The sequence below is a fragment of the Telopea speciosissima genome, chromosome 8 (assembly GCF_018873765.1).
Source record: "Telopea speciosissima isolate NSW1024214 ecotype Mountain lineage chromosome 8, Tspe_v1, whole genome shotgun sequence".
NCBI lineage: Eukaryota > Viridiplantae > Streptophyta > Magnoliopsida > Proteales > Proteaceae > Telopea > Telopea speciosissima.
The window spans coordinates 4,435,340-4,700,632 of NC_057923.1; the positions used below are offsets into that span (position 1 = coordinate 4,435,340).

The window sequence follows — 265,293 nt, forward strand, 5'->3', positions numbered from 1 at the left end:
ATCAAAACAAAAATCAACAAAAAACCAAGCCTTCCCTTATCGGTCTGGTTTTTTATTTGGCCCAGGTCAACGCGACCGAAATCAGACCAAACAGACCGTTTGACACCCCTCCCTCCTTAACTCCGGATCTTTATCACCTCCAGTTGGCTGCCCGGCCCAGTTCCCCAGTTCCTCTAATAAAGAGGGGCTGAAATGACCTCTCTACCCATGCCCAAACACTCTGCCCGGGTGGGGTCCACCATCCCCTATTAGAGGAACTGGAGAACTGGGCCGGTCAGTAAACTGGAGGTGATAATTTTCCCCTTAACTCCTCCTTTAGTTAAACAAAGTAAAACTGGAAAAGTGAATCTACGCCTATACCTCCCTCGTTTCACATTCCTCGCTTCAAGTAGAAGTCGACACTCCAGAGAGACAGAGAGAGAGAGAGAGAGAGAGAGAGGTTCACTCTCAAAGGCTTGAAGCAGACAAGAAAGAACCTCTTGATTGGTTTGGAAAGGTCCGAACGGATGTCACGAATCTTCTCCCAATCACTTGAAAGCAAGGCAAGCCAGTTTAGAAATGGTGGAGTTGCGGACTGGGTCTTGGAAGAGAGAGGAAAATAATAATAAATGACAAGGTCAGCAGCTTCTTGCTTCATTTTATCGATTTGATTTTCCCTTTTTTTTTCTGCATTCTTCAAAACCCTAGTTTATCAAATCAAACCTTAGAGGCTGAGAGCCTGAGACGGTAGCAAGAGAAACGAAATCAGAATCGATCAGAGAAGAGAAGGGAGAAAAATGGCGGCGACCACTGATGGAGATGAGAGAGTCATGGCTGCGGCTCAGCAAATTTTGAAGAGTTTGGGTACTCGAAAAGATGATACGGAAGATATGATTTTTATCCTCTCCAGCTTTGATAATCGCCTCTCTGCCATCACCGATTTGCTTTCTAAAAGTGGTGGCGCCGCAGGTCTAAGCAGGAACGAAGAGCGGTTGGAAGCAGCGGAGAAGATTGTTCGTCGGTGGGACTCTAAGTCTGATACCCCACACCACCACTGTTCACCTTGGGAGGATTCCCCTGATGAAGCAGCAGAATACCTCTTTGCTGTTGATGAGATTCTGCGGTTGACTGAGGATCTGACTCTTACTTCGGATGGTGGAGTTATGGACCGAGCTGAGAGTGTTCTGCAGCTGGCGATGTCGCGGCTGGAGGACGAGTTTCGCCACATCCTCATACGCAACACGGTTCCTCTGGATGCCGGACGGCTTTATGGTTTGATCCGTAGACTATCCCTTTCTTTCACGTCGAATGATGGAGATGTTGACGACATAGAGAACTCCGTGGAGGAAGAACATGAGAGTTTCTCCGAGGGGAGAGGTGGGAGTTTTGGGGACAATCTCTGTGTGGATTTGGTCAACCCAGATGCCATCGCCGACCTCAAGGAGATCGCTGACAGGATGATCAGGTCGAGGTATGAGAAGGAGTGCTGTCAAGTTTACAGTAGCGTCCGCAGGGATGTTCTGCAGGAGTGTTTATCAATTCTTGGTATTGAGAAGTTGAGCATTGAGGAAGTACAGAAAATCGAGTGGAGGTTCTTGGATGAGAAAATGAAGAAGTGGATTCATGCTGTAAAGATTGTAATTCGGGTTCTTTTTCCTGGTGAAAAGCGACTTTGTGAACAAGTTTTTGGTGACTCGGAGCTGATCAGGGACGTGTGCTTTACCGAGGGTGCAAAGGGATGTATGATGCAGCTATTGAATTTTGGGGAGGCAATTGCAATTGGACAGCGTTCGCCGGAGAGGCTGTCTCGGATACTTGACATGTATGAAGCTTTATCTGTTGCATTGCCAGAATTGCAGGTGTTGTTTTCCGATGATTCAGGGGATTTTGTCTACGGTGAGGCACATGGCATACTGGCTAGGCTTGGCGAGGCTGCAAAAGGCGCATTTGCAGAGCTTCAGAATGCAGTTCAGAGTGAGGCTTCTCGGAAACAGAAACCAAATCAAGGTGAAATTCATCCAGTGACACGTTATGTGATGAACTATATGAAGCTTCTTGTAGACTATAGTGATTCACTGAATCAACTTCTAGAAGACAGTGTGGACGGTGTGGAAGGGGGTGACAACAATTTGCAACTACCCAGCATGTCTCCTGTGGGCCGCCGGTTGCTGTCATTGATTTCATCTCTGGAATCAAACCTTGAAGAGAAGTCAAAACTCTATGAGGATAGTGCAATGCAAAATATATTCTTGATGAATAATATTCTTTATATAGTTCAAAAAGTTAAAGACTCTGAGCTTGGCAAGCTTTTGGGAGATCAATGGGTCCGCAAGCGACGTGGCCAGATACGCCAGTATTCCACTGGTTATCTCAGAGCTTCTTGGAGCAAAGTATTGTCTTGTTTGAAGGATGAAGGGATTGGGGGTGGTGGGAGCTCAAGTAATGTATCCAAGCCGGCTCTGAAGGAAAGGTTCAAGAACTTTAACCTGTGTTTTGAAGAAATTTATAGGACTCAGACAGCTTGGAAGGTCCCAGATCCTCAGCTACGGGAGGAGCTTCGAATTTTAATATCAGAGAAAGTCATTCCGGCATACCGTGCATTTTTGGGGAGGTTCGGGAATCATCTAGACAGTGGAAGGAATGCAGGGAAATACATAAAGTACACTCCAGAGGACTTGGAGGACTATCTTTTAGATCTATTTGAAGGATCTCCTGGAGTAATCCACAATCCAAGGAGAAAAATAAGTACGTAGCAGATGGAATAGGAAAGCAGTCTGCTCTTATCAGGGTTTGAGAATTCAGGTTACCTCTCTGAATTATAGCTTGATGATGTGCTGTTTTATTTTTGTTGTTTCAATCTTTACGATCACAGATTTTCAGGATATTTAGCCATACTCCTCTTTATATATGTAATAATTCTGTACATGTTTATAGATCCTCTTGAGTGTGAATCTTGTCTGGGTTTCTGAATTTGTTGTTGCAAATTGACTCTAAAATTTTCAAGTAATTTTTTGGCCATTCTTTTGTATAACTGGAGGTGCTACTTAAAAATCCTGAGTTGTTTGTTTTGCGCTACTGACTCCTGAGCAGATTGGGCTAGCTGTATATTACTGCAAGTGTTTTTCATCAAAGTGTTTTATAGTCCCTTTTTTCTCTCCCTTTCAAACCCTGCAACAACTTGTGAATGAGTGAAATGTTTTCGATATTTCATCTCATTATAGTTTATAGACATGCAAACTGTGATGAAGATTGGTTGAAAGGCATACGGTCTGTAATTAATGAATGAAGTCATCTGATTAAGCAGGCGGGATCTATCTTGTAAGGTTGGTACGTTTCATTACACTGGAAGGCTAGATCTAGTAATACCATTGCAGGTGAGCTCACAAGATTGGGCACCTTTGGGAATCATTTATATATAGCACTATTATCCATCATGTAGCTTGCTTGTACTTTAACTAAGACTTCTAAATGGTATTTATTCCCCTCCCCAACACCCCCCTCCCCAAAAAAAAAGAAAAAAAAAAAAAAGAAAGAGAGAAAGACTTGTGAATCATTCTGAAAGGCCAAATGAGAGTTCAGATCTTTAGTTTCTTTGCATCAAATTTTAGAGGTTGAAATCTTGGACACTGATAACTTGCATGCTAGCATGAATACTTAAAGCTTAATAATGTCAGTGTGCCTCCCAGGGTGCAGAATTTGCCAGGAGTGTGCTGCTCATCATGAGAAAGTGAACATGTGCATTGATGGCAAATCCTCTGGTTTCTCTCAGTTTGGGTTGGGGGTGTCTGCAATATTTGTGGCTGATCTTTGCTGTGACGGTGCAGAATATGGGACCCTACACTCTTCAACTAGGATCTGTGAAGGATAGGAATGATATAGACAGTTTTGGTTGTTTCATGAAGGTTTAATTGCTTCTTGAAAGAAAAAGAGAAGTCTACATTGGGATTTCTTTTTTGATAATTTAATCTTCATTAGGATTTTAAATACAGGTTTAATAAATTAGGATTAGGGTTGTTGATTTTCAAGAAAAGTGAAATTAAAAGGGAGATGCCACAGATATTCATTCTGTGGTGTGCAGCTGAGAGAAGGGAGTTTCTCTTGATGTTTAAGTGGTGCAGGTAGTTTACTACTATAGGGGGTGGTGAGTCTCTTCAAATTCAGGTGTTTTATGGGGTTCTCTTGAAGTAATTTAGGGTTTCATTAAGGCTATGGTATTAAGGATTTGAGAGCATGGGTCAATGCTGAATTAGGACCGAGGGTTAGAGTGGGAGAATTAGAAGTGCTGGTAGTTGTGGTTGTTTGGGCCTGGTTGTTGCAGGCTGAAAAAAAAAGGGAAGCACATTAAAGAGAAAAGAGAGAAGAAAAAAGAAATGAAAAAAAAGTCGGAACAAATCCACGCAGAAGAAAAAAAAAACCTAAGAATCCACTCACAACAAATCCACACAGAAAAAAGAGCAATTGGGCTGAACATTTTGCTCGTTAATCAACCAAAGACTTGTTATTGCAACCAAGCTTCAAAGGATTGGAATCAGTGTCGGATCTCTCCCGGCCAATCCTGATTACATCCATGATTGGTCAACTGATCGGCTAACAGGGTCATATGGTCAGATGATCCTTTATGGATCAATCAAGTCCTGCCAATGAATATGATGATGACTGTTACATGATCACATTCAACCTGAACCAGATTGGGATCTGTCAACCCTTGAAACTATGAGTTCACGCCTTATAACACCAACTCTTACAACCCCTGCTAAGCTAGGAGCAACTCCTGACTAATTAATCTTGAGGCAAATATAACCCTGCCGGATATAGCTTTTAAAAACAATGTAATAATCCAAGTTAACCACATGGCTAAAAGTAATTATCTACTTGCCAATATCTGATTAATAAGAAATATACACCTTCATGTAGGAATCAAAGTAAAAGTTGAAAAATTCTCTTACTCTGTTGATACTCTGCATTAGTCATCGGTTACTACTAATCATGTACTATGACACTAAACTTAAACTGATTTTTATTGACCCGACATGTAGCTTGACCAGAAAAATTCACAAGAACTGCTGCAACACCTACTTCGTCTCTTTGAATCCATCAGTTCAGATAACAGATATGGGGCTCTAAAGAGGCTTGCACAGTAACTGATTGGGAAAGCCAGGTCCTTGTGCTATGAGGGAAACTTTTCTTTTTCATGAGGAATGTGATCAGCAAATTCAATAGCTGATGAATTGGCCAAGGGATTTTTAGGTTTTATTTTATTTTATTTTTTGTATTTGGGTCCTTGCCTCACTGATTATCCCCTATGAGGGTTCTTGGCTTTAGCCAATTTTTGATTGTTTACCCTATGCTTTGAACTGTATTGTTGATTTACAAAAAGTTCTTTTCTTATTTTAGAGGGGAAGAAAAAAGGAAAAAGAAAAACTGATTGGGTTCTGCTTCATATTCACCTGGAGTTGGCTCCTAGAAATATAGCCATCACTACCCTCTCAAGTCAATCCTGGGAGCCTGTTTTCCATTCTCTTTTGATCACGGCAGGAGAGCAATTCGAAATAGAAAAACTCACACTGGGTTTAGGGAATCAGGCTCAAATTGACGACTTCCACCATGTCAAGTTGGCATTCTAAAATTTGAGTTGACTTTTGAGTTCTCCTGCCAGAAATATAGCCATCTCTACCCTCTTAAGTCAATCCTGCAAGCCTGTTATCCATTCTCATTTGATCACAGCTGGAGATCAATTCCAAATAGAAAACTCACACTGGGTTTAGGGAAATCTGGCTTGAATTGATGACTTCCACCACATCAAGGTGGCACTCTACCATTTGAATTGCCACTTGAGTTCTCCTGCCATTTCTAGCTCATGTATAGGTAATGTGTCCTGTACCTGGAAAATTAAACCTAGTGGATGAGGTGAATAATTCTAAACGGAAGTTTATCGTATTAGAAGGAACCAGGTGCAGAGGATCATCACAACAGTATCCTCTCTCAACTATTTTGGTAGATTCACATGAATCCCTTTCCCCTGTTCTTGTCTATTTAGTTTATTCTATAAAAATAAGTCTTTTTTTCTCTGGATGAATAGCATTTGGATTCAAATCTTTCACAATGCTTCCACCACTGTACCTTTCTGCATTTTCCTTGTCCTTCTAGAACCTTCATTCCTTAACTTGCAGCAAATTACTTTCTTTTTTTTTTTGACGAATAAAAAATTCATTACCAAAGGAAGAGGAGGAGGGTGGGAACAAACAAAGCAACAAACAACTTACAACCCCCTGCCTTTACAGAGGGAGAGAAGCAAGGGTCTGAGAAAGAAAAGGGGCAAGACCCCAATAAACAATAAACAGACTAAATTAGGGAGACGGACCAACAAGAGGGGGCCATAGCTAACAAAGATCTAACAAATAATTAGATAGCTGACCTAGGATGGTCCTATCATCATTCATCTGACCATATTAGCGAAGTTCTGCAATTCTTAATTTCTTACCACTGTTATGTGTTTTTGCTTTTTGGGTATGCAATTTAAACAACAAATATATTGTCTAATTATTTGGTATGAGCGTACTTGTATGAGTTTATTACGAAGAAGAAGAAGCGTGGTTGCATGTCCTGTCAGCCTTCCTTGATAAGAGGGAAGAAAGGCTGAGGGTCATAGAAAGAATATCAGATTCCAAACATCGTACAATAAATCATTAGTCAAGTCTTCCTAGTGGTCCTGAAATAGGATCTACAGATATTCTTGGGAGGAGCATTTAGCTGAAGCCCAAACATAAGGAATTTCTTCTCAATTTTGCACATGGCTAATGCAGCCTTGTCTTGAAAATTTCTGTATGTTCCTCTTCTTCGAAATTGCCCATCAGATTACAAAGGCAGCATTTGCCAAAACCTTGGGGTACAAAAGCGTTGCCATTCCAGGCCACAACCATACCTGAAGGAGAAGAGGAAAAACTTAGGCCGAGTTGAGAAGGGTGAACAGTTATCCCTTACCTCCTGTGGCCATCTCACCATGGGTTTTTTACCAACTCAGCATCCTCATTACACAAGGAATACCTGCTTTGCATATTTATATAAGGATTCTTTTAAACAAGATTTTACTGTAAATCCTCAGTTATGGTATAATTCTTTGTTTGTTTCAAAATCCAACTTTTATGCCTGTAAAGTTTGGAATGTCAACAACAGATCAGCATGTTAGGAATTTCTTGCCCTGTCAAAGCTGCTTCCGTTTATTATTTCCTTTATTTATTCATTCACTGTTTCTCTCTTCTTCTTCTTTTTTTTTTTTGTTGGGGGGGGGGGGGGAGAGGGCTGTTTCATTTTACTTAATGAAGATGTGTCAGGGGTGTTGGCACATCTTCATCAAGTGTCCAACTTCGCATGATACAACATTGTATCAAGTTGATTTGTTGAAGTTTCCTTTTCAAGGTTGTTCTGCAGGCATCCTTTACTACTTACTGTTGCTTATAGTTACTGGTTTATATTCTAGTTGGACAAGGACCTCCCCCCCCCCCCCAAAAAAAAAAAAAAAAAATCCCTGGAATGGTGATTCTGTAGCACATAGAATTTGAATATGGAATCACTGTTGTTGTTATCAGTTAACACAGAATTATTACAGGAAACCATTGTTGTGCTTATGCTGTTTTCAGCTAAGGAAATTCTTTCACAAACTTTCAGATAATCAAAATTTGAAAGCAATTCGTTACAAAAATGGGAAAATTTTCAGTCCTTGCAAAGGAGCACAGCAGCATGGTAAATTGTTGGTTGTTGAAGTAAGATTCTAATAATCTGAACATGAAAAATATTAGCTGGAGGTAGAAACTTCTCATTAAAATGGCTTGTGTAGCTGATGAATCTCCTGATGATTTCTATAGCATTGCCAATGTTACAAATCTGTGTCTTTCTTCAGGTTAAGCATGGGATTGATGGAAAACAAGATTTGTTCTTGAAGGAGCCTCAATATGCTGTCATTTTTCCCAAGTTGGAATGTTTGTCATCTAGTCAGACTGTTGTGTTGGACAAGGGAGTAAACAAAGTTGTAAATTTGCAGGACTCCTTGTAAAATTGGTTTATAGTACACAATTATTTTGTGGTTGGAATGTCCATTCTGTAACATAATGATTATCTCTACAGGATGAATATGTATAAAGCAATAAAGGTTCGATGTAGCTTTTATCGATTTTTGCCCAAGAAGGAAATAATGACCATAACAGTTAAAAGAGCAATTACTCCAGACAGCAACTTCTGAAGGGGATTGAGTATTAATTTATTTGGTCCGGCATCAGTGGTCGGCACGACCATGGTGAGTGGCTACTAGCTTTATAGTATTTTGGATACAAGATCGCGATTTTGTTGGTATTTTTGGACATTCATAAATAGAGGGGTTGATGATTGATGGATTATTGCGGGCACTTTTGTTTTATTATTATTATTATTATTATTATTTGGATAAGTTTTGTTTGAAGTTGTCTTGTATGTAGTTATATGTTGGGGTTATCTGGGGCTTCATGTGTTAGATTATTAGGCCCTTTTTCCCTTCAGGTTGGTTCTTGTCCATCATCAGTGAAATTCTTCTATTAATGAAAAGGAAATTAGTGTTTTTTGTAGGTTGCTGTTGCTGTCCTGGGATTTTTAGGATAATTCTCCCTCACTCCCTGTTTTAAAACTAGAGGTACTACCCACAAAATTTCAGGTTATTCTTCGTCAAAAATTACTTTTGTTATCTTGCAGTAAGAGGGAGAGGGATCTACACATTGCCCACATATATTGTTTTTTTCAGAGGCTTTTCCCAATTTTTTATTTATTTATTGGGAGGTGGTTGCTTTGGGCCTATAGGTAGATAGTGGAGGAGATTTGCTGAAACTGCAAGAATTGAAAGATGGTTCGGGAAGCTCATGTGAGTGGGTAGAACCCTATTGTGAAGTAGCTATGAAAGTTTTGAAGACAACCCAGGAGGGCTCTATGGAGATTAGTAAGTAGACTAATTTTGGGGATGCCTTCTTATGGTACCATGTCTAAATGTCCAATGTAATGAAATAACCGTACTTGCTTTGGAAAAGAGAGGGGGGGGGGGGGGGAGGAGCTTTGGTGAAAGAACAAATCAAAAGCAAGATTTTTTGTTTTTGGGATTAGGTTCAGTTTGGGTTTCCTAAATACCAAATTCAACCCTATTAATTCGGAAATAAATAATGGGAGAAAGTTTTCTGTCTGGGAGTGTGGCCTATGCCTGCACTCCCATGAGTCTATCTCTCTCTTCCCCATTTGAAAAAACACCTCTACCCTCTTATTTTGAGGAGAGAGATTGACACATGGGAGTGTTGGCATAAGCCACATTCCCGGACAGAAAACTACTTCCAATAAATAATTATCAACTTTAATTGTTAGGGGAAAAAAATTAGTGATCAATCCTTTCACCAAAAATAAAATGTTAATGATCAATCATAATGCACTTTGACTCATACATGTTCCGTACCAAATTTTAAAGGTAACTAGGTTGGGATATTGTAGTGTGAAAAGAGGGGTGTGGCTATCCATGTTAAATTATGGGAAAAAGTTTACTGAGCTGCTGGGAGTCTGGGACAGGTATGCTAGCATCTATGTGTCTATCTCTCTTCTATTCACGTCAAATGACTTCGCTGCCTTCGTATTTAGGATATCGTTTTGTTGAATCTCATTGGTGTGCTCCTCTATGCCTCTTGCTCAAACAATCCTCAACCTAAAATTATTACTGAAAATTGCTTTATCTTACTTGAGAAAAAAAAGTGAAAATACTTTCTTTAATGTTATTTTATTTTATCAAAGAACATTTTTTAAGATAAAATAAATAGGGAAAGATAGGTCGTGCAATGAAGTTCATTGAACATGCATTTTTAGGGGTAAAATAAGTAGAAAAAAACCTTAGGGAGATTATTATCAACGATTCATCAAATAGGGGATGGGTTTATTCCGTTTCTGTGATTTGGAGTCAGTTCCCTGGTCGGTGGACCAAAAAACCTTCTTCCAATTGATTTTACTAAATAATGGCCGTAATTATGAAGTCAAAATTTGTCATTATGGCCAAATACATAGGGCTCCAATTTTATCATTTCATGGATTGTTCATAAATTTAACTTAATAACATCATACCTCTATTCCCCATTTGCCTCAAATCAATGAGGAAAATTTAATAAAACATCATGACCACCAGAAGTTATTTTTAAATTATTTTGAAAAGGTTAAATAAATTTTTGGGAATAAAACACGAAATAACCAAATTAAAAATTTTACTTATTATTTTTTTGTTCAATAAATAAAAATTTCTCAAGACAAGTTTGATGATGAGAAACTCCTGCTAAGATTAGTAAAATTTACAAGAAAAAGTGGAGGATGAATTCACCAAACCCGTGATATATCCAATTTTAAAACCGCTTTAGCAAAGAAATGGGCTTCTCCATTGGAATTAGACAGCTTACCAAAAACAAAAATTGGAATTAGACAGAACAAATAAAGAAACAGCTATTGAGAAATGAGAAAGTCAAAGAATTGTCTTTGACAATAACCATTGTAGCCTAACCTAAAGAAGCCATATCATCATTGAGAGCATTCACCAGTGCCTGCTTGGAAAATAAAACCAATGCTGTAGATTTTGAGCCAAGAGTAATCTGATCCCTGATTACCTCTGCCTCCATGGAAGCAGCAAAGAGGCAGAGAAGCCCTAAACCCCTAACTAATTTTGTACTTTACAGCAACTAAAGACCAGAACTAATTCCTTATGATCACACCCCTACTTTACCATTTTGGTCATGACTCATGACCAGATGCACCTTTTGTAATACCTATCGTTGTTTATAAATCTGTTAAAAGTAAAGGAGAGATGGGTTATTTGGTAAACTGAAACCCACAAACCCTTCTCAAACTATTTATATCTCCCCATGTCCGTGAATATTTAACAGAGACTGCGAGTTTGCAAGCCTGCGTGGTGGCAGGGAATTGGAATTGACCCTTGATGGGTCACAATGAAGTGCACTTCCAAGGTTACATGGACTATTCCGTACCGAGACGATCATACAATTCAAACATTTGCGTTTCTGCAACGTCCCAAATCCAGCAATCCAAAATGGTGTAGCAGTGTTTGTGTGGTTCTTCCCCGATTCTTCCATGCTTCCTAAAATGGCCGCTGCAGCCGCATCAATAAGCACAAGAGGTTTTTCCCCGTCAAAATCCAATCTTCTATCTTCAGAATGAGAGTCTTAGCTTCTGTTTTAAGGCCCATCTCCCAGTTCAGTTCGAAACCCAGGCTTTTCTCTCTCTGTTTCTCCATCGAATCTGCAGTCTCAAACGAAGTCTTGACGATCCTCGAGACTGTCCACCCCATAGAAGACTCACTTGAAAGCCTCGTCCCCTTTCTCTCTCCCTACGTCGTTACGTCTGTTCTTCAAGAAAATCAAGATGTTGGGGTGGGTTTCCGGTTCTTCATCTGGGCAATGAGACGTAAGCAATTCCGCAGTTGGGTATCGCACAACCTGATGATTGATATGCTCTGTGGGGCTAACGGATTTGACTTGGCCTGGAAATCGCTGGAAGAGCTAAAAAATTCGGGTTTCCCTATCGTCCCACAGGCTTTTGTGGTCTTGATCCAAGCTTATGCAAAGTCAGCCATGCCCGAGAAGGCTGTTGACTCCTTCGGAAGGATGAAGCAATTCGGTTGCAGGCCCAACACCTTTACTTACAATACTATTATATGTGTCCTTGTTGAGAAAGGGGTTTTTTTGTTGGCATTGGCAGTTTATAATCAGATGCTGAAGTCTGACTGCCGCCCAAATCGAGCCACTTTCGGCATGCTCATTGATGCATCATGTAAAGCGGGAAAGACACAGGACGCACTCCAATTGTTTGATGAAATGGCCCAACGAGGTATTTTTCCTGACACTATGATCTATACTATAGTTCTTTCTGGTCTCTGCCAAGCAGAGAGGACTGATGACGCACACAAACTCTTGCAAACCATGAAAAGTAATAGTTGCTGCCCTGATTCCATTACTTACAATGCTATGCTCAATGGGTTCTGTAGATTGGGTAGGATTGACGAAGCTCTTAAGCTTCTGGATTCATTCAGCAGGGAGGGCTTTGTTCTTGGATTGAACGGGTATAGCTGTTTGATTGATGGATTATTTAGAGCTGGAAGATTCAATGAGGCGCTTGAGTGGTATGGACAAATGTGCAACAAAGACATTCTTGTCGACACTGTATTATACACCATCATGATTAAGGGGTTTTCAGAAGCCGGCAAGGTTGAGGACGCAATGAAGTTTTTGCAAGAGATGACAGAGCAAGGTTTTGTTCCGGATACGTTCTGTTATAATACTCTGATCAAGGGTTTTTGTGATGTTGGTCTCCTAGATAGGGCCAGATCTCTCCAACTGGAGATCTCAAAGAATGATCGCTTCCCTGACTCGGCCACTTACACTATTCTCATTTGTGGGTTGTGTAAGGAAGGGCTGGTTGGGGAGGCAGGGCAGATATTCAATGAGATGGAGAAGCTTGGATGCTTGCCTACAGTTATTACATTTAATGCTCTTATTGATGGGCTCTGTAAGGCCGGGGAACTTGATGAAGCTCGTTTTCTCTTCCATAAGATGGAGATTGGCAGAAACAAGTCTTTGATTCTTCATCTTCGGCTTTCCCAAGGTAGTGGTCGGGTCCTTGACAGTGTAAGCCTTCAAAAATTGGTGGAGCAGTATTGTGAGTCCGGATTGATTCTTAAGGCCTACAAACTTCTCATACAGCTTGCTGATAATGGGGTTGTACCGAACATTATCACTTACAACATCTTGATGAATGGCTTGTGTAAGACACATAACATCAATGCAGCCTTGAAGCTCTTCGAGAAGCTCCAAGTTGACGGTTACTCCCCAGATACTATTACATATGGGACACTGATAGATGGACTTCAGAGGGTTAATAGAGCAGAAGAGGCTTTTGGGTACTTTGATCAGATGGTGAGAAATGGGTGTACTCCCAGTTTGTCAGTCTACAATACAATGATGACTTCCTTGTGTCAGAAGGGAAAGGTGTCACAAGCTTTTAGTCTTTGGTTAAATTATTTGAGGAGCCTTCGCAACCAGGAAGAAGATGCAATTAAAGTTGTGGAAGAGCAAATTGATAATGGAAAAGTGGAAGATGCAGTCCGTGGATTGCTTAAAATGGATCTTAGGGAAAAGGTTATTGATTCATCTCCTTATACCATTTGGCTCATTGGAATGTGCCAGGCAGGAAGAGTAGATGAAGCGGTTAAGATATTCTCTATCCTTGAAGAGCATGAGATCAATGTCACTCCCCCAAGCTGTGTAATGCTAATTAGTGGCCTTTGCAAAGAAGGAAAGCTAGATCTAGCTGTTGATGTCTTCATTTACACTTTAGAGAAAGGTCTCATATTGATGCCACGGGTATGCAACCGGCTGATCAGATCTCTTTATACTTACAACAGAAAGGAGAATGTTATTGATCTAATGAACCGAATGAGACGTGCAGGTTATGATTTGGATATCTATCTGAGTAGAACCACAAAGGTGCTCTTATCAGGAAATGAGCATAGGTATGAGATGGACAGAGAGTCAACTGCATGATCTGTGGATTCGGAGCAGGCATACTCAATTGAAATTCGAGTATTCCCTAAAAAATAACTCTGTTTTGAGTTGATGCTTCACCACAGGGATACTTACAGTTATAAATGTTGTATGATTGACTTATTTTCAGCTTCTGACACCACACTTCTCATCCTGGAAACACTTCATGTATGCTCCAGTTTAGATTCACTCCTTCCTCCTTTTTCCTGTTTGGTATAAGACCCAGGTAGTGTGAGCCATTTAGAAAATTGGTGGGCATGGATTGATTTCCCATGCATCCTGAAGGTTTGTAACTTCAGATCAAAATTTTGTGTAACATAATCGATTCATAAATCTTCTGTTTCAAAGCTAATGATTTATCTAGTTGTTAATAAACTTGGGTTGTCTGGTTGCCTGAAAATTGAAGAAGGAAATAGACGTGAGGTAAAGTGATTTTTTTCCCCAGAAAACCTGTTATGGCATGTTTGACATGTGTAGATGTTCAATGTCTTTTGCCCTCATACAATTAAATATTATTAATAATTTTTCCATCGAAGTGTTTTCTGTTTCATCTTTCAGTTTTACTAAAATATTCAGAATATATAAAACCTGAGTTAAAATTTCATAGCTTTCCATAGCTGTCATTTGAGGACCAGAGAGGAGTCGACTACACTGATCTTGACCATTATGCAAAATTTCATGTGAATCTCTGCAGAGTTCAGCAGAGGACCTAGACTAGCAGTGTTTTTCACATTTAAATAGACCATTCGACCAAAAAGAGAGGAGGGAAAGATGAAGAATATCCTGCCACTTGGCATTCCTCCTTTTAAACATTTGATATGAATGTCGTGGAGTTTATTCTCTTCAGAAAGCAGTCCTTCTAGAAGAAAGCATTCCTGGATCCGGTGGTTGTGCTAGTTGCTCAAAATCTACGAACTGAAAGCCAGATCTTGCAAAAGGACGCAAGGCCCGGATCTGCTCATATGGGCTATGTAGGTAAAGGGACCAGCGCTATGATCGCTTTGAGTTCTGCTGGACGTGCAACATGTATGCTTGCGTGTGAGTTGCTATTCAGGTATATTGGGTTCTGGCTTCTTCCCTTGAACTCGTCAAGTGGTATTTCGTAATGTAAAGCTAGTCTAAAGTAGATTCAGGCTACCCAACTTTATCTATGGCATATGGAATGTTTTCTTCCCGCTCCCCCCCCCCCCCCCCCAAAAGTGGGAAAACTTTCTTCTTTTGTTTCTTTTGTTTTTAGGGGAAGGGGGGGGGGGGGGTTGTAATTTTTATCTGTATATTTAACTTCAACTTTTTTGGGTTCATATTTTGTGTGACATCTGTTTAACACTTTCTTTCTACTCTGTCTGGGTAGTCTATTTTCAATTGATTCTGTTTTTACATGGTCCAAGATTTAGCTCAGGGTTCTATTCCTTTAGAAACTGTTGCTGCATTGGAGTACATCTTGTGCTGTTCTCAATTTTCCACTGAACTTAACTTTGTAGTCAATTCCATGTGGTTACTTGCAATGTTTGATTCATTTTCTCTGGAATGTCTAGCATAATTGTTACTTGTTGAGAAAATGCAGGTTCAAGAATTTGGCTGGCATGACAGAAGTACACCTTTGATTATTTTTATGTCATTTCCATTGAGATTGGTTGGCAAACTTATAGACTTCTTATGATGCCTTGTTTATTTTTTGTTGAGACATTTCTTTTCCACATGGAATTGTAAAAGTCCTCCACAGTCATACTAATCAACGTCCATGTAAGCCCATTCTTGAGGAGCGAACAGTATGGAAGATAGTTATAGAGACTCGCTCTCTCTCCACCTTCTATTTTTGGTTGTCTGTGGTGTTTTTTGCTATGCTGTTGTGTGGGGATGTTAAACAGGGACTTTTACCCCATCGTGACTCTTTTTGCTAATGTGTCCATGCAATTTGAGGACACAGTCATTTGCCTTTTTGCATTTAGGTTCTTAGAGGGTGCATGAGATTAATAATAATTTAAATGATAAAAGTGGGCATCATACCAGCCAAATAGATTTCTTCCTAATAAGAAGGTTCGATAGACTGTTCTGTAAGGACTGTAAGGTTATTACTAGGGAGTGCCTAACCACTCAACATAGAGTGATGGTCCTGGACATGTGTCTCACTACTTAAAAGCGTAGGATACGTGAGCCTATTTTCCCTAAGATAAAGTGGTGGACTGTAAGGTTGTTCCAAGGGAGAGTACTTGATTCCATTTACAGATAAAGTAGTCAAACAAGGAAAGTAGAACCTTGAGGGAGACCCCAATACAATGTGGGATGAGATGACGGCCTGTATAAAGAAGGTTGCTAAAGAGGTTCTAAAGGAAATGAAAGGTATATGGCATGCTCCTAGAGAGACCTGGTGGTGGGATGATGAGGTCCAAGTAGCCATTAAGTCCAAGAAAGCTTGTTTAAAGACATCGCAAAGGTCTAAAGAGGTAGAGGATCTAACAAGATACAAGCTTGCCAGAAACAAAGTTGAGAAGATTGTGGGGAAAGCAAGGGCGAAGAAATATGACGATCTCTATAATAGTCTGAATTCAAAGGATGGGGAAAAAGCTATTTACAAGATGGCTAAAGTGAGAGAAAGGATGACCAGAGATTTAGACCATGTTAGATGTATTAAAAGTGAGGATGGCAGAGTACTAATAAAGAATGAGGACATTGAAGGGAGGTGGAAAGAGTACTTCTATGTGCTTCTTACACCACGAGTGATAGGGCTGCAAAAAGCGATATTATTCAAAGGGACACCTCTTTGCGTAGATATATACACAAAATTAGGATGCTTGAAGTAAAAGAAGCTATAAGAAAGATGAAAGTAGGCAAAGCTCCATAATGTAGTCCTAGATAGGTAGGAGACCTACTAGGAGCCAAACAACAGGATCAAATAACAAAAGGGGTTGCTGGTTCAAATGGACAGCCCTAGGATTTAGGTCAATTCCTAGGGTTAGGGTTCAATTCCTAGGGTTAGGGTTGGATATTGGGAAAGGGGTTTATAGGGTATTAATGGGCAGGTCTAGGGGGTCAATATGGTATAAAAATAATAGGATTTGGGAAGGTTTTAAAATTCTGCAGTTCTGGACAGAATTGTGTTGCAGATTTTGGGTTTTAATGGAGTGAAGGAATGGAGGGGATAACGTGGAGACTAAGGGCTAGGGTTAAGGTCGAATGTGGGGATTGGTGTGGGGAATATAAGCTGGAAGTAGGGTTCAAAAGTGATGGCTAAAACTGGAGTTATGGGGGAGTCCTAGTGGAGGTAGGAGTGCAGGTTTAATGGAGAATTAGGGTTTGATGGATGGAGGGGACTGTGGATTAGGTCTAAGGGAAGATGAAGGATTCTAGAAGAAGGTTTAAAATAAGAAAACTGGTTCAAACTCACTGTATTGCAGGACAATGGCAGCAACTTGATGATTTGAAAGAGCCTCCCGATCTTCACAATGCAAGGAGTTGCAGGAGTCCACCTACCCTTTACCACCTTGAGATCCACAAGGATATACACTCACAAAGAGTAGCAGCAATGGCAGCAAGCATAAAGCTAATTTTTATTAATCAAATTCGTATTCCATAAATGGCCCCTTTAGAACCTTATATAAAAGACTCAAAATTAGACTTAGACACTAAAAATGAATGGCCTAACCCAATCCTTAACCTATTAGCTAACTTAAACTGACTAGGAAACTGAAATAGACTCAAAATAGAGTCCTAATGACTTAAAAACAACTTAAACTACTTAACATAAAGAAGATTCCCTATTAGCCAATAGGATATAAGAACCTCGTAGCCAATAGGATCACTTCACTTAAATTAGACCAATTGAACCAATTGGATGCAACCAATTTAAACCGGTTCAATTAAAGACACAAAATAAAACTAAGTATTGGGCTAATCCCGTATGCAACCTATGTACCCCTAGTTTAGGCTCATTCAAGTGGCCTAATACATAGAAAACCCTTGGGAACAAATGCCCAACATGTATATAAACCAACCCTAGACCTATTTCTGAAGAAATAAGGCAATATCTATGATGAACCTGCATCACTCCAAGCCCAGACTAGATCCCAATTGAGGTGTGGATGAACGTAGGATTTTGTGGTCTATTTTGGCTAACCAAGTTGTTTAACAAGATTATGACCACTAGGAAGATGCTAGATGAACGGAGGAGAAGCATTGTGGTCCCAATTTACAAAAACAAAGGAGATATTCAGAACTGTAATGACTATAGAGACATAAAGTTAATGAATCATGCGATGAAGTTATGGGAGAGGGTTATTGAAACCCACCTGCGAAAGAAGACTACTATTTCGGAAAACCAATTCGATTTTATGCCAGGAAGATCCTCGATGGAGGCAATTTCTTACTTAAGAAACTCATGGAAAGATATAGAGAGGGCAAGAAGGATCTCCATATGGTCTTTATAGACCTAGAAAAAGCCTACGACAGAGTCCCTCGAGAGTTAATCTAGAATACCATGGAGAAGAGAAGGGTGTCATGTAAATAAATAGACATTATTAAAGATATGTATGCTGATGTGGTGACTAGCGTTTTGGGGGCCAAGGCAATGAATTCCCAATTTCAATTGCGTTACACCAAGGATCAGCCTTAAGCCCTTATTTGTTTGTGCTTACAATGGACTATTTAACTAGAGGCATACAAGATGAGGTTCCATGGTGTATGATCTTTGCAGATGATATTGTTTTGGTGGATGAGACAAAAGCAGGGATTAACGCCAAAGTGGAACTATGGAGATCAACCTTAGAATCAAAAGGTCTAGAGATAAGTAGATATGGTGTGTAATTTTAACAACATTGGGACAGATAATGAGGTACTGAATATTGGTGAGAGGGAGATCTCGCGAAGTGATTACTTTAGATATCTAGGATCAATCGTAAATACGGAGAGTTACATAGAAGACGATGTTGCCCAGAGGATTAAAATAGGGTGGATGAAGTGGAGAGGTGAATCCTGAGTTCTGTGTGATCGGCGTATCCCTTTAAAGCTTAAAGGAAAATTTTATAGGACTGTCATTAGACCAGCTATGATGTACGGTGTGAAATATTGGGCTGTGAAGAAGTGTCATATAAAAAAAAACTTGGCGTTGCAGAGATGAGGATGTTGAGATGGATGTGTGGAAAAACTAGGAAGGATAAAGTAAGGAATGACCATATTAGAGCTGGGTTGGGAGTAACTCCAATCCATGATAAACTTAGAGAGACTCGTTTGAGGTGGCATGGCCATGTTCAACGGAGGTCTTTGGATGCCCCAGTTTGGAGGAGTGACTTGATTCAAATTGAGGGAACCAAAAAGGCAGGGGCAGGCCTAAGATAACCATAGGAGAAGTGGTGAGGAAAGACATGCTTAGCTTAGGCCTTGTTCCTTGTATGACTTCGAATAGAGCTGATTGGAGAGCAAAGATCCATGTGGTCGACTCCATTTAGTTGGGTTATGATGTTGTGATGGTGTTGTTGTAATACACTCCAATCTCGAGGTATGGAGCGGAATGTTGGGCAGTTAAGAAGCGGTACATAGTTTTAAGAAGGGTTGATGCCCAAGACTTTGTGTCGTGTTGTGTGCTCCTTCCTTTTACTTTTATATTATTAATATTCTGTCTCTACTAGGATCCATGTAGCCGATCCCATTTAATTGGGATAAGGCTGAGTTGTTGTTGCTGTTGTATGGATATTTAGTAGACGTGGGAGATGTGCATCTTGTCGTTGTACTGGTTGTGAAGATTTCCATTTTTGTTACGGATTTTGATTTCTAGGAGGGTCTTGTTGACAGTTTGACGTCGTTGGAGAATATATGTACATTATGATGTGTTCTTTGTATCGGGTATTTTGAGTCTGGTTGTTTGACATAGTTAGGAGTATTTATGTTTTCTTGCATTAGACTGGTAAGGCACGCAGGAGCATGCTATGAATCAAAAGACTGATAACTTATCAAAAAGAAAAAGAAAAAATTAGTCAATTGATTAAAACTGACCTTATCCATTAAAATGCTCCGAGACAGAAAGAATTTCGGTTACTAGAAAAAACTGATATGTTTTGATGAGTTTGAATTAAGTTGAATTTTTCTGTTTTTTGAGTTATATGATGGAATTAGGACCATGATTTTTTCTCATTAGCAACTGATAGAGAATTGGCTTCTTTATCATTCATTCATTTGAAATGGGGTAAAGAAATGAAAAACGGTGACTGTCACATATTTACATGTAGAGGCGTAGCCGTGTAGGGTAAGGGTGTCAATTTAGAAATCGGGATCGAAAATCAGAACCGAAATCGTCCGTTTAGGCTACATTTGGTTGCACTCCACTGGAGTGATTCTGTTGATTTTTGCTTTCTGGGATCACAGTTTGGAGTGGAATTGTGTTTGGCAACTCCAGTTCAATCTTATGCTCTTGTAGATCACACTGGCCCAAATATAGATCTTAGAGCAAGAAATTCAGATGAAAAAAAATGAAGATGCTTTTGCTGCTCTGGAATGGATTGAGTAGATCAACACCTACTTAAATGAACCCGATCCCAATAATCACGCATCCTAGCAGATGAAAAAAAAAAAAAAAAGAAGATGCTTTTGCTCTCCGGCGTACGCCCCAGAGACTATCACCAGTTTTCTTCGAGAGCTCTCAACGATCGGATACTATCTCTGAGAGGCTATTGAAACTTAATGAGTATATGAAGAGGTTAGAAGACAAAATGAGGAAGATCGATGACTTTACATGCGAGTTTCCTCTCTGCATGCTTCTGGTAAACGTTGGTGGGTATCTTCATCTCATTGCTTTTACGCAACCCCTTTGTTTTCCATCTTTTCTTAAATTTTCTGTAACAAGTTTCTATTTTGTAATGATTATATCTGATGGATTTTTGTGCTTTTTAAAAAATTGTATCTCTATCTGTTGCAGCCATTAAAGCATTGAGAGCAAACAATGCAGTGTGCAGCATCCGATGTTTGACCTGTAACGGAAGAATTCATTCCAAAAAAGAATTCCTGAACAAGACGAAAAGGTGAAAAAGGAAAAGGATTGCAGAGACGAGAAAAAATAGATGAGATCCTTTCAGTTCTGAAGTACCAGGGGCTGCTCAAATGGTTATCTCAACTACAACCGGGAACAAAATTCTGTTGCAGGCATTACAGTATTGAGAGCAAACAATGCAGTGTGCAGCATCCAATGTTTGACCTGTAATGGAAGAATTCATTCCATAAAAAGAATTCCTGAAGAAGACGGAGAGGTGAAGAAGGAAAAGGATTGCAGAGACAAGAACAACTAGATGAGATCCGTTCAGCTCTAGAGTACCAATGGCTGTTCAAATGGTAATCTCAACTACGACTGGGAACAAAATTCTGTTGCAGATGTAAAAGAGGTAATAATCGAATATTTCTTGCTTTTGTTCTTTTTAATTTAAAGGAATCATATTGTTATTTTAAACGTTTAAACGAATATTAGTTTAACAGAAAATTGGTTCCTCCCCCCCCCCCCCCCCTCCACCCCCTTTTTAATTAATTTTGGCCTTTTGGGTAATGTGATGCCAAGGACCCGAAGAAGACGATAAGTGTGCCACTGAGAACCCATTTCAGTTATGTACAACAGTGGACGAGGAGGGGCCGTTCATGCCTTTGAAGGGTTATTCTGGTTTTCTGGCACAGCTCATGAATGGAGAGAAAGAGGAGGTCTTACCAGTTGCTGGGATTTCTCTTTTTTCTTATGTACTTAAAGACTCCCGCAACTGAAGCAAGCTCCAGTCTGAATTCAAAGAGAGCTGTTGCTTCATCTTCTATTAATGCTCAATCAAATTTACAGAAGACGATGACGACTACTTCACTACAGCAGCAACAGCCTTCAATGAAGCAAAAGAGATGCTGATCCCCAGAGTTACACAGGCATTTCGTTAATTGCCTGCAACAGCTTGGGGGCTCACAAGGTATAAGATAAGAGAATACCAAATTTAGTGTAAATTAAGAAAAATAGAATATGGTTTCCCTATTATTGGCTTTTTGTTTCTAGATGAAAAATATTTTTGGGTTGGGACTTTGGTAAAGCATTACAAGCAGTTGAATACTTGAGTTTCTGAAAATGGAAAAGTAATGGCAGCAATGATGCATGATGATTTCCCTTTTTTTCCTTTTCTTTTATCCCCTCCACCCCCCAAAAAAAAAATTAAGTTAGATTCCCTAATATAGATTTGTTTCTTTCTGGAAAGAAATTTATGAAGAGGGTGGACCTTGGTGCAACGGTAAAGGTTGCTCCATTGTGACCAAGTGGTCACGGGTTCGAGTCTGGAAACAGCCTCTTTGCAAAAGCAGGGGTAAAGCTGTGTACATTATGACCCTCCCCAGACCCTGCAGTGACAGGAGCCTGATGCACTGCGTACACCCTTTTTGGAAAGAAATTTATGAATTTTGCCAATCGAAAATTAATGCCTCTGAAATGTTACTTCTTTATCCCTCAGTTCGTCAGTATTTGATCTCTCATGTTTCTATGCAGCTGCCGCACCCAAGCAAATAAGAGAGCTGATGAAGGTAGATGGCCTCACCAATGACGAAGTTAAGAGCCATTTGCAGGTGGGTTTGGAGATTTTACTTTGATTTTATTTTTCTCTTCCTCCGAATCCATTAATGGGTGATGAAGATGGAAATTGTCTTTTTCTGTTTCAGAAATACAGACTTCACACCCGTAAAGCTCCAGCCACGACCCCAGCCTCACCAGGCAGTGGTTATATTAGGAGAACTATGGATGCCCCAAGATCAGTATCGGGCCACCTCGAAGTCCAGCCTAATTTGACCAATTGCAACCTCTTGATTTGAATTGAACATTGGAAGTATTGGGGGAAAAAATAAGAATAATTAAAAATTTTAAAAAAAAATTGTATTTTACTTTTTCATATTTTGATTTTTTGGATTCCTTAAAAAACAGATAAGAGGTGGCGAATTAGAATAATTAATAAGAATAAAAAGTTTGATTTTCTTATGGAACATACATATCAATGTGCATGGATCATACCATTTTTAGCACGTCCCAGTCTTGTTCTTCACAGGGGCCCCTTCAGTTGGCAGGTTCTATTGGAGTCTGTAGGTAACCCACCATGAACTTTGCAGATAATTATGGGGAGTTTAAACTCAAAAAAAAAAAAAAAATGAAGAAGAAGGAAAACAATTGTATTAATCAGACAGATGTGCCGTGAAAATTTTGCAGGTTTCACAAACAGAAGCTTTATTTTTATTTTTTTTTTGTGTTTTTTTTTCATATCTTCTAGGTTTTGGTATAATGAGGTTTATATAAGTTCCATATTTGCATTGAGGAAACTGGACAAATCTTTGACCTCCTATTACATTCCTTTTTTGTCTATGTCAATTCATTGTTGTTGTTGAAAGATTCAAGTGGTGCATACTTCCAGTCTAGTCTGGTTTTCATTCCCAGTTTCAGACTTTGAATTTACAATTGATCAGCTTCTTTCTTCTTCCTTTTATCTGTTGAATTCTTGATTCCATGGTTTGATGATATCAGAGAACTTTCGTCTATTCCTCAAAATTTTTGTAATACGAAGTCATTCAACTAAATTAATACAGAGGCAGTCTCACTGTAATGCTGGCAGTAATGGAACCACAAACTGTTCCCATGTTTCTGACTTGGAAAAGAAAATTTTAGGCAGAGCACCATTAGTCTCCCTTTTGTGTGTGAACTCTGAGCATTGACAATGCTTGATCAAAACAATCCTTTGAACCATAGTCTTCAAGAATTGAGGAGAGGTGACAATGTTGATTTGCAAATACTGCTTTCTCTACACATCAAGCTTCTTCTGTTTGCTAGGAGTTTCTTTGCTGAATCCCTCATTTTATAGGGGCATACTACAAGTACACCAAAACACTAAAATACTAGATTTTTAAAAAAAAAATTGCTAGCCACTCTTACTTTTATATTGACTTCGAATTCTGTTGAGCTCTGTTTTCAGGATTAAAGGAGGATCCCATATGAGAAGAGACCAAACTCCGAATGATGTAGGTGGACAAAAGTAAAGAGTAGGTTCCCAAGAGGAAAAGAAAAGCCCTAGGAATGAAATTGCAAATAAGTTGGCTAGATATCATGGGATGATGAAAATTTGATTTATGAAACATTGTTATTTTGATAATTATGTATGTTAATCATTTGAGCATCTAAGACCACTAGGTTTTTTTTTCCTTTTGACACGAAGTATAAACACAATCACTTTGTCCTTCTGGGTTCTCATTTTCGACTTTCTTTGTTGTTTACATAGCATGTTGTGGGTACCGTGACCTTCGGGATGTGGATTCAATCCGACTTGTGGGTGGGATTCGTTTGGTTTAGGTTCCTTGGCGACAGGGGGGTTTGGAGTCATACTAGATACATAGGATTCGGGCGTAGGACCTAATGGGGATAGTCCCATCCAGAATGAGTCGAAAGGGTTACGTGATTCTATATGATTTGGTCCGAGAGTCTGGGTAAGTGGTCAGGTTACGAGAATGGAAAGGTATTAGCATCCTATCTCGGTCATTCTACTAGATGTTTGATTTTAAATAATCTCCCATAATGATATGTCATATACCAACATGCAAGGTTAACTTGATATGCATTAATCATAAGAAAGAAAAGTGAACATGTTATTCTTGTAAATAAAAAGGAAAAATTATCTAATATGTACATTAAAACAAGTTATTTTAATGATTTACATTCTGCTAAACGTAAGGGGAGAAGTAGAGATGTACAATTGCGAGTAAAATCAATAAAATAAAATAAAAATGCAAAAAGATGCAAAATTGAAAGTGTCTCTTGGATCAGGTTGAGAAGGACAAATGGCTTGCCTCTCTCTTTTCGGATAGTATACCAATTATGTAAAAGGAGTTTGACTTATTTGGACTTCGAGCAAAGTAATGGTTTTAAAGCAAATTTTTACTACTCGAACATCCAGCAGAATAACGGTTGAAACTAGGACTTTTGCTACTCAGACTTTGGGTAGAGTAATGATGTCATGAGGGATTTTGGGAGTCTAGTATTCACACCTCAGATAGAGTAACAACGTGACACGGGACTAATGATTGTTACCTAACATGGGTATAGTAGAATAAGTGGGGAAAATGAGGTGGAGGAAGTGAAATAATGAATTCGGACCACTCAGGGTGCGAAACAGGGTGACGAGGGTGCAGGTCTTGAGTCAAGGGTTGGGGGGAATGCCAAGACGGGCTAAAACAGAGCTCTACGCTAAAAATAACATTAAAAATGGGCAGAGGACGGGCTTCCCAAGGTACTTGGGAGATGCCTCAAATGGGGAGGGGAACCTCTAATCATAGAGGGGCCCTGGAAATGGCATCACCACGGAAGCGGTAACCTTTAGACTAAAAATATCTGTTTAAATTTATCAGAACCAAATAAAGTGTAACCTTTATAAACTAAATCTCCATTGATCCTAAACAATACTAAACCCTACAATTGTGTCTCTGTTGAGTTCAATCTCATTTACCTACTGTGGGATTCTTTGTTGAGTTGTGTAAAAAAGGTTTAAAAGCCCTAGATTTGACATTTGTGAGTTGTACTTTTTTCCCCAAACTTAATTTGTTTCAATAGGTTTGCAGAATTCCAGATATTATATGAATTGAATGAAATTGAGATAGAAACTGAATAAAATTGCACCGATTCAGTTCGATTTCTATTTACAAAGGTGATTCGAATTGGTAGGATGGGATCCCCCTTTGGATAAGCACGAGACTTGGTGAAGTAGAACTAAGGGTTGTGCTTCTTGTTCAATGCAACATTTCTTTCAACCATATTAGATTGCCCATTTTTATCATATGGTTTCCCAGAATTTAAAATAGGTTTCCATATTTAGGCTTTTTTTATTTTTTGGTAAGATCCATACCAAGGCTCAATCCAATCAAATTCGTAGTGCCGTGCAGTTCACCATATCTTCCTTTGTTTTGAGGACGGGACAAAAAGGCGCCAACTCAGGAAAATAATCTTTTCCAATTCCTTAAAACTATGTAGTGCAACAGTTCGAGGTAGAGATGCCGACATGTGGGCAGCTCGGATATCTAATGTGCCAAGTTCAACAAAAAAAATAAAAGAATGTCAATGAGCTTGGACCGTTGGATGTCCGAGTTGCCACATGTCAAAATCTTCACTCCGAACTACCGCACTGCACAGTTTAGGAAATTGGAGAAGATTCAAATTCCGTCATCTCGCTCCCCCTATTAAAGGAACTTGGGAAATAGGCCCGACAGAAAATAGAGCAGATAATTTTTCGCTACACGTCGCATACATATAATCAATCATACGACGATAGATTCCTTTTCGGACCCTCTTTTACAAACCGCCATTGTGCTTTGTACATGTACCATGACCGAATCGAAACCTAACAAAAAATCTGAACTGAAATGATTGACACCAATAGGTGTTTTGCTAAGTAAACCTCTAGACGGTCCGTCGTAGTAAGGTTATGGACTTATGGTTTTAGCAAAATGGAAGCGGCAGATCGAATACGGCAGACGCCGTGCCTATTCCAATCTGAATCGGCTGGAATTGGATTGATCACAACTGATTCCTAATTGAGTTAGACGATTCATCAATCCTCCCGATTTTTAAAACCATGAGTAACTTGGAGACGATTTCTGGTCTCGATAGCATGGTTCAAGGAATTGAAATCGGATCCGCCGTATAGACCGATTCGTACCAGTATCAATATAGACCGATACTGATTCGTAAAAAAGTGAAAAAAAAAAAAAAGAAGACTTTCATTGAAATTTAGGGATCAAATCGCCCCCCGATCGAGACCGATCGGTATCATATCGGTATTGGACTTATAGACAGATACCGATTACTGAAACCCGCTCGGTAGACGCCTACTAGAGGCCCTAGACGGTTGTGCGTAAACTCAGAACTGTGAAGGCTACCTCTAGAGGGTTTGAAGTTTGAACTTTGAAGTGCTATGGAAGGTGAGTCTGCTACGTCGCCCTCCAATTCGAATCCAATGGCTGGGGGTGGGGGAGCTTCAAAGTACCTAGCCAACCTTCCCTCTCGCGGCCTATTTTCATCCACCGTCGTTTCGTCTAATCCGGTTCTCTCTCTCTCTCTCTCTCTGCTTCGCTCTTCTTGTCCAAATTTTATCTAAAACCCTAATTATTTTCCTTTGTTTGATTATCCTCTTCTTTCGACTTAATTTTCCATTGTAGTTCTTTGTTTAAGATTCGATAATTTTATAGTTTTATATCTTCTTAATTTTCTCGCATTGTAGTTACCTTCAGCACATTGCCTCTTCATCTTCTTCTTATTGTTCCTACTATTATTTTTTCGAAGCATCGATCCATGTTGGGAAATGTAGAGAGTGACACTATCTTCGTGATTGCTTAGCTTAGTCAGAAATTGTAAATTAGGATGTTGGGAATTTATATTCTTGTTTGTGTTTATTGGTATAACAAATTGATGCTAGATTTACTTCAATTAAGACTATGATTTCTGTTGCATGCGTCCAAACACATGTAAGCGGATGCTTCACTTTGGCTCTCCTTTTTTCTCGCCCCCCAGCATCCTTTTTGGTTTTTGGTGTGTTTCCGACTAAATTCCTGCGAGTCTCTCAAATACGCTATATAAGTGTTGCTTATTGTGATACAAATTCTCATGGTGCTGTCAATTCCCTCAAACCTGTATGTATTTTGGCTGGCCTTAACTAAAAAGGTCGAAACTGCCACGGGATTTGTATTATATCCTTTCCAAATTTTCTGAATCTGGTTTCATTATTTTATTTTACTCACAGAGACGGTTCCTTCTGTTACTGTGGAAGTGATATGATTTGGACATAAAATCAATCGTATGCATAGTTGTCAAGGCATAGGTGGCCTTGCTTGGCCTGGCGCCTTGGTCGCCTAGGCGATGCCTTGCTGGTATCGCCGTATCGCCTTAATTTATGCCCCCCTAGACTGCCTTAGTTCACCTAGGCACCATGACAACTATGGTCAGATGACTTAATGAAATATGACCTCTGTTGAGACTTGGTGGTGGGATGACGAGGTCCAAGCAGCCATTAGGACTAAGAAAGTTTGTTTTAAGACCTGGCGAAGGACTAACAAGACAGAGGATAGAGTGAGATATTATGCGGCCAGAAAAGAAGCTTGGAAGATGGTGGGGAAAACAAGAGCGAAGAAATATGATGACCTTTATGAAAAACTTAATACAAAGTAAGGGAAAAATGTGATCTATCAGATAGCAAAAATAAGAGAAGAAAGAGCAAAGATTTGGACCATGTTAAATGCATTAAGAGCGAGGATGGTAAAGTACTAATACGGGATGCGGACATTTTGGGGAGATGGGTTGAATATGTTTACAGTCTACTAATTTGGAGTTACCTTGATTGATAGGATGGATTCGGAAGTGGAGAGGAATAATCTTGAAGCCAACACCATGGACTTCTACAACAAGTTGGCGAGGCCGAAGTTCAAGAGGCTCTACAAAAGATGAAGGTAAGCAAAACCCCGAGACCAGATGAGATCCTAATTGAAGTATGGAAGAGCTTAGGAGTATGTGGATATCTTGGCTAACCAAGCTATTTAACAAGATTTTGAGTAGAAAGAAAATGGCAAATGATTGACACTGTAGTTCCAATTTATAAGAACAAAGGTGATATCCAGAACTGCAATAACTATAGAGACATTAAACTAATGAGTCATACCATGAAATTATGGGAGAAAATCATTGAAGCCCACCTAAGAAGAGAAACTAATATATCGAAGAACCAATTTGGTTTTACGCCAGGGAGATCCACAATAGAAGTCATTTACCTTCTCAAGAGGCTTATGGAAATTTTTACAACTTACAAAAGGAACCTCTATATGGTCTTTAGCGACCCAGAAAAGGCCTATGATAGAGTTCCTAGAGAGCTCATTTGGCATGTCCTAAGGAAGAGAAGGAGCTCAAGTAACTATATGGATATAATTAAGGACATGTATGAAGATGTGGTGACAAGTATCAGAACTGCAAAGGGCCAAAGTAGTGAATTCCCAACTACAATTGGGTTACACCAAGGATCAACTCCAAGCCCTTATTTGTTTTCACTCGTCATGGATGATTTAACCAGGCATATCCAAGATGAGGTCCCTTGGTGTATGTTTTTCACTGATGATATTGTTTTGATAGACGAGACGGTGGAATGGATTAACGCGAAGCTAGAGTTATGGAGATCATGCATGGAATCAAGAGGTTTTAAGTAAGCAAAACAAAGACAGAATTTATGATGTATAACTTCAGTCAAACCAGGAGAGGTAATGAAGTGGTGAAACTTGAGGGGCAAGAGATACCACCAAGTGAATACTTTAGATACCTAGGGTCAACCATTAACAAAGAGGGTGATATAGAGGATGATGTTTCCCACAGCATTAAAGTAGGATGGATGAAGTGGAGAGGTGCATCAGGAGTTTATGTGACAAACGCAAGCCTATTAAGCTTAAGGGGATATTCTACAGGACAGTAATAAGACCAGCGATGATATATGGGGCGGAATGTTGGGCCATTAAGAAGAGTAATATAGATAAGATGAGTGTAGCGGAGATGAGGATGTTGAGGAGGATGTAAGGCAAGACCAGGAGAGATAAAGTAAGGCATGATTGTATTAGAACCAAATTGAGAGTTGCACCAATCCAGGACAAACTCCGTGAGAGCCGCTTGAGGTAGTATGATCATGTCCAACGGAGACCCATGGATGCACTAGTAAGGAGGAGTGACCAGATTCAGTTTGAAGAAGCTAAAAGAGGTAGGGGCAGGCCTAAAATGACTATTGGAGAAGTAGTAAGAAAGGATATGCATGTGGTAGGGCTCGATCTTAGTATGACCGCGGATAGAGTTGTTTGGAGGACAAGGACCTGTGTAGCCGACCCCTTATAGGGGGATGTTCATGGGATGCTGCTTTGCCTACTGCTTAAACTTTTTCTTTGGTAACTTTATTTTATCTTTTTTTACTTCCTTTTACTCATTTTTACTCCCTTCTACTTCTCTTATTTCTATTATGGTCACGGCCTCTTCGGATCCATGTAGCCAACCCCATTTAGTTGGGATAAGGTTATGGTTGTTGTTGTTGACCTCTGTTGAGGCAAATGTCATTTCTTTCTTTTTTTCAACAGAAACGGTAAGATACAAACATTACCTCTGAATAATAATCCACTTTTGAAAGTTTTACCCAATTGTTTGATACTATGAACTTCAGACACTGCAACATCCCAGTTGTTTATCAATTTTGGATTTCAAGGGCTCTTTGTGTTTGAAATGTGAAGGGTAAATCTATTTGTAACCAAGATGGTTACAACTAACTATTGTAACTTTTTTGTTTTCCTTTTCTTTTTTGTCCTTGGCCACATATTCAATGAAGCTTAAGTGACAAGGGTAAAAGTATAATTTTAGTAATACTTCTCTCTTTCTCTTTCTCTTCCTTGTGTCTGAATCAATGGCAATGATGGCGCATGACTGAGAAGTGGATGGAACTCCTATTGATTCAACTCCAATCATCCCTAGAGCTTGGGGAGGTTTTTCCTTATTTCTACTCTCTCTCTCTCTCTCTCTCCTCCATTGTCTCTTCCTGGCCACAGACAGCTCTCATCAGGTAAAATCTCACGAGAACAAAAGATGGATTGAAGCAGCGTTTGCTCTCTGATCTTTCAAGTGGCTGGATAGGATCCATGGCCCCGCTGAGGGTAGGGGAGAGGGAAGCTGGGTAGGGGATGAGTAGCCTTACAAAGCACGTATTGGCATGTGTTTGGGAGGGCGGAACCCTGTTTGGAGAGTTGGAGCAGCCGATGCCCTGTTTTGGCAGAGAAAGAGGTCGATCTTTGCTGATGCCCTGTTTTGGTAATGACATCCTTTGGGAGATTAGGCATTGGGTGGGTTTGATGGACTAAGGGTTCATTGTTTTGCGATTGATCAAGAGGAGCACTCCCCCTTTTTTCGTTTATTTCATTAATGATTTATTTGTGCCTTTACAAGACACCTGCAAGTGTTCCTGAAGGCTATGGCATCAGATGCCTGAGCTGAAAGTTTCTGAAAACAATCCACCTATCCAATTACTGATGTTAAATACCGCCAAACTTGACATTCTGTCTCCCACACAATTAGTCAGTGAAGTAAAATATCCTTAGAGTTATGACGAAGCAATAGAAATCTGATATGCATGCATAGGACACTTCCATTCACTTTATTACCTCTATTATTCCACTCTTGGATATTCTTCATGGTTGTTGAGGATGTCAGTTTTGGTGACTTGTTTTGTTCTTTCATTGGGGAATTTTAGACTGTAGTAAAAGGGTAGTTAGGCACCAACGGCCACTCTAGCTGCACTGCTTTCATCATTACCCACTGTTGCAACAACACCTTCCACACCCAAAACCCCAGCCCCAGTGGTAACATTGAACAGCGGCCCATGGACGGCAATTTCAGCTCTGCCATCAAGCTCCCAAGACAGCTCTGCCCACAACCACAGTTCCAGCCCTAGTTTCCGCTCCTGGTTCGCCACCAACGGCTGTGACTGCTCCACCAGCTCCAGTTCCAGTGAGCTCTCCGCCATCTCCTCAGCCTACATTGCCTCCCCCAGTGTTGGGGCCGACGACCCCTCCCACGTCTCCTACACCAGCGATTCTCCCATCGTCAAACCTTTCCACCCACTAACATGACCGATCTTAGTCATTTTAGGCACTAAACCATAATATGTGAAATTACGTCATTTACCCTTACGTCAAGTGAAAATCAGTTGTGCTGAATGGTAGATAAAGAACGGTTACAAATTTTGTTTATAACCTTCTTGGTTACAAACAGACACTTTTTTCTAAAATATCAAGCTAAATTATATCTTATTTATCGAATTTCCATTCTTCGAAGCATAATTGCTGCTCAGAATACCATGTTACATTGTAGTGGCCTTGTGAACTGGAGATTTTAGGAATAATTTTTTCTCTTCTATCCTGCATTGACTTCTCAGACAGAAAATGTATTTTTGAAATGGATTATTATTACCAACTATTTATTGTTATTGTGGTGTATGACTCTGATAACATGCCCCTTTTTCTTTTATATGGATTAGCCAATGGTTATTACCTTTGGTTTTAGATGCTTAAGACAGGTTTCAGACGTGCTAACTTAAATGGGTTTGTTTGGGATGCCATTTTACATCCTGAATAAATTTTTTTTTGCAGGGAGGAATACGAGTATATATTTGCGAGCATGATACATCACCACCGGGTCTGTTTATTCATCGACTTCTTTACTTTCAAATGTTTCCCCCCATGTTGTCAAAGCTTGCAGATTGTTTTTTCCCCGCATTTAATTACAAATTCTGGTCGTGTTTACATAGGTGAAACAATATTAATTGTTCTAATCTTATTTGGAATTCTTGTAAAATTTATTGACGTGTCATCGATTGTTATCATCTAGATCTACATAATCATTCAAATCTTGTAGGCTTTGTTAACTGAGGTCATCAAGGGATACAAGCTAAAATCATTCATACTGCAAGACAAACACTTCCTCTCCACTGTGGATTATTAAAAACTTGCTGGGAAACTTTGGTAGTATTGTGGTGCATCTACAAGAGGATTTCTCATTGATTTGGGATGTATTGTCCCACACTATCAAGCCTCCTAGTATCCTTTTAAGGGAAGACTTGATCTATGGGAAAATAGGATTGTTCCTAGACCGTCTACTGGGGTTCTTGAGTTGAAAATTTTGAATTTAAACAGGTTGTCCCAAATGGGATGCAAGAAGTTCCAGCTAGGGTTTTGATGGTTCATGAAGCCTGTAAGGAATTATCTATAAGGTTATTCCCATTGAGTGATTAAGAGACAACAATTTTGTAATGTATTTTTTTTAATGTTTTTCTTTTGTAATTTAATTTATGCTTTGGTTGGTGGTGGCTATTTTCTAATTTTCAGGGTTTGTTTTAGTGATAAAGGCAATTGGCTAGGGTTAAAAGAACAAAGGCATCAGCAATAATTGGAACTCATAACTATAGATGTCTTTTGGAGTAACAGGTCTGAATTCAATGAAATAGATATAGGTTGCAGAATAAATATGAACAACTCAGGAAAGCTTTGAAGAATAACAAAACAGAAGATATTTTTTCTCAATAGTGTTGAAATCCAAATTTCCTGTTTCTTGTAACGGAGCATCAAACAGTTGAGATCCAATTCAAGTCACCCTACCTGGTTAGTTATTGAGTAAACCAGCTTATTACCTGGTTTTTCCAGTTTCAGGTTGGAACTTTTTGACCTGTTGATTGTTTATTTACTTTCACTTTAAATTTCTTTTGTGGTGGAACTATTTGTTCTCTAGAGGAGCAATTGCTGCAGTATCTTATGTAACATAACCATGTTTCTAACTTGTTCATTGTTAAACTTGAAGTTCTTACTTTCACTTACCTTCCTATCCAGAGGAGCAACAAATAAAGACGAACCAAACAAACATACTGATTAGGTCTCTCACACTTAAGAAACAGAAAGGCGATTCTAGCTCAAAGGATGCGAAGGGTAAAGCAAGAGCTGAGTACACCAAAGGCAAGAGGTACTAATTCAGTTCTTTTTGTTGGAAAAATGTTGTTTGACAAATCTGCTATTCCCTGTTCTGTTTCTACTACTTCTTGTTGCGTGCACCTGTTCTTTTATTGTCTGTCAATGTGTGTGTCCATGAGAAATTTCTATGTTTTTGTTTGATTTCCTTATAAGAGCCTGGAAGTAGAGAAGGTTGCATTTCTTCCCCCCCCCCCCCCCCCTGCAAAAATTGCACGAGTTCTCTTATTTTGTGCTTTACATTTAGTTGGTAAGATCTGTTGGTTGTAGGGTACCTGGGTAAAAGATTTGTGATCCTTATATCTTTCAACAAAGAGAAATAATGTCTTTGGTCTTCGCACAGACCTTGAGCTGGCTTGTAGTACTAAATGGTTTTGCCTCCTAGAGATCATCTTTGAGTGTTTTCATGTCCGCAGAGCTGCTGAGAGAGCTGTAGATGGGAGGGCTTCAGCTAAGAAAGTGAACGTGAAAAATAGTTCTGGAAGTCCTCAACAAGGTAAGCTGTTGTAATTTTATCTATTGTTTAAGCAGTTGGATAAACAAGATACACCACATTTGGGCAAATTGGAAATATATTGCCAAACCTGTATTTTTAATTCATCATATAATTACCCTTCTCTCAAAGTTGGTTATTTTTTATACTTATGAGCATTACACATTTATGTAGCCATTAACCTGTAATTTTCAGTTCTCAATTATCCCATCTTATCGATCTGATTCCTTTTTTTTTTTTAAATGGTATTTGGTATTTTCTTCTATTTCCTTAATGCTTATGTATGTTGTACTCATGGCTCATGGGGCTCATGCTTCTGACCTTGTGCCTTAAAGCTTTTTGCTCTTTCTTGAAGCTTTCAACTCAAATCCCTTCTAGCTAAGTCAAAATTATTATATCTGATTTCAAGGAACAAATTATGAAATATTTGTTCTTCATTTCAGTAATTCAGTAACGAAACTGTCCATTAAGCAAGTTCTCTGCGTTGTCAGTCTCTTTATTTTTGTTGCCTCAATTTTAATCGATATATGTTGTCGAAAGCTTGATGATAAACATAAAATTGTATCAATGTTGCAGCATTTTTATGATTTGTTTTAGATTTCTTTTAAAAAAGTCCTAAAGTTCAGACAAGTTGGTCACCATTTAGTAAACTGGAATTTTGAGTTATTTATTGGCTTTGGCCATCATTTGTCACTCCTGGGTTTGAGCTAAATTTTGGCTCTACTGTTGATGGATAAGACCCATGATCTATAGGTTTCAAAACTCTAGTGGGTTGTATTGTAGATGTAGTCATATAGCCGGTGTCTGGATCATGGATTTGAAACCACTAGCAAGATTAGGCTGTACTAGTTTTGGTTCATTGAAACTTATATGGTCTGTGTTTCTGCAAGCGTATCATTTTTTGCATGGGAGGATATTCATTCATTTATGGAAAATTTTTCTCTAATTCCATTCGTCAATATTTTGTTTATTTTGAGATGTTCCCTGAAAAACGTTATAATTGTTTAGTTTGAGGTTCTGGTGGATTATTGATTGTGTAGAGGGAACAAGTACTCGCACGATTGAGAGGGATTTCCAGGGTCTAACTGTGGAGAGGCTGCGTGCCCTTCTAAAGCAAAGACGACTGTCAGTCAGAGGAAAGAAGGCAAGCACCTAAGCATTATTCTTTAAGTCATTCACAGATCCATTTCGTTTTAAAAAGCTCTCCATTGTATCCTGGAAGACCATCCTGTCATCCATTTAGTGGACTCATGTAGAGTCAATCTTATTGACCTGGTAAATGGGTCCCCTTGTTGACGTTGCTCTGTGATTATCTTACTTTGCCTAGTTGAGCTTTGAGCTGCAATGCAGGTTCCTAGCCAAGATGCCTACAAAAAGTTGGTAGTGGGTGGGAAACACAAACATCCCCCCCCCCCCCTTCCCATCCAAATAGCTGGTTGTAAAGTCTTTTGACTGGTGGTGATGATGATTGATCTCTGATGATCTTAAAGAATATGATTCATCATCCAATCTTTCATCTGGTCAGCAATCAGGGGTAGGGGGGGTGGACTGTTTGGACTTTCATGGCTGTGCTCTACATGTGTATAATCCCAGGAGGGAGGTCTCTTCTTGAATCATAGCTTTTAGGCAAAAATGTAGCAATCCATCTTTTACTTTCTCGACATCAATAATCATTCATGTGTATCCATGTGCAGGATGAACTGATTGCACGCCTCAGAGGTAATAGAGCTGATGGTGAACCATAATTTGAAGGGGTACCACCAGGATTTGTATACATTAGTGCAGGCCATAAGGTGATACGACATATTTTGATCTGTCTTGGAAGATCTTTTTGTTAGGCGATTGCTAACTTGTTTTATTTTTTGTTTATGTTGGGAAAGTAGGTAAACAGAAGACTTTCTTGATGCATAAGATCGAATTAATGTTGCAGTTATGTAAATTATGGGTTTATTTATTTGTGCTTTGTGACATACTCCCTTGAGTAAATGACATTCATCAATATGGTGTGTGACTGCAATATGGCCTTTCCCCCCCCCCCCCCCCAACCTTTTTGTTATTATTATTATTATTAACTTTTTTTTTTCTTTTTTTTTGGGGGGGGGGGGGGGGGTGTTGGATGTTATGGTTTCTCTGGTTCTTCAGAGCACTCATGGTCTTGGGAGACTTGGTGTGAGTAGAGGTACCGAGGATCTTTATCTCCACTTCCCCGCCCGGCTCAGTTCCCCAGGTCCTCTAACAAGGGGGGGTTGGAATGACCATTTTACTCCTGCCTAACACTCTGCCCGGGTGGGGTCTATCACCCCTCTATTAGAAGAACTGGGGAACTGTGCCGGGCAGGGACTGGAGGAGATAATTGTGAAATGATCGCCCATGCGCAAAATGGAAGTCCCGCAGCAGTTGATGCTGTACACATTCCCATGAACCCCCGCAATGGTGCAAGAGCCACGTTCTTGAATAAAGAACAGAAAACACCCCGATCCTTGATATATTATATGGGATTTTTTCTCCAATTGATTCCTACGATTTCGATCCAAGAAAAGTTTTGAATCTAAAAAGAATTTTTGAATTATATATTCAACCATATGGAGGTTCAAAGATTGGAATGGCAAGAAGGCCCAGAACAGCCCATGACATGACAAGGAATAAATGTATCCGGCCAAGCACTGGCTACCAATCAGGTCTTTCGTCATAAAATATTGGTCACTGAACTATTGAAAGGGTCATTACATAATAATATGGTAAAAATAATGATATATAATAGTTAGCTAAGGAAATAAAGATTTTATAATAGTTAGCATCTCATATCTTAACGAAGGAGAGATTTATCACAATATTGTGAGCTTGTTTTGTCACGCACAGGTATTGTTGTTCTGTACCGTAGGTAGACCACTCATCAAATCAATGGCACATTCCTATCTATAGTTTACCCCGTATGTAGAGGGTGGGCCTTGTTCACGGGTTAAAAAGTCTGGAAATAGTCTCTCTGCGAAAGCAAGGGTAAGGCTACATGCATTATGACTCTCTTCAGATCCTGTAGTGGCGGGAGCCTTGTGAACTAGGTATGCCCTTCGTTAATATTTTATCAAATCATTTTTTCATAAAAATTAGAATGTTTGTATCAAATTAGTTGATCTTTATTTATTGGTTGTGAATCGGTTGATACAATTGATATGATACTGATACTAATACCTAAAATCGTGGATCATGGCTTCCTATTAGAATGTGTGTTGAAACTTAACCTCTTCAAGAAAGAAATTGATATCAACCTAAACGCATGTCCCATGCATATATGTTTTTAGAATTAGAAATCAAATTCCTTCCGTTATCCTTAAAAAATAACAGATCCTTAAAAGATAGTGTGACCCCCGCCCCTCGCATGTATGTTTCTAAGGACAAGAAATGATGGTCCCACCCCATCCCATGAAAGACAGAAATCTCATCATGTTGATTCTTTGGCACAAGGCCACGCTGTCTTTGAAGAAACCCTCAAGCCAATAACTACCAAAAAAATAATAATAATAAAGAAAGAAGTGTGTGAATTGGTTCAAGTTGGCTGGTGAGGTGAGGTTCGGAGTTGTCACAAAAACAGAATTTCTCCACTTAATCTCACGTGGCAATACCCTTGTTTAGTTAAATCCCTTCTCGTCCATCAATTCGGGCGAGCGCCACAAAACACAGAATCTGCATAAAATTTAAACGGACTGTGGATACCGAACGTTCTCTTCTTTCTTTGGTTTGTGAAGTGAAGTGCGAACACCTCTCAACGGTGAACTTCCTTCACATTCCACATAGAGCTGCAGGGCAGGCACTGTACTATCTACTCCTTCGTGTTCATCTGAGGCTGAAAAGTTTCTCAACTCTCTCTCTCTCTCTCTCTCTCTCTCTGTGTTGAAAACTCTTAGGAAGAATGCCAGGAATCAGAGGCTCTGCTGCTTATTCACATGAACCCCCTCGTGATCCATGCCTGAAAATTAATTCGAAGGTAGGTCGCTCACTCTTATCTTTCTCTGTGTTTTCCTTTCATTTTGATCGTGTGCTTTGGTGTTAAGATAGCTGAGAAGATGAACTGAGTAGTGTTAGATTATCTTCTTCGTATGTTGTGTTTTCTGTTGGATTATTCTCTTTATTCCTCTTTAGGTCGGGGATTTTGGTTGTTCCGTGGATGTACTGGATTTCTAAAATTGAATCCTCGATTATTCGAGGTTGTTGAATCAACTGTGCAAGTTCCCTGTTGGTGACGGAAGCAGTTAGGCTATTCATTGGCCGTGGAAATGAGTATCGGAGTTATGGCTGTGTTACCAATAAAAGAAGGGGAATGAAAATGAAATTGATTTTAAAAAGAAAAGAAAAAATTATGATTGTATTATCTACTTAAAACTCATTATATTTAGTAATTATACTTTCAGATGTATTTAATTATACTTTTCAGATGCAAAGTAAAGTGAAATATAGTAATTAGAAATGGAATGTTTTGGAATTGATTACACAATCATGTTAGAAAATTATTACAAAAACTTCCATTTTAGTATTGATTTGATTTGATTTGATTTCCCTTGCACAAACTAGTCTATCGAATGTTCGACTTGGAATTTGGAAACACCTTCTAGGAATTTTAATTCTACTACGTATTTTAATTTATTGCTTGTCTAGAACTATATTCACGTTTTCTGCTTAAAATTTATATGCTTCAGCTCTGTGAAGTAAGAATGTACACCCTGTCTTTTCTTTGTCCTGGTGCAGGAGCCTTTCAATGCAGAGCCACCACGTTCAGTCTTAATTTCGTCCTATGTGACTCCAGTGGAGTTCTTCTACAAGAGAAACCATGGCCCAGCCCCAATAGTTGATGACATTGAGAGGTCGTACTCTATTGTACTTTCATTTCTACAGTTTTTTTGGTAACCTTTTCCCCCAACTCTTTTAAAGGTTGTGATGCTTGGAAAGCTTACATTGACTACCACCACCTGTTGGGCAGAACAGATATCGTGTTTGTATATTTGGATTGGTGGAAAATCCCAAGGAGCTATCCTTGGACGATATCAGGTGAGCTACAAGTGTAGGATAGTAGTTTGTTCCCCCCTCCCCTTTTTTTTTTCAGTTGGCTGCACCTTGTAAGATGAATTGGGATTCAGAGCACTAAGTTTGATCTTCCATCTTTTCATCTTGTATAGACAAGTTTCAATGAGATACTTAATTGTGTGAATTTCAGGAAGCTACCAAGGTACGATGTGACCGCTACTTTACAGGTATGTTCATTGCAGTTTGAGATGTACTACAAGCACAGATCTTTGTTGGGTGACAGAATCAGTTGCTTCAAAGTTCTAATCGTTAATGTATTCATGTTCTGTGACCTCAAGCATCTGATGCATTACAAGTTACAGTGTGCAGGCAACAGGAGGACAGCAATGAGCAAAGTAAAAACAGTGAAGGGTGTTGGTTGGGATGTTGCTGCTATTGGAAATGGTTTGTCTGCCTATTTTCTGTCATCTGCAATTTATTGATGTAATTCTTGCATCTAAACATTGATGGTTTTTCCTTTTCTCTTTTATTTATTTATTTATTATTTTTTGGTGTTGTGGGTTGGGGTTGGGTAGGAATACGTTCATCTGCTACTTTGGTTCCTTTGGTAGAGGACCTCTGGTTGGCCATGTGAATTGTGATTCATCTTACTAGCATAAGTTGTCTGATGGAAAATTGGGATTTTCCTGAGTTGTACATAGCTCCATGTCAATGGGCTGGAATTGGCTTCATCCTTGTGGCTGGTGTAATGGAGGGTGGGCCTGGGTTGGTATAAACCTGTTGGCTGAGCTTGGCTGGAACTTTGAGTGCAGCACTAATTTTGCCTGCCTGGTTCAAGTATCTGGAACCAATGCCTAACTGAGATGTAGATTCCTGCGAATTATAGACATGTCAATGTGAGGGTATAATTTGACTGTCATTGTAGAAACCTATGTATTGATTTCTAAATTAGCCACACATTTTTTAAATTCTGTTCTGAAATATCCTGTTTTGTACTATCCTGAAGACTCTGGAAACAGCCTCTCTGCAAAAGCAGGGGTAAGGCTGCGTATATTATGACCTTCCCCAGACTCCACGGTGGCGGGAGCCTTGTGCACTGGGTATGCCCTTTTTTTACTATCCTGAAGACTTGTAGGCCTTATTTTAGCCAGAACCTGGCCTGATACCCAAAAAAGTGAGCTTGATGTTTCTCAAACGTCTAGTGTTACTTATCCAAAAAAAAAAAAAAAAAAAAAAAAAAAAAAAAAACCCGTCTAGTGTTGGAGTACGAGATTTACTTCATTAGTTAGCTAACTAGTTTTTTATTTAATTTAAGTTGTTTAGGTGTTTTCCTTTAAAGGTTATGTTTCCTATTTCACTTAAACTTCTTTTAGTCAGATTAGGAGTTTGGTTTAGTTAGCAATATGTAGCTTGTAAGAGCCATTGGCTCACAGACAATTTATGATGAATAAAATAAGTTCTCTTCATGAGTGTTCATGTTGAAAAGCCTTGGATAATGAGATTCTGATCCTGTTGGTGAGAAGCCTTGGACAGTGGGATTCTGATCCAATTGGTCGGAAGCCATTATTATCCTCCTCTTTTTCTTATACTCTTTTTTTCCTGCAATTAAGGTACTGTTTATTCAGTTATTTTCTCTGCTAATCTGGCCAATAAAGTTCCCTGCGGTTCCCATTCCTATCATCACTAAGACTTCGGTTTGAAGGTGAGTTTCATGCTTGATTTACATTCTGATCACAGAAATCCTTAATCGATATTTTTAGCTTTCAAGTTCTGTTTTCAGTTTTCAGATCTATTGGCTAATTACAGCAGTCCTACTCTTACTAGGATTATCAGATTCTGATGGTTTTATGATGCTGATTTCAAATCTGTTTACAGAATTCTTCAATTAAAAAATTTCTCTATCACATTCTGTCTTCGATTTCAGATTCCGTTAAGTACTTGATACAGTCTTATTTCAAGTAGAATTGGTTCTATGCTCTTAATTGCTGAAATTGATACTTGTTTCTGTTGATCTGATTCTTCTGATTTTAATAGCACAACATCAATTTAGAGTTGGGTTTAATGTTCTGCAATCTGATCATTCACCAGAATTTTAGTTTGCCAGTTTTGACGCTTTCTAATTGCAGTAGGAATCCTACATAAAGTCAGATCCACCCATTGGATCAAATTTAAATTTTCAGCATTGATTCTACCCCATAAAAGAGCACTTGACCAGCTTTATGCTGATCTGATTTACTGAGCCGATTTGAAATTCTCTTTTCTGAATTTGTATGTCAGATTTAACTGTTCTTCAAATTAGTTTTAATCTGACCATAGATCATTACTCCATTTGAAGAGCATCTATCCTATTTATTTGTGATTGTTTGTCGGAGTTTAACCTTCATCTGAGAAGGTTGACTTTTTGTTGACTTTTTGGGTTAGGGCTTGCTTGGAATCCTGTCTGAGGGGTGTTTAGCCTGAACCTATGGTTCATCCTACCTACCCCCCCCCCCCCCCCCCCCCCCACCCCCACCCCCACCATGGTGTTTGAACAAGTAATGTCTATGTAATCAATTAGAGAGTAGATTTGATGAATTTCAGTCTTATATTTTGCTTGAGAAAACTGCCTTTTAGGTTCTCTTCTTTCACAGGATTACTTTATAGCTTCTGATTTCTTTCTCACAGGCTCTGTTTCTGTAAGGAAAAGAGGCATCAGTTGGCTTTAGCAATATGACCACTTGGACTTAATAACCATAATTTATCTGTCCCTTGAGCGGAACGTCCATTTACTCTCTCTCTCTACTCACCTTAGTACATTTCCTTTTCAGCGGTTTGGGGTGGGGCCAGATTGGCAGATGTCCTTGAACTCGTGGGGATACCTAAGCTGGCAGCAACCACACCATCAGGAGGAAAGCATGTTGAATTTACTAGTGTCGATAGGTGTAAGGTGAGTTCTGTTCTAATTTGGTAGTTCATATTCTTTGGCGGAATTAGTTTTCCTGATTATTCTCTGTTTCAAATTTGGAAATTTTTAGGAAGAGAATGGGGGTCCATATAAGGCATCCATCCCTTTAAAGCGGGCAACCAGTCCAGAAGCTGATGTTTTACTTGCATATGAGATGAATGGAGAGGTACATAGACTGAACATGATACTTGTCTGCTGGGAGTATCTGTATCATGGCTACAGGCAAGCCTGGGAAATTTTGCAATTTATTTCACTTGTATTTTTGAATTCTTTCTTGGGTGGGTTCTCTACACTGGCAATGAGGAGGGTATCTCTACACCAGCACCCCAAGTTATGCCATGTGGCACATTGGATAAAGCTGGAATTTTGTATCAGCTAGATCCGAAGGTCTCTGCTCACATATCAAGTTCCAACCCAAAATGGAGTTTGCCAAGTGTCCCTTTGCCATCTTGGTTCTGTCTCCTTGTGCTTGATCTGTTTCCCTCATTTTTCCCCTTAATGCTTGATTAGTAGTCAGATTCCCTTTTTCTTCTTTACTTCTATCTTGCTCCTATGATTTCTTTTCAGTTTTTTGCAAGAATACTCCTGGCGTTGTTGTAATTGGAGTTTATTTCATTTTGCCATGCAAAAGCCTCTCAATAGGGATCACGGGTATCCGTTGCGTGTAATTGTCCCTGGGGTTATTGGTGCCCGATCTGTGAAATGGTTGGATTCCATCGAAATAACTGCAGAAGAATGCCAGGTTCAAAAATTAAGCAAATGTAGTTAATCTTTTATATTTTTTGGGTGGTTGAATCTCTATGTTATTTTAACCTTTTTCTAATTCACAACTTTGATCTTACATTGCTATAAAGCAGGGTTTCTTTATGCAAAGGGACTACAAGATGTTTGCACCTTCTGTTAACTGGGACAATATTAGTTGGCCTACTCGGAGACCTCTAATGGATTTTCCTGTTCAGGTATTTATTGCCTGTTGACGCAACTTCTTTTATGTTGTCTTGCTGCCACTTCATGCTGCTTCCTTGCAAGTCTGGTTTGTCGGCTACGCTTGTCTAAAGAATGTTCTGAATTATTTGTGCTGAGAAGAAATATAAGTGGACCTTGTGGCATAACAATGTCTTTTCTGACTAAACTTTGGTGGATTTTACAGAGTGCTATTTGTTCCTTGGAGGATGTGAACGTGGTAAATGATGGAAAGGTTAGTAATCTCTTCAGCAATTACAACTTGTACAAAATGTTATGTCAATCATTTGCACCATAGGAACAGCTTTGCAGGTGTTTGCGGAACTGTCTACAAATCTCCTAACAGTTTTGACTTAGGAAGATACTTTTCGTTATTGTTATTCTCCTATGCAGATAGTGGTTGCTGGATATGCAGTATCTGGAGGTGGGCGTGGGATTGAGAGAGTGGATGTATCAGTTGACGGAGGGAAGACATGGGTGGAAGCATCCAGGTACCAGAAGCCTGATGTCCCATACACTGCTGATGATGATGTATGCTGTGACAAATGGGCATGGATATTATTTAAGGTCGAGGTCGACATACCACAAAATGCTGAGATAGTTGCTAAAGCGGTACGCAGTTGTTCTGTGAGCTCTATGTGGCAATTTTTAGCAATTTTTAGTATATAAGGGAACTTCAAATTTGATACATAGTTGTTATTATGACCTTTCTACTTACTATCAGAAAGAGTAGAAATGTGATAGAGATTTCGTTAGTAGATGAATGAGGTATTGGAAGCTATCTGACCTTTAGACTCTAAATAGTCACACTATTCATTGTTGCCATCCCCAAGCTTCATGGCATCACCCCTGCCAGACTCTTGAATTCTGCATCCCTGTTTTTATTCCATATATGTGAACTCTTCTCCTCATCTTGATGGGCAGGTTGATATGGCAGCAAATGTGCAACCAGAAGACGTGACTGTCATCTGGAACTTACGGGGAGTACTCAATACATCATGGCATAAGGTCGAAGTTCAGGTCGGGCGATCCAATCTGTAGATCAGGGGCCATAAAGAGACTTCTCAAGCACATAGGTTATGTTTGGTATGCAATTGCAGATTTGCAGATTGGGTTGTCTACAATGCATTTTGGAGCAACAGAAAGGTTGTTTGGTACACATTCCCCGTCCTGAATTCCTAGAATGGATTAAGAATGGACCTAGTTCTAACATGCTTATTATCACAAAATGCATGTACTTAACTAGTATATATAAGTGAATTCTTCTCTTATACTTACAATAAAAATCCTTCAAAATCAGCTTGAGGGGTTGACGGAGAAGAAAGAAAAGGGTTTAACACAAGGGTTCACACCTGAGTTTTCATCTCCCTCTCACTCATTGTGCAGGACCGTCGACCGTCCATATCGATTGTCCAAGGAGGCATTCTAATACTTTTGCCTTGGCATCTGATTAGACAGGAAATACCTCTATATGAGTCACATGTCAAGTTTAATCAATCATATAGTACACAACATATGGGGCTACATCTTATTTCTTTACATTCCTCAAATAAATGTGTTTTTCAAGCACATAACAATGTTAAATTAATCTTAAAATCAACACATGAGACCATTATTAGATCCCTAGATTTTAATATAGATAACACGTCCACAAAATTTAGAGGCTGATTCACTTTCAAAGCAAATAACACTTTCAAGTTTCAATAATGAATTGAAGATTACAAGATTTTTGCATGATTGTGAAGCTGGGTGATCTCCCCGTGTGGTTATTCCCCATTCAAAAGGGCTGTTAATTTGAAGAATTATGAATGTAAATGAGTCACAAAATTAGGCCCATGATCATCTTCTACCCCCACCAATCCGGGATTTTTAACCTCCTGCTTCTGTGCTCTGCAAGCTTTGCCCGAGAAAGTTTGTGACTGACCTGTCTCCATAACATATTGACAGCATCTTCCTTCTTTGGGGGGTACTGGAACTCATAGTGATGAGAGATGTTCTTAAGCCTCTCCCACATTTTCATCCATCTCTCTTTTGGGATTTGGCGAAGCTGCTGAACCATGTAACCGGGTTTTAGTGCCTCTTGGACAGAGAAAAAGATTGAGAACTCATTGTAATCAAGCTCATCCTCATAGGGGAGCTCAATCCGGTCACTCACAATGACAGGGACACAATGGCTGACAATAGCATCAAAGAGACGGCACGATGAAGGGGTATCTCCCGCAGGATTCAAACAAAATTTTGATGATCGCATTCCTTGCGAGGACTGATATAAAAGAAAGGAAATTAGACAGGCAGCAAATATGTGCTAAAGGCCCAAAAAATAGAGGAATATTTATAACAACTACCATACATGTGAGTGTGCGCGCATAAGAGAGAGCCTTAAACCTACCATAAAAACTTTCAGATCGACTAAAGCTTAACTGAACAAATGTACTGATGAAAGAAAAAAGATTTTAAAGAATATCTTATAAACATCTTAACTCAAAGGAGTCCTGGGATCACAAATGTATCCATCTGAGATTTTTTAAGACAGTAGATCTAGATGTCATGAAAAATATAGCTTAAGGTGCACTCTTCCCAATCCATCTACACTTGGGACAAGTCATGATATTGTTTTTCTCTCCACTTTTTTTTTTAATTAGTTGGGTGTGCAACATCCTGGTACTATATTAAATGAAATATATCCTACAAGTCTCAACACACATATATATATATTTTTTGGTTTATCAACACACATATTTACACAAACCAGTGAGTTGTGAATCATTAACAAATAGTAATGAGTTACAAAATAAATCAGAATATGTTGGACACAGAGAGAATAACATGGCCACTACAAATGAACTACCTTACACAACGGAAAACTAGTATCAATTCACCAATTCAACACTAACCATTTTTATGCCTTCTCCTGTTGCAATGCTTTCCTCATAGTGGACATCATCATAACCAGCTAATATCTTGCCCAGTTTAGCACGAATGATTCCTTCCTGCAACATGAACAAGGCCTACACTAATTATTTCTGATTTCCAAAAAATGAATGAACACAAATATCAATAAAAGAGAAAATTTTAACATACATCTTTTCTGACTGTCCTTCCACGGAAAAAAAGAAGTGTGGTGCGAGATTCAAATGGGTAAGGAGGATCATCATCTACAAAGGAATCCACAACATGAACATATGGTGCGACCACATCTTTGCTTAGATAAGACATGCTTTTTGGGTAGCGTCCAAAATCTGCAACAACAAGAATAGATGCATTCACCTGATCCCGAAGAAACCTGAAAGCATTCGGGTGCTGCATGGGAATTACATGGTCACGGCCTCTAGACCTCTGCCAGTGCTTGGATTTCCTCAGAAACTCCAACACGTCAATCTACAATCAGAAGCAAGAGAAATAAAATCTCAAAATAAGTACTTCATCTTGGAATCTCCATTAATGAGACATCAAAAACAGTTCAAACAGTAAAAATGACAAATAAAATCAAGCAGAATTAGAAAAAGAGAGAAATCCATAGCAAAAAAAAAAAATAGACAGACTGTATCTCCACATGCACAATTATTATCGAAACTAGGATCAATTCTACTCAATCAGTCATGATGCCCACCTAAATTAGCTCACGATTTATTGGACGGTTCAAAGTAGCCACTCGAGGGCGGCCTTCGTGCAAAAGTTAAGGTTGTTCCATTGTGATCAAGAGAGTTCGAGTCTGAAAACAGTCTCTCTGCAAAAACAGGGTAGGCTGCGTATATTATGACCCTCCCCAGACCCCCACAGTGGCGGGAGCCTCGTGCACTGGGTACGCCCTTTAAGTGATTTGAACTTTTCCACTCTGCCCGAGTCCGTGCTAATTTCCACTATAATTCATATATAGTAGTAGGAGTCTATGATCCAGAAACTCGTTAGAAAACCAATAAAATGGAAAAGCCCAAAAATTCTCCAAAAGCAAGTAAACATCACCAATTACAAATTCAAATAAATTCAAGTATAATGAAATAAATTAAAAGGAAAATTTTCAGGTAAAGTTTAAATACTGAAAACAAACAGAGCCAAAAAAGAAAGGATAACAAAAACACCTGCAATTGGCGATCGATCTCGGTATCTGGATCCTTCATGTTAATGCCGTGGGAATTGAAACTCATTGACGAGAAAAAAGGGACGAAGAAGACATCCGCCGTCTCCGGATCCAAAACCCTAACCGCCTCTCTTGTTTCATCCGCATCTCCATCTCCTTCGTAGAGAAGCGACGCCATCATCCAGTACTCCACACTGTGCTGGTTCTTGAGGCCAGAATTGGAAGGCCAGTGAGGCAAATTCCGAGCATTGACGGGTGTCTCGTCGGAACTCCGGTGGTCGAGCATGCCAATATTGAACCGAGGTGGGAGATCATACATGAAGACTCGGAGAGGTGAACGAGTACGGCAGAGGGAGAGCTGATGTTGTTGAGGTAATTGAGAAAAAGAGAAGTGTGATCTGAGATCGAGGGTTCCAGTAAATACAAAGAAGGAAATGAGGAGAATAAGGAAGAAGAAGATAGAAAAAAGAGCTTTCCCCACCATTTTCTAATCAGTTTCTCTAACGTCTCGCTGTCTTTCGTTCTCCTAGCTTTCATCCCATCCCATCCCCTCCTCCCTCCCTCTCTCTCTCTCTGATCCGTAATCGCCTCTGTGACCTTGCGTATCTCTCCATCTTTTATTCCTTATGATGATACGACGTGGGTTACTGTGAAAGGCCATACCTCAATGGAAGTGTTCTCCAGATTTTCAAATCAAATCGTGTTTGAATTGAAATCGTGAAAGATTAAATAAATGGAATACTGTAGATCCAAGTCCAGAGACTCAGGAGCATGGTCGGACCGTTTTACCCCTAAAAAATCCTGATACTGGTTTGGTTTTTTTTTTGAGCATTTTGTTTCAAGTTTTGATACCATTGATACGATATTGATGAGATATCGGTATCGACCCATTGAGCCGATTCTAATACCTAAAACCGTGTTTCCAGAGCTTTAATTGCGAGAAACATGTGCATCAACAGAGCAGCAATGTAGATCTATTAGTATATCTGAACCCTAATTCTATTATAATCATGGTTGTAAGAACTGGTATCAAAAGGATGTATCGGCCAACATGTTTGAGTTTCGCCCGAACCCAAAAATGATACGATACCAATATGGATCCAATTTTATAGACCAAACAATGGATCATTTTTTGAAAAATTACACCCAACACGACCCGATTTCAATCAATATGTATCAATATTGGTTGAGACTGCCATGGACAATGATACATAACCTTGATTATAACCGCTAGTTATATAAATATAATAAGGACAAGAGATCTTTGCTTGGTTGTGTAGCCCCTACAGGCTGCAAGAGCACGGGGGCTAATGAGTGCTCACAAGGGTATGATGGGATTTTTAATTTAAAGAGGGGTTCGGCTGTAATTTTACATGCTCCTATGTCTTGGTGCATGAGCTACGTGACCAAATGGCGTTCTAAGGGAAAGAGATCACTATCTGGTGGCGAGGCCCCTGCACTAGCACGGGGCCAATGAGAACGCATGTGGAGGCATCAACATGGATAGGGTTTTTTTATGTCAAAGGGGGTGGATGGTAATTTTGCATACTCTTGTAGTCCTATGTTTGGATGCAGGATTTCTTCGACCAGGCAGCATTCCTTTTTTTCACTTAATCAGAATTAAATCAATGAATTGTCCCCATTAAAATAGCTAAAAATCCCAAAATATAATACGTGCAATTGGGAATGCTTAGGTCTTGCAAAGCTTCCAACCATGGTTCAAGTAATCAGAAAAATCGGCAACAAAATCAATCTCCATGGATTTCAACTTTGATTTAGCCAGAATCGGCTGAAAATAGGTCGAAATTAGACAAACCCCTAAAAATCAAGTATGAATCGACGGATTCAAATTGGCAAGAATTCCAATCCAATTCAGCCAAAATTGATTCTCCAATTCCGATTCCGGGAACCATGCTTCTGACCAATGTTTTAAAATCGGGTTGACATCTACAGAATCAACTACTTTGATTAAGAATTGAACAACCCATTTCTGATTAATCTCATTTCTTCAAAACCAAGTCTATTCAAGTACAGTTGATTCATGAGAGAGTAGATCAAGATGAATGTTGACGAGGACTGGTGCAGCGTATATTTTTCGAGGTCATGAGGGTCTTCTTGTTGGTACATTTAATCATCATTTGAGAGTTGCAGAATTTTCAGCTCTCCAAATTGGTTTTCAAAAGGGGTTTTTTTTCTTGTTTTTGATATAAAGGTTAAATAAAAGACATAGCAATGGCAAATTTGTGGGTATAATGTGACTCATCATCAGTGATTGGGTCAGTTGTGTCTAAATTGGTTCCTTGGTTCTGTCGTAAAAAATATTTACCTCTTTTGCATGAACAAAAATCTCACTATTACAGGCTAATCAGGTAGCAAACATCCTTGCTAAAGAGACCCACTCATGGAACCTCTGAAGCCTTTTTTGATCTCCCTTCTCATGTGTGTTATGAGTTGATTTGGGACTCAATCTCGTCCCATGTTTTTTTTTAATTATTAGTTCTTGTTAATTTGTTTTTGAGATCTGGTTTCCTGCTAATGGCAATGCTGAAGATGGAATCCCATATTTCTTTGGAATACTTTTAGCAGGTTCATGGAAATTTCCGATCTTTTCTGTGCCAATTCAAATCAAATATAAAATCTTCAGAGAGTAAGAAGACTTGGAGTCTTGGCCTTCAGCCCCTCTGATTATGAAGCTCTCGTTTAGGCTATGAAAGGCAATGCCCTTCAACCTACGAAGCGCAAGATGAATTGATTGTTTAAGCCAAAGCTTTTTCAGCGATACTTAGAGAAGTTAGAATAATATAGAATTTGAAACATGACAAAGACATAACAAGGATACATCCACTAAGTTTGGCAGCTAAAATAGTTTGCCACTTTATTATATTGGGTGTCTAACAAGCCTAATCACTGAGTCCCCAAACCCCAAAAATAATAATAACATAATTGTCAAAATACCTAGGCGAGCCAAGGTGTTGTAAGGGGGCTGAAAACAAAATGACCAAAATGCCCACCTAGGCGACCAAAGCAGCACTAGTTGTCAAGATGCTTGGACGTCAATGCAGTCACCTAGGAGATTGATCGCTAGTTGCATGATAGGATGGATACTTAGTCAAGTTCAATGATGCTGAAATTTTATGGATATATATAGACCCCAAGATCATTTGCTCACTTGTCTTAACTGTTAGTTGATCAAGTGGCAAACTAAACCATTGAAAAATCAGGCAGTACCAAAAGGATGCATAGAAGAAGCAAGAGATAAGCAAGAGATAGTGCTGCATGGACATACGATGTGTTACTGAAAGATGATTCATACTAGAGCCTCTTCATAAAATTACTGAAAGAAAACAATTGAGATCACAACCATGTAGAGTTTAACCAAAGTACAATTGGCATCAGGATTCAGAACCGATTTGTTTCTGTTTTTTCAGAAACAAACATAAAAATGAGGAAATATTTGGGAGGATCCTCCTCTCACCTTCCAAATGAAGCCCTCCACTTCCTTTTCAGAAGGAAGTTGAATTGTTAAAACAATATCAGGATATAACTTGCATTTAACAAATCTGGAGATGTGAGGTCTACCAGGGATGCCTGTACTTGAATCAATGAATCATTTACCTCTTTACAGCAGGGATGCCTGGTTAATATCTTCCCACTTCACCAAGGATACTGCACATAGGAAAATGTAGCAAACCCGACATAAGCGATTAGAATAAGCTAACTTTAGCTCATAGCCAGTTTTTATTGAGGAAAAAAATTGAACAATTTTACTCGACGGATTGTTCAGGTTCCATCGGAAGATGAAATAGGAAAGTTTTCTCATGCTCCCCGTTCCCTTCCATTCACTCATACAATTCCAGAGACACATGTTTGCATTTTTGCATCTTATTTACTCTAGGAGGCTCAAAAATATTGATCTCCTCTAGTCCAAACGTCTGAATATATTACCATCTACATTTTCAAATTTCTGTCCTACATGGAAATAAAGCCTCCAAAGCTGTTATAGCTGGCAACAATATCAAACCCACCCGTCTGGTCTAACTCACCTCAAGGATTTCCAGATTTCCCTCTTGAAGAATGGTACCACTTTGCCAACGATAGAACACACTTCATATTGGTGGGAGACCAACTGTTGAATTATTTATCCACCCGTGTCCCCCTTTGGATAGTCCGCCGTGTTAGAGCTCCTGTATGATATACATATTGTTTCCTCCCTTTCCTACAAGGTCGGCCTTTTAGAGGAAGCGGTTCCATCAAGGTATCAGAGCAGGCGGGGGTCACGGTATCGAGTCTCCCTGGGAGCGGGCAGGTGTTGAATTATTTATCCACCCGTGTCCCCCTTTGGATAGTCCGTCGTGTTAGAGTTCCTGTATGATATACATATTGTTTCCTCCCTTTCCTACAAGGTCGGCCCTTTAGAGAAAGCGGTTCCATCACCAACTTATCCTGTTACTGTTTCAGTTTTTCTTCATCATCTAGTGTGGCCGTTCAACCTTCGAATCTGTCCTCACCAATTGGTCAGTTATAACTCGACTAACTTTTGTTTTTCTATTTCCAGACCTTAGTTTCTCATCACTGTATTCTGTCAACTCACTTCTGAGACTTCTGTTTTGTTGAGTTGAATCAAGTCTTCAAGCTTATTTGGCCTGCGTATGGCACTATTGGACCAGAGAATATCAGTTGCTACTTTCAGTCACTCTCCCAAAAAAATAGAAACCGCTGTTTCCTTACCATCTAACCTGTTTCCCAGCATTACTTCTTTAGAGATTCAGTTGTATTGTCCAGGTTAATATTCACAGATCATATTCTGTTTTCACTGGCTTTCTAACTCTGATTTGAATACTTTTTAATTCTGTGTCAGTCACATAACCTTCTATCCAACCATTGGATCTAGCCCAGGTATTGAGGCTTTATTGGACACATTAACAGGTAATCTCGACCAGAGTTTTGTCACCGTCTGATTAGTCTACTGTCGGTTACAGAGAACTCTCTCTGTTCCTGGTTTAACAATAGCCCTGCGATTCTGGTTATTTTGGTTTCCTAGTCATTAGAAGTTTGGTGATTAGGATCCCATCACCATGTCTCTAAAAATTAAACAGCAATGTATATAAAGGGCAGAAGGTAATGATTGTTTGGGTGAATTCCACCAGATTCTGGTTACTTCTGGATTGATCTATATTTTAAATAGACATCACCAAGCTTGTCCAAATGCTAACCTCTCTTCCTTCCAGGTATAACCACATGCCTTGATTCTTCTCTTTGTAATTTTGTATTGCTCTTGCAACACATATCCACTCCTTCCATCCAATATCCTCTCAACCAATAAAACATCCCAAGCCATACTTCAATTTGACAAACTAAAATCTGACCACAAATATCACTAACATCCACATCATATTTAGTTTACTAATTATAGGATCAGCTATCTCAGCCCATCATCCTCTCACCCAGGGCTTCTCACCTACAGTATCTCACCGTTGACGCATCTCACAGCTTCATCAATAGCTCTTTTTCTCTTTAATCTCTGTCTCTTTTTCTGTTGAGCCGCATATTTATTTATAATAACCCAATTACAAAAGCAATTAAGTATAATTGGGTTATTTATAATAACCCAATTACAAAAGCAACTAAGTAAGAAACTAAAACCTATAAAATAGAAACTACCCATTACATAAAAGCAATCCTATAAAATAGGAACTTCCTAGTCTAATAAAACTAATTATAACAGCTGTAGGAGTCCTCCACTACTAGGCAATTGAGTCTTCGAGTTGCATTCAATCTCCACATCAGACCCCCCCCCCAAATCACTGTTCACGTGAACAGCCCGTGATACTGTTCACATGAGCAGTAACTTTTTTTTTTTTTTTTTTTTTGGGTCTTCTTCATTCTTTGATCTACATCAGAGAGAGGAAGGGGGGGAGAGAGAGAGAGAGAGAACTGTGGTTCCATTTTGCCATTTTTCTCGTAACCACCAAGCACAGGGAAATTATTCTTAGACACTAGACATACCTAATCCCCACTACTTCTTCCTTTGGATCTGCAAAACACAACTAATCCAAAAAGCAATTGATCTTCATAGTTAAAAGCACCAAGGAAATGTTCCATCCATGTCTTAACAAAAAATGTGTTATGAATACTGGGTGGTTTCTTACTTTCTTAATGTCCCTTTTGTTCTTAAATAACATAAACAGAAAATTTAAGTCAGCATTAGTTTCTTTTTCTTTTCCCAATATGCCAATGCCATTAATTTCTAACATAAATATGATTATCCTAAGTAACCAATAGAATGTCATCTTGCTTTTCCCTTTTACTGAATTACTGAATAAGCAAATATCATTAAATTAGAATCGATGGAAGAATAATACTCAAAGGAAATCTTCCAGCAACACAAATTCCACTCTTGATAGGCCCTAAATTCTTTCACAAAACAATCTATCCTTCTCCGGTTTATTGGTTTTGTAATGAATTGCTGTTGCACATTCACTAAGGCATGTTCCTCCACTGCCGTATTTGAATTGCCTCGTCTCCTCTTCGGCAGGTGGCTCTGCAGCTCCAATGACTCCTTCCAGACAACAGATTCAGATGTACTACATAATCCTAGGGGCTGCCTATGTTCCTGGGTTTACATGCAGGCCATAGGTGCGAGTAATTGGCTTGCTTACACATGCAGGATCTATGACAAATCCTACCATACCTGGACTAAGACAGGAAATGCTTCAGGTACACCATTTTCAAATTAAAACTGAAGTCAAAGGGTTAGGTACGTCTCCTCCTTTCCAGGGAGTCAGTGACCACATAATAAACCGACAAGCAGCCGTTTTAATAAAATATATAAGGAGCTAGTGACTCTATTCCAAGTTTCCCAGCAAGCCACATATCAAAAGATATGCAAAATATAACATTTTTTTGCTGGGTTTTTCGAAAGTGGTAATGCAGTCATTAATTTCTCCAAAAAAAAAAGAGGCTATTTTGAGCAAACCAAGTGCACAGTTTTCCTAATTCAATATGCCTTGGACGAATTTACAATAGCTGGAAGCTTCTATGCGATAACAACTTTATCACCTAAGAGTTTACAACATTTTGTCAAGGTAGAATAATGAAATCATGTTTTTTCATGATGAAGATTCGGCAGGGGAAAAATGAAGCTCAGATTGGCAAGTTGTAAATTTTTTTTTCCCAAAAATGTCCAACATTCCTCAACTGATGAAGCAGCAATCATCTTTCCCACAATGGAGGCAAAAGTATCAACAATAGGATGTCAGAATAAGCAGTGATTCCAATTTGCAATTAAACAATACCAATTCAAGTGCTTCCAGGAGCATCACTTCCGGCAGCTGGCTTTCTGTTCAGATAACGAATAACAGCATCTTCAACCCTGTAGAGTTCATCAAAAGGAACATTTCATCATAACTGTATCAATTAACTGACGTAGAACTGTTTCTTGTGCACCGAATAGTTTTTTAACCGCAAGGTTCCAGAATAAATATGACAACAAATTGGGTGTCCCTCTACAGCTGGCATGTTGTACTCATGCAAGCAAATTGGATTTTTTAGGAATACATAAGAAGGAATCATAATTATCCAGTAACAGCAGTTTGATTCTGGACCATCCTAAAAACACATCTAACTTCCCAAAGAGCACCATATGTTGGTTGGCAGGACCATCATTGTAGGATTTTGTGGAGAAAAATCTCCAACAGAGCTCCATCAGAGCTCCATCTGATAAATTACTGCATGTCCATGTTGCAGCTACAGACCCAGTTTAAAATCTTTTTGAAAACTTCAACTTGGAATACATATAACGACACAGTAAAATGAAACAATTGGAATAAAAAGCTTACCATGGTTGGTTGTAGAAGTCAGACCGACGCTCCTTTTCAGCATTACGACTAGCTTCCCCAGCAACAAGCTTCAAGTCTCTGCTTTGTGAGGCAATTAACGCATTAATGAACTCCACAGGAGATTGACTAAACCCAAGAAAGAATGCTCGCCTCTTACGATGCTCATGGATCTTCTTAATAGCAGCACAAATAGCTTCATCACAAGCATCAACCTCTTTGTGCTTCTCTATGTTGGCCAAGAATGCAGACATCTCTTTCTGTAATGGAAAGGGAACATCGACCAATACATCAAAGCAAGCATTCCCAGCTGGGCTGGGACCAGATAGCCTGATCTTATGCTCGAGATGAATAGGCTGAGGGGAGGAAAGATGATGAGATATCTTCTGTGAAACCATGGAAAATTTCATCTTCTCCTCCCCAAAAACTTTTCGAAGAGGTGGGTCACAAGCAAAGAAAGAAGGGTCATTTGGGTTCTGCAGCTTTCTAGCCTTCACATAATGCCAAATTGCGCCTATAATTCTCGGGCGTGTATCAACCTCAATGCCCAGAAGTTCCATCAAAGCAGGTGAAAGCTTAAATTTCTCAGGAACATAATTCATTTCTAGCCGTATATTCACAGTAAATTCCTTGTCCCCTTTCCTTCTCACCTCAAAGCCTTCATGTGGTGCAGGAGATCGAGCATTCTCCCATATAATGGTTGGGTTCTCCGGATATAGGCTTGGGTCCAAGTTGATGGTAATTCTCTTGAAAAAGGAAGAGAACTTGGGGTACGATGCGCTTGGTTTCTGGATCACACCAGAAGGGTCTGGATCAACACCGTCTTCCAATATCCTCCCAATTATCTTAAGCGACCAAGAAGGCAGCTCAGAGTTCTGCTTCTCAGGGATTGTGCGGCTCTGATTGGCATATGTGTTGAAAACATAAATCCGAAGAGTCTTCTGAATACACGGAGGATTTTTAAGAGATTCCTGGATATCAATCTTCTTTCTTGTGAGAGCAGCGTCCACCCTTGCCTCAAACTCAAGTAGCTGGGTGTATAGAGAAGACTCAGGTAGAAGGGCCGCCACTCGATCAGGTATCTGCTTCTCAGGAAGTTTTCGCTTTTTTCTACGAGCAGCAGGGGTTAGCTCCATGGTTTTGAATGGGGAAACAGTATTAGTAGTAGCAGTACCAGGTGGACGCGCTGGAGGTTTCTGCAATACCCGCTTCGCATTTGCTGTGCTGGGTGTTGAAAGGGATGGAGATGACGCACTCATATGCCCAATTCCAGTGGTTTGGGGTTGGGTAAGGGACTGAGCTTGAGCTTGAGCTTGAGCTTGTAACTGGGCTTGAAATTGGGCATGAGCTGCTTGAGCTTGAGCTGCATGAGCTTGTGCTTGTGCTTGTGCTTGTGCTTGTGCTTGTGCCTGAGCTTGTGCCTGAGCTTGTGACTGAACCTGCACAAAAGCTTGGACTTGAGCCTGCGCCAAGGCTTGGGCTTGGGCTTGGGACTGGAGAGGAGACTGGAACTGACCCTGGAAGTGTGAGCCTCCATGTGTTTGAGCTTGTGACTGAGAGTGAAGCTGAGCTGGGTGATTCATCTGCATGGGTGACGAGACCATCCCCGCATTACCAAAAGGGGAAAGAGTACCCCCAACATTCTTCGTTGGGTTATTATTGTTCGTAGACATTCTTAGCTAGGAGACTAACATCCACGGTTTCTTAAGGAGGCCACCGAATTCCAGCACAGATTAAAAACCCTGAATCGTAAGGCCTCTGGAATCCCTAATTCGGATGAATCCAACGAAGCCCTGAATTTTGTAAGCATATGTAAATCACTCATGAAATAAACCGTTTCAAATTTCATAAAACCCTAATTCCATCAGAGAGTCAATATTCCTGAAAAAGCTAGGCACTTCGAAATATCAAAGCCAGCTAAAGCTTCGAGAAAAGATACCAAATATTAACTCAAATGAATAACTGTTACAGAAAAGATACCAGTGCAATATCAGATGAGCAAGATTACGAAATGGAAATAAACACTTCTTAGCTTGAAAGTTCGTCAAACAAGGGGTGGAAGTGGAATTGGATCTGGAAACCTAATCTCGATTCAACTTGGATGACCTAACCCGAAAGCTCCTATATACAACGAATCACATGGGGAGGGTGGGGGGGAGGGAGGGGGGGGGGGGACTATTTCCCGGTGTTTTCACGGAGAAAAATACGATAAGAGAGTTTTCAGCAAGAAATCACGAAATCAAGTAAGGCTAGGGACCAAAGACAAACCTGGTTGCAAGTTGGGGAACCGGGATTTTTTATTATTCTTGTTCGAACTTGGAAGGAGTGGGGGTGGGAAAATTATCGCCCCCAGGGTCATGTGCGCATCATGTGGCGCAGCACGATCTATGTGTGCACGGTGGGGCCGCACAGCACCCCCAGTATTGGGGGCAATAAAGATCGGCGGTGGTGGTGTTGGTCTCTTTTTTTTTTTTTTTTTTTTGGTGCAAAGGGGTGGTGGTAGGGGTGCAAGTTTGGCCCTGTCGGCCCGAACCCGCCCTGGCCCGCCCTGAGCCCGAACAGGGTTTGGGCTGAGATATTTGGCCCTGAGGGCTGGCCGTGTTGGAAACTTCTCGCCCCCCGAGCTGCTGCTCGGCCCAAGCTGTGGCTGAGCCTCGAGGGCTGCCTCTGTACCCGACCCCCGATTTAAGTTATACTCATAAAATATATATTGATATAAATTATACATTATGAACTTTAAATTTCACCCATATTTTTTTATATAATATACTATATATGAAGACAATAAGTGTTATAATATAATTTAGAGTAAATTACTCCCCCCTCCCCTTGATTATGCTCTAATGACAAACCCCTCCCCTGGGTTTTGGGTAATGACTCTCCCTCCCCTGCATTCCTTAGATTCTATCAACTGTACCCATTAGTTAAAAAGGGCTGTTAAGTGTTATAGAAAGACTATATTACCTCTCGACCCCCTTCTTCTTCTTCCTCCTGCAACTCTGTCGCAACTTTGCCCCCAATCGGTTGATTCAAAAATAGAAGATATAAAATCAATTTTCATTATAAATTGATCATCCCTACCCATTTAAAAGGAACACTACCGATCCATAACTCATCGTCTCTCCTCTTCCTACTTTCGAGATGTCCATTGAGGATTTTATGTTATCGATCTCTGTTTCTTGTCAAATCTTTACTAATCTCAACAAATCCTATCTAATTCGAACAAACCCGATTAGATTCTTTATAGGGTCTTTTTTTTTTCTTATTTATTCCTCAATTGCGAGATCACTCTGTAGTCTTTATAGATGGAATTCTCTTTCATAGGGCAGCATAGAAGAATTCCAGAACCACGGGGTTAGGAATTAGAAGCAGTTAGAGAAAGTTGATAGTCGGAACAAATCGGTTGGGGCTGAACTGGTCGATACGGTCTAATTAACGGGGATAATATGAGAGTAAAATTTGATTACAATGCGTGGCTGATTTGAGACATATTGAGGTTTCTGTTGGAGTTAGGAAACTTGAAAACCCGGATGGAAAACAGAAATTGGTAGCGATGATTTAAGGGCTCAAAACAATGATCTAGTGATTAAACAATAATATGTGCAATTAAAGCAATGACGAAACCAGATTCGAAAAATCAGAATTGAAGAAGTAGCCTTGAAGTAGACTTGTGGAATATCAAACGAAACACGAAGATTATACGAAACGGAATCCTTAATTAAAGAGGCAATTCAATAGTGGTTGCGAAGGAAGAGAGAGAGAGAGTTATGATATTGGAGTAACATAAAGTAGGGCTTAGCTTCCAGTTGTGATTGGAGTGACCTAAACTATCTTCCTCACTTCACCTCATCACCGTGACCCACTCCCTTTCCAAGACTCCCAAAAATGAAACCCATCTTCCTCACTTCATTTCACCTCCACTCAGACGATCTTAATCCTTTCTTCTTTCTTATCTTTTCGGGTCTCTTCTGTTTGTCCAAATTCACCATAATTCTTCTTCGTTGGGAACACCCGGATCAAGAATGTGGTGGTTTATTTCTCCGGTGACCTTCCGAGGAGATACGTCGATTCGAGGAAGCCATTGAAGGTCGGATGTTGGCATTCTCATTAACAACGTCGACGTTTCCTAACCCTATGCAAGGTTCTTTCATGGTGGCGCGGTGGCTACGGAGTGAAAGTGGTGGTGGATACCCGTGGTGGCGGCGGCGTTTCCTAGAGATGTTTTTAGGGTTTTGATATGGTTAGAGGGAATTATTGGAATATCACAAATATATGGGCATTTTGGGGTTTTATTGAATATATTTAAGATGATGTCATCACTTAACAGTCCTTTTTAACGGAATGGGTACGGTTGATAGAATCTTGGGAATGCAGGGGAGGGGAGAGTCATTACTCAAAACCCAGGGGAGGGGTTTGTCATTAGAGCATAATCGAGGGGAGGGGGAGTAATTTACTCTATAATTTATTATATTGTTATTTTATGTAAAAGTAATAAGTTCTTCCTGCCCCATTCCAACCCATGCATTTCCCCATGATCGGGGCCAATTAGGGTCGGCCGGCCCGACCACGAGGGCGGGTCGGGTTGAATTTTTCTCGGCCCCGAGTCGGGGTCGGGTCGGGCTTGGGCCCACTAAGGGGACTTAGGGTTGGGCTAGGGTTCTATAAAGCCCGACCCAACCCGACCCTATTGCAGCCCTAGGTGGTGGACCTCACAGTAATGGTTCAAGAATCTGGAGAGGAAATTGTGCAAAGCGAACCAAATCATCCGGTCTAACCTGTTAGACGAATTGATGTCAGATCGTAATAATATCCATTCGCCTAAAACGTTGAACCCGATTCACTGAATTAGGGCTATAATGTAGGACAATGTGGCTCATTTGCCATGGTTTAAGGGTGTTAACAATCTGGTTTTGATTAAGATGTTTAATTAAACGGCCTCAATTTTGAAACTATAGTCGAACCATTTATTAAATAGTTTCTCGGTTTTATTTAAATGGTTTGGTTCAATTTTGGTAAACGGTTTCTTTTTTATTTTAGCACATTTATGTACATCTAAGCGTATTAAAATGGTCTATTTTGGTTAAATGGTCCGACTTGCATTAAATTGTTTAATTAAACGGTTTCAATTTTTAAACTATAGCCGAACCATTTATTAAATGGTACATCTAAGCGTATTAAAATGGTCTATTTTGGTTAAATGGTCTGGCTCGCATTAAATTGTTTAATTAAACGATTTCAATTTTTAAACTATAGCCAAACCATTTATTAAACGACTTCACGGTTTTGGTTCTCAAAGATCAAGCTCAAGAAAGTTTGCTTTTGACACCCTTACATGGTTAGACCTAGGTCGATTTTGGAAACTTCCAACTAAGGGCTGATTTGGTATGATTTCGATTTCAATTTCAAATTGATTTTTTAAAATAAACAACAAATAGATTTTTGGTCAAGAAATTAAAATTGTTTTGATTGCATCAATTTGAAATTAGGGAAATTATCAGCACCACTCCCTGAGTTATCCCGTTAGTTTAATTCAACCCCACTAAGTACCAAAATATCAAATTTGGCCCAAAACTAACGGGGTTAACTGTGTATAATACAAATGACTAAACTATCCTCTACACTAAAACATTAAATGTAGATATCCAATACCACCGCCACCCACCATTACCACCATCACCGCCGTGCAACCCCATCCCACACCATCCTCTGTAGTGATCCATGGAGGGAAAAGAAAGCAGAGATCGTTTGATCCAATCTAAAAAAGTAGAAGTTGTAGGGATAATCTGAACCCAGTATCGTTCACTATTCTTGAAACCCTACCCTATTCTTATTCGTTTCAGGTTTCCTACTTGGCTTTTGGGGATTTTTTCTATGCGGAAAAGAGGATTTTCCTCTTTGGCTTTCACTTTGTTTAGGGTTTTCAATTGGTTAGGGGGGGGGGGGGTGGGGATTATTTAGGGATTTGAAAAAAAAGAAAGAAAGAAGGAAACAGAGAGCGAGAACCGGAATTAAAACCCCTAGTCTCTTTGAATCTAAATCTGAATCTGAATCGGTATGTAAATGGAAACCTCAATCTGAGAAGATCTGGAACTAGAAATGGCTTGAATCGCAGCATGCTAAAGATGGCTTGAATCACAGTGGTGTGAGGATGGACGAGTGCCACCGCGTAAGTTGAAGAATACAAGACCTAATAATCCGCACGCCAATAGCTATCCAATCAGGGCCATATGGCGACTAGGAAATAGGGTTTAGGGTTTAGGATTTAGAAACCATATATCCTATACCCTAAACCCTATATGCTATACATACCCTACATCCGAAACCATATATCCAATACCCTATACCCTATACCCTGAACCCTAAACCCTAAATCCTATACCCTAAACCCTGAACCATGAACCCTATATCCCATACCCTATGCCCTATATCCTATACACTAAGCCCTATACCGTAAACCCTATACCCTAAGTCCTATACCCAAAACCCTATACTCTATACCCTAGACCCTAAACCCTAAACCCTAATCCCTAAACCTATACCTTAAATGCTATACCCTAAACCCTTAATGGTAAACACTATATCATATACGCTAAACCTTAAACCCTAAATCCTATACCCAATAACCAAAACCCTATGCCCATAAAATTTAAACCCTAATTCCTATACCTTAAACCCTAACTCCTAAACCTTATACCCAATACTCTTACCCTATACCCTAAACCATTAACCCTAAACAGTACCCCAAACTCTAAACCCTAGACCCTAGACCCAAACTCTATACCATATACCTTAAACCCAAAACACGAAGTCTTAAACCCTAACTCCTAAATCCTTAATCTTAAATCTTAAATTCTAGACCCTAAAACCTAAACCCTAAATCCTAATCCCTAAACCTTATACCCTACATCCTAAACCTGAAACCCGAAACCCTAAACCCTAAACCTGAAACCCTAAATACTTTCCCCATGTATATCCATTCACCCCATAAGCATTCATGCACACTTGCAGTGCTTTGACCAATGTTGTTCTCGTTATCATGGTCCTTATTTTCAAAACCTCTATTTGAGAGAAAATTTTACATGTAAGTAGGGGATCTGGGGTATACTTGTCTACAAAATTTGAATCTTATCAAAATTAAATATTTAGGTCACATCAAGACTGAACATCCTAATGAGTTTTAACCCTTAAAAAATAATTATAATAAATTGTTAGGTGGGAATTATACGTGTAGAAATGTGAGGGGGTTGATCGTGAGGTTAGCCAATCATAAAAAAGAACAAATAAATAAATAAAAAGTATTAGGCAACAGGGATGCACCACCTTTTTGTGTGGTCAAAATCACCTCTTGGTTCAATGGTTAGCCAACCTTGGATTCCAAGTTATGGATGGAAAACATAGGCTTAATGTATGACTTTTTTAATATCATATTCATTAGGATGATATATAATCCTTGTCTGGTTGCGTGGTTCCAATGCTTAAACACAAGAGCATGCAAAATTACTTTACCACCCCCGTGAAATAAAAAATCCAATCTATATTGATGTCTATGCACACTCTCATTGGCCTCCACACTGGTGCACAATTAGGCTATGATCTCTTGTCTAGTTTTTATTTTTTTTTCAAGGAAAACTCGTTTTAATGGCCGTTTTGAAGTATACCAAAGAGACTTATCCTCATTTGCCATGCGGAGTGATAACATGGCAATTTTGATTGTTGGATATATAGTACATTGTTTGGTTTAATCATGTGGCAATTTCATAGCCAAATCCATTTTATACCCTTTAATGTATTGACACGTATATCCATGAGTCCATTTTACATTTATGATACACAAACCATAAGTATTCTCACATTGTTGAAATTTCAAACTTATCAATTGCCAAACTCTATTCTATGTGAAATTTTACAAGAGCATGAGACCTTGAGATTTAAATGGCCACAAAATTTCTTCAATTTACGACGTGTCAGATTTAATGATCCTAAAAGGTTTTGCCCTATTTATTATTATTATTATTATTTGTTTTCTGTCGGTGTGGTGTGCATATGTTCATTAAGAAATCAACATAGTAACAACGATTACCAAGTTATCCTTAATCAATGGTGAATGAGGCGGATACCTTACCAAAAAAAAAACCAGGATACAAAAAAGATGCTGGAATTCAAATCAACCCAACTCTGTTCAATCAGATTGGGTATCCTTTACTTTCAAAACTAATAAGGTATCAACATGGATTGGCCCTATTGGATAAAATTGCCCCTGATTTTTCATAAAGAAGGGTTTCTTAACTATTATACCCTTTGTCCGTACTATTTTACTGATATGGTATTGATATTAGTATCAATCACCTTCAAAATCATTGTAGCATCAATTTATCGGACAATCCAATATCAATACCGATATCGATACTGAAAACCATGATCCCAACACATGGGGTAACTTCTATTGTTAAACTTTTTACCAAAATCTGGTTTAAAAAATAGACATGGCAAATCCAAATCGGCTTACCGACGGGAATCTTCTGGATTAATAACTAATTTCAAGAGGAAACCATCGATACTTTGGTAGTTGGTAGTCTTTGAATTTTTTTTACTACTCCCTTAAAGAGTATAAAATAGTTCAAATCATCCTAAAAGTACCTTAAAGTAAAATAAAGAAAAAGATTCTTAATTTTTGATGCGGTTATATTATTTTGAACATAATTATAAATTATAGTTTTTTTTTTATAAAGTGTTTTTGGTTCACTTTATTTTTTCCCCCACTTGCTTTGCACCTGCAACATATACAAAAGAATAGAGTATATGGGAACAAACAGAAATAGCTCCTTTGTACATATGATTTTTATTATTTTTCTGAATTGACACCCACTATCATAATGTAATTTATTATTTATTATGAAGAAACAAAAAACTATGATGGATGGGTGGAAATCTCTCAACCAATGGCAATTCAGAAAACAGTATATTTTAACATAAGCCCACATAGTCAAGGCAATAAAAAAGACAATGTCAGAGGGCGGCAGGATCATTTATTTATTTATTTAAAAAAAAAATTTCAATAGGCTTTCGAAATCCAAAGTTTCAATAAATTCGTGAGTATTTTATAAGGAGAATGTTCTCTGTGCCGCAGCGCAGACAGACACATGGGCAGTCTGTTCAAAGCGTGTGTGCCTTGGCACAGCGCTGCGGCACACAGAACAGCGCCCCCATTTTTACATGTTACAAGACGCGTCACTTAAACATAAGCGCATCACTTTAACATAAGCGTGACGCATCCTTTTGGATGTCAGGTCAGCTGCCGCCTGCCATGTACCAAATACATTCCCAAGAACCAATGCTTTATTTTGCTCCACTACAACAGCAGATCTACCCCTTAACGTACAACTAAGACTTGGCCGGTAAAAGATATATTGATCAAGACTCCGAAAGCCATCGACGGAAATCACAACGCTATATCGATAGGCACTAAGTGGGACCGGTTGATCACAAATTGGTTTTTACCAAAAAAAAAAATAATTTTTAAAATCATAAATTGCTTATTACTTGTGAAAATGGGACGCGTGGAAGCCGAGAGGGACTAACATTGCAGGCGGGAGTCGAACAGACAAAATTCGACGTCATCGTCGTCTTTGATTCCCATTTTCGAATTCAAGGTTTAATTGTTTAAACGGGGAATACACTGACGATACATGAACTGAGTTGGATTTTGGAAATTTTAACTTTGAAAAGTTCAGAATATTCGAATTGCTCAATTTACTTCTCCTTCTACAATTCCACTAACGGAACTAAGGATTTTCTGCGTCTGTGCCTCAGTGAATTGATTGCTTGAGGCTGTTGCAATAAACGTTCGTTCGAGTTTCTGCAATTCAAAAGTTTTGATCAGACTCAGAGATCGAAATTCGAAAATGGTGTTCCGGTTAAGCTCCGGAGATGTTACGGCGTTTAAATTACTGGTTTCTTTGGGGATTTTATACGGACTCATGTCGATCTTAGCATACTCGATCATTCACATGAAACACATAAAGCCGCTGGGTTTTGACGCCCCTCCCGATCGGTTTTCAGAAGCTAGAGCCGTCGAACACATACGAGTGTTGTCCAAAGAAATCGATGGTCGTCAAGTCAGCAGATACTTACCATTTCACTTGTTTTACAGTTAGATATCCCTTTTAGTATTGAAAATTTTCGATTCCTTGAATCCTCAAAGTTAACATTAGAATTTTTTTCTGTAAACTGTGTTGACAGGAAGGGCGTCCAGGTTTGATGGAAGCTGCTCGGTACATAAAAATGCAGCTAGAGATGATAGCCGAGCGAGCTGGACCTAGTATCCGGTAGATGTTGTTACATTCTGTTTTTTTTTTCGTGCAGTTATACAAGTTAATGGAGTTTGCAGATGCGTTGTAAATTGGTATTATTATTTGATTGTTTTTGAGTTATTGTCTGCTCTTCTGAGATAACCACAGAATTGAGATTGAGGATTCAAAGATAGCCGGCTCTTTCAACATGCTTTTCTTGGGTCGTGGCATATCTCTGGCATACAGGAATCACACTAATATCATTATGAGGTACTCCCATTGATTCACTGTCATAATTGATTTCTATCTCAAGCTTTATTTCAATGATATTTGTCGTGACTTTCTCAGGTTGGACATCCCCCTTTGAGAAGAATTTAATGTTTGGTCCTGCTCTCTGACATGTATACTACATGCATGATTTACTTGACATTAAAATAACTACTTTGATGGATGAAATGAAATTTATTTATGAATTTCTTTTCAAGCAAAGCATTTTTTTATAAGAAAACATAATCTAGCTTGCATCCATACGTATTGGGTCAAATCAACATAATACAGTAAAAAATCAATTAAGCTAATATGTCCTATGGTAGTCAGTATAGGTTAACTGAAGTTTTGCACAGTTGGTCTGGCAAACTAATTAAAGTTTTGCAAACAACTCTATGTTCAGCTAATTGCCAGTGCCGAAGTTACATCTTGGGTCCAATTTAGTTTCTTTGCATTGATGCTTTCAATGATGACACAGGGATAAATGTTTGGAAAAGATATTGTATCCACTCCCTACTACCTAATCTTTGATTTTGTTAATGTTGTTATCTTTTGCATGGCAAAAAATAATTCGTTTATGATTGTCATAAGAAGGTTATGGTCACCGGGTTTAGCATTTCCAGAATTGTTTGGATAACCATTAGAATGGCCTTCTTAATAAGTCCCAACTATATTTCAGGATATCATCAACAGATTCACAAGACACTGATCCATCATTTTTAGTGAATGGCCACTTTGATAGCACCGTTGGCTCTCCTGGTGCTAGTGACTGTGCTTCATGTGTGGGTAGGTTCAATGATATCACTCACTATGCTTGGTTATATTGTGTTGTTTATTTTTCCTTGATTATATTAACTGTTCTTGTTTATCTTTGGTCAGCATCAATGATTGAAGTAGCAAGACTCATTGTTGATTCTGGCTGGGTTCCTCCTCGGCCTATTATATTTCTTTTCAATGGTGGAGAAGAGCTTTTTCTCTTGGTAATTTTTTTTATGACATTATTCTAGTAATTTTAAAAAAAGAAATTAAGGTTCCTCTTATTCTTATGTTTTAATGTTTTCTGTTTATAATTTTACTTTTACTTTCTACTTTTCTTATCATTTTAGCTTCATAGCATTTTTTTTCTTACTTATTGTTTATGTGTCAAATATGTATTTTTCTTTTAAAAGAAAAAATTTGTATTATGTTATCCTAAGATTTATGAAACATTGGTGCAACGGTAAGATTGCTCCATTGTGACCAAGTAGCCACGGGCAAGGTTTTAAGTCTCGGTTTCGCCTTTGGTTTGGCCAGGCCACGAACCCGAGTTCTGTCGAGGGCGAGATCATAGTTATCAAGGCGGGAAAGCGACCATGGCGTTTTAGAGGGGCAAAATTCAAGGCAACACCGAAAGGAGCCTAGACGCCATAGCGTCGCCATGGCGACGCCTTGATTACTATGGGCGAAATCTCGGCAAGTTGGTGTATTTTTTTCCATCTTGACTTGGTGATGGGTTTTGGTGGCCATATGGCCAAGATAGGTCCTGAAACTTGACATCCACCCTATTTTAGGCCTTCTAAACACAATGAAACTTTAGTTTTTACAAATTCAAACTGAAAATATTACTTTGACTTCGGACCCTAGGCTGGTAGTCTACGGCGTATGTGATTTCTACCCTAGGCTATTCCACACAATATTTAAAACACATATAATTAAAATAGAGGTGTAAAACAACTTAATTAAGCATTAGGAATTAAAAAACATCAAATCGTAAACCATTTAAGCTTTTGTCATCATATTCATAATGATACCTGGTGATGGTTTGGCGGTTTGTTAATAATTGTTACAAACTTAGAAAGAGACAGATTAAACAAATACAAGTGTAAGTGTGTAACAAGTCCTATCATTTGAGAGTAGCTAGTACTCAAACGAGTATCGGGCCGGATCATCAAAACAACTATGTTGTTGTTATTGTTGTCGAATCAAGCTCTGCTCTGATTGAATCATTAACGCTGGCCATGACATATTATGTTGTTCTTGAGATGCAATGCATCTCCCTCTCTTGATGTTGAAGCTTCAATCTTGAATCTCCAAGCTTTAATCTTTAGTTGAAGTGAAATTTGCCAAAAAAAAAAGCACCAAAACCCTCACCTCCAAGTGTTTTTCCTTCACAACAGATCGAGAGAGGTGAGTTTTCAAGTTAAGGTCGAAATCTTGCTGAGAGGGTGCCTTTTATATAGTTTGGTCTGGTCGAGATTGAGATATACCACGTGATCTCGACCGAGATCTTGTACACGTCCTTTATCGCCTACCGTCTTACGAGACCGAGATATTTTTGAGATCTTGTACTATGGTCATGGGTTTTGAGTCTGGAGACAGCCTCTCTGTGAAAGCAGGGGTAAGGTTGAGCTACTATGTTCACAGAGGCAATAACAGTAAATGGACCAGAACAATTGGGAAACATTCAAGTACCTAAAAGAGCTAGCTATATCAAAGCTATTATGCTGGAACTAAGTCCTATAGCTTCTCATTTGTTATGGCTTGGTCGTACATTATGACCCTCCCCAGACCCCACAGTGGCGGGAGTCTTTGGCACTGGGTACGAGACTCAAAACAAATCCAAGATTGCTTAAATCTGATTTATATTGAAGGAGTTATGTTCCGGTCAAAGTTAATTGGATGTGCGCAAATGTTGTCAAAATTGCTCTAAATGAAAAATAATTTTTTAGACATCAAAACAAATTAATATTTTACCGCACATTTGATTTTTAGCAATGTTTTACCATATTAAGATTTATGGAATTTATAGATTTGAGAAAAACCTCAGCTTTAGAAAGTTGAAAATTTCACCTATCGTAAAAAATCCAGTTTTTGTTTTTGAATTAGGGGGTTGACTTTTTATCCTTCTGGAATTTTATTTTTTAACTATTTTTAATGGATTCAAATAGGAGGGTACTTGGTTATTTATGAATAATATCTTAAGTAAATGAAACATTTACTTAAATGATATTTGGCATAAATAAGTGTCTGTCTTGACAACTATGATTCTCAGTACACTGTGCGTACACTAAACTTGGGTAAAAAACCACAAGTACCATTTTCAGTTTTTTTTTTTCTTTTTTCCCCTCTGTTTTTTGGTTTTTGTGAAAATAGTTCATGCATTGTGTTTAGAATGTAAAAACAAAAAATAGATCAAAAAAAGCATTTATGGGCCTCGAAAACACCAGCTCGAGTTGCTTGGGAAAAAATCACAGGTTTCCTCCAGTTTCGGCCATATCTCGGTTTCTGGCTGGTCGAAACCGAGTTTTAGAACCTTGCCTCTGAAAAAACTGGTCAAATAGATGATAGACAATAAGTATGCTTTCTTAACTCAAGAAAAAAATTTGTTGTAGCTAATATCAGGTTCTCTTAGTAACTCCTCTTTTTTTTGGGGGGGCGGGGGGTTGAAGAAGGGAGAAGAAAGAAAAAAAAAAAAGTTTCAGAATGATTTTCTGAAAGGCTTGAGTTGCTTGAATTCTAGTCTGCCTGTAGCAGCAGATTGTCAGATATCCGGTTAGGCTCTGTTTAGTTTAGTCTGTTCTTAGTCTTCATGTAAGAGTATATTTTTGTTCTTCAGCCACATAGTTTTCACGCATATGGATGCAAACACATGCGCACACTCTTGAGAAGATTGTTTATTATGAACTGTATGGTAGGTATTGAGTTGGTTCTTAAGAACTTCGTAAGAGTTCTTGTTATGTCCTTCCTTCAGAATACATATTCTTCTTAACCTTTTGATTGATGAATGTGTTAATACTTTAGGGTGCACATGGCTTCGTGACGACACACAAATGGAGTAATACAGTTGGGGCTTTTATAAATGTTGAAGCATCTGGGTCAGGGGGCCCTGGTACGATTCTTCTAAAAACCTTGTATATTGTTTCTTAAACTATGATATAATCTGCATTAATGAACATAAATTAGTTGAGCGCCACCCCTCCCCCCCCCCCCCAAAAAAAAAAAAAGAGTTCTAAGTAAAATCACTGTTTAGGATTATGGGGTAAACCTAAATTTATGATACGAATATATGTGAAGGTTTGTTATTGTGTCAAGAAATGTTTGGACGTGTAGTCTTTTTGAAGCAACCTCCTTGAAGGATATTTCAGCATTTTACCCTAATTCACACTTGAATACTCATACACACCTACACATACACATTTATCTGCACTACTAATCTTTATTCTTAGTGGCGGCAGCCTCGTGCACTGGGTACGCCCAAGGAATTAAGTATCGGAGCGTATCGTATCGTCTCGGCCGATACGTCTCGGTATCGGTCATGGCCGAGACGAGACAGGTCGAGACATATCTTTTTTTTTTTAAATGCAAATGTCTCGAATGTATCGGTATGTATCGACCGATACATATCGATACAATACGATACGATCGATACGTATCGATATAGACGAGACATGATTTAAACCATTATTTTATTATTTTTGAAATAACGATACATACCGAGACGTCTCGATACGTATCAGCAGCTTAAAAACCACATGGGCCCAAGTCTTCTCAAAACAGAAAACTCGAGCAGGAGCAGGCTGGCAGAAAAAAAACAGTTCCAGCTTTGAGAAACCATAAAAAAACATCTTTAAACTTGGTTTTTGCCAAAGATTTGTTGAGGGCTTTGATTCCTTTGCCAAAAACGATCCTAAAGGAGGTGAAATCTCATCATTTGCTGCATCTAACAGCCCACATTCGAAATCAAAAGGTGTTCTTGAAGGGCAAGGTAGGTTTTTTGAAAAAAACTTGATTCTTTTGTTTAAATCTTTGATTTTTGGTATTTTTTTTGTTATGATTCAAAGGGAATATGTTAAACTAACTTAGTATTGCATTCTTTGTATACATTTATAAAGATTTGAGTTCAAAATCCATGTTTCTTTGCATTTTTTACCCAAAACCGAAAATTGCTTCTTTAAAATGATATTTTTTTTAATTTATTTTCTTCTAAAATTTAAAACAAATGCTAATGTATATAATATATGTACTATATTATGTATAGATCTATCACATTCCAAGAAGATTATATATTTACCCTAAAATCTATCACAATAGTCACTCCTATTGTTGAAGACCCTTACAGACATGACTTTGATCCACCCCGACATTCTTCATGGCAATTGAGTGACTTTATATGTAAGAAATTTCATCTTTTAATCTTTTATAACAATTTCAATGTGCCGCACTTGTCTGGTTATTGATTATTCACAATTCTTAGTATATATGCATGATATATGACACAAATTGCTTGTTTATATTGTTTTTATTGTCCAAAAGTGTATTTCCATGTGTATTTTGATCATTTTCATGCGTTTCTACACCGATCGATACGTATCTCCGATACGATACGATATGATACGATACGTCTCTTAAAATCGCCCGACCGATACGATACCCGATACCGATACTTAAATCCTTGGGTACGCCCTTTTTTTTTACTAATCTTTATTCTTAGTAGGAAACTTTGGTATTTGCATCTCTCTTACCATCTATGCATTCAGTGATCCAACACTGTCGATTGGTAGTTATATTGCTTTTGCTTGCCCGTAATGTTGGGTTCTTATTTCACTTATGGTGCATCATGTGTGGACTGCAGGACTGAAATAGTTGATAGAAACATGATCATGGTGAAATTTTTTACTGTCAAACAAAAAGGATTCAAGCTTTTTTTTTTTGGGGTTGTGTTAGAAGTTATGTAATAAGGGTAGCATAGAAACTAGACTTATTTCTAGTTGCCTTATAATGTATTTTCTCTTCTTTATCCTTTTTTACCTGTTACCTCCCTAGGGAGGTGGATGTAATACTTTTCATTATTATCATTGAAGTAATATAGATGTGTGGAGTGCTCTCTCCAACACACACACATTACAACCGAAATATCTTTCTTCCCTTCCTCTTGTCTCCTTCTTCTCTTCCTCTCTTCTTCTTCCTCCTCCAACTTCTCCTTCTCTTATTTGTTTATTTAATCTAAAATCCAACTTGGCATCAGAGCACTAGGGTTTGAGAGTCGTATTTGGCCTCTTTCTCTTATTCTTTTCTTCTCTTTGAAACCCTAGGACACTAAGGGGTTCAAGGAGAAGATCTCTATGTAAAGAGTTGTTGAAGGAGCATGGAATATGTTCGGTATAACCTATTTATGTAGTTGAAGCTCCCTTGATGTTTTGAAGCCCTTCCAGCCACTGCAGGAAATTCCACCAGGCTCACCTTGCAGTTCTTGTTTCTCCTGTCCTTGGCATGGGTTTCAGCCTTAGAATGGGTCTTTAGAATCACCCAAGGATGTTTATTAAGCCCCATAAATCCCTTTTTGCTGCTTGAAGGATCTATTGGAGCTTTTTCAGTCTTTTATGGTACCTCTGTTTCTGCCCAGGTAAAGCCGAGACTACATTTTTTCTGTGCTTCTTGTATTTGGACTGCAATTTGCTGCTATCTTGGTGAGAAATGAATGGAACACCATTTGTGAAGTCTTTAAGCTTGTTTCAGCTTGTGTTCCTCCTTGGAGAATGTTAGGGTGAAGTCTTGTTGAGATTATATGGTCTTTCTTCCCTGCTGAAATTTGATTCTTGTGTTGGATTCCACATTTTGTTGGTACACTTGTTTATGGTCAAGTGCTTTTTTCCCTACACTATGAGTGATTCCGAAACATCTGGACTTGGTTCGCCTGACTCACCGCCCACTCCAACAGTTCCTCCGTTTGTTTATGAGACTTCACACCCACATATTTGTATTGTATAGCTTGATAGTACTAATTACTTGGACTGGTCACACTCAGTGAAGCTTTCCCTTAGGGGTAAAGGGAAACTTGGATACATTACAGGTGCTATTAAAGCACCAGAGCAACGTTCTCCTAGCTATGATAAATGGGAGACCGAAAATTCCGCAGTCATGACATGGCTAATCTTCTCCATGAAGCCTGAGATTGGGAGAAGATTTATGCAAAAGGACACTGCCAAGGCAATATAGGATAGTGTCTCTCAGACTTATGATAGGGTAGGTGACTCTACCAAGGTTTATCAGCATCACCAAAAGATTAATTCAATGAAGCAGGGTGATAGGACCCTTTCTGAGTACTACAGTGCTTATATTAGTCTCTTGGAGGAGTATGATCACTACAGGGACCTCCAATTGATCAATCCAGAGGATGAAGCAAAGGCATACCGCACTCTTGAAAAGGAGCGTGTCTTTACCTTACTTGGTGGCCTGAACGGCTGAACCCTGATTATGAGCCAATCAGGCTCCAGATTTTAGGTCGGTCCCCTCTTCCATCTCTTGATGAGGTTTGTAGCTATTTACAGAGTGAGGAGACTCGGCGTGTTGCTATGACACCAGCTCCAGCATCATCTCTTGAGAGATCAGCTCTCAATTCTTCCTCTTTCCGGGACACCCTGGTGGTGGTAGAGGCCAAGGGCCTAACCATGGGGAAGACAAAGTAGTAGAGATAGGTGGTGCTAGTGGAGGTGGCAAAGACAGGTTTAAATGTGATCATTGTGGGAGATCTGGGCACATCGAGGATAGATGTTGGACTCTTCATGGCTGTCCTCTTGGTACACGAGGTGGTGTTCGTGGTGGCCGTAGAGGGGGAGCTCGAGGTGTACACTCTGTTATGACTGAGATAGATGCTTCATAGGATGACTCTACTTTGGCAGTGTTTCGTAGGGTCATGACAGGTGAGCACATCTTCTACACCCACAGTGGCTAGCTCCTCTTCATCCTCAGCTTTGCAGGTTTCTACCTCAGCTTTTATTACCGCCCAGTCTTGGGTCATTGACTCTGGTGCCACTAACCACATGACTGGTACGTCCCATCATTATGATTCCTATACCATTTGCTCTGGTAAGGATAAGGTTCGGGTAGCCGATGGCTCCCTTTCCTTCATCTCTGATAAGGGTAGTATCCCTGTTACATCATCTATTTCTCTTACATTTGTTCTTCATGTCCTTAACCTTACCCTTAATCTTCTCTTTATGAGTCATTTGACAAAATCTTTAAATTGTTGTGTCATTTTTTTTTCCTTCTCATTGTCTTTTTTAGGATTTGGTGACGAAGAGGATTATTGGTAGTGGACGTGAGGAGCATGTTCATCTCTTGGTGGTGGTGTTGAGGGTGAAGAAGTTCCCGAGTTTGTTTAATTTCCTTTCTCCTCTCTTATTCCTATTTCCCCTTTTCAGATTGACAAGGGAAAGAAAAGTTCTGTGGATACTGTTGTTGAGGGGGAGCCTCCTAGTGCACAGGTGAACAGAGAACAGGGGGAGCTATTGGTGTATACGGAGAACAGGAGAAATCCTTCTTCATGCTCCAAACTTCCTTTGAACATTTGCAAACAGCAGGATCAATGCTCTAATACCATGTTAGCTTTTAGAGTGGAAGAAGAAGAAGAGACGAAACTCCAAGAGAGCAGCCACGATTTTGGTTTGGTGTGTTATGTCTCAAAACAAGAGACTAACATGCTTATATTGAAAAGAATATATAATTACACACAGGTCCTTGGCCTTATACAAATGACACAAAGAATACATAAAAGAGGGGTTATGTACATATATACCCCTGATACAACTATTCTTAACAGAGCAAGGCCTTTACGTTTTTTAGCCTTTTCTGCCCACAGCTAAGTCCTATATGTGTGGACGTAATGATAGTAGTTCTGTGGAGTCTATTATGTTATGGCATCGTCTTCTTGGCCATCCATCTTTTGTTGTAATGAGGAAACAATTACCTCACTTATTTTCTTCTATTGCTTCTTCTCATGTTTTTAAGTGTGAGCCATGTATGTTTGCCAAACACTCTTGTTCTTCTTATCCATATCATGGTAATAGAACTTTTGCGCCTTTCCATATTGTGCATATTGATGTTTGGGGACCTTCCCCTACTCCTTTATTCGACCATCGTTACTTTGTGTCCTTTGTTGATGACTTTTCTCGAGCTACTTTGACTATTCTTATGAAACATAAAAGTGATGTTTGTGATGCATTTAAGAATTATTATCAAATGATTCTTACTCAGTTTGATACTCGAATTAAAGTTGTTCGGTCTGATAAAGGGGGAGATTACATGTTTGGTGGCCTCCAAACCTTCTTTACTAATAATGGCATTATGCATCAGCTAGCATGTGTTGACACACCCCAACACAATGGGATTGCTGAGAGGGAAAATTGCCATTTATTGAAGGTCACCCGTAGTCTCTTGTTTGGCATGCATGTTCCCTAGACCTTCTGGCCTGCTGCTCTTCTCACTGCTTCCTTTCTCATCAATCGCATGCCTACCAAACTTCTTGATTTTAGATCTCCCTTAGACATCTTATCTCCACAGGCTTCTACTTTCTCTCTTCCTCCTAAAGTCTTTGGCTGTGTTTGTTATGTACATGTTAACAAATCTACTCGCACTAAACTTGATCCCAAAGCTCTCAAGTGCCTCTTTCTTGGGTACTCTTCTACTTCCTAGGGTTACAAGTGCTATCATCCCTCTTCTCGAAGGTGCATTATCTCCAAAGATGTCAACTTCCTTGAATCTGTCCCTTTCTTTGCCCCTTCTCAGCATCCTCTTCAGGGGGAGAATTGTGGTGGAAGTGAACAGGCTGCTGAGGATTTTCTTCATTTCCTTCATTCTCCTCTACCTATCTCTCCTTTTATGCTTGATATTGGCAAACACAGGACTGTGGATGTGGTTGAACCTGATGATCAATCAGGTGGTGAAACAGAATTGGTTGTTGAAAGTGTTTTTGGTAATGAGAATGGTAAGGAGAAGGATTACCACATTGGGTACAAAACAGGTGAAAGCTTGAAAAGTAGTAAGAAGACCTACCAAGAATCCTCTTTGGATCCACATCCTGAGATTCATTCTCCTCCATCAGGTGACATCCCTTCTACTCCATCTGATTTAGACCTTCCTATTGCTGTTAGAAAAGGGAAAAAAACTTATACTAATCCTATAGCCCAGTTTGTCTCCTATGATGCTCTTTCTCCTACAGATCTTGCCTTAATTGCTGTTCTTTTACTGCTTCTATTCCTAAGAATGTTACAAATGCTATGTCTGACCCAAAGTGGAGACAAGCTATGACTGAGGAGATGATTGGACTTGAGAATAATGGTACTTGGTAATTGGTGGACCTTCCCAGGGGACGTGTCCCAATTAGATGCAGATGGGTCTACACAATCAAGTATAAATTTGATGGTACTGTTGATATAAAGCAAGGTTGGTGGCCAAGGGGTACAGTCAAGTCTATGGAATTGACTATCAGGAGACATTTACTCCTGTGGCTAAGCACAACTCTATAAGAATTCTTTTATCATTGGTTGCCAATAAAGATTGGCCATTATATCTGTTAGATGTGAAGAATGCCTTTCTTCATGGCGACTGAAAGAGGAAGTATACATGCAAACCCCACCAGGCTTCAAAATACCTTCAGCTGAAGGAAAGTGTGCCTCCTTAAAAAGGCATTATATGGCCTCAAACAGTCACTAGAGGCATGGTTTGAACGCTTCCGGCAGGCCATTCTGAAGAATGGATATTCCCAGAGTCAAGTTGATCACACTCTCTTTACCAAGTGGGGCAATGGTATCATCACAACCCTCATTATCTATGTTGATGATATTGTGGTCACTGGGGATGATACTACTGAGATAGATAAACTGAAAATCTACTTGGCTCAACAGTTTGAAATCAAAGACCTGGGTCCCTTGAAGTACTTCTTAGAAATTGAAGTATCAAGGACTAAGAGAGGAATCAATATATGTCAACGGGAGTTTGTTCTTGATCTGCTGACAGAAACAAGGATGTTAGGCTGCAAACCAGCAAATTCTCCTATTGAGCAGAATCACAAATTAGGAGAAGATTGTGGTCCTACTCTTGTTGATGCAGGAAAGTACCAAAGGCTAGTGGGGAAGCTTATCTACCTCTCTATGACATACCCAGATATCTCTTATGCCATGGGAGTAGTGAGCCAATTCATGCATGCCCCCAAGAGTGGCCACTTGGATGCTGTGTATCGCATTCTCAGATATTTGAAGTCTTCTCCAGGGAAAGGACTTTTGTATGCAAAGCACAATCACTTGAGAGTGGAAGGTTTCACTGATGCCGATTGGGCTGGATCCATTACAGACAAGAGATCTACCTCAGGCTATTGTACCTTTGTGGGAGGTAATTTAGTTACATGGAGAAGCAAAAAACAGCATGTTGTGGCTAGACCCAGTGCAGAGGCAGAATTTAGAGCTATGGCTCATGGAGTGTGTGAACTCATTTGGCTAAAGGACTAGTTCAAGAATCGGGGTTTGACATTGAAGGGCCTATGAGACTCTATTGTAATAACAAGGCAGCCATCAGTATTGCTCACAATCCAGTGCAACAGGATAGAACAAAGCATATTGAAGTAGATCGACACTTTATCTAGGAGAAGATTGAATCTGGTTGCATTTATACTCCTTTCGTGAAGACTGGTGATCAACTAGCAGACATCTTCACCAAAGGGCTTACCTCAATTCAGTTTAGTACTCTCTTATGCAAGTTGGGAATGCACGACATTTATTCTCCAGCTTGAGGGGGAGTGTTAGAAGTTATGTAATAAGGGTAGTATAGGAACTAGAATTATTTCTAGTTGCCTTATTATGTATTTTCTCTTCTTCATCCTTTTTTACCTATTGCCTCCATAGGGAGGTGGATGTAATACTTTTCATTAATATCATTGAAGTAATATAGATGTGTGGAGTGCTCTCTCCAACACACACATTACAACCGAAATATCCTTCTTCCCTTCCTCTTGTCTCCTTCTTCTCTTCCTCTCTTCTTCTTCCTCCTCCAACTTCTCCTTCTTCTCTTATTTGTTTATTTAATCTAAAATCCAACTGGTTGTGTGCATGGGGAGGGTGTTCTTACACTAATATGTGTTGAATGAATTTTTATGTGGGTACATCTGCTTCAAAATGTTTTAGAGTCTGACTCCAACACTTAACGCAAGTTTTAGTATGACAGTTTTAACTGGCTTTTGGTATGCTAATATGTTGAGGTATGTGTTAATTTCTGTTGCATGGGAAGTGACACGAGATACCTTGGGAAGAGTCTGGATATCTGGATTTGGGAATGGTAGGCGGATTTAATTTCCTCTTTTGCCTTTTAAGTTTGAGGGAAAAGATAAGGAGAAGGGAGGAGGGGTTTCTCATCTCAACAAGACAAGATAAAATTATCTGCAACTTTTATTTTCACATGCAACCTAACTGAAGTTCATTCTCAGTTCAGTTAGTTGTTTTCCCCCTATTTTCCTTCTCCATTATCTTCTATTTAATTTCTTCAACTGAATGAACACTATCACTTTTACTTTGCACTGATAATTGTTTTTTAATGTAAAAAAAGATAGCATCCATATATGTAATCCCAGTACTAGATATGTGACAGAACCCATCACATGTCCCATTATATTATATGTGACAATGCATTTTATTGTTTTGAATGTTATTCATATTCCATGAGTCCCAGTTTTTTCCGGTATCATGTAAGATCCTAGTATACACTCTCCTTTCAGCATAGCACTTCTTCCTCTTAATAGAATGCTAGAGGTAACTTTCTTTATTCATATTTTATTTATTGACAGATTTGGTCTGCCAATCTGGACCTGGGTCTTGGCCTTCTCTTGTCTATGCACAATCTGCAATATACCCGATGGCACATAGTACAGCACAGGTTTTTCATTTACTATTCACATCTTTTTCTCCAAAAACTGTACAACTTGAATTGATCTTCATAATAAATATATGCTTCATTTTATATATTTGTTGTAATGAGATATCTTTCTTGAACTATTGAATTGCTGATGAACTGACAATGTTATGGATAGGATATATGCGAACTGGGACAGCAGAAAGTTCCGGCTATAGTACTAGCCCTTTCTCTGCAAGGTTATACTGACAATCATACAAATCAAATGGAAATCATTTGAAGATGTGAAGCTAACTAGACACAAATAGTGAGAAGCACATGTTTGATGTCCCAGATCCAATTGTTTTTAAGAGCATCAATTTTGTGGAGCTTTTTATTTAATCATAGTCAATAAAGTTAAAATAGTTAAAATAATACTTCTCTGTCTAATGGTTGGTTGCTGAAATACAACTCAAGTTAACAAAGCCTTGTTCCAATTTTATTTTACCATTGAACTGGTTGAGGAATGAAATGTATGAAGGCATTAATTGGTGCTTTTATTTTTTCGAAACAGAAAATTAGCTTAAATTTGACCAACAATGTTAAAGCCAATTTCTATCTCTGCAAATGATTGAGAGTAAATGCTTAGGTATGAAAACCCATTGGGGTCACTGGAATTTGAAGTTGTGAAATGGTTGGCAAGGATTCTAAAATTATAGTTAGTTGAGAAACTTCGTCCTACCCCTTGCTGTGTGATAACTCATAAACATATTATATAAAATAAAAAGTAAGAACTAAGACAAAAGTTTTCCATGACAAGTGCACCAGCTCTTCCATCAAGGCCGAAGATAGGCAGTGTTTTTGGAAACCTCTGTACCTTTTTCTCTTTGAGCATTCTCTGGAATCTAGCATAACTTTGTTGTTAACGTCTCATCATAGTTCTCAAATTCTGCAGCATCGAGTGTATAACCAGGTGCTTTGGTTTACTCGATTTTGATTATTGAGGCACTCTTTATGGTTATAGATATGATATTGTTACACTTAACTTTATTCCAGGTGATACTTATATATTTTCTTAGTCACTTCTAAATCTATTTCTTACTGCCCCAAGCTCTTAAGAGTTGACCATTATGTCTTTTGTGTTTTGTTACATGAGGAAACAAATATTTTAGTTCCACCATTTATACTCTCTCTTCAGCATTGTTCAAGTGTTTTTATCTTTTGTATGAGTTTTCCTTTGGTGGTTATATGACATTTGTATTCTCATTCTGGGTGTTGAGAAGACTGCCATTGATTTTTGCTTATATATGCAGGATATTTTTCATATCATTCCAGGAGATACTGATTACAGAATTTTTGCTGAAGATTATGGCAAAATTCCTGGGCTAGATATCATCTTTCTCATTGATGGTTATTTCTACCACACATCCCAGGATACAGTGGAAAGAATATTGTATGAATTACTAGTACCATTTTGGTACAGATTTCTTTTTTTTTTTTTTTTGTTAAGTTTTAATATCAGTTTAATAATTGGTTATATTCTTTAACATGTTGAAAGTTTTGTGAAGCAGACCTGGTAGTATGCAAGCACGTGGAGAGAATTTATTCAGCTTAATTAATGCCTTCTCGAGCTCTTCTAAACTGCAAAAAACCTATGAAAGAGTACCTCTATTGGAAACAAATGGAATTGAGGATCAACGTGCTGTTTTCTTTGACTATCTTACATGGTTTCTGGTAGTCTTTATTATTCATTTTTTATGCTTCATTTGTTGGCCAACTTTACATCTTGTATTCCATTTCTTCTTTCATTTTCATGTTAGAATGATGCTACAAGATATGATTACCATCTATGCTTATTTTTTAATTGTAAAATCAAGTGATAATTGATAAATAACACTGTTCTTATTCTTTCTATTTCTTTCAGATATTTTATTCAAGAAGGGCCTCTTTGGTGCTGCATAGTCTCCCCATTATCGTTTTCTTTCTTGTGCCATTCTTTTTGCGTTCACCGATTATTGGTTTGCGTTCTTGGTGCATGACATTTTGTGACTTCATGAAAGGTATAATGTTTTTATTGAAAGTGTATTGAAAGCGCAACTCTGTTCTGGACTTCTGATTACCTCTAGACTTTTATATAGGCCCTGTTTCTGAAATATTTAGTTCTTTATACTTTTAACCCCAATGATTTTTACTGAAATACTTTAGAGGTTTTCAAAAGTATCTAAGGAATACAACTGTGTATTTTGGTTCTTGGCCTTTTCGTTTGCAGGAATGCTGTTCCACACCATTGGTATTATTCTGGCAATTATTCTTCCGATTGTCTTTGCCATCATGAGATTACTTTTCTCTAGTTATGCCATGAGCTGGTAAGGGTTTATTTCTTTGTGAAGTACTCGTCTCTATTGAATATTGCAGTTACCATATGCAATTTTTGTTATTTCTAATTTTTTTTCCCTGTAGATTGACTGTATTCTGAATTATAGGGTTTAACTTTGAACTGTTCCTTCTCTGTTGAAAATAGTTAAATAATACTTAATCCTATTCAGAGACAAGCTCTCCCAGTTATTAGTAGATTCCCTCTAACGTCTACAACAATTGGAGTATTACATCAAATTACAAGAAAACTCAACTAAGCCTTATCCTGCTTTTTTTGGGGGGGGGGGGGGAGTTGGTTGGAATAAGTCATGAAACGAAATTTATTAGAGGAATTACGCGGCCTTCTCTGTTGAAAATAGTTAAATAATACTTAATCCTATTCAGAGACGAGCTCTCCCAGTTATTAGTAGATTCCCTCTAACATCTACAACAATTGGAGTATTACATCAAATTACAAGAAAACTCAACTAAGCCTTATCCTGCTTTTTTTTTTTTTTGGGGGGGGGGGGAGGTTGGTTGGAATAAGTCATGAAACGAAATTTATTAGAGGAATAACGCGGCCTTTCACTGACCACTGGAGGTCAGCTGCATGAATCTTTTTTGCCCATGGTTATGTCTGTTTTATTTTTTAAGCACTCATCTCTCACCTCTTCAATCTTGGTCATATTTGCACACTGTTGCTCTTTTTAACACCTTCAATTTACACTTATAGCTCATCCCAGTGTATTCTTTGGTTTTAATTCATGGCTGAACCGTCTTAATCAACTTCCCCTCATGTTGTTACCTAATGGGATAACTTCCAAGTTCCCTTATATGCATTTGTTTCTGAAGCTAACCTTCCTAACCTTGACACTCATCCTAAAATCCTCATCCTAGCCATATGCGTCTTATTTTTATTTTATTTCTTTGCAGCCCAACACTTAGATCTGCACAACAGCGTTGATCTTATAGCCATCATATATATTCAGCCTTTTAGTTTTCTGGAATGTGTTGATCATGCACGCTTCAGCTCCTGTTTTGCTTCGTCTGCTCCACTATAATCCTGTTAGTGACACTGCAATTTTTGCGTCCTCATTTCTAATTGAATGAAGAAAAAAGTGTTGATCATCTCGAATTATCTCTTGATAGTTAATCTTAAAGAACCCCTCATTGCTGCTCTTTTTTTAACTAAAATTACATTCCATAACCATATATTCTTCTTTGTCCCATGTTTTTTGTCAATGATATGAAATATGTTGCTAAATGAAATTGTTGTTTCAGCATAATTCAAGTAAACCATCAACTTTCTTTTCATGTTTTAAGCATGGTATTGTAAAGCCTCCCATGTACTTCCCTTTAATGCTTGGAATTATCTCAGTTTAGTTATCCAATCAAGAACAATAATATAAGGTCTTACCTATAGCCAAAAGGGCTAGGGAAGTTAGTATGGGGGGGCCACATATGTGTTGATACTTTTGCTTGGACTTAAACTATACCATGGATTATGATTGTATTAAATTTGTGACTCCTGGTGAGGTGACAGACTATTCATTGCAGGTTTGCTCACCCACATTTGGCTTTTTTGATGTTTGCCCCCTGCTCACTGGCTGGTTTGTTGATCCCGGGAATTGTATGGAGACGCTTTTCCCTTTCTCAAAAATCTTCTGTTCTCAAAATACCAGAAGAGGTACATTTTTCAACATGAACTGCTTAGGTTCTCATTATTCATTTCAAATTTATAGAATGTCATTTTTAAAATAATTAACAACATTTACTTTTGGTTCTTGTGGATCATTTTGTTGATATACATTGTTGATGCCTTTGCATAATAACTTAAATAAAGTGAGAAAGCCCATAAAAAATCACTTGGGGATCCAACCCAAAACCTTAAGGCATTAGGTGGAGATGGCCCGAAGGTATATTAAGACACATCCAAGGTCCCAAATAACTGATGTGGGACTATACCTCTATACCTCCCAAGTCCCTTTATCTCAACACATTTCCGATCAGCTGTGAGCTGTATATTGACTGAGCTGGAATCATGAAACAGTTTAGCTGATAGGCTCTTGTTGAAGTTGACATTTGTTGACTGTTCTTGCATATGCATGGCAGAGAAAACCCTAAACAATGGGATGTGCCATTCTTGTGTGGGCAGGTGGGCTTGGCTTAGAAGTTCGGCCCATTTTTTTGGTGTCATAGGGTAGGGATTGACCTTAAATACATGAATTGAATCTGGGGATGGATCAGGGGCTAGAATGTTTGTTGGCAGAGACCTTGCATGCATGCAATTCTAAAGGGATTGAAGCAGCCTCTTGATCTTTGGCATGGCCGAAAATTCATGTCATGGTGAATCCTCTTCCCCTGGCCAAAAAGCCGCGCCAGCGCTCAAGCACCCTTACTAGATAAGGGGCTCGAAAGCCGGCCTTGCACAGATGAACAAAACTACAGGGGTGGTTCTAGACCACCTCGACTGTAGGAGCAGCTACGCGATGAACAATAGGTACCCCCACCCTAGGCAGAGTTAGTGAGCTGTATAATAGGCGACCATTTCGCGGGGTTTGGGGGCACTTGAGTCATCCACCGGCGCCCGGCTGTGGGCCTAGGAACTGGATATGCATCTATAACTTGCTATAGATCTCAAACTGAAGCATCCACTCTTGAAACCTCAATATTTTGTTCTCCTATCACACCTATGCTGCCCAGCCAGACATTCATAAGGTGCGATGTATACCAGGAAGATCAATCCAAACAATTCAAGGATGGGATGTAAATTGGTAAACCCTAGACCAAGGATCAATTACAAAAGAAATAGAGAAGCTAACAAGTTTTCCTACCTAGGCCTGACAAGGAGGTTGCGTTTGCAAGGTTGCTCGCCATTTGTGATTCAGGTAATGTGAGGTGTATCACCAAAATCTTCACCATCATCTGTTCCAAACTTCTGGTGTGGATCCATAGGAGTATCAACTAGTTTAGATGCAAGCCTACCACTTTCAGACAAAAGATCCAATACATATTTCCATTGTGATAGACTAATTCCTTTCTTACTCCGTAGTACTTCAATACCAAGGAAATAGTTGGGGGGGGGGGGGCAAGTCTTTCATCTGAAAATGCTGATGGAGAAAAGATTTTACCTCTGCAATACTAAATGCATCATCACCACATACAATAATGTCATGAATATATATAACTAACATAACCATCTTAGAACCCCACCGGCGAACAAAGAGTGAGTGATTAAAATAACATTGTGAAAAACCACACTTAGTAACAATCACGTTGAATTTGTCAAACTAGGCTCTAGGTGACAATTTCAATCCATAAATAGCCCTGTGTCGTTTAGATACTCTCTGTGAATTCTCCCCCTGAGCAACATACCCTGGAGATTGCTCCCAATACGCTTCCTCTTGTAGATCACAATACAAAATGCATTCTTGATGTCCAACTGATAGAAAGGCCAGTCAAGACTCAAGATTGACAGCTAATGAAATAAGAACATGGACCAAATTAAGAGGCGAGCAATTGGTGAAAAAGTCTCGAAATAATCCACACCATACATTTGAGTGTAATCCTTCACAACCAGGCGGGCCTTAAGCTAATGATGTGTTGTCACTACGTGGATTGGAGGAGTTATTAAACGCTCTGATTTCATTATTTATTAAATCAATCAAGCTTATTTTCTGGTGAAATTCAATTTCACCACTCTTCAGTCAGATTTCTGGAGATCCAAGTTTATTTTTCAGTCCGCTCAATCAATGATGTTCAGATCTTGTTAGCTTCAACTCAAAACCCTCTGTGACTTCCTAGATGGTCCAACTGTTTCTATGCTGTCTTGAATAGTCATATTTGACTATTTGAGAGGCACTTCATGTTCCTGTAATACCTATATCCTTCACAACAGATTTAATTTGTCTGAATTGGTGGTAGTGAGTTCTTTAAATTTTATATTTGTATTCATATCTGAGAAAATCCAGTTACCTATAAATGTGGATTTGATATTATAAACTCTGGGTTTATTCCTCTGCACCCTTTTCTAGGTATTGTTGTTTCCTTGTAATTATGTATCAATGTTAGAGGCAATAAATAAGGGAAATTATCCATTTATGTTTTGGACTACAAATCTCTCTCTTTATACCTAATTTCAATCTTAAAAGTTAAAACTTTGTAATAAGTCCCAAATTTTCCAATATCTAGGGCCCAACCCACTGCTCATATGACACAATTTCCTGCTCCTTTGACAAGTCCAGTGTTTTTTCCTCTGTTTCGTAACTTAAGTTAAATTTACCCATAGTGCTTCTAATTCTGTATCACTCCTTTTTTTTGGGAGGGGCGTTTGGGGTTGCAGTTATTGATAGAAATGTTAGTTTGAGTAATAAAGACATTAATTAACATCCACCTGCTCCCCATTTGTTGGCCTCATCTTATCTTGTTGATAGTTCTTTTTGTCTCCTACTTCTTGACTAACCTGCACATGCTTGTCCAGCTAAAATTTGCATCTTCTTTTCATGATAATTCTGATGTCTACATTTGTTTTTCGACATGTAGAAAAATTGGTTTCTTTTTTATATTTTCTCCTGCATTTCAATTTTGATGCCTTAATACAAGTTTTGAGTGTGTTAGAATTCAGACATTACATGTAATGCTAAATTGCTTTGAAACCACCCACTATCTATCGATCTTTTATTTCCCAGTGAATGTAGTCTGGCTAACTTTACTTATAGTTAGTGAATGTTTTGAGTGGTTTATTTGCCTATGAGCTTTACAGGCATTATATGATGAAGCGAGGTTCTGGGGAGCTTTCGGATTATATGCTTTTATTGCTTTGGTATGTTTACTGATTACAGTTTTCCTTTTCAATTAATTACCTTACAAAGTGAAAATGTTTCCCTTCGAAGTGAATATCTTTGTAGTGTAGATGTAATGCCCTTGCTTTCTGTTTATGCCAGTTGATGGGAGCTTTGCAGTCATTGTAGAAGTTCTTTTTATTTTTTCTTGGTTTACCTGTTCCTCTTTTACAAAAGACTAATAAGAGTGGAAAAGTGGTACTGTCAATCAATACAGCAGTCTGAATCTTTACTTGGTAGTGTAATTGCATTTGTACAGTTATTGGCCCTATATTAGCTGTCAATAATGGAAAAGAAATTATCAAAATGTTCAGCTTCTACAGCAGTATTGTATAGGATTAATATTGGATCTAGGTTAGGTATATCCCAGTTCAATTTAGTTTATACATCTTACAGATCCAAATGCTATTTGAGAGGGGGGGAAAAGCAGAAGTATAATGGTTTTTAATCTACAATCTTTGAGCTTCTAATGAACTACACTAATTGTTTTTTTTTTTTTGGGGGGGGGGGGTTGGGTGGGTGGGTGAGGAAAATGTGGGATTGTTAATTACCATGCGCTTTTTTGGTATGAAATGGTGCCTCTACTCAAGGGTTTTATACAACTTGTAGAGGATTAACAACGTAAAATGCAACATGTCAGTAACAAAGTATGACTTAATTGGATGTTACTGGCTGGATACATAATATGATCTGACTAACAGAACTGAATATTAAGATCTGTGTCTGTACCAACGGATCTGTACTGATATTCAGAATGTTTAAAATGAGCCACTGATAGTCCATTCTGTGCTTCTTCTAAGTTTATTAGCGATGAATATAATATTTGCATCAATTGTGCAGGCATATCTTGTAGCTGGCCTGAGTGGAGGCTTCTTGTCTTTTTTCTTATCAGTTCTTATGCTTATTGCATGGATCTTCTTTTGCTTATCAACCAAGTTTTTTGGTCCCCAGTCACTCAAGTATGGTTGCAGACATTCCTTTGTTCTATCTTGTACCTTTGTGTTACTGCTCATAATCAAATTTCTTGAACTGTTTAAATTGTTTAACTTTTATCCCTGTGTCACTGTGAATTTGTATGAGTGTACTGTCCTCATTTAAGTACGGAAGATTAGGTTTATCTTTCCCATTTATTGCGAATCTCGTGCAGATGTGTTTTTTTTTTTCCTTTTTCCTTTAATAGATATAATCAAATTTTATCACTGAATGCTTGGATACAAAGCATAAGGTACCACAACTGCAAAAGCCCTAAGAATACATTTCATCAATAGCACTACTCAATAGAGTAGTGCCCAAGTACTACGAATCGCTGCTCACCCCCTTCCCTTACCCCCGTTCGCGGAGAGGCTGTTTCACAAATCGAACGTGCGACTGTGGAAACCTTACCATTGTGCCGAGAGGGCTTGCATCCAATCAATCACCAACTTGGTGTCTCCTTCCACAATTGCATTCCTGAAACCACTAGTAAGAGAGAGTTCCAACCGTAAAGCCTTTTGTTTTGCAGTAATGGAATCAGCTCTTTCAATACTAATGGAAAAAAGAATAATGATACCACACCCTCCACACCTCATGATCCCTAAATGCTACCCCAACACTAGCAGGCCCCAGATTACCAAGGGAGATCCCATACGCGTTGAGCTTAATGGTATTTGTTTGTTGGGGGACCCAAGAATGATGAATCTGATACACACGTCATTAGAAGATAACGTAAGGTCCCTCCCTCTCAAGAAATAGTTTGATAGAGATGCTATGAAAAGCTTCCAAGGTGGTTGCCCATCTAGCAGACCTCAACATAATCAACTTACTCACCTCCTGAGATTATCTCTGCCATCTACAGAACATTCTGTATTTCGTTTCTTCCCATATTGTCCAAATGGTGACTAGAAAAACAAATCCCCACATGCTTGCTTTAATTTGCATAGATATTAAAAATAGATGGTATGATACATAGAACCTTCAATATCCTGAAATAATTCTTTTGAGAAACAGAGTGGTGACTGGGATGGTCAGGGTGCCTGCCAGGCATCCAGCATCCCAAATGTCCCAGAAATTTCCGGCCAGAAAGGAGATGGTGCGGTGGCATGATTTGCCAACAATATTTTCTGTTAAATTCTTTGCTTGTAGTCTCATACAGAAGCTGTACTGTTCTGAAATGGTTGGATGGGAAGTTGTACTCTCTGTCAAGAGACTGTAAAAAAGCAAACCAGTTTTGGTTAACTGATTCTCCGCACCACAATGCACTAGATTGTAGCAGAGAGACAGAGAGAGAGAGAGACAGAGAGAGAGGGAAGGAGAGAAATTGAGACAGAATCACCAGATCTGCAATCAATATCTCCAAAACAGGGCGGAATCCTCACGAGAAGACTCACCAGATCTGCAATCAAGATCTCTTAAAACAGGAGGGAGGGGGAATCCTTGCAACCAAGATCTTCCAAACGGGGCAGAATCCTTGCAACCAATATCTAACCAAAATCTCCAAAACCAAGTTTCAAGAAGACGGAAGGAGGGTGTCCAGAATCTTTTTAAGTTGATTTTTATAGTAAAAATTCTATTAACCGTACGAACATTTTTAACCAGTTGGGCCATTCTGCAGTCCCAGATGGAATAAAAAGGTCATCAGGTTGAAAAGTATGCCCTGCACCAATCAGTTTAAGGCATGGATGGTTGCCAGGCATTCCGGGTGTACCAGATGTCTCTTTAAAACACTGTTCTGAAGTACCCTTGTCTAAACATGACACAACATGGGAATAGGTGTTGGTTCAGATATGTTTCAGATAAGGTAGACGCTCACTTGGACATGCACCCAAAAATAAACTCTGAACTGGTATTTATGCAAGTCCTTGCCTTATGAAGTTTTTACTAATTGTGGATTTGTCTACAATTCTCAGATGAGAAATGTTACCATACTGGAGAATTACTGAGCTTGCAATATGTAGAAACCGCTTCCTCTAAAAGGCCGACCTTGTAGGAAAGGGAGGAAACAATATGTATATCATACAGGAGCTCTAACACGGCGGACTATCCAAAGGGGGACACGGGTGGATAAATAATTTTTTAACACCTGCCCGCTCCCAGGGGGACTCGATACCGTGACCCCTGCCTGCTCCGATACCATGTAGAAACTGGTTCCTCTAAAAGGCCGACCTTGTAAGAAAGGGAGGAAACAATATGTGTATCATACAGGAGCTCTAACACGGCGGACTATCCAAAGGGGGACACGGGTGGATAAATAATTTTTTAACACAATATCTCACTTTCACCTGGCCTGTGTATTGGTTACAGCCCCATTTGCAATTAGTGAGGAACTTAACAATCTAGGCATATCCAAATTCTTGTAATACAGTTATGTCTTGTATTATTGTTAATTGTTTCTATGGTATTTTACTCTTGTTTAATTGTTTCTATGGTAGTTTACTCTTATTAGCATTCCACAATATTTTCCTCATTAATACATTTATGTTGATGGGCTTTGTAATATTATATTCCAATGTTCACAAACCCAATTTCTTAGGTATATTAAAGATAATTAGCATTTGATGAGCTGAAATTGTGATGTGGTTACTAAATGTCTCAGGTCGGTGGTGGCTTATGTGACACCTTTAGTACCATACCTTACGTACTGTGTCTGCTTTTTTGGGTTTATTATTCAATTCTTAATTGAGAAGATGGGTATGATGGGTTCCCTACCGCATCCTTATGGTTAGTATTGGCAAACTATATCCTTTTTATTGATACTTGAATTACTTATCATTTTTTATTTCATAATTTTCTTTTGAAATATTGGGGGTGGTTTGGTTCTGGCCCTGTGAATTTAAATGGATGGTCAGGACTCTGTTGCATGGAGTTCAGTCTTGAGTCAGCTCTTTTCAATCCGAAAGTATTAAGAGTCCAGTGCATGTTACGGTATCGTGCTTGTAGAAAGCAAGAATTGTTTTTTATTGATTCAAAATTGGTTGGCATCAGCAGCAAACAGGATCAGAATATGCCCATGGAGAAAACATGTGATGAAATTTGGTTCAGCATCATTAATGCATTGCCATCGTCCATGTGATATGTGTAGTTCGCTAACACAGTTGCTGTGTCAATCAAGTGGTGAGATCTTAGAAGGGGCATCGCTCAAAAATCAGACAGGACTGATAATCTCTACTGCTAATCCCAAGGGGGTAGCTCAGTTGGCAAAGGCCAACACCTCACAATTAAGAAGCCATGAGTTCAACTCTCCTCGGGGCCTACCTATAAAAAATTCTAGTGACTTGATGTTCAAATTTTGCTTACCATTAGCTAATTTTTCACCCCTCCTTCCTTTCAAACTAGACTCAAAAGATTAAATTTACTCCAGTCAGTTTGATATTTGGGTGCTTGCCCCTTTTTATGTGGTGTAATTGCATGTCTCACGCAACAACATGGCCTGAAGTATTGATCATAATAGATCTGCTGTACATTATAAAGTTCTCCATCTTGTCATAAGGCTTCCTGATTTTCTAGAAACATCCAAATGTGGCTTCTGAAAGGTTTGGTATAGATCTACATATTTTACTGGGCTGTAGCCTGTAGGGCCATTGCCCAGTGCTGGTCCCAGCTATCTATGGTCCTGGGAGTGGTGAGTTTGGACTTTGGAGTCAATCCTAATCATTGGCATTTTTGCGCAAAGCGGCCATCCTCAAGACTCGAACATGGGCATTTGCCCTGGCAGCCCAAACCTTTTTTTACTATTGCTCAAAGCAATGGCCCCTCTGTAGCCTGTAGGGAATATTGTTATTTAATTAGTTTTGGAATCTGCAAATCTCCAAGATCTATATTATAGAAATTGAATTTGCTTTCAGGATACTTCGTTCCTGATGTTATTGTGGCAGCAGTAGTGGGAGTTTCCACTGGTCTGTGCATGGGCCCAGTAGTACCTGTTGCTGGTCGATGGTTAGCCAGATCATCCATCATCCAATTCTTGCTGCATCTTAGTTTGCTTGCCTTGGCAATCTCATCCCAGTTCTTCCCATACAGCATGGCTGCACCAAAAAGAGTTGTTCTTCAGCATACAATCTGGACTGCAGGTATTTTAAAATCTTGAATGTTTCATACTTCAATCCAATTAGGCTTTATGCACATAGACACTTTTTTCTGGCCAAGTATTGAGTCCAACATTTAAGGCTCTGTATGGTAACGCTTCTGTTTTTTTTTAGTGTTTTTGGGTCCGGCACAGTTTTATGTGTATCTGTGTTTTTTGAGCGTTTTTGGGTCCTGAAATGCTGTATGGTAACACTGAAAAAAAAAACCGTTTCTGAAACTTAGAAGAAATAGAAATCTGTATGGGTCGCACTTAACAGAATCGTTTCTGTTGTTTACCAAAAATTACATAATTGCCACCTACACCATGGCTTTTATACATATGGTTTTTGAAGCAAAAAATAAATGCAAACTTCACAATTAAAAACTACTGGAATCCATGTGTTTCCTCCATCTTTTGTCTCCAAAATAGTTTGCCTTGTCCCCAAAAGAAAACCTGACTCAAGCCAACCAAGTGCGAAATCTTTTGTAATCAGTTTGTGAAACAAGTCACTTTATTGGGTCTGTTGTTTAAATCACAAGTAACATTAAAGGTGGATAATGATTGCTCAAATTGTTGGATTCTGCTACAAGTATCCTGCTTTTCCATTCTCCTCTAGAGAAATCAAATTAACTTCTTATTGAAATCATATTCCATCTATATAATGCACAGTTGAGCATTTTTGTATAAGGAGTGCCGTTAAACAGGACAGAGTGAGAGAGAAATCAAAGAGGAATAACTCATAAGCAGAAGCAGAAAAGGAAAGACTTTTGTCATAGTTTGGAGAATGAATGCATCCCCATTCAGATAACTAAAGTTATAAACCGACAATATCAATTATGAAGGATTAAAAACTGAGAAATCACAAACCTGGTGTTCAAGATTGAACCACAATAATACAAAGAAACAGAACAATAGAAATTAGTAAAAGTATTTAGAACCAAAGAAACTACCACAAGGATTTAACAGAAATTTCTCCAACAACTGAAACCAAAGAATCCAAACTAATCCTTAGACACATCGTCTTTCTTGTACTTAAAATTAGGAAATTAAAAAAATGAAAACATAAAAAGATATGAAGAATAATCTTACAAAAACCAAAACCAAAAGGGAATTGTAAGCTAACCGTGATTTGAGTCGTCGGGCACAAACGCAATGTCAAGAAGAACAACACCAGGATCAATGGGGAGATAGACTCTTACCCACTCAGAAAGTGCTTCTTTGGACTTAGCTAGTTGTCCGAAACCAATCAGAGGTGTAAGTGATAGAGAAACTGCAGGTATTTCAGCTATGAACTGCCTTCTATTAGAAGGCTGCTAAAGAGAAGCTCTGGTGACGAACCAAGCTTGAGAATTTCCGTAATGATGACTTGCTCTCATAAACAGAGAGGTCACCGAAGGTCTTCCGAGTACAATTATTGGGTTCGAAAAGTCGGTTAGTTGTAGAGTTGCCATTACTGTACTTTTTCTCTCTCTCTCTCTCTCTTATCCAAAAGCCTTTATTGAATACTCCTCACAGCTTCGCGGGTGTTTTGAAGCTTCTCAAATGCCAGTAATTTGATTAACTTCGTTGGAGAAGACTGTCGCTGGAGCTTGAGAGGGTATCGACTGAGTAGGTTTTAGGGCAGAGACTTCGATCGAGTGAAGATAGAATGTGAAATTTAGGGCTTTGCTAGCCTTATGTTATGTTTTTCATGAAAAATCCCAAAATACCCTCGTTAACTTAAGTGTGCATCATGTTTCTCTGAAATTTTGCAAAAGTGTTTCTCTATTATGAGAAACATGATTTTTGTGTTTTGCAAATGTGCGCTAAAAGTGTGCCAAGTGCCCGGTTCGTTTCAAAAAATTAAAAAATCAAACCAGACATACCATACAGTTTTTAGCATGTTTCTGTTCCCAAAAAGCGGAAAAACATTAAAAACGCTTAAAAAGAACGTTGCCATACAGAGCCTAAGACTACAAAATGTAATTTCATTTCTTTGTTGATCTTTTCCCCATTGCTTTGAATTTTAAATTTGGATGGAGGAAAGGACCTATTTACATGGTCATTATTGAGGCATGCTTCCCATTTATGCCCTTGCTTTAATCGTCTAGAAAATAACAGCGTAGGACACTGTCTAACCTCTTTAAAAAAAATAATATATATATATATATCTTTGTGTGTGTGTGTGTGTGTGTGTGTGTGTGTTTGTGTAAGTAAGGTTAACAATTTACTTGGGTTCATATTTTACAAAGGCTCTCCACCTTTGTTTTCTTTAAGATGGGATATGTGGCACAACAATTTGTTACTAAATATATTAATGGGATGTCTAATATTCATAACCATACTCCATATGTTAATTTCATCAATTATTTCTATTGGTTCTTATAAGTCTTGATAGCTTAAATATCAATTTTTTTCTTCTAATTCTTTCTAACATCATAGTTTTAATAGTTTGTTAGATATTGGTAATAGCACATGTGTGTAACAGAGGGGAGTGGGCCTTGCATGTGTATAAATGTGTTAATGACTTTCTGGGTGCTATTCTAATCTTCAGTTTGAAAGTAACTTACCAAGTGAGAGGTTAGATGGTTTTTCTATAGGTTGAGTGGAGGCTTTACTATTTTATGGGGATTTGGTCTCAATGAGTGGGTGCAAGCTGAGGCTTTAAATCTCCTTGTAATCTCTGATTTTTCTCTCATATAGGGAAATAATAATGACGCCCCATGAACCTAGGCCAAAGTTCTAAACCACCTAAAATCTTTTTGTTTGTATTGTTTAAAGTTTTAGTTTCTGTTTCTGTCTAATTCTGTTGGACAAGTACTGAAAAAATCAAATTTGAGATTACATTGACTTTATGAATTGCTATATCTTATGTCTTCTGTTTTGCATGACAGATGCAAGCCAGATTGTGGAATCCAGTTTTGAATTTTCTGTTGTGGATTCCAATGCTTTACCTTTTCTTTTCAAATATGCACCTGAAGCAGCAAAGGAACTGCAGATTGGTTCAGAAATATCTTTTGAAAACACTAGACACTCTCTGCAAAGCTCATGGTTGGTAAGTCTTGAAATACTCTAAGCTTATAAAATAAATATTTTATTTGTGACAGATGTCATGCCATGACATAGTAATATGGATTTTCTGTTTAATTAATTTTTCAACCACTTCTGCTTTGTTGTTCTGGGATGATTAGCACTTCGGTATGATAATATGACAGAAACCTTGTGTAAGGACTAAAGAGTCACCAATGCAGCTTAGCTTTTAAATTCTGTTCACATGTAGTAGAACCCACCGTCGGGTGCCACTAAACTGATATGGTGTATGCAATGTTCGTTCTTTGATATTCTTGCTGTGAGAAAGAATGACCCAGATGTAATAGTTCATGGATTATATGCAACTTCTATGATGCAGAAGCATGCCAGCCCAATTGATCAACTATGCATGTAGTAGCCAGCACACTACCCATTATCTCTTTGACGTCCCATCTGACAATCTCTTTGGAGTTTTCAACAATTTAGCATTTAATCATAGTTATATAGGACATTTTATTTGAATGTTTGACCCATGGGAGTTGTAGGTGGTTACAGTTTGCATGCTACAGAACCTATTTATTTAATTTGATACCCACTAAGTAATCGTCCATATATGCATTTTGAATAATCAAGAGAGGTTCTTCCTGTTGCCTCCACCTCTGAGTAAGGGAAGGTGGGAGATATAGATATTTCTCCTAATTTTTGGAACTTTTGGACTGGGATTTCTCCGTTGGAGCTTTGATGTCCCTCCAGAGCTGTGACTGGTGCTTCTTTTTTTTTTTTATCAACTTTCTCTGTCAGCTTATCCACTGGCAATGATTCCTTGTTATCTTTGCCTATCATTCATTGATTTGGTTGTCTTTGACCCTTGGTGAGCTCCCAATCTTTCAACGAATTCTTTTTTTTTACCAGCTCTCCGGTTGGGCCATATCACTCACATGCACAAACTCTCTCTCTTACCAGTTCTCCGGTTGGGCCATATCACTCACATGCATAAACTCTCTCTCTCTCTCATGCATACCATACTTTGGGGGTTTGTGTTAGAAGTCATACTAAACAGAAGTTTCATTGAACAAATGACCTCACTATTGCAGTTCATGGGTCATGTTAAACCCTTAGCTGCATGTGTTCATACCTTAACTTTCTGTCCACCTCAAAGTTTGTTGGCTTTCTGTTGAGAGGTTTATTGTAAAAAGCTTGGCTGCTAGTATGGGAGGTGTCAAATCCTGAGAGCAGCGTCAATTGCAAAAATGCTGAATGTTGGGACTGTTTCCAATCCACCTTCCTGGAACTCTGCAAAAGCTGGACTTGCACCCGGTTAAGGCCCTTTTTTCCAAAGAGGTTGATTGTTGTTTCATACGGGTCAGGTTATACTCATGAGAGAACTCTTGTGGGGAATCCTGAACTTTCATCTTGTGGATGTCGTAAATCATTAAATTTTTGTGCAAATTCAAGGATTTTTTTATTCATAAAAAATAGTATTTTTCTAGAAATGAATTCATTATATTTTTTGAGAAATATTTAATTTACTCCAAGTCATTTCCCCCTGGAACTCACAATCTAATTAACAGTGTCATCTCAGTAAATTCTGTAAGTCTAGTCAGATAATGCTTCTCTTTGACTTAGAATCCCTGAATCTGTTCTTAATGTTTCTTTGTTTGCAGGCATCTTTCCCAGTATCTTTGTTGTTTACAGGAAGCTTAAAATTCCCAGCTAGAAGTGATGATATCTTGAAGCAATATAGATATTTCCCTCAATTGTCTTCTTATAATCAACCTACATTTTCTAGCACGGGATCTCGGAAAGTATACTTGGAGCTTTTTTTAGGGTGAGCATCTAAAAAGTACACATGAAACTTTGTAGACGAGTAAAATAGTAAGATATGTTTACATATTATCTACTTCTCTACTGATTTTTATCAATGCATGACGCCCATATACCGGGTGTCAGATATGGATTCAGCGAGTGGTCTGTATATGTACACATCTATACAATAGGATTATCAGATTAATAGAACATGGGGTTGTACTAACCATATAATAGTAATCACACCAATGATTAAGGGACCAAGAAATTAGTTCTTTTGAAATTCCAAATTTGAATCAATATATGATTAAATAGAGGCAAAATATTATAATCACAAGGGTCTGTTACTTTTCTAAATCTTACATGACACCTATTCGGCCACGTGATCAGATGATGTATCCATTCCGACTATTAGATAGAGAGGACATGGTCTAGATTATCCATGTGTTGAATTTCAAAGTTAATGCAATCAAATATCCCCATGTATTGGCATACATCCTGTGTATGTCCATGCATGTGTTGCAGTAATCTAGCCATTACTGTGCACTCTCCCAACTATGAGCAGGAACAGACGGTTTAGGCAGGAAAAACCATGATAATGGATGGCCCAGATCATTGTGACTTCCAGAAACGTCATAAATGGTTGTGAACCTATAACTGCCCCTAAATGTTATATTGTATCTTTTTCTTGTTCTTGTAGTTTTCCTAAATTTATTATTCCACTAATTAACCTCAAATTTTCTGAGTCTAGTAAAATAGATGAATCAATTACTCGTTAGGACAGAAATCAATGTACATCTTATTAACATGTACTGTGTTTTTAATAGAGGGTAAGGTTCGCAAATTAGAAACTTATGTCGTAAGTGAGATGCTTTCTTTTCTTGTCTCTCCATTCCAGAAGCAAAGTGAAACCACTTTGACGAGTAGACACAAATCAATTGTGTCGAACTAAAAGGATTTTATTCCTCTCTGAGATGAGAAAAAGATACTCTGCATTTATATTTATAACTAATAAAAAATATTGTAAGTAAGTTCAAACGTGAGAACATCTGCATTTATATTTATAACTAATAAAAAATATTATAAGTACATTCAAACGTGAGAACATTTATAGCTCAAAACGTTAGAACATTAATAATTTTAATAAAATATTATAAGTACATTAAAATTATTAATGTTCTAACGTTTTGAACTATAAATGTTCTCACGTTTTGAACGTACTTACAATATTTTTATTAAAATTATTAATGTTCTAACGTTTTGAACTATAAATGTTCTCACGTTTTGAACGTACTAATAAAATTTTTAAACATTAATAATTTTAATAAATTATTAATGTTTTAACGTTTTGCACTATAAATGTTCTCACGTTTTGAACGTACTTACAATATTTTTATAAATTATTAATGTTTTAACGTTTTGAACTATAAATGTTCTCACGTTTTGAACTTACTTATAATAAATATTGAAAGTACGTTCAAAACGTGAGAACATTTATAGTTTAAAACGTTAGAACATTAATAATTTTAATATGGGTAAGAATCAACGAGAAATCCAGGGAATCGCGAAGGAAAAAAAAGCGTGACGAGAAAACTAAGAAAAAGATGTTAGAAACTACATACTGCGATGCCTGTTGCACACATGACACAGTTCTCAGCATGGAAAGCTTAATATAAGAAGTGTCATAGATATATAGATGAATAGATTCTCACCACCCAACCACCCCTCTCCCCCCCAAAAAAAAAAAAAAAAAAAAAAAAAAAGAACTGACCAATGGTATTCTTGTGTTGCTTCAGCTATATTATAGACAGGTCTCATTTTCTTTTCCTTTTTCAGTTCTTTGGAGGAGGTTTGGGTTACAGTTCTCAACATTACCGGTCCTTTGTCCAATTGGTCATTTGCTGACAATTTGCTTCCAGGTGATCTCAAATTTGTTGATTCTGCTTTTGAGTTCTTGTGTATGTTCTTTCCGCAAAACATAATTTTTTACTTGCACAAATGTTATAGCTCCTGTAATTATCCCTGGCGGTGCACCATCATACATCTGTAGACTCAGTGGAAGTAGCTCTGACAACTGGACCTTCTGGCTAGAGGTATAGTACATTCTCTAATTACACATAACAACCCATTTGTTAAATGGACAATTTATGAACTTTTTTCCCTCCATTTTTAAATGTTTCAGATGATTGCGATGTAGGAAATGTTATATGTAGTGCATGATTCCATATTTTCCCTGCTGCTCATCTTTCGGAAGGCATGAAATGTCTCTCCCCATGCAGGGGGTTGGCTTGTAACATATGGAAATCACTGTTCCAAACCTGCTCCTTGTGGATGCATTTTCCCACCTTTTGAGTGCATTAGCAAGCACAAGCAGGGTTCAGAATCCTCCAGACTCTTTAACTCATGGAAATGTGCAGAAAGCACTTCCATGTTTTGTCAACTTGGCTACACCTGCACGTGCACCCAATATAAATGTTGTGTGGACATTTTATGAGTTTGTGATCCATCAAGGGTCTGCCCCATATGAGCAGAGAGACATGAGCAAATGATCTTCTGTGCTGCTAAAATATACTGCCTAGGTTTATATAGGGTGAAGTGTTATGGGGATGTATAGCATACAAATCCTGAAGCTCATTAATGGTTTAAGACCAAGAAATATGCAATAGGATGGCTCCAGTTATGTTCTTCAGGATTATCCTTTCCTATGTGGGTTTCTGAGATGCTGTTTCCAACTTCTTTAATGAATGTGGTGCCTATGTGTAGGATAATTATCAAGGAACATGATTTTAGTTGCTGTAAGTCTTTGTTCCTGCTAGGCTGAGTTCGACACATACCTACTTAATCTCTATGGTTAAGCGTAATTTGTTTAGATCGCTCTCAGTCCTTATAAGAGGTTGAGATCATCAAGGACTATTGTTCAGATCACCCTACATGGTTTTATCTCTTTGCTTTGTGTTCTGCTTTCATATCGGAGCACAAGTCTCTGATCTCAATTTTTGGGCTTCTTTTCTGCTTTCCTACATTTTATCTTTTTTGCTTTGAGTTCTGTTTCTAATATTGTTAGCTTACTCCAAATAGTGGAAAACCTTCCTCTTTCATTTAACTCATTCTGTAAGTGGAAATGACAGGCAAACAGCTCTGAACCTTTAAGGGTGGAAGTAGCTGTCTTAGAACAGCATTTGGTTGAAGCGTCAAGGAAATTGATAAGCCTTTTTCCAACCTGGGTGGATGTCATTGCTTATTCAAGCTTTCTGTCTAGCTATGTTTTCTGATTCTATGATGGTTTGGTTTTACCCATTCTTGCTCTTTCCTTGTAATGATAAATAGATACTGTGCATAATTCTGTAGTTCTTTCTGCCGGCAGTCATGTTTTCAACAAGCTTAGATCTAGGTTTGAAATCTACAATTACTTATCCATTTGGTAGACCTAAGGTTCTGTCTGGTTGCAAGTAAAGGGAAATAAAGGGTAGTGATATTAATTTTAATAACACGAAAACTTTTGTAATCTTGATTATGTAACTAATTTAAAACAATACCAAATATGCCAACTAAATTTTCAAGTGGAATCTTTATTTTCCTGTTTGTATCCAAGAAATTTGGTTGGAAAGGAAGTAAAATTTAATTGTAATAGATTTAGAAAAATTTTAGTTATTTATTGTTTAAGTTTGCACTTTTTTATTTTAAATATTTTTTTTGTTTTAATTTTATTTCAGTTCACTTCACTTGCAACCAAGCGGGGTCTATAGTGTGGAATATCTGTTTGGTCACTTGGTGGGTTCAACAGAACCAGCAGGGGTTCGAACAAGCAAACCAACACCTCAGAGAGAGAGACAGAGAGGGGGTTGGGCCTAATGCCCTATGCACCTTTCTCTCTGCCACGCGGCACAATTCAAATGGACCAAATTATAAAAGACGATATTAGATTTTAGGGAAAATGCTCTCTAAGCCTATAAGGTGTTCACTCTCGCCAATTCCTAAAGAACAAGATTTTTTTTCGAATAAGCCAATTCATTTGGGATCCTGCACATCCATTCTTTTTTCTATTCAAAGATCAGCCCTTTGTCTCTGTGTTTTCACGTCGAGAATTCTTTGCAGATGAAGAGATGTCAAAGGGGCTTCTTACTTTCCAAACAAATCCTCCTACAGTGGTAGTGCTAAGTGGAGATGATGACACCTGGCACCTGCCGCATCCAACGGTCTGAGCTCATTGATACGTCCTGTTAGATGTGGCATTTTCCAGGTGTCTACTTCTCCACCTAGCACTACCGTATTGCCACACTTTAAGGAATTGAAGAGGATAATTTTCCTCACTTCCCCCTCCTCAGAGTCCTTGTATGGATTATTATATTATTTTTATTTTTTTTTTAAAAAAAAATAATAATTAAAATAATCAATATGAGAGGATGTAGAGCCCTATTTGCGTAGAACCCTCTCCCTAGATTTTATTAAAGCAAAAGTTCATTAGGACAGTACAACTTGATATGCTTATCATTACAGCTCATTTTTTTTGGCCATGTGGACGACTGGGCCAACCGAACATAGTTTTAAAAACATGTGTTTAGCTGGGACAGAGCCATAGGGGAAGAGGTATAGGAGAATATAGGTCAAAGGTAAAACTGAGATGCATCTTCTGATCTATGTGTCGTTGCTTGCATTTTAAAAAATGAGCAGAGGAATAAGTGTTGTAAGAATTTAGCATACGGGTACTGCCAGCTGTTGGGCTGTGCTGCACACATCTCTAAGTGTGCACTGAGATGTGTGTAGCATAGCTCAACCGTTGGATGCCCCCTGGTAGCACCTTGGGCACTGGGTTCCTTGGAGACGATCTTGATCCGGGTAAGTCTACTTAAACATTCATCCACCGACTTTGAAGATGCAGAAAGCTCTACTTGTGCCTTTCAAAGGATTAAAGCATCTACCACGAATTCCTCCCCCCTTTAGAACTTGGTGGAAACAAGCTCTCTCCAACTATCATGGCCGAGTTTGGGCCAATCTGATCAAGTCGTGGCTTATTGACACAGATCATAACCAGATCCGAGTGAGATGGATCCAATCCCTGGATCGTTGATCTATCTATATGAGTAGGCCTATACAAAATTTACATAAGCATGGCCTTAGAAAAACATCAATAAGGTGACAAGGTTATACTTTTGATTCTAACATTTAAGATTTTTTTTTGTGAATTTTTATTGTCACCATGGTCTGTTATTTTTAACATCACCATTTTTTTGGTTAAATTGCATGTACCTCCCCTGAGGTATAACTTAATTACACTTTTACCCATGAGTTTTGGGAAATTACATGTTCTCCCCTGAGGTATGACCTAAGTAACAAAACCACCCACTCCTTAACTGTACACGTTAATTGCTAACAGTAGGAATTTTTAAGTCCTGTTTTTATGACAAATATATCCTTAATGGGGTAAAATGACACTAATGCCCTCTTCTTCTTCTTCTTCTTCTTTTACAAATATAAATATCATTACAGAAAAATTAAATTAAGAAAGGAAGACGATGAAAGAGATGTGCCACGTGAAAATGGGAGAAAATGGGAAGCTATAGAAGTGAGCAAAAACCAAGAAACACATTTGCTAATGAATCACCACTTGACTTTCTTCCTTCTGCAAATATTTTACTTTCAGATTCTAAGTTTTAGTGGTAGATGCATCAGTACATCATATCAGACTGGAGAAATTTTTTTCCCTGAAAACATAGAATAAAACTTAAAGCTAAACACCGAGAAACAAAAGCATACTAATACATTCACAGTAAAATGCATTATGATATGAAAGCAAGGATGGCATGACAACAAAGAGAGGAAGACCTACCTCTTTCAAGTGATTCCTGCAACGAAAGAATTGAATCAACCAAAGTATCCCAATCTGTTGTGGGCTGATGGTAATCATTTTCTTTTTCCCTCACTTCCGACGACATATCAGCAACATCCTGTGAAACATCTTCGACTACCCCCCCATTTTCTTTGCCATAATCTTCATTAGACCGCATCTCACGTACATGGGCTTCATCACCGTTCCCTCCATCATAATTACATGACTTCTCATTCTGTGTACCATTACTAATGCCACAAAAGCTTTTCATCTGCGCAAAGAGGACATTGGAGCTTCTGGAGTCAGATTCCAAGTTGGAATACGAATTTTCCTTCTCAATTTTAATCCTTTCTGCTCTAGAGTTCTTACTGGTCTCAATCCTACTTTTCCCCTGTTGAACCTTTTGAGCAACACTAGCTGAAATCTTCCCACTCAAATTCTTGATCTTGCATTTGTCTCGCGAGGAGGAAGCTCCCATGAATACAGGCACATCGTACCTAAATGTAGGCGGCAGTCTGGTTTCATAACCCTAAAATGGATTCTCCCTTGATTCATGGTCGCCGTCCACTTTCACGGGCATCTGACGCCGGCATCGTAATCGTCGGAGCACGGGAATCCTTCGCCAGAAACATCCAAACCGTCGCGAAAGGCGGCAGTGTGATTTTGAAACCCTAAAATGGGTTTAGGGTTTCAAGTATTGGGGAAACGATTTGAGGAAGATGAGGGGCAATTTGGTTCATTAAATAAAAAATTTAACGTTTAACGTGTATAGTTGACAAAGTGGGTGTTTTGGTTATTTAAGTCATATTTCAGGGGAGAAACGTATAATTTCCCAAAACTCATGGGTGAAAGTGTAATTAAGTTATACCTCAGGGGAGGTACATGCAATTTACCTTTTTTTTTTGAATTTTTATTGTCACCGAATTTTGTCATGTGCACGGTGCACCCGTCTTGCAATCCCAAATCCACAACCCAATACCCAATTTTGGTAAGGTTTATACTTTATAGTGACCAACAAAGTAGGTGCTAGGGACTCCTAAACGTCACCAAAGTTGGTGAAATGTTGTTTTCTTGCCAATGTTTGCTCTTGGCTAAACGTCACATGCAGCTGTCAGGTGTCGATTTCTCTTCTGTCCAGGCCCAAGTACTGTAAATTTGTACCGCGTTTCATATAAATGGGCTCTCTTAATTAAGCACCCTGTGGGCTGTGGGCCTTTGAAGTCCATGTCCATCTTCGTACTAGAATTTTGGAAGTTGGAATAAAAACCCGAGTAGGGGGGAGGGGTTAGGGTTTCTCGTGCTTAAAGAGGGTGACCTAGCGCATTTGTTAATCGGTCGCCCGCGAGAGAGGAGAGAGAGAGAGGGAGAAACAGAGTTTAAGCAGAGGCGGCAGCAGCAGCCATGGTATCTAAGCACTTTCGTCGTATAATCTTCTCTGTTTTCCTTCTTTGGTTGTTCTTCTACTGATGTAAGCTTTGATTCTCTTTTATTTGTTCTTCAGGTGAAGTATTCAAGGGAGCCGGAAAATCCCACCAAGTGTAAGCGTAACAAGCTAGATTTTCCTTGATATGCCCGTTTCATAAGTTTTTTTCGCTTTTCCTTGTGTTGCCTCCTATAGAACTTTCAGTGTTTTTTATAATTTAGGGTTTAGATCGCATTGTCATCATCTATTGTTTGTTTTTCTTTTATACGTCACTTCATTCACGAGAAACTGTACTTAGGTTTTTTTTCTTTTTAATTCTTTCAAACGTTTGGTAAGTTTTCATTTTCACTGGATGAGCAAAATAACGGGGTTTGAAATAGGTACTCAATTTCTTCGTATTTGATTGGTTTCATATGATCCTCATTTTGCAGCATGCAAGGCGAGGGGCTCGGATCTGAGGGTCCATTTTAAGGTTTGTTACGATCTGAACTCTTTCTTTTTTTTTTTTTTCTCTCGGGGTTTTGTTATTGCACTATGTTTATTGGAAAAAGAAACACTCTGGGTTTTCATGCTAGCATGTGTGTACAGTTTTTATTTGAATCTAGCTTTGCCTCTTCGAATCGATTATTGGATTTTAAATTAAATAGAGCTGTATTCGTTGATCCTTTTGGCATTTTATATGGACAACCAGGGAATTAATGATTATCTACTTTGTGGCTGAGAAGATAGTTTTTCGTTCAACTACTTTAGCTAGACATGTTTAAAGGTCCATCGAACTTGTTGAATTTCCTTTATCCTTTGTACTAGTAACATGACCAATAGCTGTATCTTTGGTTTTAATCAACAACCATGCTCTGATGAGATGGGATGCCTTTTGCTCCCGAGTTAAGGGGTTTCGTATGCCAATGAGTTAAGGTTAGATGAGCCTCGATTCAAGTGGAATGGCAGAACTGGGTGTATGTTGTTACACTGAGTAATTCAGTTAAGGCTTAGTGAGCTGGTTGAAGTGTATCACGATTCCAAATTAAAAGGATATAATGGTTGGGTAAAAGCAATAATTGGAAAAAACAGACATGCATTGGAGGATTGCTTTAGTTTAATTTAATTTCTAGTTCATCCCTTGTTTATGAAGATCAATTTAGTTAACTGGATCGATGAATTTGTTGACTGGGTGCAGTGCTAAATAATATTATGGGTGGTTTATTATGCCCATAAGTTATCTTTTAATGCCAAATAAATTGTTTTTATTGGAAATACTCTTAATTGGAAGTTCTTCAATCGATTTCTCCATTATGAGATGCTCACTCTGAATAATTTTGTTTGTTGTTGTTTATTGAACCTGATGAAAAAAGCAGAGGCTCGTTGCCTTCATGAGCGGGCCTCTCGTAAACATCAGGGAAACCACTTACATTGTTATTGGGTGAACCTCTGTTATTTTGGTGACAGAAGGTTCAGTAAATGATGGTACATCATAACCATTCTGCCACTTCTTTTTTAAAAAAAAAAAAAAAAACATTCTGTCATTTCAATTGTGTTGTATGAATGCAAAGTCCTATTAGTATAGAGAATCTAGCAATCCTAGTGCTGCCTGTGATCCTTCTCCTGAGGTAAAAAAGCAGGGACTTGAGGAAATTTGCTGTACCATCGTTATTGAGTAAATCCCTATAGACTGTATCTGAGATTAGTGGTTCAATCGATGATGCGACATCTTTAAAAAACTGCTCTTCCATGAAATTCTGCATTGCCATCAGTTCTCAAATAAAGCAATTCTTAGCTATGTGGCTATTCCACCTAGGATTTGTTAAATGTGTCCACTTCATTGTCACATTTGCAAGTTATAAATAGTAAGCTTTTGATTTATAGCATTTAAAAAACTCTCCGTCCATGCTAATTTTTAAGTTTTAAATAGATTCAACCGGTGTTTTAAAATTTTGTAATCATATGCAGAACACCAGGGAGACTGCCTTTGCCATTAGAAAGTTGCCTTTGGTCAAGGCAAAACGGTATTTGGAGGATGTTCTGGCCCATAAACAAGCCATTCCATTCCGAAGATTTTGTCGTGGTGTTGGTCGAACAGCTCAGGCCAAGAACCGTCATTCAAATGGGCAAGGACGCTGGCCAGTGAAATCAGCAAAGTTCATTCTGGATTTGCTCAAGAATGCTGAGAGCAATGCTGATGTAAGTCTCATTTTAGTGTTTGTCTACTTCTCACTCCAGCTTCAGTCTTTATGTGCTCTTTGTACCAATTTCAATTTATGATGCAGGTGAAAGGTTTGGATGTGGATTCTCTTTACATATCCCATGTCCAGGTGAACCAAGCACAAAAGCAGAGGAGACGCACATACCGTGCTCATGGGAGGATCAACCGTAAGTTTGTTAATTTGTCAATATGAATGTGGTCGCACTTTAGTACTTGTGTTAGTGTTCCTTATTATTTACATAAACCTTTGGCAGCATATATGTCATCTCCATGTCACATTGAGCTGATCTTGTCCGAGAAAGAGGAGCCAGTGAAGAAGGAGGTAATACTAAAGCATGAATACTGTGTGTTTGTGTTTGTGTTTGTGTGTTTTGTCTGCATCTTCTGAGCCTTTACTCTCTATCTGCAGCCTGAGACTCAGCTGGCCCCTAGGACATCCAAGAAGGCTCATGCTTTGCGAAGTGGTGCGTCTTCTTGAATTGGTATTTGAGATGATGAGCAATTTTTGTCTCCTGCCATTTAACGTCTCTTCCTCTTTAAAGACGATGATGTTGCTTGTCATTTGGTGTCTTGTTATTCATTGATGCCAGGACATGTTTCTTACTGTTGGTTTATGTTTCATGGAGTTTTTATTATTAGTTATAACTTATGTAAACTCGTATGGAGAAGTTCTTAGACATTTTAATGATAGCATTGGAGAAATTTTGTCTTCAGCATTGAGTAGTTCAACTTCGTATTAGTGGTGCAACATGTAATAGAGATGCTCTGGATTGAGTTTATACTTCTAGGTTGTAACAACCAGATTCCACGTTAAGTTAGGCAGTGATGAGTAAAAGCGGCAAACTGACTGACTACCTACTGGTATGGCTTATTAGCCTGTTATCTCCATTTCTACTCCCTTTGTACACTGATTGGGACTTTAGCGAACTTCGGCTCTTGACTTATCACCTCCAGTTTGGACTGGCCCAGTTCCCCAGTTCCTCTAATAGGGGGATGGTGGACCCTCTACCCATGGGCAGGATATTTGGGCATGGGTAGAGGGTCACCAGCCCCCTTGTTAGAGGAACTGGGAACTGGGCTGGTCAACAAACTGGAGGTGATAAAGAAGATCCACCACCACAACCAAGTTCAGACAGATCCTTGGCTGGACGAAGTGGACAGTGGTCCCACTTTGGGAAACTTTACTACTACGGTCAATGACCTGCGGCTAATCTGAAAACTATAGAGTAATGACTAGTGGCACATTGTAGAACATCCACTTTCAGTAATGCGGCGTACCTGGGTTTGTTATCTTCATTTGTTTGGCTTTGTAGGTACCTTTAACAAAGTTATTCGATCTGTTGGTATGTCAAGGGTCTGAAAACAAGGAATGGGCAGTGTTTAAATTCCAGAAATCAAGATCCTGGTATGTAAGAATCGGCTCAAATATGCCCTAACCCTAGTTTTTGAAGGGGGGAAACTGCTGAGCTGGAATGCTGGATCGTCAGAATATTCCCCCCAACCCTCCCCAAGAATTACATTAAGTCTGATTCATCAAAGTCTGGTTTTAATCCTGCAGGTCTGAACAAGGTTTTTGTTACAACATTAAATCTTCTAGGATATCTCGATTCATGTAATGTATTTGATACTTATATCTCGGGTGTCTTGTGATTTTTGTTTTTGAGTGCTGCCACAAGATTGTGCATATCTTGGTAGAGTTATAGTGGTAAGTTTTTGGTTTTGCAATTCTTTTGAGTTATGCACACTCTGTTTGGTTGCAAGTAAAAGGGAATGAAGGATTTGTTTCCAGAGAATCCGAATGAAAAGGGTGATTTTGTAAGGCAATATTTTCAACAATTTTTATTCTGATGGAGAGATTTCCTACAATTAACCATTTTACAATGGCATTTACAAAACCAGAGATTTTCGACATTTACAATGGCATTTTTTTTAATTTTTAGATAATACATATTAGCATATGTATTATCTAAAAATACATCAATAGAGATAGGATTTTCGACATTTACAGTCCTATCTCTATTGATGTATTTTTAGGTAATGTATATGCTAATATAGTTCTGTTTTCCTTCTTACCATAGAAAAAAAAATAAGAGGAGATAGAGGGGGCGAAGTTGGATAACTTAAATATAGTTCTTTGTGTGAACTCTTCTCGGGTGAAGTTGGTGCAAGGAGGGATTGGCTCCTTCGCTCAACAATCTCAGGCAATGTGTTCCAACAATTTCAAAATTCAGATTTATATATGGTCTCATCTCCCTATCTTCTCAAGATTCTTTTTTCGTTTAGTAGAAACTTGGTTCCAAGTATTGGTATCGTACCAGTGTATCAGTTGATACCTATCGGTATTGGCAGCGCCTGATTCTTAAAAGCCAATAAGTGAATCAATTTTCAAATTGCTCCCAATATCGGCCGCAACTACAGTTCACAATAGGACAAGGATGGTCAGTAACGTGTTACGAATCTCCATTCTCCTCATTAAACACATTGATTTGTTGCCTGTCATTAGCTTGGTGTTTAAACAAGGTTTTAAAGCACGGGACTTGGGAACGGACTTGGCCGGAATTGGTCCCAAGAACCCTAGAATCGGCCTTAGACTTGAAAACTTTGATTCTAGGATTTCTTAGCGTGAATCAGCTGTATTGATGAATTGGCCGATTCTAGGGTTTCTTGGTATGAATCAGCCATATTGGATCCTTTGGAATCAGGAATCCAAAATCGGTCACGGCTGATCCTGTTTTGAATCAGCCGAATCATCCAATTATGTATTCTTGAAACCTTTGCATGTAGGATGCCAATATAAACGGGCAGCGTAAAGATCCCTTTCCCATAAAAAATAAAATGGGAAAAGGAATCCTACCTGATCGTGTGGCTCCTTTGACCAGACACAAGACCATGTAAAAGTATCACCCTACCCCCCATGAAGTCAAAATTGACATTCAAAAAGGTGGACCAAGTACCGCTAACCTGAACGAATCGATGACCACTATCAACGATGGCTATTCTCACTAACCGGATACGCTAACGAAACTGTTGACTTCAATGCCTTAGTGCTTTGCTTCTTCTTTTGTGTGTTAACCTTTGCTTTGCTCCGTCTTTCCATACTTTCATTCCTTATTTCCTTCTCCATCCCTCTCAACTAATTATCCATGTTGATGCTATCAATGGCCTCCATGCTGCTGCAGGCAATACATGACCAAACATCGATCTCTTGTCGAAATAAAAAAAAATTAATGATTTTTATACTTCCATTTTGATTAGAACCCAATAGTTTTCCCTATATCCCACAGGAAGTCAAGACTCAAGAAAACCCCACACTGTTGATAAATTCGGCTATCATTTGATATCTGCCGAAAATTGGCACAGCACGAAGGAAAAGAATAGTGCTTGAAACACCAGAAGTCGACCCAAAACAAATGATTTTGCTGAAAAACAAGCGTCATCAAGAATCTTGATGACTAGTGCAAGAAAGAAGGACTAGTACAAGAGGTAACGAAAAAAATTATAGAATGGATTGCAACTATGTGTAGATCATGGATAAATAAAATTGAGATATAGTCACAGTAGGAAGATGGGAGCAGTACAGTCGGGCAAAAGGAGTAGTCTGATTGGCCTGGGCTGAGGTATAGATATGTAAGAGGCTTTTTTTAGCGTCCACCTCCCCGAATTTTTATTGTATGTGGTTCCCTAATCGGTGCGATTCCCTACTGCCTCTCACAAGAGGGTGAACCCCACCCGGGTAGAGTGTTTGGTCAGGTGCCCCAGGTGGGTCCCAACCCCCTTTTGTGAGAGGCACTAGGAAACCGCACCGGTCAGTGAACCGTAGACGATAATGATTCCCACCTCCCCCGGGTTTTATTGTATGTGGTTCCCTAATCGGTGCGATTCCCTAGTGCCTCTCACAAGAGGGTGAACCCCACCCGGGTAGAGTGTTCGGTCAGGTGCCCCAGGTGGGTCCCAACCCCCTTTTGTGAGAGGCACTAGGAAACCGCACCGGTCAGTGAACCGTAGACGATAATGATTCCCACCTCCCCCCCCCCCACCCCCCACCCCTCACCCCTTTCCCCTTCGCCCTCTAAAGTCGGCAGGAGTGGGAGGTAGTAAATAATGACCGGGCCGGTTGAACTGACCGACCAAGTTAACTTACTCGGTCACTTATCGGTACGATATTAGTTTTCATTTTTAGAAACCATTGAAAGATCGGAACCAACCAGACAGGCCAATAAGATAGACTGAAACCAACTGTTTGAATTTTAAAAACCTGATAACACTGATAAAGATCATGTTTTACATTGTTTCTTTTTTATATATAAAAAACCAAGACTTGATTAACCATAGACTGATTCAGGAACCCTTAAAAGAACCAAACACACTGGACTGATATTAGGCCAAACCAAAACTGACTGCACACCTTATTGGTTCGATTGGGTCTGGAACAACATATGCATAAAACCAATCTAAACTGATCAAAATCGGACCAAACCGACCATTGGACACCCCTAGCTCGATCATAGGTGGAAATAAAGTACACGTACCCCCCTATAATGCACCCAATATTTCTCGTACCCCCCTAAGGTTCTGAAAAGTCCATGTACCACTCCTACTTTACCCCCCTAATTCCAGATAAGTCCAAACCGTTAAGTTTAGCCGTTAAGTGCTAAAAACTTGACCATTTTACCCTTTCTTCTAAATTTATAAATTTGAAAAGACCTAATTGCCTTGATCTATTTGTTTATAATATGAAAAGATCTTTTTGCCCTAATCTAATTTAATAAGACCCTTTTACCCTTACTATTTGTTCTTAAGAACCTAACCCAACTTAATTACTAAAATACCCTTACTATGGCATAATTACCAAAATACCCTCATCTTCCCCAAATCTCAAAATCCATCTCCGTCGTCGTCATCGTCGTCCTTGTCCGCCTAATTAACTCTTATACCGTCCCCCTCAGTAGCCGCAGTAAGAAAGAATGGCGGCTAAGAGGCTTCTTGATGAGTCCCGTCGTGAACCCAACGAGCCAGATCCCAAAAAGATTAGAACTACACCTTCTTTCGCAGCGTTCGTATCGATCGAACTTTATCGGAAAAGTCTATTTGATCCCCTTCTCTTTTCTCCTTATATCTACTTTTGTTTTTCTTAAAATATATCTTCCCCAACTTTTCCAGATTTTAGTTTTAAGGGAAGTTGATTTTTGTTGTTTCCTACTGATTTCATGCATTATCTTGTACTATTTACTCATTTCTCCTACAAATGATAGACTCGTACTGTGTTTAATTAACTTAATTGTTGGCAATCTAAACAAACCCTTGGTGCAATCTGTTTTTGGAATCTTAATTTTTTTGAAATGACTTAAAACGAAGGATTAATTACTTACTTCGTTTTTTTATTTCTTCTAATCTCTTAACAGTGTAATTGGAGAAGTTGTGATGCTGAAATCGTTCCACAAATTTATTTCAACCTTGGAGCCATTGGTTCGAAGAGCGGTATGATGAAGAAGAAACCCTCTCCATCAAATCATGTTTTATTATGACTAATTACAGTTTTGGTTTAAAAACTTGGACTCTGGAAGAAACCCTCTCCTCTCTAAGTGTTCTTAACATAATCTTTATCAATCTGTGATCATAATTAATTATTATTAGGTGAATGAAGAGGTGGAAGTGTGCTTCGACGCACTATTTTTGTTTGCTTGCTTCGTTTGTAGGTGTGATGGCTTTCCTTGCTCCCTTTTGATGACTTGATCTCCGTTCTCCATTACCGAATTTAACAGATCCCTTTTGATGATTTGATTGAAGTTTGAGAGAAGTTTCAGAAATGGAAGATGGATTTTGGGGAAGATGAGGGTATTTTGGTAATTATGCCCTAGTAAGGACATTTTAGTAATTAGGTTGGGTTAGGTTCTTAAGAACAAATAGTAGGAGTAAAAAGGTCTTATCAAATTAGGTTAGGGCAAAAAGGTATTTTCATATTATGAACAAATACGTCAAGGCAATTAAGTCTTTTCAAATTTATAAACATAGAAGAAAGGGTAAAATGGTCAAGTTTTTTACACTTAACGGCTAAACTTAACGGTTTGGACTTATTTGGAATTAGGGGGGTAAAGTAGGGGTGGTGCGTGGACTTTTCAGAACCTTAGGAGGGTACGAGGAATACTGGGTGCATTTAGGGGTGTCATTGGGTCAGATTGGGCCGGGCCTGCCTAAACCCTGACTCTGACCCTAGAGGCCTTAACCTAAACCCTGACCCTGACCCAACCCTGGCAAGGCCAAGAAACCCTCAACCCTGACCCGACCCTGGCAAGGTCGGGTTGGCCCTGATTGACCCTGACCCTGACTTTATTTTTTAAATTTTTGGGGTTTTTAGTGCGGAGAGAGTATAAAAACAATTCCTCAACTATGCATCTGTCACTAAAACCATCACTAGATTCTCATGAAACTATAGGTAAATCTAAAAATGCACCCACAATTGATCCACTCATTAATTAAGTAGAGTGGCATCTCTGAGCGACCTTAACAGAAATCCACCATTATTGCTTCATAAAACAAATTGAGAATAACAGAATTGACAACAATAATCTATTGTTTTGGGGCCATAATCTACAACAATTTAATCTCATATACACCTGTATATTAAAACAGAATTACAATAGCCAATCATGACCTGCGGCCATAGATAAACCATGGATACAGTTACAATGTGGTAAATAATACTAATCCCAAGAAGATAGATAAACCACAGGTACAGCTACAGCATGGTAAATATTTCTCAGCCCAAGAATGAGAGTTTGAAGCCTGTTCTTGAAGAAAATAGAAACAGAAAATACCGACAAAAGGTAAGGATATGCACCCACCAATCCATTGGCAAGATAACACCAGCAAACTTTTGCCTCAGGCCTGATTTAACGCTTGCCACCATGATGTCTAGGGCCAGATCTTGGACCAGGATACCAAGCAAACTGCATCTGCAGGAAGGATGGGTATTGGGACTCGTGTGGGGAAGAAATGACTAAAGGAGGGTTTTGAAGGAAGAACGATAGACGCTCGTAGTTGAGGCTAGGGCCCAGGAGCTTCCAAAGTTCCAGTGACCTTCTCCTCCAAACGAGAACGATACACATAGGTAAGCCTAGGGCTCAGTATCTTCCAGTGACCTCCTCCAAACGAGAACAATACAAGGAGGCTAGGGCTCATGATCTTCCAACGACCTTCTCCTCCGAACGAGAACGATACACGCAGTCACAAACGTGAGCCTAGGGCTCAGGATCTTCGATCTTCGACTCCAAAAGAGCACGATCTTCTCCTCCAAAAGAGCACGATAGATGAGGCTAATCCAAACACTCAGGTGGGAGAGAAAACGAAATGTTGGGACTTAAGCAATTAGGGTTTCTTGTTTTCTAAAGCAACAACTTAAATCCTACGGTTCTAACAAAAACAAAAACAAAAAACCTTAAATCCTACGATACAAAATGGACACCCAAAAGCCCAACCTATATTGTATATAATTATAATTAGTACAGGGTCGGGTCGGGCCGGGCCGGGGCTAAGACCGGGGCTTAAACCCGACCCGACCCTGCCAGGGCCATGGTATTCCTAAACCCAAACCCGCCCTTCGGGTTGAAAAATCTGGGTCGGGTCCGGGTCGAGCTCAGGGCAGGTTCGGGCTAGCCGGGCTTTTTTGACAGGCCTAGGTGCATTATAGGGGGGTACGTGTACTTTACCCAAATAAGTAAGCCTCCAGGCGTTCGGGTCATAGCTTCCATCGTTCGGATCAGGTGACCTTTGGGTCGCCCGCCCCAGCTCATGCAAAACCATAAGCAAGCAAGCAGGGACTAAACCATGAACCCTGAACCACAACTGGCCAACTGGAGTGTGATGAGAAATCCCAAATAAGGGGTAGCAACTAGCAATCTAGAAAACTGCTTCACCTCTCTCTCTCTCTCCCTCCCTCAAACACAAAGCAGAGACTAACCCTCGAGGATTAGGGTAAGGGGAAGGTTGGGGCATCACAATCCTCAATAAAAAGCAGAAACAGAGGATCAGGCCCTATGGTACACCATAATTGTTGTTGGTTGCAGCTCAACCTTAACCCTTCACTCAGGCAAAACATTATTGACAGATTGCAGTTTGCAGAGCTCCTGGCATGAGAAATCATAACTTTCATAACATAAAGATAAAATCCAGAGTTACATGTTAATCGAATCCCAAACATCCTGACTACTGAGGAACACATCACAAGGAAGAAAGAAGCATATGTATAAGATAACACAACCAACTGAACCAACTGAATCAAGCTTGTGATAATTTGATCTTGTAGAGCTTACCAACCTTAAGCTTTTATTCCCTAGTGACTCAGAAAGCTTAAACTTCAAGCTACCATCACAGAGCAATTTAAAATGAAGTGACTCATCCTGTTACCTCCACTGCCAAGAAACCTCCACTTTAAATTCCCAGGATCGTTTGAATCAGGGCAGCAACTATATATGGTCATCCCATTGCCTCCATGAGGACTAGTCCCACCAATTACAAGAAGAGCATCACCCAGAGACTTAAAAGCAACACCCCATCCTCTACTCTGATCAGCTCTCACAGGGGATTCACCCAAATACCTCCATGAATTGGTATTCTTCATATACACTTTCAGTTGATTCGAGGACGGTTCTAAAGAATAGAGCTCGTTGTTCACAACTGCAACAAGTGGTGGAGACCTGGAAGCTGAAGGAGTTAAAACTGGAGCATTCTCCAACATGTTTGGAATTAATTTCCAGGTGTTCTTCTCGGCATCATAGACTTCCCCACATGTGAGATCAACCCCTCTTTCATTGTGCCCACCAATCACAAAGAACTTGTTATCCATGAAGCAGCCTGAACAGAGCTTTCTCCGTTCCTTCATACGGGGAAGAGAAACCCATGATTTGGCCTCAGGATTATATTTCTCAGCAGTGTTTAAAACCTCCGTTCCCCTGGCGCTCATCGCAATCCCACCTGCAACACAAGCCACGTCACCGCAGTTGGCAGACGCAAACAAGCACCTTGGATTGATCATGGAAGGACCCTTAAACCATCTGTTCGTCACCAATTCGTACCTCCAAATAGCCATACCTTCGAACTCCTTGCCTGAAACAAGCAAGTGGGTTCCTACACAGAGCGACTCCTTGTCGCCGGAGGCAAAGCAACCGTCCGACGGCAAGACAGGGAGCTTCCGGCAAGAATTGAATTTCCGATCGAACGCCCACCAATGTCGCTCTCCACAGGCCAACATAAAAACCGAAGCCTCCTTAATCCCATAAGCTCTCCTGATCTTATAGAGCTCGCCGCTCTTAAACAGAGCCAGATATCGCTTGTTTACAAAGCAAAGCTTCCTATGATCTGATCGCGGAATCCTCGCCAAGATAAGAAGAGCTAACTCATCATTGAGCGAAGAAACGTAAGAATAATCTGCATCCTGAGGTTCTCCATGGGACGAACCATCATTTCTACCTTGGTTGGAAGAAAATCTAATCCAGGTCTCATTACAAGTACCCCCATCAGGACTATGTAAACCCTCTCCTTCGTCCTCGTTTGACATCGACACAAAATCCTGGCAAGTATTAAACCACGAAAGTTATCTATTTACAACCAAAATCCACGAAATCCATCAATAAGAATCCAATTCATCCGGAATCTAATCATGAATTGAGGAAGAAGAGAAACCCAGATAACAAAACCAAGAAAAAGGAGGAAAGAATTAAAAAAAAAAAAAAAATCTTTCCTCGTTGACAAATCAAGAGACGAAGACGAAAACAAAAAACCACAAAAGGGGCATGCAAAGGGAGGTGTGATAGTTGAGTGGAAACGTACCAGAGAAGCCACGGCCGACCGTAATAGAAGAAGCAATGAAATCCAAAGGGGTCGTCTAGAAAGCGAATTTATTTTGCGGTAGGATTCTCCATGGGTGGAAGAAACCATAGATTAGGGCAAAAAAGAGGAAACAGAGAGAAAAGAGAAAGAGAGAAAGGGGTAGCCATTAAGGCACAGAGATCAGAGTGTTGGTGAACGGGTTCGTTCCCCATTCTCTGCGGATCTATCTTTAAAATAGTGTGATTGTTGAGATTAAAATAGGTTGAAATTATGAGAGACGACATTGTTGATTTGGGAAAAGGTGAGAGAGAGAGAGAGACACACAGAGAACGAAGACTCTTGAGGAAGAGAGAGAGAATATTTTAAAGACACAGAGAACTCTCCCCCCACAGTGTTTGTTCGTTATGCGTATCTTTTCCTTCTTAAAACCAGAAAAAAAAAATAATACATAGAAGAAGTGATTATTTGTTTATTTGAAAAATAGAGATAGAGATAGAGAGAGATACTAACTCTAAAATTTTAGTATTTTTGTTTTTTAAAATTCTTGATTAAAGTTTTGAAGTAAAGGTCTAAAGGGTGATGCCAAAGCTCAGTTCTGTTATCTTCTTTTTGAATATTTTAAAGCCATCAGGAGAAAAGCTAATCCTTACAAAAATAGATATAAAAAATTCTACTAAATTAGTAATTCTGATTCCATACATAAACAGATAAAAGAAAATTGGTGTGTCCAGATATAGAGAGAGATTAAAATGTGGGCAAGAGATCATTGCCTTGTCAGCATTACTCCTAAATCAGTGTAGGGGCCAATGAAAGAGCACAAGAACATCAATGTGGATCAGTTTTTTTATTTCACATATATTTTTTGTTGCCTTTCTCTGTATGACACCATCTTGTCGCACTTCATTGATGCGCTTGCCTATGCTGGCTTGCATTAAAATCTTCTCCCAAATGTTTATTTACAATTTCGTTCTCTTTCTCCCAACTTTTATCCAAAAGGGCGCTAAGTGGTTTGAGTGATTACGTTTTAAGTTTATTGAAAGCATAGGGGAAGGTGTAATTACAACGTCACCAATTCATTATCAAGGATTGAGATGGTAACATGAAATGTTAAGGCTTAAGCAAGGTTTTAGTTATCAGTATTGATATTTGTTTCATTGAACTAGTTAGTCCATATCGATACGATTCGAGATAAAAAATAACTAAAAGAAAAATATCATTTTTTGAGAAAAAAAAAAAAATTCCTTTTTTGACCATATCAGTGTTGTAGCAATGTCAAGGCAATATTGATCATGGTTTTAGGAATTGGTTGATACAGATCCAATATATGGATAAAGGGCAAAAAGGTATTTAAAAACCATTTTTTTTTAAAAAAATCAAGAGTAAAACTGTCCAATCTAGACCAATGCAAATTGATCCAGATCAAAATCGACTGAGACTGATATCAATTCCTTAAACTCTGTGATACAAATGAATAGCTAAAGAAAATCATCAAATGAAGGGTTGCGATCTCATCACTACTAATCATCGGCAGTAAAGTGATAGCATGTTCTTGCAAGTTGCAACGATTGAAGTAAAAGAATCTTTGTAGCATATGAATATCATTCACACATTGAGAATCTAGAAACTATTGATGGTGGTTGTGAGAAAGATGTATAATTAAATAAAGAGAGAGAGTTCTCCACGACACCGGTGTGAGCGAATCTCCCATACCATGCTAATGACGAATCCATATGAGTGGTCGATAATAGTACACTGGCATGAGAAAAAATTTCTCTATAATAAAATAGTCATATCCCCATGTAGGCTATCGTGCTAACGTTTGTCCTAATCAGATTATAATCCAAAATTAGAATATGAACAACACTCTTATTTAAAGCTAAAAAGAAATCATATCTCTCTCTCTCTAAGAGTGATTAGTTAATTTAATTACCACCATTAGCAGACAACTGTCACACCCTAACCCTAGAAAATGGAAGCTTATTGGATAGGGATTTCATTCTCTTTCAATTCCCTCCTTCCCTTCTTAAAGGGTGAATGAGACACAAACGATTGCCCCTCCACTGATTAATGCGGTGGATTTGCTTTTAATCTTTGGCTTTACATAGATAAGAAGGGAATATTTATGTTCATTTCTTTATGTCTTGAATCATTTAATGACAAAGAGAACCGTCCAAAAAGCCTTCTAAGTTTTAAGTTCTTAGTTCTCTTACTTTTTCTTTCTATGACTTTACCAACAAATCCTCCCCGTTTGACAGATGACACATATAAACAAACAATGAGGGATTTTAATCCTCTCCAGCACCCGCATCTGTCAGTGAGGTGCAATGATGTTTGGAAGCTCAACTTGTGGAACATTCAACGGTGCCGAGCTCGATGGACCCAATTTTTTTTTTCTTTCTTTTTGAACTTGGCACTGTTGGCTGTCATGCCTTCCACATGTCGAGCTCCTAGACCCTCACTGCACCTCACTAGTAGATGAGGGCGCTGGAGAGGATTTATTTTTAACTAGAAGTACTAAATGCTAAGTGATAAGTGCTAAGTGCTTGGAGGTGTAGTATTCTGATAACATGAGGGAAATTGATGAAGAATCATCAAGGTTCAAACATGTGAAATCGGTCAGAATCTGCCTTAACCCTAGAAATCTAGTACAGATCGATCGTGTAGACAATTACGATTTTCTATACAACCAAACAAACTCCTTAGATTAGCTTTTCCTCAATAAACTTCTTATGCTTAGAGGTGTAGTACTCTTATAATGTGAGGGAAATAGATTAAGAATCATCAAGGTTTAAATATCCGGAATCGGCCAGAATCATCCTAAACCCTAGAAATCCATTACAGATTGGCCAGAGTCCGGATCGGGCCCGGTCGATTCCCCTCAGGGATCCAATTGCTATTCATTGATTGTCCAATTGCCTTTTCAAATCCATGGTCTTGAGTGCTAGATAGGGTTTTCTACTCAACCAAACAAACCCCTTATCTTAGTTTTTTCCTTAATAAACACCTCATTTGATTATGACTACTTAGACTTGGGTAATAAGGGGATTATTTTAGTTAGAGGCTGTCCCTCCCTAGAAGTCAAGCTTTTTAAAAGAAAATAGAGTCACTCACACGGCCCTATCTGAAGACTATGTTTTGGTTTAGGTGAAGTTAGTTATTATTTTAGTTCCTTGGCCCCCCCATATTATCTTCAGCAATTGACCTTTCACAGTTTATATATATTAAAAAAAAAGCCCTAAACCATCACAAGGGTGGGACATCCAAACATGACTTACCACTTTCAGAGCATGGTTTGGCTCCTTTCCTTAACTTTTAAGGAAGGGTTTTGTCATTCTAACGTAGCTGATGACTTTGATAAGCTTGGATTGAATCAGATCTAAACGCCAAATAGAAAAAGCTAAGACCTATAATACCTGTAATCTTGATGAGCATGAATTGACCTGATCGATCAAGAGGTTACATTCCATTTGACAAGCCCATTTTGCTTCATTCTTTTGTTTCTTTCTCCCCCAAAACGTCATAGTTAGTCCTCTCTGCAGGTAACTAAAACCACCACACACTGTTGCATCAAAAAAATAAAAAATTACCACATTCCATTCCATGTTATCGGTGAAGCTTGATCTCAGTCCAGAAAGTGTTGTGATGATTGTTTGGTAGACTATTTCACCGTCGAAACTCGCCAAAATGGATTACCTGTAGAGCTCGTCGAGATCTTCAATTTAATATGTATTTCGACATATGTTGGGTTCAGTTCCGAATCAGACCGAGTGGGTCTCTTAGGCTTCTAGGGGCAGTTTTGTACTTTTTTGGGTTAGGGTTCTCTTATAAAGTGTTCTTATTTATTAGAGAGGTGGAAGAGATTGAGGGCTTATAATTTTTGCTTCAGAAAAGCAGTGAAACCATTCTATCGCTCAACCGTGGATGAAGCCTTCCTACTTGAGGGTGAACCACGTAAAATCTGGTGTTGTGTGATCGTCTTCTTTTTCTCTTTGTTTTTCTTCTACAAAATCGCCATTCTGGTTCTCTGTTATTTTCGGTTTCAATTTTTTGGTTGGACTTCAGTTTGGTTCAAGCTACAGTATTACACAAACTGAATCAAAACCGAATATTTTTAAAAACCTTAAACCAAAACTGAACTGGTTTAGTTCTTATTGGATTTCATGAACTCAATTTAATTATGTTCTTTTACGGTTTAAATTCCATTTTCCAAAACCATAACTGAACCTATTGTTTCGGTTCATTCCATTTTAAGCAGCCGGTTTCAGTTCCGGTTCTAAATTGACACCCTGGTTTTTGTTTAGTTAGGATGTTCAAAAACCCAACAGAAAGGTGCAAGCAGCAGGGTTCAATAGTTCATAATCCAGCTGTACGGACAGGGGTAAAATTTTAAAAAAAATTAGTTTTTTTTTATAAGAAAACAGGGACAAAAGTGTCATATTTGCTTGAGTTTGGGCGATCCCGATCCGTATTGACCGATCCAATTTCGATCCGATTCAGCCAATACCAAGATCACGAACCATGGTCCCACCCCCAATCCCAACTTCCTACACCAAAAAGAGGCTATTTGTGGTGTTCCATCTTAATGTCACTGTACATATTCTTTGTTCTCTCAGGCCAATCCATTGCAACTCTTCTAGGGAGACTCTACTATGACAAAGGTGGAAATAGTAAGTGAATGCTAACAATTGTTTCAACTTCAGGCTTTCTATTTACTCCTCTTCCTTTGGGCTGATATATCTCCCTTTTTTCTACATATTCTCTGCTTGTTTGTGCAACCCAATTGGCTTTTAATTCACTATTCTCCTATTTCTTCAACTCCCTTAAGTTCATTCCTATTCTGCTTAATTCAGTAGTCCTTCTCACCATCTCTGCCTCACATCTTGCTCTCAATTCTGAGTCGGATGGATCCACAGCATCTGCCCTGTTCTCCCTATTACTATTACTTAACTTTCATTTGAGAAAATTCTGACAAAGGAAACATTTATGTGATCCACAGTTTTTTATGTTGGTGCACTGGGTTTAATTTTTGAGGTGTCTTTAACTCTTCACCAATGTCATTAGTACAGTGCTTTGTCCTTTGTTCCAGTCTTTAGTGTGATATTTTTTTCATTACAAAATTGATGGGGTGAAGGTGTTTGCTTTGATTTTGTCTGTTTTGGGGGTTTGTTCTTACATGTATCAAAATTATCTTGACGATTAGAAGTAACAATCTCAATAGTGAAGTCATAATACAACATAAACTCTACAGAGAACTTTTGTTTCAATAAAATTGAAACTTCCATCATGGTTTTAGTATGAAAAAATGACCTTTGATTCAACTTAAAGAAGACAACAAGGTGTCTCAACTTAAGCTTTGGACAGAATGTTTCTCCACATTTTCAATGGTCACTTTGAACACATTGAATCAAGCATGACCTGTGTTGTTGAAGATTGGGAATTTTTAAAACATATTTTCTGTTGATATTAATGAACTCTTTCATCTGAAGAGATCCAGTTCGTGAAAAAATTGAAGGGACTATTAGCCTGTTCAATAATCATGCATTACCTTTTCTATAGGCCTGTAAACGGATCAAATTCGGCTCGGATATGGATCGGATGTAATCGGATTCGGATATTTTCTGATCGAATACGGATACCTCTAAACGGATTCGGATGGATTCGGATGCGGATCGAATTCGGATTTTCGACCATCCGTTTATACCTCTGCCTTGTGTAACCCTAACCTCCTTCCCCCTTGTAGATACAATTCACTCTCAATCCATAGTTTTAGATTATGATTCTCTTCTCCTCATATTCTAGAACCTGTTGAATCTTCAAAAACCCTCAAGATCATTATTTACTTAATTTTTTATAATTAAGTATTCAGATTCGGATTTTTATCGGACTATTTGGATTTTTTTTCTGAATATCTCTAATCGAATACGGATACCCCTAAACGAATACGGATGCGGATCGAATTTAGATTTTCAGTTATCCATTTACAGCCCTACTTTTCTATCTATAAAATAGTGATTCACCATTACATTTTACATCCAAAAATCAAACTTGGTAATTTGTCCATCATCACATCCATCCATTGCCTATAGAAAAATATTAATACTATGCTCATCCTTTACATCACATCCAATCAAAAAAGGAAAACATGTCAAATATTTTTCCCAAAAATATTCCAAAAAGTAAAAAATGATCTACATTTGTTGAGAAGGCTACTAAATAGACTGTTGACTTGGCTGTTGAATAGGTTGTTGGGTATGGTGAGGAGAATGCAATTGGCTACAACTTTTTTGCTGGCTCTTTTTTTTTTTTTTGTTGACTTCCGTAGGTTTTCCATCATTTGATTGACATTTTTTCATTTTGCTGATTTGGTAGATGTAAGTACCGTGGTCCTCGGGACGAGGGTTCCTCAGCCTTATGGCGACAAGGATTGATTTCGATGAATAACGGCGTATCATTCCGATATATCATCATGGGGATTGGGATCCTGCTTTATAAAAAAATGGAGTCGCCACCTAGGATTAGGGCCTAGAACCCAATGGGTGTAGCCCCATCCGGGGTTAGCAGAAATGGCTACTTGATTCCATATGGTCTGGTCAGAGATTCAAGATAAGTAGTCAGGTTACGAGGGTGGGAAGGTGTTAGGCACCCACCTCGCCCGGATAAATCGGTCTTTCTACTAGATGCTAGTTTTTGAATATTCTCCCTTGATAATATATCTTATACTAATATGTGAGGCTAAATTATGATACACTAATCTTGACAAAGGAAGAGAAAATCATCTATTATGTACACTAAACGAGTTGCTTTAATTGTCTACATTATGCCAAAAATAATGAAAGGGAAAGAGACAGATACCTGTCTAAAAATGCAAGAAATGAATGAAAGCGCACCGAGGGCGAAATATGTGATGTCCCACGGCTCAGGTGGAGACGGACGATCGGCTTGTCTCTCTCTTGTCGGACAGAATGAGGCTATACAAGATGAGTTTTGTTACTCAGACTTCGGGCAGAGTAACGGCTATATAAGAGATTTTCGTTATCTGTATACAGACAGAATAACGGCTGTAAAGGGGGTTTTCGTTATCCGTACACTGACGGTATAACAATACCCGAGAGCAGAATCGCTCTATGCTTGGATGGATAACCGAAGGATCTACCCAAGTCGAAGAACTCCACTCACTCACATACTCAAGAGGGTGAAAAGGGGGCAAAACAAGCTCTGGAGGGTCTCCTTACCTGAGAAAAGCTTGAGAAATGAGGGGGGGAGACCCTCCTATTTATAGGGAGGGGTCCCCTCTCTCTCCTGGCTAGATAAGTCCTCCACGGTGTCGTGGACATCTCCACGGCGCCGTGGGGGACTTTTCCACGGCCCCATGGGTGACGTCAGCAGGCTGATGTCACACCCCTTCATGGCGCCGTGGAAATTCGGTACGCATCCCCACGGTGCTGTGGGAAGGCATCCACGGCGCCGTGGGAAGAGTCCATGGCGCCGTGGTGGGGGAGGGTGAACAGTACCTCCTTCAGCATTTGATAAAAGGGTCTTATAAGTCATTTTAGGGATGTTAGGGTGATTTGGTTTATATGTAGGGACAAGAGTCCTTCTTGAGAGAGATACCGATGTCTGTCCGTGTCCTGTTGTCATCATCGCCGGGGGGGTGACAAAATTCAGTGTCTACAGTAGAGTAAGTTGCTGACTTGATTGCCCTTCTTCCTCATTTTGTGGCCTCAATGGATATTTTCTTCTATTATGGTTAAGCTGAAGATATATCTTGCAAAAGTGAATATTCCTCACTGATTCCTTTCCTTGGGTCATTTTATTTGTAACTTGTTCATCCAAGTCCTTCTTGCATACTTTTTAGGTCAACCAATCTTTTGGGGCGTTGAAGGGAGCTCAACCGATCTATCCGATGGTGGCGAATATTTCTCATCAGGCATGGGATGAATCATATCATATATGCCCATATGATTTCAAAAAAGCCTCCTTAATATAAAAGTCATCACAGTAATCTTTGAGATGAGCCGCTGGGGGATAATGGCTTTCATGGCATGCTTACATGGTAAGCCAGTCAAGTCTCATTCACCACAAGTGCAAGTTCTTCGATTAAAGTTTACAACATATTTGTGGTTATGATATATCACCTGTAATTCCTCATTTCTTGCGGGTTTCAACTCCCCTTGTCTGGCAGCAAGCTTGAGATTCTCTATCTTCTTTTGGATATTGGGCAAATCTTTTCCGTATGTACAACTATTTTACTATACCTAATATGAATCTTCTATATCCATTTGTTTCTAATGGATATCACCAAAGTGATGATAGATGTATCCCTTTCTAATGATTTGCATAAGTTGTTCACATTCTCCCGTGCATTTGTATGCTTTGTAAAGATATATTAACTCCAAGTTCAACTAGGAATTGTTGAAAACCAATTGAATGCTTGGCAATTTGATTTTCTTAATTCCTCCATAGCTACTTAAACTCAACTTTGATAAACGCATTTGATGCACTCTAATTAAAACGAATTAGCGTAAAGCAAAAAAGAATTAGTGGGTTTGCGCTAGGGTCTCTTAAGTAGCACGTGTACTTATGAAGGGCAAAAGGGCAAATTAGAATTCTAAAACCCCAAAAAGGCAGGAATGTCGAGAGCTCATTTGGTCCAAAAGACTTCAAAGTCGAAAGGTCAGAAAATCCGAAATCACGGAGCTCTCTGCTACTGCTAAGATATCAATCGCGCCATTCCGAGCATCCGAGTTGCTCTTCTACGTCGACGTTCATCTCCGGCCACTATTCAGGTTTGATCCGACCATCATGTCTCCTTCACTACTTCCCCTCTCTCTCTCCCTCTCTCTCTGAGTAACCGTAGCTTCAGAGGTAGAACAGGAATGTACCTTCTTCCTTTCTCAATTGCCAAAATGCTCCATATACCAGTTTTGTGTTGACATGTTATTTCAACCATTAATATTCATTCTTCCATTCGATGGATTCTGTCAAATGCACTTATCTTACCAACCGAAATCATTTTTGCCATTGGCGAATTTGATCCCTTCCTGGAAATCGAAACCCTCATGCGAATTGCCAAATCTTCAAACATGAAATCCTTATCAAATTTTCTTAGAAACCCATCAAATCCACTGGTTCTTTTTTGTTTTCCCTCTCCAGAACATCTACCCTAGTTGCGCCGAAGTTACTTATTATGATCGAAAATCTTTAGTGGTAACGTGGTTTGTTTGGTTCTTAGGGTTTCTTTGGATTTAATTTTTTTTTTTATACGTAATTTAGATCTATTTTGTAGATGGATTGGCAAGGGCAGAAGCTTTCAGAGCAGCTGATGCAGATTATGCTCGTTGCCTTCGCCGTTGTGGCTTTCATTATTAGCTATACCATGGGTTCGTTCCAGATGATGCTGATCAGCTATGCTGCTGGTGTTGTTCTAACTACGTTGATCACTGTCCCCAACTGGCCTTTCTTCAATCGCCACCCTCTCAAGTGGTTGGATCCTATCGAAGCTGAGCGCCATCCTAAGCCACAGCCTGTGACTTCAAAGAAAAAGCCCACCAAACAGCACCAGAAGTAGGTCTTTGCGAGAAAATATTGGCATTTGCTAGAGATTTCGTCTTCTATTTTCTTTTGCATGGAACCTCGTTTTGTTAGTGCTTAACAGTGGATGCTTTTGTTTTGCCATTGCAATACTAAACACTTTGGTTTTATAGCTTACATGGGAAAATTTTCTTCACCTTATGTTTATCTTCCTTTTTTCCCGGAATGTTTATCTATGACTCCTACCATTGTTGTCTTTGTAGGTTCCTAGTGCCTCACTGTCAAAAATCCATTACCTATTCGTTATGTAAGATCATCTTGGTAAAATAATGGTTGTGTTCCTTTTAATGACAAACTTCATATAAACATCAGTATGACTAACTGAAGTCTGGGTTTCAGGGTATACTCAAAAGATTGAGAAAGAAAAGAAACCCATTTAATTCTGCTTTCACTGCAGAAACATGGAATTTATACACAGAAATAGAAGAAGCTCACTTACTATATCTCCTATGGAATACACTTACTATGTAGTCATGTATATATATAAAAAGAAATTCATTTATTGAACTTCTTCATATATCAACAGCTTAGTTTCAGTGCTTCTGTGGAACTATATTACTTTCCCTAGGGCCAACGCTCCTGAATTCAGAATATGGAGGGACAAAAGTGCGTTGGGGACAAACACAATAAGCAATGAAAGTAGGAGGAGAATAATAACGATGGCTAATTTCCATTTTCTGTTGATGATGGGTAGCAACACTACATACAAGAGAGAAATTTTGCATGTTGGGTTGCTGCTGTTGTAGAGATTGATGAGTGACCTTGCTGGTGAAGTGAAATTCTGAGATGATTAATGAGAAACAAAATCAACAGCAATACAGCATTGCGGGTTATGTTGCAAAATGGACCACGAGGAGATTGAAATTGTCATAATGAATACTATTCTCTTCTATTCTGTTTTTCTTTCTCAAAGAAATTTATCAGAGTATATCTCTTGGCATAATGAATGGTGAGTTTAGGGTTTTGAAGGCTGTGGACAATTTTATAGCCGTAGTTAGTGAGTGAATTGGGTTATATGAGTCAGAATTCTAATTAGAGCTTGATCCTATTTGGAGTCCCATAAGGCTATGGAAAGGGCTGGATGGCCAGCTCTTTACGTTTCGGTTCTCTTTTGGTTTCTTTAAATTTAACAACCTGGATTTTCTCAAGTAGTGAATCTTCAAAAAACAATTTTGCAGACTATAGTTGTGATGATGCTCAACTTTTGTGCATGGGGTGCATCCACTCTTCCATGTATCCTATCTTAAGAAGAAGATTGGATAGCATGTCCAACAATGCCTCCACTTTGAAAGATTGGACAACACTGCCTCTGCTTTCTGATGATGGATCCATTCATCCAGTTCCAGAGTCGATCCTAAATATGTGACGCATTCATGTGGATATTGCAGTACTAATTCAATGGTTAGGAGCTTCAGTTGAGGATGCCACGTGGGAGCGTTATGGCACCTTCATGAAGGTGTTTACCTTGAGGACAAATTGATTCCTGAGGTAAGAAATCATTGAAGCCTTTCTCAAGTAATGCCATCTATAATCTGTGAAACAAAGTTCTGTGTGAGTAAAGAGGTGTCAAGTTGGTTATGAGAATTAGTTTCTAGAGTCAGCTACTGCTTGTACATGGGTAGTAGGAAAAGTGTTACTGTCAAGTTGGCTCTGTATTTATAGCTGAATCTGAGCAATGAAGGGTATGGTGATTCCATCTTAACTCTTTACCAGAGAGGTGATCTCAATTCCAATGTGATTTAACTAAATCCTTGTTTACTTCTTTTTTTCTTTCATCTTGCTGTTGAAGATCATAGCTTGAGGTAAGAAGCTGTGGTCCAGTTCAGACCTTAACATTTTAGAATTTGCTTGGAAGTACTCAGAATAAAGGTACTTGCTATAAACAAGAAGCGCAACGCACTGGCATTGGCATGGGCATTTCCTTGATCTACACTTGCAAGTGAAACCATAATGATAACCATGATCATAATCTTCGTTGCAAGTGAAACTTCACCATTGGCATTGTCATTTCCTTGATCTACACTTGCAGAAATCAGTTGGGTCATCCATTATGGTACCGGAGCATCCTATTTCTCTCTCCCTTCCTTCCATTCTTCCAATATCAGCTCAGCGACCAAAAAAGAGGGGTGGATTTTCAGGGGAGGGGAGCAGAGAGAGGAGCGGGAGGGAGCAAAAGGAAGGGAAGGGAGGGGAGAGGGAAGAAGTGCCGCTGTCAGAGATGGGGGGTATCCACTCGGAGTAGCAGTGAAGGGGCGAAGGTAGCAACAACAAGCAATGGAGAGAGAAGGTGCAGTGGAAGTGCCAATGCATAGAGAGATGCACAATGGCAGAAGGATTGAAAGGTTGGGATCTTTCTCCGTCAATCCTACGTCTTAAATGAGCTCGTGTATATGATTCTAATATGTCATCTCCCTCCTTTAAAAGAAAGGGTAATGTAACCAGGCATGAAAGAAGCTGGCAAAACCTTCGATTCGACTTTCCTACAATGTGTGGTATTTTTTATATTCAGAATAAATTTTGCCCATTCGTACACGAGGATGTACTGAAACAGTTGTGACTACTGAATGATTTAGGACGCTACCTGTTGATGGTAAGGCCCCGATTGTTTAAAGGGGAGTCAAGGGACTATGTGAGGTGGAGATTTGGATTGGGAAAATATGACATTTTAAAATCTCACCCTAATCTTGTTTGGTGAATTTGGTGGTGAAATTACAAAAGCTTGGGATTTTTTTTGGTAATATACAAAAGTTTGGGAAACATCTACTGATGTGGCACTTCAAAATCCCATTCCTATCCTATTCAAACTGCTTTGGTTATTGATCATGGGAAAAGTAATTGTACCTCAACATTTCCATTCATAGGATCATAACACACTTGACATGTGATTCCCTCTTTCCCTACAGTCCCACCCCATCTTCCCTTCTATAATAGGCCCTTGCAAAGCTTGTATGATTGTGTTTTGTTTTGTTTTATTCCTGGTAGACCGTAGATGTGTGTTTTGTTCAAAGCATCTGATTCATTTTGTCTTTTATGTTTTTGGGTGCTAGAATTAAGCCCACTAAGGGTGACCCACAAGGGGGGCTACCGAGAACATACCCACAAAGGGGTCAAGAACAGCAGCCCACAAGGGACTAAGTGGGACCCACAAGGAGCCAGCACTTATTATCAGAAAAGGACCTGACCTGTGCAGGTGATAAGGGAGGGGGATCCAAAGGATTATTATCCACCCAATTCCCTATAGTTTGGCAGTGCGACAGTGTTAGTGTGGATGTCCAACATGTGGTAGCTCGGACATCCAACCGTCCGAGCTCATTGACTATGTTGAGCTCAGACTGTAGGATGTTCAAACTGCTACGTGTCAAACATCCACACTAACATTGCCTCACTGCCGAGCTATAGAGAATTGGAGAGGATAATTTTTTGGGGTCTAGAACACGAGACCATCATGCCTCAAGCAGCACTTCAACGAGTGATGTCAACCATCAGTCCTAGACCAATGTCCCTGATTCATTCATTCCCTAGGAAAAAAAAAAAGTTTGTAATAATTGGATAAGGCATCTGAAGTGTATATTGAACCGCCCAAACGGATAATGATGAAAATTGTTATATCATTTTCATGGTTACCTTATATAGTTGTTGCTAGGCTTCACAGTGAGGCAGATTAGGACCCATAGGGGACCAATAAGGGGCTGTTGGGTCACACTTACTATTACAATTATTACACTACTACTACTTCAAGAAAAAGTGGGAGGTTGGAGGGTTGAATGTAAAAAATTGTCCTCTTCAATTCTTTAAAGTGTAGTAGTGCGGCTGTGCTAGGTGGAGATGTCGACACTTGGAAGCTGTCGCATCCAACGAGCCATATCAATGAGCTCTGACGATTAGATGCGGCAACTGCCAAGTGTTGACATCTCCACCTAGCACTGTCGCACTGCCACACTTTAAAGAATTGGAGAGGATAATAATCCGTTGAACGTGCAACCTTTCTTGGAGTTACCTTAGGGAAAATAATCCTCTCCAATTCCATAAAACTGTGTAATGTGGTAGTTTGGGTGGAGATGTTGACATGTGGCAGGACAGCCAACAGTACTGAGTTCAATAACAAAAAAAAAATGTAAGTCAATGAACTTGGACCGTTGGATGTCCAAGCTGTCACATGTCCAAATCTCCACCTCGAACTGTTGCAGTGCACAATTTTAGGGAATTGAAGAGGATTATTTTCCCTCAAGGTAACTCCAAGATGGCAGGCTAATGGCAGGGGCTTGCCATTGAGCTAAAAGTCCATCCCCCACCTCACATCTCATTCAGTACAATCATGATCAAGCCTTTCAATTTTCAAACCTTGCTACCTATTAGTGGAAAGAGCCTTTTTTTTTTTTATATATTTTAGTTTGCCACGACCCATAGGAACTCCAAGAGTCCATGCTTGGACCTGGGCACCAATGTTCATAACCTCTCTTTCAGTGGTTCATTCATATACCTAACTCAACTTTGTGTTTAGGGAAAAGTATCGCTACAACGTTAGGATATTATTTCCCTCTTTCATCGGGTTTTTTATTATTTTCTCTCTTACTTTGACTATGTAGATTTCATATTGATAATATTGTTCTCTGCACCATCGTTGGTGTGGCGTACAGATTCCTCTCCTCGCACCAACATCATGTGGGATCTTTTCCCATGTTTTAAATATTTGCTAAGAGCCATCAATGACTTTAAATGTCTACCCCTCATAATACAAGGCCAATAATATCCTTGTACTATTCTTCGATATCCTCTGCCATCCTCCCAAGACCTCGGTCAAGGGGGAATTGTGGCTGAAGAAAAATCATTCCCTACTCCATATGCTCCAATTGATTAGCCATAATTGGATTAATCACTATCATAAGCATGTGGTAGCCCAAATTTCACTTTCTAAATTGTCTTATATCTTCTCATATGTCATATTTTAAACAAAATAGAATTGGTCAAATGTTAAAAAAAGTTTCAAAAATCTAATAAAGAAACAAAACTCTTTGAAGAATAAATGGATGGTTGCCAATACATGGGAGTGAATATGATTGAATCTCTACCAAAAATATATATATATATATATATATATATATATATATATATATATATATATATATATGATTGAATCTTAATTTGAATTAATTAGCATATGGCCTATATACAGCATTTTCTGAACGTTCATACAATCAAAATTGCCACATCATCATCTCCATGTGGCAAGACTTGGTGTTGATCTCGATCAATGTATCTATTGATTTTTGCATTTGTGATATAAATAAACAATAGGGTTCCCTACAGTGTTGGAGTGCAATTTTGGGTAAATAAATGACTCCTCTTTGGAATCTAACAAAAGGAGTAGAGGCTTTTATGACATATCACCCCTCACATGAACATTGATCAGTGATATGTGAGGGGATATGTTAATTCATTTTTGAGCTGGAATTGTACAAAACCTATTCCCTATAAATAATACCCAATCAAAGATTACATATATTGTAAAATCTAGTCACCACTTACCACCACGATGAGTTAATTTTAATTGCAGTTTTATTCTATTTTTAATTTAATATTTTACTCTGATCTTCAACATCAAGGTAGGTTTGACATTTGATTCCATTTATCTTTAGGGAAAAGTATCTCTGCAGTCTTCTCACGTAGGATTTGTTTTATTTTTTTTCTTAAAAATTAAATAAATAATTCAATCGAAGCCTCCTCACATAGGATCCTTTTTTTTAACTTTTATTTTTTTCTTAAAAAATCTTTTATTTTTTTTCTTAAAAAATCTCTCTCTCTCGTAAGCCTTCCTACCTATAAATCACAAAAACAAATCTGGCTTCCACTTGCAAATGGTGATTTAAGCAGCGTTTTAGTTGACGGTATCCGTCACCGTCTATTCTGACACTAATATAGATCGATCAATTTGATGTGTATTGGGTTCGATTTTATATCAAAATCATAGGTGGAAAATCAGGTTTTCTAATTTGACTAGTCTTTCAAAAATACTTAGTGACTCGGCCTTGTCAAATCCGATGAAGATAAATTACGTAATTTTTTTATTTGTAATGCAATAAATATGTATAAATTTATATAAATGAATAAAAAATTTATAGAAAAAATATTGAAAAATTAGAAGAAAAAAAATCATTGAATCATATGTCAAATTGTCAGTACATTTTGTAAGATTTAAAATATATTTTAGTTTTTAAGTTTTAAAAGGGTCTTGATTGTTTTGTTATGGTGTGAAACCCATGTGATCAAGGAAGTAATGGTTGAATTTCAAAGAGTTATAACATCCTATGGGTACTTTAAAATCCATTCATAATCTCTATTATGAGTGGTAAGTTGGGTCAAGAATATTGATTGAGATTAATTTTATTTATGAAATTAATTCTCAATTCATGGCCATCGATTATGTTATTCCCTTTATGTGATTTTAAGGCATTTCATGGTTTTTAGTGGAGAATGACCATTTATGGGGTTTTAAGGTCTTTCATGGTCTTTAGTGGAGAATGATCATTTATGGGGTTTTAAGGCCTTTCATGGTCTTTAGTGGAGAATGGCCATGAATTAGGAATCAATTCTCAATTCATGTCCATAAGTTTTTCTCCAATTCATTTGGCCATTACTTTGTGGTTACTCTTGGGAATTCCAAGGATGTGCAATGATTGATTTTAAGTCTATATAAATCCAACCAAATACATTACAAAACACACATCTTGATATACATCCATGCCCACACTTTGCAATCACATAAGGTTTATTTTTATTTTTCTCTTTTCTTCTAAGTCTGTGTAAGATTAGAGGATTGCTGTGCTGAAGCTCTTGGCTCCTTCAATATACTAGAAAAACTGTTTTATCTTCTAGTTGGAGGTTGTTTTATCTGGGGATAGTGGTGCAGAACAATCCTTGACAGTAAGAGGCATCAATTACATTAAAGACAGCACCACAAGTGTGACTCAACCTCAATTCTGTTCAAAGCTTGTTCAAGTTGTTGCAGGTGTGACTCAACATCAAATTCAAGTTTGATCTTCTCATTTCAACCAAAGGTCAAAATAACAACAGCCTAGTTTCTACTGCTTAAGCTATTGTATTACAATTTGTGTTATTTCAATTGTTTATAAGAAATCGTAATATAATTACCCAACACATTTTGAGTTTTTTTTTTTATTGTGAATTTTTTAGTTTATACCATTGCACAAAAGAAAAAAGACAAGGAGTCTATGAGTTTTTATTATTTTATTCAATTTAGTTTCTAAGTGAATTGTCTTTATGATTTTTTTAAAAAGGGAGAAAGTTCTCTGTCCGGGAGTGTGGCCTATGCCAGCACTCCCAAGAGTCTATCTCTCTCCTCCCCATATGAAAAGATACCTCTGTCCCTTGCTTTGAGGAGGAGAGAGATAGACATGGGAGTGCTGGCGTAGGCCACACTCCTAGGCAAAGAACTCCTCCCTTTTTGAAAAATGATTAAACTCGCCAATGGTAAGAAGTTTAGCCAATAATTTTACAAGTAGATAGATAACTTGGGGAAAGAAGAGTTGTCCATAATTTAGTGGTTTAAGATCTTATGGTTAAGATTTCACTTTAAGGTGACAAAGGAATTTTTATACTATCAAGTGCGGTGCACTATCTAGTGCATCAGACGGTGCACTGCACTTGAGACTTGGATTTTTATTCTTCCAAGTACAGTGACCATCGTCTGATGCATTTTAAAGGTGTAGTGGGGAATGCACCGCACGTGAGAGGATGAAAATCCATGACAAAGAAGGAGGAGTTTGTCAAAACAATGACATATAATTAAGATCACCAAAATTAGGTAGAATTGCTAAAAATAAACACGTTATTATGAAGGAAAATTCTTATTGTGAACTAAGAAGTAGTAACCTTATCTTTTTGCCCTCTTAAGGCAACATTTTTTCCAAAAGAGGGTAAATTTTGACATGTCACATAAAGATTACATTAAATAGTTTTACTTTTTTTAGAAACCCCCCTTTGACCCCTACATTAAATATTGCGTTAACTTTTTGTAATAAGACTAAAACAATTAAAAGTAGATTACACAGTTACAACTTCTTAACTCCCTACTATTTGAAACCATCAAATCAGCAATCCATGTTAATTATTTGTCGTTAGATATTAACTTATGTGTTACTTCTTATTCTTATGCATGTCAAGTCCCATTTTATTTTTTTTTCATATTTGCAAATGTGGGCAACTAGTTGACACAAAATAATAAGGCAAAAGATTTTGTGTGCATACATACACGGTCGTGCCTTCAACAATTGGATGGGGTGGAGATCGTGTATATGCAATCGTATATAAAAAAACTGAATCTTAATAATAATGTAGGGCAGTTTTCACGTACGACCGTATAAAGTGGGAGATTATGGTGCATCAAATGGGGAGCATTTGATCATTTTGACCCTCTACTGTGAAAGGGGGCACAGCCGTGCACGACACTTTTGCCCTCATAAATTTTTTTTTTTTTGTTGGGGAAAGCCCTAATAATATTAACAACAACAACTATTACTACAATAATAATAGAAGTGACTAGGAAATGACAACATCAAATGGAGCAGAGTTGGGGGCCTCGAGACATTAAAAAATAATATTTGTGATCCTTTGTATCAGTTAATCAAATACTAAGCTTCATTTTGAATATAAGGAGATCTGATTATTCAATTTGTTTTCTATTGTAATAAAATACATGAATTCAACGACATGTCAATTTTGGGAAAGGAAGAGGGATTTTTATTTTTCATTTTTGATCTACTCAAGGGTCTGAGGCCAACAATAAGCTAGGGGCGAAGGCTAAGACAAGCCCACATTCTACAACTAAGGGAGGAGAGACTAGGGAGAGAGAGGTGCCTTTTTGGCACAATAAGCAATCTAGGAGAGTCAATCCCTTGACCTCCTGGGGGGGCATGCATTCAATCGGCAATGCCTCCAACCAATCGAGCTAGCAGTTGTTTGCAGAAGAGGGATCACTACGGCGTTAGAATGCAATTTCCCAATAATGAAGGGTGAGAAATGGTATTGTCTAGTAGAAGGATTTTAATAAAGAGAAAAAATGTGGGGTCCACATGTGAGATGTGAGAGGGCATTTGTAGAAATTGCACACCCACATCATGGCAATTCCTTTCTCCTCTAGAATTATTTATTTATTTTTTGTTTTGGTGAATCTCTTCTAGAAATTTAATCTTGTCATATAACGAATTTTTTAATGTATTATTTTTTTTTTATATATTTCTAATTATATGAAATTGATCTTATTTTCAACAAAATTTCCTAACATTTACCACTATTTTTTGGTAAACTAACATTTACCATGAGACATAAGAAACTATATTAGGAAAATGTGGGGTCCACATGTGAGATGTGAAAGGGCATTCGTAGAAATTGCACACCGACATTGTGGCAATTCTTTACTCTTCTAGAAATTTAATCTTGTCATATAACAAATTTTTTATTATATTATTTTTTGTAATATTTTTAACGAGATAAATTGATTTTATATCAACAAAATTTCCTAACATTTACCATGAGACATAAAGAACTAAATTAGGAAAATGTGGGGTCCATATGTGAGATGTGAGAGGGCATTCGTAGAAATTCCACACGGACATTGTGACAATTCTTTTCTCTTCTAGAAATTTAATCTTGTCATATAATGGATTTTTTGTTGTATTATATTTTTTTTTATATTTCTAACAATATAAAATTAATCTTATTTTCAACAAAACTTCCCAACATTTACCATGAGGCATAAAGAACTAAATTAGGAAAATGTGGGATCCACATGTGAGATGTGAAAGGGCATTCGTAGAAATTGCACACCGACATTATGACAATTCTTTTCTCTTTTAGAAATTTAATCTTGTCATATAACGGATTTTTTAATGTATTATTTTTTTTAAATATTTCTAACGATATAAAATTTTATCATATTTTCAACAAATTTTCCTAACATTTACCATGAGACATAAAGAAGTAAAGAGCTAAATTAGGTAACGGTGACCATACCAATCACCGTCGATATCGATATGGATTGGACCAACTCGGCCTATATTAGGCTTGATACGAGGGAAAAATAAAAATAAAAAATCACTTATTAGCCAATTATTTTGATCCGTATCGATGTTGTAATACTACCATGTATGGTCATTATCGATACAATATCAATACATGAATCCATTCATATCAACGATGATCAATACCAATACGGCATCAACCATTTAAAACTGAACCAAACCGAGATAAATCATATTGATTTCAAATTGTAAAAATCTTTTATTGGTTCAATTTGGTTTCATTGTCTGAGATCACATTTGGAACCGATCTGATTTCTAAGAACATGAAATCAGATCGATATTGCCAAACATAATTCTACTCCCGTGAAACAAAAATCATCAAAATCAAAGAATTAGGAATGTTATCAATCGGGATCTAATTTTTTTTTGTCCATGATCTGATTTCGATTTCACAAATTGTTATCTTGAATCGAATCAAAATCAAATAAAAAAAAATCAAAACTTATCGATATTGGCATCGATGTCGGTTTCAGCGGCTACTAATACCGGGGGCGTGGAGACCGTGTACTGAAAACCTGGTGCTGGGCAGGTCTGGTTGGTTCACAAGTCACACACTTCCATATTGTGCCCTTCATTATCCATGTTGTCCGTCATTGATTGGCTGGCACAGGTTTCAAAGAGGAAGTAGTTTCAAGGCACTTGCCCCACTCCAGTCAAATCGGCCGTGCGCTGTCAATTTCTCGACCCTCCACTCCATCTCCCAGTTCCCAATGCCCTAAAAGTCATGGCCAATGATTAAAACTCCACGTCACATAAGCTTTATCTATCTTAAAGAATGGTTGTTGTAAGTTTATCAAAGCCATGTTGCCTCTTTTTTAGAAATCGGAACCTGATGCAACCGATTCCGCATTCTAGCGATTCATGAGTCATGACACCCTTGGGCGATCCGATCCAGATTCCAAATTAATTTGGATTGCCCCAATTCATCCAATTACTCTGCAGCTTTAAGTCTTTAATAACAGACTCCTCTCCCGCTTTCTTCTCTCATCTGCAAGGTTTTAAAATTTGGAATCGGGAATCGAATCGATCAGAGAGGATTCTAATCTGAATCAGCCTTAATCGCATTAGGAAGCAAAAATCTAAGTTCTTTTATGGTGAAAATCAAATCAGTTCAGGAATCATGAATCAGCCCATGAATTAGTTTGTATCAAGATGGATTATAAAGAAAATGACAAGGATTCGGCTGATTCGAATTCAAGAAGCAACAATTAAGAGCGGTGGAAATTGTGATCGGTTTGTCAATTCCGATCTAAATCGGCTGATTCACCAATCAGATTCCCAATTTTTAAAACCATGTTCATCCATTCAGCTTCTCATATACGGTGTTAAGTATCGATATCGGTTAAGTTGTACTAGTCGATTCATCGTGACTAATACAAAGCGGATATCAAATTTTTTTAAAGAAAAATATATAATGTTTTGATCAGGTATCGATTTGTATCAGTATTGGTATTAATACTGTGAACTAAATCCCGATGTACACAGCCTTAACCAGTCAGGACTAATGCAATATGGATATCCAATTTTTTTGTTAAAAAACATAATGTTTTTGATCATGTATTTGTTAGTATCAATATTCGATATCGTGAACTAAATCCTTGGGCAGATGTAGGCAACCTTAACCCCTGCTTCGTAGAGAGGTTGTTTCCATATTTTGAACCCGCAACCTGATATTTGTAATAGTACAACTTAACTATTGCGCCGGCTTGCCAACTAATGAATTGAAACAATAGAAACAACAACAACACACACAATCGTATGTAACACACAAAATTGTATACACCCACATAATTATGTACGGCATATAAAAACTTATATGTAGAAACTAGAAGCATACAAAATAAAACACGAACATATGACAAGAGATTTATATGATTCGACAAATACCGTCAATGTCTATAAAGTGAGATCCAATATTTCACCATTAATAAGGGAAGAAAATAATACAACAACTGTGATTTGATTCCCAAACCCTTAAAACTCCGTTTTCTTGGAAAATTCCACCACATTGATGATTGATGACTTAACACCTCTTTGAAAAAATCCACTCCTATCATTTTGCAAACTCCACCTCTTAGATGATTCCATCTTTTTTTAATGGTTTACTATTTTGGAAAAATCGTCTCCTTAAAAGACTTAATTTTTTTGGGAGACTCACCCTCTTCCACTCTCTCGAGAGATTACATTCTCTTCTATCTTCTTAGAAGTCTCTTCCAATTCTCAATAGAAGACTTCAATGCATAACTCAACTAGACGATTGACCCAAATTCATCCAACTGGTCTAGAGCATGGTTTGAGGATTTAGTATTGGATTGGTTGTTTCATATTGATATCGGTGGAGATCGTTATCAATTTGTGACTAATCCCTTATCAATGGATCAATTGGTACAAACAAAAATAAAAATGTAAAATATATATTTATATTTTTTTTTAAAATAAGGAGTAAAACTAATCGATACTGATTACTAAAACCCTGATCTAGTGAAAAGATACAAATCCCAACAATCATCATTCTATATGATACAATGAATTGAATTTTTTTAATAAACTTATCAAGGTCAGACTATTCAAATGAATTTTTAGCTTTTAAATAACGTAATGAATAAAGTACTGAGGAAGTGTTCTCCTATAGGTGCAAGAGCTCTATAGGAGATCACGAGGGCTTTTCATCATCTCACGTGCGATGCGCTATCTAGTGCACCACACTTAAGAATTCAACTATAAAAATATGGGCAATATCATCTTTTTAACATGGACAGTATTGAGTGGATGGTTCGATTCTCAAGTGTGATGCACTGGACAGTACACCGCACTTGAGAGGATAAATTTTTACCTACGATAGCGAATCAGTGTCTCTCTTTTGATTCAATGCATAGAAGATAAGGAGATCATTTTATAAAAAAGAGGAGAGATCCTGACACATGAGTGCTCCCAAACAGAAAACCTTCCTCCATTTACTTTATACCTTACACACAGTTTTAATAGGTTAGGTGAATCACCTAAAGTCATAAAGGTGACACGATCATTTCTCTTGGTCTACTTTTAGGAACTTTGAACATAACCGTGTTCGTCCGCTTCTCAAAGAATTTTATAAAAAAAAAAACCATTGAAGGCGGAGAAAGCTTCCACACAAATGTAGGGCCCCACACCATTGGTGGTGCAGGAAACCCTCTAACAAAAAAAAATAAGAATAAAAATAGCCATTTCAACAACCTCAACAACATTACCATGGCCATCCTAACAACCACAAATGCACTATTTGCCTACCACTACCACCACCACCACCACTCAAGACTCTCTTATCACCATGGGTAATAGAAAACTCAAATTTTTAAATAATATAAGAGAGAGGGATAGGCATGCTGTCCCATAATAGGCGGCACCAATAGGAGTGCAGGACAAAGTATCATACAGAAAAATTAGAGGAGGATGATTTTAAAGGAGGAAAACAAAGAGATAGACACAAAGCCCACTAACTACGGACTGAAGATGACATGCCGCAAAAAAATCCTTTCCAACACGCCAGTGAGGCAATGCGCATCGAACGACTGGGGTTGTTCTAGGCGTGCATGCTAGATAAGCTCCAGCAATCTGATGCATGCTACACCCATTGGCGGGATCTGGATTCTAGCATGCTAGCCATATCCATGACATAAGTAGGTTACAAACAAAAACCTTTATTTATCAAAAAGGAAAAAACTTTCCTATCTTAGTTGCACCTTCCCTATGTATACCTAAAACCATGGAATCAAAACTCGGTCAAAACCTGTCGTATCCGCTGAGACAACTCAGTTTTGACAGTTTTCGAGGCGAGTTGGGCTTATACTTTTAAAAATCCCCGATTTCGACTTGTTTCGACATGGTTTTGACGGTTTCAACATGGTTTCGGTCGAAACCATTGGGAAACCGTCGAAACCATGGTTGTCATTTCATTTTTCAATGGTTTTTCAATAGTTCTTGAAGAATAGTACACAGACATCTGTGTCGGCTCCACCTTCTTACACTCTCAGTGAACTCTTCCTTAGATTGGGATATCTTGGACAAGTTAATGATGGGGCTTATCATTGGGCAATAATGGACTATCAGACCAATTGGTCCCATAACATGTCATGGGATACGTATTTTGTGCATTCGAAAGAACGGCTTCGCAATCATCAGTGGTACGCTGCTCGTGGATTAAACCCACTAAGAAGCTTCGTATGGAATTGAAGAGGGGCATTTTAATGTTTTATTTAGATTCAATATATTATTCAGGGTTCAAGTACTTTATAATTATATGAACTAGTTATAAATTTATAATACCACTGTAGTGTATGTATCGTATCAGCGCGTATGTTAGTAAACTTGGGTCAATAACCACAAGTACTATTTTTCAGTGATTTTTTTGTCAATGTAATTCATGGATTGCATTTAAAATGTGAAAAGTAGACAACCTGCAAAAAACCAGGCCTAAAAAACCTTGTTTTATGGTCGAAACCTTGGTTTCCCCATCAATGAGAAAAAAATCCCAGGTTTCGACCGAGATATGGTCGAAACCGAGACGAACTCAATTTCTGGTTGATCGAAACCTTGTTGAAACCCGAGTTTTAGAACCCTGCCTAAAACTACAAATCCAACAATCACAATTTCACGAATAATTGAAATCATGGATAACCATACATTTGTCATAAATCTCCTGTCCCCCACATATTCTCACTTGATAAATACACAATCCTCACAAATCCATGTAACAAATGATCCCAATCTAATGATGGTGATTGCAATAGGGTAAGATTAATGTCACTTTCATGGTGGATAAAGACCCTCACAAGCCTCATAGGTTGCACTTGTCTATTTTTTGTTAATGTCAATTGTCAATTTATAAGGAATCAGGGTTTGTGGTGTTCTAGAAGATACAAACAAATTGACTAGGCTATTTGGACTGATAGAAACTAGAGAGATCTTGTGTGCTACACACATCCTTCCCCATTATTAGAAAATGACAATTTTTTTCCTTTTTGAAAATAGGTAATCCATTGGAATCAATGAAGTTATCATTTAGTCGTGTCACTTGTAAGAGTGATGTGGCATTCTAACCATTGGATATTTAGAAAATTATTTATACTTTAAATTTGTTCGAACTCTCATTTAATAACAAATCAATCTCCTCCATCCTTTTCATGTATTAGTATTTTTTAATGGGAATCTCCAAAAATTATAGTACCCCTTTATGGAATCTTATATAACTTAAACAATTTTTGAAAAACCTTAAAGATAACTCACAACTTTTCTCAATAATAGCATTTAGGAGAAAAATTTTCTGGGCCATCGATCAATTAATTGACATTGTAGTTTAGAGCACCAAACCAAGCAAATCGAGTATATTTTTGGACAAAAGATTGAAAATATCTATCCTTATTTTCAGAAAGAGTGTTTCCAAGACTTGAACCCGTAACCAAACGTTCAACAAATAAACACTTGACCAACACACCAAACACGATAGGATAACAATACCTAAATCCATGGGGCCTCACCGTCCATAAAATTTACTATATAAACTAAGGGTTTAAGATAAACTTTGACTATTTTTTTTTATTATCGAAATAAACTCTGACCGATGAAAACGGAGAAAAGTCTTTTTCTTGTTTCCCCCTTAAATTTGGATTTTTTCTTACCGTTTTACATATGTATATATATATTTATCGCTGACGTGTGAAGGTTCTGTCAATTCTATCCTCTGTCTGTGCAGTCGTTGTGGGCTGTAGCTGTTGGCCTTTAAAAATCTCTTCGGACTTCGATTCCTTTCGCATTCCGCTCTGTGAGGTCTGAACGAATACTTCTTAAGCGAACTCGAAGCTGGAACTCTGAACGCATTCATCTTTTCCTCAGGTATCTCTAATTCCAGTTGTTGTTTTTAGTTTCCCATTAACAAGTAGAGATGTTAAAAGCTATTCTTGTAATATTTGTCGATTCGTCTTCAAAATTTTCTTTTTCTTCTACTGGTTTAATATATGTTGTTTGTTTGGTCGATCTATTGAAATACTTTTTCTGATTGGACCTTCTTCGGTTAGTTTTTTTCCGCTTCTTTCTCCCCTCATTTGCCTTGCAGATTACTCTGTTCTTCCTCATAGTATTCTTATTCCCTTAAAATTGAATCTTGTCGAAGTCTGCTTTACTCTTTGTAACTGGGTTCTATAGTATATTCAGAAGCAAGGGGCTATGCGTCGAAATCTGATCCGAACTTCTCTTCATCCTCGCTATTAATCGACTATCAGGTGTCCTCTGTGGGATTCAAGATCTCAAAATTTTTTTTTGGTTGACAGTACTTCACCCCCCCTCCCTCCTTCCAAAATGCCTCTATCTTTCGTCTTCAGGAATTACCAAGGTACCTTTTCTTCTACTGTTTGCGTACTTTGATCTGGCTGTCGTAGTATTTCTTCTTCCACTTGCATTCTGAAATCCCATCTGTCTTAATCTCCGTTTTCCCTTTTGGATCTTGTTTTCTGAACCCCTGATTTTTTTTAATCTTCAGGGTATGATTTATTATCATTTCCGTTTGTTTTGTTTAAATCCTCCAGAAATTGTACTTTTAATGGCTGGGACAGTGTCTGATTTGATTTTGCCGTCTAGACTCTAGATCTGTATGGTGGACCATTTTTTACATGAATAATTTTCCCTGCGAAAGATTAAAGACTAGTCTTTTAATGTATTAATATGATTTGTTTCATGAGTGCGGATAGATGAGAGGGAAAGGTAGTGACTATTGTCTCTGTGCAGCGAAGCCACTTTTTTATTACTTCCCTTTAAATTTCAATTGGCTGCCGTATATGAATACAATGTCAAGGCCTTGATCTGCAACTACTAGGAGAAGTTGGTGAAGAGAATAGCTAATGTTGATTAGATTTTCTTTCCAGGTGGTTCTGAATTTTGCTAAAATGGAAGTTACAGGGGGCTAAACGTTTTCAGGTTCTATGGAATTGACTGGTGGGTTTCCTTCCTACTCCTTTTGTCTCTTATTTGTTTATCTGTTATTAATTTCTGGGTGTTGTAGGCCTCTAATATCTTTAGATATCTTATAAAATATATCTTGTTACTACTATCTTTTGTAGGTATTTGGGCAATGTGTGGGGCTTTGGGCAATTCATACAACGTGAAATTCAGTCGTACTCTCAACAAATTCATAGGCAGGAAGTACTGTAAGAGAAGTATTGGCATGGCATCTGAATCGTATTGGACAAAACCAAAAAGATCCTTATCATTTACGATTCAGATTCTCAACTCTCTGATATATTTCATGCCCTGGTCTCTTAAAATCCCTATAGGTGATGGGTATCATGAATTCCTTTAATCATAATTCTGTCGTTCAGCAATCTGGGTTCTCTTTCTGATAATCAGGCTGATTTGATAATGGATAAGAGATGTACCGTCTCTTTTGATTCATCCAACTGCTCAATTTAGAGAATGCCTGGTTTTTTAAGTAGCAAAAAACTATTCACAGATTTAGAAATGTGTTTCTCCACTACAGTCCCTAAAGATCCACCAAATCGTTCAAAAATGAATCCTCAGTTAACATCTCTGGCACCTGATGAACTTTACAGCCCTATCTTACCTGGCCTCCCTGATGATGTGGCAAAGTACTGCCTTGCACTTGTTCCGCGCACTAAATTTCCAGCACTGGGTGCTGTGTCTAAAAGATGGAGATCAGTTATCCAAAGTAAGGAATTCATTACTGTGAGGAAACAGGCTGGGAAGCTTGAGGAATGGCTTTATATCTTAACTGGAGATACAGATGGAAAGGGGAGCCACTGGGAGGTGTTGGGTTGCTTGGGAAATGGACACCAGTTCCTTCCTCCTATGCCTGGTCCAGTGAAAGCTGGTTTCGGAGTGGTTGTACTTGATGGAAAGCTTCTTGTTATTGCTGGCTATATGGTATGCGAAGGAGCAGGAGTTGTCTCTGCAGACGTTTATCAATATGATTCTTGTCTCAACAGGTATGCTTCTTTCTTCTCTTTATATGATATATATGATTGCAAGTGCACTTTCTATTGAAGATTAACATTAGATGCATTCACGCATTTAAGTAGGGTGAATGGTTGAACAGGTTTGTAAATAACCCTTGTAGTTGGAATAAGACTTAGTGAGTTGAGTTGTTTTTTTCACATTTTTTGTTTTGTCCTTGAAGTTACGGCGTTGATGGAAGTATGCAAACAGGAAATATTTTTTTTCATGAATTGTGCTGTTATTTCATGGCTAATGATATAATTTAAATCTTTTGCTGCCGAGGATGCTCAAGCCACAATGCATGTTCAGTTTCATGTCTGCTTTTCTGGTTCTGGAATCAAGGGAAGTGAATTTTTGTTTTGCCTTTTTCCCCCTTCCTTTGTTCTTTTTTCTGGTTCACCCGAAACAAAATGCTACTGATTCATCGAGGGGGTGTTCAACCATAGCTATTCTACAGGCAAATTCCATCAATCATTGTAGCTTCTGGGGAGGAAAAACTAAATCCAAATGCTGCCTGAGTCTCAAGGATCTTCTAGGATGCTGGAACACCGCATTGAAATTAGGAAATCATGAGCTTATTAAGATTGGCATCGTAGAATCTAATAACCATATTACAGCATTTATTGCCCTTTTTTTTTCATAATGACATATAGCTGTTTTTTTCGTAGTTTTTGGGCAGGGGTTAACTAACAGGTGAAACCTTCCATGCAGTTCAGGAAGGACAAATTGGTAATGGGGTCCTGTTGTAACAGTTGATTCCCTGTTTTGTCCCAGCCCGAGGCAACAAATCAGAAACTTAGGCTCCTTTATGAAAAGTTCTGAGGTGGGCTGAGTCGCAATAAACTGCATCCATTACCCTATCAATTTAGCATTCTTCACTTTTCACCAATATAAGATTATAAAAAAAAGAAAAGCTACTCGTGTCTTATCATCCATTAGTCTACTCGTATAAAATAAGGGGGTATAGGGGAAAAGAAAAGGTGTATCTCTTTCTTTCTGTAGTCACAAACAACCCACCTTTCACTATTCTCATATTTTCTTTGTATTTTTCCGCTTTTTAAATTGATATTTGACATTTTGGTGATGTGAAATTATGATTTACATTTAAAAAAATAATAAAAAATTGTGTACTAGTTTTAGCCCAAATATGACTATTTATGTTAATTGTTATAAAATATTTAAAATATTAAATAGAGCATGTCTTGACTAGACTTGAAATCAGCAAGTCAAGTCATGATTTCATCATAGAAAGCTTGGTGAGTTGAACACCCGATTCTAGGGTTCCCAATTATGGGTTGATGTTCAAATAAAAAGGAGGGGGGGGGGACAATCAGACTTTAGTCACCTGGTCAATGCATTCATTTTGAGAAGGTTCAGATATATATATATATATATATATTTTTTTCCAACAAAATTTTAAGTTTCACAAACAAATGGTGTTAGAAATACTATGATCGAGGCATTTGGGTTAGAGGGTTTTCTTGGTAAGTCTTCATTGGTTACCATTTTTCCTGCTTGCTTTTTACAAGATACCTGTTAGTACTAAACTCAGATACATGTGATGTATAATATTGTTCTCCAAAACTAGAATGGCAAATAAGGATTGAAAGTGTTGTTCTTGCCATTTTTGTACATGCTAACATTGCTTCTGATATGTATAATGGCTTGTCTCTTCGTGCTAGAGTCTAGAGGCTTATGACTGATGGGTCCTTCCTATGTCTTAAGTGGATTTACTCGATAATTTTCTAGATTTTCCTATCATAATGACTGGCTAATCTTTCTTTTCCCTCATGAGTTTTTTGACAACATTTCCTTCCTGGATTGCCCTATTGGCAAATTTTCTTTTCCTAGAAGATACATGGCAAATGTTATCTGGCGCTGCAGCCCTGATCCAGGTGCTGCGTCTCTATACGATGTGTAGGAAGTCTCCAAGGGACCAAACAACTGATGCAATTATTCATTTCGTAAAGAATATTTATTTGTTTTTTCCTCCCACCCCCCACCCTCTCCTTTTGTTCGAGGTGAGGTGGAGTGGGGGAGCTGTTGATGAGCTTCGGTTTCTGGTAAAAATTCTAAACCATCTCCTCTTGGCAATTTGTGGAGGTCTGACTAAGCCACCTGGAGAGGGATTTCTTGGCTAATTAGCCATGACACCAACCATTTCTTGGTGGACAGTGCTTCTTGAGCAATAAAATGACAGCAATTCTCAATGTGTGGCACAACCCTTTTTTTTTAGTTTGTACTGTAGAAGCTTGTTTTTTACATTCTGGAGTGAAATAATAAAGGTGGGTTCAATGACTCTTGGTTCTATAAGCTCATTCAAGTGTTATAATGGTTTCTCCCTGAATGCAGCTGGAGCACATTGGCAAATATGAATGTGGCACGCTATGACTTCGCTTGTGCTGAAGTTGATGGCAAGGTGTACGCAGTAGGAGGCTATGGGGCTGATGGTGAGACCCTCTCAAGTGCTGAGGTGTATGATACTGACAAAAATGAGTGGATCCTAATAGAGAGTCTCCGTTGTCCAAGGTGGGGTTGTTTTGCCTGTGGGTTTGAGGGGAAGCTGTATATCATGGGTGGTCGGTCTCGCTTCACGATTGGCAACTCAAGATTTGTGGATGTCTACAACCCTGAGCATCACACTTGGTGCGAGATGAAGAGTGGGTGTACCATGGTCACAGCACATGCAGTGTTGGGCAAGAGACTGTTCTGCATGGAGTGGAAGAACCAGCGTAAGCTAGCCATATTCAACGCTATTGACAATTCATGGAAGATGGTCCCTGTTCCATTGACAGGGAGTTCAAGGATTGGATTTCGATTCGGGATACTGGATGGGAAGCTCCTACTCTTCTCCTTGGAGGAGGATCCAGAATATAGAACACTCTTGTATGATCCGGAAGCAGCTCCAGGCTCCGAGTGGCAAACCTCTGCAGTTAAACCATCTGGTCTTTGTTTGTGCAGCGTGACAATCAAAGCATGAACAACTCTGTATCCTGAATCCTGATCTCCTGTTTTATTGACTTAGTATGATCTTTAGAATATTGGATGATGGTGTTGCAGTTTGTGGGTTCTCAGTAGTAACATAAGTAGGACATTATTTATAGCTATTTCATGGCCTGTGCAGTTTAATCTGCAAAAAAACTTGTTTTCAAGTATTAACGACAGTTAAATCTAGCTTTTTTCAATTTTATAACAGTGAATCTAGCTTTTATCGATTTTGACAGTGAAATCTAGCTTTTTCCAATTTTATGATTGTCATTTTCTTACTTTGCATGGTCTCTTAGCCAAATAACCACATTCATGCATTTACGGTTAAGCCGGTGATGTGAGGTTTATGCTTCGCCCAGGATCCAGAGTTCGGGAATTGCCTCTTGGGGGGAACGAATTTTTTTCACCTACGGTTTCCTGCCCAGTACGGTTCCTAGTGCCTCTAATAAAAGGGGGTGGATCCCATCCGGGCAGTGTGTTTGGTCAGGGGTTGGAATGGTTATTTCAGCCTCCCATGAGAGGAACCGTACAACCGTATCGGTCAGTGAACCTTAGGGGATATAGGTCCTCGGGGAATTGCTGGTTGGAAAAATTTTTAGGAATGTTCTTGCTTCAAGGCTAGTAGCCAAGGAAATAGAATAATTAACTTCCCCTTTGGGTTCATAAATACCCTCCTAGGTTTTAGTATTTTTTAAAATACCCTTTAAGATCCCATTGCCTTAGCCCAGCCTTGTAGCAGGAACATTCACAGCAAAATTTTGTATGGTTGTCACACGACTTGCATCAATAGCCTAGTAATGATTAACTTCCCCTTTGGGTTCATAAATACCCTCTTAGGTTTTAGTATTTTCTAAAATACCTTTTAAGATCCTATTGCCTTAGCTGCCAGCCTTGTAGTAGTAGGAACATTCCTGCTACAAGTGTAGCACCAAAATTTTGTATGATTGTCACACGACTTGCACCAATATCCTAGTGGGTCAGTCCTTGTTACCAAAAAAAATAATAAGTTATCCAGTATCTGGGAGGGCCAAATGTGAGCAACTTTACCTGCAACCGTTTACTGTCCCTGTGTACCTGTGAAATTAAAAAAAAAAAAAATCCATGTTGATGCCCGTACGGCCCTACATATTCTCATTGGCGGATTGGCTACACTACCAAGCAGCAATCTCTTGCTCTTTTTTATATTTTCATCACATTCTAATAAGGTTTTTATTTTTTTGATAGTCATTCTAATAAGGGTTTTAGTAATTAGTATTAGTATCGTTCTGGATTCGGATCAGTCTTGTTTCCTTTGAATTTTTATTTTTTTTTACATTTTCTCTTTTCAGTATTGATCCATCGATACATGATCGGTCAGGAATTGGCCGATCCAATAACGATTCTTCAAACCATGATCCTAATAAAAATTGGGAGAGGGTTCCCTGCCATTTTTCGAACTCGCAATTGAGAGTGCATGAATTTACTGTCCCTCCCCTGTGAAATAAGAAAAAACTCATCCATGTTGATGCCCCTGTATGCTCTCATTGGCCCTTGCATTGGTGTGGGGACTACACAACCAAGCAACGATCTCTTGCCTTTTTTTAATTTTCATCACATCCTAATAAAAATTGGGAGAGGGTTCTCTGCCTGGCAGTGTGGCCCATGTGTTAATGTCAGTTCCAGTTATGGATCAATCACACCACACAGGAGCAACAAGAAGAGTGGGATTTTTCACATTAGGGGTAGGGTGGTCATTTTGCCTCCTTTTATGTCTTGACGCAGGGTTGTCAATTCCAGGCCCGACCCAGCACGTTTAGTAATCGGGCGGTCCCGGTGTGGGGTCCTAGCCCGTCAAGATCGGACCGACTGATTACAGGCCTAACCTAGCCTGACCCTTTTACTTGTAAACTTCCCCTCCCCTTCCTTCTCCCGGTCTCCCATGTGGCTTTGTCAATATTTACCTATGGGATTTGTGCTGCAAATGAAAATTAAGTTCTTTATTATTCAAACATGTACTAAATAAGAGAGAATAATGTGATTTTAAATCTAAGCAAACCCACCAAATTAAGAAAATCGATTTATGAAACACCCATTTAGTTAGATTTTGAATTCAGATTGGGTAAAACAGTTTGGATCGGCCAGAATGACTTATACAAATAACCCACAAAGAAATACTTGGAAGGCGACCATCCATGTTAACTTTGGTTTTTTATTTATGCAAGAACAGATTAATATCTCATCATTTATATAATTGAGTAGATGATTTTAGAAAATAAATAGTAAGAATCGGATGTTGGTGGAGAGAGAGAGAGAGAGAGAACCCAGATTTGGAAGGAACAAAATCGGGCGTCACTCTACTCGGAAATGGCTGCACCGTTTAAAAGCCGTTTAGATTTAAACATGCCCATAGCCCGGTTCTAAACCGTTTAAAAGAATCGGATGTTGGTGCGCCAAGATGTGTGCAACCCAGCTCAACCGCTGGATGCCCCCTGACAGCACCCTGAGCGCCCGCCTCCCTGGAGACGAGCTAAATTCATTTCTTATCTAGCAAGAGGAAATTGACTTTTCATGACCCGGTTTTGGAAGGGTTTTTTTTTTTTTCAAATGTTGTAGACATTTCATGTTGTCACTCTGGTGGTATACATAACAATGTCGATCCGATCTCAATGTTGGCAGTTGTTATCTGATTTTCTTATTCTCTTACGTGGTGATGTTAATGAAATTCTATGTGAAAAAAAAAAAGAGAAGTAGTTCTCCTAAGTCCTATCCGATCCTTCCCTGCAGCCCATATTTTTGAGCATGTTATTTCGAATTTTTTTCCTGTCAGGTTCTCTGTCTCGTCCGGTTGTCTGGTTCCTCTCATAGGGGGACAGAAATGACAACTTAATCACACTCGGGCAGGGGGTTAGGTCATCATTTCTACCCCCCTATGAGAGGAACCGGACAAAGAACCTGAGAGAATAATGATTCATGTGATTTCCTTTTTTAGTTAGAGGAGATAAAATTGTTTGGTTTCCCCTTTATGTGGTCTAATGGATTTATAAATATTGTCAAAGAATGCCTTCATAAAAGTTTTGGTTCCCTTTCTTGGTACAATATATATGGTGATATGGTCATTAGTTTCTTTCACAAAATTACCATCTCTTTGGCTTTGACTATAATTCATATTTAAAAAAAAAACATTGAAAACAAGATTCTTGTTAAAAAATAATTTCACTTTCAAATATAAGCCTGGACTTGTCATCCTGATTCTTGCCAATTTTATGAAAGACACGATCGATTTCTTCTTTTTTGGGTAAAAACACGATGGATTTCTTGGGGGATTGTAATTTAATGGTTAAATTCATTAGGTTAAGTCGTTTCTTAAAGACATGGAATTTATCAGTTCTTGGACATGTAGATCTGTTAAAGAACAAGTTAACGTTTTTTTTTTTTTTTTTTTTTTTTTTTAATAGTTGTAAAAGTATAAACATGTGTATATTACCGATGGTGATAGATATACGAGGCTATTACCGGAAGAAAAAAAAGATAGATAGACGAGGCTTTATCATGCTATCGATCTCTAAATTTACCAAAAAAAAAAATTCTACCTAAAAAAAAATTACCAAAAAAATAAAAAAATCATGCTATCTCTAAACATAATCTTAGGAAGCATAAGATTGATCCCTTGGACTCATCTTTTGTGGAAAGTCTCCTGACCCAAGTAGTACCTAATGAGGTCTCTGCTTCTTTTGTGTGTTGTCCCTGATGAAAGAAGAAATGAAGAGAGTTGTACTTAGTTTGAGTGTATATGAAGCCTAAGGTGTTGGTAATTTTCAGACTTGTTTTTATCAACAATTTTTGAGATTTGATTACATGGGATGTGATGCATTTTGTAGATAATATTTTTCACATTCAGACCCTACCTCTCGAGATTAATCATACTTTAATCTGTTTAGTCCCTAAGAAGCTTGACTTTATTAATATGGAGGATTTTTGACCAATTAGTTAATGTAATGTCTCTTATATAATAGATTACAAGGTTTGTTACACACATATGTCTCACTTTTTCAAACAGCTTTTATTCGTATAAGACAAATTACAGATTGGGAGAAAGGATTCTATTCGGGAGCATGGCTCTTGCATCAGACACATGATAGGACGAAATGACCGCCACACCCCCATGAAAGGTAGAAATCCCACCCCTATTAATGCTTCCTCACACGCTCTCATTGGGCCACTCGCACCGGTGCATGGGCCCAGACAAAAAACTCTTCCCCTTACGTATAATATTATAATTACGTAAGAAATATTTTATTTCATAGGGATGGTAAAACATGATATTTAGCGATCAAACTAGACATGGCTAAAGCCTATGATCTGTTAGAATTTCATTAGGGCTGTTTTTTGAATTTTTTAGGTTTAATGATATGTAGTGTGTTTGATGTGATTGGGTATTTAGTCTCTTCTTTGCCGTACTCCATTAAATTAGAGGGGAGTATCTTAGAGAATATTAATTGAAGCTTTGAGGGGAATAAGACAAGGATGCCCCTCTAGCCCTTATGTCTTTATTATGATGATGGAAGTGTTCTCTCGTTTATTTCTTGTTTATAGAGACTTGGGTTTATTTATGGGGATTAAGATTACAAGAGGAGCCCATAAGATTTACAACCTCTTTCACAGATGATACATTTATGTTTTATCGTGCCACTAGTGTGTAAGACTAGTTTATATATTTTTTTATAAAAGTGGAATTTACTTTAATAAGAATGTCTCTTGTGAACAAAAAAAGAGGTCAGTCTCTATTTTGGGGATTAAAGAAATGTCTAAAGAGGCTATTTATTTTGGGATTAAATTGTTTAATCCTCGCTGTGAGGCATCAGGGCTTAGAAATGTTGTTTCAAGAGTTGAAAAATGTTTAACATCTGGGAAAGCCCGTTTATTATCTTATATTGGTCGTAGGGTATTGATTCAAATCAGTTTTGTCTTCCATTCTATATCTCATGTCTTGTTTTGCTTTCCCAAAAATTCTGTCATAAAGCTTGATTCTATTAATTTCAATACTTGAAATGGGGGGTGTTGGTTAAAAAAATAAGGCTTAATCTTATCCCTTGGAGAATTGTATGCTCTTAGGGATTCATTTACTCAGAAACAAAGTTTTACTAGTAAAACTTGGATGGATATTACTTATTGAAGAACAGAGTCAGTGGGTTGAGGTTCTTAGGGTCATAAATTTTGCTAAGAAAGGTTCTTGGACTTGGAATAGTAAAATTAACATATTACCTCATCTCCTTGTATTCCTTAATCGTAATGGTTGGAATACTTGTATTTGGACGGACCTTTGAATACCATCTCTACCTTGCTTTTGTGTCCCCAAGGGGCTCTAAGGTCATTGATTTAATGGTTGGAATATAAATTTGATAACTAGTGTTTACCTTTGTCTATTGTCCCTACAGTTTTGAAGATCCTCATACCCATGTTAACTCTTGAAAACCCCTATTTCTAAAACTAGTAGGCTGACTACAAAGATAGCTGCCAACTTCATTTTTGGGTGTAGAGGTGGTTTGCAATGGATTGGGCTCCTCTCCGCTGAGTGGAGAACCCAATGAGGTATCTGATGGCTAGGCTGTGCCCGCTAATATTCCAACAGCTGACTAGGCATGCGTTGAGATGTGTGCGGCACAGTACAGCCGTCAGATGCCTCACTGGGCTCTTCACTCAGCGGAGAGGAGCCGGATCCGTCTGCAATTTGCTAATTCAGATTCTAACTCTCTTTCTAGGAGATTTTCAAAATGGTGGAAGTTCTCTTATGAAAGTTTAAGATCCACCCCAAATTTAAAATGTTTCTCTAGATCGAGATTTTTGCATAATTGTATTTGAATTAAAGATTGCTTAGCAAAATGGTTAACTAAAGAAGATGTTTGTATTTTTTGTAACAACCATAACGAATCTGTTTGGCATCTGTTTTTTTTTCCTCGTGATTTTTCTAAAAGAACATTGATTGTAGGTCCTTTGGGGTTGAAAACTCAATCTTTGTCTAGTACTTCCATTTTGATTCTTTTCCTTCACTTATTTGAATATGAATCTTTATCCTAATTGGATGGTGTTATAGTTATATCATTTTTATTTATCTAAGGCCTCATATGAATAAAAATTATTTTTCAACGAATTAAACTTGATTCTTTTGTGATTACTTAGAAATTTTTCTGTTGACTTTCTGGTCTCAAATTGTCTCCCATTTTTTTTTTTCCCAGTTTGGTTTATACATATTTAAATATGATTAACCTACTCATGGATTAGATTGAACACATCATGCTCAGTTTTGAGCCATTGATATTATTTTGCTCATATCTCATCCAATATCCAACGAATTTAGATTGAGTTTGATATTAAAACGAAGCTATGTGGCTAAGCTACCTCTTCCATAATAAATAAATACCCTTTCCATATTATGGGATATCCAAAAATTTGAAGAAAGATTGATTTTTATGTTCATTGTTGCAACTAGTCGATACTCTAGCCTGAGTTGTGAACACCCTTGAGACCTTCATAATATGTTGGTTTAAATTTTTGTAAGTCTATTCTAATTTTTCATTTTGTTTCACTTGATTTTGGTGAGTATTTCTTAAGTTATTATCTTGAGAGTGGAGATATATCACTTCTGTCTCAAGCTAGGGCAATGGCAATATACAATGGCATTCTTGTAAATATTGTGTTTGTTATTTAAATTTATTTAGAAAAAGAGAATGCTACTTCGTCGTGTGCAGCACGCAGCCCCTGCGCCTAGACACATGGGTGAGTGGAATGACCACCACGCCCTCATAAATTTCCACCTTTTCCATGGTGGGTGTGGTGGTCATTTTGCACGACCTTGTGTCTGGTGTAGGGGCTGCGCACTGCACACTGCACACTGCACACTGCACACGATTAGGTAGCCTTCTTTCTTCCTTTATTCTTTTACTGATAACATTAGTTTGGGATAGCTTTATTTAACATTTTGTGAATTATTTAATTAGTTTTTATATGATTATGCATACTAACTTTGTTTTGTAACACATGCGTGAATGTAGGTCTTCATTTAATCTTTTATGTGATATATTTTGCGTACCATATCTTTAATTTATTTTATTTTGTACATTATAACGTGACACATGATCAATTGTTATTTATTATTTAATGAAAATAAAAAAGAACGTTGCCTAGTTGTGTGGTTTTTACACTCATACTTGGAACATGTGGAATTATTGTCCAACCCTTCGAAATAAAAAAACCCATCCATATTGATGCCCATAGGCTCACTCTCATTGGCCCTCGCATTGGTGCAGAGCCTGCGTGACAAAGCAACGATCTCTTAACCTAAATAAAGATACTAAATGAATGGGAAGACCGACTTAACTTGGTGGATTGGGGTGCTTAACACTTTCCCTTATACACAACTTGATTCGAACATGATCTTTTAGTTGAACGGGGTCATGTGTATTTAATATGAGCCCTAAACCCTAATCTAGAAGACAATTTTTTAACTTTTTAATTTCCTATCTCCAAAAAGAAGGATAATCCCCATGAGAACAATCAGTGTTCTCACAATAAAAATAGTTGTTTTTATTGCCCGAGAACGTGAAATCGATCTAAAATGCATTCTAAATACAACCGAAGAATTTATTGACAACAAAAACCCCATTCCATTTTTTTTGATAAAAAAATACCCCATTCCTGATGATACTCTCAACTCAGAACTCCTGAAATTCGATAGTTAAGGGAGCAAAATTTATTGGATCCGGTTCCTCTACGGCGCAGCTGCCACATCCTACCATACTATGCAAACACAAGGCTGTGTGCAAAGACCGCTTTACCCCCACTAGGGCAAGGCACTCAATCAGGGGTAAGACGGTCTTTATGCGTGGCCTGTGTTTGCACAGCACAAGAGAACGGGGCAGCTGCGCCATAGAGGATCCAAATCCAAATTTATTTGGCAGGTTTTATCTACGTGTAATGGTCTGTAAAAGAGCATTTCTGAGTTAGAAGTGTTTTCCCCCCCCCCCTATATTCGGAGAGTACTTATACAAAATGAATGAATTTGAAAGACTGAAACAAAGATTGATCGAAGAAAACAAAATCTAGGGCACCCGAGAATTACTAGTGGTTGTTGTATAGGAGGAGGAGGAGGAGGATTCTCTCCATTTGTGGTTGATTGAGATTACGTCAAACGACAAAGCGGAGAAGCAGGAAGATTAGGTTCTTCTTCTTCTTGACGTCAGAAGGTTACACATATGGAAATACGCTGCCTTTGAGCGCAGAGGTAAAGCTAGGTTGTGGGATTGGGAGTTGCATAGGGTGGGGGATCGGGGGTGGGGTAGGGGGAAGATGAGAGAGATGAGAGAGACGAGATATGCCAAGGGGGACAGTTTCTTGTTTTCATATATTTATTCCGAAATGTTCTTGCCTACTCGGAATAGAAAGAATTATATTTTGTTTGTTACCGATTTTATCAAATATGTTTCCGTTCTATTATTGTTCATGAAGAACAAAATAACTGTGGAAAACACTCTGCGGGAACGTAACCAAACAAACAAATTCATGAGAGAGTTGACTCGACAAAACGGTCGTCCAAGGCGGTTCCGATAGTTGGTCCGATGGAGACAGAGAATCGTTGTGGAGGGTGCAACAACAGTGGAAAAAATATGCAACAGTTGTGGAAAGAGACGACTGAGATGCTTCCCCCTTACATCCAACGATCAATAATGTGATGCCATCTCAGAGATTCCATTCTACACCACTAACGTAGCAATCTCCACATCCACATACATACACAAGTGAGACATGGTTGTAGGTGAGAATGTGGGATGTAAATGGATATTCGAAACTTCAAATTCAGTTCGCATCCATAAATGTTTTGTATTTGAAAAAATTGAGAGACACGAATTGAGTTTGAAAGAAAGTCTAGGTTACATAAGTTAAGGATGTAAACAGATAGTCATAAATCTGAATCTGTTACATAGCTGGATCTAATCCGGTCGAATCCTGACCCGTCATTGTAAAAATTGCAAGGGGCTCGACCAAAGATATCGTAAATCACACTACTTGAACCGGAGAAGGGTTTACTTACGCTTGGGAAGCTGCCTCTACACGCGCAGCTGCGCTGGGCAGGGAGGTTATTAGAAGTTTGAAACTGCCATGGAGAAAGCCCAACAAGTGGAGAAGCGAGCGGCCCACTTAAACGTTAATAGAACAGACTTAATTAGTGGCGTGGTTTAGGAAGAACCCAGTGAATCAACTAACCTGCACTGGTCACACGTAAATTATATAAAATAGAATTTATGAACCTGTGAAATAAGAAATAAATTTAAACCCACCAATCAGCGGAAGAAATTATAAATAATTTATATTTTAAAAAAGGCAAAAAAGCACTATTGCTTATATCTGGTATATCCCTCTCTTTCTCTTCTCTCTCTCTCTCTTTCTTGCTTTCTCTCTTGTGTGGAACGGAAGAATAAAATCGGATCGGCGAAGAAGGAAAGGAGGAAAAGACCAAGCAGTCATGGTATCGACAAGGCGAAGCGGTTCGCTATCGACTAATACTAGCAAGAGATCTTCGTCTGCAGATGAGAAACCCTCGTCACCGAAGCGACAAAAGGTCTTGGAATATGGAATACAGAACCAAGAAAGTGTTTGATGTTTCTTTAAGCTGTGAAATCGTGAATTTCGCGTGTTATTCGTGCTCTTTAACTTTGATTTATTGGAATGTTCAGGTTGAAAACGTTGCCGTAGCTGAGAAATCTTCACAGACGTCGGGATCTTCGGATTATTCGAAGGAATTGTGCTCGTCTCCGGCGTCAGACCCTGTAGAATGTATTCCAATAGACCCTCCGATCTCTAGCAGCGGTGCCGGTGATGCTGTGGATTCTATTAAGGGGGAGAAAGGTGAAGACGGCACCGCTCCGGCCGTTCCTGTAGTATCGCCGATCGCTGAAGGTGAAAATTTGTTTTTCCCCTCCCCTTTTAATGGGAATACTTCTTTGCATGCTTTGAGTGCGTGCTTTATTGGCTTTCTTGGGTTTTCTTCAGTAGTGAATTTTTCTTGATGACCTTTTGGTCTTGTTATTTGAAGGTTCTTCGGCGCTTGTGGTGGACAAGGCAAGGAGTCCGTTCTCTTCATGGGGCGCTTATCAGAAGCAGAATCCGAATATTGACTCTTCGACTCCTTGGTGCAAGCTTCTGTCGCAGTTCTCTCAGGTTGTTCTAGCTCATATTCTCATACTTAGTAGTCATTTTTGTTTTGTTCTTCAAATGCAAATTCATTTCGTTTCTTTCATGCAAAATTTTCCGACTTTTGTGTTGCATACGTTGCTGAGTATTTTTCGCTTCTTCTCAATTCGCCCCAAGTCTCAATATTGAACTGAAGGCAAATTCTTTGCTTCATAAAGATTTTCTGTATTTGTTTTCAATTTAAAACAATTGTTTTAAAAAAAAAATAAAAATTTCCGGTGTGGTCCGATATACTGATTTAGCTGCATTTTTCATCTTTCAATCTGGTATTATTCTTTCAGTGCCCCTCTTTTCCCAGCGGAACTAATTCTTCGTGTGCTGCAGAATCCACATGTTCCCATTTGTAAACCTGTTTTCACTATCGGTTCAAACAGAAACTGCAACTTCTCTATAAAGGACCAAAACATCAGTGCGTATTTATGCAAGATCAAGCATACACAGGTATTATTTGTACGTTAACTTGTTTTATATCTTAAGGTTGTCATCCTCTCTTGGGTGTGGTATATATTTCAGAGTGGTCTACGTGGGTGCCTTTGGTTCCTTGTAATTTAGACATGAACTCTCAACGTGTACATGCGGTATAAGTACTCATTATTTGTGGACATGGTCAGCATGATGGCCGTGTTGTTGCTGTGCTCGAAAGCACAGGGAGCAAGGGGTCTTTGCAAATAAATGGGAAGATTGTCAAGAAAAACTCCAGCAGCGTCCTTAGCTCTGGGGATGAAGTGATATTCAGTTCTGCAGGGAACCATGCTTATGTATCCTTCCGGCTGACTTTAGTTAGGCTTACTTATTTGATGAGTTCTATTTTCATTTCTTTTGTTCTCCTCCTTTGGATGGTTTCCTTAATGCTTTTCCAAATAGATTTTTCAGCAACTCACAGCTGAGGCTGCAGTTAAGTTACCTTCAGCAGTTGGGCTTGCAGAGGCTCAAAGCAATTTGGGTAAAGGGTTACACCTTGAAAGAAGGTCTGGGGATCCTTCAGCTGTCGCTGGAGCCTCTATACTGGCATCTCTATCAAACCTCGGACAAGATTTATCACTTTTGATGCCTCCAGTGAAAAATACTAGTGAAGGCCAACAAGGTACTGAAATTCCTGTTTGTTCTCTTGCTCGAGATGGGCCAGAAATGGACCTTGATGGTCCAGAGAGGAAAGGTAATTCTGATCCAAGTGCAGGGAGTGATAAAACTGTTGAGGTTGGAACAGCCAGCCAAAGCCTTCGTGTGGACAACAATCAAGAATCTGGCGTGGGGTCGGATGTTGTAAAACTTTTGGGGGTTAATGATTCATTAAGGCCTTTCTTGCGGATGTTGGCTGGTTCAAGTAGTTGCGACCTGGAATTGAGCAAGAATATCTTTAAACAGGTATTAGAAGACAGAAAGGAGTGGTCAAGGGATTCACAGCAAACGTCAATGCCTGGTGTTTCTTCCAAATGTGCAGCATTCAAAGAAGATATTCAAGCTGGTATTCTTGATGGAAAAGAATTACAAGTTTCTTTTGACAGTTTTCCTTACTATTTGAGGTATGAATCTAATGCTTGACTATTTTTCTTTCTTATTTTTATTCCATCCCTCTTTTGACCAGATGCACCAATAAATAGCTGTGAGAATGAAGGCTCTAGTTTCCCAGTTTCCTACCATCATATTCTGCTACCTGTCCTCCATCTGCGTATCAGATCTATTGTAGCTTTGCTGTTTTGAGTATTAACTGCTATTTTAATGATAGATGGATATATCCAATCAAATTTGAGAGCAATCTGAATCTGAGTTTGTGTCTAATAGTAGTAGATGAATGGATCTCAGGTCAAATTTGGTCCATATAGATAGTGAATCTATTTGAATTTGGATATACCTGTATTTAATTCAATTACAGCCCTGCGCTTGAACTGCTGAGTTCTAGTTCATCGATCTCTCTTAGTCTCAGCATTGTTTAGTTGTCAAAGGATTGTCTGAACTTAATGGTTGGACTCTCCTATCATTCTTCACAGAGGGTTTGATTGTTCTCACTGGATGGGCAGACCATTGGACCATGGCCACTGTTATGCCAAGGAAGATTTTTTGAAAGTTAAAAGAAACATATCTAATGGTGGAGACTCAAACCCTAGAACTTCCAAATCACATGTGGGGGCCTTTACTACAATGCAAGGGACATGTATTAAGAAACTCTATTTCTAGTTAGTGATGTTACAATTTCTGTTGTTAACTTTAACTTTTGATTATTTGGACTTGGATTATCAGATTGCCGACTGCCAGGCATTAATGCTTTACATTTGGTCTGGTTTTAGGAATTTTGATGTAAAATTTAATATTGTAATCCTTATTTGAAAAGAAAAGAACCAGTTACAGATATTAGCCAAAGTGGTACTTCTGATAGTAAATATTAGAAATTTCCTATTTTTATCATAGTATATTGCAATTTGTCTAGTGGGTGAGCCTTGGCATGACGGTTAAGTTGCGCTATTGCAACCTGTTGGCTGTGGGTTCAAAACTTGGAAACAGCTTCTCCTGTGAAGCAGGGGGTAAGACTGCACACATTTGCTCCTCTCAGACCCTGCAGTAGCGGGAGCCTCGTGCACTGTGACACTCTTTGATGTTGTAATTTGTCTAGTGCCTCGGTTTTCTCCTGTTGGGACTAATCAGAGGAATTTTTTCCTTTTCATTCAATGGCATAACCCATCCCCAAAGAGAAAACTCTCCTAACCGTACTATACACGGTCCCCAAGGCCAAGAGGGCTGTACAACAGGGCCTTCCATTACAGAATTGCTTGAAAATGTTACTCTAGTTAAACCAGACCTCGGTGTCTTAGATTTTTCCCCCCTTTATTCTTGTTTATCCTTTTACTTTTTCTTCCTAGTTTACCCTCCCATCACTACAGTTTTTTTTTTTTTTGTTAATGAGGGTGTCCGGACAGGCCCGACTTGTCTACTGGTCAGGTACACATGCCACTACACATGTGCACCAGATCCTATGAGAACCATAGAAGCTGGGGGCTAGCCCCAAGAGGGTAAGGAGAGTCGAAGTCAGGACACATGTCGATTTAGGCACGTTCCCTCCCATCACTAAATGTTACATTCCTTTTTATTATTTCTTTTCTTATATTTTGAACTAATGACTATTACGATTATGCCATTCTTTGTTACTTTCCTTTATTAAGTGCTGCATTGATATAGGAATTACATAGTTGCCATTACTCTTGCAAATTGTACATTTACTATCTTGGGTGGGCCCATAAGCAATCTGAACTGGTGCTTGGAACCCCAGACTGCACCAACCACTCCCCATCAATTAGAGGGGATTTGAGTAAAGAATATAAGTTTTTTCTAAGAGTTTTTGTGCTGTTGAGCAGTGCATACAGGATTGGTATCCCAAACCTGATTTCTTATCTTCTTCCTCCCAAGAAGATTGATCTCATTTCTCTCCCTCCCTTTCCATCGAACGAATTTCTTCCCTTAACGGATGCAGTTGCTTCCTTTTTCTCAGGTATGATCACAAATTTGATTATTGGGCCTGCTGGCATCTGAGATCCATAATCTGGATTTTCAGATTAGTGGCACTTCTCCTTATATTTTTTTTATATGCTTTGGAATCATCAGTTGTCTTAATGGTTCTCTAGAGACCTTCGGTGTAGGAAGTTGATGCGTTCTGTGCATTCATGCATGCATGTGTCTGTATGTAATCTCACAATGCCTAGTTGTTCTGTGCTCTTAGATATCTTCAATCGTTGATGTTCTGCAAATATTATCTTGTGTACTGATCTGCCAAATGTGTTGATGTGGTTGGTGCATGGGAGCTCTCTATTGTCTCGAAAACAACCTCAATGGAATACTGAAGATCGTTAAATAGGATTCATTTACTGTGCATCATTCATGATTGCTAATACTTCATTGCATGTCTGTAACCAGTGTTGTATGACTTTTGTGACAGTGAGAACACCAAAAACGTCCTGATTAGTGCAGTATTTATACACCTGAAACGAAAAGAATATGCAAAATATACATCTGAACTTCCTACTGTGAGCCCAAGAATTTTGCTATCTGGTCCTGCAGGTGAGCTGAGAAAACCTCCAAGTTTTCCTCAAGGTTTTATTCATTTAGTTTCCTTATAAAATTGTATTTGTTTAATTTTGCAGGTTCTGAGATATATCAGGAGATGTTGTCAAAGGCACTTGCCAATCACTTTGGGGCTAAATTGCTTATATTTGATAGTCATTCATTTCTTGGGGTAAATATACGGCACTTTCAAACCTAAATCTATGATAGTGGAACAGTTCTGTATATGTACCATATGTAGCTGTATTGGAGAATTTGGAATTTCTAAACTCATTAATTTGATATCATCCTGCATTTTGCAGATATTCTGTTTCTGTCATTATTGTTGTAGTTAGACAATGCTACTACTGATGTTATTGTATTTAGTAGGAAAACAGTTGATTGGCAAGAGAATTATAAATTATAAATTTGCTGTAGGTTCTGTCTTCAAAGGAAGTGGAGCTTCTGAAAGATGGATTACGAGCAGAAAAATCCTGTGTCTGTTCGAAGCCCCGTCCAGGGCAGACGGATTTGGTTAAAACCATTATTCCTTCTGGTGGAGAGTCAGATGCACCAATCCCTGCAGATGTGCCTTCTTGTGCTCTGGAATCTCAACCAAAGCTAGAGACAAGCACCACGCCTGCATCCTCTGGGACATCTAAGAATCATCTTTTCAAGATGGGTATGCTCTTTTGGGAAGGATTTTATCATGTTTTGCTTCTTTAGGTTTTAATTAATCATGATTTGACTCTATTTGTATGTACTTCTGACTATGAAACATTCAGGTGACAGAGTGAGATTTGTGGGTATGGTCCCTGGTAGCACGTATCCATCAGCCCCAGCTCCTTCAAGGTATGAAGTATATGTACATACGTATATGTTCATTAGTATGGGAGTCAATTGTTTTGATTCAGCTGTACATCTAATTTTCCGGTGACTGTTTAGATAATTTGTATGATTTTCAAAGTGAGTTTACAAATACAGCAGATGGTTCATGTGTTTTTTATGGTCGTTTGCCTCTCAAAAGTTCCATATCTGCAGGATACACAAGCCACACACACACACACACTGCAACACTCTTTTCTCATTGCTTTCTTGTTCTTTGGAGCTGATAAAAGCATGTTTTTAACTATTCTGATGCTTTTACATCATGGATTTAATCCTGCGCAGATTCTTTGGATCTCTTGTTCGTTACTCTTTTTCCTCTATGTATCATTAGTTGTTCTCACTGTTTTAATGTTTTACATTCTTTGTAACTGTATACAGGGGCCCAACATATGGATTTCGTGGAAAAGTTCTCTTGCCTTTCGAAGATAATATGTTGTCCAAAATTGGTGTAAGGTTTGATAAACCTATTCCTGAAGGTGTTGACCTTGGAGGCTTATGTGAAGGAAGTCATGGATTCTTTTGCAATGGTGATCTCTTGGTCCTGTGTTTATATTTTCCACTAGTTAACATTTATTGCTTTAAGTATTGTTTACTCAGTTGTTGGTTGTTTATTTCTTTTATAGCCAATGATCTTCGTCTGGAGACCCCAGGTGTGGAGGATTTGGACAAATTACTCATCAATACATTGTTTGAGGTAGCTACTTTTGTTATGAACTAACTATGCATCTTCCAAAGCTGGCAATTTTGTGTTATGTAAATTGGTTACAAATCCGTTTATAACTTTCCAGGTTGTATCCAGTGAAAGCAGAAATTCTCCTTTCATTTTGTTTATGAAAGATGTTGAGAAGTCTATCGTAGGAAATTCCGAATCATATTCAGCGTTTAAGAGCCGGCTGGAAAAGCTAACTGATAATGTTGTCATCATTGGCTCACACACCCAAACTGATAATCGTAAGGAAAAGGTGACAACTTATTTTCCATGGATTGGGTGCTTTGGCTTTTGGGGACTTCTGTTCCTTGAATTCTCCTTGTTGGTGTTAATTGTGATTCTTTTGTCTTTGGAATATTCTTTCCTTGAATCCTATGTTGTTTCTCATGCAGTCACATCCTGGAGGTCTTCTTTTCACAAAATTTGGAAGCAATCAGACTGCCCTGCTTGATTTTGCATTCCCGGTAAAAAGTCCACCATGAATTCTTCTGACTTTTCAGTGATAGTTTATTGTTGGGAGTTTGCTTTGGAGAGTGGATTTTCCCTTCTTTTTGTGCTTACATAAATCCTGCTAATGCAGTATAGCTTATTCGTGTTGATCTTCCGGTGATCAATTTTAAAGTGCACTTTTTTTTTTTGGCTGTATGGTTTCCATATTATTAACTGTTGCAAATTTTGACTGATCATCAGAATTGGAAGAGGCAACTCTTATGTCTCAGGATCTTTCTTGCTAACTTATTATTATTATTGCTTTTTAAGATGGACATTTGACGTGACCTTTAGACATGACGAAATTATGAAAGAGATTTTATAAAAAGAATGACCCCTATAGTGTTTTCTTTTCAAATGAAGAGTATTAGAGATGGATAACTTCCAATCAGTGAAAAGATGCAGTGAACCTCTATACTCTAAAAAGTATTGCATCCTGACCTCATAGGTTGAATTGATCACTGAATATTTTTTATAAATCGAGCCTGAGAAAAGAATAAGCTGTTTGTCCTTTCACACCATCCTGTAAGCTTGCAGAGAAACATTATCGAATGTCCTGTTTTTTCTTTCCCGCCGGAGACTTAAAAAAATAGCCGCTAAAATTAGCTGCCCTAGTTTTAGTCCTGTAGGATTCAAGGACTGGATGTTCGTAAAATTAGTTGGCCTAGTTTTAGTCCTGTAGGATTCAAAGACTAGATGTTTAATGGTCGCCTAGGCTACAAGGCGATTCTTGAATGCCTAGGTGACTGATCACCATATTGTTTAAGGCATCCAGACAAGATAGGGTGAAAAGATCAAAAGAAAGGAAACAATGCGGAGAAGGTGGAGGAAATAGGGAGAAACAGGGAGGAAGGGACATGGGGGAGAAAAACCACAGAGTGAATGGAAAAATGGGGGAGAAGTAGTAGTAACAGCTGCCACTACAGTTGGAAAGGTTATAATGGCAGCCACTACCACCATTATCCACTGCCATCAAGAAGAAGAAGACCCTTCCATATTTACTAGTAAAAAGGAAAAAATTAATTATTTTACACATGAGTCCCCCTGTAAAATTAAAACTAATAGGACATAGGTTTAGTGTTTTAAGCAAACCCATCTCTTTATCGACACGACTTGACCTGCCTGGGTGCCTCCTAAACCCCAAGGTGCCTAGCCTCTGCCTAGGCTCGCCTTGCCAGCATGACAACTAAGAGATGTGCCATGATCTTGTTAAATTCCCTCCTCATTTGGATTACTCAAATTAGAGCCAATTTATCTATCCAAAAAAAAAAAAAAAAAGTCTCAAGAGTGTCAAGGATGCTCTGCAAAATGATATCTCAGAACAAATGAGAAACAGATTCAGTATTACCAGTGTACTTGGATTCTGGGAATGGCATTCCCCTTGGCATCAAGTGGTCAATTGTGAGGATTCTGTCTGAAAACATACATCTCAAAAAGAATGGAAAAGAGCCCCAGAGAAAAAAGAATCCCAAAAACTGTATAAAGAAGGCATAAAGTCGAGGTGACTGGTAGATAACAAGAAGGGGATGGTGATGCCACAATGGATCCTGGGCCTAACAGGCTGTTGCTAAACAAGGTCAGCTACCTCATTGGCCAATCTCAGCTGCCACTGGAATGAGAAGCTCATAGAAAGCATTGTATCTTGGGTATGCATAATGATTAATGAGGTTAGAGAACTACTGAGGCCAACCGTTTAGTTCAACATCCATCTGATACCATTAAGTGAGTGTCCTTCCATTATATCATTCTCAGTACAGCTTCAATGAGTATTGTCCTACCTGAATGGCAAACAGGAAAACATAGCTCTCATGAGGTCCCTTTATCCCAAAGTAACACAATGTTTCCATTATTGATCCATCTGTATGTATAATTAAAAACCATTTAAACCACCAATAGAGGGGACCTGTATTGCCAAGTGAGCTCCCTTCAAAGTTCCAACTCGAAAGCTTCTTAGTTTCTCCTCCCCCCCCCCCCCCCTCTCAATTTTTGGGGGTTGGGAAGAAGGGAGCAACAAATACAAATGGAGACTGAGAGTCACCTGGAATACCTTTGAGCTGCCATCCAATGAGCCACTATAGGGAATTATTTATTTATTTGTTATTTTTTGCAGCCTTCTGAAACTACATGCACACTCATCCACAAAAAGTTGATTCTCATACTAGATGAGCAGCATGCGCTAGATGCTAAAACACAGTATTAGCATATTCTTAGTAGTTAGTAGTGGTTTTGTCCATTTTAAGAATTATCAATAAATGGTTTGTGGTTCCAAGCTTCCATAGCAAAAGGGAAACAAAGGAACGAATGGTTGCCTGATTCCATAGCCTTTGTACACCTTATAAAGACACTGTTCTGTTTGTCTCCCTTGTACGTACCAGAATATGTGGTAAATAGCAGAATGTGAGTAAACTCCTAAGCCAATTGTCTTGTATTTCAGGACTTGAAGTAATCGTAGGACTTTAAGAGGGAAATAAAACCCTAGGGGTGTTGGAGTCATACATATTAGGAAGTTAAACAAAATCTGGACGGAACTATCACATAAAAATTAAATAAAATTAGTGTAGCTGTGATGAGGATGTTGAGATAGATGAGTGGTAAAACTATAAAAGATAAAACAAGGAATGAATGCATTAGAGGTAATATGGGAGCTGCTCCAGTATATGATAAATTAAGATAAAATCGTTTCAGGTAGTGGCATGGTTTTGTGTAACTCTCTTTACGGAGTGTAATTGATAATGAACTCATCAGTGTGCATATGGCCTGGAAACTTGATGCACTTAAAGGTTAAGGAGTTGGTGCAGGTAAAGATCCTTGCGGTTCTTGATCTATATGGCTGTGCCATGTTCATATTATGAATGCAGCTTCATGGCTTGTTAAATACCAAGGAGATGGTATTTCTATGAATGTTTTCTTACATCTCAGAGTTCAAGGGCCTAAATGAAGGAGGGTAATCTGAAGAGTGAGTGGGAACGGAGAACTGGAGTAATGAAATTGAGCTTGACTTTGTTTTTTTCCAGTGGATTTCTGCTGGACTTCAGTTTTGGTTAACCATCCTTTTATGCTGAACAATATTGAGGCCAATATACCTGTAGTGAATTGAAAATTCCGAAGTCATAGTGGTTTGAAGTTACTGATTGTCTATTCTTATCTTTGGAATCAGTAAAGTATTTCACTTGTGTATGTGCGACTTATCTGCACCAAATCCCATGATGTGAGATGGGCTATTGTCAGTTCACAACTTTAGCCTGGTTGTATGTATCAGTGGGGACACACTGACCTCAACAAACCAAAACTGTGATACTATATGTGGCATGTTTTTAAAAAAATAGTTGTTTCATATAAGTAAGAAAAGTGAAAGAAATGCACAACTAAGGAAAACTTAGTTACATGAAAGTTGGATGCCTTCATCACAAAATCCACCTGTTGACTTTGGTTAAGAGTAACAGAGCATTTGATATGGCACCATAATGAAGTTCTAAACTGTTTTCATCTGTTATTGCTTTCTAGATTCTTTCAATATATTACATTATTAATTTAAAAAACAAAATTCCATTACTCCCTAATTATCTTCAGAGCCTATCCTATCCTTTATGGTTTTTATGATGAAGACATTATTGAGCTTCGAAGCATACTTGTCACGGCATCTAGGCGACCCAAGGTGTTGGAGGGGGGCCTGGACGCAAGGCAACAACAAGAAGGCGCCCACCTAGGCGACCAAGGCACCTGGACGCTTAAGAGTCGCCTTGACAAACTATGATTTGGAGTGACTAAGCTGAAAATATTTTATCTGTTGATACCTAATACCATTTATTTGGTTTCTCAGGATAGTTTTGGGAGACTGCATGACAGAGGCAAAGAAGTCCCAAAAACAACAAAGCTGTTGACAAAGCTTTTCCCAAATAAAGTCATGATACATGTGCCCCAGGTTTGTAATGTGGATTCTTAGTTTCATTTACTGTTACCTTGATTTACTTCATGCGGCATCTGATGGCAGCTTAATCTAATGTAGGATGAGACCGTCCTTCTAGACTGGAGAAATCAATTAGATCGAGATGTTGAAACTCTTAAAGCCAAGGGGAATTTGAGTCACCTTCGTTCTGTAAGCAATTTCTCCCTCCCAACCATTATTTATTAAAGCTACCAGCTTTTTTTTTCTTCTTACAATTGTCCTTAAACTTGAGATTATTCGAGATACAGATGATCCCCACGTGGTCCTTTATTTTCTTCTGAAAACCTTGTTCTTGTTAGGTATTGCAATGGGGCAGATATCACCAAAACTGTGATTGACCTGTTTAAAATATTTTAAAACCATAACAAAATGGATGGGGTTCACCAGTTTTACAAGATTACCAGAGTGGATGTAGTACCAAGGGTTCCTCAAATACCATACTTGACATTAATCACAAAAGGATCATACCATACTGAATAGTTAGGTCCAGAGCACTAGTTTAACCCACTCCATTGCCATCCCTAGTTCCAGTATGATCACTTAACTATTTCTTAACTTGAATGTAGGTTATCAAAATTACTTCAATGCAGTTAATTGGTTCAAAGAAGCACAAGAAAAAGAAAATAAGAAAACAAATGGGTTTCCCTTATTAAGTTCTATTGGTAGAGTCATTCCTATTACTATAAATGGCAGAAGGAGAATAGGGTGGATTGGATTCCTTTAGAGTATTTGGAGTGGATAGCATCCTCATGGAGATTAGTATCACAAGCAGTTTGCCATTTAATAGTCATGGCTTCATGCTAATCTTGCATGTTCGATGTTCTGAAAGCATATCTTTTCTCTGGGATTCTTTCCAAAGTCGTATATAGAATGGCAGAATAGGATTGGATGATGGAAAAACCAGCAAGCAGCAAGCGGGGCTTAGTCAAGTCAAGCAGCGAGCTACAGAACAAGCGAGAAAACGGAGGGCGCGTTAGCGCACTCTGGCTTTCCAACACTTGAGCGCTTAGCGCAAAAGCCATTGCATGTTAGTGCATCAATTTTTTTGGCTACGCGTGCCAGCCTTTTTCAGCTGGCTTCAAAGCCTAAACGTGCCGTGAACTGTAATAATAGTTGTCATGGCGTCTAGGCGACCCAAGGTATTGGAGAGGGGGTCCAGACGCAAGGCAACACCAAGAAGGCGTCTGCCTAGGTGACCAAGACGTCCAAGGCGCCTGGACTACTAGGCGACGCCTTGACAACTATGACTGTAATTGTGAAAAAGTTGGAAGATCTGGCCAAAGAAGTTGATAGCCCTTTAGATTCATTCCCATGGTTTAATCCTTCCCAGTAAAATGCGGTGAGTTCGAATTCTGATTGCTTTTACGCGAGAAATGGGTACCACCTCTAAGCCTATGTATTCCTCAATGACCACTCTTTTCTTTTGTGCTCTGACATATCCAAGGCAGGCCTATGTATTCCTCAATGACCACTCTTTTCTTTTGTGCTGTGACATATCCAAGGCTGCTTACCACAAGCATCCTACACCATACAACTAGTTATTTATTTATTAAACACATGTAGGTAGGCTCGTTCATAAATTCACCTTTATATATAGGGGTTTCAATTTCCTGTTGGAAAGTGGAGTTCCAAGCTAGAGTGTGGGCAAGTTTTAAAGTATCAATATCGGGTATTATATTGGAAGGGTGATTTTAAGAGACATAGCGGATCGTATCAGAGATACGCAAGATACGCATGGGAATGATCAAGATATACATCAAAATACACTTTGGAGTAAAAAACAATATAAATAAGCAATATATAACATCTATCATGCATAAACATTAAAATGGAGAACAACGTATAATGAGACAAGTGCATTAAACTGAAATTGTTATAAAGGATGAGGTTTCTTACATGTTGTAATAGACTAATAGTATATTGCTATGAAGAGTGTTGTTTTTCTCTGAAAATTCATGGATTTGAGTACAAATCCTTGCAGATGATCAAGTTTGATGCATCAACCAACTTAGTTTTACCTAAATTTATCGATTTATAGCAAAAAATAGGATTAAAAACCAGATTTAAACACAAAGATGAAGTTTTTCTGAAACCTACCTTTTTCTGCGATTTCTCCTTCAATCTCTGATCTCAACTTGTTGAATGATGCAAACTAAGTTTTTATAGCACCTCTTGAATCGTATTAGAGTGTAGATTAGAACCTCCAATTCCAATTTTTAAAAAAAATGTGGTTAAAGGCAAGTTTCGAGTGTCTTGGTTGGGAGTTCCTTCCCTTTTTCCGCCAAATGACTCTTTGTATTGAGTCTGATAGTCACATGGGCCTTCAATGGCTGTATCGGCATATTGGTTGGTATCGACCGTATCGGTCTGTATCGAGCCGTATCTGCCGATGCATACTGATACTCTCATAGAACCCTTTAACGTATGTATCATAAGTATCGGTATGTAGCAGCCGATACAATACGATACCAATTGAGTCATATTATTATTATTTTTTAAAAAGATACGTTTCGATATGTATCGTATCGGTACCAACCGACACTGATATGTATTGGCCGATACAAGATGATACGGACCGATACTTTAAACCATGACTGTGGGAGACAAGTAGCAGTTCATGGAGTGAACAAGTTCCGGAGGGATTTGATTTTAGACTGAACTACGTGTTGGAGGAACCGACTTAACCTAGTTCAAGAGGAACGGAGTCACTCGGGCCCCCCCCCCCCCCGGGGTTCTTTCCAGCTTGACAAATTCTTTCATTTTTTCCGTTCCATCATTACAAAAATGAGCAATTCTAATTCTTAATCCTATAGGGTTGAATAAATATTCAATTAACCGTTGGTATAATTGCTATCCTTGGTGTGTTTTATTTTTTAGGATAGGGCCATTCAAAAGAACAAAAAAGGACCTGCAGTATGTGTTTTTTTTTGGTTTAGATTGTGTCTTGTCCCTTGGAACACATTGCAATGTACTTTCAAGATTTAAATGAAAGGAACTGACAAACATGCTCACTTTTCGGAAATACTCTTTGGACTTGCAGTATTTGTTTTTTGTTTGTAATTTTTATTTTTGAAGAGATAAGTATTTTGTTAATGGAATTAGAAACTCTAGCAAGAATGGGCTCCAAAGAGTTCTTCAATTGAGGAGGTATGGTAGGCACATGGTGCTGAAATTCATTGGCTCAAATACCAATGGAGAACTCTATGCTGGAAAATTGAGCTGATTTACATAATTTGGTTGTATAGAAACCTATCCTTGGCTTGGCCAGGTTTTGCCTTTTTCCTTCTTTATCGTCTCTTGTTCTTTGGTGTGCTCTTATTTCCTTTCTTGCTTAGGGTGTAGGTTTTTGCTTATGATTCTGATTGTTGTATCTAGTTGGGCTTCCAGGTGGGTTTGGGTGTTCAGTGTTGCAGTTTGTTATGGGTTATGTTCCGTCTTTTTTTTCTGTCTCCCCTCTCTCTTCTTCTGGCTTTTGTTTGTGGCCTGTTTCTCCGCTCTCTCTCCTTCTGATTTTTTTTATTACAGTAAAAGAATATCCTTCACTGTTTTTATTATATACAGGTCTTGAATCGCAGTGGATTGGAGTGTGATGGACTTGAGACATTATGTATTAAGGACCAAGCACTGACACATGAAAGTATGTGCCGATCTTAATATCTTACAACATTGGAACATTTCCTTTATGGTGATTTCCTCAGGAGTCTGCATGGGGTAATATTCAAGAGAAATCATGTGTTAGTATATTTTTCAGGTGCGGAGAAGGTTGTTGGGTGGGCTTTAAGTCACCATCTAATGCAGCATTCTGAAGTTGATCGAGAAGATACAAAGCTTGTTTTATCCTGTGAGAGGTATTATTATCTTTCTGAATTGTTACTATCAGTACAAACATGTTTAGAGTTATATAATTGTGTTCTGATGTTGCAATTCTTGCAGTATCCAGTATGGTATTGGGGTCTTACAGGCTATACAGAATGAATCTAAAAGCTTGAAGAAGTCCCTAAAGGTATTCTTATAATTTCTTAATTCTTGTCCAAGTTATATTTATAGTTCAGTTAGGTGCAATGTCAATGTTCCAGAATAGCTTTAATAAATTTTTGATGTTTGGAAATAGCTTGAATAAAATTTTTCATGTTTGGAGCTTTCTTTATCCATGGATGAATGTTTATCATATGTTCTGATATATGTGTCATGGAAATCCTCAGGATGTTGCAACTGAGAATGAATTCGAGAAGAGGCTCCTGGCTGATGTTATTCCACCTAGTGATATTGGTGTAACATTTGATGACATTGGAGCTCTTGAAAATGTCAAGGATACATTGAAGGAGCTGGTGATGCTTCCTTTGCAGAGGCCTGAGCTGTTCTGCAAGGGGCAACTGACAAAGGTTTTGCTCATTTCTCTATCATTAACTTCTAAACATGCTACAAACATTATTTGCTTTCTTCTATCCTACCATGATTGTTTTCATGCCATCACAAATACTTGATTTGAACAGCAATTGGTTGTTGGTAGTAATAGTTAGGGTGCTCTTGGGCCAAGTCATGGAGTAGGTCGGGCCTGAACTTAAATACTGGGGCTAGCTTACTAAAAAGTTAACAAATGCTGAGTCCAGGACCAGTTCATGTGGATAAATAAACTTGTAAAGCTTGTGTATGCTAAGTTCTTTATATATGATCATATTGGACTTGGATCAAGATCTAATCCTACAACTCTGCTTTCCAGAAGATAATCATCCTAACAAACGGGCCATTGTTTTCTTGATTGTGCAATTCTGTTCCCTCAAGGCTCTCCTGATGTAATTTCTTCTATATGCAGCCTTGCAAGGGCATTCTTTTATTTGGTCCCCCTGGAACAGGGAAGACGATGCTCGCAAAAGCTGTTGCCACTGAAGCTGGTGCCAACTTCATCAATATTTCAATGTCTAGCATCACATCTAAGGTTAATATTGCTGAGATGATACTGATATTATGATTCTGTATTGAGCTCCGAATTATACTTATCTTCTCATCTTTCTTATGGCAGTGGTTTGGTGAGGGTGAGAAGTATGTAAAAGCTGTCTTCTCATTAGCAAGTAAAATTGCTCCTAGTGTTGTATTTGTTGATGAGGTGAGTTGTTTTGCATCTCTGCCTAACTACAGTTTACTGTCTGGGAGTTGGGGTTGCATTAGCCACATTCTTTTCTGGTTCTTTGTATAGGTTGATAGCATGCTGGGCCGGAGAGAAAACCCTGGAGAACATGAGGCCATGCGTAAGATGAAAAATGAATTTATGGTGAATTGGGATGGGTTACGCACGAAAGATAAGGAACGCGTTTTGGTGCTTGCTGCCACAAATAGGCCTTTTGACCTTGATGAGGCTGTTATTAGAAGGCTTCCTCGCAGGTAAAAACAGCATATATCATGGGCCTAGTTATATTTCCAAAACTAGCCCTGAGTTTCTTTCTTGTGGAGCATCATCGGGTTTCTCTAGTAATAACTGCTTCTCTGCAGATTGATGGTAAATTTGCCAGATGCTCCAAATAGAGCAAAGATTGTAAAAGTGATACTGGCGAAGGAAGACTTGTCTCCAGATTTTGATCTGGATGCAATTGCAAGTATGACAGATGGCTATTCTGGAAGTGACCTCAAGGTTATCTCAAGTCTTTACTGCTTTTTTTGGGACAATTCATGGAATTTTCTCACTTGGTATGCTGTGTGGAATATCTGCCTCTTTCATATATCTTGACTTTTTCTGTTTTGCAGAATCTCTGTGTAACTGCCGCACACTGTCCAATTAGAGAGATTTTGGAGAAGGAAAAGAAGGTTAGTTTCTTCTTCTTTAGAAACTTGGTAGTCCCCTCCCCCCCCACACCAAAAAAAATCGGCTCTATTTGAGTTCATACTTGATACAAGGCCTAAGCTATGCATGTCTTTCCTCACCACTTCTCCGAGAGTCATTTTAGGTCTGCCCCTGAATCTTTTAGCTCTTTCAATCTGAGTGAAAACACTCCTCCCTTTTGGAGCATCTAAAGGTTTAAGGACCCAAACCTGGACAGGGTAGAAGTTACTTCCCTCGCGGGCGCTGATCAAATGATCTTTTATGTACCTCAATTTATTATCATAACTCCTATATAACATAAAATACACAGCGGAGGACTTGCTAATTGGAGTTGGATCATAGTTCTAAAGAATATTTACAACAAAGAATAACACTGGTGGCAGATAATTGCATTAAGTATTCAAAAGTTATTACATTTCCGTTACATTTCTCTTACTTCTTGAACATATCCTATACATTCTTACAAACATAGGAGTATATTAGCAATCCTCATCGGCTACTCAGCCGTGTCTCTCAAGTTTATGCACTTCACTCACAAACATCCATTTGTATCTTGTTCATTATATACACTCCTACCTTCTGATCTGTAAAATCAACATATAAAATGGGGTGAGCTAAGAGCCCAGTGAGGAGAATCATGCTATATAATTAATCATACTTATAAGGATATTCTATATACTTCAACAATTATAAATATCATTCCTGAAGTAAACCTAAGTCTGATCATCTTGGTGTCCTGTCAATATGCACAATAATCTGAGGTTCTGTCGGCCATCCACAATCATCTATTCTACTCGTGATTCCAGTTGCCGAAACATTAGGGAGGAAAGATGTGAATGTGATCGATGATTCCTCCAGATACACGATCTACTACCTTGTTCTAGTTACCGAAGCACTAGGGAGGATCATGCACTCGTAAATCACTCATATAAGTTACTGTCTCTGACTCTGGTTATTGGTCTTCTCCTTATTCGAGTGACCGAAGCACTGGGGAGGACTATAACCAGTCATATCACTTATTACGTATTACATCATCCCTCATCTAGTACCTATTCCCCTACTGGAAAGGGATGGAAGTCACAAAGGGTTCTACATTCGTCTCTTTATTACTTTCATTTCTTTTTATTAAAACGTATCACAGGACATTCATTTCATTTGTACATGGCCATACTTTGCATTCATTTAATCATTTCCCATCATTCATGTACATATTCATTTCCATACAAAAGCATCATGTTTTATTACTTAACATATGAATCAGCTCATCTTAACAGGTATCATTTCTGTCATTAAACACATAACAATTATACTTATGCCATTGTACAGTTAACACATATCAACATACAATCAACCAGCCTATACATTACCAAGGTTCGAAAACTCGGAGCCATCTCGGCCCAGCCAAAAACCGAGTTGGGCCGAGATCTCTCGTTTGTGCACTTTTTTTTTTCCGACTCGGAAGCCCATCTCGGTGGGTTTTAGATTTCTTTTAGGTCTGAAAATCGGTATACTGTCTATTTTAGGCCATTTAAACACAATGGCATTATCAGATTTTGCAAAAACTTTGTCCAAATAGGACTTTTACATCAGACCCTTAGTTGGTAGGCGAAGACGTATTAAAATAACACACTATATACATTAATGACATAATTTATGTATATAGGACTCAAACAAAACATTCAATTAATAGGAAAACAACTTAATAAGCATTACAAATGTTAAAGTGAATAAGTGATACATTAGATTGCTCAAGCTTAACGATGTTACAAGTTACAACTATCATCACATAAAATTAGATTGAATGACATATTCGTTCCCCATTTGTCCCACATAATCTTCCCATGACATATTGTTGCTCCACTGTTGCATATAGTTCTCCACAGCATTCATATAAGAGTTCTCATCCACATATGCCAAGATCCCTATCCTAGGGTATAGCTGTTCCACAGTGGCGTTAGACCGTTGTTGTGAAGGTTGATATCCACTGCTTGTGCTATTGTCATATTGAGGAATGTATGGGACTGGGAATGTGGACCCAATGCCAGAGCCAGACTCACTGCTTTGATAGTCATACGCATATGTTGACTGGCCAAACTGACCATAGGCACTATATTCAGAACCGGTGCTCTGCTGGCCATAATCATAGTGATGATGAGGTTGATATGATTGCCACGACTGATGCTCACTACCAGTATCCATAGTCATGCTTCCAAAACTTGCTAGCATGGTGTTCATACTCGTGTTATCATACTGAGGTTGGTTGTGTTTGCGACCTGTCCTTCTCTTGTACGTTTTGCTGTGGCCACCATGGTCTTGATCTTGTGTGGCATGTGTAAACTGAGACTCAGCTGTGAAATGCACAGGGTTTTCCTGGGTTCCCACTTCATGCTGGTATTGCTCGCGCATCCCCTCATGACGATCATCATAATAACCACCACTCTGCATGCCACCACTAGCATCACCACTAGCAGGGTCATCACCATCACCATCATCATCATCATCATCAGGAGCAGTTCCTGTTGCATCCTTAAAAGGTCTCAGTGACTGAGAATGTGCACGGCCCTTTTGCGACATATAGTCGTCAACATCTGTACCGGTTACGGACGCAATGGTGGAGTTGGGGCTACCTCCAGGCTCATCCATCTCTGGTGCACCACGATCCCTCACCCATTGGAATAGGGGATCCTCATCATCATCAGAATTCTCTTGGAATATGTTGGCTAGCTCGATGGGATCTTTGTCATTGTTCTCAAATTCTTCACGTATGTGGCTCATCCTTAGTCTCATATTATAATGCACATACACTAGCTGCTCCAGTCGTTGACTACCCAATCTGTTCCGCCTCTGAGTGTATCAATGCGAATGTACTCCAGTTGCGCTCGCACCCAGAGGATGAACAAGTTTGTGAGAGCACTTTGATTGCTACCTTCCTCAGGTTGGGTGAACTTGTACCATAAAGCACCCACCAGTCAACTGCATTATAAACATAGAATATTAAAAATATGTGCATTGTAAAGGGATACAATTATAATTCATAAATGTAAAGTCATGCCACATTGCCACCTACCAGGGTCTGACTTTTGTTCACCCTCCACTGCAACTTTTTCAACTGAAACTTGCTGAGGCCTCTCTGAAGAATTTGATCTATTTTCATTTTAAATTTTCAAACAGTGTTAGAGGCATTAGTATTTGCTATTTAGTAATTACATTCCTTTACTGACTACCAATGTACCAAAGTCCCATAGTCTCACCTCATCATTGCAATCAGATTTTGTCTTGGGATTGACCTCCAACTTCTCAATAACAGCTTCAACTGGCAGTAACAAATCCGTGTCCAGCCCAAGATTATGTGAGTACTGGTACTTTGGATTCAAATAGTATGCTAGTAAAGGGGAAACCACAAATATAAGTTGTTAGTGACTTAATTCTTTCGAGTTTTGAATATGTAAATGTAAAAACTCATATAAAGTGTAATGTATGTTGAAGTGTTGAACTCACTAGCTTTATACAAGGGATGACTCAAGTGCTTCTCCCATCGCTCATCAATGATGTTAATGTATGAGCGAGCACTTCGGGGTATTGCAGCTCGGACCATTTCTTTCATCTTCTGCAGGGCAACATATATGTGGGGCAAAGTAGGCTTCTTCTCCGTGTCAACCATCCTTAGTACTGCCACCACTGGCTCTAATATGGCAACAACTTTATACAAGTCCTTCCAAAATCCATCACTTGCAATGGTCTCTTGTGCTGCCTTCCCTTCTTCTGTCCTAGAACTTGGCCAACTAAACCATTGCTCACTTGCAAACATTGACCTCAAACCTACCACCTTCGACTGAATGCTCTTCAATGCAATGTAATTGGTGGCAAATCGAGTGACACCGGGCCTCACTAAATCCCCCTTGCATTTTTCCCTCATCATGGCTAAAGCATAACCATGGTTATACACAAAGGTGGTCACTTGCCTTGCCCTATTGACCACACCAGCCACCAAAGCTTTTTTTGCCATGTCCTTCAGCAGTAAATCAATAGAATGGGCTGCACATGGAGTCCAAAAGAGGCGGATCCTCTTACTCTTCTTGTTCATCAATTTTTTTCCAGTCTTTTTAAAATTAGAACCGTTATCCGTCACAATTTGGATAACGTTCTTTGCTCCTATATCTTCCTCCACCACTTGCTTCAGTAGCTTATACAAGTATGATGCATCCTTGCTATGCTTTGATGCATCAACAGACTTCAAGAAGACAGTCTTCCCATTACAACTCACCATGAAATTTATAATGGACTGTCTAGTAGGTCCAGTCCAACCATCAGCCATAAGAGTAACCCCATATGTGTCCCACCTTGGCTTCAGACCCTCTATGTACTCTTTCAGCTCCTCTACCTCTTTAGGCAAATATATATTATACAACTCATATGGTGTAGGCCCCTTCCATCCTGGGCCAACCCTCCCTGCAGCGTCAAGGAATGCATTATAATATATTTCTTGTGCTACATTAGCTGGAATGCCATTGTATAGCATGAACTTGCTGAAGGCTTTCCGTGCTTCCTCTTGTTTACCACCAAACATTTGCGGGATGGTTGGCTGGAAGGCATCTTGTTGCCTAAAGGTAGATGGATCCTGCTAAAAAATGGTATCTGGGGAACGTGCTCGGGGTCGGGCTTGGGGCCGTGGGATATCTCTTGTGCCAGTGCTTCTCCTCCTCTCATCTTGTTGCACTGGTGCAGCTGAGCCAGATCCACCAGCTCCTCTTGCTTGCTCATATCCTCTTATATTCTCAAAATGAAAACTCTGCCAAAGTCTGCTGATAAATCCTATATTCAGCCTCTGATTCGAACTCACCAGGTGTAGGCCTATATTCAGTATCATCTCCTACTCCTCCAAGGATGTCTACACCAGGCCTCTCTAAAACTGCCTCATCGAAAGTTATTTGTTGTCTTTCCCTGTCAACTTTCTTTGTTCGTGCTCCTCTCAAGTTTTGTGTCATTTCCAGTTTCACTTGGCTCGGAACATTTCGGCATTTGGCAACATCCTTGCCCAGACCAGACAAATGTTTCTTTAACCTAGTTGCTCCTCCAAAATTTAGAATCTTTCCACAGTAGTCACACTTTGACTTCTTTTTATCCTCAGACATCGGGACTCCATGTTGCCATGCTATATCCCCCATTGTGTAAGAAATATCTTATTTTTTACACTGTTACATAAAAAAACATGTATTAGTAACTATTACAGACTTAAAGTAAAGTATTAAACATTTAAAGTATTGTATTCATAACGATTAAACATAATATGAAGCTACTAGAACAATCAAATACCTATATCTTATTTATTCCCTAACCCTAGTATTTATTTATTAATTAAAAATAATATTTACAATTTTTATTATAAATAATTATACCTTCAAATATAAAATATTACAACATAATGATGTATTTGACATCATTTGAAGTTGGACATTATGTACAAATGTTGTGCATAATTTTCCAACAAAAACAGGTATTTTTCCTTAATTTTATATATATTTTAACTATTTTAATAATATTATTATTAAATCTGAAAAATAAAATATTTTTTTTAATGGGTGAAAAAAAAAAATTGACTCCATGAGGTTGTAGAGCATGCAAACTTGTCTAACATACATCAAGATCACATCCAAACAATAAGTATTTATCTTATTTTCTTTAATTTTTTTTTTGAAAAAAATCATTTTTTTCTTCCTGAAATTATAATAAAAATCTAATAACCCAAAAAAAATCCAGCCTCCATCAGGTGATAGATCGGCCAAACTTGTATAACATAACTCAAAATCACACCCATCTACCAAGATTTCATCAATTTTTTTTCAAAAAAATAGGTTTAGGGAAAATGAGTTACCTTTCAAAAAACCTTCAAAATCTTGATCAATCTTGCAAAACTAAGCTTCAATCTTTAGTTTGGCACCAAAATCAGCTTCCAAAGCTTCGAATCCAACCAAAAAATGAAGAAGGGAAGAGAAGAATTGAGACTTTGAGAGAAGAAGAGAGTTAGAGAGAAGAGAGAGCAAAATAGAGAGGAGTAAGAATGATTCTGTCGAGCTGGGGCTGTTTACAATCTGTAGATGGCTTAAATGAAGTTAAATGGGTCAATTGACCCAAGCCCATACCCGAAACCAGCAATTCGACCCGAGATCTCGCCGAGATTTCGCTAGATCTCGGCGAGAAAGTGCACTTCTGAGTTTCGTAAGCCATCTCGACTTGGTAAATGAAAACCGAGAATCTCGGCGAGATTTCGGACTATGTACATTACAATATATATTCCCTCGCATAATATATACATCATACTTCATAGTACTAAACATATCATTCCATATACATATTGCTATACGAACCTTATTTCTTTGTTGTTCTTATTTCATTAATAACAAACATATCGTATTACATTCTTATCATTTCACTCAATTTCTAACCATATTCCTCTCACAACATTCGTTGTTACAAACATATACATAACCATGATCCTTCACATTCTTAACATTATATAGAGAGCAATGCATCGTTAATACATGATCCCCTCACCTTTGTTTCCTTTCGATTTGATCACCTCTATCCTTTGTTTCCTTTCGATTTGATTACTTCAATGGTCGGTAGATAATTTAGTACTTGCAAGCAACCCTCAAGAATTTAATCTACATGTCAAATAGGTCTTGCAAAATTTGCTTTTCTGCTCAACTTCCTCTTCAATCTCTTCTTTCAATTTAGGCTTTCAGCAATATAAATCCCTTAACCCCTATGTAAACAGTAAGCAAACTAATCAATTAACCCATCAAAGAAATAAAAACTATGCTAGAGGAGAAGAAGAATCTAAGCTTACCTATACTTCTTTTCTTCTTCCTCTTCTTCTTTCTTTATTTTCTCTCACTCAAGAACTCAGCACAGCATCCTTAGGAATTTCCAGCAACTATGTGATTGTTCCACCCTTGCCACCACCTACTTAAGCAATACCATGGTACTAAATCTCGTTTTGTTTCGGTGTTTCGGTCTGACCGAAATTTCGTCAGTCGAAATATGGTATTTTTCTGTGGGTGTAAAATGCCAAAATGACCGAGATTTCCGAAATTTTCGAAATGAGATTACCGAAATTACCGAGATTTCCGAGATTTCCGAAACGAGATGACCGAAATTTCCAAAATATTCGAAATATTGCACGTGACACTTTTAGTGACTTTTTTCAATATCTCGCGAAATATCGTGAGTCCACGATATTTCGTCGATATCTCACGAGATATCGTCGAAATATGGTATTTTTCCATTTCATATTGGTATCGTATCTCGGACAGCTCGAGATATACGAGATTTGGCGAAATATCGCCGAAATTTCGTGAGATTTTGAACCTTGAGCAATACACATGGTGGCTGCCTCTAAAGCCACCATGTGATCCACTAGCATGCTTAGTCAAATCAGGTCCATGACCACCTCCTCCTTCCAGCCATGTGGCTGGGTTCCTATTGCCACCACCACCTTGGCCATGCAAATGGTGGCTGTTTGTCAAAGTGGCTGACCCTTGATTACACCTCACCCTTATGCCATGTGGCTACTAATTATGCCACAACTTCATCCTCTCCATGCGCCATGTGGCAACCCTTAAGTTGGACACATGGTCCATTCATGCTAAGCCACCTCTAATCCCTCATTAATCCCCTTAATAAATAGGATTAACTTAATTAATCATATTAATCAAATACTAATCAATACAATATCACTAAGATTAATATAAGCATGCTACCTCGTGCTTGCACTATTCATCATAAATAAATAAAACAATTCAATAGACACTATAAGGGTGATATTAAGAGCTGCAATAACGATAGAAGCATAAAACTAATGAGTGATACTATGAAACTTTGGGAGAAGGTTAATGAAACCCGTTTGAGAAGAGAGACTCATATCTCGAAGAATTAATTTGGTTTTATGCCAAGTAAATCCATAACAGAAACTATCTACCTACTGAGGAGGCTCATGGAAAGATGTAGAGCTAGCAAGAAGGATCTCTATATAATCTTTATTGACCTGGAGAAAGCCTATGATAGAGTCCCTAAAGATTTAATCCGGAATGTTCTTGCGAAGAGAGGGGTGCCGAGTAAATATATAGATGTAATTAAAAATATGTATGGGGGTCATAGTTGTCTAGGCGACGCCTAGGCGTCCAGGCGCCTTTCTCTTGCCGTGATTTCTGGTGTCGCCTTGTTGGTGTTGACTTGGTTTTTAACTCCCTCGATTGCCTTGGTTCACTTAGGATTAATGTAGCTCTAGATAGGAGAAAAATCCCACTGGAGGCCAAGCAATAGGATCTAAAAAGGGCTGCTGGTTTGATTGGGCAGAATTAGGGTTTTTAGGTTAAATGCTAGGGTTAGGTATGGGGGAATGGGGTAATGTATATCTGATTTTAATAGGCAGGCTTAGGGGAAGCTATTAAAACAGATTTTAATAAGTTTTGAATCAAAATTCAAATTTCAGAATTGTAGGGTTAGGGTTTGGGTTTGAGGTTTTAGGATCTAAGTTGAAAATTAGGGTTTAGGATGGGATTTTTGGGCTGGGACTGAGGTCGAGTTTTACTGGCAGGGGGAACAAGGTTCGATCAAGGTTTAGGCCAATTCTGATGGTTAGAATAGACTGTACAGGTTTTAGACTATTTTAGGGTTTTGGGGTGTTAATGGTGGTAGGGGAAACTAGGGTTTGGACTGATCAGAATGGGCTGCAGGTCTGGTCGAGCGGAGGGATTGGTATGGGGAGGCTGTGATCTGATTTTGGTGAAAAACGGATGTAGGATGAAGGCTGGGTAAGACTTAGATGATCTAGGGTTTTAAAAATTCAAACAGAAAAACAACAGGGATCGAATGGGGGGGAAAGAAGAATGGAATGGAAACAGATATTTAAATTCAGACTTGCAGCAGATATCCACCGGCAGCAAATCTAACATTGAAGGATAGAACCACCTTCACAAAGAGAACCTCCCAGCCGTCACGGCATAAGGAGTCACAGGAAATCCACCTATCCTTCTTCCTTGCTAGATCCACAAGGCAACACTCCAAGGAGCAGCAGCAGCAGCAATCGGCAGCCAACAAAAACACTTTTTTTTTTTCAAAAATTCAATTGTGGGGGAGCCGCCACGATTTATTTTATTTATAATATGGCTAATTCCAAATCCTAATACAAATTAAAGACTTCTCCTTCACAAAATCGTGGAAGGGAGGGGTTTAAATCTAACTTTACTAATTAAAACAGTAAAATGACTAAGATACCCCTACTAAAGTTAAGAACTAATTAGCTAAATAACTTAAATTGGACCACTTGAACCAATTGGATACAACCAATTCTAAACCGATTCAATCTAAAAACAGAAAAATTAAACTAAGTATGGAGAATACTAGCAAATAAACCTAACCTATGGCTCCCTACTTAAGCCCTAAATTCAGGACTTCTTCTTCTTCTTCTTCTTCTTCTTCCTACTTGGATCTGCATCAATTAGCCCTAACAACTATGATGGGGTGTGGTCTCTAGTGAGATCTGTGGGAGGCCAGGGCAAAGAATTCTCAATTATTGTTGGGTTACATCAAGGATCAGCCCTAAGCCCTTATTTGTTTGCACTTATCATGGATGAAGTAACCAATAACATCCAAGACGAGGTCCAGTGGTGTATTCTCTTCGTCGATGATATCGTTTTGGTGGATGAGACAAAACAGGGATTAACGCTAAGTTAGACATGTGAAGAGGCTTTAAGATTAGTATATCAAAGGTGGAGTATATGATGTGTAAGTTTAGTTATACTATGATAGATAATGACATGGTGAAAATTGAGGAGAGAGATACCCTAAGTGATTATTTTAGATATTTGGGGTTTACCATAAACAAAGAAGGTGACATAGATGATGATGTGGGGTAAATGAAGTGGAGAGGTGCAACTGGAGTATTGTGTGACCGACATATTCCTTTAAAACATAAAGGAATGTTCTACAAGACTGTTGTCGTACCGGCTATGATGTATGGGGCGAAATGTTGGGTAGTTAAGAAGGGTCGTATAGCGAAGCTATGTGTTGCAGATATCAGGATGTTAAGATGGATGTGCGGAAAAACTAGGAAGGATAAAGTGAGGAACGAACATATTAGAGCTGATGTGGGAGTTCCCCCGATCAGTGACCAGCTCAGAGAATGTTGTTTGAAGTTGACCATGTTCAACGGAGGCCTGGGGCCGCACCAGTAAGGAGAAGTGATTTGATCCCGATTGAAGGAGCTAAAAGAGCTAGGGGCAGGCTTAAAATGACCATAGGAGAGGTTGTGAAGAAAGACATGCATAGTCTGGGCCTTGTGCCAAATATGACCTCAGATAGAGCCTATTGGAGGACAAGGATCCACGTTGTTGGCACCATGTAGCTGGGAATTCTTGATTTTCTGGGCTATGCTCTCTCCTCTTAGTTTCATTTTCCATTTCTCACATCTCTTTTCTCTCTTCTTCATTTTTATTCTTCATTCCTCTTACTTTCATTTCCCTTTGTGAGGAACTCAGTTTTCCCTACTTTGTTTTGAGAGGATCCAGGTAGCCGACCCCATTTAGTTGGGATAAGACTGAGTTGTTGTTTGTAATTCAATACACACTAAAATAATAACAAATAATCCAAATCAATATTAAAGTATTATACTATAAATGTGGGGCATTACAAAAGGCCTCAGTTGAACATGGCCATGCCACCTTCAACGATTTTCTCGTAACTTAACATGTATCGGAGCTACTCCCAAATCAGCTCTAATTTGATTATTCCTTATTTTATCCTTCTTAGTTTTGCCACACACCCATCTCAACATCATCATCTCAGCTACACTAAGTTGATTATATGATGCTTCTTAACTGCCCAATATTCCACACCATACATCATAGCCTATAAATATTTTCTTTTAAGTTTTAAGGAATACGTTGATCACACAATGTATGTTGCGCTATTGCGACCTGTTGATTGCGGGTTCAAAACTTGGAAACAGTGTCTCCTGCGAAGCAAGGGGTAAGCTGCGAAACATCATCTTCTATATTAATATGATATTGATAAGTGGCCTGGGAATAGAATATGAATGGTGCAAGGATCCTCGGGCATGGATTAAAAGACCATTATTGGATATTTGAGTAAGTCCCAGCCAATCCTGATAGTTATCAGGATGGATTGCCGGGGCAGAAATGGATGCTCTGATATTGATACTCAAGAGAAAATTTGACAGGATCTGTAAACCTACCTAATTGGATGTTGCTTTGGACTGGACTAAGCTTGATCTGGATTCTGGATTGAGCAACAAGATTCACCGATCCTCAAAACCATGATCTTAGTTACTTACCCATCAGAAGAAAATAAAACATAATGGATTCTTTGCCCTCGTATTAATTCCATAACCACTGCCCCGTCACTTCTTCATGTGTACTGTTAAGACTTGCTTTTCAATTTCTGCTTGTGTTACTAGCAAATATATTGTCTGGAAATGTCAATTTACAGAGTATAAATTGATAAATCAAAAGAAAAGTTAAGCCAGCTCTTTGCTGCATTGAGCTCTCTCTCTCTCTCTCTCTCTCTCTCTCTCTCTCTCTCTCACACACACACACACACACACACGGTGAAAAACATTAATTTTTCAAATTAAGCATCTTAGCGTAATTTGGTGCAAGCGTTTTTAGATTCCTCAATGTATAGCCAGTTCTCCAAATTTTTGTCGAATTGTTTTGGGTTAATTTTAGTCCTTTTTACCTTCTTAATCCACCCCCATATTTTTTTCATTAATTTGCTGAACAAGTGACTTCACATGTAAAAACTCTCTTGCGCTATGATCTGATTATGTAAGTTCACAGGAGCGCACTGCAGCTCTGGCAGAAGGCAAAGCCCCTCCCACCCTGAGTGTGAGTGCTGACATTCGGCCTTTGAACTTGGAGGATTTCAGATATGCGCATGAACAGGTATGAAATCCAATGCAAAATAAATTTCAGAAAAAAAGTGATCTGGGTTTAGTGGAATTTGCTGATTTTGGATGTTCAAAAATGCCACTCTTCTCTTGGAAAACAGGTCTGTGCAAGTGTGTCATCAGAGTCTGCGAACATGAGCGAGCTGCTACAGTGGAATGAACTCTATGGAGAAGGGGGCTCAAGAAGGAAAAGGGCTCTCAGCTACTTCATGTGAAAGCATAAAAAATGTACAAAGGTTCTTTATTTGTTCTTTTTCGATTCTATACCATCAAGCACAAAGTCATGTGTTGTTGATGCTCTCTCAAGGCTGCTGTGCTGACCCAGCGGGTTGATGGATTGGGGTTGGGGTTAGGGTGGATTGTGGTCAGCTGGACCAAGCTTAACAGGGGGCATGTTTTGTATAATATGAATTATAACTCAATTAGATATAAATTTAATGCATAGATAGCATCAATTTAAGTTAAATCTTTGTTCAGTTGGTTACTAACCTTCTCGCTGCAGGAACTTGTTTAAGAGCTTGTTTAGATAGCATCAATTTAAGATAAATCTTAGTCACTGTATTGAGGTTTCAAAAATCTATTTTTCACCATCATAATCTTTTTCTTCTCCACCTTCTCATTCGTTGTATTGTAATTGCTTTGTACTCCTTAGAACTCAACCTTTTGTCTGATCACCCTGAGCATGTCAAGTTTCTCTCTTGGGTGTGTGTGTTACCGTCTCTCTCTCTCTCTCTGTACTTGTGCCATCTTCTCCCCTTCCATGGCTTCTATGCTGTACAATAAAAAATTGATCAGATATAAACCACAGTCGTCGGATTTAAGTTCTGTAAACCATGGGTAAGGTGATCCGAAGCTAAGGGTGGAGGACTGAAGGGGTGATGAACTTACAGATACAAACCACAGTCCTCCATCCCTCATCTTGAAATTAAGGGGGGATGCAGACATCGTGGCATCTTCCCCGGCATCATGTTACTCTAACTCAACCAACTAAATGTTGCCGGAAATATTGTCAACAACATATGATGTTTAATGCTGTTTTCCCGTTAATGTTTTTGTGAGATCTTAAAAGCTAGTAATCGGCATATACTGGGGTGGACAAGGAAATGGGGGTCCAATATATGTACAAGTCTATTATATTCCGAGAGCATTAGCAGGAATTGGATTTAGTAGGGGACCTTTTCCTTGTGGTAAAAAAAAATTCCCTATGGGCGGGACTGTGTTGATCAAATCTGTCTTTCAATCCTTTTAAATCTACTGGTGCGATATTTATGGGCTGTCAAAATCCACAATCAAAGCCATGGAGTCTCTCTTCTGTGCTTTCTTATGGAAATGATAAGAGATTTTTAAATTCCTCCATTCGATTAGTTGGGCAGGCATCTGTCGTCCCAAATTGGAAGGAGATCTTGGGATTCACAGAATTTGTGAGTGTATAATATTGCAAGCCTTCTTAAGCTAATATGAAAAATCTCTACTAAGCAAGACTCAATTTGGGTCAATCGGATTTACTTTATCTACTCAAAAATGACTCCATCTAGATTGTTCCCCAACTTGTAGACCCCTCTTGGGTTTGGTGCAAAATTGTTCTCCTCCGCCCTAAGCCCTTAGTGCACCTCTTCTGTGATCGTTGACGGGATCTCCACCTCCCTCTGGCTTGATCCTTGGCATCCCTCCATAGTCCTTTACAACCTCTTAGGTGCCCGTTAGGTTTACTCTACTGATATCCCTAAATCTACCCATCCTCTATCATCTCCCATGGCTCTTGGTCCCCCTCCCCTTACCCCCCGGTCTCACTCAACTCTGGGCCTCGCTCCCCCCTCTCCCACCCCCTCATCCATCTCATTTGGACAAAGTCACCTGGCTCCTCTCCCCCATTGGTATTTCTCAGCTTGGAACTGTGTTAGACTGCATGGCCCTTCAGTCCCTTGGCATAAATTAGTTTGGTTCAAAGGCCATATATCTTGACACTCTTTCAATGTCTGGCGAACCCTTAGTCTTTGTCTCCCCACACAATCATTTCTCCTTCTCCGCTACATTCCTGTTTTTCCTTCCTGTATCTTTTGTTGGAATGGTGTTGAGGACGTTGATCACCTCTTCTTTTCTTGCCCTCTTATCCTCCACTTTTTGGAAGAAAACCTTAGATTTCCATTTGGCCCCGTAGTAGACGTCCCCTATCTTTCGCTCAGGAGTGGCAATGGCTAGATATGTCATTTTCAGGTAGCTCAATCTGTGATAACGCCCGCAAGCTTGTGCTTGGGGTTACTATCTCTCATATTTGGATGGAGCGGAATCTTCGAAGATGGACCGCCAAGTCTACTAATTTTATTTGGAAAACCATCTTCTTCGATGTCAACTCTAGGTTTCATATGCTTCCCCATGACTCTCTTACATATTCCCCATGGAACATGTATATTATATTTAATGTTGTTTTCCTATTAATGTTTTTGTGAGATCTTAAAAGCCAGTAATTGGCATATACAGGGGTGGAGTGGTGGACAAGTAAATGCATGCCCAATATATTTACAAGTCTATTATATTCCGAGAGCATTAGTAGGAATTGGATTTAGTAGGGGACCTTTTCCTTATGGTCAAAAAACATTCCCCACGGACAGGATTATGTTGATCAAATCCGTCTTTCAATCCTTTTACATCCTCGGGTGCAGTATTTATGGGCTGTCAAAATCCACAATCAAAGCCATGGAGTCTCTCTTCTGTGTTTTCTTATGGAAATGATAAGAGATTTCTAAATTCCTCCATTCGATTAGTTGGGCAGCCATCTGTGGTCACAAATTGGAAGGAGGTCTTGGGATTCACAGAATCCGCGATTATATAATATTGCAAGCCTTCTTAAGCTAATATGAGAAATCTCCACTAAGCAAGACTCAATTTGGCTCAATTGGATCTACACCTATCTACTCAAAAATGATTCCATCTAGATTGTTTCCCAACCTGTAGACCCCTCCTGGGTTTGGTGCAAAATTTAAGACTTCCCCATTTGTTTTGACGTGGTTTTACTGCATATTTTCTCTTTTATATGATTTATCTCATATATATATATAGATAAATAGATAGATAGATAGATAGATAGATAGATAGATAGAGAGAGAGAGAGAGAGAGAGAGAGAGAGAGAGAACTGGCATGATTGTACCTTGAATCGATTAGTCACCATAGCATGGAAGTTCAGTTGGGGGCACAAATGGTAGACAAGTTATCCATATCACCTTACATTTATAATCAAACTTTCAAACACCTGTTCTCTATACTCATGTGTTGTTTTGAAAAAATTTTCTAGGAAATAAACTGTACATGAATCCAATAGAAACCATTGAGGATCAGGAAAAGCCAACCCAAGGGGGTTGGCGCAGTGGTGAGCTAAGGTGAGCCGTAAACTCGGACGTCCTAAGTTCGAGTCCCACTGCCCTCACCTTGGGCCAGCCATCACTCAGTCTCAAAGCTAGTTGGCCGCTATGACGGAGGTTCCGCACGACAATAGGCGCGATGGCCATCCTGTTGCCGGGGGGGATTAATCGAGCTAACCCTCGTAATAAAAAAAAAAGATCAATGGAAAAACCCATACATATTGAATAAATAGGCACCAAATTTAATAGATGATTTATCAAGGGGCTCCAAATATATCAAATACTTAAATAGCTAAATAATTTTCCCATGTGGCAATTATAAAAAAAAATAAGAAGGGAACAAGAACATACAAACAGATGAGCATGTGAAATTATCGCCCAATCCCTCTTGAAATAGACCAAGCACCAATCTCTTGCTCAAAAAAAATTAGCCTATGTGGCTTAAAAGTGTCTTTCATGTTAGGAACTTAAATGATTTCTTTTATAAGCATGGTGGAACCTTATGTGTGTGATGTCTAGTTACCTTCTCCCTACCTCACACACAAACATCCCCACCGGCAACCCAAAATAGAGAAAAAAAAAGGGGAATAGTGCTATTAAGGTGTGAATTTCAAATAATATTTGAGGGAGCAAGTTTTTCTTCTATCAATTTAAGAGAAAATTATCTTTCACCAATGGTTAGAGAATTATCCATAAATCTTCAATCATTATTACTGTTTGGGGGATGAAAGATTTACCCACAAATCTACCTTCATTAATACTCTCCTTATTTGTTGGATGTTAAAAATGTCCTTCGCAATTCTCAGGTACTCATATACCGTAAAGATGGTCATCGCTAAAGGAATCACCATGGGTTAAGGAAAATTCGGCCCTAAAATTTATTCCACATCCACTTAACCCAAAATGAAAGTGCTTTCAAGGTATAAATTCGTTAACCAAAAAAAAAAAAGAGTATAAATTTCTTTAAAAGAAAAGGAAAGAATCTAGACACGGCGCCAGGATGCCTAGACTACGTGCCTAGACTGTGTGTGTCTCTCCCAAATCCCACCCACTTGGAAAGGATCACTTTGCCCCTTCTCATGCCACCTGTCCATTGATCCACATCACCAACATGCCTTAGAATGGCAGCGTGCCCACCCTTTTTTTATTTGAAAAAATAAAGTTCAATTTATTTCCCCATTCACTTTTCGAAAAATGACACAATTATCGTGAATCTAAATCCGACGAAGTGGTCGACCGCATTGGACTAGGGTCCACTGATGCCAGTTGAAAAGGAAAAGAAAATTCGCAATTGTTTTATAATTTTCACTAATCCATGATAAACACGTGGCAATACTGTATTATAAAAGCTGACATGTCAAAATTTTATGTCCACGTGGGACCGCGTACGGATCACGCTTCATTTCTATCAGCGACTTCTGGACAAGCCGGCTTAACGGTTTCGCTTAACAATCCGTCGTTAGAACGGTGAGTGGTGGGACGTGAAGAGTTTCGTATAAAAAGGAGAGAGAAAGCAGGGGGAGGCGAGGCTGAGGAGGAAATACGCGCCGGAGGGGAATCGAACGATGGATTACGTATTGGAGCATTCGTCAAGTGCGCATTTCTCTGGTTTGCGCCTCGATGGTCTTCTAGGAGCATCAGCATCTGCTTCATCGTCTCCTCGTTCTGCTTCTTCGGCTGCTACACCTACTGCAGATAATGCTCCCAAACAGCCTTTCGTCATCGGTAATTCATTACATAACCCTACTACACCAGAAACCCTAATCACTAATCTCCTGTTCCTTTTTTATTTCTCTTCTCTTCTTTGGTTGTGGTTCTATGCAATTCCACTCTGAAAGTCCTCTGCATTCCTTTTTTGAATCCTTTCTTCTCTCATTCTTTATGCGTATCGTACTTAACTCATGAATTCTGGTATCTTCTTTATGGAATTTGACTAGGAGTTTCTGGGGGAACTGCGTCTGGTAAAACAACAGTGTGCGACATGATCATTCAACAGCTTCATGATCATAGAGTTGTCCTTGTCAATCAGGTGTGTCTAATTTTCTTCTTATTTCTCAAAATGTAAAGAATCTCGATTGTTTTGGCTTTTCTACCTCTTGCTTTCGTGGACATTAAATTATTAGATTCTGTACATTGCTATCAAAGGAAGGTGGATATAATTATTTGAATCTTTTATCGTGCCAGGGGCTATTCCACGAGGCATTGTTTGCAGCCAAGTAATTTCCCTGAGCTTGGATTGAGAAGTTTTAAAACCATACAGCTATTTATTTATTTTAATTTTGTGGTTTTCTCATAGTGCAACTGTCATTTTACCATTCAATTTGGATTAACATGGTAATTACTTTCTTCTGCTCACTACCTTTACCCTTAACCGAGGGGCTAAAACTTTGGAAAGATTTGGCCTGCTCTTTACAGCAGAAAATTACACTTTTATCCAATGATGGCCTTTTAGTTTAACTAAATATCGAACCCAACCACTAGTGATCTCGGATTCCGCTAGAAAGCTTTTGAAATTATTCATGGAACTTGAAGAGGGACTTGAGATGTAGTTGATGGTTAATGAATATTAAACATAAGATAAACTACCGTTCTTCCTCCCTCCTTTGTTTTTTCCCCCCTAAGTGATCGCAATTTGTTAGTATGGGCATACATAGATGGCAATTCCATGTTTTCTCCATATAGATTGTTAGGCTATTGGAAATATATTCCTGATAGAATGTTAGGCAGTTAGAGTTTTGGGAATATATTCATGAATGTTGTCAATATTGGAACCTCAGTCTAATTATCAATGTAATTACTAGTCATCTGTTTGAAACTTGAAATACAATCCAAAGTACAGAGTTGATTGTTCTCATAATAAAGCATTAGACTCACACTGTGATCTAAATTGAAATCATGATATGTTGGATTTCCAGTAGGCATAAGTGGGTCTACATTTAATATATTTGCGAAATGCATAACCACCAAGGGGGGGGGGGGGGGGAAGGAGATAGAATGCATGCTGTTGCGAATCCAAGAGAGTCTTTGGTACTATTGTCCTTGTAGATTTGTAGTAAAGGTCTTAGTAGTTTCACTGTTGTAGTTGGAATCATATTATGGATCCAAGACAGATGGACATCATTAGGGAATTGCAGTTATGTTGCTTTGTTAAGTTTTGAGACTAAATCAAAAAGGCTTTTTGCTGGGAATCCATGTGTGTGTGAAACCTTATAAATTATTAATCTTAGGTATTCTTTCTATTGTCTATCTAGTTCTTTATCTTTCCTGTTCTTATTTGGAGGTGTTAACTTCTGATGAAGTCCGATCAAGTATCCGGCTCTGATTCTCCAACCCTAAATCTTGAACCACCCAACTCCTCCTTGCTACTTATGATCTAGAGGAATAAAATCAGTTTTCCTCTATTACCTTCTGCAAATTGCCTTCCTAGTTATCTAGGAAACCCTGCAAACATTGAAAAGATGTCCTATTTCCACCAATCAGAACATTAACTCCACATCAATCCAATGTCTTCCTCCAATAATGATTTCCTTTCTTTCCTTTAACACCCATGCTTTTATACTGCTGAAGTCTCAGCCTAGAATCTAATTTTTCTCTCTACTATTTTGATTAGGTTACCTGTCGGTTGTTCTGCTCACAATCCTACATAATGCTCTTTGTGAGATTAGACTAGCGTGTCAATCAGTAATTTGAACTCTTTTAAGTCTAGAATATGAGAAAAGGAATAAAGAAAGCATGGAAGTGTTGAAACATTCTTCTTCTAATCTCCAGTCTATGTAATATGGCTCTAGTTTACTGCACGGCTCACCTAGGAATGCCTTCCAATATGGCCCTGCTATCTGCCACATAGTAGATCAGGTACGGTCCAAATTGGAGAGCATGTAGGGCCTAGGGTCTCCTGCCCACACATCAAGTTTCAGCTAAAAAGGAGATGGCCATGTCCAGATTGGTTGATCTGCCCCACCCACTGGGGGCCTATCTCCTTTTTCAAGCTTAAAACATTGGATGGATTATTGTCAAACATATATGCTAATTACTTCTAACTAACCTAATTTAGATGAGGTGATGTGCTACTTCTGGGCTATATTTTGGGTCTTTAGGGAGGGAGCATAGCAGTCAGTTTTCAATATGTTAGGTCCCCCGTAAAAAGTTCCGAGTAGCATTTCCATAATTTTTTCTGGATTACTGCACCGACCTTCGACATAGATGGCTGGTAAATTTGGGGGTGAGTTTACTAATTCCAGGTAACTGAAAGTGATAGGGCTATTTCAACTTGATAATTTTGGATACTTAAGTTCAATTATAAATTAAAGATAAATTGAGGAAGATGTTACACATCCATTAGAACTCAAAGGAAATTTTCATAGTACAGCCATAAGACCAGCAATGATATTTGGAGCTGAATGTGGGTGTAAAGAAACAACATATAATAAAATAAGTGTGGTGCAGTTAAGAGTTTTAGAAAGAATCTAGTAACACACGAGGGTAACAAGGATCAATTGAAACCAATAGGACCAGAATTAACCAGATTTGGGAGATTTTCAGGTTAATTCCTGGTCGAGTGGTCTAGGGAAGATGCTCTATCAGTTATAAAATAATCTTGAAAATTAGATGAAGGAATATGGATGAATCCCTGTTGGCTTAATATTCAATCTAAGGTCAAGAACTGAGAAAATATATCAGATATTGATGTTTAAATCTAGTGAACTGATTAATTATGATTCGGCAGAATTCAGAATTTCAGATCCGAATATCACAGAAGCAATATCCAGCAAGAAAACAGTCAGAATTATGAAATCAATATGAACAATGGAGGATAAGAGAGAATATAAAAGACTCAAGAGGAAAAGAAGAAGAGTAAGATGAAGGAATAATGGAAAGATATCACCGTGCTGAAGAGATGAATCTGAACTGGAAGAAGTAGAAGAGAGCTTTCGGCTAGTTCTGGAAGTCACCAATTTGTGCATCATAAAACATCAAATAAGGAGAGAGAGAGAGAGAAAGGGGTAAACTTATAAAACATAAAATAAGAAATGAACACAAGAGCAAGGATATTTGAATCCACCATTAAGGACGCATATATGATTCAGTTTAGAAGAGCTAAAAGAAACTGAGTTTAGGAGAAGTGTTGGGATTGTACCTTTGTAGGTGGGAATCTTGTCACCTGGCGCCGCAAGAAGCGGAATATGGTCGCTTGTTCGTCTTCCTATGATGCTGTATTGTGACAAGAAGGCAACGATCAACATTGCTCATAATCCGGTATAGCATGATTGTACCAAACATGTTGAGATTGATAGGCATTTTATCAAGGAGAAGTTGGAAGGACTGGTTTGTGTTCCGTTTATGAAATATGGTGACCAGCTTGCTGATATTTTCACTAAGGGACTGACTGGCTGATTGTTTCATCCTATTCTAGTCAAGTTGGGCATGTTTGACATCTATGCTCTAGCTTGAGGGGGAGTGTTGAATTATGTACACCAGAATACCGTGGGGGTATTCTGGTCTTTGGGGTTTATTTGTATGTGTAGCTATTATGTGCCTAATGGGGCCCAATTTAATGTATGGGCGCTAGATTGGACCAACTTTATATGGGATAGGTTAAAGGGCTTGATTGCGTTCCATCAGTTCTGGAGCTTTTGGTGTATTGGTCAAGTACCTAACAGTAGCCGACTCTCTTAATAGAGTCGGCTATAGTAGGGTTATTTGTGTCCTATGTAATTTATTCTTTCGTTATAAATAAGAGGCTTGGGGTGATCATAAGATCATTCAAGCATTGTATATCTAATTGTTCTGCTAACAGTGAGGTATATCTCATTTACAAGTTAGCAACTGATATTAAAATACCATTTGGTATAAATGTTGTCTTGTAGATCTGACATGTGCATGCCTTATGTTTTGTGCTATTGAATCTTCTCATATGTTCTGTGGTGTTGTGGCTACTATATAGGATTCGTTCTACCGTGGTTTGACACCTGAAGAATCAGAACGTGTGCATGAATACAATTTTGATCATCCTGGTAATCTCTTTGTGGATGAAAAACTCACATAGACTTATGACTGAAATATACATTCAGCATCCATTAAGGAATTGTTCTGGGATTATTTATCATTCTCTCTGTATCTTTTTTCCAACTTTTGGTGCTCTACCAGCAGTTGGCTTGAGTTTGTTCTGCAAATAAATATTTGTTGTATTTCTTTTGTAGATGCTTTCGACACTGAACAACTTTTAGAGTCCGTTGGCCAGCTAAAAAGTGGGCACTCCGTCCAGGTTCCAATTTATGATTTTAAGAACCATCGTCGGTGCTCTGACAGTTTTAGACAGGTACACTCGCATTCAGCATGCTTAATTCAAAATTCTTATCAACCTACCTTCCATAGTGTCTTGTTTATCTGATAATCAATGTCCTAGACTTTGAAGAATGTTCTTGTATCCAATGCATGAAATCTAAGAATGAACTGGACAGAGATAAAATGGGAGGGTACGAAAAAAATATTAAACCAAGATAATTATGGAATCTTGACTGAGGCAACCCTTGCTTGAGTCAATTAAACTTTTGATTTTGTTGAATGAATTAATTAATCTTCAATGTAGAAGATCTTTTGTCATCTATGCTTGAAATGATATCAGAAGTCATAGTTTTGAGGTAACATGATGAGTTTTTGAGCATTCTAACAATTTAGTTATCTGTCCATGTAGGCTATTGTGGCAGCTATCTTGTTGTTACCTTTTGTGTTGTTACTTTGATGCCTGATCATTTACTTCAACGTATTTCTATCCTGTGACTTTGTTAATGACCTATAAGTAATTGTTAATTAAATCTTCATGTTGTCCTAAAGTCAACTTTTATTTCTTAGATTTCACGATGTTCTAGAGAAGACAAAAATCACCTTCTATGTTTCATAGCATCCTTTCATGTCCTGTTTCTTCCTTTTCTCTTCTTCTGGTGTCGGAGTAATGTAGAGGTGGATCACGAAGGACCTACCAGAACTTGTAGCAGATCACACAATGAAATTGATTGAAATAGAAACAAAGAAGAAAATAGAAAATAGAAAAGGAGGATAGGATTGGATCAAGTATCCCACTCTCTCCCCAGTCTCTCACCCACGGTCTCTCACCAATGGCATCTCACCATACTCTCTCACAGAGCAAAGCACAAGGCTATATTTATTTTCTTCTCAATCTCATTAATCAAATTCGTATATAAGGCTGTAGCCCCTTATAAACTTACATAGAAGTCTCAAAACCAGACTCAAACACTAAAAAGGATAGGCCTAACACAATCATTAACTTATAAGGTAACATAAACTGACTAGGAAACTAAAATAATGAAAGAAACAGACTCATAACAAGACTCTAACTAAACTAATGAAGTAAATCCCGTATTCCTACTTTCTACCCATATTTTAGGCTCATTAAATTGTCCAATTACAAATTAAACACAGAATCAAAGGCCCAATACATACATAAACAATCCCAAGGCTTATTAATGTAGTCCTAGATAGGTAGGAGACCTACTAGGAGCCAGATTAAAATCAGGTTCTGGTCGAGTCTGCTGTTTGGGGCAGATTTGGGGCTGTTTAGGGCTAATTTAGGGTTTAGGCTAGGGTTAGGGGTGAATGTGATATATGGTAATGATCAGCAGGTCTAGGGGATTATTTTGTTATAAAAATATTGAGATTTGGATGAGTTTAAAATTCCTGCAGAATTAGGGTTAGGGTTTGGGTGTTAGGTTTCAGGTTCTAGGGTGAAACTTAGGGTTTTGGATGGGGGTTTGAAGTTGGGTTTTAGATGATCAGATTGGGTTCAAACTAGGATCGTGTATAGGGGCTGGGATAGGGATGATATGCCTGAAATCTGAGAGGAATTGGGTGAGGGGATAGGGCTAGACAGAACTTAGATTGAACTAGGGTTTATGAAATTAAAATAGAAATTAAAGGGGGATCGAATGGGGAAGGAGAAGGAATGGAAAACAGAATTTAAATTCAAACTTACCACAGGATTCCACTGGCAGCAGCTTGATCAATGAAGGATGAAACCACCTTCACAAAGAGAGAACCTACCAGCCGTCACGGCGTAAGGAGTCGCAGGAAGTCCACCCGCCCTTCTTCCTTGATAGATTCACAAGGCAACACTCTAAGGAACAGGAGCAGCAGCAGCAATCGGCAGCCAACAAACAGTCTTCTTTTTTCTAAAATTCAATTGTGGGGAGCTCTCCACGATTTTGTTTATTTATAATAAGGCCATAGGCCAATTCCTACTACAAATTAAATACCTCTCCTTCATAAAATCGTGGAAGGGAGAGGTTTAAGTCTAATTAATTAATTAAAATAGTGTAATGACCTAACTACCCCTATTAACTTAAAATAAAAGAATCTAACTTAAAACTACTGATTTAAAAGAAGATTCCTTACTAGCCAATGGGATTTAAGAACCTATTAGCCAATAGGAGCACTTCACTTAAATCAGACCAACTGAGCCAATTGGATGCAACCAATTTAAACCGGTTCGATTTAAAAAGCAGAAAATAAACTAACTATGGAAAATGCAAGCAAAATAAACCATAGTTGTCACGGTGTCACGGCGATCCAAGTCGGTGGAAGGGTGTCACGTCGATATATCGACATGTCGCCCATGGCGAGCATGTCGACCATGTTTAATTTTTTATTTTGTCTATTTTTAATGTCGTTTAGTATGCTATAATATATGTCCTATAACATCAAAAATCAACATGAAAGTGTACTACACTACTACTAATATACTATGCCACTATGGTTTAATTCATGAAAGTGTAACTAATATCCATTTGTGTATATGAAAGTAAGAAACATTGAAAATATAGCTTAACCTATCAAATAATTGAAAGCAAACCTGCAACTGCAAGGCAAGAAGAAGAAAAAAGAAAAAAAAAACAGAGTACTATGGCTGTAACTGGAATAAATCCCTCCCCCCCTCCTCTGTCTCTCGACTATCTCCCTGTACAAGCAGTTGCAAAGAAGAAAAAAAAAAGAAAAAGAAAAAAACCGAGAGGGTCTCCTCTATCTCTCGAGTCTCGACTATCTCCCTGAGTCCCTGTTCACAGAGACTGAACAAAGAGGTTGCGAAGAAGAAAAAAAAAAAAAACCGAGAGGCCCCCCTTTGTCTCTTGACTATCTCCCACTGTACAAGCATGCAAGAAGAAAAGAGAAAAAAAAAAAAACCGAGAGGACTACTAAGTACTAATGAAATAAATCCCCCTCTTCTCTGTCTCTCAACCCTCTCCTGTCTCTGTGTGTAATGCAGTATGTGGGCTGTGCAAGACAAGAAGGAAAAAAAAAAAAAAAAAACCAATACTACTACTACTGGCTGTAATCACTAATCATTACCGGAGGCTGGGAGGAGAAGAACTGAAGTAGAAGAAGTTAAGATTAGAAGAAGAAGAGGACTGCTGGGAGGAGAAGAACTGAACTAAAAAATCGAGTTGCAGAGGACTGGGAGGAGGAAGAAGAACCAAATTAAACAAAAATACAAATTACAAAATAATAAAAACTTACCAGAATGGAGTCTTGGAGGTTGCCGGAGATGTTCGCAACTTCGAAGGAGTGAAGAACTGCTGCCGAGAGTTGCAGGAAGCTTGCCAGAATCTTGTCTCACGAACTCTTCCTCACTTCCTCCGTCTTGACTCTCTCCTCTCAATCTTGAAGTCTCGAACTGTTTAGCCTTTTGCGTTTTCTATTTCCCCCCAATTATTAGGGTAATATGTTTATTGTTTTTAAACTTTATGATAAATTGATAATGTGTATTGCAGGTGTATACTTTTAAGTTACACCTCCAATAGACATTAATAAAAAAGCATCTAAGCTATTAAATGATTTTAAAAAAAAAATAAAAAATCTAACTTTTATATATGTACAAATATCAACCGATATGCCAACATATCATGGTATGGCGTCCATGGCGACGCCATGGAAGACATATCAAACGATATATTTACATCCACCATGGCGTAGCTCGATATGCCACCTCTCCTAGCGCCAGGACGCCATGGCGACGCCATGACAACTATGAAATAAACCTAACCTATGGGTCCCTACTTATGCCCTAAGTTCAGGACTTCTTCTTCTTCCTACTTGGAGCTGCATCACTTATTTTCACTAAAATAAGCCCTCTAAGTGACTTATCTACATCGAGTCAAGGGGGAGTGATTCGAAATATCTGTACATGATTTCATGTGTCTATGCTGTCTTTCTGCTTCCATGCAACTTTGAATTTTGATCATGCCTGCTAAGGTGATTGTATCCATGTGAACCCTTTGCTTCGTACACTTCTTTCAAATGAATTTTATATCTTTTCCTTAGTTGAGGCATTCAGCTTGTAGAGTTGCCACCATGAAAACTTTCCTGAATAAAATGGTGTTGCCACTCCTTTTAATTCCATACCGATCAAATAAACATGTCGTCCTATTTAAAGAATTAATTCAATAACAAGATCTGTTAGAAAAATGTATAACCTCTATTTGAGTGTGAATATAGAAAAGATAGATAAATAGATAGTTCCAGGTTTGGAAGTATGAAGGAGCTCTTTATGTACTTGTTGAATCATCCTTTGTCAGGTAAATGCATCTGATGTCATTATTTTGGAGGGAATTTTGGTTTTTCATGATCCACGTGTCCGCAACTTAATGAATCTGAAGATTTTTGTTGACACAGGTATCTGCCCTTTCTTTGTATGGCTATGCTTTATATGGAAGAGAACAAACATTGTTGTTGCTGTCAGGGAAATTCTGTGAAGGCTATTGTTCCTATCTATATTTTATCATTATCGTAGTTATGATTTCACAACTTGCATTTGAATTCCCTCAACTAAGCTTTATACCAACTAATTGGGCCTCGCTACATGAATCATGTATTGCTATTCCTCTCACTTTGATCATTTTAGAGAGCTTTTTATTTTCCTAATCAATAATGTTACTTTACTGCAAGAAAGAATCATTTACTAAAACAATAGAATTGGGAGCACACTTCAACAAAAGAAGGGTGCCTATTACCCGTAGCCTAGTGGGTGAAAAAAAGAAACTTTAAGATCTGTACTACCGCATTTTCTTATGAGTTTCTAGGAACTCAGGTATCCTTACCAGTACACCTGATGACTTTGAGCTACTCTATTAACTAGCAGAGTGAGGGAAAAAATGAATGTCTTGAAGAAGAGCTTGCAACTTGGTTGTAAGACTTGAGGTTATTGAGAGGAGGTATCATTTGTAACTCAGAAGAATTATTTTGGGAATAACGCAGAAGAGTCAAATGAGAGGCTTGATATTGTGATGCAGTTAGAAGATGGATCAAATAGGGATTCTTTGTAATTTTTCTTATTTTATTCATGTTAGGAAAGTAAGAGTTCAATTTTATTTAAATTTGTTTTGGATTAGATAGAGTTAGAGTCTAGTAATGGTTTCAGTTTTACAATAGGATTAGGACTTTTATTTTATAAAAAGGGCATGTATTCCCATCGATAGAAGATAGTAAGTTTTGAATGCAATTTTTTGGTTAAACCGATGGCTGCCGTGAGCTGTGCGTACCTCTCTTCCCTCTTCTGATGTACCCTTCTCTAATCCCTCTTGTTCGACCTAGTTCCTTTTCTTTATCTTCTCTCCTTATTATCTTGTCATTCAACAACTGCCTGTATCTCTGCTTTACTTTCGGTGGTGGTGTTGCTGGCTAGAAACGATCTTGTTAGAACTTGACCGATTGACTCTAGGTTGGGTTGATATTTGGGGCAGATTCTCCTCAGCTGTAAACGACTCCCCATCCCCTGCCTCAGATTGAAATCTCAAGGAGCTGAGAAAACTAGATCTGGACTGCTGCTGCCCTTTTGTGTTACCGCCTGAGATTATTTCAGAAATTGACGATCTGATGGTTGTTCTGATCATTGGGCTGCTGATGTTTGGAATTGATACGGTGAAGGATTGCGAACTTACTCTTCAAATTCCAGGAGAATTGAAGCCCTGGTTGAGGGACTGTAATCACCGCAAGACTCCTTTCTTCACTGGTTCTGGTATGTCTCAAGGTTGAAGACAACATAACCATACCCATGATTATTGGCCTTCTGTCCTTTATTTCTGGTTAGTTGAGTACCCCTTCTTTTACCTTTATTTACTTCTTACCCCTTGCATTATAATTGCTTCCTAGTTTACCCTTAGTTAATAAATCAAAATCCTTTTGTGTCCTCTCTTCTAGTTTACCTTTTTATCCTTTAAGACCCCTTTTAATTACAATACTACCATTTCTTTAAAGCCTTCAGCTATTTACCATTCTACCATTGTCCTTGTAAAAACTCAAGCTATTTACTGTTTTGTCACTAGTGCTTGTGATTTGAGTTATTTAACACTTGGTGGGCCCAAAGCAAACCCACTTAGGGATTCCAACCCCTGGGATTGCACCATGTAGCCATTGAATTCCCTGTGCACGGGGATGAATAAGTAATGCATTTTTTTCCCATTTCATTCATGCACTGTTGAGGCAACTTTAAGAAGATATAATTAATTGTTAAAATCACTGAGAAAAGTTTTCATCTTGCCAATCCAAAAAGAGGAAAAAAAGGTTAACTATTAGAAGTTATAAACTGTTGCTGGAATTCATCAAAAGGGTTGCTGATCTATTGTAGACCCATTTCTTTTTTCAGAAATAAGCTAATATTTTTCTAATTTAAAGGTTACGCAGATAGTCCGTAAAGAAAAGTTATATGCAAATTAGCTTGTGTGTCAGAAACATTTTATTCAAGTGGTTGGGAAAGTATACTACTTGACTTGGAATTTTAATGGGAAACTATTATGATCGTTAGAATGTTTGATGATTTTGGAATAGTGCATAAATAGCTACTGGGGAAAAAAAAAACATTTTATTTATAGAAAGTATAGAAAACAGTAATATTTTTGTATCTCTATAATTTACATGTTCTCCAGTAGAGTTTCCACGTGTCTTAGTTTTTTAAACTCATCTATGAGTTTTTATGTATTGCCATGATGAAACTCTTAAAATTGTGTTCAGCCATGGTTTTAAGGATTGTTTGGGTAGTCTGATCTGCTGGAGTTTGACTAATCCAAGCTGTCATAAATAGTGAATTGGCCAAGAATAGCAGCATTGGGCTTTTGCTGACTGGATTGGCTGATCCGTTGTTTGGATTGTTGATCCATGTACCAGTCCTTATCTGGGTTCTGATACCCATATTGATGTCAATACTTTCAATAATTGCGAGAGTTTCTCCCAATGTTGATGGCTGGATGCCCAACTCGTCTCAATTCATAATCCACAAAGCCTCTTTGCAAATACTTGGGGTCAGTAACACAAGTACTGTTCTGCCACTTCATGCCATGTAAAGCTGTAGCTGCTATTAACTCATTAGCACTCATGTCTTTTTCCACCACTTTAACTTCAATGGAGGTCTTATATTTCCAAGTAGGTTTTACTAATATGATTAGATAGATATATATTCATGTTGGCTCTTTGTTTAACATATTTTTTCCTCTTCTTGTATTTTCTTTTTTTTCTCATCTTATTTGTTGTAAATTCATTGCGTCTAGATGCTGATGTGAGGCTTGCTCGTAGAATAAGGCGTGACACAGTTGAGAGGGGCAGAGATGTAAACTCTGTTCTTGAGCAGGTAAGCTTCCTTGTCGTCTCTAATTAGATGTATTTCTCCCCTTGTCAAAAGATGTCATAAAGAAGAGATGCATGGCAATATTTAATCTTGTACGATGTTAATCGGAGAAGCTTTTTCATTTTCGTTGCTTGTTTGTCCCCTTCATATGTTGGGAAGTAGGAGTTTGACTAATTGTCTCTAACAGATGCAATGAAACCTCATCCTCCGACAACAAAAAGAGAAGAAACAGTGTCTGAAAAAAATAGAAGTCTTCCATTTGGAAATGAAGAAAGGAAAACGTTACCCTGGACTGAGCTGTTAAAACTCTAGAGGGAATCTCTGACTGCAAACCTAGTTGTGCCATGTGGTCGGATAATGATGTAGACAAGCTATACTCCAAGCAGTATTGTCGCAAGAAGAAGAACCAGGCCCTTCCATGGTTCTTCAACTGAACTTATTTTGGTTCAGGATGGTATGGGTGTTACTGGTTCACTTAATACCAGAATCGGGGGGGGGGGGGATGTTGATTGGTAGTTTTAATTTGTTAACCCTAGTTACTAATTTGGTTATGGAAAAAAGAACGCTACCTGGTCGTGCGCAAGGCGTGGCGACCACGACTAGACACAAAACGCCTTGGGCGCCTGGAAATTACCGCCTTACCCCCATGTAAACGTGGAATTTCCAGACGCCCAAGGTGCTTTTTGTGTCTAGGGGTGGCCGCCACACCTTGCGCACGACCGGGTAGCGTTCTATTACCCTTTGGTTATTTATTAGCTATTAATTAGTTATTACTTGTCTTTCAATTTTCTTCAGTTTCTTAATGTACGAGGCAACCGCTAGCATGCGTGAGCCTATTTTCTCACTTTCTATTTTTCTGTTTGTCTTTCTAGAGGTTACTTTAACCCCTATATATTGTAAGGGCCTTAGTGCCCATAACCTACGACTTTTGATGATGAATAATATTGGCTTGTGCCATTCTTTTGCTGTTAGATACAGTTGAGAGGTGAGATGCCCTTGTGGTTAATGAGATACTGACCAAAGCCATAGATGAGAGGCCTTGGTCATATCCGCTTCTTTTCCCCTTCTTGTTCTACCATACTCTCTTGCATCCCTAACCCTATTGAAACTGTCTGAAGTTTATTTTAGAATAGAGATCTCTACCCTGCTGTATATTATGGTAGACTTCTTGTTGGTGAATTCAAGGCCTAATGGATCCCTCTACATGTCTTGCGGCAACCTGTTGTGGAGATTTTCTGCCAAAACTTTTATCCAAATATAACTTCCAATCTGGCCATCAATTCTGAAGATTTTGAACTGTTCTTTTACTGTTAGTACCCTACCATCGACCAAGAGTTGAATTCCATCTACTGGTTAGTTTGCTGGATATTAGTAAGTTACTAATTTCTGAACTTACTAATTTCAGCACTCTGCTCATATTTTCTAATCTGTCCATTGAATTCCATCTACAGTTGCACTATATCAACCTGTAGGTTGCAGGTTTACAACTTGGAAACAGCCTCTCCTACGAAGCAGGGGGTAAGGTTGCGTACATTTGCTTCTCCCAGACCCTTCAGTAGCGGGAGCCTTGTGCATTGTGACGCTCTTTTTGAGGGATTGTTCACCTATATTAGGGTGTTCTTCGACCTTAGTTTCATGTCCATCTGTGTTCTGGTTTGAAAGTTATTGCTATTTCCTATCCTGCTCTTATCCATTACACCGTACGGTTCTACCTTGTTGGTGGTTTCTGTGGTTGTTTGTTGCTGAACCTAAGAACCCATTAGATAATGTAGACAAGATCGTGTCAGTTGAAGATTGTAAAAATTGTCAAGGAAGGACAAAGGGGCATGGATTGAGCTAGAAAAGAGTCTAATCCATATGCATTAAGTACGGTTATGGCCTTGGATATAGTGGTATGGTAGGACAGGATTCAGGTTGCAGACCCCAAAAAGTTGGGTGTGTCTCATATGATGATGAGGGTGGTAATGATGCAACACATCTCCTGGTGTTTATGTGCACAAAGGTGTAACATGGACTAGATAATACTATTGCTCGGCAGAGAATCAAGGGTTTGTTCTGTGAACATTTCTCCGCTTCCTACCACTGTTGGGCAGTAGAAGTGTTCTGTGCTCATTATCTCGTGGAGATTGTGTGCCACACAATTGGTAACTTCCAACCGAAAATTGAAGGCTATTTCCTGAGATCTCAGATTTCTGAATTCAATCATGCAGGTGATTCTGTTTTGGAAGGAGAGAGTAACAAATGGATTTTTTTTAGGGAACTCCTGAGAATCTATTCAGGACTTCCAAGTATATGGGACAATGAATTTACCTAATAATTGAAGTCCTTTGACGGGGTGGTGTTGCTGTGTTGGTGCAAGAATATCTTCTCAAATTGCTAATATGAAGGAGAAAGTTGCACCTAGCTTACCGTTGTGTCAAATGTGAAAGAAAATGGAAGACGAAAGTGTCAACTATCTACTTATTCATTTTGACCTGGCTAGGGGAACTTAGGGTTTCTTCTCCCACCTTTCAGGAGTTTGTAGGTGATGGAAAAAATGTTTTCCTTTGGAGTATGATCCCATATGCACTTTGTTGGCTCCTTTCGAAAGAAAGGAACTCGGGATCTTCAACTAGGATAGTGGATATAATACTAAAAACTTGACAGGATGCTGACTTTTCTTCTCTCGTTTTTGTATGGTCAAGTCCATTATGGAATTTTTTTTCCGGTTAGGTTAGCCATGTTCTGATCAAGGATGGATTGAACTGATAGGAATGATTTTACTTTTATCCATTTTGTAGATGTGTTTTTAGCTATATGTTTTCCACTTGTACAGTTTTTAATATCTAATATTAATGGAATCCATTATTAATCATTTTTTTCCCCTCGGGGGGGGGGGGGAATTTTTCGTGCACCCCTTAAGACCCTCATTTGGGCTTTATATTTCAGCCCATTACAATAATAAAGACCAAAAACTAAAACCTAACCCAAACTGGTACTAAAACCTGGCCCAATTTTAAACTGGGTCTGTATTAAGGTTATTTTTCTCCACCACAAAGGTAAGGCATCCTATCCTATTGTTAGTAATGTCAGGCAACCAAGTCCTTATTATGAAAGGTGGTTAGGAGCTTTTAGATTTTAGTATACTAATATGATAGGAATGCCAGGCAACTATAGTCTGTGTTAGGAAAGTTGCTTAGAAGTTTTAGATGTTAAAATACTATATTTCATTAGTAGTTGAGGGGTCCTTGTTAGGAAAGTTGCTTAGGAGTTTTAGATGTTAAAATACTATATTTCATTAGTAGTTGAGTCACTTGTTATTAGGAAACTAGTTTACTGGCCAGGAGTCCTAAATTAAAAAAATAAATTGATGTAACCCCCCCCAATATGATTATGGTATTAAGGGATTGATTAATTTGATTGGCAATGGCGTAGCTGGTTCTTCTCTTCGTTCTCTTGATTTGGTAAGGGTCTCTTTCCTCCTTTTCTCTTCTCTCTCCTCCTCCTACGACTTTTAGTTTTCCCCTTCTTTTCCTCCTATTTCTTCTCTTCCTTTATTGGGCAGCAGCACAACTGCTTTCTCCTTTTCTTCTTCTTATTTCTCTCTCTCTCTCTCTCACACACACACACACACTTGTGACTTGTGAGTTATAATCTTCCATCTCCCATCAGTGACATTTCTATCTCCTTATCTTTTCTCCTGTTTTTCCTTTCTTACCTTCCTCCTCCATCGAGCTGTTATTCTATAAAACTAAATGTTTTAATAATCTTATCTACTATAGCCATGTACCTTCCTATTGTCTCTTGAAAAATTTATTTTTTTCACCTGTATCGATTACTTTTTCTCTCCTATTGCAACGATTAAGTTGCTCTATTGGCGCAACGGTTAAGATGTGCTATTGCAACCTGTTGGTTGCGGGCACAAAACTTTGAAACAGCTTCTGCTGTGAAGAAGGGGGTAAGGCTGCTTACATTTGTCCTTCCCAGACACTGCAGTAGCGGGAGCCTCCTGCACTGGGTTGCTCTTTAGGTATGATAATTGCTTAAATTCTTAACCATTAGATCTAGATTCAGATCTGGCCATATCAACCATTGGATTGAAGATAAGATCTGAGCAATCTTAATCATCAGATCTGAATCTTCTCATACTATTCATCAATGGGCCCATTACTTGCTGGCCAATCAGTCCATCAGATCTGATTGATCTGCATCAGACCTCACAGAGGAGAAGATGAGTTGCAGGAGATTTTATTTTTCAAATATTTCAGACTGGTTTGTCATTGACACCCATACAATATGAAAAGTATCTTGAGTGCATATAATTCTTGATTGTTCCATGCCGGTTATCCCCGTTATCTAGCTGTAAACAGTTAAAAACTACTGACTTGACATCATGAAACTATCTTGAATGAACATGGCAAATTGCCGATGGAATGGATAATAACTTTTTGCATTTTTTGAAATTTTCATATACTTTGTTACATTCCAAGCATGGTGTTAAATACAGTTGAATGGGGGAACAGGGTCTGATTGGCCGACCCCACTTAGTTGGTAAAAGGCTTAGTTGAGTTCTTTTGTGTACTTATAACTTTCACACCTTTTTTTTTGTTGGGGGGAACTAGGTTGCCATTTTTATCTTGTTACAAGTTCATAATGTACGTTGTAATTATTGTACTCATTCTGCAGTATGGAAAGTTTGTCAAGCCTGCTTTTGATGATTTTGTTCTGCCATCAAAGAAATATGCTGATGTGATCATACCCCGGGGAGGTGAAAATCATGTTGCAATTGATTTAATTGTGCAACATATCCGAACAAAGCTTGGTCAGCATGACCTATGCAAAGTATATCCCAATATGTATGTCATTCAGTCAACTTTCCAGGTATCCTTCTTTTCTCCCTTTTTTGCAGACTCTCATGGTTAGTCTTTTTCTTCATAAAGAAACGAAAAGTTCTGTTGTCTTGGCAATCCAATCCAAACAGGAAATGCTTTGGTCATTAATCAGTGGCCCTTTTTAATGGACCATAGCATAAAATCATTTTTGGCTGGGATCTTGACCATATATATTGGGAGTAAAAACTCCATGCAAACATCAGCACTGGATTGATTAGTTTGATCGTTAATGAAAACTTGAATACAGTGGCCGGATACTTGTGACTTTATTGTGCATTAAGGGCTATTGGTCTGAAAGGAATGGCCACCGATTGGACAGTGTAGGTCATCATCATAGTTGTCAAGGCATAGCTTAGGAGTCCAGGCGCCTTGGTTGCCTTGCATCCAGGCCCCCTCCAATGCCTTGGATCCCCTAGACACTGTTACAACTATGTTCATCATGAATATGGCTCATTTGAAGTGTACCAAGAAGACAGAAAACCATAGTTGTCAAGGCATCCAGGTGCCTTGGGTGCCTAGTTGGTGTTGTCTTGATGTTGGATCCTCTCCAATGGCTTGGGTCACCTAGTCACCGTGACAACTGTGCAGGAAACTGATAACCTTGACAACCAGAAAGTAGTTCCCTTTCTTTTTGTCTTTTTTCTTGATATATTGTTCTTTTTTTTTCCTGGTTTTTACTACATCAACTATGCTTTATACTCCTATTCCACAAAGACCGTCATTCTTCACTTTTTGAGCTGGTTCCAAATTGTTTTTTCATTACAAATTAAGTAATATGTTATTAGCAAATTTACCATGTTAACCCCCTTGCGTTTATTACGACCTTGCATTTCCTATCCAATTTGAAAAGCATTGTATCCTAAATAAAGGGAGGACAATTTTTGAAAATAGGGGCTTTTAATGTTTTAAGTTGTAACTACTTCTCCTTACCTTTGGGTTTTTTCAATGGGGACAGTCAATTGTGGGACAGAGAGAGTAAGTATCAATGAAGTTGCTGAAACACTGTCTACTTTCCTTCTGCTGTGCCCCGGTGTAATGCAGTTAATGCTTATTTAACCCCTTTGCCACAGATAAGAGGTATGCATACACTGATTCGAGACAAGGAAATATCGAAGCATGACTTTGTCTTTTACTCAGACCGCCTTATTCGTCTGGTATCTTCTCACACATGACTTATCCTGATGTCTTGTAGCCCTATGATTAATATCCCCTGTATTGAAGATTATCAAATATAATTGCCTTCTTTGTTGGACAACTTGTGACTTGTCAGGTTGTGGAGCATGGCCTTGGTCATTTACCGTTTACTGAGAAGCAAGTAATCACTCCCACAGGTGTGTTAAGGATGCAGGTTTAAAGTGGGCTTGACCTTCTAATTCTAATCTTGATGTACCACCATAAGTACTAATGCACTTGAACTTGAGCCAGGTTTCTAGTATATTTCTTAATAGAAGTCACGTTCTCTCAAGTGCAAGGAAACATATTTTCATGTTGGTTTAGGAGATTTTTTTTTTAACCCGAATATTCTCTATGTTGGTTTAGGAGATGATTATGAGAGAAAGGGTCAAATATGTGAAGTTCCCAAGGGCTTGTTTTTCCTTTTAAAGTAATCATCCTCCTTTATTCCTGGCAGCTTCTTGGAAGTGTCAAATAGAGCAAATGAAATTTTATGGAAGTTTTAAAATTGTTTTCTAATTTTCTTGATATTTAGACATTTATAAACCACTAAGAAAGAATCCTGCTACCACTTACTGATTCTGCTTCTTTAATTATGGAAATGTTATTCTTGAAAAAAAATTCTTGTGGGAATGTGCGTGTGTGGTTCTTTAACTTGAGAAAATGTGCTTGAGTCAGCTAACCCAGCCTAACCACATAGCTGGAAAATGCCTCATGAGTGGTGCATTTGTGTTGGGAGAGCAGTTCTCTAAACCATTTGATGAAGATTTGCATCTCTTTGTGATGTAAAGCTAAGGGTATATACACTTAGGAAGAAGGGCCAGTCCAGTCAGGCCTAATGACTGTTATAAACAGCCCACATTAGGCCATTGACTTGAGTTATAGTCAGGTTCATATGTTGGTTATACTTGAGCCCATAACTTGGTCCATATTCTGCCTATATGTAGCCATCGACCAGTGGCCTGTCTGGCCTTGGAAGATTTATTTGGGCAGATTCTGTGGGCCCATGTTGCTGCATCATTTGCAGGATATTTATATACTATTTTGGTGGTTTTTATTTTTTTGTGCTAGTTTTAGTTGTTAAGCCGTTAGCAACTTAGGAGTTTCTATTTTGATGTTATGGACTAAGATCTTATAGGAAGTTTTTATTTCAAGTTGTAAGCTACTTAGTAGAATCAACATTCCATTTTTGTAATTCATACTTTGTATTTTAAAATTACAAGAGGAGGGCTACTACAGCCCACGATTTTGATAATTAAACTAATGCTCTCTTGTGAGAATGTGCTTCTGAGGTGACTGAGTTGTAGATCCTAGGTGATGAACCCTAGGCTGGTTGATGGTGAAGCTGACCGTAGGCTTGGTGGAGATACCAAGTCATATCCTTCTTATCTTTTGTTTTTTCTTCTTCTTTTCCTTCACTGTTCTGTCGGTTCCAGGAAGCACTACTCATTCAACCTTCTGTCTTAATCAGCTATTGTTTCTGTTGCTATCTCTCACTTATTTTTCTACAGTGTTTCTCTTCAGTTTTCCCATCCTACGGTTCCTGTTTTGTTCCATCCTAGTTGCAAGAACTTTGTCTTTGTCCTACCAATCCAGCCACTGGATGGACTTCCTTTTTGAAATCGTCTTCTCTCTCACCCATATTACCTTCAAACAGAGTTGGGGAGGCATCTGTTCGCCAGATTGTGAGTTATTGCTTCTCCTATGAGTTACTAATTTGTGGTTTCTTAAGTTTCTATTTTCTTACCACGCTTGTTTCTCCCAATCTAACCATCAGTTTGCCTTGATATTTTAGACATATAACCCACCTTTAGGACCTTCATTCAACCGTAGTTTCATTCCCATTGGATTAGTGGATTGTGAGATTTCATCCTCACAATTTTCTGTCTAAGTTTCTTAGTTTTGATTCACCGTGATTCTGGTTTTCTAACTAGTTTTCTAGTCCTTGTTTATTCAGCCTAGGTAGCCTCGTCATCTTGTCTCTATTCTTTTGTTATCCTTGCTGCCACTACGAGGAGCATTTCTATTTATTGGTACCATGCTTGCTTGAGATGCAACTCCTGGACACTACCAAATCAAGGAACCTAACCTTCCCATACTTGTTAGGATCATATTCATCTGGAAAGAGGTGGCTGACATTTGCTGCCAGGACTACTGGGGCTTGCCATGTCTTTTATGTTGTGAGGTCGTCTGTTTTGTGCAACGAGTGTACCTTGAAAAAAAAGCTATGCAATGCGAGTCACAGATCATTAGAAATTATTTATGACTGAAGAATGAAGGTTGTATTGTCTATAGGTGAGTTAGGCAGATTAAGTGGCTTGAAGCCAAAGTTCAGAGTCCTTTATTTCTGCATGTCTAGCAGCAGAAGGTAGGACTTCCTATGCCTGTGAAGGTCCATGTGGGATTTGGTCTGTCATCAACATAAAACACCCATAAGCACATGCAGGAAAGAACTGATGTTCAGCTTCCAAAAACATAGAGTCCATGTTGTGCATTATTTGAATGATATGTTCAAACTGATAGTTATAAATAAAATTTATCATTTGGTTGCCACTTTTTGATTTCCATAAATTGTTTATGAGCCTTCCCCCTCCCCCCCCAAGGAACATGCTAAGACCAGTAGTCTTTGTTGCATATTTTTCAAGTTGCGGTTTTAAATTTTATATTGTTGTAATCCTTGCAATTATGTTCCTTCTCCAGGATCCGTATACACAGGAGTTGACTTTTGCAAGAAATTGTGTGGAGTATCCATTGTTCGAAGGTGAGCCTTGCATCAGGTGTCTGTTTTGGCAATTTTGGTGAGTAGATTTGATTAGGTTTTCTCATATTAGAAGAAAGTTAAAATGATAACCTTTACTTCTGTTTTCTCAATACCTCCACTTTCTTTTCTCATTATATATTTTTTTCTTTTTTTTTTATCTTGTTAAATAATGGTTGGGTTTAAGCAAAGTCCCAACTAATTATCTTTTCATTATAATCCTTTAAATAAGGGAAAATCTTGTTGTAACCAAGGTAATGTAAGACTAGAACCAGAATAGGTCTAGTCCCAGGCAGGATTAAATAGAAAACCTCCAGTGAACAAAAAAAAAGGAGAATACTGGGATCTCAAATTGGTAACCACAAGAGAAAAAAGAACGATGAGAAGAGCTCAAATGAGGGAACAGTAACTTGTTGAAGTAGCAAATGGGCTGAATACTTTTCTGGAAAGTAGGATGAATCTCAAATAGAAGACATGATCAGAACACAGATCGAACAACCTTGGGGTTTTGAAACCCTAGTTTCCCTTGCATCGATAGTAGAGTTGTCTTTGCTGGTTCAGTGGATGAAGGTGGATCCTGATAGCAATGCTGTGATGATGTAATTCCAGATTTGAATGCGAACAATCTGCAACAGAAGAAAATTCCAGCAACTTGAATAAACCTTGAGATTGATTGGAAAGCTTTAGGGCTTGGAATCAAGAACCGATGGAACGGGATGGGGGAAGGGAATGAGCATCTCACCTTAGGTCTCTCACCTATCCTATCTCAGTATTTTCACAAAGGCTCAAGCCAATATTTCATTAATCAAATTTGTGACAAACCTATATAAAAAACTGAAAAATAGACTTAGACACTAAAAAGGGAAGGCCTAAAACAATCCTTAACTAATAAGGTAAACTAAATTGACTAGAAAATGAAATATTAAAGAAAACAGACTCAAAACAGGACTCTAACTAAACTGATGAAGTAAATCCCGTTTTCCTTCTTTCTACCTATATTTTAGGCTCGTTAAATTGGTAAATTTCGTTTTCCTACTTTCTTCCTATATTTTAGACTCATTAAATTGGCCAATTACAAAGTAAACCCATGGGATCAAAGGCCCAACACGTACATAACCCAACCTAAGGATTATTCCCAATATAATAAGCCCTCTAAGTGACTTATCTGCATCACAAGGTTGGTTACAGCAAGATTATAACCTTACTTTTTTGCTCCTTGTCTATCTACATCACAAGGTTGGTTACAACAAGATTGTAACCTTACTTTTTTGCCCCTTGTCTTATTCTTAAAAGTTATTTTAGTCATGGGTAAAAAGGGTTTTCAACATAAGTTGAAAGTGACTTATCATTAAGTCATTTTCAAAAGTTGTCGTTGTTCATATGATTTGACAAGATTACCCCTGCATTAAATAGTATTTGGGAATAAGACAAGGGGCAAAAAAGTAAGGTTACAAATTCTTAATTCATGTACTTGGTGACAACAAGATGCACCCTTTAAATAATTATTGACAAGAAAACCCCTTCAAAAAATTAATCTGGAAAATGAGAGGTATGGTTGTTGACATTGTTATTAGAGGTGCAAAAAATTGATAAAAGGTTGTGGCAATCAGTTGACCTCTCCCGTGATGGAGAAATCATAATTTTCATAAGAAAATGAAAATCTGTTCAGCTCCATTAGTGATTTGTGCCATCCATGTCTGATTCACAGCACCTGTTGTTCAACTTCTTGAAATTTGTTCAAAGCCATTCTACTCCATTATTCTAAACTGATCTTGGACCAGATGATTACAAAGCCATTAAGCTCTCTGAAATCAGGATTGAAGGAAGCCCAGAAAACTATCTTGACTGCTTTCTAAATCACTTTATCAAAGGGATTTCTTTCTTCCAGTAGTACACCAAACAGAAACAATACATGGACTCCATAAATAAATTCTTTATGTCAACCAATTTCTTCAACTGGAGAGACTAAGCTGAGAAGAGTTAAAATGTTAATCTTTATACAACCTCCTGGACCAGAATCCCTCCAATATCTGGGTGATTGTGGTCTGCTGCTGTCATCATGAAATTACTTTCAGGTTTTAAGCAGACTAGAATCATTATAGGTAAACCACATTACATTTCTTATCCTATTTTCTAAATATATGTAATGAAAATTTTATTTTGCTTATTATCAGTGAATCTTTCCCACTATATATTTACAACACAGATTAAAATTTCATTTAATTGTTACTGTTGCATAGTGGGGAAAGCATGGAGAATGCATTACGTGCATGTTGCAAAGGAATAAAAATTGGAAAGATACTAATCCACCGTGATGGAGACAACGGCAAACAGGTGATGCTTTTTTTACACAGACTCGATTCTTTGTCTTTCTTGAAGTTGAGTGGATTGTACAGTTTTCTCCATAAATTTATTTGTCACTTGAAGCAGCTTATATATGAGAAGCTTCCCAAAGATATTTCAGAACGGCATGTCTTGCTTCTGGACCCTGTTCTTGCTACAGGTACCTTTATTTACATTGCCCCCTTCTTTCCTCTTATGTTGGTAATGATTCTATATTGATTAAGAATTATAGAAGAACAGTAGTAGTCTCCATTTCACTGCATGAAAGTCACTCATCATGGAAGGAGTTTCCCCCATACCGGTTTCTCAAATGTATTGGACCAGTGGATTTGAGAAGTATTAGAGGAGAGATATGGAAGTAGTCCTGGCAGAGTTGCAGAGAGGTTAGATGGGATGCAGGGATTAGGGGTGGGCCAGAGAGGCCAGGGCCATTGGTTGAAACAGAGTTGAGATTGTGAGTTGTAAGGGATAAAACATTGCCCAGCATCATTCTTTGAATCTGTCACTGAGATAATATGACTTATGGTCATTAGGTTAGTACAGAATTCCCTAAATTGATCCTGTAACCCTAGAGATAAACTGGTCTTATGATGTTTTATTTAATTTTGTGTTAGAATTGATCATGGGTTCAATACAGCTTGATATGGGAAATGGGAATGTTAAAGAGAGCCAACCACTTGTACAACTTCTAATCCAATTTCAAAGAAATGTTTTCCTCTAAAAAATGCTAATTGTCTGCCTTGGTTGATCAGTGCGCAGCTCCCATGTTTCCAACTGTTTTGGGGGCTACCAGCTTACCATTTTCGTGTAATGATCCTCGTGCCAATATCAAGGTTTAAAACTCTGCAGTATGCATGGAGGGGTCAAATTAATTGTGGAATTTATGGGAACTACTAAAAATTACGAGAAACGAACAGCGTAATAAAATATTGGAACTGTATGTAGAATATGAGCAAGTGACAAGTACAGCCCCCTCCCCCCACCAAAAAAAAAAAACATTCCATTTACTGTTATTTGCTTGGCATTGGTGACCATAGTTATCAAGGCGTTGCCAAGGCGTCGCCATGCCGTCCAGGCTCCTTGGTCGCCTTGGACACCTTAGGCACCATGGCGGTGTCGCCTTGATTTTTGCCCCTCTAAAACGCCATGGTCGCCTTCCCGCCTTGATAACTATGTTGGTAACAGGATAATATGTTATCATTTGTGTCATAAATCTTAAAGCCCATATCCATCAAAAGAAAGGGTATTGTAATGCTCATAAATTAATACATTGTCCAAATTGGGAAGAATTTATATAATACATTATTTGTTGGAAAACCATTGAGTTTTAGATCGTGCAACAATGTTACTATTGATTGGGTGATTAGGGATCACTTGATTGGGCTGGTTTGGGATTAACAGACTAAGATATGGCTACAAACAATATGCATTTTGGATTGAAGAATGTGTGTGGATCACATTTTTGCCATCTTTTATCTTACATGATGTATCTAATAAAATATTTCCCATTCTATTTTAAAAAAGGAAAAAAAAAGATTTTTTTGTAATGAACTAATGATTACCTAATATGAATATATAATCTACTCAAGTTTCTTACCATATTTAGTAATTTTAATTTTACTTTTCAAATCCTAGGGACTTGGATACAAAGTGTAGTAAAATTTAATAACCAAATTGGGAATGATTTGGAGTTAGTGACACTATCATGTTAGGTAATGATTACAAAATTTTCTATTGTAGGTTTGAAAATTTTCTTTTCCCTTCCCTTTATTTCCCTTGCAACCAAACAGAGATATAGTAACTCATTTGGTGTTAAATTAAATGACTACGTTAGCCAAAATAGTATGTAGACTTTTACTTTTCTCTATCTATAGATTTTGATCCCAAGTGACCCTGAATGTTTATTCTAGGTAACTCAGCTGGCCAAGCAATTGAACTTCTTTTGCAGAAGGGGGTCCCAGAGTCTCACATAATTTTCCTCAATCTGATTTCTGTGAGTAAAAAATTTCATTGCTGGTTTTATATTTTATTATTTCTTCCCATCATGTATAGAAAGATTGAAGTCTTCTGTCACACTTCTACTGGTTTTAGGCCCCTGAGGGAATCCACTGTGTTTGCAAACGATTTCCATCTTTGAAGATTGTCACCTCAGAAATTGATGTTGCATTGAATGAAGAGTTCCGTGTCATACCTGGAATGGGAGAGTTTGGCGATCGCTACTTTGGTACCGATGACTGATGATTGCTAGCAATATACTGGTGCAAAGCCTTCTAAGATGGTCAGTTTATCAATTACTTCAACACTAGATTGGTCTACATATTTTAACAAAATTGTATAATACTTTGCAAAGAGAAACTTGAGGCGTCATCCTAAGTGTTTCAAGTTTGTTTACAACTTTAACCACAATCAAGAGGCTTCTCGCCGTGCATAAATGGGTTAAATAATCTAATATTCTGTTAGTGATTGGTTTCAATTATTTTAAGATTAAGTTGAGTTTAGGGTTGAATCCATGTTTTGGTGTACGTAAATGTAGAATGATGCCTACTTTTGAGATGGCATTAACCTGATGATATTCAGCAATACAGGTCTTCTAACAGGTGCTAAAGTTATTTGAAGCTACAGGGAGCAATGTTTTTGGAAGTCCAGTAGCATGAACTGATGAACCAATTGGGTTGATGGGATCACTTTTAGCTTTTGGCTCCGTATTAATCTGTTAGAATTATGTTTTTACAAGACTTCCAGTGAAGGGACACAGTCTAGGTCCTAGATCAAGGAGAAATTCATGGCAGCTTAATCCTTGGCCCAGTGCTGATAGGTAACCAGGTAAGCGCTGGAGAAACCAGTTGTTCAGCTCTCTGCAATTCCATTTTATGCCATAGCCACTGCAGAGGATCTGCTAACCCAGATTATCCCCTTATAAATTAGCTATGTTTACTTCCTGTGAAGTACCTAAGCCTGCCATGATCCCCGCTAGGCTAACTGGCCATGTTGCTAAATCTTATCTGTAAAATGCTCCAACTCTGGAAGGGTAAGCTTCTTTCCTATGCTGGAGAGTTGAGTTGATAAGATCAGTTCTCCAATCTTTGTGTATATAATGGTGTGACATCTATGGGCTTCCCAAATCCACCATCAAAACCATGGAATCCCTCTTCTGCACTTTCCTCTGAAAGGTAAGTAATCTCCTAAATTCCTTCATCCACTAAGTTGGGCGGCCACTTGCATCCCCAAAGCTGAAGGTTGTCTGGGTTTGCGTAGAATCCGTCACTCAAATTTGGTTGGTATTTTCAAATTGTTTTGGAAAATATCCTCTAAGCAGTACTCCATCTGGGTCAATTGGGTATTCCTACCAGCTAAAAAAAATTCATTTGGTCAGTCCACCACCTTCTAATTCTTCATGGGTTTGGCGAAAAATCCTCCTATCTCGCGCCTTAGCTCCAAGAGCTACCATTTCCACCTCTAAGCAGGACTCCATCAGGGTCAATTGGGTATATTCCTATCATCGAAAAAATTCCATTTGGTTAGTCCACCGACCTTTCTGACTCTTCATGGGTTTGGCGAAAATCCTCCTCTTTCTCCCCTTAGCTCTAATGGCTACCATTTCCACCTCTAAGCAGGACTCCATTTGGGTCAATTGGGTATATTCTTACCATCTAAACAAAACTCCATTTGGACAGTCCACTAACCTTTTGACTATTCATGGGTTTGGCGAAAAATCCTCCTCTTTCACCCCTTAGCTGTAAGAGCTACCATTTCCAAGATTGTTGATTGGACTTCAATATCCTTCTAGCTCGACAACTAGCATCCTTTAGGAGTCCTCTTTAACACAGTAGGCGGCCGTTCGGTGGTCTCCTCTAGTATCCCTAAAGTTACCCCAGTTTCTACCATCATCTTCCATGGGTCTTGGTCCCCCATAGCCTCTCCCTCCCCCCCCCCCCCCCCTAAACCCTATATTTTTAGATCGGGTAACTTGGGTCCCTCCCCCACACCCCTTTTTAGCTCCCGGTCGGCTTGGGACTATGTTAGACTTCAAGCTCCCATAGTCCCTTTGTGTAACCTTGTTTGGTTTAAAGGTCATAAACCCCCCCCCCCCTAACTTTACTATCCGGAAAACCTTCATCCAGTGCCTCCCAACCCAATCCTTTCTTCTTCACTGACACCTACCTGTCTCCATCTCCTGCATCTTATGTTAGAATGGTCTTTAGGACATCGACCACCTTTTCTTCTCTTGCCTCTTTTATTGGAAAAAAGCCCTTCAAACTTGCTGGCCCCGTAGAAGAAGACCATTACCCTTCTCAAGTGAGTGGCTTTGGTTGGATATATCCTTCTCTGGCAATACTATTTGTGATACTGGAGGCAAACTTGTGTTCAGTGTTGTTATCTACCATATTTGGATGGAGAGGAATCTTTGTAGATGGACCTCCAACTCCCGCTCTCTCGAGATAATTTAGAAAGTCATATTTTGATGTCAGTTCCAAGCTTCACATGTTACCCGAAAGTTCTATTATTGATTCCCCAAGGAACATGTGTATTATTGTCTCCTGGGGTTTACCCGTCTTCTTTTATATTCTCCTATCCCTTCTCTTTAGGGCTTGAGTCTTTTCCCTCCCCCCCCCTCCTTCTTTCCACTGTGTATTCCCCCCCCCCCCCTCTTTTTTTCCCTCTCTCCCAAGTTTTGGGTTTTGGTAATGAATTTTTATTAAAAAAAAATAAAATTAGTAATGTTCTAAGATTCAGATTGGTCCAATTGGTTGAATAGTTGATCCTAGTTGTCCTAGATATAAAAGAGTAAGATCTTATTTAGAAATTTTTCGTTTATATTGTTGGATCCAGTCTTAAGAATCTTCTCACCACTGAGACCTGAATCATTTTAGTAGCATGGGAAAGAGTATTTTTTATCCTGTACAATAGGGTGTGAGAGTTGATGATTACAAAAGAATCCAAGTGCAATCTCTCTTAACTTCTTACCAAAAAAAAGAAGAGTTAAATTATAATTGAATCCTACATTGATTTAAGGGAAAATATCATCCCCTCCCCTAGAAGGCTCCTTAATATCAATCCAGTACCCAAGTTTAAAAAAACGACAATGCCCTCCCCTACTTTATAAGGATTCTATCAACCGCACCTTAAGTGGGTATCGTTGTTAAAACAGCAAATGAAAAGATGGTATTACCCTCCTTTTTCTTTCTGGTTTTCTAATTTTTTTTTTTTAATATATTCAATCAACGCTTTCTTCTTCTTAGTGAATGGGGTTGTAGCGGCAAGCGACGGGTTGGAAGGGGTTGCAGCGGGTTGGGGTGGGATGGGGTTCGGTTTGCCGTTGGGGAGGAAGAACAGGTGGTAGGGTGAGATGATGAATCCGTTTCAATGGATCTGCCGGGAAGCTCTATTTCGTAATGAATCATTCGTTTGACACTACCACCATCTCCGTCTCCATCGCTCAAATCCGATCAACCTCGCCGAATGCCGCTGCCACTCTTTTGAATCTCACCGGAATCTTTGCCATAATGGGAGTTGCTGGTGAAGACCAGTCGCATGCACCAAAGGAAGAGGTAATAGATCAGTGCTGCCTGGCCATGGAAGAGTCTTTGAACTCAGTCTGCAGATGGGGCGATTACGGACAACTCGATCGAACTTTTGGAGATAAGGGTACTCTAGGTTCCTCTCTGTGCATTTCCCTCTTCTGTCTTCATTCAATTTCTATTTCCGTTCCCCTCTTCATTCAGTTCCCATTTTCATTAATTCGATTTTTCCCTTCTTCACTCGGTTTCTAATTCCACTAAATCGATTGTTCCCCTCTTCATTCAGTTTCTATTCTTCTTTCTAACAAATATTTGTGATTTAATAGTATCTTTCCTTGTCCGTCAAGAATCATAGCTTATTAAAAAGGTGGTTCAAAACTTCAAGAATCCAGCCAATTAACTTCTATAGTTTCCACTTTTTGTCCAATAATTTTTAAGATTTGTAGTTCTTTTATTTTTTGGTTCTTGTTTGATTTCAACTTATTGGGTCATCGGTTGTCCAGAAAATTAAGTCACAAGGGTCAATGACCTGTTCATCAAGCCTGCAAAAAATAAAGAGAAGTAATGGAGTCAGCAAATCACAAGCAAATGCACGTTATACCTGCAAATGCAATAAACAAATAAACAGAGTAAAATTAAATAAATAAACAAAAATAAACGAAAAAGAAAAATAACTTACCTCCAAGTCAAGTAAACATATACGACGAATGTATACACGCACGCCGGTCGGCCGACACACAAATCACGACGACGCACAGATGACGGCTGACGGCGAACGGGAATGGAAAGGCATACACTGCACATGGAACGAAAATCATCACACTGCACACACAGATGACGGATCGTTTAATTGAGTTCTTGTTTCGGGCGTCTTTGGTATTCTTTTTATTTTTTATTTTTGGCCAAAAAATTGTTTATTTTTAGTTAATTATGTTCCAATTTTTTGTTTAAACGAATGAAATCTGGTCTGTGATCATGTCCTTAAATAGTCATCATAACCAGCAAATTAGCATATACAAGTTGATCGGTCCAGTCTTTGCTTTAAGGAAATTTTGGTCTCCGCCTTGGGAGTACAAAATAAGGGGAAAGTTTCACGGTGCTGAGCGGTCAGTCGATCTGCTGCTCCACGCCACAGCTCATGCTCTCTTCTTCCTCTCCAACTACAACCCCAACCCCCATCTCACCTCTGCAACCCCAACCCCATGCTCTGCAACACCACCCACTCGTGTTCTTCCTCCCCAACCCCAGTCGCTGAAACCCCCTTCCACCATATCGTCTGTCGCTGCAACCCCTTTCACCCCACCCTTATCCGCTGTGAATAAGAAGAAGAGGTGAGAGAAGAAGGCAAGGGTTGAATTTAAAAGAAATTTAAAAAAAATATATATATATATATATAAACCGTAAAAGAAAATAAGGGTAATATAGCGTTTTAGAAAATTTGCAAATGCCCACGTCATCACGTAATGGCGTTTTCTAACAATTAGGATACGATTGATAGAATCTTTCAAAAGTAACGGAGGGCATTATCATTCTTCAAAACTTAGGTACTAGATTGATATTACGGTTAATTAGAGGGGATGGGGATGATGTTTTCCCTTGATTTAACTTGAAACAAACATAGAAGCAAGAGAAAACAAAAATTAACGAATTGTCCAAAATCAGCCCAATGTTTGAATTCGATCAAGGCTTGAGGAGCCTAGGACTTTAAAGTTGGAATCAATCCCAAAAGCCCTAGAATTGATCGCTCCAAAATATCTGAAATTGGGATTAATCAAGGTAGATTCCAATTAAACTGATCTGTTTCTCTTTTTTTTAATGAGACTCATCCAATTTTGATTTTTGAAACAATGCTATAGTAGTCTAGTACATTCCCATCATAAGACACAAGACTACATATAAGTTATCTTCCTTGTTCTTCTTTCTTGTTTAATGGATAAATTAGAAAATTAACAACAGATGATGTTGGGGAAGAGGGTTTGGTTTGGTTTGTTTCTCTTATCCTTGTGGAAGCATATATGTGGTGGTGGATCAGTGGCGTCTGAAGAAGGCGATGAGGGCATTGTAGACCATCTCTTTGGCGTTGACACCCATTATGAAATCTGCGTGAGCATAATCCTTGAGGAACAGAGTGGTGAGGTCTTCCCCATCGTGGAACTTAAGGCTGTCCAGCAACAGCTCTACATCTCCAACGTCGGAGAGGGCGTCTCGTCCACCGTAGCTGAGGAACAAAGGAAGGTCTCTTGGGATGTTGGAGAGGTTATAGATCGGTGGCTTCCTTTGCCCATAGTGCTCCATGTTCAACTCTTCCCTCCCGTAATCGTACTTTGACACCAACCCTTTCCTTGCCGCTACAAAATGTATTCATAGTTTTTTCTTATCATTATTCTTTGATGATTATAGATTGATAGAGCAATTTGGATCCTCTACTGCCGAGCTACCGGGTAGGATCGTGCTGTTGAGACACAGTAAGACAAGGAATGACCGCCTTACCCCTGCTCGGGGTAGAGTGTGGTAGAGGAACACAAGTGTTGACAGATTGATAGGGCTGGGTCTATCATCTGTATAATAGAGTAATTTGGATTCTCTACTACCGAGACACAGCAAGACAGAGAACAACCGCCTTAACCCTGCTTAGGATAAAGCATAGTAGAGGGACACATGTGCTCACTAACCTGTCTTACTCAAGTCAATATCATCTACAAGACAAAAAATGGAAGGGGTTTCAAAGTGTTGTGTTATAAGAATATATTTTATTAAGGAATTGCAGTTTACAAAGAGAGAATATCTTTAACAGGAATAACTGCAAGATCTCATCTTCCTATGGACCTTCATCATTAAATGAATTATTAGACTCACTGTTCCAAGAGTCATATCATAGCCTCCAAGGCTCTAATAATCACCGTGGATGAAGAGATTCTTTGTTCACCCTGTTTATGAAAAACTTCGCGACAATATTAAACCCCCTATTGTTTCTAGTGACTTACTTTGAGCAAGATGCACCATATTCTTGGTAGAGGTGGACTGAGGCTCATTCTTCAAGAACAGATCAACCGTGGAGACGTTGAGACAGCAATTTTTTCCTTGCACCATCATCATCATCAAACAAGAGTTTCTCATAAGCTTAATTTTGCTCTACTCAATCTAAATTCTAATTGAACATTAATATTAACCATTGGAGTGCAAAAATTAAGAAACCTTATATAATAGATTAGAGCACTTTGGATCTCAGTAGAACTAGAAGATATAGATAGTAGCTTGGTTGTTAGGTACCTGTGAATGAGGACATCAGATCATAACAGTCAACTCCAGGATTCTTGCAGAGTGAATGGAGAAATTTAGCAACCGCTTCCCTGTTTTATTCATATACCAATCAATAAAGGGTGTACCATTACACAAGCCTCCCGCCACTGCAGGGTCTGGGGAGGATCATAATGTGCGTACCTTACCTCTGTTTTTGCAGAGAGACTGTTCCGGTTCAAATCAATTGAATCGAAAAATTGTCTTTTTTTTAGTTTCAAAGCATGGTCCTAGGTATCGATATTAAATCGGCCGTATCAGCTATGATCAATATTGATACCTGGTTGATACAAATTGACAATCCATTTGTTTTTTAAACGATATTTTCAGAAAACTTGCAGTCTTTTTAAGAGGAAAGGCAAAGCCGGTACTCTTACCCTTTTGGGTTGAATTCTGCAACACCCATCAGCGTGGTCATCTGCCAAAGCGAAAAAGAAAGGAGAAGTTACAATCATGGAATTAAATATTGACATCGGATCAGCTGTATCGAGGTCAATACTGATAATTGGTCGATCCCGTGTTTTGACAGATTTTGATCGAATTTTTCTTCTATGTTTATAACTTATTTGGGTCCACCCTAAGCTTTGTTCCAAGGCCTAAAGTGAGAAATTTTGTCTAGGTTTCAACTTTCAACCATTTATTGGTCCTATGGCTCCCACCCAAGCCCTCCTGGAAGAGTGGATGGTAACATGGACAGAATTAATTGTCCACAAAATTAGAGCCCTCGGATCACCTCGCCAACATGGTTTGAGGTGATTCGGGCAATCCATATGAGTTGATCCATATCAGTATCGCATCGATTACGAAGGGGACCGATGTTGATTCAATATTGATCTTGATAACAAATATCCTTTTGTTTCCATAAATGCTTCTTTGTGATGCCATTAAGGCTGTGTTTGGTATGCATTCTTAGAACACATTCTAGGTCTATTTCTCATTCTTGGATGATATAAACAACTATTTCTATCATCCGAAAATGTAAAATCAACCTAGAAACCATATGTAACTATGTATTGTCATGTATAACATATAGGTATATGTACACATACAATTATACATATACGTATACGTACCTCTCCCACGAAGGCTTTGGCGGCGAGTACCCCAATAGCAGTGGTCATATGGCTCAGGTAGGCAACAGGGCTAAGCAAAGCAGCGGATTTCAACTTGTCCACCAATTTCCCTTCTGAAAAAGATGCCAGAGCTATTAAGGTCCCCTGCAATTTATCAAGAATGTGTATTAAGAAAGAAGAAAAAGAAAAGAAGAAATTAAGAGGATGAAGAAGAAGAAGAAGAAGCAGAAGAAGACGACCATGGAGTGGCCCACATAATGGATCTTCTGGCCTGTTTCACGGGACAAGAAATCAAATGTAGCAGGAAGATCGTACTCCACAAGCTCATCCCAAGACCAATTCCAGTATTCCTGCAACAACAAAAATAAGAGATGGGGAGCATGAGAGCAGAGGAGAATCCAAAAACAGTAAAAAATAAAATAAAAATGAATCAATTAAAATGGGGTTGGGTTAAGTAAAGGAGTACCGGTTGGGTTGCATTGAGAGTAAGATGAGAACGGCTAAATCTAGTCCCTCGTGTGTTGGCAATCCATACATCGAACCCACTATCTGCCAAGATGAACGGCAAGGCTTGTTCTGGAGTGTTCACTACCCATGTAATCCCATCCTGTGTATATATAAATATATATGAACAAAACAAACACCTCAGCTAGCTGGGTTTGATTGTTTGTGGCTTTATTGATTTGTGTGTAGTCATGGGTCGGTGAAGAAAGATAGATAGATATATAGCATCACGGATGTATGGCAGAGCTTGTAACTGGCAAATGGGTTTAGTACTACTGGGTTTGTCTTCCAGTCATTGGAATGACTTCCAAGCTCCAAACACACTAAAATTAAGAAACCCAGTACTTGTAGTTAGATGTATAGTATTCAGTATTATTCACTGTAAACTCAATGTTCATTTATGGATAATTTATGGATCATCATCAGTTCATGGGCTTCAAAGAAGCTAAAGTCTAAAACAGAGCAGAGCAGAGCAGGGCAGAGCCTGAGAGTCCAGCCAGATCTTTGTGGAGACCAAGACCAAGAAGACAGACAAATCCCAATCTGCTTTGGAACTTGGAGTTCCTTCATCATCACTTCTGAATCCAAGCCCCAAGTCCCCCAAGAGTTGTAATAAGCCCCAAGTCCCCCAAGAGTTGTAATAAATATCTTTTTAAGTCTTTTACCCTTTAACTAACCATCTCAGTTCTTCAAGAGAGAGAGAGAGAGAGAGATGAATTGTAAAAGCACAAGCACAGACAGGTCTATTTTCAGGGATAGATGAGCAGATCTAGTTTCAGTTCTCAATAATTTCTGAAAAAAGAAGAAGAAGAAGAAGAAAGAGAACCCATGTGGCATCAAATGAATAAAGTTCTCCCCTGATGATGACGATTGCCATTTCCGTTACAAAATGAGAAGCCAAACAGAAAACTCTCCTTTGCTTTTCTTTCTTTATTGGTCTTTTTTTTCTTGGCAATGAGGAATATTCACCGACCACCCAGTCCTTTTGAATTGTTCTTTTCTTAATGATAATTAATTTGCTCATCAAAACTTGAAACAGTCATTATAAAGAAATTGTTTGGGTTGTGTGACAGTGTGAACTAAAGTCTTCGTAAGTCTAGTCTGGTCATGGTCTAAAGCACAAAGGACAGAAGCATTTTATAATGAATAGGAGGACCAAATTTTGATGCTACTTGGGTATGCAGGAATTTTCTTGCCATCCGGGCTCACAGCCAAAGAAATAGAATCTCAAATGCTACTTTGAAAAATACAACAACTTAGGAGAGTGTTTGTGAACCCAAAGGGGGAAGTGAGCCGGGTAACAGCAAAATAATTATTTTTTGTTTTTTTAATAAAAATCTGAAAATCAAATACCTAACATCTTATTCTTAAAAGTTAGTCGAGGTCTAACGGTAGTAAAGGCAACAGGGGAATCAAAAAATGTCTTTTAAAAGAAAAAAGAGAGATTAGAAAGCATTGCATGTGGTGGGAGTAGTGAATAAGGAGTTGAGTTAATTGAAGAGGTGAGGTGTGATGAAGAACATAAATACCACGAGTACACCGTGCTGCAGTAGGACTGGTTGCTTGTTCTTATCCAATACTCCTCCACCACCTGAACGCCCCTCTTGGATTCTTTGCATGTTAAGCACATACCCATCTTCCGTTTTCACCTGAAACCCCCAAAAAAACAAAACAAAAAAACTCATTTATGTAACTTTTGAATCCATCAAGTAACACACATTTCACCATTAACATTAAAGAAATTTTGTTCTAAGACATAGAATTGAAGAAGAAGCTCTCTCTCTCTGGCTCTTACATAGAACTCCTGGCACTGGTAACCATGTATGGTGATGGAAGACTCGCACAGCCCAACAAGAGGAGGAGGAGTTGATGATGCACTGCCGGACAGAGTGAAGCTGGTGCGACGAGTCGTAGCCACAGTCTGGTGGGGCTCAAACACAAGGACAAACACGAAGACACTTATCACGAAGAACCGTCGGTGCTGCAGATCATTGTGGAGATCCATAATTATCTTTCTCGAAGCCCAACAGAGGAAGTCTGTCTGTCCGTCCGAGAGAGAGGAGCTGATCGATGACTTATTAATATTGACTGACGAGAGTTGAGACTCTACCCTTTTAAAAGCGAAAAGCACTCACTCAGGAGGAGAGAGAGAGAGAGCTCAATCCAGTGGGAAAAGGGAATGGGTTTTCTCTTCTCCTTTTTTTAGAGTTTTTGGGTAATAGTGACAGAAACAAAAAAAAGTAAAGAATAGATTTAAAGGTTACCGGTTCAATAAAGCTTGTAGGAAAAATAGAACTTTCATTTCCTATTGTTGGGCAACTGGGGCTTGGGGCTGAGCATCGTGGGATGATGGGACCCACTCTCAGCTTTTATCTTTCCTTTCCTTTCCTTTTCTTTCCTCTCATTATTCATTATTAGATTCCTTTCTTACCATATTTGCATGGATCAAATTATGATTCTAGGCTGGTATCGGGGTCGGGCCATATCGGTCATTACATATCCGATATATCTGGATTGGGAGTATCGGTTAAAAAGTGTTATTTTAAATTTATACCCAATATGGGCCTAATACAGTTCAATCCATATTGGACGAAATTTTGCTCTCTCTCTCTCTATATATATATATAGATACCGGTGGTGACTGATATCGATGCTAATAATTTTGTTCCCACCGTTGAAACGAATCCTGATTGTTGAAGCAACTGTAGAGTTTATACGGAATAAAACCAAGTGGAACCAAACCAAACCGAACTGTTATGTTTGTGGCTACATGTAATACAATGACACTTACATACCCAAAAAAAAATTGATGTAATATATATATATTTGTAACCATATAAGCTCATTCGCTCCGAGGGGAAGTACTAGCCTATCTGTAGAACGGAAGTCGTCCTCTTCTCCGACTATGAGTTTGACACCCCCTACTGCTGTTCCAGTCACCCTTAAGACTTCTCATGCATCCAAGGTTGCCTATCTGTATGAGCTCAGCTACACTCCGGCTGAACAACAGATTCTCCCTACTAATTTCCCTATTATAAACCCTTATGATGTCTTCCCACAAACTTCTACCTCTGTCACAAGGAAGGTCCGGACAATTATTTCTCCCAAAAAGACCCAGGGTCTCAAGGAGTATGTCCAGGCTCCTCCTTTCTCCCAAAATCAAGTTACTGCTAGCGGAAAAGAGCAATATTTTCCTGTGAACATCAGCCCTAAGCTGATCAGTCAGTGGATCCATCTCGGTTACACACATCTCCACCTAGGGGCCGTCCAGATTGCTACTACCTTCCATGGTCGGAAGGGCCTCCCTGTTGCCATGCGCCTCAACCTTCTGGACACCAGGTTCAGAAACTTCCCGCATGCTACCATCACGGATGTTCAGACCACCCTGAACGACGGCACCGTTTTCTACACAGTGTACCCTAATTACAACATCTCTTTGCAAGATCCGAATCTCCCTGATGCCTGGCAGTTCTTGATCCAACTAACTGGTGCACCGCAGAAAGAGACAGCGATAGCTGCCACTCTCCACTATCAGATCTGCTATAGACTCTAGAACCATGCTATGAACCTTAATACTGGTTTCTCCAATAACGATGCTGCTCTCTTCATCTAGATCGGCGAAGACCGGATTCCTACAATCACCCATGTCCCTCGACAGATTGATCGGGCGACTCTCCTTAAGCTCATCCCTGAATCTTGGATCACAGCATACGAGTCTACGCATGATATCCCGACAGCCACTCCGCCTCTGACAGCGACCAATCCAGTCTATAAATCTCTAGAAGACGGCCGTACTCTTGTCACATATCCCAGACCTGCGGACATGTGTACCATAGTTCCTTTGGCATCCCCAGCCTGGTTGGACGACGTCAATGATCTCTCTGACGCTCCCCCGGCTCCTACGCCGCCTCAACCAGCAAAGAAGAAGAAAAAGCGCCAGCCAGATCCTCTATGGCTCCGTTACCAAGCTGGTTGTCCGAATGTTGGTCCCCTTGGAGAAGATCGAGGCCGATATCAATTTATCGTGGAATACGGCAATAGCAAACCTTGTTCTCTAGGTTGCTGTTTACCGCCACCGTCTCCTTCTCCGCCACCGTCTCCTTCTCCTCCTTTGCCGGTTACCCCATATTACAAGCCAGATCTACCACCGGCCCCACCTTCTCCTTCAACGGCTCCCCCATTGATGCTGTGGCAGACCCAAGTCCAGCAGCCTATTCCCTGCTTCATGGCTTCTGGTTCAGAAGGGATCAGCAGGAACTTTCCTCCTACTGTGGACTATGAAGATGCTGATCGTCGCCGCCATAAATGGAAGGTTGCTCCCCCTAATGTTCTCGATAACATGGGTCAGATGGCTTCGAATTCCTCTGTCGAAGCACAACTCAATTGGCAGGCCGACAATGCCCTAGTTCAGAACCAGTACCTGAACAAATTACTCTCTTATCAAGAACATCATACCCTTGCTCTTCAGCAGAATGAAGCTGACATCCGTTATCTGAAGACACAGATTGAATCCCTCCACCAAGAGCTTATGACTATAGCTATGACAGTGAAGGATTCCTCTTATGCCTCTTTCCTGATTTCTGGTCGTGAAAAGGAGAAGAAGCTTTTGGAAGAATAGCTCAGACTGGCTCAGACCCAACCATTCCCGTCCAGTCCCACTCTTTTCCCTGAGTCTTTTACAACCCCCATTTACCATGATCATTCGGCTCCACATAGCTTTCCTACTGCTATGTTCAAAGAGTTACAGGACCAGCAGAGACATTTGGCTACTCTCAAAGCTAGATCCTCAAAATCCAAGAGATCTCATACATCCTATCCTGTATCCCCATAGCCTGTTTTCCAACCCTCTCCCATCTCACTTCCAAAGCCCATGATCCAGCCTACTTTTCAACCTTTACCTGAACAACCTTCAGGACCTCCTGGTTTTGTTCCTTGGGTTCCTCCCAGATCAAAACCAAACACTCCTGATTCCGTCTACACTGTTGTCCCCTCACCTGAGAATCCTAATACCCTCAGCAGCTTCCTAACTCAGTTAACTTTGGCCACACCTAAACCTATTCCTGTTTTATCCCTCTCCAAAGTTGCTTCCGTCACCTCCTTTTCAGACTCCGACTCTCAAAGTTCCCAGATTCTGTTACCTATCTACCAGACCAATCCCCCTCCGGCACCAAATGCCTCTCAAGTGGCCACTGAGCCCATCATTCATAGCAGTGACAGTGAAGTTGATACTGCACCACAACAACAGCAGCAGCAGCCCCAAGCACCACCTCATTTTCCCCCTCAGGCCGATCCGCCTAGTCCATTTGCTAATCAGGACCCCAAACAATTATTCACCTTTGATGGTCTTCCATTTTATAAATGGCCTGAGCGCATCTCAGAATTTCATGCCTGGCTTACTGCAGAAATGTTGGTTGCTGGTGCAACTGACAACACTGTCCTCACCAAATTCTTGGCCCGTACTCATGGAACCCTCAGAGAATGGTTCATGGCCCTTGGCGGTTATCGGCAACTCCAGTGGACTCAAATTCCTATTGATGTCTTCATTGCACAATTATACAATGAGATGATTGGACCCATTGAGAACAACCGTATTAAGGCTCGAGAAGAGTACTTCCAGATGAAGTGTTGTTCGTTCCAAAAGGCTGATCTTGCCAAGCACTACACTCGCATGTTAGACCGTTTCTACATCCTTGGAGGACTGGATGACCCTAACATGAAACAGGTCTTTCTCAATTCCTTCCCAGAACCTTTGGGAAAAGAGGCTGCAAAATCCTTACAACATTTTGGCCTCCGGATTGACCAAGCTCCTATTGGTCGCCTCTACCAAGAGATTCTTAGTGCCCTGTAGAAGCTATGTGATCAACAGTTATTCTTCAAGCAACGGGAAAAGACCACTCATAAGCTCATTGATGCTTGTGACACAACTCATCTCAAGATCAAGTGCAAAGACCAAGCCTGCTCTGGTCCTTCTAAAAAGAAATCCCATTTCTCCAAGATCAGTAATCGTCCAGAGAAGGTTTATTCCAAGACAGATGGATCTCATCGATCTCATCGATTCAAACGTAAGCATCAGCCTCAGTCTCAGCAACAGCCTTATAAGTTCTTCAAACGTAAGAAATTTAGGCAGAAGACTTCCACCAAATGCTATGCGTGTGGAAAATCTGGACACTTTGCCCGAAATTTCCCAGACAAGACCAAGCAGGCCAAATTGATGCATATGCTAGCCCCCTTTTCCATCACTGATGATCCAGATGCAGATGTTGAATCTCTCTACTCTGTGGACGATGACTTTTCTCCGGACCTACTGTTTGTACTAGAAAATTGGGAGCAAGATGAAGATTTGGATACCTCATGACCCGGATCCGAGTCCGATGGATTTGACCCCATCTACCCTATGGCCTCTCCTTTGTCCTCTCCTAGTCCTCCTAAGTCACCAGCTTTGGCTATCACCAAAACCCCATTACCTCAGGCTTGTCTCTCAGTCTCTCCTACAGCATGGGATCGTCCTATTAAGATTATAGGATATTTTGATACTGGTTGTTCCACAACAATCTTAGCCCCCCATGTCCTTCCCTCGGAATTCTGGAAACCCCATAAATAGTTTTTTACTGCAGCTGATGGCCAAACCTTTTCTGTTAACCTTATCTCCAAGAATCCTGTCCGTTTTCAAATATTCCCATCTCTTACCCTTAGCCATACAGTGTTAGGATCCTCTCTCCCTGGTCGAGATGCTCTTATTGGCTTTGACATACTTTGCCAATTACCCCACCTTAGATGGAGCGTACATGGACTCAGTCATAAGAAGCATTTCCTCCCTTGGACAACTGTTTCAAATTTGTTACTAATCACTCCAATTGCAGATATCAAGGAACAATTGCTCACTAGTTACAGTGCTGAGAATCACGCAGACTTTCTCACTAAGTGTGCTCATCCTCTCTGGCAGAACCCAAAGTTCTTCATCCGCCTTCCTTTCAAGAAGAATGAGGATGCAAACCCCACCAAAGCCAGCCATTCGGGTATGAAGCCCGAACACCTCACCAGTGCACGCCAAGAAGTTGCCCTCCTGGAAGCTCAAGGTCTCATCGATAAGACATCTTCCCCTTGGGCTTGTGAAGCCTTCTATATAAATAAGAGAGCTGAACAAAAACATGGCAAGCTCAGATTGGTGATCAATTATCAACCCCTCAATGCATTTTTAGCCGATGATAAGTTTCCTTTACCCACTAGGCCAGCTCTTCTACTCCAGCTTTCCAAGGCGAAGATTTTCAGCAAGTTTGATTTGAAGGCCGGTTTTTGGCAACTCGGTATTCACCCAGATGATCGGTCCAAAATAGGTTTTTGTATCCCCGATGGACATTTCCAGTGGACAGTTCTCCCCTTTGGTCTCAAAGTGGTTCCTTCCTTATTTCAGCAAGCCATGCTACAGGTCTATGCTACTATACAAGAGCATGCCCTCATCTATATCGATGACATACTCCTCTTTTCTGACACAGAGGAAGATCATGCTCTCCTGCTCCAAAAGTTCTTGGATATTACCCTAGCTCATGGTGTTATGCTCTCCCCCACAAAGATGGAAGTTGCAGTCGCCACAATTGATTTTCTTGGTGTTACTATCTCCAAAGGACAATTCCAACTTCAGCCCCATATTGGTTGTTCCTTGCTCGAATTCTCAGATGGTCCCTTCATTCGGCAAGAATTACAGCAATTTCTTGGCATCATTAATTATATGACCGAGTTCTTGCCTCATCAGGTCCGTTTCACAAGTCATCTTCATCGTCTCCTCAAGAAAGATGCTCCGCCTTGGTCCTCTGTTCATACTCAGGCAGTCAAGTCTTTGAAGGCTCTGGCCCAGTCACTACCCACTCTGCAAATCCCCTCTACAGGTCTTCACATCTTACAGTCCGATGCTAGTGATACCCAATGGGGTGCGGTTCTACTTGAAGAATTCCCAGACAAGACACGTCGTGTATGTGGATACCGTAGTGGAATGTTCAAACCATCCGAATAGCACTATCACTCTACATTCAAAGAGATTCTGGCGGTTCGTTGTGGTATTGAGAAATTCCAATTCTTTCTCATTGGACACACATTCTAGATTGAAATGGACATGACAGCTTTCCTGAGGATGTTACAGTTCAAGCAAAAGCAACTCCCTGAATCTCAGTTGCTACGATGGGCTCAGTGGTTCTCTCAGTGGTCTTTCAAGGTACGACACATCAAAGGCAAAGATAATATCCTAGCAGATTTTCTCTCCAGGACCAAGAAGCAATTACCATTATCTTCCTCCATCCCTGCTCTTTGCATGCCCCTTACCCCAGGAGCTTCCTCCTCCTCATCAGCTCCATCACCGCCTGATCCATTACTTGATCTCCTACCTACTCTCCTGGGCATCAATCAATGTTGAGGTCGGTATCACTGGAATAGGGGATGAACATTTCCAGTGCATGGTCCACTTCGAACTCCAAGTGTTCGCTCATGATTCGATGGATAACCGGGTGCTGTAGCTAATTATTGACTTCCCAAGCCGTGCTGGTGCTGCGAAGAAGGCAAGCGGGCAGAGTTGCAGGGTTCACATGGTTGTGAGAGCACATAGTTGTCATGAAGGCATACCATCGTTCTTTATGGGCATCTGAGTCATCACGGTGAACAAAGAGGTTTTCAGTACTGGTGTCATGGAGGAAGAAGATTGGATCATAGGCAATGAGATTGTGATCCAAAATGGGAGGAGTGACCAGGTGATGATGAATGAAATCAGGAGGTCGATGAAAGATATAAGTGACAAAGGGATTGTCATCAAGGGCTGAAAGGGAATGGAGCCATTGAGGTATGGGAGCGAAGAGGCAGAGAAAACGGGCTAAACACTGGGGTCGCTGGAGACGGAAGTAAGCGGTACCTGTAGGATTAGAGAAGATGGTGGAGACTGTGCTAAGATAATGATAGAGGGTATGACGATTAAAGGTGAGGGCAACCTTATGAATAGCAATAAGGTGCCAGAAGAAGACGACACAGTCTTTATCAAAAAGGGCTGGATTAATGGTGAAGGGAAGGAGAAAGGGGAAATCTGGATGACAGACAACCCAATCATACTGGAGGCCATTGTGATGAACCATAGAGATAAGAATGGACTGATAGGTGGAGATACTATTGGTCCTGAGGGTACGAAGAGAGATGTCACTGAAGATAGACAGCGGGAGAGTAGGTAGGAGATCAAGTAATGGATCAGGTGGTGATGGAGCTGATGAGGAGGAGGAAGCTCCTGGGGTAAGGGGCATGCAAAGAGCAGGGATGGAGGAAGATAATGGTAATTGCTTCTTGGTCCTGGAGAGAAAATCTGCTAGGATATTATCTTTGTCTTTGATGTGTCGTACCTTGAAAGATCACTGAGAGAACTGGGTCCTCTCCTAGCCCTCCTAAGTCACCAGCTTTGGCTATCATCAAAATCCCATTACCTCAGGCTTGTCTCTCAGTCTCTCCTACAGCATGGGATCGTCCTATCAAGATTATAGGATATTTTGATACTGGTTGTTCCACAACAATCTTAGCCCCCCATGTCCTTCCCACTGAATTCTGGAAACCCAATAAACAGTTTTTTACTGCAGCTGATGGCCAAACCTTTTCTGTTAACCTTATCTCCAAGAATCCTGTCCGTTTTTAAATATTCCCATCTCTTACCCAGTGTTAGGTCCTCTCTCCCTGGTCGAGATGCTCTTATTGGCTTAGACATACTTTGCCAATTACCCCACCTTAGATGGAGCGTACATGGACTCAGTCATAAGAAGCATTTCCTCCCTTGGACAACTGTTTCAAATTTGTTACTAATCACTCCAATTGCAGATATCAAGGAACGACTGCTCACTAGTTGCAGTGCTGAGAATCACGCAGACTTTCTCACTAAGTGTGATCATCCCCTCTGGCAGAACCCAAAGTTCTTCATCCGCCTTCCTTTCAAGAAGAATGAGGATGCAAACCCCACCAAAGCCAGCCATTCGGGTATGAAGCCTGAACACCTCACCAGTGCACGCCAAGAAGTTGCCCTCCTGGAAGCTCAAGGTCTCATCGAGAAGACATCTTCCCCTTGGGCTTGTGAAGCCTTCTATGTAAACAAGAGAGCTGAACAAAAGCGTGGTAAGCTCAGATTGGTGATCAATTATCAACCCCTCAATGCATTTTTAGTCGATGATAAGTTTCCTTTACCCACCAGGCCAGCTCTTCTGCTCCAGCTTTCCAAGGCGAAGATTTTCAGCAAGTTTGATTTGAAGGCCGGTTTTTGGCAACTCGGTATTCACCCAGATGATCGGTCCAAAATAGGTTTCTGTATCCCCGGTGGACATTTCTAGTGGACAGTTCTCCCCTTTAGTCTCAAAGTGGCTCCTTCCTTATTTCAGCAAGCCATGCTACAGGTCTATGCTACTATACAAGAGCATGCCCTCATCTATATCGATGACATACTCCTCTTTTCTGACACAGAGGAAGATCATGCTCTCCTGCTCCAAAAGTTCTTGGATATTACCCTAGCTCATGGTGTTATGCTCTCCCCCACAAAGATGGAAGTTGCAGTCGCCACAATCGATTTTCTTGGTGTTACTATCTCCAAAGGACAATTCCAACTTCAGCCCCATATTGGTCGTTCCTTGCTCGAATTCTCAGATGGTCCCTTCATTCGGCAAGAATTACAGTAATTTCTCGGCATCATTAATTATATGACCGAGTTCTTGCCTCATCAGGTCCGTTTCACAAGTCATCTTCATCGTCTCCTCAAGAAAGATGCTCCGCCTTGGTCCTCTGTTCATACTCAGGCAGTCAAGTCTTTGAAGGCTCTGGCCCAGTCACTACCCACTCTACAAATCCCCTCTACAGGTCTTCGCATCTTACAGTCCGATGCTAGTGATACCCAATGGGGTGCGGTTCTACTTGAAGAATTCCCAAACAAGACACGTCGTGTATGTGGATACCGTAGTGTAATATTCAAACCATCCGAATAGCACTATCACTCTACATTCAAAGAGATTCTTGCGGTTCGTCGTGGTATTAAGAAATTCCAATTCTTTCTCATTGGACACACATTCCAGATTGAAATGGACATGACAGCTTTCCTGAGGATGTTACAGTTCAAGCAAAAGCAACTCCCTGAATCTCAGTTGCTACGATGGGCTCAGTGGTTCTCTCAGTGGTCTTTCAAGGTACGACACATCAAAGGCAAAGATAATATCCTAGCAGATTTTCTCTCCAGGACCAAGAAGTAATTACCATTATCTTCCTCCACCCCTGCTCTTTGCATGCCCCTTACCCCAGGAGCTTCCTCCTCCTCATCAGCTCCATCACCGCCTGATCCATTACTTGATCTCCTACCTACTCTCCCGGTGTCTATCTTCAGTGACATCTCTCTTCGTACCCTCAGGACCAATAGTATCTCCACCTATCAGTCCGTTCTTATCTCTATGGTTCATCACAATGGCCTCCAGTATGATTGGGTTGTCTGTCATCCAGATTTCCCCTTTCTCCTTCCCTTCACCATTAATCCAGCCCTTTTTGATAAAGACTGTGTCGTCTTCTTCTGGCACCTTCTTGTTGTCCAATCAGTTTGGAAACCCAATGGGTTTAGCTGTATTTGCTTTACTTTTGGTTTTTTTTTGTTTTGGCCCTTTGGGTCAGGTATGGAAAGGGGAGGGATGAATAATTATCACTTCCAATTCCCCCAATTCCTCTAATACCTTGGGCAGTGTTTTCGGGCAGGGGGTAGGGTGGTCATTTTTACCCCATGTGAAGAATTGGAGGAATTGGAGAGGACAGCAAATTGGAGGGGATAACGATTCGAAGAGGGATGGGCTTGTAGGTGTCTTGACATAACTTTTGTAGTCAGCCCAGCCCAGCCCAGCCCACCGGAATAGCAAACCCTCCTCTCAAAGCCCCTGGATACTTGATTTGTGTATGGTGTACGTTTAACACTTGAGAACCTAACAACCTAAAAGAAAAGTAAAAGCTAGGAACTTGTTGTGGGTGATCATTTCTGTCCCCTATGAGATGAAATGGAGGAAATGGAAGGGGCAGATAAATGGAGACGATAAAGATCCGGCTTCATGGGAGTTGGCCCAGGCGAGATCAATAGAACAGGGCAACAACAAACTTGTATATACCGATACATATTACCTTAATACTGTATTTATTTAGCTTTTAAAACTTAAAGTAAGAAGGAAAGCTTAATTATTATATTTACAATATCATGAACAATACTTAAAACCCTGAAGGTTATTTGTTCAGACCTGGTAGGGATCTCTTCCTCACAAACCAGATTAATCCTTTCCCCTTAAAAACAAAAAAATGGTAAAAAGAAAAACAAAATAAAGCTCATCACAACTCACACCCACCAATGCTCTCCAATCCAATAATAATCCATTGATGGGTTGCTTTGGATCGAAACTAGTAGTAATATAATTTACTACTAGTTAATTACTTAGTTAGCTATTACTGTTCTTTCTCTTCCTCCTGCTACTCCCTTGTTATTGTCGTTGATGTTGTTGTTGTTGTTAATTAAGGATTTGTGCTGGTGCAGGTAGTAGTGTGTTATGGCGATTGAGGAAATCGATCATGGTAAGGTAGACCTTCTCCTTGACATTAGTGGCGAAAACAAAATCAAGATGTGCATACTCATCCACGAAGTGAGTTGTGATCTTGTCTTTGTCGTGGCTTTTGAGATCTTCCAGTAAATGTTGCACATCGTTAGGGTCTGAGAGATCGTCGTTCCCTCCAAAGCTAATGAACAACGGTAGGTTTGTCGGTATGTTACTCAGGTTGTATACCGGTGCCTCTGGTTGCCCATAATACTTCATGTTCAGATCAGGACGCCCATAGTCATACTTTTTCACCACCCCATCTCTGAATGCTGCAACAACAACCACACACAAATATTTATATATCAAACTTGTTTACCCCATCATTCATTCATTAATAAGGGCAAAAGATCCCTCCTCATGTTGTCTTTATGGGCCCCACACCCTCTCTCTCTCTCTTTCCTGTGAGCCCATTGCTCAGGGAGTACCGAGTGAGGCATCCAACGGCTGGGTTAATTGCTGGGTGCTCACAGGGATGTGTGCTTGTGTGGGGCCTGACATGCATCTTCCGTATCCGGCTCCTCTCCAGGGAGCCCAATGCCTAGGGAGTGCCCAAGGGGCATCTAAGGGTTGGGTTGTGCCACACAAATCTTGGTGCATGCCCACTCAACCATCGGGATGTGTGCAGCACAGCCCAACCCCTGGGCACTCCCTGGGCGTTGGGGTCCTTGGAGAGGAGCTCAATCCCCCCAATGCACGCCCAGCAGCCCAGCTATTGGATGCCTCACCGGGCATTGGGCTCCCAAGAGAGGAACTAGATCCTCTCTCTCTCTTTCTTCAAAACCCTATATTCGTCTGAATTAGTACTTGGGCATAAGAGGGAACCCATAATAATAATTAGGGCAAGAGATCGTTGCTTGGTTGTGTAACCCCTGCATCAACACAAATGAGAATTTTTTATTTATTTCAAGAAGGCTTGGACGGTAATTTTGCATGCCTATGTGTCTAGGCGCAGGAGTTACACGACCAAACATCATTTTTGAAACGGATAATAATAAGGGTTTAAAAAAAAACACAGAATTGGGATCCAGATTGGCGCGAGCCAAACCCAATTCCAATTTTGATCTGCATCGGATTGAAATCAACCTCAAAATAGGTGTTTTAAGGCCCTTTAGGGTTTTCAGTAAAAGAATCGAATGAGCCGGATTGGCTGGAATCAGGATCAGCCTCAACTGATCAGATCCCGATTCTTGAAACACTGTTAATAAAGGGAAATGGTTTAGTGATTTGAGCCATGCGGCAATACAGATCATTGTATGAATGGATAGTAGTACCACTTGTGTGTGCATTCTCTCATAGTACTGGGGACCGACGGGTTTCCCAGGGTTTTAAAACCCGGAATCAAGATCCGAATCAAATCCAGGTGATTTTGATTCTGATTGAACTTGAATCGGTCAGGGAATTGGCTTGAACCTTACAAACCCAACATGAATAGATTGCTCTAAATTGATCAATTCTGGTTTAGTTTAACCCGTGAATTTAACTATTCAAAATTTGGGTCTCATCTAATCTGTCATGTAAAACAGCTCATCAAGAAACATAAGGCTTACATTAAAGTTATCATAAGAGGGAATTGCTTACCCTGAGTAAATTGAATCAAGGTCTTCATCGAGGATGGCTGAAACCCATAATTTATATAAAACTCAAATGCAGTAGAGTTGAGACAGCAATTTTGGCCTAGCAGATTAGACATGAAATCACAACTTTAAAATTAATACATTTCATCACCAATAGTAGGGTACTATAGTTTACAATCTTCCTTTCTAACTAATTAGGTTGTGTTTGATATTAATTTTCTGGGTCTAGAAAATATTTTGAACCTGATTCTTGTCTATTTTCTCATGTTTCAAAATACATTCTAGATCACTGTTTCAAAAATCGAAATTGGATCGGTCCAGTCGGCCGATTTGGATCGAAATCGCCTATGAACGATCTTGATTTTGGCCACTTTGGAACAGTCGGTACTACTAGGACTAGATCACTGGGTATTCAGATATGATGTCCGATTCAAGGTTTTTGGGGACCGACTCGAATCAGAATCAACTACGATCGATCCTAGTTCTGGTAGTTCCGAAATGATCGATTATAGGGTTTTTTTTAGACTACATTGTTGGGTTTTCTTATCTGAGGGCCAATTGAAGGGTTTTGTGGGCCGACTTGGATCGGAATCGGCCATGACCAATTCCAATTTCAACTAGTTCTAGGGTTTTTTGAGACTGAGTTATGGGGTTTTCATACATGTGGGCCTATTCTAGGGTTTTTGGAACCGATTCCAATCGGTAGTGATTAATTTAATCCCAATTCTAAGTTTAAAACCCTTATTCTAGTCCGAGAATCTATTCCGAGAATACATATCAAATATATATATATAAAAAAAAAATAAGAATTAGTACTGGAAAGTTTCGCTATTAAATTAGGCACATCAATCCCCAAACGCGTGGCTACTCTGTTGTTTAAATCGGTAACAAACTGCCTGTTTCATACAAAGTAAACAAAAAAAAATAATAAGAGAAGAAAAATAACAAGAAAGAAAGAAATAATTTGACCATCTTTTTCAATATTATTTAGTAGGAGTTCAAGGAGTCTTAGTCTTACCCGAAAGGCATAAGCTTTACAGTAGCTAGAATTTTGCCTGGGTTGATGTGATATATACCCGCCAATTCGGCTAACTGCCAAGTCAAAAATTTATCATAGAATCAAATAGCTACTACTAAATAAAGCTTTTTGATGAAACCTATTTTATTTTACTTTTCTCTTGTTTACAATTATTTTCCTAAATAGGCATGTTAGGAAAAATTCTCCCCATATGAAGTCCCTAATTTTGCCACACACATGGAGAAAGATGTGGCTATTTTTCTCTTTGTAATTTTTTTTTTCCTTTTAGGGTTCTTCTACCTGTTCCTAGTTGATCTTGGGTACTTCTAAACCAAATCAGGGTTTTTAAATCCCATGATGGATTACGATTCCCACCAATTCAAATTACTATTTCTTTGTTTTACCATGTGACCAAATAGCTACCTGTCTACAAAAATTTAGCCTCATTTAATTTACTTGGACAAAAGTAAATTTTCAACATTACAGTCCCGTTGTAGTTAGTTGGTATAGGGGATTGAGCTCCTCTCCAGGGAGCCCAGTGCCCAGGGGAGCATCCAAGGGCTGGGTTGTGTCGCACACATCCTGTTTGTTGACTGGGCACACATTGGGATGTGTGCGGCACAACCCAACCTTTGGATGCCTCCTGGGCACTCCCTGGAGAGGAGTCGGATCCTAGCCTTAGGCTCGTGAAGTTTTGTTTTTTTTTTTGGGTAAAATCAAATAAAGATTCAGATCACCAACATATATATAATGAGAATGGATCATCTGCACGTATGTGCAATGCAGATGAACGTACATCTTAAAGTCAATCACATGTTTATTTTGTTTTCATAAATACCCCTTCTCCCCTTGTAAATGGCAAAAATAAGAGAAGTGGTTGCCTCTCCCATGTATTTAGTGGTTTGATAATGTTACCTCTCCTAAAAAGCCATCGGAAGCTAGTATGCCACCCACGGTGGTCATTTTGTTCAAGTAGGCAATGGGACTAAGCAGGACAACTGAGTTCAACTTGTCTGCTAACTTCCCTTGTGATAAGGCTGCCATTGGAGTTGTAGTTCCCTATCAATTAAAAGACCAATATTATTAACCCATTAATTACAACTGAGATTGAAGAATAAGAAGAAGAAGAAGGGATTCAGGGATTCTGACCATGGAGTGGCCAACAAAATGGAGCTTCTGGCCTGTTTGATTGTATACGAAGTCAACTATAGCAGGAAGATCATTGAGAGCGACCTCATCCCATGACCAATCCCAGTATTGCTGTGAGTATGTATATATAAAGTGATCGATCAACACAAGAATTTTTGCAGAAATTAATTCAAGTTTAGAGAATTATTGTACAAACCGTTTGGCTTTCATCAAGAGATACATGTCCCTTACTAAATCTAGTCCCTCTTGTATTAGCTATCCATACGTCAAATCCACTATCAGCTAATGTAAACACCAAGGATTGTTCTGTAGACCCCATCATCCATGATATCCCATCCTGTAAGATTGAACGAAATGAAAGAGTCAAAGGGTAGACCTAAAATGACATTCGGAGAAATGGTGAGGAAAGACATTCATAATTTAGGTCATGTATCAAGTATGATCTCAAATAGAGTTGATTGGAGGGCAATGATCCATATAGTCGATTCCATTTAGTTGGGATAAGGGTATTTGTAAGGCAAGAATCCATGTACCCCATGTGGGTAGTTGATCTAAACATGACAAACTCATGTTTAGACGAACATTTGTGTTAAAAAAAAAATTGACACATGTTATCACGAAATCATATGTGAAGAGTTCGTTACACTCCAGGTATGCTGCATGAACATTAGGTGATGTCATCACTTAATCTGAAACACCGGGAGTTCGGATCTAGAATCCATTCTGAAACCTGATTCTTGTCTATTTTGTTGCTTTAGAATGTGTTCTAAACCCAAAATTAATCCATTATGAGAGTGGATATACCAAACGAAAGCTTTCATCTGCAAAGAATGAAGGAAATCAAAGAAGAAAAGAAAGGAGAAACAAGAGAGGAGGTAAAATGAAGGAAGATTTCAGATTACCGTCAATACACCATGCTGTACTACAACAGGTGGCTTATTCTTTGAAACACCACTACTGCTTGAAAGACCCTCTGGGATTCTTTGAAGCCCCGTAATGTATCCATCTTCACTTGTTGTCTGAACACATATCATATCATATCAAATTATAATTAAGCCGATGCTTAGACAGATACTCTTTTTTTTTTTTTTTTGTATGCATTCTCATAATAGATTATGGGTCATAGAGAATGTATTTTGAAATTCAATTTTTCTTTGATTTTTTGTTTCAAAATACGTTTTAGAACCAGAATCTATTCCAAGTATGCATACCAAAGACAAAAGTGAAGTATACTGTTCGATGCACTTTAAAGAAGTACTAAAAAAAGAATACGTACGTTGAACTCCTCGCATTTATAACCATGTGGAATGATGGAAGCTTTGCATAATCCCTCCCAAAAAGGCGGCCCATCATCTTCACCACCACGGAGTAATGGGTTTATGGAACGACTACCCAGAGCCAAGTGAAGCTCAAGTACCACAAGAACTATGAAACAAACCCTCAAAGTAACCCATCTAATCAACATGAATGAACCCATTAATTTCTTTTCTTGTTTTTTTTTTTTGCTATTTTACTGTAAGTAATTTCTTCGTGGGATCAAGAAAGAAGATCTGAGAGACTCTCTTGGTTTGTTCTCCTTTTAAAAGGAAGGGAGGGGAGGCCCAGTCTTCTCTCTCTTTCATGGGTGGCCGGTGCCTTCGGCAAATGAGAGGAGAGAATTATATTTAAGAATGAATAAAAATGGGTAAGAATTTTACGGAAACTCATTCTCTCTCGAGAATGTCAACCCCTATTTCGATGCCCCAGTTCTTCTTTCCATGCATTGCGGCTCTTCAGTCGGCCTACGTGCATTCTCATACAGACAGGGATGAAATGACCGTCCTACACATTACCCGAGCACCCTGCCCGGGTGGGGTCCATGTGAGGTCATCACACCCCATGGATGGTGGGAGATGAACTCTAATGGTTAAATGTCATTGGAGATCGAGGATCCAGGCAACTACAAAGGTAAAGTCCCATGGATTTAGGGTTTATGTTCAACACACATGTGGTCAGTTGGGCAGTAGCCAGTAGCAAGGCGGGTTAGGGTACGTATATGTCTTTTTGTCCACGTCGGTAATCCTTCAAACAAAAAAAATAATAATTTGGAAACGTCTATGGTCTTAAAAAATGTGACACAGCTCAACCAGCTACGTCTTTGATAAATACTTTGCAGTTCAATTGAGTAGGTTCATAATTGGAGTTCTCTATCCAAGGCAATGGATTGCTTCCTTAATTGATATATATATATATTTTTTTTGGTCAACTCTTAATTGATTAGTCTTAGATAAATTTTGTTCTCTCAATATAAGTTACTTATAGTTATCCTACAAGATGTCATGACATAACTTTTGTCCACACTCTTGAAACCCATCGATACTTGATTGCTAAGCAAGTTTAACAATTGAGCCCTATCCTAGCAACCTTAGAAAAAATAAAAAAGGACTGAGTTTTCCTTCACTCATGGCGAAGGAAAAATTCCTTCTCCTTGGGCATCGGTACTGCCAAATGACTAAAGTGGAGGGTAGTTTGACTTCATCCAAAGGGAGTGTGAGTGGGATAAAGATCCTCTCCAATTCTTTAATTTCGCAATTATTGGCAATACCATCTTCCCTGCACGACACGTGGATTTTTATAATCCAACGGTTGTAAGAACGTTGCCCCATATTTGAGATGAAAATCCATTTTTGAATCGGGTAGGAGAAGAACCCGCCCAAACCTAAGACACATAAAGTATGAATGAAAAAAAAAAAAAACGCAGCTGCAATTCCGATACTAAAAATTAATTAAGGAATAGAAGCTTTCATCTTAATCTTGTGGGTGAGTAATGATACCCAATCTTGGTTTTCTACTGCAAGCAGCAACTCTGAAGAAATACCTAGTAAAGATGATCGTCGTCTCCTTCAATACCTTTTCTGAGACCATTCAATGTGCAATAGTTGCTTTGATGGGACTGAGTTTCTCATGCGAGAAGGATGCAAGAATCAAGACAAGAGGGGCACATGAGTTTCTCAATCAAAACCCAACTCATTTGCCCACTTATCGATACTGGAAATAAAACCGATGGGGCTAAGTTTCTCTCAATTGAAGGTACACCTTTTTCTTGCTCTGATCAAATGAAATAAGATGTGATTCCCTAGATTCCAATGATTGACTGCCTTCCACAGATGGTAAGCTGAAAACTAATTGGAATTTAGCTCACAAAATCCATTACGGAAGAAGTAGAAGGCAGTTTTGATCTAAATCCAAGAGGACTAGCTTCTCAAATTCTTTTTAGAGAATTCACATGAGAAAAATAACTTAAGTGCCACTGTGACTCAGACTTCCTGGAGCAGAATGCAAAGCTACCATTTACATGGAAAAATATGAATAAAGCAGATTTTATAGGAAGCATTCAAGATCTGAGTTTCCACAGAAAAATCTGAAATTTAGGATGACTCTTCAAGACTTTAGAACTTTTCTCAGGAAAAATAAAGATGTGAGAGGCTGGCTCCAACTGTTCGGAAAAGTGGAAATAGCAGTGAGAGAACCACCAGAGAAGATAGCCGGTCTTCAGCCAAGAACTAATCGTAGAGCAGAGAAGGGCGCATGAGAGCTTGGTGCCTTGGTTGATTCAGTCTCTTGGGAGATACAAAAGAGGGGCTGGGGCGGGTTCTTGTCCTACCCGATCAAAATATGGGTTTTCATCTCAAATATGGGACAATGTTCTTACAATTGTTGGATTATAAAAATTCCACGTGTCATTCAAAGAAAGTGGTATTGATAGGAATTGCCAGATTAAAGAATTGGAGAACTTTATCCGAATGGGTGTGGCTTCATGGGATGGCTAAACCATCGATGGAACAGGCCAATAGGCCCTAGTACATCTCTAAACCAAAGACACTGAGGAATGAATTATTATTATTATTATTATTATTATATATTATGGGTCCATGTTATTTGTGAGGGAGTGCGTGCACGGGAGCCAATGAAAGCACGCATATTGACATCATGGGGGTTGAGATTTCTGCCTTTCATGGGTAGTGGGACAGTCATTTTGCCCCCCCTTTGTGGCTTTGTGTCTAGGCATGGACAGGACACTTCCCTAAAGAATTATTATTATTATTATTATTATTATTATTATAAAAAAAGATCTCTATTTGGTGGTGTTTCCAATGCCCTCTCACAGGACACCGTGAGATGATGCCTCTGCCCCTGAGTAGATACTCAAGCGTGTTCACCCATTGGCCCAGTCGCTTGTGTGCCCTTATTATTATTATTAGTTCATTAAGGGTTTTGCCGTTTTGAGATGAAGGGGGTAAGGAAACGTTGTCCAACGCCCCAAGTGTTCTAGAATTTTTATCCTATGTAGTTACTGCACGGTGCGGCGGCTACAAAGATATCCCCTGTATTGAAGATTATCAAATATAATTACCTTCTTTGTTGGACAAACTTGTGACTTGTCAGGTTGTGGAGCATGGCCTTGGTCATTTACCGTTTACTGAGAAGCAAGTAATCACTCCCACAGGTGTGTTAAGGATGCAGGTTTAAAGTGGGGTTGGCCTTCTAATTCTAAGCTTGATGTACCACCATAAATACTAATGCACTTGAACTTGAGCCAGGTTTCTAGCTAGTATATTTCTTAATAGAAGTCACATTCTCTCAAGTGCAAGGAAACATTATTTTCATGTTGGTTTAGGAGTTTTTACCCGAATATTCTCTATGTTGGTTTAGGAGAGAGATGATTATGAGAGAAAGGGTCAAATATGTGAAGTTCCCAAGGGCTTGTTTTTCCTTTTAAAGTAATCATCCTCCTTTATTCCTGGCAGCTTCTTGGAAGTGTCAAATAGAGCAAATGAAATTTTATAGAATTTTTTAAATTGTTTTCTAATTTTCTTGATATTTAGACATTTATAAACCACTAAGAAAGAATCCTGCTACCACTTACTGATTCTGCTTCTTTAAATATGGAAATGTTATTCTTGAAAAAAAATTCTTGTGGGAATGTGCGTGTGTGATTCTTTAACTTGATCAGAAAATGTGCTTGAGTCAGCTAATTGTTTCTGTTGCTATCTCTCACTTATTTTTCTACAGGGTTTTCTCTTCAGTTTTCCCATCCTACAGTTCCTGTTTTGTTCCATCCTAGCTAGTTGCAAGAACTTTGTGTCTGCTTAGTCCTACCAATCCAGCCACTGGATGGAGTTGGACTTCCTTTTTGATATCGTCTTCTCTCTGATCACCCATATTACCTTCAAATACAGGGGGGGGAGGCATATATCTGATCGCCAGATTGTAAGTTATTGCTTCTCCTAATTTCTGGTTTCGCTTAAGTTTCTATTTTCTTACCACACTTGTTTCTCCCAATCTAACCATCAGTTTGCCTTGATATTTTAGATATATAACCCACCTTTAGGACCTTCATTCAACTGTAGTTTCATTCCCATTGGTTTAGTGGATTGTGAGATATCATCCTCACAATTTTCTGTCTAAGTTTCTCAGTTTTGATTCACTGTGATTCTGGTTTTCTAGCTAGCTAGTTTTCTAGTCCTTGTTAGCCTCGTCATCTTGTACGTACTGTCTCTATTCTTTTGTTATCCTTGCTGCCACTAAGAGAGGAGCATTTCTATTTAGTGGTATATACCATATATGCTTGCTTGAGATGCAACTCCTGGACGTACACCACCAAATCAACAAACCTAATTAACTAACCTTCCCATACTTGTTAGGATTATATTCATCTGGAAAGAGGTGGCTGATCGACATTTGCTGCCAGGACTGCGCGCTGGGGGCTTGCCATGTCTTTTATGTTGTGAGGTCGTCTGTTTTGTGCAACGAGTGTGCCTTACAAAAAAAAAGCTACGCAATGCGAGTCGTCACAGATCATTAGGAATTATTTATGACTGAAGAATGAAGGTTAAAGTATTGTCTATAGGTGAGTTAGGCAGATTAAGTGGCCGGGTTGAAGCCAAAGTTCAGAGTTCTTTATTTCTGCATGTCTAGCAGCAGAAGGTAGGACTTCCTATGCCTGTGAAAGTCCATGCATGTGGGATTTGGTCTGTCCTCGACATACATAAAACACACATAAGCACATGCAGGAAAGAACTGATGTTCCGCTTCCAAAAACATGGACTCCATGTTGTGCATTAATTATTTGAATGATATGTTCAAACTGATAGTTATAAATAAAATTTATCATTTGGTTGCCAATTTTTGATTTCCATCCCCCCCCCCCCCCCCCAACCTCCCCAAAGGAACATGCTAAGACCAGTACTCTTAATTGCTGTCAAGATTATGTTGCTGTAATCCTTGCAATTATGTTCCTTCTCCAGGATCCGTATACACAGGAGTTGACTTTTGCAAGAAATTGTGTGGAGTATCCATTGTTCGAAGGTGAGCCTTGCATCAGGTGTCTGTTTTGGCAATTTTGGTGAGTAGATTTGCTTAGGTTTTCTGGTATTAGAAGAAAGTTAAAATGATTACCTTTACTTCTGTTTTCTCAATACCTCCACTTTCTTGTCTCATTAAATTTTTTTCTTTTTTTTTTATTAACATTTTTTTGATCTTGTTAAATAATGGTTGGGTTTAAGCAAAGTCCCAACTAATTATCTTTTCATTATAATCCTTTAAATAAGGGAAAATCTTGTTGTAACCAAGGTAATGTAAGACTAGAACCAGAATAGGTATAGTCTCAGGCGGGATTAAATAGAAAACCTCCAGTGAACAAAAAAAAAGAGAATACTGGGATCTCAAATCGGTAACCACAAGAGAAAAAAAAACAATGAGCAGAACTCAAATGAGGGAACAATAACTTGTTGAAGTAGCAAATGGGCTGAATACTTTTCTAGAAAGTAGGATGAATCTCAAATAGAAGACATGATCAGAAATTCAGAACACAGATCGAACAACCTTGGGGTTTTGAAACCCTAGTTTCCCTTGAATATATGGTAGAGTTGTCTCTGCTAGTTCAGTGGATGAAGGTGGATCTTGACAGCAATACTGTGATGATGTAATTCCAGATTTGAATGCGAACAATCTGCAACAGAAGAAAATTCCAGCAACTTGAATAAACCTTGAGATCGATTGGACAGCTTTAGGGCTTGGAATCAAGAACCGATGGAACGGGATGGGGGGAAAGGAATGGGCATCTCACCTTAGGTCTCTCACCTATCCTATCTCAGCATTTTCACAAAGGCTCAAGCCAATATTTCATTAATCAAATTTGTGACAAACTTATATAAAAGACTCAAAAATAGACTTAGACACTAAAAAGGAAAGGCCTAAAACAATCCTTAACTAATAAGGTAACCTAAATTGACTAGGAAATAAAATATTAAAGAAAACAGACTCAAAATAAGACTCTAACTAAACTAATGAAGTAAATCCCGTTTTCCTTCTTTCTACCTATATTTTAGGCTCGTTAAATTGGTAAATTTCGTTTTCCTACTTTCTACCTATATTTTAGACTCATTCAATTGGCCAATTACAAAGTAAACCCATGGGATCAAAGGCCCAATACATACATAACCCAACCTAAGGATTATTCCCAATATAATAAGCCCTCTAAGTGACTTATCTGCATCACAAGGTTGGTTACAACAAGATTATAACCTTGCTTTTTTGCCCCTTGTCTATCTGCATCACAAGGTTGGTTACAACAAGATAGTAACCTTACTTTTTTGCCCCTTGTCTTATTCTTAAAAGTTATTTTAGTCATAGGTAAAAAAGGTATTCAACATAAGTTGAAAGTGACTTATTATTAAATCATTTTCAAAAGTTGTCGTTGTCCATTTGAATTGACAAGATTACCCCTGCATTAAATAGTATTTGGGAATAAGACAAGGGGCAAAAAAGTAAGGTTATAAATTCTTAATTCACCTACTTGGTGACAACAAGATGCACCCTTTAAATAAATATTGACAAGAAAACCCCTTCAAAAAATTAATCTGGAAAATGAGGGGTATGGTTGTTGACATTGTTATTAGAGGTGCAAAAAATTGATAAAGGTTGTGGTAATCAATTTACCTCTCCCCTGATGGAAAAATCATAATTTTCATATGAAATGAAAATCTGTTCAGCTCCATTAGTGATTTGTGCCATCCATGTCTGATTCACAGTACCTGTTGTTCAACTTCTTGAAATTTGTTCAAAGCCATTCTACTCCATTATTCTAAACTGATCTTGGACCTGATGATTACAAAGCCATTAAGCCCTCTGAAATCAGGATTGAAGGAAGCCCAGAGAACTATCTTGACTGCTTTCTAAATCACTTTATCAAAGGGATTTCTTTCTTCCAGTAGTCCACCAAACAGAAACAATACATGAACTCCATAAATAAATTCTTTACGTCAACCAATTTCTTCAATTGGAGAGACTAAGCTGAGAAGAGTTAAAATGTTAATCTTTATACAACCTCCTGGACCAGAATCCCTCCAATATCTTGGTGATTTTGGTCTGCTACTGTCATCACGAAATTACTTTCAGGTTTTAAGCAGACTAGAATCATTATAGGTAAACCACATCACATTTCTTATCCTATTTTCTAAATATATGTAATGAAAATTTTATTTTTCTTATTATCAGTGAATCTTTCCCACTTTACATTGCAGGCACAGGTTAAAATTTCATTTAATTGTTATTGTTGCATAGTGGGGAAAGCATGGAGAATGCATTACGTGCATGTTGCAAAGGAATAAAAATTGGAAAGATACTGATCCACCGTGATGGAGACAATGGCAAACAGGTGATGTTTTTTTTACACAGACTCAATGCTTTGTTTTTCTTGAAGTTGAATGGATTGTACAGTTTTCTCCATAAATTTATTTGTCACTTGAAGCAGCTTATATATGAGAAGCTTCCCAAAGATATTTCAAAACGGCATGTCTTGCTTCTGGACCCTGTTCTTGCTACAGGTACCTTTATTTACATTGCCTCCTTCTTTCCTCTTATGTTGGTAATGATTCTATATTCATTAAGAACTATAGAAGAACAGTACTAGTCTCCATTTCACTGCATGGAAGTCACTCATCATGGAAGGAGTTGTTAGAATCTTTGATCATAAACAGATCCCCACATAGATTCATGGAAATTCATATAACAAGAAACATAAATGACATACCTGTTAATGACGGCTGCAGTCGATCCACGTCGCTTTTCCTTCCCAAAAGCCTTCCACAGCCTTTCACTTTCACTCTCCCGTGAGTAGGAATAATAGAATAATCAAGTGACAGCTGTGGGGACCTTAGGGTTGAATATATAATATTCTCCCTGACCCTAATCACACTTCCACAATGTGTAAGGTCAGTTATACCCCCCATTTAACCTAGAGTGAAATAAAACACTTTATGGGCCTAAAAAAGCCAACCCATATTAATTAAGCCCAATAAACCCAACAATTTTCCACTTGGGCAAAATTAATACAGATGTCTTTATTGGAATTGGCCAAAAACCCACTTTCACTCAAAATACTTCGGTCCTATTAATGCTCACTTGTGTCGAAACAACAACAGAAAATATGCCTCAACATATGGCATACAACATCCTGTCATCACGACCACAAATGATCCATTAAGTCGAACTGCCTTGGGTATATGTAACAACAAGGAAATCAAGAGCATAACAAGTGATCAGCAAGTAAATGCTCGCTTCCTCGTAGGTCTTCTAACTTGAAAATCCTCACAGATAGCACACTTCGATATTAACTCATACTTGTGCTAAACCGCCATGAACTGGAGTTAACACCATACATTGGCTTACCGCCCATGGCTTATCCGCCAATCTCAAAACTTTGGCTAAATACCGCCTATGGCTAATTGCCATTTTGAAAACTTTGGCTAAATACCGCCTATGGTTAATTGCCATTTTGAAAACTTTGGCTAAATACCGCCTATGGTTTGTAAAATATAAAACTTGAGAGAATAGGTTCTTAGGTAATCCTTGGTTGTATCAGATGGGATATCTTAATTGACCTGTTCGAAACATTATAGTTCAAAACACCAAATCCCAAAATCTCAACCTAAAAAGAGGCTCAGGGTTTTCTAATTCACTTCCCTCTTTTTATTTTTTTATTTTTTTATTTTTTCAAGTGTTGACTAGCATCACCACTATTTTTGAAACATTTCCAAGCACAATGGGACTAATAACTTTCGAAAGTTATCGTCTTCCCCTTGATGCAGTCAACACACTTTCCTAATACTTCAAGGACTGAGTAACAATAATGCCGTCCTCTATTCCTCTACATGCTCATCCTAACATCCATTCACGGTGATTGATTACACTATGAGAGAGAATAACGACTTATGCAACCATCAATCACATAATCAAAACCAAACAAAAGAACCATCTTTGTTAAAAAATAGCGTAAATGCTTATCCACATAAAACAAGATTCTTCTAAATTCAAATAAATTATATGGTTTAGCAGAACAAAATAATAAATAAACATGTATAGAATGATCTAATAGCTCTCAATTACTCTTATATGGTTTTCATATTCTCAAATCCTCATTTCTTACTAAGAACTTTACTTCTCATTCACCCCTTGATCGTGAAACCAAATCTCATCTTCCGAGCGTTGTGGTGAATGGTTACGAGACCTGGGAGTGTAGAATGGTGACTCCGGTCTGTTCACTTCCTCAGATTCTACCTCATCTCTCGGTGGGGATCTCGGAGTATAGTAAGGTGAGTCCGACTTATCCACTACGACAGAGAGAATTTTCTCAGCTAGTCCGCACCCACGTGGCCAATCCCTCAACACTAACGATCTCGACCTCTTGGGTCCTTTCATAACGGCTGCACGTGCCCTCAAGATAACCCTATATTTTCGTGCAGTCAAACGCATCCTTTTACTCCCTATTCGAGTCTGGTCTCCAATGCGTTGGGAAGAATCTGAGGCACTGGTATCACTATTTTGTATCTTGAAGTTATCAGCTACAACCGACTTATCCTTGGTGGGTGGCATCCTGTCAATCAAAATATCAAATCAATAACTAGCACTTGCCACACCCACACCCATAACTTCAATGATTATCCGGTGTCAAGACTGTATCGGTTATAACAAAACAAATTTGTGTAACAATCAAGGGTTTTAATTTGGCGTACATTTTTAACCTATACATCCTTGGATGCAGTGGTCCATTTCGTTCCCTATCCCTTAATTAGGCTGGATAGTGTACACAAACTCTAGTTACCATCAAATTAATAAATACGCACCATTGACCATGGGTGCCTAACTAGGGTGTGTTACAAACACGCCATAAAAGACAAGCTGGTGCAGAATACAACACAATTTACTAGTAACATATCCCGAACATATCTTTCCCTCTCTGAGCATAAGATATGCATTTATTAAGCCACACTTGCCATGAAACCAGAAGTGACTATAGTGGTCCTATCACTTTCGGCATAAGGAGCTCTAGGGTGTAAATCCTTCCTATACTTGCATGTGCATGCTTAATTTCTTTAAATTTGGGTAGTAACTCTCATAAGCATGTACTACCTACTTTGCTGCCATGGCCGAACTGTGCTGCAGTAAGACTGGTTGCCTGTTCTTATCCAATACTCCTCCACCTGAACGCCCCCCCTTGGATTCTTTGCATGTTAAGCACATACCCATCTTCTATTTTCACCTGAAACCCCCCAAAAAAGAAAAACAAAAACTCATTTATGTAACTTTTGAATCCATCACGTAACACACATTTCACCATTAACATTGAAGAAATTTTGTTCTAAGAAATAGAATTGAAGAAGAAGCTCTCTCTCTCTGGCTCTTACATAGAACTCCTGACACTGGTAACCGGATTTTAATCCTCTCCATTTCCTGATCCATTATTTCCTATTATTTCCACCCTGAGAATGTGACAAGTGGGCACTCTCAAATCCACCGGTTCATATTTAAAACCCTCAAATTAACATAGAGTTAACCCTGGTTGGTGTAACCCAGGGACTAACCCGGGTTGGTAACCAAACCCATCCTTAAACTGTCGTTAACCCAAGGACAAACTCAATCGACCCATCTCCTTCTCTCTCTCATATTTTCCTCATTCACTCAACCCTAATGGATTTGAAACTTTTGCGTTCTCAGGCGACGGCCCACCTCATCTTGCCACTGAAACTTCTGCGTTTTTAGGCGACGGAGCCCTCTGCATTTTCAGGCGACGGCGCACCCTCTTCTTGCCACTACAACTTCCTCTACCACCCTCTGTACTTTCTTCTATGGAGATTTGTCTCACAACCCATGCCTGTGAAACCAGCAAGCTTCACCAACACCTCTGTTGGGAAATTGGAGCATTTTGGAGTTGTGTTGTCATTGTTGGCAACATTTCTAGACATTTTGATGATGTGGCGATGGTTTTTGGTGAGTTGGAGGAACTGGAATGGTCAAACAGGCTTCTACACAGTGTCAAGGACAACTTGGTCATTTGGCACGGTTATAGTGACATCCGAGTATGGAGGATGTACATTGAAAGTATTTTGGATCCTTAAAAAAGTGTTTGGCAAAGGCTCGAAGCAGCAGGTGAAGGTTTCATTCATCAAAAGCTACGATTTCATAGGATCGTACAGTGAGGTCCACTTTGGAGCTATTTTTGGAAGCCTTAATGGCTGAACTGGCCAAATAAGTCTTCACAAGAATTTCAGTTCGTCGAGTTTTGGTTCCAACGCAATTTGTTTCACTTATTTTTTATGTTAGACGAAGAAGTTATGAAGTTTTTCGTGTCGTTGCGCAAAAATAGATCGAATCTGGATAAGGATGTTTTCTCCATACTTAGCCAATTTTTTTGGCTTTTGTTTAACAACCATTCTGTAGACAGACGTTTCCCATTGTTTTTTTAAAGTTCCAGAATCACCACGGGCGGCGGATCAACATCTAGTGCAAGATTCCTCTTGGACGTCGCGGACTAGTGCAAGATTCATTTTAAAAAAGAAGGAAGAGAGAAAGGAAATAAGGGATTTGGTAGTGGAGTGTGACATCAGCATGACATCATATCCTATTTCAAATGAATATACCATTGTGAATTTCTTTGACATGTGTCCTCATTACGCATGGTTTTGTCACGAAGAATCTAGTTATTTACGATTCTGCAACTGGTTACCCGTTTTGGAGCATCCAACTTTGGAAAGCCATATCTTGGTCATCCAAAGTCCAAATGGGATGAATTTTTTTTTTTTAAATTGGGTAATTTTTTGAGAGGAATCCATTGGAAGGAGTTGCAGCATCGTTTGAGCATAGAAAATCGACGATATCACTGGTTTATGCTCGATGACTCTGTATTGAAGATGGTTTGAGCAGGGGAGCGTACACAGACTCGATTTTTATGCGTCAGAGGCTTCATGATTGCTGGATTACTCTCCAAGAGGTAAACTTCGATTGTAAATCCCCATTGTGAGTTTCTAGGTTGCATGTTTAGTTGAAAAAACCTAGTTTGATTGTAAGCCAATATTGGTCATTGTATTGGGGGATTTAGTTCTTTTATTTACAATTAATTATTGTAACTCTGTCAAGTGGGGGCTTGCACAGAGATTGGGGTAGTTGCCCTTGTTTGTGTGGTTGCACAAACTGAAGCAGGGATTGATAGTTCCTGGGTGGTTGCAGCCATCAAAATTTGAGTAGTGTATTGAGGGAATACGAAACCCTATACGGGTATTCCTCCGTGGACGTAGGCACTCTGGCCGAACCACGTATTTTTGGTGTTCTGTCTTGCACTTATTTTTCAACATATATTTGAAGTGTGTGTTGTGCAGAGTGGAGGGACACTGTCTGGTAGACCCAACCACGTTGTGGTGTGTGGTGGACGTGTCTGTGTGTGATTGGTAATCACGGGATTGCCCCAATCTTGAATTGTGATTGAGAAAACATCACCAGTGCGATAACTGTTAGAGGTTGGAAGAAAGTCTTTGGTGACCCTAATTCACACCCCCTCTCAGTGTCAACCTGAGTTTATCAACCTCCAATGGTGGGGACTGGTGGAGGTGAGACTTAAATGGATGCAGAACAGAGGCATCAATCACATCATCGACAGAGAGACCGATCATGAGAGAAGCAATGCTCTCTTCTTGATTCTCAGGAGCATCTACTGCTGCATTTGGTATAACCCTATGCATAAGTGGTTTTCTAGACAAACTGAAGGAGTAGGTTACCCTCACCAAAGAAAATTAGGTTAAAAATAAGAAAAATAAAGAGCTGAAGGAAACCAGGAGGATAGGTGTAACCCAAGAACTCTTTTGATGTAAATCCCCCCACTCATTATTAGGGAAAAAAATGAAAAACAACTGAACGATGGCTTTCCCTATTAAAGTCACACCTATCCTGTTTCACATACAAAAGAAAAAAAGTTGTTGAGTCTAAAAATTAAAGATCATCTGACCAGTCATTGATCAAGAGACATCACTGCAGAGTATCTATCTTTCTTTTTGTGTAGAGGTTCTTCATATTTTCCAACTTGCTTACTGAGAAAAGTGAGGAGTAGTGCTCCACATTAAAGCAATCCTAATTTTGAATACCATCAAATGCCTTGCCTTGATTGTCGACAATTGGTCATATCCCACTCTTGTTCCATTTGCGTCTTGAAAATTCTGGGAACATGTACAGCTTGCAAGCTGACTATCACCTTGTCCTTTAAGTTTGCATATATTGTGGAATTCTCTATGGCATAAGCCTGATGAAAAGTGGTGTCATACCTCTCTACATGTGAAAATGTGATAAAATTGGAGCTTAATAATAGCTTTTATTTTTAAGTGTGGATAGGATCCAACTAATTCACCTTGGTTGAAGTAAATTGCAACGCAATGTCCTACTTTTTATATCCTCTCTTCTACATATGTTTGTGTTGACTTGTTCTTGCTATATATTATTTCCTTCACAGATGTGCATTTTACATTCTATGTGCTCAATTGCCTCTATGCTTTAAATTGGATGACATGTTAAAAAATATTGTTTTTTCCTTTTAGGTTTCCTTTCATGCGGGTGATGCTCTGATACAGTTATATCATAATTTCACCACCGACTCTAAGACAGATTAATCTGCTCAAGCTTGCACATTTTGCTGTCATAGTTTATCTTGGAGGTGTGATTGAAAAGCTTCATGCTACAAGGGAGTTGTGTATAGAGGAGCCAATCCTTTATGTGAAGATGCAAGTAGCTGCACTTAAGCTTGAGCAAGGAGATCAAAAAAGTACCAGACCCCCGAGCAAATGATGAAGTCAAATTAATGTAATTTATGTTCTATCAACATTTTAATGGGCTCATTGGCTAGAGAAAGGATGGGAAGAAACTCTCTGTAAATTGGGTCATATCAGATTGTTTAATGTGAGGCTGCTTTTGTATGATGATTCTTGTTTTCCTTGCACTTTCTGATAACCGGAAAAGTGAAATAGGAAGAAATATATGATCATTCATCCTACTTCATAAATTTTTATATTTATTTTTGTTGTCAGTCTTCCTTCCTAAGCTGTTGTGAAGGGGCCGCATTAGGGATGATTGAACAGGGGTGCTCGCCGGGATATGACTACAAGAGCGACAGAGAACAATAGAGATCACTTGAAATAGGATGCTCACGACATATGAGCATCTCTGCCTCCATAATTTCTGTGGTCAATTAATTGCCTACCATAACTGCTGATTTTTAGCTTTTTCCTTTCAATTTGTGATGGTGTTGGTTTATGGAATCAATCAAATTATTAAAAGCCACCGACAGGAAATAATCCAAATGGTTCATTCACTGTAAGGTTTGCCCGAGTCCTAACATGACTTTAGTCAAGGTGCACTGTGTTGTTGTGCTGTTGTGCACATCAGGAGATAGTGCTGATGTGCATAAGAAAAGATCAAAGATGGAAACTAATTTTTGGCATCAATTAGGGGTGGGAGCAAGCTCAGTCAGACTGCCTCAGGAAGGAAAGGAAAACCTGAACCAATCCTTGATGGCTGTAGTCAGCAGAGAGCTGTGGATTTTTGAAGGAAGTAAACAAAAAGTATATTCAAGGGTGGCCATATAGAGCTGAAGGATATTTTTTTTATATTTTTGGTAAAGGCCAATACAAATAGGATTGCTTTCAGCATTATTCATTTAATGAGTTTAATCCATAATTCGAAATTTGAAGAAACAAGCTAGAGAGATACGGGCAGCAGCAATCCACTCCTTAAGGCCAGCAGAGGGTAAAGTGGCTAAACCAAGAGCAAAGCAAGCCAAACGCCACCAACAAGAGGAACAGTCTGGACGACTCTTAGAAGAACCATCCCCTTCCGTGCATTTTTTAAAGGATGGCCCTGTGGAAGTTGGGGGAAATCAACTCCACCAATGCTCATAAAGCTGATTAGCTGGAACTGCCAGGGCCTCGGGAGACCCCTGACAGTTCGATCGCTAGTTAATCTCTCCCAAACCGTGCACCCAGATATTGTGTTTTTTATGGAAACAAAAAGCCAGAGAAGGAAAATTGAGAAGCTGAGCCGTCGTCTGAACCTCTTATCCACCTTCTCGGTTGACCCTGTTGGAGCTGCAGGAGGTCTGAGCATCCTTTGGGACCTGAACATTCACATTGAAATCCTTTATGCAGACAACCATATCATCGATGCTAAGGTAAGAACAGCTGCTAGTCCCCCTTTCTTTTTAACCTGTGTTTATGGGGATCCTATTAGAGAAAATAGACAACAGGTTAGGAATAAACTTATTGCTCTTGGTAGTCATCGTCAAGGAAATTGGGCTTGTATGGGGGACTTTAATTCTTTTGTGGCGTGGCATGAAAAAAAAGGAGGTAGTTCTCGTGGATCCCATGATATGCAACAATTTTGAGATATGCTTGACTCTTGCCATTTGATGGACATTGGTGCCAATGGTCCTAGATACACCTGGAACAATAAACAGAAAGGATCGAGCAATATCAGAATTCGCCTCGACCGTGTTTTATCCAACCAGGCATGGCGTAGAGCGTTTGGTGATGCTGTTGTGTATGTCAAAGCTACGGTTGGGTCAGATCATCTACCACTTATTATTGACATGGATGGAGGTAGAGCGTCTGGGAATAGACCGTTCAGGTTCGAGGCAATCTGGTTCACACACTCTGAGTGTAAGGAAACTGCCCAAAAAGCTTGGTCCATCCAAACATCTAGTCGACCAAGTGATATTCTCTCTCAGAAGGCCCTAAGTTGTAAATCAGTCTTCACTACATGGAATAAGGATACTTTTGGCAATGTGCAGAAGAGAATTGCAGGGCTTATGCGCCAGCTTAAGGCCTTACATGATGATCCATCTGAGGCTAACCAATTGAAGGAGATTGATATCCAGAATTTACTTGAGATTGAATTACACAGAGAGGAGCTTCTTTGGCTTCAAAAATCCAGGATTCAATGGCTCAATGGAGGGGACTGTAACACCAGTTTTTTTCACGCCACAACCCTTCAGAGGCGTAATCACAATAGGATTCTCAAGCTCCGTCTCTTTTCCGGCGAATGGGTTCATGATGAGCAAGCTATCTTTCAAGAAATTTTGGACCAGTACAAAGTCATCTTCTCCAGCGAGGGAATTGACTCGGAATGCTCTTCATATTGTATCTCAAGCCATTGTTCCAAAAGTTGATTCTACTGAGAATGATAGCTTGTGTAGAACTCCTTTGATTGATGAAATTAAAGTTGCGCTCTTTGCAATGTACCCTCTGAAGTCCCCCGGCCCTGATGGCCTTCCTCCTGCTTTTTATCAACGCTTTTGGGACCTCGCTAGTACTGATATTTGCAACTTTGTGCATGAATTCTTTTTGAGTGGCACGATGCCCCGGACTTCTAATTCTACCCTGGTGTGTCTCATTCCAAAAGTTGATCAACCAAAATCAGTGGATCAATTTAGGCCGATTAGTTTGTGTAATGTGGCTACCAAGATCATCACAAAAATCATGGCTACTCGGTTGAAAGGCATTCTGGATAATATCATCTCCCCTGCTCAATCTGCTTTTGTTCCAGAACGCTTAATCTCTGATAATATTCTTCTTGCTCATGAAGCTTTCCACTATATTAAGCACAAGAAGAAAGGGAAGAAGAAGCTTATCGCTCTTAAGCTGGACATGAAAAAAGCTTACGACCGGCTCGAATGGCCTTTTGTCGAATGCATTCTCCTTCGCCTGGGTTTCTGCAGGAAATGGGTGGATATAGTTATGTCTTGTATCACCTCAGTCTCCTATGAGTTCCTCATCAATGGAGCAGTCAGGGGCTCTCTCACACCTTCTAGGGGTATTCGCCAAGGGGACCCTCTCTCTCCGGCCCTATTTGTCTTGTGCGCTCAAGCTTTTAGTGCTGTTCTCATACAAGCTGAATCTGAAGGTCTCATGCATGGGATGAAGGTGCGCAACCGATCCTCGCCGATCTCTCACTTATTTTTCGCTGATGACACCCTACTTTTCTCAGAGGTATCCTTGCAGGAAATCCAAAATATCAAATCATGTTTGGATCTCTACTGCAAAGCTAGTGGCCAGCAAATCAATCTTCAGAAATCCTCTCTTATCTTCAGCCCAAATACTGCTCCCCGTTTCAAGCGATGGTTCTCAAGGATTCTCAAAATCCCCTATGGTGACCCTCCCAAGAAATACTTTGGCCTCCCTGCTGAGTTTGGTACTTCAAAACTCGAGTTGTTTAGAGAGATAAGTGAAAAGACTAGAAGTAAGATGCAAGGGTGGAAGCGAAATCTTCTCTCACATGCGAGAAAGGAAGTGATGTTGAAAGCTGTAGCCTTGTCCATGAACAATTGTGCTTCCTCCAACTTTAAACTCCCGGCTGCTCACCATGATAAAATCAGGAAGGCTGCTACTCATTTCTTTTGGGGAGAAAAGGAGGGAAATGATAAGATTAGTTGGATTTCTTGGGAGAGAATGTGTAGATCTAAGGTCAAAGGAGGGCTTGGCTTCCGTGACCCAGCGACTCAGAATAAAGCCTTGCTTGGAAAGTTAGCTTGGAGACTATGGCATTTTCCAGAGTCCAATTGGGCAATGACTATGAAGCAAATATACTTTCCCCGTTGTGACTTCCTTCAAGCCTCAACTGGCTCGAACCCCTCATGGGCTTGGCGTAGCATCATGAAAGGTAGGAAAGTCCTTACGGATGGGGCTCCTGTGGATTGTTGGTACAGGCAACAATATTAAGATTTGGGAAGACAATTGGATTCCTTCCAATCCTTTCTTTAGGTTGGAGTTTCCTCATTTCAAGGAGCAGCTAGGGATGTTCATTTTCGAGCTTATTGATCCTCTCAACCGATCTTGGAGAGAAGATGTTTTAATGAACCGGTTTCATCCAAAGGACGTGGTAGCAATCAAGGCTATCAGGCTCGGTCTCTTTCCCTGCCCGGATACTCAGGTTTGGGGGGCGACAAGGAATGGTCTTTTCTCAATTAAGTCTGCTTACCACTTGATCTGCAATCAACAGGACTCGAGGAAGTCAGAGAGGCCATCCACATCAGCCCAGGGTAACAGGAGAATCATTCCAAATGAAGTTTGGAGGAGCATTTGGGCCTGCAATGTTCAACCCAAAGTCAGGAATTTCCTATGGCATGCTTGCTCTAATGGTTTGGCATCGACAGAGGGCCTTACTAGAAGGGGTGTGAATGTGGACCCTTGCTGCTGCCACTGTGGAGAGCTAGAAACTCCTGATCATATCCTCCTCAATTGTGTATTTGCTCGAGCGGTCTGGTTTGCTTCTCGGCTCTCCTTCAGTCCCCCTCATGTTGATCCCCAAATCCATAAAGCCATCCAAGGCTGGAGCTCCCTGATTTCCAAGGACAAAATCATCGGAAGAGAGACATTTGGCCTCGCGGCACATATTTGTTGGTCTTTATGGAAAGCCCGCAATGATGCTCTTCTTGGGGGTAAGCAGCTGAGTCGCATCGACGTGAGCAAGCAAGCTGAATTCGAGTTTGAGGAATTCCTCTCCATCTCTAAATCCTCCTCCAACCCTCCTCATGCCAGATCCGATCCTTCTTTTAAGCATCCTTGGAAACCGCCAGCATCCCATGGCCTTAAGCTGAATGTCGATGCATCTATAACAGATAACAAAGGCGGTCTAGGTTACGTGCTTAGGGACTCCTCGGGGCAGGTTGTGTCTGCTTGTTCTGAGCCTATCACTAAGTATTCTGTGATTCTGAGTGAGGCCCTTACTATTCGAGCTGGTATGCAACACTGCATCTCGATGGGAATCAACCACCTGGAGGTTGAGAACGACAATCAAGAGCTGATGCGTTGCCTCTCTGACCAGTATCTCTCTCCTCCCCTGGAGATCTTCACTATTGTTCAGGATATCATGGCTCTATCTTCTTCCTTTTCCTCATGTATTTTTCATATCATTCCCAGGGAGAATAACAGCATGGCTGACTCCCTGGCCCGGAGAGCATTGTCCGTTGCGTGCCGGACATCATGGCTCATTTCCACTCCTTGGATTTCGGAATTATGTAATTCGGATTCCTTGCGTTGGTCACGCTTTAATATATAGTCCTCCTTTTACCAAAAAAAAAAACAAGAGTTTAATCCATAAGAATAGAGGAAACATGACGGGTATTTTATTGGTTGCTATAATTTGATGCAAAGTAGAATTGTAGGAGGTACCAACATACAAGAGTAAGCATAGCATGACCAACAGCTCTCTCAATGCAAAATAATGTGATACTTTTGATTATCTGTTCAGTAACCTACATTCAGTCTCAGTTCCAGTTTGATAGTACTATGTAATCTTTCTTCGCAACACCCGCTCCCAAAGTGTAATATTTTCCCTTGGGGTATACAACATAGACATGTGCATGAGAAATAAGTTTTCTACTCTTCCATGAACAAAATTTACAGGAAAATTTTTCTTCACTTCTATTTCTCTTTTGTTTCTGGGATTTTTCTCACAAGGTATACACTAAAATATTACAAGGTTGGCCACCAACTCTCAGATACAACTCCACTCAACTAAGCCTTATGCCACCTCAAATGTCCCTCATCATTTTCTACTTCTGAAGATGCTTTCGTGGATACAAAGCTATAGCTAATAGCAAGGATATGGCCAGACCAACTCCATTGAATGGTTGGAATGGATAGGACCCAGTTAACCAGAGAGGACTACTTCCCTTGTAGGCTAAGAAGCCGCCTTTTTTGTAGGATGAAATCGGTGGATATGATGCTTGTATGCATCCCAGTTGAAATGGATAGACGGCCACTGCTTCTTTGCTGAATCCCAAAGAGAGCCAAGGGCAACAGCCACAAACCTGGTATGGCACGAGTAGACATACAAAACCATCAAGATACGGAAAGTGAGAAGTATATAGAAATCAAATTTAACTGGTATAGGTAATGAAGTCTAAAGAACATTATATTCTGTATCCATTACACCCCTTCCATCCAAATAAGATTGGAGAGAGGGAGCAGCCATTGATTCTTAGTCTGTCTCGCTGTCTCCCTACTCAGTTCTCTTCTGTTGCTGGTTCTATTGTCTGATTTCGTTACAGAAATCATCCAAATTAGGTAGCCTTAGAATTAGAACTTCATTAAACACACCTCCCCTGAAGAGAAAAAATCAAAAGCAAATGACAAAAAATTGAGTTGAAGAAATAGCATCCAATATCTAACTGACAAGTCCAAACCTTCATACCTTTTTCTTTTCTTCCAGAAGTTCTTGGACAGGCCTGTAAGCTGCAGCAACACAGTTTCTGCATAAAAAGATGGCAATGAGAACTCACCATAAAAGGAAGTAACTACAAGCAATTGCTTCCATGTCCTCTTTTTAGATTCCCCCCCACATAAACTCTAAAAGGTTCCACATTTTTCTTAGAACTCCTTTCTTATCCATGCAAGTGCTTAGAAAAATGAACAATATACATCAAGTTCTTGTTAAAGGTCAATCAAGGTGCATTGAGAAGTAGATGTATGAATTCCAATTAACTCTATGTCATATACTAATCAGAAGATTGATGCAATCCAAAAGAAAGTCAAGGATCTATCCAAATTTGAACAAAAAATACAGGGCAATGAGATAGTGAGGTAAAGAAACTCAGTTATGGCTAAACAACAACATGGTCAGGGAGTTCTTTTTGGATTTATTAGAAAAAAAAAAAAAACAGTTAAAATGCTATGTCTTCATATCCTTGAGAAATACTAGAAACTCAAATATAGCATGATGAAAATAGTTTGACAACCACCAATACCATAATATCATCATTTTCAATCGTGCACACCTTCGTATATATGTAGCTGTTGATATTCTCCCCCACCCCCCCCCCCCCTTCCCCTCAACATGATAGGTTAACTATGCACACATAACTGCACCCTTTACTGAGGTGGGATCTCATAAACGCACATCTTTAGGTTAACTATGCACACAAAATTACAGATTACATTGTTTTTTGATGATTTGGTTGCACTATGTGAGAAACCTTTGTAGGCATTTTACAAACAGTCAAGCTCTCTTAGTCAATTTGTACAGTCTCGCTAGATATTAGTCTTTGACATTTCACAATCTCACAGCTAACTACCATCAGGCTACATAGTAGATAAACTAGAGCAAATGGGAACTATGTGCGGATCGGAGGTTTAGCACAGGAACTTACCTGAAGACGCAGCGGACGCCGTCGCCTGAAAACGCAGAGGGCTCCGTCCCCTCAAGTTGCAGTGACAAGAAGAGGGTGCGCCGTCGCCTGAAAATGCAAAGAGCTCCGTCGCGTGAAGTCGCAGCAGCAAGAAGAGGGTGCGCCGTCGCCTAAAAACGCAGAAGTTTCAGCGGCAAGATGAGGTGGGCCGTTGCCTGAGAACGTAGAAGTTTCAGATCCGTTAGGGTTGACTGGTTGAGTGAATGAGAAAAATATGAGAGAGAGAAGGAGATGGGTCGATTGAGTTTGTCCTTGGGTTAACCACACTTTAAGGGTGGGTTTGGTTACCATCCCGGGTTAGTCCCTGGGTTACACCAACCAGGGTTAACTCTATGTTAATTTGAGGGTTTTAAATATGAACCGTTAGATTTGGGAGTGCCACTTGTTGCACTCTCAGGGTGAAAATAATAGGAAATAATGGATCATGAAAATGGAGTATAGGCTTCATTGGATTTTACTCCTCTTAATTTCAAGATCCATTATATTTTGTTATTTTCACTTCCAAAGTGCGACACGTGATAGATTTAAATCTAACGGCTCTAAATCATTCTTTCAATTTGAATAATGAACTAATCATAGTTTATCCCAACCTAGAGTCTAATCCGGGTCAAGTTTAACCAAATCAATGTTAGACTCATGGTTAACTCAAACCGATAGATTCAACCCTAATCTCTACTTCGTCTCCCTCTCTCTTCAATTGCATTGAGAGAAGCTGCCGCCGGAAGCCAGGAGCTGCAACTTCGCCGGAGCCCACCTCTTCTTGCCGCTCTCGAGACCGAATCTTCATTAATCTCATCGCCTCTCTCTTCTATTGCCCTCATTGTGAGACGAAGCCCAACCGAAGAGAAGCTGCGGCTGCAACTTCAGGCGACTAGCTGCAACTTCGCCGCTGCCACCACGGAGCAACAAACTTCTTCAGGTAACTTCAGGCAATGTCGTGGTTTTTTGTTTTTTTATGAACACAAGTTTTAAAAAACAGTTGAATTTGTACAATCAAAGGAAAAATAGAGAATTACTTCATGGCATCATCAGAACTACAACAACCAGCAGCAACAACAACAACAACTACAGTTACAAGCTGCTAATTCCGATATGTATGCTAAGGATTTCCAAAGACTTGCGGCTGCCTTCGGACAACTATAGCTCGATCTGTTGTAATTTAACCCTTGTGGAGGAGCTTCAGATTATTGGGGCCGGCCTTGAGGAAAGAATTACAGAATTTTCTTTCAAACCCTTCTGACTCTGACAGAAGGGGAGGGGGAGGGAGAAATAGATGCTTGAATAAGTAAGGGCTTTTATTAATTCGCTTCTGATTACAGACAGGTGTGTGCCACACATTTTTCTCTATTTGTAAATAACTGCTACCAGGTTCGTTTGATACAAAATCTTATCCAGCTTTTGGTCTCTTTCAATATTTGATTATTTGGGAAGTTAATTAGTAGGCTCGATCTCACCCCTTCATATTTGGGCCTTTGGGGTGGATAGAATTGCAGCATAAGGCTGCTTGTACGTTCCAGTGTCATTCTTCAGTTCATTTGTTTTGGATCCATCACGGGTTGTGTTTGTATATCTCTTCATCCCCCATTTCCTTTCCCCAGACCCCCAAACCAAAAAAAAAGAATGGAATCTAGGGTTTTGGTTGAATAGGGGTTTTTCAATTTCTGCAGTACTTGTTAAATTTGACCATTACGTTTTCAGGGTTTCTCTTTTGATTTCATTTGTTCGTATTGATGTTTTGCCTTTTATTGTTTGGTGTATTATCACTCTGGGGACGATTTTGATTGTCTTTACTCTGCCTGCAACTACTCTTTTGATTTCATTTGTTTGTTTTGGTTTGGTTTCTCAACCTCAAACTCTTTTCTCCCATTTTGTCTCAGATTTTGGTAGAATCACCCTGCTGTAAGCCCTGAAGGTGGTAGATTGAAGAAATCTGAAACAGGAAGGTATGGATTTTATAGGGTATTTGATAAAATTGGTTAGGGCTTGTGAAAAATCTCTGTTATATTTCAACTATATGATGTACTTCTTGAAATCTATGTCTGTTTCAACTATATGATGTATGCTCTGTGACTTCTTGGGTTTCCTGAATCTTTCTTTTCTAAGCTTTCAAAGTCGTATCCACATTGGATTGATCACTTTTATTTTGGGATTGACCTTATCAAAGTTTTTTTAAATTGTTTTTGAACACGAATATTCTTCTTTTTCATGATTGATCTTCATACCTGTGGCCATAGATGAGCAGTGTCCATGGAAGGAAATAGAAGAGCTCTGGGTGTTTGATCTTCAGAGAGAGAGAGAGAGAGAAAGAGCTTCTCTGCTGGCACAGGTCTTAGAGAGGAAGAAGTAGTAGTAGTAGTAGTAATGTTTTAGATGATTTTATGTGTGGCTTAAAATGTGTTGGCTTGGTTTATGAATGAAAGAGGAGGGAGGATGATGGGGTTGTTTGGCCTCATAGTAATAATTATTTAGTGGTTCTCTGCTGGCATAGGTTCTCCTTTTTCTTGTCAAATTAAATGGTTTAATCTGACAAGAAAGATTGATGTGGCAAGGGGTTAAGAGAACTATGACTAGTGATTGGTGCTGCTTAGGTTTAAGGGTTTTTTGTATGTCTTCATACAAAAAATTCTTCTCGTCTTGGTTTGGTTCAGTGTGGAAGCAGTGGCTGAATCTTCTTTTGTATAATGGTGGTTTCATCAAGCCTTGGTTTAAACAAGTATAATCAGCTACATGGAAAGGGAGAGCATTAGAGCAATGTAGTTAAAAGATATGGGGGGAACAAAGCTGCTGATCTGCCTTTCTTTAATCTGTTATACTTCACCTACTGACCCATTAATCCATGGAATAGCAAAACAGCATTCAAATAACTACCACCAATTATAGAAGGGATCAGGGACTTAGTTGAGTTGCATTTACTCATCGGTCATCCTCCAAAAATGACTACTATAAATGTTGTGCTAGCTCTTTCGAGAATATCCCATTCACATTTTAACATTAAGAAGATAGTTGTAGAAGGCAAATCCAGCACATGGAAGATTACTTGAGACTCCCTACAAACTATAATATACATGCCAAAGATTGTTGTCTAGTCAACCTCAAATTAAGTCATTAAAAATTATAATATGTCATTTTTTTATATAGGATTAAACTAACATGGTTTATGGAAGTAGGTGAGTCTTTAGCTCAAAAAGGAAGAGCACCTGGGTTTGTTCCAGGAGATGATGGTTCAAGTCCATCAAGATTCTTATGTTAACTAATTTAATAAAAAAAATTTCAAATTTTTGTCTTGGAATTGATGTTTTTCTTTCAGACATTTTATTTTAAAAGTATGGTGATGGCATAACTAGAAATTAAAAATGAACATCCACATTTGTTTCTTAGTATGTTGAACTGTTCCCACAGATATCCTGTTTCCCATCATTTTCAGTCCATTTAACTTCTCCATAATTATGTATTCACAACTCTGATTGCTTCCAAACTTGGAATATCAGTCCTTGGCATCAAAACCTATAAACTCAAATTGATAAACTTCAGTTTAATAACCTTATTTTTCCACCTGCCATAACCTTGGCCTGTTCTGTCCAGGAATACCAAAATCAATCACACAACCTTAAATAGAAACAAAGACAGAATGAAGTAAGTGATATTCTCGACAAAGACAAAGTGAATCAGCAAGAATGTGCTCATATAACTAGGGCTCCGATTAGGGCAAAGAACATACCAAGAAACAACGTAGAACTATGAAGAAAATAGAGATTATAAAGCCCAAGTAGGCATTTAGTTCCACTCAACTAAAGTGAAAATGCTAATTGAAAATATAGGTTTGAGCACAAAATGAATTATAGTAGAACCACAGTTGAATGAAAAGGATCTTGGTGGATTCGAACCACCATCCCCTTAGAACATGAACATGCTTGAGACATTCTCATGTTCCAAGTGCTCTACCAATTTGAGCTAAAGACCCAACAAGTAAACTTTGACATATTTTAAAGTCTAACTTGTAAATCAGGTGTAGAAAACTAAATTGATCTTCCAACATATACATGACTATAGGAAAAGGCAACAAGATTCAACAAGCTGCCAATTTTTCAAACTTTTACATCTCCTTCTATCCTCATGTTTTTAAATACCTAGATTGCCCTACCTTTTCACCTGACTCTTCCACCTTGAGTCTTCTCTCTTGCAGACAGATGAGAAGATCTCTGTGCCTCTTCTTCCTTTTCCTCACAAGCTTGGATAGCTTCTGCTATAATAGAAGCACTCTTAGAGATTGGGGAACCCACTTCATATGAGGTGTTACCAGAGCTGTTGGTTCCTTCTCCCCTTCTCCTTCTCTTTGCTGATAAGTTTGAATGCTCACTTATATCAGAATCTGAACTATCACACATCTCGAAACATAAAATATGGAATCAAACTAATTAATAATGACTGAAAGAAGAAAAAAAAATGCCAGCAAACTGGAAGAACAGCCCAAGAGAGACAGAGAGATCAAGCAACCAACACTCCCTTTTACAAAGAGAGAAAAAGAAATAGCAAATGTTTATATAACAATAAGCAGAAACTGATTTGGAAACCATTCAAACAGATTTTAGAAAGAAAGAAAGGAAACCCATCTGATGCATCGACTCAAACAACAATTATCAGGACAAGAAAATGAAGCTTTAACATAAGCAAGAGTGATGGCATTAAGAAACTGAGACTGAAAAAGCATGATAAAACCATTAAGAAATTAGTGTTTTTGCATTTCTTTCAGCTTTCTATTTTACACAAACAGACAGAAAATGTAACTCAACGGTTCTAAATGAACAGAAGAAATCAAATAAATTATAGCTTTTATCTTCTTAAGAGAGAGAGAGAGAGAGAGAGAGAGCAATTACCCCTAGATACCTCTCGAATTCAAGTCTGCCAAAAGAAGCATTTTGTAGTTTCAAACTTAAAACAATCATCAGCATTCAAACCCACCTAAAGCCAACCCATAGTCAGTAGCTACTTACCCCACAACCAACTCAAGAACCTAACTCCCAGAATCCCACCAAAAAAATGGAATTTCAAGAAGAGGGCATAACGGACAAACACCAGAAAGGCAGCAATAATTAAATATCTACTGATATTCAACTAAAAAAATACACATAATATGAAAACATAACTCACCTGATTCAGTTGGAACTACAGGACAACGGGATTACCCACCAAAAAACCT

General features: G+C 39.0%; 19 protein-coding genes, 1 long non-coding RNA gene, 1 other non-coding gene and 2 pseudogenes across 32 annotated transcripts; 16 read left to right on the top strand and 7 right to left on the bottom strand.

Annotated features, from left to right (window-relative positions):
• The first annotated feature begins 353 nt into the window (after positions 1-353).
• Positions 354-8,153, top strand: LOC122671034 (exocyst complex component EXO70B1-like). Of its 2 annotated transcripts, none has more exons than XM_043868120.1 (2): positions 354-439; positions 589-2,949. In XM_043868120.1, exon 2 carries the CDS (start codon positions 777-779, stop codon positions 2,730-2,732), a length of 1,956 nt encoding a protein of 651 aa, XP_043724055.1. In that variant the 5' UTR covers positions 354-439; positions 589-776; the 3' UTR covers positions 2,733-2,949. The 2 variants fall into 2 exon arrangements, with proteins under 2 accessions (XP_043724055.1, XP_043724056.1); XM_043868121.1 differs by adding an exon at positions 7,883-8,153 and having other exon boundaries at positions 396-2,748.
• A 2,780-nt stretch (positions 8,154-10,933) lies between these two features.
• On the top strand, positions 10,934-13,944 carry LOC122671033 (pentatricopeptide repeat-containing protein At1g79540). The gene has a single exon (XM_043868119.1). The coding sequence runs from the start codon at positions 11,187-11,189 to the stop codon at positions 13,569-13,571; it is 2,385 nt and encodes a 794-aa protein (XP_043724054.1). The 5' UTR covers positions 10,934-11,186; the 3' UTR covers positions 13,572-13,944.
• Positions 13,945-15,859: 1,915 nt separating this feature from the next.
• On the top strand, positions 15,860-16,372 carry LOC122671154. The gene has a single exon (XM_043868257.1). It carries the CDS (start codon positions 15,860-15,862, stop codon positions 16,370-16,372), a length of 513 nt encoding a protein of 170 aa, XP_043724192.1.
• A 4,367-nt stretch (positions 16,373-20,739) lies between these two features.
• LOC122671155 lies at positions 20,740-22,353 on the top strand (annotated as a pseudogene).
• Positions 22,354-26,464: 4,111 nt separating this feature from the next.
• LOC122671039 lies at positions 26,465-35,605 on the top strand. Of its 3 annotated transcripts, none has more exons than XR_006334306.1 (6): positions 26,465-26,635; positions 31,746-31,786; positions 32,974-33,108; positions 33,530-33,616; positions 34,649-34,750; positions 35,301-35,366. XR_006334306.1 is itself a non-coding variant. In XM_043868128.1 (6 exons), the coding sequence occupies exons 1-6, from the start codon at positions 26,507-26,509 to the stop codon at positions 35,349-35,351; spliced, it is 540 nt and encodes a 179-aa protein (XP_043724063.1). In that variant the 5' UTR covers positions 26,465-26,506; the 3' UTR covers positions 35,352-35,605. The 3 variants fall into 3 exon arrangements, 2 of the variants coding, with proteins under 2 accessions (XP_043724063.1, XP_043724064.1); XM_043868128.1 differs by having other exon boundaries at positions 31,746-31,791; positions 32,979-33,108; positions 33,530-33,609; positions 34,647-34,750; positions 35,301-35,605; XM_043868129.1 differs by having other exon boundaries at positions 33,530-33,611; positions 35,301-35,605.
• Positions 35,606-37,500: 1,895 nt separating this feature from the next.
• LOC122671037 (sulfite oxidase-like) lies at positions 37,501-43,579 on the top strand. Of its 3 annotated transcripts, none has more exons than XM_043868125.1 (12): positions 37,501-37,588; positions 38,347-38,462; positions 38,584-38,646; positions 38,813-38,849; positions 38,985-39,066; positions 41,430-41,548; positions 41,637-41,732; positions 42,198-42,308; positions 42,424-42,525; positions 42,717-42,768; positions 42,927-43,141; positions 43,454-43,579. In XM_043868125.1, the coding sequence occupies exons 1-12, from the start codon at positions 37,514-37,516 to the stop codon at positions 43,568-43,570; spliced, it is 1,185 nt and encodes a 394-aa protein (XP_043724060.1). In that variant the 5' UTR covers positions 37,501-37,513; the 3' UTR covers positions 43,571-43,579. The 3 variants fall into 3 exon arrangements, with proteins under 3 accessions (XP_043724060.1, XP_043724061.1, XP_043724062.1); XM_043868126.1 differs by having other exon boundaries at positions 42,717-42,764; positions 42,923-43,141; XM_043868127.1 differs by having other exon boundaries at positions 38,813-38,843; positions 38,979-39,066.
• Positions 43,580-44,202: 623 nt separating this feature from the next.
• LOC122671036 (probable arabinosyltransferase ARAD1) lies at positions 44,203-47,204 on the bottom strand. 2 transcript variants are annotated; one of them, XM_043868124.1, is made up of 5 exons: positions 47,161-47,204; positions 46,609-47,124; positions 45,611-45,907; positions 45,424-45,519; positions 44,203-44,792 (listed from the first exon to the last, which is right to left on the bottom strand). In XM_043868124.1, the coding sequence occupies exons 2-5, from the start codon at positions 47,089-47,091 to the stop codon at positions 44,376-44,378; spliced, it is 1,293 nt and encodes a 430-aa protein (XP_043724059.1). In that variant the 5' UTR covers positions 47,092-47,124; positions 47,161-47,204; the 3' UTR covers positions 44,203-44,375. The 2 variants fall into 2 exon arrangements, with proteins under 2 accessions (XP_043724059.1, XP_043724058.1); XM_043868123.1 differs by lacking the exon at positions 47,161-47,204 and having other exon boundaries at positions 46,609-47,144.
• Positions 47,205-53,731: 6,527 nt separating this feature from the next.
• LOC122671035 (SWI/SNF complex component SNF12 homolog) lies at positions 53,732-56,350 on the bottom strand. The gene is made up of 2 exons (XM_043868122.1): positions 54,446-56,350; positions 53,732-53,979 (listed from the first exon to the last, which is right to left on the bottom strand). Exons 1-2 carry the CDS (start codon positions 56,113-56,115, stop codon positions 53,907-53,909), a joined length of 1,743 nt encoding a protein of 580 aa, XP_043724057.1. The 5' UTR covers positions 56,116-56,350; the 3' UTR covers positions 53,732-53,906.
• Positions 56,351-64,276: 7,926 nt separating this feature from the next.
• On the top strand, positions 64,277-98,087 carry LOC122671777 (endoplasmic reticulum metallopeptidase 1). Of its 2 annotated transcripts, none has more exons than XM_043869205.1 (21): positions 64,277-64,557; positions 64,682-64,767; positions 64,900-65,001; positions 65,678-65,784; positions 65,878-65,978; positions 68,779-68,866; positions 77,588-77,676; positions 78,945-79,084; positions 79,203-79,365; positions 79,556-79,691; positions 79,901-79,997; positions 81,544-81,673; positions 84,749-84,808; positions 85,668-85,786; positions 88,399-88,523; positions 89,648-89,872; positions 92,742-92,902; positions 94,542-94,705; positions 96,520-96,602; positions 96,691-96,776; positions 97,812-98,087. In XM_043869205.1, exons 1-21 carry the CDS (start codon positions 64,345-64,347, stop codon positions 97,953-97,955), a joined length of 2,619 nt encoding a protein of 872 aa, XP_043725140.1. In that variant the 5' UTR covers positions 64,277-64,344; the 3' UTR covers positions 97,956-98,087. The 2 variants fall into 2 exon arrangements, with proteins under 2 accessions (XP_043725140.1, XP_043725141.1); XM_043869206.1 differs by having other exon boundaries at positions 64,409-64,549; positions 97,812-98,085.
• Positions 98,088-100,362: 2,275 nt separating this feature from the next.
• LOC122671156 (WPP domain-interacting protein 2-like) lies at positions 100,363-101,012 on the bottom strand. Its single transcript, XM_043868258.1, has 2 exons — positions 100,511-101,012; positions 100,363-100,385 (listed from the first exon to the last, which is right to left on the bottom strand). The coding sequence occupies exons 1-2, from the start codon at positions 100,986-100,988 to the stop codon at positions 100,363-100,365; spliced, it is 501 nt and encodes a 166-aa protein (XP_043724193.1). The 5' UTR covers positions 100,989-101,012.
• Positions 101,013-101,790: 778 nt separating this feature from the next.
• LOC122671614 (60S ribosomal protein L17-2) lies at positions 101,791-104,846 on the top strand. The gene is made up of 7 exons (XM_043868944.1): positions 101,791-101,914; positions 102,012-102,048; positions 102,365-102,405; positions 103,881-104,111; positions 104,198-104,300; positions 104,388-104,455; positions 104,543-104,846. Exons 1-7 carry the CDS (start codon positions 101,912-101,914, stop codon positions 104,609-104,611), a joined length of 552 nt encoding a protein of 183 aa, XP_043724879.1. The 5' UTR covers positions 101,791-101,911; the 3' UTR covers positions 104,612-104,846.
• LOC122638432 lies at positions 103,279-103,405 on the top strand. Its single transcript, XR_006329430.1, has one exon. It is a non-coding gene; the product is annotated as a small nucleolar RNA snoR74 (small nucleolar RNA).
• Positions 104,847-112,262: 7,416 nt separating the features above from the next.
• LOC122671613 (F-box/kelch-repeat protein At3g27150-like) lies at positions 112,263-114,338 on the bottom strand. Of its 2 annotated transcripts, none has more exons than XM_043868942.1 (2): positions 113,959-114,338; positions 112,263-113,708 (listed from the first exon to the last, which is right to left on the bottom strand). In XM_043868942.1, exon 2 carries the CDS (start codon positions 113,684-113,686, stop codon positions 112,487-112,489), a length of 1,200 nt encoding a protein of 399 aa, XP_043724877.1. In that variant the 5' UTR covers positions 113,687-113,708; positions 113,959-114,338; the 3' UTR covers positions 112,263-112,486. The 2 variants fall into 2 exon arrangements, with proteins under 2 accessions (XP_043724877.1, XP_043724878.1); XM_043868943.1 differs by having other exon boundaries at positions 112,263-113,726.
• Positions 114,339-116,525: 2,187 nt separating this feature from the next.
• LOC122671157 lies at positions 116,526-119,158 on the top strand (annotated as a pseudogene).
• Positions 119,159-122,656: 3,498 nt separating this feature from the next.
• Positions 122,657-123,636, top strand: LOC122671695 (probable signal peptidase complex subunit 1). Its single transcript, XM_043869070.1, has 2 exons — positions 122,657-122,744; positions 123,245-123,636. The coding sequence occupies exon 2, from the start codon at positions 123,245-123,247 to the stop codon at positions 123,524-123,526; it is 282 nt and encodes a 93-aa protein (XP_043725005.1). The 5' UTR covers positions 122,657-122,744; the 3' UTR covers positions 123,527-123,636.
• A 15,841-nt stretch (positions 123,637-139,477) lies between these two features.
• On the top strand, positions 139,478-144,694 carry LOC122671292 (F-box/kelch-repeat protein At1g67480). Of its 2 annotated transcripts, XM_043868418.1 has the most exons (4): positions 139,478-139,514; positions 140,540-140,609; positions 140,735-141,616; positions 143,979-144,694. In XM_043868418.1, exons 3-4 carry the CDS (start codon positions 141,087-141,089, stop codon positions 144,604-144,606), a joined length of 1,158 nt encoding a protein of 385 aa, XP_043724353.1. In that variant the 5' UTR covers positions 139,478-139,514; positions 140,540-140,609; positions 140,735-141,086; the 3' UTR covers positions 144,607-144,694. The 2 variants fall into 2 exon arrangements, with proteins under 2 accessions (XP_043724353.1, XP_043724352.1); XM_043868417.1 differs by lacking the exon at positions 139,478-139,514 and having other exon boundaries at positions 140,456-140,609.
• Positions 144,695-154,050: 9,356 nt separating this feature from the next.
• Positions 154,051-183,148, top strand: LOC122672819. Its single transcript, XM_043870310.1, has 27 exons — positions 154,051-154,206; positions 154,322-154,544; positions 154,681-154,805; positions 155,163-155,279; positions 155,450-155,596; positions 155,703-156,361; positions 158,764-158,885; positions 158,969-159,060; positions 159,306-159,549; positions 159,653-159,719; positions 160,134-160,282; positions 160,379-160,449; positions 160,544-160,717; positions 160,857-160,928; positions 164,774-164,875; positions 164,960-165,049; positions 168,461-168,536; positions 168,651-168,747; positions 168,833-168,902; positions 169,102-169,281; positions 169,713-169,835; positions 169,920-170,003; positions 170,094-170,278; positions 170,387-170,525; positions 170,639-170,698; positions 182,573-182,677; positions 182,784-183,148. The coding sequence occupies exons 1-27, from the start codon at positions 154,111-154,113 to the stop codon at positions 182,895-182,897; spliced, it is 3,783 nt and encodes a 1,260-aa protein (XP_043726245.1). The 5' UTR covers positions 154,051-154,110; the 3' UTR covers positions 182,898-183,148.
• Positions 183,149-187,565: 4,417 nt separating this feature from the next.
• On the top strand, positions 187,566-213,539 carry LOC122672820 (uridine kinase-like protein 1, chloroplastic). 3 transcript variants are annotated; one of them, XM_043870313.1, is made up of 14 exons: positions 187,566-187,764; positions 187,977-188,068; positions 191,984-192,053; positions 192,240-192,358; positions 196,626-196,722; positions 199,590-199,669; positions 204,332-204,526; positions 205,608-205,691; positions 205,808-205,868; positions 208,411-208,471; positions 210,709-210,971; positions 212,722-212,804; positions 212,903-213,089; positions 213,409-213,539. In XM_043870313.1, exons 1-13 carry the CDS (start codon positions 187,605-187,607, stop codon positions 213,047-213,049), a joined length of 1,512 nt encoding a protein of 503 aa, XP_043726248.1. In that variant the 5' UTR covers positions 187,566-187,604; the 3' UTR covers positions 213,050-213,089; positions 213,409-213,539. The 3 variants fall into 3 exon arrangements, with proteins under 3 accessions (XP_043726248.1, XP_043726249.1, XP_043726246.1); XM_043870314.1 differs by lacking the exon at positions 213,409-213,539 and having other exon boundaries at positions 210,709-210,802; positions 210,899-210,971; positions 212,903-213,267; XM_043870311.1 differs by lacking the exon at positions 213,409-213,539 and having other exon boundaries at positions 212,903-213,267.
• Positions 193,219-209,645, bottom strand: LOC122672821. The gene is made up of 2 exons (XR_006334487.1): positions 209,505-209,645; positions 193,219-193,425 (listed from the first exon to the last, which is right to left on the bottom strand). It is a non-coding gene; the product is annotated as an uncharacterized LOC122672821 (long non-coding RNA).
• Positions 213,540-218,198: 4,659 nt separating the features above from the next.
• On the bottom strand, positions 218,199-223,128 carry LOC122670654 (triacylglycerol lipase 2-like). Its single transcript, XM_043867610.1, has 10 exons — positions 223,000-223,128; positions 222,734-222,853; positions 221,167-221,307; positions 220,940-221,050; positions 220,701-220,844; positions 220,005-220,045; positions 219,601-219,680; positions 219,315-219,410; positions 218,358-218,678; positions 218,199-218,265 (listed from the first exon to the last, which is right to left on the bottom strand). Exons 2-9 carry the CDS (start codon positions 222,821-222,823, stop codon positions 218,359-218,361), a joined length of 1,023 nt encoding a protein of 340 aa, XP_043723545.1. The 5' UTR covers positions 222,824-222,853; positions 223,000-223,128; the 3' UTR covers positions 218,199-218,265; position 218,358.
• Positions 223,129-236,234: 13,106 nt separating this feature from the next.
• On the bottom strand, positions 236,235-239,033 carry LOC122671164 (triacylglycerol lipase 2-like). Its single transcript, XM_043868266.1, has 6 exons — positions 238,833-239,033; positions 238,459-238,575; positions 237,753-237,893; positions 237,557-237,667; positions 237,323-237,466; positions 236,235-236,285 (listed from the first exon to the last, which is right to left on the bottom strand). Exons 1-6 carry the CDS (start codon positions 239,031-239,033, stop codon positions 236,235-236,237), a joined length of 765 nt encoding a protein of 254 aa, XP_043724201.1.
• Positions 239,034-241,945: 2,912 nt separating this feature from the next.
• On the top strand, positions 241,946-252,703 carry LOC122671165 (uridine kinase-like protein 1, chloroplastic; the record flags this gene model as incomplete). Its single annotated transcript, XM_043868267.1, has 5 exons — positions 241,946-242,042; positions 243,844-243,904; positions 246,161-246,254; positions 246,351-246,460; positions 252,490-252,703. Coding segments are annotated over 5 exons (576 nt in total), but the record flags the coding sequence as incomplete, so codon positions are not given.
• Positions 252,704-256,702: 3,999 nt separating this feature from the next.
• LOC122671166 lies at positions 256,703-257,965 on the top strand. Its single transcript, XM_043868268.1, has one exon. The coding sequence runs from the start codon at positions 256,703-256,705 to the stop codon at positions 257,963-257,965; it is 1,263 nt and encodes a 420-aa protein (XP_043724203.1).
• Positions 257,966-265,293: the final 7,328 nt, after the last annotated feature.

What these genes read in the sequence shown, in the direction of transcription:
- LOC122671695 (XM_043869070.1), top strand. Translation starts at nt 123,245, where the DNA reads ATGGATTGGCAAGGGCAGAAGCTTTCAGAGCAGCTGATGCAGATTATG.
- LOC122671037 (XM_043868125.1), top strand. Translation starts at nt 37,514, where the DNA reads ATGCCAGGAATCAGAGGCTCTGCTGCTTATTCACATGAACCCCCTCGT. An exon ending in TAACTGCAGAAGAATGCCAG is followed by an intron (nt 42,309 to 42,423) that starts GTTCAAAAATTA and finishes GCTATAAAGCAG; the next exon opens with GGTTTCTTTATGCAAAGGGA. An exon ending in TAATGGATTTTCCTGTTCAG is followed by an intron (nt 42,526 to 42,716) that starts GTATTTATTGCC and finishes TGGATTTTACAG; the next exon opens with AGTGCTATTTGTTCCTTGGA.
- LOC122671033 (XM_043868119.1), top strand. Translation starts at nt 11,187, where the DNA reads ATGAGAGTCTTAGCTTCTGTTTTAAGGCCCATCTCCCAGTTCAGTTCG.
- LOC122671614 (XM_043868944.1), top strand. An exon ending in ATGCTGAGAGCAATGCTGAT is followed by an intron (nt 104,112 to 104,197) that starts GTAAGTCTCATT and finishes TTTATGATGCAG; the next exon opens with GTGAAAGGTTTGGATGTGGA. An exon ending in AGGAGCCAGTGAAGAAGGAG is followed by an intron (nt 104,456 to 104,542) that starts GTAATACTAAAG and finishes CTCTATCTGCAG; the next exon opens with CCTGAGACTCAGCTGGCCCC.
- LOC122671156 (XM_043868258.1), bottom strand. Translation starts at nt 100,988, where the DNA reads ATGGGAGCTTCCTCCTCGCGAGACAAATGCAAGATCAAGAATTTGAGT. An exon ending in GCAGGAATCACTTGAAAGAG is followed by an intron (nt 100,386 to 100,510) that starts GTAGGTCTTCCT and finishes CTATGTTTTCAG; the next exon opens with GGAAAAAAATTTCTCCAGTC.
- LOC122670654 (XM_043867610.1), bottom strand. Translation starts at nt 222,823, where the DNA reads ATGCAAAGAATCCAAGAGGGGCGTTCAGGTGGTGGAGGAGTATTGGAT. An exon ending in CCAAAGCCTTCGTGGGAGAG is followed by an intron (nt 220,046 to 220,700) that starts GTACGTATACGT and finishes TCGCTTTGGCAG; the next exon opens with ATGACCACGCTGATGGGTGT. An exon ending in TCTGATGTCCTCATTCACAG is followed by an intron (nt 219,411 to 219,600) that starts GTACCTAACAAC and finishes TGATGGTGCAAG; the next exon opens with GAAAAAATTGCTGTCTCAAC.
- LOC122671154 (XM_043868257.1), top strand. Translation starts at nt 15,860, where the DNA reads ATGACGGCCTGTATAAAGAAGGTTGCTAAAGAGGTTCTAAAGGAAATG.
- LOC122671166 (XM_043868268.1), top strand. Translation starts at nt 256,703, where the DNA reads ATGTTCATTTTCGAGCTTATTGATCCTCTCAACCGATCTTGGAGAGAA.
- LOC122671292 (XM_043868418.1), top strand. Translation starts at nt 141,087, where the DNA reads ATGCCTGGTTTTTTAAGTAGCAAAAAACTATTCACAGATTTAGAAATG. An exon ending in TATGATTCTTGTCTCAACAG is followed by an intron (nt 141,617 to 143,978) that starts GTATGCTTCTTT and finishes CCCTGAATGCAG; the next exon opens with CTGGAGCACATTGGCAAATA.
- LOC122671164 (XM_043868266.1), bottom strand. Translation starts at nt 239,033, where the DNA reads ATGGGTTCATTCATGTTGATTAGATGGGTTACTTTGAGGGTTTGTTTC. An exon ending in TACAGCATGGTGTATTGACG is followed by an intron (nt 237,894 to 238,458) that starts GTAATCTGAAAT and finishes TCAATCTTACAG; the next exon opens with GATGGGATATCATGGATGAT. An exon ending in ATTTTGTTGGCCACTCCATG is followed by an intron (nt 237,467 to 237,556) that starts GTCAGAATCCCT and finishes TTTAATTGATAG; the next exon opens with GGAACTACAACTCCAATGGC.
- LOC122671035 (XM_043868122.1), bottom strand. Translation starts at nt 56,115, where the DNA reads ATGTCTACGAACAATAATAACCCAACGAAGAATGTTGGGGGTACTCTT. An exon ending in GACTTCTACAACCAACCATG is followed by an intron (nt 53,980 to 54,445) that starts GTAAGCTTTTTA and finishes TGAACTCTACAG; the next exon opens with GGTTGAAGATGCTGTTATTC.
- LOC122671036 (XM_043868124.1), bottom strand. Translation starts at nt 47,091, where the DNA reads ATGGTGGGGAAAGCTCTTTTTTCTATCTTCTTCTTCCTTATTCTCCTC. An exon ending in AGATCGATCGCCAATTGCAG is followed by an intron (nt 45,908 to 46,608) that starts GTGTTTTTGTTA and finishes TTCTGATTGTAG; the next exon opens with ATTGACGTGTTGGAGTTTCT. An exon ending in CAGGAGAAGGCATAAAAATG is followed by an intron (nt 44,793 to 45,423) that starts GTTAGTGTTGAA and finishes CTTTTATATCAG; the next exon opens with TCCTCGCAAGGAATGCGATC.
- LOC122671039 (XM_043868128.1), top strand. Translation starts at nt 26,507, where the DNA reads ATGGAAGGTGAGTCTGCTACGTCGCCCTCCAATTCGAATCCAATGGCT. An exon ending in CCGTCGTTTCGTCTAATCCG is followed by an intron (nt 26,636 to 31,745) that starts GTTCTCTCTCTC and finishes TTTTTTTTGCAG; the next exon opens with GGAGGAATACGAGTATATAT. An exon ending in GAGTACACCAAAGGCAAGAG is followed by an intron (nt 33,109 to 33,529) that starts GTACTAATTCAG and finishes TCATGTCCGCAG; the next exon opens with AGCTGCTGAGAGAGCTGTAG.
- LOC122672819 (XM_043870310.1), top strand. Translation starts at nt 154,111, where the DNA reads ATGGTATCGACAAGGCGAAGCGGTTCGCTATCGACTAATACTAGCAAG. An exon ending in TGTCTAGCATCACATCTAAG is followed by an intron (nt 169,836 to 169,919) that starts GTTAATATTGCT and finishes TTCTTATGGCAG; the next exon opens with TGGTTTGGTGAGGGTGAGAA. An exon ending in TTTTGGAGAAGGAAAAGAAG is followed by an intron (nt 170,699 to 182,572) that starts GTTAGTTTCTTC and finishes GTAAGTTCACAG; the next exon opens with GAGCGCACTGCAGCTCTGGC.
- LOC122671613 (XM_043868942.1), bottom strand. Translation starts at nt 113,686, where the DNA reads ATGTCAAACGAGGACGAAGGAGAGGGTTTACATAGTCCTGATGGGGGT.
- LOC122671777 (XM_043869205.1), top strand. Translation starts at nt 64,345, where the DNA reads ATGGTGTTCCGGTTAAGCTCCGGAGATGTTACGGCGTTTAAATTACTG. An exon ending in GCATACAATCTGGACTGCAG is followed by an intron (nt 89,873 to 92,741) that starts GTATTTTAAAAT and finishes TTTGCATGACAG; the next exon opens with ATGCAAGCCAGATTGTGGAA. An exon ending in TACTTGGAGCTTTTTTTAGG is followed by an intron (nt 94,706 to 96,519) that starts GTGAGCATCTAA and finishes TTCCTTTTTCAG; the next exon opens with TTCTTTGGAGGAGGTTTGGG.
- LOC122671034 (XM_043868120.1), top strand. Translation starts at nt 777, where the DNA reads ATGGCGGCGACCACTGATGGAGATGAGAGAGTCATGGCTGCGGCTCAG.
- LOC122672820 (XM_043870313.1), top strand. Translation starts at nt 187,605, where the DNA reads ATGGATTACGTATTGGAGCATTCGTCAAGTGCGCATTTCTCTGGTTTG. An exon ending in CAGACCGCCTTATTCGTCTG is followed by an intron (nt 205,692 to 205,807) that starts GTATCTTCTCAC and finishes GTGACTTGTCAG; the next exon opens with GTTGTGGAGCATGGCCTTGG. An exon ending in GGAGTATCCATTGTTCGAAG is followed by an intron (nt 208,472 to 210,708) that starts GTGAGCCTTGCA and finishes ACTGTTGCATAG; the next exon opens with TGGGGAAAGCATGGAGAATG.